Below are 288,358 nucleotides of genomic sequence, written 5' to 3'. Positions count from 1 at the left end.
GCTGTAAACTCATCTCAGCATTTTCTTCTTCAGTACAATTCAGTAGTGGTTTTCACCTGACAGAGTTCTCTTTTTTTTTGCCTTTTTTTATTCAGTCAGTCCTTTCTCTTTTTAATTTGGCAGGTCAGTTATCAGACTCATGGCATTGTTTCTAGCACCATATGAAACAGGAAGGAAAAGGACATAAGCCTCTATTGTAGAGCTAAAGCCTGAAAGGATTTTTTTGTGTTAAATATTAATTTGAAGCCAGTCATAAAGTAGCAGGAGGTGCTGGATCTAATGCCTGAGCAAAGATTTGAAGAAAAAATAAAAGCCCCAGAATCAAACAGACTTGTAAGTCATAAAACCAAAGACAGCAATGGCACAACCAGGTTAGTTTCTACACACTGTGTGACTAGTCTGAATGCTGCAGTGTTTACTTACGTAGTGAACTGGCTGCTGTTCAAAAGGATATGCTTTTCCTGGAACACCCGTGGCTCTACTTTGACCCAAAAGAGAAGCACACCTCATACAACTTGAAGCACACCTCATACAACTTGTAGTTCTAGTAAGGTTTCATATGATACGCCATCAAGCCCTACAGAGTATTCACAACATGCAGCACAGATGCCACAATGATCCCAAGCTGCAGGAGGCAAACAACTACCCACCAGAGGACTGTGTCTTGGGAAAGAAGGAAATCAGCAAGACCTCTGCCCCAGTGTTTCACAGATAGTGCTGTCATCCATCTGCATGGGCTGAGGGGTGCTCACGACATGCCTCCACTTCCACAAGTCCCAGAGGTAACATTGTCAATGACATTGCCAAGGAAGCCTTGCACCCATGAGAGGACTAGGGCACTTGATGTGCTTGATTTCCACTTGAGGCACAGAGCCATAGCCCTTCTGTAACCCTGCCCTGCTGTCGTCCCACTGAGCAAGCATTCAGCCCCCTCCATTTTTAGGCTTATAGTTCCTTAAAGGCTGTCTTCCAATCAACTGCAGACATACCTTATGCTTACCAGCACTGCAATACTCAAGACTCTTCAGGCTAAAGTAGCATTAATCTTCACAAAACATAACTCATCACCTATTTCATCCACAAGAAGTTCTCAGACACACTTTGATATACCTTTTTTGGGGGAAAATTGTTATCAGCAATCACTTTCTCTGGCAAGAACTTCCTCCTAACATCCAGCCTATACTTCCCCCGGCACAACTTGAGACTGTGTCCCCTTGTTCTGTTGCTGGTTGTCTGGCAGAAGAGACCAACCCCCACCTGGCTACAGCCTCCCTTCAGGTAGTTGTAGACAGCAATAAGGTCCCCCCTGAGCCTCCTCTTCTCCAGGCTAAACACCCCCAGCTCCCTCAACCTCTCCTCATAGGGTTTGTGTTCCAGGCCCCTCACCAGCTTTGTTGCCCTTCTCTGGACATGTTCCAGCACCTCAACATCTCTCTTGAATTGAGGGGCCCAGAACTGGACACAGCACTCAAGGTGTGGTCTGACCAGTGCTGAGTACAGGGGCAGAATAACCTCCCTTGTCCTACTGGCCACACTGTTCCTGATGCAGGCCAGGATGCCATTGGCTCTCTTGGCCACCTGGGCACACTGCTGCCTCATCTTCAGCTACTATCTACCAGTACCCCCAGGTCCCTTTCTTCCTGGCTGCTCTCCAGCCACTCTGCCCCAAGCCTGTAGTGCTGCTTGGGGTTGTTGTGGCCAAAGTGCAGAACCCTGCACTGGGCCTTGTTAAATCTCATCCCATTGGCCTCTGCCCACCCATCCAGCCTGTCCAGGTCCCTCTGCAGGGCTCTCCTACCTTCCAACAGCTCCACACCTGCTCCTAGCTTGGTGTCATCTGCAAGCTTACTGACACTGGACTCAATCCCCTCCTGTCTATGGCATCACAGAGCTCCAGCAGGGTTAATTAGCACAGCATTTGCCCAGGTACAGAGTTGAGCACTTAAGCATGTAGGCCTCATACTGTTAGGTAAGGTTATTTTAGGATACTTTAATATAATTTCCTCATTGCCTAACCCATTCATAGTTTCAGATGCTAATTTCCAACATGTTGTATACATTAGATATTTTTTGTAACTCTCTATATTTAAAACTTAAGTTGCTCATCCCCTGTTCTCACTCCTAAGTCTAATTCCTACTTGTCTTATCTTGTAGACATCCTAAGAGCACAATTATACGATCAAGCCCTGTGACAAGAGCTGCTGGAGAAGAAATCCCAGTTCCCTCTTTTTATTTAAAATTACTCATGATTAGGGTAATCAGTTTGTAAATGACCCAGGTTCAGCTCCTCTTCTGCCACAGGGGAGTTCAAATATATCTCCCACTTCCCAGGTTAATATTCTAAGCAAATTACTTTTGTGGACATAATTCCATTCCTTCACATGAGAGAATATTTAAGAGCCTCTGTTCATGTAATCCTCATCTGCCTTAAAAATGCTCCAAAAGCTGCATGGTGAGTAGGAGTTGTAGTGTGCTTTGTGATCTTCTTAAATCCCTCATCATCCTCTCTGACTACAATGCCTGCTGATTCTCAATGATTCTAAGAGGTGTTCTTCTAGCTGGTCCAAAAAGCCTTTCAATTGGATATGACAATGCTCCCTCCTCTCTGCTCTGCAAAGGTGATGTGGAAAACTAGTTTGTAGGTTCTGTTATTAATTTAGTATAGCAGCTCTTTTTGAGCAGCTCTAACCATGGCTTATCATTCCAGGAATGGCCATTCAGTTCCAGCCTGGGCAAAACCCATCTTCTGTAATTTAATGAGAACTTCAGTGGGAATTTGCCTGGTAATTTCTCTTCTTAAATTCCCCTGCTACAGGTTTTGTAGCCATAGGTTTCAATTCAGAGGGTGTGGTTTTAGTACCAGAAGAACAAGTGTCACACACTTTATCACCAGGCACTCCAAGATTATGCAAGACTGTGAAATGAAGCATGGAGAAAATTACTGCTTCACAGGTTTGTGGACTGACAGAAGCTAAAGCAAAATAACAGCCGGGGGGGAGGGGGATGGGGACGATGTCCCAGGAATTTATTGTGGTTAGAAAATATAAAGCTAAGAACATAGAGTGGTCAGAAACTGCTGGGAAAATGTATGTCACTCCTAGAAAAATGATACTGCTCTTTTTGTTATCAGGAACTGTTGTGAAAAACTTCTGCTGTTGTGGCAGTTCTCACCTTTTGCTGCTTATGTCTGTATGTGAAGGATGCCTCCTTTGAGGGAGTCACAGCTCTCACAATTTAGTTCTTCATTTCAGAAACAAATCCTTAAAGTGCCCAAGTATCCTGTAGCTCAGTTAGTACCTTCTTCCAGTGTGTTGCCTCTCTTCCCCAAGCACACCAGGACCTGCTTTCCTCACTATAGTGCCTTTCAAGCCAATCTCTGAGGCTGTTCTAGTTGCTGTGGAACAGATAAAGAGTCCTTGCAATGGAGGGTGCAAGCACACAGTTGTTTCCCCCACTACAGGCTTTACAGACACAGGTTACAACTCAGTGGGTGTTATTTTAGTACAGGAAAAGCAGAATAATCATAGAATGGGTTTTGTTGGAAGGGACCTTAAAGATCATCTAGTTCCAACCACCCTGCCGTGGGCTGGAACACCTTCCACTAGACCAAGTTGCCCAAGGCCCTATCCTACTTGGCATTGAACACTTCCAGGGAAGTGGCATATATAGCTTCCCCAGGCATCCTGTTCCAGTGTCACACTACCCTCACTGTAAAGAATTTCTTCTTAATACCCAGTCTAGATCTGCCCTCTTCCAGCTTAAAGACATTCGGCCTCATCCTATCACTGCAAGCCCATATAAAAAGTCCCTCCCCAGCTTTCTTGTGGAACCTTTTCAGGTGTTGGAAGGCTACTATAAGGTTTCCCTGGAGCTTTCTGCTCTTCAGTCTGAACAGCCCCAGCTCTTGCAGCCTGTCCCCAGAGGGGAGTTTCTCCAGCCCTCTCATCATCTTCATTGTCCTCCTCTAGACCCACTCCAACAGTTTAACGTCCTTCTTGTGTTGGGGGTCCCAGAATTTGACACAGTAGTCCAGGTGGGGTCTCTCAAGAGCAGAGAGGCAGACGCATTGGAAGGTTGCTATAAGGTCTCCTCAGAACCAGCTCTTCTCCAGGATGAATAGCCCAAATTCTCACAGCCTCTCCTTACAAGGCAGGTGTTCCAGTTTCCTGACCAGCTTTGTGGCCTCCTCAGGACCCATTCCCACAGGTCCATCTCTTTCTTATGCTGGGCACCTCAGATCTGAACAAATTACTCCAGACAGGGTCCCATGAGAGCAGAGCAGAATGGAAGAATCACCTCCCTTGACCTACTGGCCACACTTCCTTGGATGCAGCTCGGGATTAGACTGGGCTGCAAGCACATGTTGCTGGCTCATATTCAGTTTTTCATCCACTGACATTCCCAAGTCTTTCTCCATAGGGCTGCTGCCAATTCAGTCATCGTCCTGTTTGTGCTTGGGGCTGCCCCGATCCATGTGCGGAACCTTGCATTTAGAATCACAGAATCAGACAGGATGGAAGAAACCTCCAAGATCATCCAGTCCAACCTGTCCCCCAGCCCTATCCAGTCAACTAGACCATGGCACTAAGTGCCTCAGCCAGGCTTTTCGTGAACACCTCCAGGGACGGTGACTCCATCACCTCCCTGGGCAGCCCATTCCAATGCCAATCACTCTCTCTGGGAAGAACTTCCTCCTAACATCCAGCCTATACCTCTCCCAGCACAACTTGAGACTGTGTCTCCTTGTTCTGTTGCTGATTGCCTGGCAGAAGAGACTAACGCCTCCCTCCCTTCAGGTAGTTGTAGACAGCAATGAGGTCACGCCTGAGCCTTCTCTTCTCCAGGCTAAACACCCCCAGCTCCCTCAGCCTCTCCTCACTTCTTGAGGGCTGCACAGGACTGCATCTCAAGCCCATCCAGGTGCTCCTGGATGGCATCCTATCCTTTTAGCACACTGCCTGCACCGTGAACCTTGGTGTTGTCAGCAAAGCTGCTGAGGGTCCACTCAATCGCACTGCCCATGTCACCAGCAAGGCTGTCAAACAGCACTGGACCCAGTACAGGCACCTGAGGAATTGTGTCCTTTCCTACACTATTAAAAAGAGCAAACGTTATGCCCGCTGCTGTTTGCAGTGATTTTATTTTTTTAAATTTCTTTATTGAATGGTAGCTGTTGAGCAGTCACTCGGCAGCAGCAGCAGCAGCAGCCACCAGTGATAGCGAGGGAGCTCTGAACGTCGAGCTCTAACACATCGACCACTGAGGACGTGTCTGCCTGTGCGCTCCGCAGCTCCGCTCAGCCGGCAGTAGCCTCGCCCCGCGTTGTGTTTGTAAGCTGCGAAAGGCAGTCTTTGTGAATCCCCTGACAGTTCAAAACAAAAGGCGACAAAATGTATTTCAGAGAGAGCAAGGACTGCCCAACAGCCACCAAACCAGCGCAGCCGGACCGGGGGCGGGGACAGGCCTCGCTGGGACTCCGTCTACGCGGGAGTCTCAAGGCGTTGCAGCATCCACTCCCATCGCCCGTGTCATAACTGACAGGCATAAACTGGCGTTCATGCAAGTTAAGGCTTTAATAGAGTCGCAGGAATCAAGCAGTGCACAGGCCTGGGTGCGTGGGGAGGCTCTGCACTGCCCTAACGCACACCTTTTGTTTTCAGTTTTCCCTTTTTATACCCTATTCTATTACATATTCGTTACTAATTCTAAGAAAAGGTTGGGTTTTCCTTGTCAGTTTTAAGAATGGGAGATGTTTCTTCCACGCATGTCTCTTTTTTATCCGGTGGTCCCTCTGGTGGTCTTTCAGTGATGAAGTAAGGAGTCTTCAGTGATGAAGTAAGGGGTCTCCCTCAAGTGTCCTTTCCATGAACTCCAAACTAGTAGTGTCCTTTGTATGACTCTTCCTCGGTTTGCCCACGCACAAAGGCTGTCTCTTCCACCTGCCTCCCTCCTCCACCAACCTTTCTAGTTTCTAATTAGTTATTGCTGTTATCTTAAGCCAAGTGTATACTCTTGCCATGGCTGTGCAAGGAGGAGTGCAGCTCCACTCAACCCCCCCCTTCCTCCCTGTCTGTGGCCTCTTGCCATGAATTGATCTGATCAAATATGTATTTCTCACACCCGTAACCCCTCTCCCGCCGTCTCTCGCCCCAGGGTGAAGGCTAGGGCCGGTGGGGAGGAGCGGGGCGGAACCGGGAGCCGTGGCCCCAGCCTCGCACGCCTCTCCCGGCGCCGGGCGCCTGTTGCCATGGTAACAGGGCAGGCGGACGCTACCCCGGAAGGGAACGCGCCGAGGCCCGGCATGGCCAGTCGCGTGCGCCGGCCCCGCCCCCCCGCTCGTCAGGCGGCCCGCGCGGGCTGACGTGTCGCGCGCTCGAGAGGCCGGAAGTGGCGGCCGTCAGGGCGGGGGGGACGAAGCCGTCAGCGTTGCCGCCGCGGGCGCGCGCAGGAGGCGCCCAGGGACCTCCGCCTCCTTCCCTCCCTGTTCCCCGCCGCAGGCTGCCGCGAGGCCTCGCGCCGCTCCGCACCGCACCGTCCCTCCGCGCACCGCCGTCCCGCTATGGCTCTGCGGCCGCTCCTCATCGCCTTGGCGCTAGCGGCGGCCGCGCCCCCCGCCGCCGCCTTCTACCTGCCGGGCCTGGCGCCCGTCAGTTTCTGCGAGGCTGGCAAGGAGAAGCCCGAGTGCAAAGTAAGCGTGATAGAGAGGGCTGCGGCCCGAGGCCTGCCACACTGAGGGGAAGCCTCGGCGCGCCTGACTTTGATCTTTCTACTGTGGGGTTTGGCGGCTGGGGACAGGGAGAGCAGGTCTTGGTTTGCTTTTTTCCCGGTGATTTTTGTAGCTGCCTCGTTGTAACGTACCAGACGTCTCCGAGGGTGCAGGGGCCGTTGCTGCAGGGACTTTCCTTTTTCCACTGTAATCGCTAAGGGTGAGGTGTCCCGGGTCCCTCTCCCTGGGAAGGGAAGAGCTGTCGGTGCGTCCCGTGACTTACGGTCACGTTGCGGAAATAGGAAGCCCCAGTAGCTGATCTCTCGGCTCCGTCTAGACACTTGGAGATCTGCACAAAGTAAGAACCGCTCTGACAAATCGTGCTGGGACTGTGCGTGTGGCTCTTCACAGGTAGAAGCGAGCAGCTTATGGCTGCAAGCAGATAGAAAATCAAGGGAAGTGACGCTTTCCTTCATGCGTCTTCTTGCCTGCAAGAAACCGAAGTGTAAGGGCGTCTAGATCTGGAGTGTCGAGTGGCACTGAAACTTATTTTCATGCCTACCTATGTGGCAAGCAAAGTTCACGTAGTCAATTTATTTATTTCTAAGGATATTGGCTGTTAGGGCATCTTAAAATAGTCTTCGTACCTTTGGTTGAGCTCTAGGAGCTGTTTGATGCTGCTGTGATGGAGCATGCCGGACCATGCTTTATGACTTGAATGGAAACATTCAAGGCCAATTGCTTTTATGACCTATTTCCTTACTACTGCTGAAAGTGGCTGTTTCAGCTTCTTATCTCTCAGCTTCTATATTAATATGAAATATTGGTCCATGAGTTTTCAGAACAAGAATCTGTTTAAACTGTGGTTTGGGGGAATACCTCACGCTTACAGTGACTGTCCGTTAGCTGTCAAAAATCAGTAGAGCAGGTAATAACAAAAGATGTAATGAAGAAATAGTTGCTTTTGAACCCTGAATCTTGCACGTAATGCATAGCTGTGGATTGTGGATTTTTTCCCCTCTTATTTTCATGCTGCTTCTGTCGTAGTAGTATAACATTCCATGGACATTCTTTTATAGGATCATAGAAATAGAGTTTGGAAGAGAACTCAGGAGGTCAGACAGTCCAGCCCTATGCCAATCCCAACCAATGTCAGATCGTCCAACCCAATCACCTCTATTTCCAGCACTAGATCAGCTCAGTTCTACCTTTGTGTAGGCAAGCCTTGATAGCATCCAAACACGGAGCATCTGTAATTTCCCTGAGTGGCCTGTTACAAAGCTGCACTACCCTCTTAAGGATTTTTTTTCCTTCAAATATAGACTAAGACTTTAAAACTGCAGTTTATTTTTTTTGCAACAGCCCTGAAAGACATGGCTGTGTTTGACTTACTCCTGCTAGGACATGGCAGATTTTTAATGCTTTTTTTTAAGTCAAGTAAAGCAAGTTGCCTACTGTCTTTGTAACCGACCTGAGACACTTAGGGGTGATGTTTCTCAGATGTGTCTATATGTTTTTTTGCTTATATAATGCATACAAAATGTTTGTCTCCACATCCTGATAATTTACTATTTTGTAAATGTGAAGTGAGTTGCTTATGTGATGTAAATCTGCCACCAGTGGCTACTTAAACACCTGTTGAGGTTATCCTAATATGTTCAATTGCAAAAATCTGTTTCTGAAACTAGCCACCTCTTACATTTCTCTACCTCATGCCAGCTGATTTACATACTAAGTAAGACATATGGAGAAGTCTAAATCACTCTTCATGTCTAATTCTTTCCATGTACTGTGCGACTGAATCCAGTCCAGTCCTTGGTGAGGGGAAACAGTATGTGATCAGATAATTGCTTTATTATATTTATTTAAGTGGGTTAAACTAAGCTTCCCTGGATAACCTTAATTATTTACCATCTTCTTTCAGAGTTCTTAAAATTGATGCAGTTCATTATGATGTCAGTAATAATATTGAATTGTTCTCTGCCTCAATAATTTAGATCATAGATCGGATCTCTAAATGACACTGTTACATGTGTTAATCTGTTTGGGCACACTCAGTTTTGCTGGTTTTACTGCTTTTCCTGTTTCTGGTTAGAACATCATCAGAAATGGAGTGTGATCTGTGCAGACATAAACAGTAACTCTTGCCTGAACATTAAGATTCCTTTGTTTAAACTAATACTGATGGCTCCAAGGGGAACTTGTTGTAGTATGGGAAATTGTTTTATTGAAGATGCTGATCTGCAGTAATGTGTATAGCTTTTTACAGAAAGTTGGATCGTTCAGGTAAACCTCCTCCAATGAAACATAGCTAAGGCCATGGTTCTGTGACCAGCTGAGGCAGTCTTAATTCCTTGCTGCTTGCAGTCAGATTTCATTCCTGTCTTCTAGGCAATGTGTTCTTGTCTTCTGTGTTGTCTCAGATGAGTTGTTTGTTAAATCCTTTTTTGCATTTATTAACATGGCAGGAAGCTATCCAGCTTTTTTTGCCAGACTAGTTTTTTTCCTGCACTAATGAGTTAAAGTGGCTTACAGAATTATGTGTACACTCCCCGGAGGTAAGCAGCAGGTCTGCACGGTTTAGGGTAGAGGAAAGACTGGTAGTAACATGTGTCTTCGCTTAATGAGGTGACTTAACAGTTCTTGCCTCTGATGGAACCAACTGAATCCTGACTTGAACGTGAACTACTACAGTATATCAGTAAGACGCAATATCTAACTGAAGTATCTGAGCTACAGCTGCACGTGAACAGCTCCATCTTTTTCTTTTTTTCCTTTAGAATTTCTTGGTTTGGCTAGACTTGATTTGCATAGGGAGGAAAAGCTCTCCTGTTGATTTATGGTGAGAAAATAGATGGCTTGCTGTTAAAAGTAGATGTTCCAGAAAGCACTCACCTCTTGCTGGCTCCAGCTGATTGCGGCAGTATGACAGTTCAACTTTCTATGCAGCTGAAAGCTGCTCCTTAAACATTGTGGGGGCTAAATATTTTGCTGTTTTAGCCAGCTGAATTGGTTTACTGTGCAAGCAGTTAACTGCTGAAAACAGTGTAAGGTAAACAGTGGAAAAGTATTAGAACTGAGGGACTAGAATAAGAAAAGGGATTTTGAGAGAAGAGTGAAAGACCTCTCCCCTGCCATAGCAGCAGTTTACCCCATATATTATTTATATATATATATATATATATAGATCAAATGAGTCTGAAACCACAGCAGGCTGAATTTCAGGTTCCTACTCAAGAGCTGCTGGGGTTCTTGATGAGCTTAAAAGGTGGTATATGTCAATAACCTTGCATTCTCTTTGGAAAAACTTTTGTTCATGCTTAAAATAGTGTATTGGTCTGAGTACATTGTGTAAATCCTTATATAGTTTTCAATTGCTACATAGATGGAATTGTTGAGCAGCTTAATTATAGGGAGAAGTACCAGTTTGATGTGTTCTTTTAAGACTTTCATTACACAAAAGTTGTGGTGATAACTAATATGACTCTAACTTGGTACATTAAACTAATACATGGGCAACTGGTAGTCATATTATTCTTGTGCATGATCGCTGCAATCTTGTCATTGGGATAAAGTGGTTTCGTCCTGTGGTTGCTGTTTTTGTGATGTCTATAGTGGTTTACTTATGCTGTCAGCAGATACAATTCCTTTTTATGACATGCTGTGTTTCACTATGTGTAAGTATACAAATCTTACATTTTTAGCTTTCCTTTACAAAACAATTCTGTGTGATTTTATAATTAAACAAGTGCTTTAATGTAACTACTAATTGTTTCCACTCTTTCAGTCTGGGATCGAGCTGTTTGTGAATAGACTTGACTCTGTGGAGTCTGTCCTTCCCTATGAATACACTGCGTAAGTATTTTCTGGTGTTTATTTAATTTAGTCAGCATTTCTTCCAAAAAGTTGAGTTTAATTTGTCTCGTAGTTTTATGTACATCTTGTTACAGTAGTTTGCTAGTGAGAGGTGTCAGTTTTGCTAGCATAAGTTTACAAATTCTAGTAGTTTAACACAGTCTTTTCCCTACAAAATAGAAGTGAGGAAAAATAACACAAAAAAAACCTCCAGGATGAGAATAGTTGAGATGAGAGTTTAATATAAATGAGATAATGCACAATTACCTTAGCCTGTTTGCAGAAAAGGCACAACAGAAAGCAGCAGCAAACAGAAAGCCAGGGAGCTAAAAAACAAAGCTATGGAGCTACTCTTGCATCTCTCCCCATCCGGCTCCCAGCCCGGTGGAAGAGACCTAACACCCAAAAATCTGGAACCCAAGAGCAGCAGCCAGAAGAGGAAGCCTCTTATGTTACAATATGTCACATAATACTTTGCTCTAGCCAACGTTTTCGTTTTGAAGCTAGCATGAGACAGGATGGTATGAATAGCAATGGATTAAAACTCAACCTATCAAACAAAGAGAGAACTTTCAATGAGCAAATGGGTGTGTGTACATATCTTTCTTCTCTGTTGACTTTGCTCATACTTCAGGAGTAATGCATAGATTTACATGCCCTCATGTAGGTCGAATCAATACTTTGGAGTAATTTTAGTTTAAAATGTGTGTATGTATATATTTACTGTTCTGCACTAATTTTTACATCAAAGTGTTAATGCTGTCTTAGTAGCCTGTAGCCGGATGAGTTAAAGTGATAACGAGGTGAACTTCCCACCACTTATCTTAACGAGGTGTTAAATGCTTTCTTGGTACACATCATAGTAGTAGTACACCGAATGTATCAGGGTCTGGTAAAACTATGTAAAGTTGTTTCAGATATTTTGGCTGTTAATACTGAAGAGGTTAAGCACTAGTATGTCTGTGCTTCAATGAACATAAGTGTGATATACTTGAATTTAGGTTGAAAAAAATGTTAAATGTGTCGGTGAATAAAACTGCAATAATCTGTTTTAAATAGTACTTGTTATAAAGGAACTGTCTGTATGTTCGTGTATACTTTTTTCCCCTCTTTTTATTCTTTCTTCTCCCCCTACCCAGAAATCTGACCCGTATGGGTTTTTCTCAGAGTTGTCACAAAGCTATGTGGAGGTTTCATTCTTGTCTAAAGTTCTCTGATCAAATAAGAAACATCTTACTACTTAAGGAAACTTTTATGCCACCATGTTTAACATAAACTGAGTTCTGAAATAGCTGATCAAGAGACTTGATTGTTGGTTTTGGTTTAGATTTTTTTCAGAACAAGACTATGATTTTTCACACTTTGCTTTGCAATTAAACTGTTGTCCAGAAGGAAAGCTGTGATGGATGTTGATTTGGGAGCACTGTTTGAGGTCTAGTATTTGAAGTTTAGAATGTTTTATTAACTTTTTGTAACTTTTCTCTAATTCAGGTTTGATTTTTGTCAAGCAGAAGGAAAGAAGCGTCCCTCTGAAAATCTTGGCCAAGTGTTGTTTGGAGAGAGGATAGAGCCATCTCCTTACAGGGTTTGTTCTCTGACAAGGGCTGTTGAGTAATGCATATGTTCAGATATAACCAAAGGTGATCAGAATCTCAAAGGTCCTCTTCACAATGGCTTTATCAAAATACAGAATTTCACCTAATAGAAATCTGTCAGTTTAACCTAATTGTAGCTATTCACTTTGCATCCTGAATCTGTGAAAGTTGTCTTCTCTGTTTTGAACTTGACAAAATCTGATTGTTGCTCTCAGCTCTCTCATTGTTAGAGGGAATTGAGTACAGCTGTGAAATGAGACAATGAGAAATGGTGTTAGCCGTTCCTGGTGACTGAAGCTGTTGCCTTCTCTCTACATATATCTAGTAGGAGAGAAAGTTATCAGTTGAATCTACCTGGGAGAGCATAGCTGCTGTGAGGTCAAATGACTTGTTTGGTAAATCATTGCAAAAAGCAGGTTCTAATCGGTAATAAGGAGCTCTTAGTGTAGGGCTTCTACAACGAGCACAGGAGAGGTTTACAGCAGAGACCAATGTAAAATCCTCCCCAGGAGGGTTAATATATGTAGTTCTACTATTTTGTGAGATGTTCTTATTATAATAGTATAGGCAGTTATAAATGCATAGAGGAAGCTTGTTAAGTACTGAAGTCACACAACATATGTTGCAAACATTTTGGTCATATGCCTTTCCTTTTTCTTAGTTCACATTCAACAAGAAGGAGACATGTAAATCTGTTTGTACAAAAACCTATGATACCAGAAAGGCAGAAGATAAGCAGAAACTAGACTTTTTGAAAAAAAGTATGCTACTGAATTATCAACATCATTGGTGAGTTGGTACCAACATTTATACATTAGTATGTTGGTGGTAATTTCGTTTGTCATCTTGTGTTTACAAATTATTATGAGGTTGAGCACTAGCTCTTTGCACTGAATCCATTTCCTTTCTGGTTTTGCAAAAGGTATTACGTTGTCTAATGAAAAATTTCCTTTGCTCCAAGGATAAGCACCAGGTATAATGGAAACAGTTATTTCCAAACACAAAGATGTGTGTGGATTTTGTGTTGCCTCTGCTTACTGTAAAATACTGATATCTCTTTGCATCTTTTAACCTAGAAGTTAATTTTGCTCTAGCGTAAGAAAAGTCTTAATGGACCTTAGGAAGGTCCTTGGACATTAGGAAGAAGTTCTTTATTATGAGGGCAGTGAAATATTGAAACAAGTTGGAAAGGAAGGTGGTGAAACCCATGCTTGATGGGTTTCAGAGCAACTTGACGTTGTTGGGGACGTCACTGCTCAATGCAGGGGAATTGGACTAGGTGACCTTCAAAAGTTCCTTCCAACCCAATGCATCTTACGACCTTCATTCTACCGCTATGTTGCCTTTGTTTTCCTTGAGGGCCTTTGCACTCCTCTCCAGATGTTGTGTTCAGGAGATAGGATCGATTGTTCTGAAACTTTAGTGCAAAGTGTTGTTTCACCTGCAGGATGTGAAAGTGAAAAGTGGCCAATGGAAATTAATTTTGAGAAATGCATAAACACTTGGTCCTTTCTTGTACTCTGAGATGCTCTGTAACCATCTGAGTCACATTTAAGCATGTTTGGGCTCCTTCTTCTTGGATATTGAGGTCCTCTTTGGACAGGTGTTAAGGGTGGGGCAAGGCTGAATTTGTGCTGATTTTCAGTTAAATATAGCCATACTCTGCATCCATATCCAAGAGCTTGGAAATGTTAACCAGCAGGCTTCATCTTGACAATGGAAGTACCTAGCTGCATTACTGGTCTTTGTGTAATGTTTGTATGTTAGTCTGCTGTGCTAACTGCAGCCTTTGGGTGCAAAGCTAGAAGCAACAGCTTGGGCATGGAGTTGGCAGGGTGCCTGTGGTGTGCCATCACAAGTAGTGAGCATAATTAACCAATGTTGCCTATATGATTCCAAAGATGAGCTTGCTGCATCAGAGAAATGAATGTTTTGGTCATCATCTAGTTAGATTCAAACTTTTCTGGACATAATAGTAAAAACGCAGGTGAAGTGTTGAGTATTGCAACTGACACTAAATGTTTGTCACATTTAATTTCTTCAGTTCTGAAACAGCCACTTGTGCTGCTCTTGGGAATGAATATGGGATATTCCTTTTTAGAGATAAACTGTAGCTCACTGACATAGATCTTTCTGGGAACCTCTTGAAAATTAGTGTAGTTGGAAATTGATAGACTGGGTCAGAGGGTTCACAGGGAATAGCCGTATGTTACATGCATGTGAACCAGGAAGTAATAATGAAGCCCTGAAAGATGCAGCTACTTCTGCAGGGTTTCAAAATGTATATACATAATTTTGAAATAAGTGGAGCTTCAAAAATGCTGGATTTTGTTATACTCATATTAAATATTACATATATCTACAATTTAAACCATTTTGAATTTCACATAACTATAAAGCTTCAGCTTTAATAGTTTGTGTGTATTTTGGTGTATTAATTAAAAATAGTTTCCCAAGGCTATGATTCTGACACTATCTGAAAGAATTTTTTTAAGAAAGCCCCAAACTCAAGCTGACAGAAATGGAAACAAAAGTGTTTTAGTTTCAGTTTCTGAACCAATCACACAGAAAAGTACTTTAAACTGTTTTTTCCCCTTAAATTGTTTTACAAATATACTTACTGTATTTAAGTATAATTTTTGGCCTGTGCAACTAACCTGATAGGACTGTTCAAATTTCAGTAAGATGTACTTTTGGTTTTCAATGTGAAAACTTCTCTTTACAATTAGAATACTTCTGATATTATTAGTACTTTTAATGGCTACCTTTTTTTTGCTAGGCCTACTGCCTTAAGAGTCTAGAATTGATGGCCTGAAGAAGCTCTGTTTATGCCTGTAGGGTAATGATAGTCCTCCTCAGCTGCAGCTTCACAAAGTGGAAGTGGGTAGATTTTTGTGGTGAATAATGTATGGTCCAGGGGTACATTGTGCAGGAATCAACAAGGTAGTGTAAGTGAGGATTTAATAGAGGTTTATTATCCAGCTTCAATTTATCATAAAATTCCCTGGGACACAGATGGTGCAAAGTAATTTTAAGGTTTTAAAAGCCACTTAATAAGATTAGGAATTGACATACTGAATTGGTCTCAACAGTTATGCTGTTATCTTGACTGATAATGTTTGTCACCAGATGTTCTTGAGAGATGTGTAAGAACAGTATTGTATAGAGTATGGCCTCACATGCATAGTCTCTTCAAGTAATTTTAAATTTGAAGATTAACTGTGAAAAATTACTTGCTTTCTAAACTGTCACGTTGTTCCAGCAGTGCTGCTTGAAGGCAGATCAGTATGCCTTTGGAGCAGAAGGGACAAGGGAAAGTCTTTACCCTAAACAAATTAATTTGCAATAGGTTAGTCCTTTACCTGGTTTTAGTAGTGAAATTCAAACACTGACAAAAGCATGAGGTATCTCTACCATATATTATATGAGTAAAATTCCAAATATGATCTTAGTATAATGAACCTGCATCTGAAATAGCTCCTAATTAGCAACTTCATTGTACCACATAGTTAGCACGGTGAAGTGACTAGGATTTGGCTGATGCTACCTGCTGCATGCTCCTGTGATAGTCCTTGAAATGTCCTGAGAACCTGAGAAGCATGGTTTTTGAGAGCCTCTCTTCGCCTCTTCCACTGAGTTAATATGAGCCAAGAACATTCCTACCAACTTCTGTCTGGTAGCTAATGGTAGGGATGATGCAAATCTCTTTATCTTGTGTGAACAAAGGCAGCACATCCTTCTCTTTTTTTTTCCCCATCTGTTAATGGTGCTTTAAAAACGGTGCTATTGTTAAAATGCACAACATTCTAAATCGTGTTTTGGTTTTGTTGTCTAAAGTCATAATTCTTGAGTTTAATTAGGTATTAGAAGTACCTAATGAGCTACTATCAGTTAGCTGTTAACATTAATAGCCTAGCAATTGTATTGCTGAGTCATATAATTGTAAAGAGTATTCAGTAGCTTGATAGCATTTACAAAAAATATGTATTATTAACTTTTAGCAGGATGTCAGTTTTTTTGTTTTGGTCTAGTGAATGCACAAAAAGCAGCAGTTGTCTCATGACTTTCTATGAAGTTCATTAGTAGACCTGTTAAAATGTACCTTGGAGGAATTCATGTAGAAGTCTTCTTTCAGTGACTTTCTTTTGGGATTTCTTTTTCACCTAAAAGAGTTCATAACATGAAAAAACAGGTTGGGTTTTAGGTTTTTGTTTTGGTTTAAGTAGTTCCTCTTACAAAAGGACAGGTTACCATGCTGTTTTGGTTTGTTTTTCTTCTCTGTTTAAAAGTATTTTTGGCTTTGATATCTGCACTGTTGGTAACATGTTGGATGTGGGTTGTATCTTACCGTCTCATTATTTCTGCAAGTCTTCATGGGGATGTCGATTCCTACAAAAGTTTTTGAATGAAAATGAACATGCTGGGGTCAGAACTTATATATATATTCATATACATATGAGAATATATATTTATATATATATATATATGAATATAAATCTTGCAAGGCAATAATGTAAAAAAAAAGCAGACAATGGAGGGAGGTTTAAAAGCGATTACCTTCCCAAAGGTGTGATGGCATACAAATTTTTGCTCATGTAAACTATCTAGTTAAAATACTCTGAACTTTTAGGGAGCTACAACGGAGGTCAGTGATCAGGAATTTGCTTAAATAGGTAAAAAAAACCAAAACCAACCAAACAAAAAATCACCACAAAACAAACAACCAAATAAACCCCAACTTGTGCTTGAGCTTTACTGCAAAATAAAAGTGTAAAGAATGCCATGAAAGATATATTTTGCAGTGAGGAAGCTGTAGAACTGATCCATGTGTGTAGGCAATTTAAAAAAAATTTACTTTCTGTTTTCCAGTTGAAATTATCAAGTTAATTTTAGCTGATTTAGTGGATGTTTTTAAAAGACTAAGTCGTGAAATGTGCAATTGTTATGCCTTTGTAGCAGGAGAGTTTTATGTATTGAACTGTGCTTGTGAGGGGACTTTGGAAATAAGTGCAGCAAATAGAATGTTTCAGTGGTCACAGAGTAAGCCTTCTATTTCCAAGCCACATTTTGAAGAAATAGGTAGATTTTTGGGAAAAAAAAAAGAGAATTCTAAAATAAAGATAGTTTTAGTTTAAGAGCTACATGCATATATCTCCTCTGGAAATTGGATTGACAATTAGTGCAGTTCTATAGGTTAAGGTCTGAAAGAAGTATTATTTTTGTAATTAATTTTAGAACTAATAATATATAATATAACTGTTTCTTTTGGAAAGTTGTGAAATGCCACTATGCTGTTTACAGGATTGTGGACAACATGCCTGTGACTTGGTGTTATGATGTTGAAGATGGCCAAAGGTTCTGCAATCCTGGTTTTCCTATTGGCTGTTACATTACAGAAGATGGCCGTCCCAAGGATGCCTGTGTTATTAATGTATGTTTATGCAATTATTTTCTGAATATCCCCTTTTTAGCAATTTAAAGACTTGCATTTCTCCTTTGCTGCGTTTCTATAGTGAAAAGTCAAATTGTTTCCTAGAACCTGGTGTTTTGGTCTCTGCAAGTAGCACAATTGGAAGCCTCATCTAACCCTAAGAACTTTCTCTTTCGTGTTGCATAATACAAAAGAGCTCTAAAAGATAGAGATGAATGTGCATAGCATTTAGTCCATGTAAAGGGTGAAGAAGGAAAACAACATCATTGCCTAAGAAGTCTAAATATTTGAAAGCTTTAACTTCACACTTTCATGGAAGCAGGTTTGCATAGATGTGTTTGTACCTCTCGGTAGAAATCAGTACTCCTTGCAGTACCTAAAACTAGCAAATGGAAGAATGCAGAATCTAAGATTTCTGAGTGAAAAAATGTTCTCTTGTGAGAAATGGAACTATTATATTAACTAGTAGAGGTTCGAATAAATGCACTCTAAGCATTGTGGAGATAAGACTGCAATAGAAAGTCCAGGATGTCTTTAGGTTACCTCTTCCATGGAGAGGTCACTGAAACCCTGAAACAGGTCTTTTGTTTTATCAAAATGGTTTGGTTTACTTAATGCATCATACCAAACACAGCAGCTTCTGCAGTTTCTAATTTGTGTCCTTGCCTCCATAATGAATTGGTTTCAGAGACTTGTTGTGAGTGGTTACATTTTCAATCAATTATGTAACCTGACAATATTGTTTTGATTTGTTTAATTACGTGTTTTTAATAAAAGCAGCATAACAGTTGGAGTAGTAATGGAAATACTGTTGAAGAACACTTTTATAATATAACTATTCTTATAATTAGAGTCGTTTGTAGAAAGGGGTGATGATAGAACCCTGGAGAAATACTAACTGAACATTGGTAGACATAATGCTTGTGATTTAACAACCCCTTGAACTGACTGTTCTGTTCCAAGCTGATGATTCCTTTCACCTGAGATTTGTATTCTGCAATCTTGGGTGCTGCATTCAGTTCATCTCTGTGCATTTTTAGTGTCAAATGTCAAGGTGGTTCTGTCAAAGCAACTATATTCATTGTTAATCTTGGAAGGTTCTGTTTAATCTGTGAAAACTATGCATGTGATTTTAAAATAGGCAATGGTTATGATACGTATCTGATATGAAAGTTGCCATGTACTTACCTATTCAGTTTACTACTTCAATTAAATGAGATATCTTCAGCTAACAAAATATTTGAAGAAATATATGCATTTCATAGAATCATAGAATCATAGAATCATAGAATCAACCAGGTTGGAAGAGACCTCAAAGATCATCCAGTCCAACCTATCACCCAGCCCTAGCCAGTCAACTAGACCATGGCACTGAGTGCCTCATCCAGTCTTTTCTTGAAGACCCCCAGGGACGGTGCCTCCACCACCTCCCTGGGCAGCCCATTCCAATGGGAAATCACTCTCTCTGTGAAAAACTTCTTCCTAACATCCAGCCTATACCTACCCTGGCACAACTTGAGACTGTGTCCCCTTGTTCTATTGCTGGTTACCTGGGAGAAGAGGCCAACCCCCACCTGGCTACAATGTCCCTTCAGGTAGTTGTAGACAGTAATAAGATCACCCCTGAGCCTCCTCTTCTCCAGGCTAAACAGGCCCAGTTCTCTCAACCTCTCCTCATAGGATTTGTGTTCCAGGCCCCTCACCAGCTTCGTTGCCCTTCTCTGGACATGTTCCAGTACCTCAACATCTTTCTTGAATTGAGGAGCCCAGAACTGGACACAGCACTCAAGGTGTGGCCTGACCAGTGCTGAGTACAGGGGAAGAATAACCTCCCTTGTCCTACTGGCCACACTGTTCCTGATGCAGGCCAGGATGCCATTGGCTCTCTTGGCCACCTGGGCACACTGCTGGCTCATCTTCAGCTTACTATCTATCAGTACCCCCAGGTCCCTTTCCTCCTGGCTGCTCTCCAGCCACTCAGTCCCCAGCCTATAGCGCTGCTTGGGGTTATTGTGGCCAAAGTGCAGAACCCTGCACTTGGCCTTGTTAAATCTCATCTCATTGGCCTCTGCCCACCCATCCAGCCTGTCCAGGTCCCTCTGCAGGGCTCTCCTACCTTCCAACAGATCAACACCTGCTCCTAGCTTGGTGTCATCTGCAAACTTACTGATGCTGGACTCAATGCCCTCGTCCAGATCATCAATAAAGATATTGAACAGGACTGGGCCCAGCACTGATCCTTGGGGAACACCACTTGTGACTGGCTGCCAACTGGACGTGGCACCATTCACCACCACTCTCTGAGCTCTGCCATCCAGCCAGTTCTTGATCCAGCACAGAGTGAATCTGTCCAAACCATGAGCTGCCAGCTTGGCTAGGAGCTTCTTGTGGCAGACAGTGTCAAAGGCTTTGCTGAAGTCCAAGTAGACTACATCCACAGCCTTCCCCACATTCACCAGGCGGGTAACCTGATCATAAAAGGAGATCAGGTTGGTGAGGCAGGACCTGCCCTTCCTAAACCCATGCTGGCTGGGCCTGATCCCTTGGCTATCCTGTAGGTGCTTTGTGATGGCACCCAAGATGACCTGTTCCATGACCTTGCCTGGCACTGAGGTCAGGCTCACAGGTCTGTAGTTTTCTGGCTCCTCCTTACGACCCTTCTTGTGTATGGGAATCACATTGGCCAGCTTCCAGTCTTCAGGGACCTCTCCAGTGAGCCAGGACTGCTGATAAATGATGGAGAGTGGCTTGGCCAGCTCAGCTGCCAGCTCTCTCAGCACCCTAGGGTGGATCCCATCCGGTCCCATGGACTTGTGAGGATCCAAGTGACTTAGCAGATCCCTTACTGCTTCCTCATGGATTAGAGGGGGACTGTACTGGTCCCTGACTCCATCCACCACTTCAGGAGTCCAGCTGTCCTGGAGACAACCTGTCCCACTAGTGAAGATTGAGGCAAAGAAGGTGTTAAGCACCTCTGCCTTTTCCTCATCCTTTGTCACTCTATTCCCCTCTCTATCTAACAAGGACTGGAGGTTGTCCTTGGCCCTTCTCTTGCTATTCATATATTTAAAGAAACACTTTTTATTTTCCTTGGCAGCTGTGGCCAGCCTGAGCTCCAAGTGGGCTTTTGCCTCTCTAATTTTTCCTCTACAAGACCTAGCAACCTCCTTGAACTTCTCCTGGGACACCTCCCCTCTTTTCCAAAGGTGATACACTCTCTTTTTAATCTTTAATTCCTTCAGCAGCTCCCTGCCCATCCAGCCTGGCTGCCTCCCTCGTCGGCTCATCTTCCGGCTCAGTGGCACTGCCTGCTCCTGTGCCTTCAGGAGTTCTTTCTTGAAGCAGGTCCAACCTTCCTGGACCCCTTTGTTTCATATTTAAATACGTTTTTGTACTCTTCAACTGTAGTAAAATAGTTCTTAGCATTAACTTTTCTAGTTTGGCTTTTTAATGCAGGGATTTAATGCAAAGAGTTTACTATCTTTGTATACTTGTAATCCCACATTCATCTTGTAGAACTTCCTGACAGAACCACTGTATGCAGTCTAAAGTTCTGTTATGTAAGCTTCTGCCTAAGGCTTTTAGATGTGTCTATATTTTTGATTGCCTAACACCATCTTTTATCATTGCAGTCAGAATTTCATGAAAAAGATACTTTTTATATTTTCAACCATGTTGACATAAAAATATATTACCATGTGGTGGAAAATGAAGCTCTGGGAGCAAGACTAGTTGCTGCTAAACTTGAACCAAAAAGGTTAGTACTTGAAAGTGACTTGTCATCAAACAGAATGGTCCATCTCAAGATACTCAATTCAGTTTGGGAGCCTGTTGCTAGTCACAAATGTTTTCAGATCTGGAAAGGGTAGATGAGTTTTCATTGATAAAGTGTAGTATCAGTCTGAAGTATTTTTGTTCTAAACTCAGTAGATCTTTGTGCCCTGTTTCAATTTGGGCCAAAAAAATCTAAAGTAAAACCCAGAAGTAGTGTGTGTTCAGTGAAGCACCTCTCATTTCCCTGCTGGGGAATATTTTGTCTTGTGACAGAATAGGCCTGTAGTGCCTTAGGCAGGAGTAACAGGATTGCAGCATGCAATGTCATCAGCAATCAGGAAGGTGATGCTTTTGTAAGGTAAATGAATTATTTCCTCAGAGTGGTGTCAGTGAAGCATCTTTCATTCTGTGTTTTTTCTTCTCACAGTTACAAGCACACTCATCCAGACAACCCTGATTGCTCAGGAGTACCTATGGATATAAGTAACAAGGCTAACGGAGAAGTCAAAATTGCTTACACGTACTCAGTTTCTTTTGAAGTGAGTATTAAGCTTTCTGTGATAGTTACCTTTTAAAATCATGTGTTAATACTCTGAATTGTAAAGATGAGCAACTAAAGTTCTATCAGAATAGAATATTTGTGGTTTTAAAAATTTATTTAAGCTGGAGATGGCTTAGGTTCTAACCACAGATGCTCTGAATGTGAAATGCATATGTGGTTTTTAGCAGAATTGTGCTTTCCAAGTTTACCTAGGTTGCCTACTAGGATTATTTTTTCAATCAAACTCTTAAGTCTGAGAAGTCATGTTGCAGCAAATAGGTTGAAGCTGATAATTTTCTGTTCTGCTGCAAAAGCTGTATTCTTCCCATGGAAATCAGCAAAAGAGTAGGAAGCTGGTATTCTTTGCTTCCCTCTCTAAAAGCAGAGGAGGGTACAGTATATCAGGCAGCTTCAGGGAGCAGCAGTAGAATCATAGAATCAACCAGGTTGGAAGAGACCTCCAAGGTCATCCAGTCCAACCTAGCACCCAGCCCTGTCCAGTCAACTAGACCATGGCACCAAGTGCTTCAGCCAGTTTTCTCCTGAACACCTCCAGGGACAGTGACTCCACCACCTCCCTGGGCAGCCCATTCCAATGCCAATCACTTTCTCTGGGAAGAGCTTCCTCCTAACATCCAGCTTATACCTCTCCCCTGGCGCAGCTTGAGACTGTGTCCCCTTGTTCTGTTGCTGGTTGCCTGGCAGAAGAGACCAACCCCCACCTGGCTGCAGCCTCCCTTCAGGTAGTTGTAGACAGCAATGAGGTCACCCTTGAGCCTCCTCCAGGCTAAACACCCCCAGCTCCCTCAGCCTCTGCTCACAGAGTTTGTGTTCCGGGCCCCTCACCAGCTTTGTTGCCCTTCTCTGGACACCTTCCAGCACCTCAACATCTCTCTTGTATTGAGGAGCCCAGAACTGGACACAGTACTCAAGGTGTGGCCTGACCAGTGTCAAGTACAGGGGAAGAATAACCTCCCTTGTCCTACTGGCCACACTGTTCCTGATCCAGGCCAGGATGCCATTGGCTCTCCTGGCCACCTGGGCACACTGCTGGCTCATCTTCTGCCTACTATCTAACAGTACCCCCAGGTCCCTTTCTTCCTGGCTGCTTTCCAGCCACTCAGTCCCCAGCCTATAGCGCTGCTTGGTGGTGTTGTGGCCAGAGTGTAGAACCCTGCACTTGGCCTTGTTAAATCTCATCCCATTGGCCTCTATCCACCCATCCAGTCTGTCCAGGTCCCTCTGCAGGGCTCTCCTACCTTCCAACAGATCAACACCTGCTCCTAGCTTGGTGTCATCTGCAAACTCTAATTTATATAATTTTTTCATTAGTTTGTGTACTGAAAGGCAAGTACTTCTGGAAACCTGTGAGAAAGTGATAATTAAAATTGCATGAAGCTTATGTAATTCTTATAGTTTCTTTGAAAAATGACATGCCCAGCCATGTCTGTTACACGCTTAGAGGTTGTCTTTGGAAATTCCATCAGGTTGCAGATCAAGTCATTTCAGACAGAAAATGTCAGTGTGTATGGCAAAAAGTCAGATTCTATCCTAGAATCATTGATACTGGTTTAGAAACTTACTGCTTGCTTTGAGACCTAGTTCTATTACCTCAGTGAACTAGATATTTGATCTTGGCTAGATTTTTTTTCAACCTGATGGTTTTTTTTCTATTTTCAAAAGCAGGCTGTATTGAAAAGCACTCTTACTCATCATGTATGTTATCAATTACTGACATAATATCCTGTCAGAGAAGCACCTATCTGCTTTTATTAATTAATACTTGTGCTTATGGTTTGTTCAATAGCAGCCTTTGATCAGCACTGTTTATTCCTTTTTTTCATGTTTACTCTGTAAAATAAGTGTTCTTTTTGAAATGTTTCTGATCAGTGAGTGTTCAGTCTGAATAAGTCGAATTCCTTGAAATGCCTGAAGGAATAGTTTATTTCTCTCTACTAATGCAAGTTCTGTATCTGTCTTCCCTATCTGTCTTACAGTATAAAATGAATGTAACTTGATTGATAGCTGGTACTGAAACAAGGTTGTATGAAAGCAAAGGGTATCTTGGTCAGAGCAGTATCTAGAAAATGGAATATTATGTTGGAAAATATATAGCAGAGTTTATTTTATCACTGTCTGTGATGTTGACTAACATAAAATGAAAGAACATGCATGCTGTTTTATAATTCTGCTAGTCATTTGAATTCCAGAGGAGTTAATGTCATTCTTGAAGGGAGGAAGTTACATTAATTTAATTGGGTTTTATGTCCTATGAAAACATGAGTGCTAAATACTACTCAGAAAATATATTAGGTTTAGATCAAATCTTAGGTTTGTTTTAGGTAGCTCTTATTAAGCTATTCTCTTTATGGCATGCAACATAAAATTTCCAGTTTGTTTTGAGATATAAGATTGTTTTGCAGGATCATCAATTTGTCATTTTACAAGATGGATACTGATTGTATCTGAAACTGACATTTTTACTCTTTCAGGAAGAAAAAAATATAAGGTGGGCATCAAGATGGGATTATATTTTGGAATCGATGCCTCACACTCACATTCAGTGGTTTAGGTGAGAAGTTCATCTTCACAGTTGCATGTACTGTGTTTGTTTGTGCAGTGCAGCTTTGGGAGCAGGGAAAGAGTGGGCTACGGGAGTGGCTTGTATGAGAAACTGCTGGAAGCTTTCCCAGCTCCAAGTTGGACCTGCTGCTGTCCAAGGCCAAGCAAACAGCTGGCAGTGGTAGCACCTCTGTGATAAGATTTAAGAGTGGGTTAAAATAACTGCTGAGGAACAGCAGCCAGAAGAGAAGAACTGAAAAACGACCCTACGGACACCAAGATTAGTGAAGAAGGGGACAGAGGTGCTCCAGGCACCAGAACAGTTACTCCTCTCCAGCCTGTGGTGAAGACCATGATGACTCAGGCTGTTTCACTGCAGCCCATGAAGGTTAACGGTGGAAGAGATCTCCACCTGCAGCTCATGGAGGATTGCATGCCAGAGCACATGTAGAGAGGGCTATGACCCCGTGGGAGGCCTGTGTTGGAGAAGCCTTTTCCTGAAGGTCTGCACCTCATGGAAGGGACCAACACTGGAGACTGTGGTGAAGAGCTACAGTCTGTGGGAAAAAGTTTTTGGAGGATTGTCTGCTGTGGAAGGGACCCCACTCTGGAGCAGGGGAAAAGGGCAAAGAGTTCTGCCCTTGAGGATGAAGGAACAGCAGAGACGTGTGATGAACTGACCACAGCCCTGGTTCCCTGTCTGCCTCTGCTGCTGGAGTGGGGATTTAGAGAAAATTGGGAGTGAAATTTGGCCTGGGAAGAAGGAAGGGAGTCCAAGAAACTATGTTTTTAGGATTTGGGTTTATTTCTCATTAGCCTACTCTGATTTGACTGATAACAAATCAATATATATTTTTTTCCACCCTCAAGTTGTGTCTGTTCTGCCTGTGACCATAATTAATATGTCATCCTTCCCTATCTTTGTCTTGACCCACCAGCCTTTTGTTATACTTTCTCCTTCCTATTTCACTGGATGCTTAGTTAACTGATTCTCAGTTGCACACTAGGCTTAGACTAGGACATGTGTTTACACTGAAATTTGAGTTATGATTTTCTTCTTTTTTAATTCAGTATTATGAATTCCTTGGTGATTGTCCTCTTCCTGTCTGGAATGGTAGCTATGATTATGTTGAGGACACTGCATAAAGACATTGCAAGATACAATCAGATGGATTCCACTGTAAGTCTAAAATGTACCTCCTAAAAATTATTTGGAATGTAATTTTTTTCAGATAGATGTGTTTCTGTAACAGGATATTTAAATAGCAATCCCCTGTAGTGAAATAGGTGTATTTCCTTCACAGGAAGATGCTCAAGAAGAATTTGGCTGGAAGCTTGTTCACGGTGACATTTTCAGACCCCCAAGGAAAGGAATGCTGTTGTCTGTTTTTCTAGGCTCTGGCACACAGATCTTAATAATGACTTTTGTTACCTTATGTAAGTAATACAATGGGTATGAATTAGTTGAATGCAGGCGATTTTTGACTGCTGATTGCATGGTACTAGCAAAAACATCAACGTATTTTTTTTACGTAGAAATTTCTTTCATGTCTTCAAGTAAGAAATGATTGAGCTGGCATAGTATGGACAGGCTGGATGGGTGGGCAGAGGCCAATGGGATGAGATTTAACAAGGCCAAGTGCAGGGTTCTGCACTTTGGCCACAACAACCCCAAGCAGCGCTATAGGCTGGGGACTGAGTGGCTGGAGAGCAGCCAGGAGGAAAGGGGCCTGAGGGTACTGATAGTAGCTGAAGATGAGCCAGCAGTGTGCCCAGGTGGCCAGGAGAGCCAATGGCATCCTGGCCTGCATCAGGAACAGCGTGGCCAGTAGGACAAGGGAGGTTATTCTTCCCCTGTACTCAGCACTGGTCAGGCCACACCTTGAGTACTGTGTCCAGTTCTGGGCCCCTCAATTCAAGAGAGATGTTGAGGTGCTGGAAGGTGTCCAGAGAAGGGCAACAAAGCTGGTGAGGGGCCTGGAGCACAAATCCTATGAGGAGAGGTTGAGGGAGCTGGGCCTGTTTAGCCTGGAGAAGAGGAGGCTCAGGGGTGATCTTATTACTGTCTACAACTGCCTGAAGGGGCATTGTAGCCAGGTGGGGGTTGGTCTCTTCTGCCAGGCAACCAGCAATAGAACAAGGCGACACAGTCTCAAGTTGTGCCAGGGTAGGTCTAGGCTGAATATTAGGAAGAAGTTCTTCACAGAGAGAGTGATTGGCATTGGAATGGGCTGCCCAGGGAGGTGGTGGAGGCACCGTCCCTGGGGGTCTTCAAGAAAAGACTGGATGAGGCACTTAGTGCCATGGTCTAGTTGATTGGTTAGGGCTGGTTGCTAGGTTGGACTGGATGATCTTGGAGGTCTCTTCCAACCTGGCTGATTCTATGATTCTACTGGCTTTTATGCCAAATGCGGAGTTAACTTTCTAAAATTATGTGTCTCTACTTCATAGTTTTTGCTTGCCTGGGATTTTTATCACCTGCTAACCGAGGAGCATTAATGACTTGTGCTGTAGTTTTGTGGGTACTACTTGGAACTCCAGCTGGTTACGTTGCTGCCAGATTCTACAAATGTGAGTGCAAGTAATTTAAAATGACAAGGCTTAAGTTCATTAAAGTAAATTATCATCACAGAACTGATTTTTATTTTGCAGTACTGTTTGTAGTTTCCCTCAGGGCAAGTTGGAGAAATGTACTTACCTTAACAATAGAAAAAAATATGTAGAATCCTGACATGGTATGTTGGTTTTGATGGGATCATGCCTAAAGCTCCTAAATTTTTCCTGCTACTACATTATTTATGGAATTGGGAAGCAAATTCCATTTTTCTAGTACTAAGCTCATTGCATCGGTTTTGTATTTCTGTTTCCTACATCTGGGGATGATGGTATTAGTGTGCATTTAGTTTTAGTCGTCTGTGTTACTTGGTAATGTTTCTTTATTTCCCATGCCTCACCACCACCCCTGATCATGAACCTCTCTGTTCTTTCATGCCTGAGATTTGTCACCTCTTTTTAGCTAGATCCTAGATATTTGAGAGACTGGTGCTTATCAGACTGTGTCAGGGGCCTACGAGAAAGAACTACTTGGTATTCTGTAGTTGTACAAATCAAGCCCATCACGTTTGAGCACCCTACGGTAGTTAGTTGCTACTGTTTTCCTTCCCTTACCCTGGCTAGCTGTTGTTTCAAGGCCTGCCTGTCAACTTGAGATTCTTTGCCCCTGTATTCTCTGGTGTATTTTAGAGTGAAGCACGTTATTCTACATAGAGCTTTGTTTTAGTTACTTTACTCAAGGTAAAAGACTTTGAGCAAGCTGAATATTTTGTTCTGAGCATACAGGGCTAGAGGAGGAGTTAATTTCTGAACTTCAGCCTGGCAGTTGGCATTGCAGTTCTTTCATTGAGCCATTTTGTGATTTCCCTGTGGGAAGAATGCTTAAGGGAAGAAGGGGTTTATTTTCTAAGGAATTAGTCGTTTTCCTAATTTTGAGGGCCAATTAGACTCAAATGGAAGAAGGCTTCATGGCTAAGGAAACAATTGAGGACAGAATTAGTCTTTATCATGCTGTAACTTACATGTTTTGAAGGATATTTTGAGTCCTGTATCTTTGATGGAGATGTATCTAATAATTATATTTCATATTATGCTTATTTGGAATCATTTAGTTTATACTTGAATATAGTGTTTAACCTACTATCGGTGATAACTGTCAGTTTAACTCATGTCAGTGAGTGACTGATCTGGATACTTTTTGCTATGGCATAAGGTGGTCTGTATCCTATATAGAGCATGTAAACATGAATATTTCTTCTTGTAGTGTACAAATACTGTAAGAAAAAAACCCCTGAAATGTATATTTGGTTTTAAAAGAGTTTTTTCAACACTGCATTTGAAAAGTAAATCTTGAGCTCAAATTAAATGGTTAATCTTAATAACTGATGCTATGTTCTACCAAGATTTCATGAAGAAATAGAAACTTAATTAAAATCACTCTAACCTTAATCACTTCTGACTCTTGAAGTAAAGAGGCATGTGATTGTGGCAGTGCTGAGATGAAATTGTCAGCTTCACTGAATTCCAGCAGGATATTTTCGTTTGAGAGTATGCTGACTAGAATTTTTATCAGCATAGTGCAAGTTCCTAAAGATTTTATTAAACAAAGCTGTCTTTGGTCTTTTGGTATCACTACTGCCTAACGTGGTTAAGAGAGCATCAGTATTTCCTGTAAGTGTGTTACTCCTGGCTTTCTTGTATGATTCATTGACAAGAATTATTCCAAGGGAACTGTTAAGCTTGCTTTTTGTGTTCATGTATTTTTTCTCTTACGGAAACCTGCAGTCAAATGCTAGAAAACTTAAACTACTTAATCACTCCAGTTTTAAACTCATTTTTTAAGACTTAGAAATAGTGTGAATCTGCTCTCTCTGTTTAGCAGATAAGGTATCCAGGGACCCAGTTAATTTAACTGGACATTATGTGACCTTGGTCTGAGGCTCTGCTTTGCTTTAAAGCTCTGTGATCAAGCATTGTGATGAGGGAATTCAGTCTTATTACTGAAGGTTTACTGTTTTAAACTTGGGCATGATAGCACATTGTTTGAGCGTTTGCAAGCTAAATATAATAGGTAAATGGACTGGAAAATTAATAGTTGTAAGCTTAATGCATGATTTGATGACTGTCAAATGTTTTAATACAGCATTTGGAGGTGAGAAATGGAAAACAAATGTCCTGCTGACATCATTCCTTTGTCCTGGGTAAGTTGAGAGTATCACTATGATTAAAAGAATTAAATTGCTTCTCTGACATGCATACCTAATTTGTAAGTTTCAGCTATATATCTTATTGCATTGCCCCTTTATTCTAGAGGCTAGAAGTGTCATGTTATACATAGATTTTGACAGAGCTAAATATACCAATGATATATCATCTTTAGATTTTCTTTCAGTAAGCATTTGTTTAATCTGACCACATGAAAAGATTGATTAAGAAAGAGCATTATGATACTAGTAAGTTTAAACAGGCACACTTTTTCATTGCTTACTTTTACTCTCTAGGCTGTTTCTCTGACCGCGCTGTAGTTGGTCTCATATAGTGTCATGTACTGTATAACCACTGTGATAAATGTTTCTACTTTATCACAGCAAGCAGTCTTACCCTGAAGTATAGTTAAGACAAGCATATATTTGAAATTGCTCATTTGAATGTCAGCTCCTGCTGGAGTTCAGTCCCATTAGATTAACAAAGAATTGCTTGTTTGACCTCTTCATTTTGATATTTTTCTGTATGTCATTTGATTTTAACAGATTTACACTAAAATCTTAATACATTGCTATGGCTGCTGTTAACATTTCTAAATGTATCTTAGAGGTATTTCTGTGCTTTAAATGTGTTCTGTATTTTTCAGAATTGTATTTGCAGATTTTTTTATCATGAACCTCATTCTCTGGGGAGAAGGCTCTTCAGCAGCTATTCCGTTCGGTACTTTGGTTGCTATTTTGGCACTCTGGTTTTGCATATCTGTACCACTGACGTTTATTGGTGCCTATTTTGGTTTTAAGAAAAATGTAAGTGCTTTTGAAAATTGTTTTGTAACTGTGTGTACACATAGATATTTTTCACTGTGTAGACTGACTGAGGTAGCACTTACGCCACTTGTATTGTCAGCTCCAGTTCTGTGTTCTGCATTAGATAATGTCATCTTGGGATTCTGAGGCTTCGATATTTAGTTGGTTGTTGGTGATATTTCTCTGCAGTGATGAGAATCATAGAATCAAACAGGTTGGAAGAGACCTCCAAAATCATCCAGTCCAACCTAGCACCCAGCCCTAGCCAGTCAACTAGACCATGGCACCAAGTGCCTCATCCAGGCTTTTCTTGAAGACCTCCAGGGACAGTGCTTCCACCACCTCCCTGGGCAGCCCATTCCAATGGCAAATCACTCTCTCTGGGAAGAGCTTCCTCCTAACATCCAGCCTATACTTCCCCCGGCACAAATTGGGACTGTGTCCCCTTGTTCTATTGGTGGTTGCCTGGGAGAAGAGACCAACCTCCACCTGGCTACAGCCTCTCTTGAGGTAGTTGTAGACAGCAATGAGATCACCCCTGAGCCTTCTCTTCTCCAGGCTAAACAACCCCAGCTCCCTCAGCCTCTCCTCATAGGGTTTGTGTTCCAGCACCTCAACATCTCTCTTGAATTGAGGAGCCCAGAACTGGACACAGTACTCAAGGTGTGGCCTGACCAGTGTTGAGTACAGGGGCAGAATAACCTCCCTTGTCCTCCTGGCCACACTGTTCCTGATGCAGGCCAGGATGCCATTTGCTCTCTTGGCCACCTGGGCACACTGTTGGCTCATCTTCAGCTACTGTCTACCAGTACCCCCAGGTCACTCTCTGCCTGGCTGCTCTCCAGCCACTCAGTCCCCGGCCTGTAGCTCTGCTTGGGGTTGTTGTGGACAAAGTGCAGAACCCTGCACTTTTAGTACATATTCATCAGTGACCTGGATGAGGGAAGAGAGGGCACTGTCAGCGAGGTTGCTGGTGACACAAAATTGGGTGGAGTGGCTGACACACTGGAAGGTTGTGCTGCTATTCAGAGAGACTTAGGTTGAAGAATTGGGCAGGAAGAAATGTATTGAAATTCAAAAAGGGCAAGTGTAGAGGCTTGCACCTGGGAAAAAACAACCCCAGATATCAGCATAGATTGGGAACGTATCTTCTGGATAACAGTGAAGGGGAAAAGGCCTCAGGGGAGTCCCAGTGGATGGAATGTTGACCATGAACCAGAAATGTGTTCTGGAGATCCAGAAGGTCAGTGCTGTTCTGGGGTGCATTAGAAGGGCTGTGGTTAGGGTAGATTGAGACAAGTTCTCCTCCTCTTCTTCTCTGCCCTGGTGAGGCTACTTATGGAACACTGTCCAGTTTTGGGCCATGCAGTTTAAGTGAGACAGGAAACTGCTTTAGAGAGTCTAGTACAGAGCCTCAAAAATGATGGAATGGAACTTCTTCCTTACAAGGAGAGACTTAGGGAACTGGGGCTTTTTAGTTTGGAGAGGAAGAGACTGAGGGGTGACATCATTAATGTTTATAAATACATAAGTGGTGAGTCCCTAGAAAATGGAGACAGGCTCTGCACAGTGATGCCCAATGACAGGCAATGGGTGGAAGTTAAGGCATAGGAAGTTCCATGGAGACGTGAGGAAAAACACTTTCACTGTAAAGGTGACAAAACACTGAAGCATGCTGCCCAGGGGGTTGTGGGTGTCTCCCTCTCTGGAGATATTCAAGACCACCAGGATGCATTCCTGTGTGATGTGGTGTAGATGCTGCTGCTCTGGGTGGGGGATTAGACTAGATGATCTTTTGAGGTCCCTTCCAGCCCCTAACATCCTGTGATTCTGTGATTGTATCTAATTGAGTGACTGCTCCAGATAAAAACAGTGACTTTAGCATTTTTATTTTAATTAACACCTCTTTCATTAAAAAATAATAATCAGTTGACCCAGCTGAGCATAAGGAAAAGCAACTTTGCATTTCTGGTTTTCTCCCATGTATTTTGATCCAGTCTACCCTCTATACTGAGGTAATTTTTTTTAAGAGATTGCTACAGTTCCCATGAAGTCACTTTGCTTAAGTGTTCTGATAACCATCACTGCTTGGTGGACATTAATTGGGATTTAGTCCTAAGATAATCAGTTTTACTTATTTATATGAGGGCTCTTTGTGACACTGATGACCAAAACTTCTTAAATAATTAAATTGGTTCTTCTCTTTTTTATTTTTTTTCTATTTTGTGGGTTATTTTCCTGTATAGGAAGCTAGAGTTTCAGCTCTCTGTAGAGGCAATACCTTCAGAGAATATTTAAGTATCTTAGAAGGCACTTTTTAAGTTGATTTTTAATTATTCTGTTTTCCTTAACCAGAATTTGATGTTTTTTTTCTGATAACCATGTTGAAATTCAAGTAACCTCCCCCTGAATTATACAGAGACAGGTCTTTTAAGAAAGGACGATTTGATGAACTCCAAGTTAGAGTGAAAGGTGTCACATCTGCATCAGAAAGCAAGTACATAGCAAGTATCTGTTGATGCTTTCGATGTAGTGTTTATGAAAAGGGAAAGATGGCAAAGTGTGCATTTATCTGCCTTCAATTTTTTCTCTCTCCATGCTGATTTATGCATGCATCTTAAATTAGGAATCAATCGCTAGATTAAATCCTCTCGGTTTGTAAGTTTAACCTCATGTGATTCTTGGAGTTAATCCAGAAAAGCAACGTACAAGAAATTTTAGAAGAGGAAAGCAAGAATCTCTACAACCACTACCTTCCAGCTTAAAAAAAAAACAACTCAGCTCAAGCTCTGTAACAGATCATAAAGAGAATCTTGAAAAGGGAAATCCAAAATGTAACTGTTGCTGTGTTTTCAATAGGAGTTCTCTTTTAGCTTGTTTGGCTCCCAAATATTGGTAGCTAGGCTGATTGCAAAAGCAGATGTAGTGGTAAATGGGTATGCACATGCTAGAAAAAAAAGGTAGATTTTTACCACCACTCATTTCAGGAAGAAAGCAAAATGGTAGGGATGGAGTTTGACGTTTTATTTATGTAACAATTTCTTTTTTTGTTGTTTAAAGGCTATTGAACATCCTGTTCGCACAAATCAAATTCCTCGTCAGATTCCTGAGCAATCATTCTATACAAAGCCATTACCTGGCATTATCATGGGAGGGATTCTACCTTTTGGATGTATCTTTATACAGTTGTTCTTTATTCTCAATAGTATTTGGTAAGTTAAACATTTTGTCTGTCAGAAAAGGTCATTTCTTTGTGAAAGTTTTTGTTCAAAGTGTTTTGAGTGATTTTTTTTCATTGGTGCAGGGTTACCAGAGTACCCATTCAATAAATATTTAAATGTTAATATCTCTTTCATATTTTGTGGTTTAGATGATAGTCAGTGCCTGTTTTGCTTGTTGAGGTGTGTAGAGAAGTGGCTGTGATATGCTTAGCAATTTACAGCTGACCTGTGATACTCAGATAATTTTCTCATGCTACGCCTCTGACTTCATGTGGCATTGGCTCTGAAGCTGATATCTGGCATATAACTTGAAAGTAGTAAGTATATTAAAATTGACTTGAGGGAGTTGTTATGTAGTTGTCATTGGACTAGAAAAGTATTACTGCTCTTGGGAAGAAAAAAAGAATCAAGAACAAATGTTGTGAAATATTTATGAAGTCACCAGCAAGTAATTCTTTTAAAAAGTAAAGAATCAAGGACGAGTCCAGTGTAAGTTAATTCCAATGTGTGCTTATAGCACATTGGCAAACTAATCTTCTGTGAAAGGTTTGTCTTCCTCTGGCACAATTTAGTTATTGGATCTTGTTAAACTGTTTCTGAACCTTGACTGGGTTCAGAAATGTCTACCCAATGTAGACAGCTACAGCATGTGACATTTCTTGTTATTTTGCAGCTCTGCTTCTTTGATTGAAATGTGAGGTGAAATACAAATTCTGCTAAAGTCAGTGGAAGAGGTCACATTGACTTCACTGGAACTGTAATTTCACTCATTATGTCCAGTCAGTTCTTTCCCTAAAATCCCAGCCAGGACTGTGCTTTGAGTTTACTCTCTCACTGTTTTCAGGCTGAGCTGCCGAGACTGCAATTCTGCAGTGAAAAAACAAATTAGCCAGTTGTATGGCCACACAACTGACACTGCCTCAGTAGGAAGGGACCTAAGGTGTAGGTGATCATACTGCATATGAAGAAATAACATTAGTAGCACAGTGTCCACTTTAATTTGGAGATGTTTTTTTAACTCTCTTTTATAGGTCTCACCAGATGTATTACATGTTTGGCTTCCTGTTTCTGGTTTTCATCATTTTGGTTATTACATGTTCTGAGGCCACAATATTGCTCTGCTACTTCCATTTATGTGCAGAGGTAAGAAAAATGTTTTAAGGATGCTTCCCAAAAAAAAAAAAATTCTTTTGGAATTGAAAAGAAGTATTCCAGAGTTCAACATAAGCACCATTACTCGATATCTTTAAAAAGTGAAGCAGAGGTGAAACAAACCTCTCTTAGCAAAACTTGTAACAAATATTAAAACACTGTTCTGAGTACCCCCAAGTCTGATATCTCATCTTTAAAGTTTAAGAATTGTGTGTGTTCTGAAAATGCTCAACTAATCCATTAACTTTATGCAATCAAAGTGCATTTTGGACATGCCCAGCCTTGTGTGGAGAAAAATCTCTGTAATTCTGGCTTATTTGGGCTTTTAGATTTTTGCTATTTGGAACTGATTTTTAATTGATCTATTGATCAGTATCCTATATCCAGTCATGACTGGTGTCATTAAAGCAGTATTGATACTGATTTTTTTCTTTTAATCTGCAGTAAAAAGAACTATATAAAAACTCACTTTTAGATTAAGCAATGATCAAAAAGGTATCTCTGCAGCCAGCGATAGGGTCAGTGAGTTAGAGGTGGATTGAATGTTACTTACACATGGTTTGTTTTTTTCCCCTCACCCCTTCTAGGACTATCACTGGCAGTGGCGTTCGTTTCTCACAAGTGGTTTCACTGCAGTTTATTTCCTAATATATGCAATACATTATTTTTTTTCTAAACTGCAAATCACAGGAACAGCCAGCACCATTTTATATTTTGGTTATACCATGATTATGGTTTTGATCTTCTTCCTTTTCACAGGTAAGTATATCAAACCTTCACTTTACATTTCGAGTCTACTGTTAGTTTTGCACAGTAAAATCCTTGGCAAAATCTACCTTGAGACAGGATCAGGAATTTATGTCTTTGATATTTTTTCCAGGTAGTTGTGTAGCATTTTGTAACTCTGTGATCACAAATTTTAGTGAGAGAGATTAAGTAAGGATTGGGCAAAACTACTGCTAATTTGAGGTGCCATCTATAATTAGATCTTCAAATGTAACACCTTTAAACCTGATAAATACTTTTGCAGATTTCATTCCTCTACCAGACATGACAAACTCAAATTAATTAATTGACTGCAGAGAAACGTGCTTCAAATCACACAAAAGAAGTATAAAGTTGTAGTCTTACATAAGGAAAAATTGCAGCTTTTTTTTGTTAGTTGCTTCTGTAATTTCTTTATCTTCTTTCCTAAGTGTGTGGAAGTAGCACGAGAAGCAGAAAGAATTTCTTAAGCATTTTTTGATTCAGTCTTGTCAAAGCCATGTCATTTTTACTATGATTTTTCAGAAAAGCATCTGTCTTAGGTGGTGCATTTCAATTTCCTCTACCGTGAGATGAGGTTGTAACATTTTCCTTTGTCATCTTCAATAGTCAGAAGGAATCTTGAGACACACATATCCCTTGTTTAGAGTAGAATAGTGAAAATGCAAGAAGTCTCCTTTCAAACTCATGCAAGAAGACTGCAGCCACTAACTCCTCAAACTGTAATATGTCTGTGTGGACTTTGCCCTACAGATCAGTATTTTTTGGAAACTATTTTGACATGTTCAGTGCTTTAAATAATTTCAGACTTTGTATTTCAGTGAAGTGTAATAATTCTTAAGGCTTGAATATCTATTTGAGTACAGCTGTACAGGCTACATCTTGAGACTTCTGAGAAAACAAATGGCTTGTCATTGGAGCTTTTAATGCACATCTCACTAGAAGTAGAATTTTCATTTCCACTTAATGTAGGAGAACAAAAAAAAAAATCCAGTGTGAAAAGAACCAGCATTTGAGAGTGAAGTTCATTTTAAGTGTAACAGAAAATTCATTTCAAACACATCACCATCTTAGGAAATATTGAAGCTGCTTGTGCACCACGACTGAATGCAGATGATGATGAACAGGAACAAGAGCCTGCAAGGAGTTTCTTAGGTCATTGCCTGTTAAAAGGAAGGACTAGACTTAAGTACATTATATAATCTCTTTGAAAAGTGATCAAGCTGTGTTCCAAAAGCGGTTAATTTTATCTTCCTTCCTTCTTTTTAGTCAGTCTAATGCGTTGTGGCATCGCTTGTGGATGTTTTGTAATTTACACATCATCTCTACTTTTATTTATATTTTGTGTACTGGTTGGCAAGTCATTCTGAATGTGTAGATCTGAGATCTGCCTGCCCTTCTCACTCTGTCTTATTTCTCACTCTGCCTTTCTCTTAACCTTTATTTCTGCTTTGGGTTTGCTAATAGTCTCATTGAACTAAAGAATGAAACAGTGCATGGTTGTTCAACTAGAACTGAATGTGTACTGCTGCACCTAGATCAATTTTTAATGCAGTGCAAACTCACAAAGTAGCATGAAAATGTAATTAGGCTTTCCCTGAGTGTAAGGGCAGTTAATTTATTTTCACTAGCTTTCCCAACAAATATTCAGCATGTCTGCCTTTAATAGTAAACAGTTTTGGCAAAAACACAGCATTATGTTTATCCTGTTTCCTTTGTTCAGTCTGTTACTTTGGCTGTGTGCACTTACTCTGGAATGCCTACATTCAAGATAAAGGGGATTTACACTAAATTTTCTGTGTTTGAGACTTGGCTTAGCTATGGTATTCATATAATTTCCATCTTTTGCTCTTGTTCTTTCTTGTAAATCATGTCACATCAAATTATCTAGAGACAAAATGTGTCCAGTGCATCCCTCCTTTTTCTTTGCTCACTCACGTGTTCACTTGCCATTGACCAGTTTGCTGTGCAGTAGTACCTGCCAGCAAATCTGGGGAGTCCTTCTCAGGCTGGGTTCAGAAGCACACAAAGAAGAAATGTTTTACTCTTCAGATGCTTTCTGTGGTAGTCATTTGTATGTAATTGGGACAGTGGAAATGTGAGTTAGTGCAGTTTGAACCACTTGCTTTTAGTTTCTAAAGTGAGGTTAGAAGAATACCTATGAAGTTAACTGAACAGTTAGAAGCTTGAAACATCCTGTGCATAACATTTTAATCTATTTCCAACAAGATGAAGTGCAAGTTATCCTTTAATTTGAGAGAGGAGTCTCTTTTCTTAGCGTTTAAGAAAAAAAATTGTCAATTTAGGTTTGATATGCATTAAAAAGTGAATGTTCTCAGGGATTTACTGAAATGCTTTGAGATCTGGTTTTACAGAAAACATGAGAGGTGGGGAAAAGGGGCAGGCAGTGCTTCTCTAGTTTCTTAAATGAAAACACTTATTAGCAATTTAGCAAAAATCTACTCCTGAGGGCAACTCACTTCCTGTGTCAGGATAATAAAGAAGCTAAAAAGAGAAAATCATGATTGTTGAATCAAAACTGTTCTGCTGCTGCTTACTCATCTGTTAAAAATTGTCTGTATCAGGAAGGGTTTTGACGGTGCCCTGCTGCTATGTCAGCATAACACATGCTTCAGGCACTTGCATCCATACTGCATTCCGGGTCATTGATCAGGCTCAGCAGGCAAAATACCGGGAGCTACATGACAAATATTTGATTCACAGCTGGGACCATAACTACGTATCATAGTAAATGAGTCAGTTAAACATCAGTAGGTTAGCAAGTGTGATGGCGGGGGGGGGGGGGGGGGGGGGGGGGCGGAAATTACCGTGGTATCATTCATGGTTCCTTCTAAGCTCGTATAGTGAATGAGTTGGCACACAACTTTCAGATCTCTTTCATATCAGATCTAGAATAAAGGCTGGGTTGTTTCTTTCTTTAAAGAGCTTGACTCTTGCATAAGTTAAGGCTATTATTTTATAAGAGTTACTGAGGCAAAAAAATAGATAATGTTCAGGGCTTTTTTCCTGTCCTAATTTTTGTGGGAAATGAAGGTTCCCCTAACAGTTGTTCTGAGCTGCTGTTGAGTCTGTTGTCATTCTGATTGAGTCTGCATTTTGAAGCAAAGCATTTAGATTAACAAAATGCATCTGCATTGACTACTTTGCATTCAAAAGGTTGTTTTTTGCTGAAAACTTCTCTTGGAGTTTTCACGAAGGGAAGGGGTAGAGCTATTTTTCCACAGCTAAAAGGCCTATAAGTTATCTAAGAAGCAGTCTTTGTCCTAAATTTCAGTTAAAGTTTACTTATGCCTTTCAGATACCTTACATATTTTAGAGTTGTTTATCTTTGAGGTATTTAACACATTTTCAACAGGAAGTACAAGTTGCATAACAACGACGCTATGGTTTGAAATTTGTATTCACTTGATTTACACAGAAATAAAGATAGTGCTCTAATTGTCCAGAACCAGGAAATGCAACTAAGAAATGAGAACTGATTTTTATGATGTCAGTCTAACTGGTTTGTTAAATATAATAGCAACATTCTGACGAGCTGAGCAGATCATGTAAAGTGCATCTGACTAGTTACTGCAGAAGGGTGAAATAGAGCCGTGTGAAGGAGTTGGACTGGGGAATAATGAAGCAACAAAGCATAAATGTGTAAGAATAGGGAAAAAAAACATCCTAAAATGAGTCTTCTGCATGATCAGCTCTGTAATTGTGAAAATAATGAAATACTTTTATAGTTGATGCCTATACAGACCAGGTACTGTCTGTAACTTCATCTGATTTGGTCGATGTACTGAAGACTAAAGATAGGTGCATGCAATCTGCTATGTCCTGGTTTATGACATATATATAGAAATTGATGTCTTATCTGTAACTTTCTCTCTTTTTTTTTTTAGGGACAATTGGATTCTTTGCATGCTTCTGGTTTGTAACCAAAATATACAGTGTGGTAAAAGTTGACTGAAGAAACCAATGTAAAGAATTAATATGGAGCAGATTCAGTCTTCATCAGCCTAACTTAAAGTCCTGGTCTTGACCCTGAACTTGAGCTTTATCAGAAGTATTGGCTTCCTGTTCTTTGAGAGTGATACAGAACATGCAGCTGCCCCAAACACGTTTTTCCACTAACACGTTTGTATTGTGACTTAACAACCTGATTTCATGCAGATCTGACTGGAGATCAGAGTTACGGTATTTATGCATTTGTAAATACAACTGTAAAAGGATGTTGCGTTCTAATTGCAGAGTAGAAGCAGCTGCATTACACTACTTCATGATACTTCTGATCCAAGTACAACTGTAAATAGGTTTTTCTAGATTGGTAGGTGGGATGAATTATTTTTCTTTGAGGGAAATGAGAACTTTTTATTATGCTAACTTTGAAGGATGACTCTTAAGAAGTGTTGCTTTTAGCTGGGATGTGATTTTTATTTTTTACTGATGTTACATCCATAAATATTCTGGTTTCTGTGATTTCATTAGGTTTGGTGTTCCTGGCCTTTTAAACTATGTGCCTCTGAGTCCTTGAATTTATAAATTCATAATCTAATAAATATTGTAAAAATGTCTTCAGTGGCTTATTACAAGTTCATAAAAATATGTAAATACAATTATATTGAAGATGGATGCTTAAAGATTGCATAGAGTATTTTATGGCTTCTTTTCTATGGTTCAGTGTATATTTACACACCTTTAAATCTGCAGGAAATGTTATCTCTGCTACATGGCCATAACATGGAAATGTGATTGTGGCACATGAGGGTTAACTCTCACACATTTAACAGAACCACTCTGCAGCATTAGGTCAGTCCTTAACCCAGTTATGTTGTGAGAGACTGCTATGGAACTGTTGGTATGTTGAGAAGATCTTGTAATGCAGGACTCAGCATTCTCTGTTGATCTTGCTTTCAGAAGATCCCAATGACACATATTCTATATGGCAACTACTGCTGATTGTACTTAATGCAGGTTAAAGAATTAAGAAATTACTATTTTTTGCCTTATATTAAGAGACTAATGTCAATTTTTCAAATACTAGCATTAAACCTATATTTGATTTTTTGAAAATTGAGTATTTTGTTCGTATCTTCTCTTAACAGTTTGGCTTCTGGCACGTTTTCAGGAGCCTGGTAACATTCTGTTTTGAATTAAAACTCCTTGTACCAGTTACCATTCACAAAGTTGGGGTTTTATTTTCTTGACAGTTTACTTTCTAAAAGTCCTTAACTTGATGATGCTTGAATATTGAACTCAATGTATCTTTGCTTAAGGCAACTTGTTGTTATTAACTTCCTAAAAGTTGATGTGTAAAAGGGCTTCAGATGACATTTCCTCAATTACTGTGCCCAACAACCCCACCCAGATGAACCACACCGCTTTCATGCTCCACCTGCCCCCAACCACAGCTCTGCTTAGATGTTCTGGACAGGTTTGTTCTTGTGCCACTCCCCACATGCAGTTGCTAGGAAATACTGATTGCAGATGAAATCTTCTGTTCAGATAAATCTTACTGTATCTTTGAGCATGGGTTATGTTCAAAACAGGAAAAGGCAGTGTGTGGTAAGTGTTCCTTACCAATGCACTGAGCTATAGTGTGACACTTGATGTAAATTTCTCAATATCCCTGGGATTTGTGACCACCTACTGTATGCGTGGCCACTGCCCAAAATTGTCAGGAGTTATTACATTCATCTGTCTGTTATTGAAACAGGAATGTAGTAGGTGCTCAGGAATTTCAGTAGTGATGTGGAAACAGACTTCTGTGGCATATTCATAACTACTGTTTAAAAATGAGATTAGCAGATGTGAAATGTAGGCACTGTGCTGTGTACATGGGCTTGGAACTGATGGGTGTATTTCCCTGTCTTAGTTGGGGCTTTTTTCTACAGGCAAGCTGACAAGTCATTGCAGCTTCTCAGGTACCTGATTTTCACCTTTAAAGGCTGTTTATAAAGTGTGTCGCTATCATCTGGAATCTAAACCTACAGCATATGCAGATTTTTCAAGCAGCCTTACCTTGTAATCATGGTAGTTGTTTTGGAGTTTGAAACTGTTAGATTTCAGTGTGCAGTGCTGGGGACAATCCAGAAATACATCACAGGTTTTACAAGGAGCTATTCTGAAATGCTCTCCCTTGAAACCTGTTATTGCTTCAGATAACTGTAGAGGCTTTTCTAGCATTCAGGCTTCTGGTACGTCTTAAAACATGTAAAAGTTTTGTGTACCATACTTGTTCTTCAGATTTCTTGGGAGGCTTGAGGTTTCATCTAAACTTTCTAAATACTAGCCACTTCCAAAATCTTTCTGTACTACCAGAAAATGCTCTTACTGCACAGATAGCTGAGAAAATGTAAGGTAATAGGGAGATTAAGGAACAAATCGCTTAGTTGCATAAAGACAGAGCAAATTCAGATAAAATGTAACACTTCAGACCAGAGTTAGTTTTTTGTAGCTGGTAAGCAGTGGTTCCTCAGAGTCTGAAAAAAAGGAACTAACTGCCAAATTTAGTCTGAAAGTGATCCTCAGAACAGACAGCGTTCTGAAAATACAATCCATAAGTTAGTGGTTTGTTTTTCTTTCCCTAAGGAGGAAGAAATTAAAAAGCACTTTTACAATAGGCCATCTCTCATCTTTAGCCTGGTAGCTTGTTTGAGCAGCCATAAGAGTGCCATAGATCACTTGTGACGTTGGCTGCTTTGCTGGAGTTGTGCAACCGTATCACAAATATGAGCTGACTGTGAGATAGTCACAGGCAATATTTTCATAGGCTTTGTGCCAGTGTCAGGTAGAAGGCAGTGTGGGATGCATGGGAAGGCTGAGGTCATTAGTGCAATCTCCTGTTTGCCTTTCTCCCATTTTGCAGCTCGCTTAGGGTTGCTTGAAAGCATTTCATGCTGGTAAAACTCTGTCATGCCCACGAGTGCCAAGACCAGTGATTACCTTACCTAGCTCCTGCAAATCGTCTAGCAGAATCCTTTCCTGTTTGCAAACTCAGCTGCCCAGAATGCGTGTGGCTACAGCCCTGATGCAGATGTAGCACAAAGATGTAGACAGGCCTTGTGAAAGCTGTAGGTATGTTCTCTTGTTCTTGTAATGCCACTAACTGTCCCTTTGTTGCTTGAGATGTTCAGTGTTACAGTATCACACTGTGGTCCGTCAGTATTTGTGGAAGGAGGAGAAAGCCTCTCCTGTGTGGCATGGTGAGAAAAAGCAGGTGAGCTTGACTGGTTTTTGGATACTGAGGTGAAAGGTAAACGGAGTTTCTCCAGGTTGCCTGAAAAATTCTTTAAGTGGGGACTTTAGTCTGTCAAGGAGACTGTACATCTGTCCTTCAGCAAGGTAGGGGAGGATTGAGAGCCCTTGAGAGGGAGTGGTTCTGATGTATCTGACTTTAGTCAGTAGAGTGTGAAATTGTGGACAGGTATTTCCTCAAAGTTGGGTGGGTTTGCTGGGGAGGGGTTGCTGCAGCCAATCCTGGCTGTGTTAGGGGTGAAAACTGAGGTTGCTCAGTGAATCGTTACTCAACCAACGGATATCTTGAGTTTCACAGGTAAGGAGTAAGTTACATGCGAACTTGGAAGTATGGTAAATGTATTTGATGACCAATAAAACAGTGTCTTAAATGTGATTTTTGCTGTTGTTTTGTTTCATTGGGTTTTTCATTTGAATGTTACTGCAGTGTTTGGTTTCGTTTTTCTGCTCCAGGTATATAAGAGATAGACTTTATGCCATGAAGTTACATGCCATCCGCTTTCTGTGCCTCGCCAGTCTGGATAATGGCTTCATTTCTGGGGACAATTCTGATCTCCACCTGCCAGAGCACATCACAACCAAGTATTTTCCAAAAGGGAAGAAAACTACTTGTGCAAAGACATTCTAGTCTTCTCCAAGATGCACCATTTCTTACAACTCACCTCTAATGTAACTTTTTTTTCCATCCTCAGTATCCCACTGTTTCTTCTTGTGCCAGACAGTGAATAGTGGTCTACTTATTTATGTACCTCCACAAATCTCTTGAAACATTTCTCCTGTTATCTCATCTACTGACTTTGGTACACGTGCATACATAAGTTGTAACACTTAAGCTTAAAGCACAAATTTTCAGGGACTGCTGAAAAAAAATGGAACTGTTTTTTGTATAGCAACCATCATGCTTTTTCTCTTTGCCTGAAAGGTCTGGAACTCACAGTTGATGAGATGAATCTTTGACTGCTTGCAAATCAGAGGTGCCAGAAGGTTACAAATCCGACCAGTCACATGTGGCTGATGGCGCGTTCTTGATGCTTCACAAGATCCAAACACCTCCAGTGAAAATGCAGTTCAGAGCCTTCCTTCCCTCAGAGGTATTTTAGCATCACCTGCTGGTCACACCGTGTAAACTTAACACAGTGAGGAGCAGAGTTAGTCTACAGGAGAGGCTTATCCTACACATTGTATCTTTACATTTTATGCTCATTTGAATGTTTCTGGAAGTAGTAGCCAAAAAAATTAAGGTGAAGAACAATAACAAATACAGATAACTTATCAGTCAGTATGCTAAAAACATGTCTCCTGTGTCTATCTAGTATGGGCATGCAGCCAGAAAGGGTCCTCTGATACCTTCAAACAATTTTTCTAAGATCACCCAAAAAGATGCTTCAGAGGAGGCCCCACAGGGCATCCTGAAAAATTACCCAGTCTGGGCACTGAGGGCCAAAGTCTTGTCCTCCTGTCTTCGTACTTCCAACAGTGTCAAGTCCTCGTTCTTGAGCAGCACAACCATTGTGTTGTCACTGCTGATGCAAGATTTACTTAGCCTTGTGTGGGGCCTTGGGGGTAATTTTTGGTTGTTGATTTAGCTTGTTCATTTGTTTTTAATTGATCATATCAAGACAAGATGTAATTCTTCTCTATTTTGGGAAAACTATTAACATACAGAAAACATTCTTCCTGGTATTTTTCCTAAGCTCTCCATGAATACTGTATCCAGTTCTGGTATCCCCACCATAAGAGGGACATAGATCTATTTGAACAAGTCCAGAGGAGAGCCACGAAGATGATCCAAGTGCTGGAACACCTCTACTATAGGGAACTGGGATTGTTCAGCCTGGAGAAGAGAAGATTCTGGGTAAGCCTTAAAACTGCCTTCTGAGATCAGAAGAGAACCTACAGGAAGGCCTGAAAGGGACTTTTTACAAGAGTGTTCACTGATAGGACAAAGGGAAATGGATTTAAATTGAATGAGAATTGGGTGAGATTGGATCTTGGGAAGAAATTTACTATGAGGGTGGTGAGACTCTGGAATGGATTGTCAGATTGCTTGTGGATGCCCCCTCCCTTGAGATGTTCAAGGCCATCTTGGGAGAGGCTTTGAGTAACTTGGTCTAGTTGAGAGGCATCCCTGTCCCCATGGCAGGGCGGTTGGATTAAATGATCTCTAAGGTCTCTTTAGCCTAAGCTGTTCTATGATGATTCTGTGGTCTTTGTTCACAATTACCTATTCAGTTGAGGTATGTAAAACCATAGAATAAACTGACTCAACTGTGACTATGCAAGGAAAAAGTGCACGTGGTGACCTGTGAACAGGGCTGGCACACACATATACACAGTCCAGTCCCTGCTTGCCCTCAGCACTGCTGAAGACAAGTGAACTTGTCATTCATGGAGGTTGGTGAAGACACATGGGCCATGTACTGCTCCCACCTGCTGGATGCACCACAAATAAGTCACTCTGTGATATTACCGAGTAACTCGGTGGGCTGATGGGGAGGCTGTTCCCTCTCGCATCAGGGCCCAAAGCTACAAAAGGCAGCAGAGCTGTGAGATTTCTTCTCCAGCTCTACTTAGGAGTTATGAGATGGAGCAATCAGAAGGTCAGACTTGTTTCTTAACATTTTTCTGCAAGTTCCCACAAGGAGTCCTAACCACTCTTCCCCTGGAAACTGCACGCCCATGGCACCAAAGCTAGCCAGACAGCTGAGAAGGAATGGATGTTTTGTTCTGTCACCCGTTTCCTGCTGTCGCCAGACCATAGTGACAGCCATGGAGCTAAATCACACAATTATGCACGTTGTCCTGCTAAGTGATGTCGGCTCAGTGCAGCCCTGAGGCAGGTGGAGCCCACAGCAAAGGGAAGCAGCAGGTGGCCTTAAATTTACTGTTAATCCCAGAAAGCAAGGTGACGGTAGTAACTCTGGGCAAAAAATGCAGAGGACAGAGGAAGCTTCCTTCCATAATATCCAGACCCGTGGGGACAAAGCCCAGTCAAAGAATTGATTCATGTGCCAGGAAAATGCTTGTGGTTTAAACCTGAGCCTTTTTTGTTAGTTTACTACCAGTTCCAGGGAGAGTGTTTTGCTGGAGGAGCTATCTTTGATCCAGAACCAAATTTCTGGAAGGAGCAAGACAGGCAGACAAATTTCGGCAGATCAGGAACATGACTCTAAATCCCTGCAGATTTTCTTGGCCAGGGTTAATAAGGTTAATCTGTCTTTCTGTCTTTGGAAACATATTTACTGAATGAGGTTTGTGAAGACCATTGCTGCACAGAATGAGACAGAATTCAAGAGAGATGTTGAGATACTGGAACATGTCCAGAGAAGGGCAACAAAGCTGGTGAGAGGCCTGGATCACAGCCCTGTGAGGAGAGGCTGAGGGAGCTAGGGGTGTGCAGCCTGGAGAAAAGAAGGCTTGAGAGTGACCTCATTGCCAACTACAACTACCTGAAAGAGAGGCTGTAGCCAGGTGGGGGTTGGTGTCTTCTGCCAGGCAACCAGCAACAGAAAAAGGGGACACAGTCTCAAGTTGTGCTGGGGGAGGTCTAGGCTGGGTTTTAGGAGAAAGTTCTTCCCAGAGAGAGTGATTTGCCATTGGAATGGGCTGCCCAGGGAGGTGGTGGAGTCATCGTCCCTGGGGGTGTTCAAGCAAAGCCTGTCTGAGGCACTTAGTGCCATGGTCTGGTTGATTGGATAGGGCTGGGTGCTAGGTTGGACTGGATGATTTTGGAGGTCTCTTCCAACCTGGTTGATTCTATGAATATGCAAACTCGGTGTTTTGTTGGACAAGACACCATCTTCTGCCCCACTCACCCCTGGTACTTCAAAGGACTGCTAGTAGAATAGCCTGAGCAAGCCATCTCCCACAAAATTCAGTGCAAAAATGCACTTCTTCATGCTCTTAGAGGGGTCCCAGTGCACAACAGATTCAGGAGGAACATCTGCAGACAGAGGCAGTCTGATACCTATCTTCGTGCAGGGCCAGGAAGGGAAAACTGTAGCCTTGCAGTCCTCTTTGACAACGCTGCCAAAAAGGGATAAAGAGGAAACAAATTGCATGAAAATATTAAGAGTCTTCGGGCCACAAACAGATGACAGCAAAGATAAATACTTGCTCTTGCACTGTTAATCAACTTTGAAGCTCAGTGCCTGAGCAAATATAGAGAAAGCTGCAGTATTACTAGTTCCCATATGATATATAGAAGTACATCTAAGCTGGAGCAAGTCACACCATAAGAAGTGCATGGGAGAACTATGTCAGTGATGCAGTGGGATGGAGTAGGGAAATGGCTTTAAGCAGAAAAAGGCTATATTTAGATTGGCCATAAGGAAGAAATCCTTCACTCTGTGGGTGGTGAGACACTGCAACAGGTTGCCCAGAGGAGTTGTGGGTGCTCCCTCCCTTTAAGTGTTCAAGGCCCAACTGGATGGAGCTTTAAGCAGTGTGGCCCAGTGGAATGTAATTCATTCTGTGATTCAGAGGGTGAGCTAATACTTGCAAAGCAGCCAAGACTAGCAGGTCCTGAACACCTGTTAGGTGTTCACCAGAGGGCCTGGTTTGATGTGGGCATGTTTCTGTCCTTCACATTAATTCATGTAGGTGCAAACACATGTTTATTCCTTTGATTTGTTTACAGAACTTCAAGGCAGTAGCTGCACAGCAGTGAGTGGAGGCACACGAAGAAGCATGTGGTTGCCAACTTGCCAGCAGTGGAACATCCACAGCAGAGGTAAAAGAGATTGAATAAAGTTAACTGGAGATCAATAATTGTAACCCCACCCCTTTCATTATAACGTGGGTTGCTTCTTTTTCCCATCATTTCACTGCCTGTCCTGAATACACATTGCGGGGGAGAGGGGAGAGGTGGGAGAGGCGGAGGAATTCGGGTGGTTTTACGGTCCCTGTTAGTTGATGCTTGCTGACACACAACACCCAGAGCTGCTTGCCAAATTTAACTCAGCAGTCTTTGCAAAGCAGCATGGAAATCTGTAGTAAAGAATCATGGAATGGTGTAATCCAGTTACTCATTGGAGTTTTTTTGGGGGGGCAGGTTTATTCCTGTAGATGAACACTTTTAAGATCATAGAATCAACCAGGTTGGAAAAGACCTCTAAGATCAGCCACTCCAACCTAGCACCCATCCCTGTCCAGTCAACTAGACCATGGCACTAAGTGCCTCAGCCAGGCTTTTCTTGAACTCCTTTTGGGACAGCGACTATGCCACCTCTCTGGGCAGCCCATTCCAATGCCAATCACTCTCTCTGGGATGAACTTCCTCCTAACATCCAGCCTAGACTTCCCCTGGCACAACTTGAGACTGTGTCCCCTTGTTCTGTTGCTGGTTGTCTGGCAGAAGAGACCAACCCCACCTGACTACAACCTCCCTTCAGGTAGTTGTAGACAGCAACGAGGTCACCCCTGAGCCTCCTCTTCTCCAGGCTAAACACCCCCAGCTCCCTCAGCCTCTCCTCATAGGGTTTGTGTTCCAGGCCTTTCACTATCTTCGTCGCCCTTCTCTGGGCACGTTCCAGCACCTCAACAGATCTTCACACACAGAAGAAATTGAATTCATAATATGACCACTAAGTATGGCAGTCTCACTTTCAATTATTCTTTTAAAAACTGAGCAACTCAAGGCTACTCCTAAATATCCCAAAGCCACAACGGTTAATCAGGCCAACCGTTGTTATCTGGGGCTGTCACAATAGCCACCACTCACAGCATCACTCAGTATAAATTACAGCATTAAAATAACAAACAGAAGAGAAAAGCTAGGCTGCAGAAGGATTATCCTGGGCCCTGTCCATACTGAAAACTCCACATGACCTTCTTCACGAAATGGTAGTTGAAGGAAATCTCTAGGTTGAGTAGCAGTGAGCCTTCCGCTGGCGAGACTCCGGAAGGCAGCCTTCACAAAAACACGCCTGAAATTTTCCTTCTATGCTTGGCACACAGATTTCTCTTTGACAGTTTATTTCAGTGTTTCTGAAGATGATGACCTTTATCTTTCCTTTCTTTTTTTAAGACTTCATGCTTCCACTATGGATGATAATGGCTTGTTGTGCAGGATGTGTTACAGATCTACTGGCCAAAATGATTTGTGATTTTTACTTTCTGTTTAACTTAGGTTTAATTGTCTCGCTTTAAGCCTCTTGCACTAACACTAAGCTGCTTTTGTTTTTACTTTGGATCCAATAATTTTAATGTTTCCTCCATATGGCAGTGGGTTTTCAAAAGGAAAAGGAAAAAAAAGACAACAACAAGGTCTGAGATGGAATTGTTTGAATGGATTGAAATTAGGAAAGCGAAACTACAAGTACAAATAGCAAATATTGTTGTGATATATTTGTAGGGAATTCCTGCATGATAGAAACATACTCCAAAATTTGACAGCTTTTCATGTCTTAGGGTCAGGCCTCACCGTGAGTACTGTGTCCAGTTCTGGGCCCCTCAATTCAAGAGAGATGTTGAGGTGCTGGAACGTGTCCAGAGAAGGGTGACAAAGCTGGGGAGGGGCCTGGAACACAAACCCTATGAGGAGAGGCTGAGGGAGCTGGGGGTGTTTAGCCTGGAGAAGAGAAGGCTCAGGGGTGACCTCACTGCTGTCTACAACTACCTGAAGGGAGGCTGTAGCCAGGTGGGGGTTGGCCTCTTCTCCCAGGCAACCAGCAATAAAACAAGGAGACACAGTCTCAGGTTGTGCCAGGGGAGGTCTAGGCTGGATGTTAGGAGGAAGTTCTTGCCAGAGAGAGTGATTGGCATTGGAATGGGCTGCCCAGGGAGGTGGTGGAGGCGCTGTCCCTGGAGGTGTTCAGGCAAAGCCTGGATGAGGCATTTAGTGCTATGGTGTAGTTGACTGGCTAGGGCTGGGTGCTAGGTTGGACTGGATGATCTTGGAGGTCTCTTCCAACCTGGTTGATTCTATGATTCTGTGATTCTATGTTCATCCCTTCTGTGTCTCCAGTGGAATCACTACACCTTCAGCAGCACAGCTACTCATGTGCGGTGAGTGTCAGACAACAGCAGTTAAAAGATGTATTTCAGTTATACTAAACAATAAATTACACCTCCTTGTCAACAGTATTTTTGTCAAGCATAGCTGGACTGTGGACTTGTTCTGTGTGGGGTATTTTGTTATCCATGTTTCCTTTTTAGTCACTTGGATTATGAGCACAGGGAGAACAGGTCTGCTGATGCAGTTTTTCTGTCTAACAGGTATATTGGTAAATAGTCTCTCTTTGAGGATATTGAACTGTTTGTGAAGATGGTAAAACCAATGTTGCTTTACCTGGAGTCTGAAATTTGGGTCACCTTCCAGTTTTGGCTGTGGTGTGAGACCAGGCTAGGGAGCTTCACTCCCAAAGGTGTGATCAGACACTATATTCCTGTTAGATCTGCAGGTTGAAATATTCATCAGAGCACCCCAAACTTGTTTGATTGAAACAAGCCAGGTTAGCCAAGATCTTCTACTTAAACTGCAGCGGGTGCAGAGAAGGGTGATGAGGCTGGTGAGAGGTCTGGCAAATGACCTACGAGGAGTGGCTGAGGGAACTGGGGTTGTTTGGTCTGGAGAAGAGGAGTCTGAGAGGGGACCTTATTGCCCTCTACAACTACCTAAAAGGAGGTTGCACTGAGGCTGGAGCTGGTCTCTTCTCCTGAATTATTAATGATAGAACAAGAGGAAATGGCCTCAAGTTGAATCAGGGGAGGTTTAGGTTGGATGTTGGGAGGAAGTTTTTTACTGAGTGGGTGGTCGGGCACTGAACAGGCTGCCCAGGGAGGTGGCAGAGTTGCCATCCCTGAAAGTGTTTAAGAAAAGAGTGGATATTGTGCTTGAGGCTATGGTCTAGTGATTAAGGATGCTGGGATGAAGATTGGACTGGCTGATCCTGGTGGTCCTTTCCAACCATAGTGATTAGATGTTGTGCTGAGGGCTTTGGTTTAGTCAAGGACTTGAAGGTCTTTTCCAATCTAAGGAATTCTGTGGAATTCTGTGATTTCAACTGAAGAGCTTTGGTAGAAATTGTACCATCCTTTCTCTCAAGTCACTGGGCAATTAAGGAGGTCCTAAAAGTAGCAGGATGTCATTTTCACACATTGATGTGAGTCCACCTGAAAGAATCTGTAAATTGCTTTAATTGAAGCACAACTTTCTTTTCCTCGTAAAGAAGATATGAGATAAAGCAGGTTGATAGCTGGCACATTTATGCATCTGCAAGCATCCCTCTACTTGCATTTAAGCTGTCGATCACTCTCCATGGCTGTGGCTCTAAGGTAGGAAGATTTTTGGTCCTTGGCTGATGTAAAAGCTGCCTGAGTTTCTAGAGAACATGTGACAGCCCTGGGCGATCTCTGTGAAGTGACTGATGATCCTGATCTGCTTGAAGGCAGAAAATGCATGTCATTAAAATCATTGTGACAACCACTACTTTTCACCACATCAGTCATGAAACCAAAGGTTAAAGGCAAAGCACATTGGCAATATACTCCTGTAATGGTAACTGAGGCTGCTGAGACGCAGGGGCTGTGTGTATCTGTTGGGCATCGTAAATGCAGGTGACAGTCAGCAGATGCTTCAATTCAGGATCTGGGACTGACACTAAATTTGCATCCACCTTGTCCATGCAAAGCTCTTCATAGAGCTTCCAGCCTGATCCAATTCTGCTGTAGCATGTGGTACTGAATACAGACAAATCAGTGAGGGGACTACCTGGCATTTTTGCCTTTCCAGTCCAAGGAAACAAACACCAAAGTTCTAAAGAGGGGAAAGGAAAATCGAGTCTTTAAAATCCTAATCAAGATAGAGCATGGCATGCAAACGTCTATGCATTTGCTCAGAGACCCACTTGAGCCCAAAGGAATCAGTGCAAGAAGCTGTTTTTTAACTGCATGTCCATGCTTCAGTTAGATATGGTGAAGACACTGTCAATAGTGATCTTCTCCGTATGGGCAGAAGTCAATCCATGACCTGCTGGTTGAGGTACCTGCACTTTGACAACAGCAGCTATTGTTTTCTCTGCTGTGTGAGAAAATGTAACACAGACTAGCATGAAAAGTTGCTTTAGCTCAAGCACACATGTAGCTATGCTAAGTTCTGGTACCAGTTCACAGTCACACAAGACTGCCTGTGTCCAGGTGACATCTACTGAGGGAGTTCTGCTGCCAGCAGTAACAGTCTATGCTTAAGGACAGGAGTATAACATAGTTACATCCCATTGTTCATCTGAGGAGGACGGGATGGGGCACTTAGTGCCATGGTCTAGTCGACTGGACAGGGCTGGGTGCTAGGTTGGACTGGATGATCTTGGAGGTCTCTTCCAACCTGGTTGATTCTATGATAAGAGTCTCTGTTTATGGCTGAGATGCAGGAGTACTAAACTCACCTTGAAAGTAAGGCAAAGTCTGGGATAAGGTAGAGGGGTGGAAGGGAAGTGGAAGGACGGTTGGGAGCCCCTGCTGGGGACTCTGGTTTCTGGGAGGGCTGTTGTGTTTTCGTATTCCTTTTTAACTTGTCTATTTCTGTATATAGCTGTATAGATTGTAAATACCTGCTTGTATATCATGCCAAGCTGTAAATATAAAGCTGCATTCTTTAATTTCCAGATTAGCTGAGTCTAGTCTGGGTGATTTTCTTAAGGGGGCGGGGAGAGCAGGTAACACCCAAACCATCACAAGATAAATATCGGACTCTCCTTAACTGCTGCCTCACAGGGAACTGTGTGGGGAAACAGATCAGCAAATCTCACCAAAATAGATCAGCAAATCTCACCAGCTTTCCCCCCCCCCCCGCCCAGATGTTTTCCCCTCCAATTTCTCAGTGCCAATTCCTCAGTTATTTGGCCACAACTGCTCTTTTGGGGCTGTGCTGAAAGCTGCCAAAGGTCCTTCTTTTCTTTCACACTATTGCAGGTGACCCTGTTTAGATTATGAAGGTTTGATGGTTCACACTGAACTGCCCTGGGCAAAAGTATCACTGCCTACAAGTACAATAACAACAGCCTTCCCTGCATTCCACTCATGCACTCCTAAAGCAGTACCTAGGTGGATGCCTTGTACTGATCCCATGTTTGCTGTGCCCTTCTGCATGGAGTCTGATAAGATTTTTAGGAACCACAACATTGTCTGTCTACAGGCTGGACAGATGCAGGAAGCAGATCTGATGGATAGTTTGTGGAAGAGACATCTCCAGCATAGCACACTTGCAGAAGTTAAATTTACTTGATATGGAAGTGACTGAACCTTCATTCAGAAATATCCAAAGTATCCTGCAAAGTACAACAGGGATCTGGACTGGCAACAACGGGATTTAAAACCAAAGTAAACCAACCAAATAACAACAAACAAACAAAACACACATAATAAAACTGAGATTAGGAGGAAAAAAATGTATATGACTTGGAGTATAACTGACATCTGGTACAAATAGGTTCCACTTCAGGAAAAATTGGCTCTGTTCTATTTACCTTTTACTAACTATCATACAATATCTATATACATTTTTTTTCTCATGTTGGCACTTCACTACTAAATTTTACTTGAAAACAGGAGTTAGCCAGGGTTCAGCTCTCTATTACAGAGAGAGAGCTCTCTAAGGCTCTCTCTTTACAGAGAGAGAGAGCTCTTTAAGGCTCTATTACAGAGTGAGCCGTAAAGACAATGGCCTGTGGCAGGCACACAAACACACCCAAGGGTCTCTGCATTTTAAATAATTCCATATCCCTCCCCCTTTCAGCCAGTAAACAGCTTCTGGCTGCAGATTTGGTCCTTTATAGGAGAGATTTTTAAGATGCCAGCTGACCTGTCCAGCAGCCTGGTAATCCTCACATCATCTGCTTGCTGTGCTCATGTGGAGATGTCACTGAAAAGGCTTGTTGACAACCTTCTGTTGCATTAAAGATAAGTCTGTAACACTACACTGTCTTACTCAGCTCAACTTTACCACACAGCTGAATAAAACTTCCCCTTCTCACAAAATCAGGAAAGACTGTTGACAGAAGAAAATTGTATGGAAAAAATACTTCTGGTTTCCAGATCAGTCTGGGTTATTAAACTGACACTGTTCTGCACACCACCTTGCAAACTCTTTTAGAACAAATAGAAATTAATGTTTTTATTTCAGAAGTCTGAATGCCCTTTCCATGCACATTCTCACAAGAAGCATTTTAAGCCATCTAAATACCATGATTTATATGAGTATGAAGTTAAAAGTATTTTCATTGGTGACATATTTCTGTGAGTTACTCAGTTTTCACCTTTTTTTTCCCACAGAAAGTGAGTAATTTATTCTCAGGTCTTCACAAGCACTTGTCTGGCAAAATGGTAGAAATTTAGTGATCAAAACACACACTGTGTTATTATAAGCCTCTATGAATTCTTCAATCATTTTTTTTTTTGCATTGAGTAACAAATACTAATCTCAGCTAAACTGTTTTGCTACATATATAGCATGCTCTGATCCCAAACAACTCCCTTAATCCACTATTTTAATAATAGTCTATGGATTAAGGGAGCTATACTGTATACTGACACAATGTATTGAGTCCAGGTTCTATAGATGAAGACTTCTGTGATCCATTTTAATGGCATACAAGCCATCATAGCATTATGGCATCAACAGCCTGCAGATTATCTACTGGCTTTCAAAGCATGCTGCTGGAAAAGCGAGTTTAAAGGACCTACATAAAGGTGAAAACCTATCAAATGTAGATGGAGAGAGTTCTTTGGAATAAAAGCAGAGTATATGTAAATAGCAGCTTGCACTTATATAGAATTGGCTCTAAGATATACAGAACATTTTGAGTTTGGAAAAATACCCACAATTTTAAGAAGGGCAGTTTGCTTTCTTAGCCACCTTCTCATCTACGTCTTCAATCCAAGAGAGATGTTGAGGTGCTGGAATGTGTCCAGAGAAGGACAACAAAGCTGGTAAAGGGCCTGGAACACAAACCCTGTGAGGAGAGGCTGAGGGTGTTTAGCCTGGAGAAGAGGAGGCTCAGGGGTGACCTCACTGCTGTCTACAACTACCTGAAGGGACATTGTAGCCAGGTGGGGGTTGGCCTCTTCTGCCAGGCAACCAGCAATAGAACAAGGAGACACAGTCTCAAGTTGTGCCAGGGGAGGTCTAGGCTGGATGTTAGGAGGAAGTTCTTGCCAGAGAGAGTGATTGGCATTGGAATGGGCTGCCCAGGGAGGTGGTGGAGTCACCATCCCTGGAGGTGTTCAAGCAAAGCCTGGCTGAGGCACTTAGTGCTATGGTGTAGTTGACTGGCTAGGGCTGGGTGCTAGGTTGGAGTGGATGCTCTTGGAGGTCTCTTCCAACCTGGCCACAATAAGGTCACTTCGGAGCCTCCTCTTTTCCAGACTGAACAGCCCCAACTCTTTCAGTCTGTCCTCTTAGGAGAGGTGCTCCAGCCCTCTGATCATCCTCATGTGGGTCCAAAGTAGTGCTGTGGTTTCAAAGTGAAAGCCACCACTGTACTTACTGTGCCCTAGGCTGTAAGTGCTTCAGAGCATCTGTGAAGTTCAGGAGTTGGATGGATTTTGAAAGAAACTTAGCGAGGAGCTGTGTTCCGGTGCCTCCTGGGGACAGTAAGGTCCAGTGTCTAGGACAAGGCTGAGGTCTCCTAACACAGATGTGCCAACAGGAGATGACTCATGCTACCAGGAATTCCTGAAGTACTCTGAAATAGTTCTTGCACTATGCATGGGGCAGCCTTTGACTGCACAAAGTCCTCAGCATGTTATGATTCCCATCCTACTTTTTTTCCCCTTCAAAATTCTTTTTCTTCCTTCCCTTGCCCTTGCTTAGCCATCTGCGGTTTTTACTATCTTTTCTATTATCTCCTTAGTTCACTGTCCAGGCCAAGTCAACCCCACCAATCCTCTGGCAAAGTCAGCGAGTCCCTTAGGAGATGTCACCACTGGTCACTGTGCTGTGAGGCTGAAGGCAGTTTTGCAATGGCCAGATAATCCACAGTGGTGCTGAAGAAGTGCAAACCTCCTGGATGCTGATGGGACTGAAAGATGGTAAAGGGAGTATTCTTCAAGAGTCAGGACACCAGCTGGGTTACTGGGCAAGAGGTAGCCTGGCAGGCATGCTCCTCTTGCAGAAAAACTTCCCAGTGTCCCACCAGCCCCAGGGAGGCCATGTGGCAACATTTGGAGTGGAACACATCCTCCCACCTAGCTCTTTCCAGAAGAACCAAAGAGGGACAACTAGCACCTCAGGCTGCAAAGACAGCTTTGATGTGTCCTGCAGAAGGGGCTAGAGGTGCAGAGGTGTGCTGTGTGCTCTGCACTCTGTACGGGGTTGGACTCAGCCAGAGCCAGAAAGATTGAGAGGCCTCCTGTGGTCAGTAGGGGCAGAGCTCTGGTGGCACACACGGTAGGAGGCAAGCAAGAAGCTAGCATGAGCTCCCTGAGGTGCTTGTAGCAATGAGGAGAAGCCTAGCACCTTCCCTGTGGGCCTTTCTTCTGCAAGGCTGGAAAAACAAATGCAGTTTATAGGTGAAACTAAACACTGCCCATGGCCAGCAGACAGAGCCTGAATAAACGACTGGCAATGCCCCTTTGCCTCCTCTGTGCTTTAAACTAGATTGGGAATGTATAGCATAAAGATGTGTAGTTTGAAGGAATGCTGTGAGCTCTTTGGTGGTGCATGAGACACTGCAGGAGGCACTGCAGGTTCCCACCAGGCAATGAATGCACTCAGAGCACCCAGAGACTCCCTCAAACGCTTGGCCAGATATGAGACTAAGCCCAAAACAGTTCACCACAGGCACTGTAACACTGCTGCCCAGCAAAAATGAGTTCCTGTCAGAAAGAGGCACAGAAACCTTAGTGAGGTTGGTGCCAACAGTTCCAAGAGGAAGGCACATCATTCCTCGGCTGTGGTGATGCTCGTTTCTCTCTTGAAAACCAAAATAAATGAGTGTCAAAAGGACACTGTCAGGCAATAGCTTCAGGCAGCAACACAGGAGTGTTTTTTTTGCTACTCAGACTTCACATAGACTCCAATGCAAGATAATTTATTTTTATCAGCATGGCTCATTACTAGTCTCAAAGTACTTCTGTTCAATAGTGCTTCGTTTTCCCTTTCTCATGCAAAACCACCTGTATTGGTTATTAGTCATACCGTGTAAAAAAGCATTAAAGAATTAGAGAATCAGTGTAGAACAATGACAGCTCTGTCTTCTTCCAGAATATTGGCATTGCTCTTCCATAGCAACTGTACTGTTGTCATAACTAACAGGCATAAACTTGTGTTCATGCAAGTTAAGGCTTTAATAGAGTGGCAGGAATCAAGCAATGCACAGGCCTGGGTGCGTGGGGAGGCTCTGCTCTGCCCTAACGCACACACTTTGCCTTCAATTTTCCCTTTTTATACCCTATTCTATTACATATTCATTACTAATTCTAAGAAAAGGTTGGGTTTTCCTTGTCAGTTTTAAGAATGGGAGGTGTCTCTTCCACGCATGTCTCTTTTTATCCAGTGGTCCCTCTGGTGGTCTTCAGTGATGAAGTAAGGAGTCTTCAGTGATGAAGTAAGGGGTCTTCCTCAAGTGTCCTTTCCATGAACTCCAAACTAGTAGTGTCCTTCGTATGACTCTTCCTCGGTTTGCCCACGCACAAAGGCTGTCTCTTCCACCTGCCTCCCTCCTCCACTAACCTTTCTAGTTTCTAATTAGTTATTGCTGTTATCTTAAGCCAAGTGTATACTCTTGCGATGGCTGTGCAAGGAGGAGTGCAGCTCCACTCAAACCCCCCCTTCCTCCCTGTCTGTGGCCTCTTGCCATGAATTGATCGGATCAAGCATATATTTCTCACACTATGCTTTCAGAAGGACACCAGACTAACACTGGTCAGGCCATATCTTGAGTGCTGTGCCAGGTTCTGGGCTCCTCAATTCATGAGAGGTGTTGAGATACTGGAATGTGTCCAGAGAAGGGCAACAAAGCTGGTGAGAGGCCTGAACACAGGCTGACACCTGTGCTGACACCACTTTCCTGGTAAGGTGATACTAAGCCCACCTCCCATTCAGGCCTGCCGGGTAGCTGGCAGGGGAGCTATGCCCTAACCGTGGGCAGCGGGAGCAAGGGGAAGTGAAGACAGATGAAGAGAGCTGGGGTTGTTCAGTCCGGAGCAGGCTCCAGGGACAACAGAGAGCAGTCTTTCAGTACCCAAACAAGGGCTGTGAGAAAGGTGAGCAGGGACTATTTACAAGAGCACGTAGCAACAGGATGAGTGGCAATGGCGATAAACTAGAGCAGGGCATATTAAGATTGTACATAAGGCACAAGTTCTTTACCATGACGGCAGAAGAACACTGAACAGGCTGCCAAGGGAGGTAGTGGAGGCCCCATGCCTGGAGATCAAGGTCAGACTTGGTGGGGCTCTGGGAAACCTGATCCAGTTGGAGGTATCTGCTCACTGCAGAGGGATTGCACTAGATGACCTTTAAAGGGCCTTTCCAGCCCAACGCACTCTATGATCCTACGCACCTCCAACGCGCCGCGGGGCGCTCGGGCCCGGGCATGCGCCCGGGGGCGACTCGCCCTTAACGGCCGCCGCAGCTGTGCGGGAGGCTGCCCCGCGGCGCCCGGCCCGCCGCGCACGTGGGGGGCGTGGCTCGGGCCACACCTCTTTCCCCCTGTCAACCAATGAGCACAGTGAGGAGGAGGGACGCAGTAGAGGGCAACGCCGCCGCCTCACCCAATAGGTGGTGCGGGGGCGGCGCCGCGGCGGAGATGATGGCGGCGGCGGCAGCGGCAGCGTGGGTCTCGTCGCGGACTGGGCTGCGCCTGAGGAGGTGGAGACTGTGAGTGACGCGGCCGCCGTGCGCGGGGGGCGGGATCCGGGGACCCCCGACACCGCCTCTTCCCCCTCACCCCCCTCACCCATGCAAGCCGTGCTCGGGAGGGGTCTTGTGCCGCCTCCCCTGCCCAGACCACTGCTGTCCCCCGAGCGCTGCCAGCGTGCGCGCGGTCCGGCGGGGCCAGAGGGGTAGCGTTAGCCTGAGTGGTGGCGCCAGGCCGGACAGGGGGCTGCGGCCATGGCCCCTTAGCCGGAGTGACTGGGGTTGAGCCGCTGCGGCGTGGCGGAGCTGAGATGGGCCCAGCGGGCGGCGAGCCCCTGGTGGCCTGTGGGAGAGGCGGCGTGCCGAGGCAGGGCCGGAGTGCCGTGAGCCAGCGCTGGAGAAACCGTGGTGCCCTAGCTCCGCAGTTTCCTTGCTGGCTTGGACGGGCAGCAGCCGGCAGAACTGCATAGAGACTACAGAACAAGTCCTGTGAGGAGTGTCTGAGGGAGCTGAGGTTGTTCAGTCTGGGGAAAAGGAGGTTCTGGAGAGACCTCGTTCACACAGCGAAGTGGGGGGTGATTCGTTTACCCAAGTGAAAAGTAAACCAAGAGGAAACAGCTTCAGAATTCCAGGTTGGGCATTAGGAAAAAAATATTCTCTAGAAGATTTGTCAAGCATTGGAACAGGCTGCCTAGGAAAGTGATTGGGTCACCATTCATGGAATCATAGAATCAGTCAGGGTTGGAAGGGACCACAAGGATCATCTGCCATGGGCAGGGACACCCTACCCAAAAGCAGGCTGGCCACAGCCTCATCCAGCCTGGCCTTAAACACCTCCAGGGATGGGACCTCAACTGTCTTCCCGGGCAACCCATTCCAGGCTCTCACCACTCATGGTGGAGAACTTCATCATCATGTCCAGTCTGAAACCTACCCACCCCCAGCTTCACTCCATTCCCCCTAGACCTGTCACTACCTGATAGCCTAAAAAGTCCCTCCTCAGCTTTTCTACAGGCCCCCTTCAGATACTGGAAGGCCACAATAAGGTCACCTCAGAGCCTCCTCTAGACTGAACAGCCCCAACTCAGAGGTGCTCCAGCCTTTGATCGTCCTCGTGGCCCTTCTCTGGACATGAATGCCTCGAGTATCTGAGAGACATGTAAATAAGTTGTTTTAGCAGTAGGCTTGGCAGTGCTAGGTTAATGATCAGACAGGCTCTTTAAAGGTCTTTTCCAACCTAAACGATTCTGTGATTCTGTGAACCTCTTTATGGGTGTCTTGGCCTTTCCCACTGTCAGAAGCTGCCAGCTTCTGCTCTGTGCCTCCCTGTGAGAGGCACTGATAACATGCCACACACAGGCACAAGGAGTGTGAAAACAAGTTAGTTTCTTCCACTTAACACAAAATTGTCCTTGCTTGGCTGCCTGCTTTGGTAGTGCTCCTGCACAGGGAATGATCTGCCCATTCCAGCCCTGACCAGGTGTTTTCCCAATGGTGGACAAACAGGTATCAAGACATGGACTTCAGGGAAAAAAACAACATTGTAAATATTTGATCCTCAGGCAGGTCACTTTGCAGAATCAGTCTCTGAATGATATATGCTATGTAAAATGAGAGCTCCGACTCTTTTTTTCTCCTGGAGATATAACATGTGTGATCCAGAGGGTTATTCAGATAAGACTCATTCCCTACAAGGAATCACAGAATATTAGAGGTTGGAAGGGACCTCCAGAGATCGAGTCCAACCCCCCGGCCAAAGCAGGATCACCTAGGGTAGTCCACACAGGGATGCAGCCAGGCAGGTTTTGAAAGTTCCCTAAAAAAGGAGACTCCTCTCTGGACAGCCTGTTCCAGTGAATCCTACCTAGTCAAGGGGACAGAACTGCTTCTCAGACCCTGCTTGTGACATGTGAAAAAGCTGAGGTGATCTGTTTCCAACCATGGCACACACTGTAGAAGGTAAAACTCTTCCCAAAGGTCAGAAAAAAATGAATTATCTCTTTCACAGTATAATAGGGGTTGGAAGGGACCCAAGGAGATCATCAAATCCACCCCCCCTGCCAGAGCAGGACAATACTATCTAACACAGATCACAGAGGAACACATCCAGACAGGCCTTGAAAGCCTCCAGATGAAGAGACTACACAACCTCTCTGGGGAGCCTGTTCCAGTGCTCTGTGACCCTTACAGTAAAGAAGTTCCCCCTTGTGTTGAGGCGGAACCTCTTTTGCTGCAACTTGCACCCGTTGCTCCTTGTCCTATCACAGGGAGCAAGTGAGCAGAGCCTGTCCCCCTGCTCCTGGCCAGCCTTCAGATACTTATAAACATGTATCAAATCCCCTCTGAGTCTTTCTATAGCAGAAACCAGCAGATGCTTCCAACATAATGCTTGGAGTACTCAGCCACATTCCCAGTGCCTTGATGGACTCACTAATACTTTCTGATCAACAAAATCTCCCTCTCTGGAGCCTTTCAAAACCCACCCGCATGTGTTCCCTGTGGGGCTTGCCTTAAGTGAACCTCCTTTCGTAGGGTGGGGGTAGTGTTGGACTAGATCATCTTCAGAGGTCCCTTCCAATCCCTACCATTCTGTGACTGTGATTCTGAGATCTATGTGGTTTTAATGCCCATCCCTCTGCCCACAGGTGCATGCCTGTGTATTACTGGCAGGCAGAGAGTGACTTCTGCCAGAGTTGGCTGATTGTTGAGTCTGTGCAAATCTAAGTGAGGTTTTCAACCATGCTTCTAGAGTAAGAGCTGATTTTTTTTTTTAGCACTGATACTATGCAGGCAATCAAATGTTAATCCATTTTAATATTTAAAGCTTTAAATTCTTGTGGCCTCTGTTGAGAGGATGATACTGTAAATATTTTATAGCTGACCGACAAGAGTGTGCAGTCTGTAACATGGATGTTACCGTAAACATGTAATATTGATGTTGGTGTTCTTGGGGAACCTCAGGGGTAGACAGACTGCTTTGTGCTCTGCTAGAGGCAATGTGAGTAGCCCATAAAATCTGAACCAGGCTTTCTTGTCCACAGTATGGTATGTCTAGCACCCAGGGTCATTTTTCCAGCCCACCTCCTTCAGATTACTTTTACAACCTGTTTCTGAAGAAGATGCACTCATATCTGTGCCTTTTCCCACCTTCACTGCACTCTTTCCTCCCCACCTGTACTGGTGTAGAATCATAAATGCTATTCCTTGCTCTTTCTGGTCATGAGGAATGTTGAATATTTACACTCTAGTGAGGCACCTATGCAGTTTGAGGGCAAGCAGATGATCACATTATATGTGTATAGCACCTTGTACTAGTTTGAATCCAGCTAGAATGTTTTGGTGAGAAGAGATAGATTACAGGCTGTGGAAGGAAAAAAAAGCTGATGTCTACTTCACTCATAGGCTTACTGAGAGATACAACAAGAAGAATCAAAACATAGATAAGGCTCTTCTGCTGGGGAGCTCTGGGCTGCATCTCTAGCCTCACCCTCTGTTTCTCTGCTGTTTTTCTGATTAATCCACTTGGCTTCCTAACCCCCTGGCTAAACCTCCATTCTTCCTTGGGACTGGGGTAAGGTTGAGAGGGGTAGGGAGAAGGTGAAGGGGCAGTTTGGGAGCCCCTCCTGGGGACTCAGGTCTCTGGGAGGGCTGTTGTGTTTCTGTATTACCTTTTACCTTGTCTATTTCTGTATATACTGTAAATATCTGCTTGTATATTGTGCTGGCTGTAAATATAAGTTTCATTCATATTTCCAGAGCTGGCTGAGTCTAGTTTGGGTGATTTCCAAAGTGTGTGTGTGGGTGGAACACCCAAACCATCACACACCTATTCAGAGCTGGCAGAGGAGAGTGACAGCACGCCCACAATGAGGCTGCTGTCTCCTAGACATGGTCAGAAATGGCTTCCTTGGCTAGTGCTGCCATAGGATAGGATATGGCTGATAAACACCACAGCCCCCTCGCTTGACACTCAGGAGATGTGACAGACGCCCTGAAGTGGGAACTGCCTGCTCCTTGTCATCAGTGCTGCTATGGAGCTTGAGAGGCCACCACACAGGTGGTGACCACCGAATTTGGGGCACTCGAACGGTCAGAGACCAGAGCAGGATAAAGCACGAGGAGTCCTTGCTGGGTAACCACATAGCTGTTTTCAGCAGAGGAGAAAATACAGGGATGCCTTAAAATGTCAGCAACCGAGGTGCGTCTTGGGTGTATTTAATGAGCATCAATTTGGTATTTAGCAGGAGCTGCTGACTCCCAGCACTAGTGCTCATTGTCACATTGGTGAGCTGGGACTCAAATTACAGCAGGTACCTCCAACGTGGCCTTTCCAGGTACTGCCACCCTCTCTTTGTGCAGACATTGCTGAGCCTATTGAAGCCACTGTGCAGTGCGGCTGTGAGAATGCAAACGAAGCATTTGTGTCACTAGCAGGCAGGTGAAACCTATGGTACCCAGAGTTGCTTTTTCTTACTTGTGACATTCCTCAGCCTTTTGGGCTTTCCCTGCTCGTTTCCCTGAATTTTGTCATGTTGGAAGAAGTTCATAAAAACTCCTTCCAGCTGTTTATTAATAACAAATGCAGCTGTTCTTTCTGCTGATTTTTGTCAAGAGTTTCAGTTGGACTTTTAAAGACAATGTAGGAAAGCATTTGACTGTGAGAGCTTTCAAAGACAATGTAGGAAAGCATTCGGCTGTGAAAGCTTTCCTACTGGCAGGTCTCAGTAAAGGGCTCTCTCTTTGCCTGCTGATTATGCAGTAAGAGCACTGCACATGAAAGTTGTGACCACTTATTTGCCCTTAGCTAGCCAAACGCACATCTGCTTCACCTGTGTACAAGAGGAGTTTTTTCCACGTATATTTATTTACATGGCATGTTCAAGTCCGTTCTGTACCTGTGTGCCTGCACTAAGTCAATCAAGTGGCATCAGTAAGTTCACATCTTGGTGGAGTGCTGCAGAATATGTTATATACCTTGTGGGCACACAGAGAACAGTGTGCCAAAGGTGCAGACACCACCATGTACTAACCTTGTGTCAGATCTTGTTCAGGGACTGCTTCTGTGTCATCTAAAATTGGGAGTTACTTCTCTCATCTCTGACTACCATCTTCCTGCCCAGGAATCTACTGCTGCTCAGTCTTGTGTTTGACAGTCTTTAAGTTTGTGTCTGCTTGGCAAATTAGTAATGATGCCATTAGTAATGTGGCCAGGAGGAGGCTGCTCTCTTCTCTCAGGTGGCCAGCACCAGAACGAGAGGACACAGCCTCAAGCTACGCCAGGGGAAATTTAGGCTCGAGGTGAGGAGAAAGTTCTTCACTGAGAGAGTCATTGGACACTGGAATGGGCTGCCCGGGGAGGTGGTGGAGTTGCCGTTCCTGGAGCTGTTCAAGGCAGGATTGGACGTGGCACTTGGTGCCATGGTCTGGCCTTGAGCTCTGTGGTAAAGGGTTGGACTTGATGATCTATGAGGTCTCTTCCAACCTTGGTGATACTGTGATACTGTGATGCCTTTCATGAATTGGACACTGGAGGGTGCTAATGCAATGGGAGCTGAAATTGTTCATGTAAATTAGAGTTCCCCTTTGTTAGTTGTGAAATAGTTTTATTCTTTGTTGCAGTGTTTAAATGAAAAGACACGAATCTTGGTCCTTACCAGCAGCTGATCCTGCTCAGTGTGTGTGGAGCTATAACCAAGAATATCAATAAAGCGTTAAGTCTGGAAGGGTTTTTTTTTCTCCTGAACATCTATCCAAAAAATCACTCATTTTATGTTCTACACATTTTTATGCATGTCTTTTGAGATTATGGCCTCGGGGTGAAATTTGTTTGAAGGTGTGACTTTCTAGTGATAAAAACACTTTATCTGGCAGAACTGTCGCAAGGCATCTGCAGAATCTGTTTTTCTACAAGGTCTCTTTGGTTCCCTTAAACTAGTGTCATGTTGCTAGCGAGGTGAGAAACTCATAGTGGCTCACATCAGGAAAGAAGGAGACACCTTGAACGCTGCTAATTGAGTCCCCAGTGTTGTGATCTCTTCGGAGGTGGACCTGATGAAGCCTCAGTTTACCTTGCAACTACCATCATTGGGCTGTACACAGCCAAGCGTTCAGGATGGGGCCTTTTATCAGGCATTGCTGCTAGGTCAAGTGAAGCATGTTACAAAGTTGAGCCATAGCTCTGGTGTTTCAAACATTTTTGCAGGTTGAAGTTTTATTGGGAGGTCTTGCACCAAAGAAGGTATTACCTGTCCACACTCCTCAAGCTTTCTGCTGAACCAGGTCTCTCCTCTCCTTTGCCCTTGGCAGAAAGATACAGAGCCAACGTAAGCTCCCTGTTCTGCACTCTGGCAACTGTACTCGGCATTAAGGACTGTGAAACTGTTGCCTGAGCCAGTTCTCCTCCTGGCAGCAGTAGAGTTATTATGCCAGCTAATTAATGTTAATGAGAAGCAGGGTGCAAAGCTGAGTGTGTCCAGCTAATCGCTGCTGACACCCCAACTAATGCTAAGGTGGCTCTGGAGAGTCCTGCCTGCTCCTGTGCCTTTGTATACCTGTTAGCCCAATGAAAGCTGGTATTCATAAAGTGTTTGAGCAAGACAGAACTGGGTATAAATACACTTTCCTTAGAAGTCTTTCTTGTTCAGTACAAGTGGCAAATGAGTTATTCATTTCCCTTTGCAAATAAGTCAGGCCATCCCATCCTGGAAAATGTTGTTGCCTTGCTGTATTCTGTTGGTCAGGTTTTGTTCCTTCCCAGGTTGTGCTAGTTTGAAGCTAGCTAGAATGTTTTGGTGAGAAGAACTAGATTACAGGCTGTGAAAGGAAAACAATGGTGATGTCTACTTTGCTTATAGGCTTGCTAAGATGTATAGGAACAAGAAATAAAACCATAGATAACCACTCTCACTTGGGCTGCTGGCTGAGCTGCATCTTCCTCTCTAACCTCACCCTCCATTTGGGGCTTACCCACTTTGCTTCTTAACCTCTCACCGAACATCTATTCGTCCTTGGGACTGGGGTAAGGTTGAGAGGGGTAGGGAGAAGGTGAAGGGGTGGTAGAGAGCCTCTCCTGGGGACTCCTGGGAGGGGAGTTGTGTTTCTAACTGCATATACTGTAAATATCTGCTTGTATATTGTGCTAAGCTGTAAATAGAAGCTTCATTCATATTTCCAGAGCTGGCTGAGTTTAGTCTGGGTGATTTCTAAAGTGTGAGGGGCGGTGAACACCCAAACCATCACACAGGTGTTGCACTTTGCTTGTTTACAGTTGGTTTATTTTTTCTTTCTTTTGAAAATGTGCATAGTTTTTTTTTCTCCAGATTCCTGCTTGAGCTGAAGATTTGTATGAGCATAGGGAAAGATTTCATGGATAATGGAACTGGAATCCTCAGCCATCCTTTTCAGATAGTGTGTTGGGACCTGCTGTTCACCTTGCAAAGCTGCTTGATGGTTTATCAGAAGCAGCAGAAACATATCCAGCAGAAAGTTTGCATTTATTTTGCCTGAAGAATTTTAGTAGCCTACCAGAATAGAGTTATATGGGGATGTGAACAGGAAAGCTTTTAAAAATCACTATAGTGATTTTTAAATCACTTCAGTAACAATACTGGAGACAGTTTACTTAAGAGGCAATAATGTAGTCTAAACACATACAAAATTATGGGGTTGGCAGTGTATTTGTCTTGTTTACAAGCTTCTAAAAGAAGACCACTTCCATCACATCTCCATGCTTATGAGCAGGGAGCTGGGGATCTCCTTTTGGCATCATTTCAAGAACTGACATGCTAGCTGTGGTGCCAAAAGGATTTGCAGTTGTGCATTTTATGTAGGCAGTGTCCTAATTTATCCTGGAAGATCTTTCTCCAGGAGAGGGGATTAACAGACCTTCCACCAAACCTACTTGATCACATTGGGTTTAAGTGCTGCCAACTGTGGGATGCTGTCTTGAGACCAAATGCCACTGCTTCTTTGTGGTTCTTCATGGGAAATGAGGGCATTTATTTCCTTGGTGGATGTTCAGTGCTTTCCAGCATTGAGCTCTCACAGGCTTGTGCAGTATTTCTTGGCTACTCCTAAAGGCTAGATGGCTGGGGTTTTCATGCCTTTGGGGGAAATTGAGCAGCTGTACTTGAAGTATCTTCTCAAAGAGTCATTCTGACAAGTAAAATCCCCTTGATGCTAAGAGCTTTGTAGAGTTTCTATCAGGAACCCCTGTGTAGGATTTACACCTGCCCTCTGCTCATCAGCTGGGCTCCTAGTGGTGGTCTCTCCCTTTCTCATGCTTCCTTCAGCTCTGAGTGCCTTCGTTTGGAAGGGGCAAATACTTGATCCACCCTTGTTTTGTCAGCCAGGCTGTGCATGGAGATGTTTATCCACCCACTGCCCTTTTCACACGTCTTTCTCCCACCCTCTACAGCCACAGAGCACAGTAGGTCTGCAGAACTTCAACTGCGAGTGGGTCTAGAAGTCAGCTGCATGGTTAGTGAGCCCCTGGGTATTGAACAAGTCCTCTTTATAATTTTCTCTTTATTTTCTTGTCAGTGCTCTTTTGCCTCTCAGATCTTCCTGTGCTCTTTAAGTCTCCTGGCATCATTGGTGTAAATGGGATTTGCCCCTGTGAAGTGGGTATCACTGTGGTTGCCGGCCTTGCCTTCTCCAGCCCTTTGTGGGCCAGAGTTGACCAGATATCACAGGCTGAGTGGCCAAACTTGCTTTCTTGTCTGCTTTTTTAATTAAAAATGTTTGGCATTGTGGGTTCTGCAGCAATGAAAGGGAAATGATGAAACTTTGAAGAAGTTGAGGCACAAAGTCGATCTCTACATTTTAATGCACTCATTGCATTTAAACAGTTGATACATTTTATTATTGAGCTTTCAGGTGACCTAATTTCCCTTAGTACTGTACATTTAGCTTTATACATCTGCACCTAATTTGTAAAAAAGGACTTAATGAGAAACTTCAAACAGTTTAAATGTCAATTACAAAGAAAGCGAGGTTTTAAACTTCCAGTAATCTGTCCATATTGGTCATCGAAACATGATCCCAGGTGGATGTTAATTCAAGACAGATGGCATTCCAAAGGCACAATTACAAAGAGCTTATATATTTTCAACACTAACAAGCTGTTGCACTGTGTTGTAGCTACACTTCCAATACTGTATAACCACAATTGCAGCTTTATCTGCTGTGGGCTCGGTAGTAAAGAAGTTTGATTCCCCGCTCTTGATATTGTCAGTGGGATTTTGTGGGAGTGTTAGTTGGTGTGAAAATCTTTCATTTGCTCAGTCTGTTGGGGGTGGGGGTGGGGTTTGTTTTCATGCTTAAGTTTTTAAGAAATGTTCTTCAAAAAAAGGGAGGTGAAATATTGAATATGGGCATAACTTGACTAGCTCATCACAGACCTATTTCTGTTTCCTGGCAACTTCAGTCTTAACTGCTGCTACAGATATAATGGTTTGTTAAAATTCCCAACATCCTAGGTATTTTCAGCTTGAGAAACCTTTCAACTAACACATGTATTTCAAGGGGTTGATAGTCACTTGACTTTTGATGGTATAAATGGGAAGCAGCTTGGCTGTAGCCAGGCAGAAGTACTACACCCCTTCCTTAAGGCACTTTGAATTCTGAAAGTATTCTTAGCCCAGAGTCAGGGGTGGAGAGGCTGGACAAAGCAGGGTCAGGTAGGACTTCCCTCAGACTGAATCATCCACCTGGGATGTAGTTGATCTAGTTAAAATTTTCTCTGCTTATTTCAAGAGACCTTTAAAGGTCCCTTCCACCACAAAACATTCTATGATTCTATGTGATAAATGGCAAGGTTTGTCATAGGAGGATGTTGTGTGGTAACTAGTTAGTAGTTGAGGTGGATGGTCATTTGTGTAACTTAATGAAGAAAAATAATTTGGGATAATTTCTACTGGTTTGTTTTATTTTTATAACTGGTTTCTTTAAACCAGGTCATAAAAAAAGCAAGACTTGCACTGCTATGACTAGACAATGTTTTACTAGGCTTTAAAAATACTGTGCTGTTAGCAGCAAGATTAATAATGCCCTGCAGAAAGGTTCTTAAGCTCCTATGGGCACATGTGTGTCTTCTGAAGAAGTACTGAGAATGAAGAGCTTGTATATTCTGCTAATTTATCAGGAACAGTGTGGCCAGTAGGACGAGGGAGGTTATTTTTCCCCTGTACACAACCCTGGTCAGGCCACACCTTGAGTACTGTGTCCAATTTTGGACTCCTCAATTCAAGAGAGATGTTGAGATACTGGAATGTGTCCAGAGAAGGGTGGCAAAGCTGGTGAGAGGCCTGGACCACAAACCCTATGAGGAGAGGCTGAGGGAGCTGGGGGTGTTTAGCCTGGAGAAGAGGAGGCTCAGGGGGGACTTCACTGCTGTCTACAACTACCTGAAGGGAGGATGTAGCCAGGTGGGGGTTGGTCTCTTCCCCCAGGCAACCAGCAATAGGACAAGGGGACACAGTCTCAAGATGTGCTGGGGGAGGTCTAGGCTGGATGTTAGGAGGAAGTTGTTGCCAGAGAGAGTGATTGGCATTGGAATGGGCTGCCCAGGGAGGTGGTGGAGGCACCGTCCCTGGAGGTGTTCAAGAAAAGCCTGGCTGAGGCACTTAGTGCCATGGTCTAGTTGACTGGATAGGGCTGGGTGCTAGGTTGGACTGGATGATCTTGGAGGTCTCTTCCAACCTGGCCACAATAAGGTCACTTTGGAGCCTCCTCTTTTCCAGACTGAACAGCCCCAACTCTTTCAGTCTTAGGAGAGGTGCTCCAGCTCTCTGATCATCCTCATGTGGGTCCAAAGTAGTGCTGTGGTTTCAAAGTGAAAGCCACCACTGTAGTTACTGTGCCCTAGGCTGTAAGTGCTTCAAAGCATCTGTGAAGTTCAGGAGTTGCATGGATTTTGAAAGAAACTTAGCTGATCTTGGAGGTCTCTTCTGACCTGGTCAATTCTATGATTCTTCCACTGGAAAATGGCAAAGAAAGCAGAAAGGCTCAAACGCTTCGTCCTTGGAAGGCAGGAATGAAGCAGTCAGGTTGCGCTCTTCAGTTTTTGTTTTTCATTACTGAACATTGTAGATGTGGTTTTTGGAAGCAACTTACCCAGCTTCCTTTTTTTTGGAGCAGATGCAAGTGCTATTTAAAGTATGCAGCTCGCCAACAAGCCAATTGGACTCTTGAGCCACCCTTGAAACAAAATCTCCAATTTTAACTACAATTTTACTAGGCTTCCTGGTTTATGCAGTGGGGTTTGACTGGCCTCTAGTAATTGTTTTTAACAGGGGGGAGAGGGAGGGGAGAATAAAAAAGGATTCAAACAAAAATGAAAAACGCAACCCAAAGCTCGTTAGCACTGTGTTTGTCATGCCATGAATCATTAAATCTTCATATAAAAGCAGAAGTAATTTGTAACAAACAAAATCCTTTCCTTCTTTTTCCCCCCCCCTTTGGAAAGACTTCTGAGTTTCTGTTCAGACTGCTGAGGTACAGTATGTTTTCCAAATGTCAGCTACTATTAACCACGATAGGGGAGGAACCAATTAATGTTTTAATTAAATATTATGTATAATTCTTAAGTGTCAGCTATATTTAGTGTTGATAAGTGACTAAAATTAGGCAGAAACCAGAAGACGATAAGTAAATAGTTACATAGGGGAGTTTAAGCTGCATTGGATGCTAACATGTGTTGTGCTCAAGGGGTTTCTCCTCAGATTTTCCCACTGCTTATCAAGGTAACATACTGCAGTCTTTTTGTTTAGATCAGGCTTCACTTTGAGAGTTAACTAATTGTTTGAGCCCAAGTGGGAAACTTTCTTGCACCTGGAAAATTAGGAGAGCAAAAGCAAGAGACATGTCCGCATCCTTTCCCTGGTGGTTCTTCACCTGTGAATTTGAACTGCAGTGGTAATAAAAGTTTTGTGGACCTCATTTTATGTGAGATCATTAAGCAACGGGAGAATTCAGGGCTAGCTGCCCTTCATAATTCAGGACACTGAAAGGTGCCATTTATAAGCTTAAAGTGCCTGCACAGGAAAGCAAAACAGGCTTGTAAAACCCGCACTCCAAGCCCTGAAAGGGAACTAGTTTGCACTGCTGGGTTGCAGCGTTGGACTGGCAAAATTGCAAAGGTGGTGAGGGTTTGGTTTAATAAAAAAATGGGAAAACACCTGCCTCTACCAGTTAATGTGATAGCCTGGGTTTTCACACTTCTTCTGTTAATATATCCTTTTGTCCAAAAAAAAACCCCAAACATTACAGGCAGTGATCCCAGTCATAAACCTCATCAGTTGTACTACCCAGATGTTGGTCTTATTATCTTTACTACTACAGACTACTGTGTTGCTGAGATGCTAATTTGGCTATAAAATATATTTTTTTCTGACTTTTTAATATTTTGCAACTGGTGACCCATGCCCAAGGAATTATTTTTAGGGAGAGATCTTGCCTCCTTACTGGCTGAGAAGGAGTAACAGCGTGAAAAGGAGTAGCAGCATGCACAACACTTGAAATGAAGAGAAGTCTTTAGCAAAGTGGGTGATATGTCAGCATATATGGTTTAGTTAACTGGATAGGGCTGGGTGATGGGTTGGACTGGATGATCTTGGAGGTCTCTTCCAACCTGGTTGATTCTATGATCCAGTTTTCATAAAGCTGACTGTTAAGGCTCTGAATACGGAATGTAATCTGGTAAATATATAATATATTGCATCTTTATGGACCTGGAAAGCCTGAAAGGCACTAGAGCAGCAGCCCAAGGAAACACTGAGTCCAGTGTTGATTCTCAGGGCAGGTATTGCTTTCCCTATGTGCTCCTCTGTTACTCCTCAAATGAGCTGGAGCAATCATTTCTATGTTTATGACCAAAATGTAGCAATTGCTACCCGGAAATGAGTGTGTAATCTTAAATGGCTGGGGCTGATCTAAGTCTAGACAACATAGCCTCCTTAACACCCCATGACTAAAGTTACTTGAGTGCCAGTGTGCACTGTCAGAGCCTAAATTCCCATGAAGATAAGACCTAACTGCACATCATCAGGTGTGCCTGCCACATCTTTGTTTTATTATTGTTTTAGTTCAATACCTGTGTGTTTATGCATGCTGATTTCAGCAGCAACTGGCTATCCAGTGTAGCATCCAAAGTGTCCTCCCTCTATATGTTAATCACATAGGAGCCAGAGAAGGGGCTGTACTTCAACAGTGTACTGAATCACAGAATCAGTCAGGGTTGGAAGGGACCACGAGCATCATCTAGTTCCAACCTCCCTGACATGCTCAGGGACACCCTACCCTACACCAGGCTGGCCAAAGCCTCATCCAGCCTGGCCTTAAACACCTCCAGGGATGGAGCCTCAACCACCTCCCTGGGGCAGTCTCTCACCCCTCTCATGCTGAACAACTTCCTCCTCGCGTCCAGTCTGAACCTACCCACCTCCAGCTTTGCTCCATATTGGTGTTACTCCATTCTCTGGTGCTGCTTTTTTTTTTTTTGGCCTGGATTGAGATGCTTGGGGCCTAAACCCCTGCACTAAGTCTTCCATGACCCTAGGGCTTTTGCAGAGTCAACTGCAAGACTCAAAACATTTTTATTTACTATTAAAAGCCAGTTATGTTTATGTTTAGCTAAGTGCTCTGATGCCTGTGGACATACAGTTATTTGTCAGCTTGGTTCTTTTTACTTCACAGTCAAGAGGTGATAAGCATACTTGACTCTTTGCAAGTAGTTTTGTTGCTTTCCACTTGGGTTTCTTCAGATGGATGGGAGTTGAGGTTTTCCAGTGCTCTGTAGGGACATGGCAGCATCCTTGTTACTTACATGCTTCCTTTGTGAAGGTCATACAACTTGAGGGGGCATGCCAGCAGCCTATTTTCAGTGACCTTTTTTTGTGGGGTTACCATTTAATTTCTCTAATTTGTAATGCATTTCTATTTTTTGTGGGTTCATTTACTTAAGTTTTACTTATGAATGCATGTTTTGTGGGCTTACTGCATTGAACATTCGCTCTTCATTATTTTGTTACATCTGTACCAACACTAAAGCACTGAAGGTGGGTTGGGGTCCTTACCAAATAGTGTCTTCAGCATACTGAAAGGATAAAATCTGTTTCCTTACTAACTGTTTCTTTTGAAAAGTTGATAGATGTGAAAACCATTTAACAGCTGATTATTCTTTTCCCCTCTTTCCTGTTAAGCTTAAGCTACCAAGGAAATCTTCCTACTGCTACACACTGCAACATGTCAGAAACACCATTACGCTGTAGTTGCATCATTATCTAAAGGAAAAATTGAGTGCAGATTTGAGGTCGACAAGTGATGAAAGTAGCCCTGAGGTTGTCAATTAGAAAGCGAAGGCCTGGAATTGATAAGTTAATGGCCAGTTCCCTTCTCACCCCTTAGCTTTGCTGCCTGCTCCTGCCTCACCTCACAGCAGCTTTACTGCTCAGAACATAAAGAAGAGGTTCCCGTTGGTTTGTGTCCCAAAATTTATGCCACTAATATGATTCACTTAAAGACTCGACTGGTTGCAATGTTCTTATTATGGGCAGATATTTAAACAAGAGGAAAGGAGATGCAGAGAGTAGAAAATAGTATCTCAAAATTATACCCCCTTTTTGCCCTTTTTTTCTCCCCCTTGTTTAGTTGTTGAACCCTTAACTGTTGTTTCAGACCACCCTCCTGCAGTACACACATTTATCAGCAGCACATAATTTAACTTCTACTGTATGTTTATTTGCAGGCTTCAGAACCTAAAATTAATAGCAGCCAGTTTCAGCCTGTGTGCTCCTGTTGAAGGCAAAGGGTGACATGTGTGTGTGGGTTTGTTTTTTTCCTGAAGGGATATATTGACTACCAAAGTTTATGTTATAATGTAATGTAATACATAGTGTTTCTATTTTACTTGGACAGGAGGGAGTTAACATGTCATTTCTCCTAAGGAGCACATGGGTGTAGGTAAATAGGTAAATTATGGAAAGTAATAAACAGGGTTTATTCAAATTTTAGTCATTCTTGGTGGCCTGTGTTGTGAGAATATCAGTAACTGTACCAAAAGAGCTTTAAAGTAGCACTAGAAGTAGAATATAGTTTGAACAGGCAGTGTGCAAAGCAAACCTGGAATCTATTTTCAGTTTTAGAAAGCTTTGTGCACAAATATGAGTTTTTAGGACTTGTAAAAGGTCACAGCTTGAGGTTTTCTGCTCGTGACACAGCTGCTTCAGTGACAATAAAAATCCAGGTTTTCCACATAGCCTTGTCTTAACCTAGAGCAGATAAGTCATAATCATGAGTATTAGATGGTAGTTTAATTTCTAAGCACATTCAGGTTTTTGACCTTTCTGGTGGTTTCACAGCAACCAGCAAACATTTTCTTGGACAATAAAAAAAAAACGCAGTTGCTACTTACCTGCCACAGTCAAATAGAACAGGGAGCTCTGAGCATGGATTGCTGCTCAGGAATCCCTCTCTCTTCCACCCAGATTTCAATACATAAATCTCAATAAGTAAATTTCAATAAGTAAATCTTATTCTGGCTTAATTCACATGAAAAGAGAGGTGACACTGTATTAATTCCATATCGGATGGTGCTGTCTCCACCTGATGTGCTTGCTGTGCCCAAGACCCATGCAGCAGAGCTCTTCCTTCCAGTGCCTCACTGGAGAGCTATTTTCCAAAAGCACACGTTCCTTCTGTGCTGTACTTTGTACTTCACATTAGATGTCTCATAATATCCATGAATAATGAAAATACACAATGACATTTTTAATGGGAGGTTTTGGGGTTTTTTTACATATTGTGACTGAGGTGCTTGTAGTACTACAGGATAGCAACAGGTCACTGCAGGAGGTTGTCTCAAAATGTAGTACTAACATTGTACCTAGTTTAGCCTGACCAGTTATCACACCTACTTTAAAACGTAGTTTTAGGGTTACTTCTTAGGTTGGACTTTTCCTTGGATTGCAGTTTTGTCTTTCTGAGTATCTTCTCTAGTTATCTTTCAAATGAGGTTCTGAAAGTCAGTGGTGCTGGGTCAGCAAAGCTTGTCTTCTAGGGGGATAGTCATCTCTTTTTGGACTTTGCTTCTCTTAGCCTCTTTCACATATTTTTATATACCAGTCATCCAGCAGGACTGTTGTGCAAGGTATGTTCACATGCCATATGAAGCAAGTCAGCCAAATTTTAGTGGAACTGCCCTGCAAAAGGGACACCAAGGCAAAAAATCTCCCCCACTTTCAGTGGCTTGCTGCAGAATGTTGGTCTCTTACCTTTTGGTCTTTCCCCCATGACCCTCAATCCCATCCATTCTGGTTTTGGTTGTTCATAGTGTCTTCATGGTACTCTTTCAGTCTGATGCTCCCTCTCTTCACATCTGTTTCTTTACTTTTGTTATATCTTAAGTATATCCACATGTCTGTCTAGCATGGAGGAAAATCTGACTGGTGTGCTTTATACTCACCAATTTACACTAGTAACTTAATTACTTCCACACCATGTGAAGCACATAGGTGCTAGCTGGTGCCCACCTTAGGGTGAAGGCTGTGATGGTCTATGGAGAAGTTACAGGTTGAATTGGTCTTTTACCTCTGTTTCCCTACCTAAGGAGGAAAGATTCTCATTTTAAAGAGGAAAAATGTCTTTGTTTGCAGCAGGGCTCGGTCCACAGAACTCTTTGGCTCTCTGGAAGTTTGGTTGCATTGGATTACTTTTGTCTGAATGTATAGAGCTTTCTAGGGATAAAAATCAAAGAGGTTCCCTTCCACCCACACATTTAACTTTTACTGACAAATACAGCCTGAGCAGTGCTTCTTCCCACATGAGTGTTAGGAAGCCCAAAGCTCCTGCCCTGCCTCGCATTCATCCACACTTCAGACTGGACACGGGGAGGAAGTTCTTCATCACGAGAGTGGTGAGAGCCTGGAATGGGTTGCCCAGGGAGGTGGTTGAGGCCCCATCCCTGGAGGTGTTTAAGGCCAGGCTGGATGAGGCTGTGGCCAGCCTGATCTAGGGTAGGGTGTCCCTGCCCATGGCAGGGGGGTTGGAACTAGATGACCCTTGTGGTCCCTTCCAACCCTGACTGATTCTATGAATGTTGGGAAGAAATCAAAATTCCTTCCCCAGAAGTGGTGTGGCATTTCCTATTTTTTTTTTTCATTATTATATGGAATCTTAAAATAGAGAAGAGCTTGTCTTGATACAGTAATTAGAAACATATGGAATGAACTAAAACTTGTCTTACACACTAGAAATAGGAAAAAAAAGGCAAAGACAGTGCTTGCACAAAAGTATGTTCAGAGTGAGAAAGCTGACTTGGCATTTCCATATTTTTAATTTCTGAAGCAAACTTTAAGGCCACTGTTGTCTTTATGCAGTCAAGATAGATTTTCTCTGAGTATGTCTGAAATCATACACAAATCAGTTAAATTAACTTTGGTTTGAAGGCCAGTATTGTCAATTAAGGCACACGCAATAGCATGTAAATTGTCATCCCACAGGAACTTGGCAGCAGTGTTCCTGAACAAGGTAAATCAGAAAATGAATATGCAATCAAAAGGCTGCATTTCTTTGGGCAGTTCTGGGTTGTCTCTTTTTAATTAGCTTCTTTGATTAATTTTGCCTGGAAAATGATCTATTAACCTTAAGATATAACCCACAAATAGTAGAATCTAAAAAAAAGAAAGAAAAATTAAGATAGGAGTCACCATCCCTGGAGGCATTCAGAAAAAGACTGGATGAGGCACTTAGTGCCATGGTCTAGTTGATTGGATAGGGCTGGGTGATCCACATCCACATAGAATCATCCAGGTTGGAAGAGACCTCCAAGATCATCCAGTCCAACCTAGCACCCAGCCCTAACCAATCAACTAGACCATGGCACTAAGTGCCTCAGCCAGTCTTTTCTTGAAGACCCCCAGGGACGGTGCCTCCACCACCTCCCTGTGCAGCCCATTCCAATGGGAAATCACTCTCTCTGTGAAGAACTTCTTCCTATACCTACCCTGGCACAACTTGAGACTGCGTCCCCTTGTTCTATTGCTGGTTGCCTGGGAGAAGAGGCCACCCCCCACCTGGCTACAATGCCCCTTCAGGTAGTTGTAGACAGTAATAAGACCACCCCTGAGCCTCCTCTTCTCCAGGCTAAAAGTTGGGCTGGATGATGTTGGAGACCTCTTCCAACCTGGTTGATTCTATGATGGTTTGTGTTTGTTACTGTAATCTGAGACTGTATAAAATAACATTCATTATGTGCTAGTGATGGCAAAATGAAATAGGTTTGAGGCAAATGCAAAATTTCTGGGGCAAATGAGCAACACTTTGGGCCTTTCTGCTACTGTAGACCTCAAAGGAGTCAGTTTAGAAGAGAAAGACATTGAAGATTTTTTAACATGTTAGATGCTTCCAGTTTGGTTTTTTTTTCCCCAGACTTCTTTCACTCTGTTCTACAACTAATAAAGATACTTATTTCCTGGAATTTTTAATCAAATATTTGAGGTGTAGGTCTTGCTGCTTTCTGCCACTAGTAATGGTAACACTGGCACATTGTTCCATGCAAGAAATAAATACATGCCGAAACTAAATGATAAGCAAAGAGCTGAGCCCTGAGTCAATGAGGTGGTAAAAACTTAGTGATGAAGAAGCAAATCATAGAATCATAGAATCAACCAGGTTGGAAGAGACCTCCAATATCATCCAGTCCAAGAACAGCTTTCAAAATCCGTGCCAACTGTGTTTCCTCTTAAAAATACCTGTATTAAAAGCTTTCTCTAACCTGCTGAAATCATAAAAAATAACAGACAAAACTGAAACATCACATCCAGGTTGTGGGTCAAACCATTCCAACTGATGAAAGTTACTGCCTAAATTCTGAGAACCCAAAGTATTTGAAGTACTGTGTTGGTTTGGGGATCAGTAGTTTCTTCTGCGAGTGCCAAGAGAGTATTTTCTTCAGTATATTCAATTAGCTCAGTTAAATTACTAATTTATTCTAACTTGACCAACTGGGAGCTGAACAAAACAGAAAACTTGTTCTTCCCTACCAGTCTTTGACTAAAAGCTAATTATGAGGGGATTAGATTTGCTAATACTACAATATTGAATATTGTACTGAATTGGTGCTAATTCCAGCTAATACCAAGTTGCTTTTACTGGTCATTTTAAAACTGAATCACTATTTTTCTTTAGAAGGCTACCCTCTCTAAGACAGTGCTATGCAACTGATAAACCATCTCACTGCATTTTAAGTTGTAACATAAATCATAACTAAACACAAAGGGATCAGCTAGTTAATAAGAACTGTGCCATACACAATTTCCTAACAAAAACAGTAAAATTAATCTGGGAAAAAAATGTGTAATGAGGTACAGGAAAGCTTAAATATGTATCAGCACAGCTACTCTGTCCTTCTGGCTAGCAATAAGGAGTGCCAAATTTAGTGTCAAAGCTATGTTTAGATACAAAGCAGCATACTTCAGTGGTTACAAACTGAGAATTAACCTTTTCCCAAGAAAATAACTAAAATGTTCAAATGGGAAAACAAGACTGAAATTAATTTAACTCAAGGTTTCCCACTTGGTAGTTTAAGTGGTTATTTTCCAGTAAGTGGCTTAAATTATTTCATCCTGCTGAAAAGTCAGCCAGCAGTGTGCCCAGGTGGCCAAGACAGCCAGTGGCATCCTGGCCTGCATCAGGAATGGTGTGGTCAGCAGGAGCAGGGAGGTCATTCTGCCCCTGTACTGTGCACTCGTTAGACCACACCTTGAGTACTGTGTTCAGTTCTGGGCCCCCCAGTTTAGGAGGGACATTGAGATGCTTGAGCATGTCCAGAGAAGGGCGATGAGGCTGGGGAGAGGCCTTGAGCACAGCCCTACGAGGAGAGGCTGAGGGAGCTGGGATTGGTTAGCCTGGAGAAGAGGAGGCTCAGGGGTGACCTTATTGCTGTCTACAACTACCTGAGGGGTGGTTGTGGCCAGGAGGAGGTTGCTCTCTTTTCTCAGGTGGCCAGCACCAGAACAAGAGGACACAGCCTCAGGCTGCGCCAGGGGAGATTTAGGCTGGAGGTGAGGAGAAAGTTCTTCACTGAGAGAGTCATTGGACACTGGAATGGGCTGCCCGGGGAGGTGGTGGAGTCGCCGTCCCTGGGGCTGTTCAAAGCAAGGTTGGACGTGGCACTTGGTGCCATGGTCTAGCCTTGAGCTCTGTGGTAAAGGGTTGGACTTGATGATCTGTGAGGTCTCTTCCAACCCTGATGATACTGTGATATTGTGATAATTGAGGTACCTATAACTGAATATAAACATAGGTGCAAGCTTGATATAAGAACCAAAATGTGATGTCAAGAAAAAATGAGGATAAAGTTTTCAGTCCTGTCCATAAACATGGAATAAGGGACACCCCCAGAGAAATGTATTACCTCTTCTGCCAGTAGGATCATGTGAAAGAATGTTACTTTGGGCACCGGCAGAATGAGATATGGAGGACAGAGAATGGTCATTGCACCTTTACTACAAAGACACTGAGTCTTGCTGCCGTTGCTCCTTGGTGTCTCAGTTTTGAGAGAGACACCGTTGTGGCTCCTCTCCATTTACTGGTTGCATCACAAACTGTTCCTGCAAGTGATAATTCATAATCTTTCATGAAATTACTTGGAAAAAACAACGCTTTCTGTTGCTGACTCTTTAAAAGATCAATTAGGCAATGGTTAGGCTGTCTGGGTTTTATTCCATTTCTTCTAAAAGCAGAGTCCTTGAATGGTGCTGAGTTTCTGAGAGGTTCTCCTCCAATAGCTAGCTCCTCCAACAGATGGCTGGGTGACTCTTCCTTGCCTCCTAGGCGGAATGAATGATAAGGGCAATAGAGACAAGTGCTTGATGCAGTGCTGCCAGACCAAGAAGCAAATTTCAGTGTGCTCCAGCACTGTGCCATTTGTGCACCTGCTGCTGTGTGGTTGGCTCCACCTTGCTGGAGAGCTTCTCTAGGTTTTACCTTCTTATGAACATGGGTTCTTCATCTTCAGTAGGTAGTGCCCATAAGCCAGCTGTATAACTTAGAATTAGTCTATTAGTGAATAGAGAATTTATGGCTGGAAATGTTGCTGGGTAGGATGGCCTGTTTCCCCAGCTCCCCCTTTTCCCTGTGGTTATTTGCCAAAGTAGCCCTGTATGTTTTGTCCATATGTCCTGAGCCTCTGGGAGCCTCCTGCTAATTGCTTCTCTTGTTGACAAGCCCAGAAAAGGATTTTCTTAACTGGCCACACAGCCCACTTGCTCACTGCCAGAAGCATGAGGATGCAGTAATGAGAGGATGAAAAACCTTATGGATCAAAAACCTAGATGGTGATGTTCACCTCCCCAGAATTATTCATACGAACAGGCTATGGGTGAAGTTGGCCTCCATTCCTCTCTGTGTGACCTGCCATCTCTCACATCAGGGCTCTGTGGTCCACAGTCCTGCTTGGGCATTCACTGTGAGAGCTGTGAGGCTTTATGTATTTATTGAACAGTAGCATTAGTGTAAAAGATGCTGAGGTAAAGGCTATGTGTTACCTGCCCTTTGTGTCCAGATTTTTGAATATCCTAGTTTTCTGTTGTCCTATTCAAGTAAAAATCCATTTTTTTTCCCATCTTCCCCTCACATGCATCTATCATGAATGATTATCACAGTGTAAAGGTTTTTCCAGACCAGGTTTCAAAATGACATTGAAGTTTGTTGTTTTTTTTTTCCCTGTGATGTTTCTAAAACTGGCAGAAGACAAACTTCTCTTTTCTTTTTTTTTCTTCCCCAAGCCTGAATACACTGCAAGAAGTATTTCAAAATAAAGCATTAAAAAAAAAAAATCTTCTTTAAGCATGTTTAATGCTTGTATAAGGTGCCAGATTTTAATTACAGTTGGCATTTATAAACGTGGTGCTGGCAATGGCAACCATATTGCTGAAAAAAGGCATAAATTTTGACACTGGCAATATGGGAACCCAGCATATGAGACTAAACCTCACTGCTTTCTGTTTTAATATACTGGTTTTAAGGAAAGAACTTCTAATGGTTAATATTTAACTAGAATGTTTAGGGTTTGATATAAAGTTGTTCTAATTTCAAGCTATTTAGTAATTTAGGTCCTAGCAAAGATCGGCTTAGGCAATAACTTTCTATTAAACAGCCTTTAAATAAGCATGCTTAAAGTAGGGAAAATAAGATGCTTCATTACAAGAAATGAGGTTGGCATCTACCAGGTTTTCCATTAAGTTCCAGGTCACAGACAAATAAAGGAAGTATGTTAGGGAAAAAACCCTTTTTAAAAATAATTAGGGAGATGTCTGTTTTGTTCACCAGATGGAAAATCAGTAGTTGTGGGTGGTCTGTGCTGGATGGGGCATCTCACAATTGGCAGAACTATGCCTTTAACTTTTAAAGTCCTGGGACAAAATGTGAAAGTAATTGACTGTTCAGAATGGTCTCTCTCTGGATACTTAGCATGCATTTAAAACTGAGATTTGGTGAGTTTCTGACTCTTTTTTTTTTTTTTTTTTTCCTAAGAATGCTCAAGCTTTTGTGTCTAGTATTAGGCCAATTGGGTATATTTTTGGTAGCTGTTTAGTGGGGCTGTTGTCTTTCGTGCTTACGCCTGTGTGTGCCGGGTCTCGCACTCATGCAACTTAATTGCCACAGCTTTGCAATTCTCTATTAGCATGTGATGAACATGGCTTTCATAATGTTGTTTGCTGTGGTTTGGGTTTATGTGAGTTGTTGGTTAGCATCATGTTGGTTAATATCTAGTTTGTTGAAGTTTAAGGTATTTAAATCTACCAATTTGCCAACCTACTAAAGAAAACAAAGCTGCAACCTTATTTCTGCAAACACAACAAAAATTCCTAGTTTAAAATAATGTAGGGATTTGCAAAAGTATCTTAAATCTGTGGGTTTGGGGATTTTAAGAAATGAATAAATGTATCTTCATGTGTATATGTGAGTAGTATATATAAACATATGCATATTAAATACAGTCATTTAAGATTGTTAGAATCTTAGTGCAATGTGTAACTTTGGTCACCATTCCAGGACAATTGCTTTCTAATTGGCAGATTAATTGGAGAAAATGGTATTTTGAATGTGGAGAATGAGTTAGATAAATGTTTATATTCATGTTAAGAGAACAGATTTTATTATCTGAACTGCAATAAGAATGTGTGCCGTTCAGCACTGACCTCTCCAAAGAATGAGGCAGAACCCATTTATGGCACAGGAGGCAATTGCTTTGTATTTACCTTACTTAACAGACAATTTTTTTGCAGTTATCTATATGAATGGTCACAGAGAATTGTATGCATGTGTTATATCCATATTGTAGCTTGTGTTAAACCAATCCCCACAGTTATTATGTAGAAGCATTCTTGAAGATAAGTGAGGCACTCAACTTAGGGCCTTCTTTGTAAAATCCCTTTTGCTATGCATGACATGTACTCTGTATTTTTTTTTTCCCTTGCAGTAAATGATAAAGCTTTTTTTTCTGTCCATGAATCTCCTTCCAAGGAAACACATACAGCCTAATAACACTCGCCTTGAGAACTGTGCATTGCCTCCGCTACAAGGCCGTGTTTTCATTGAAGAGATAATTATAATATGGTTTAATGTTCTTGTCAATCCTCAAACACTGTCCCTAAAGACTGCTATTCTGGAGGATGTCTTTTTTGAAGAGAGTTGAATGTAGCTAAGAAAACACATATAGCCACACACATTTCTGATTAAACCAAGAAAGATTTTTTTTAGAACAATATATGCTCTCTGAAAAGAATTTTATGTTTTCTAAGGTGTTGATTTAGAGCTGCTGCTTCCTCCAGATTTCACTGTTAAAATATAGAAAGTTAGCTTGTATTTATTTCTTTTGCTGTCTCTCCTCCCCTCTCCCCCCCCCCATCAATTATATTATTTATAGACCTTAGGTCTATACAAGGACATAAAACTCTTAATAATAATTAAAATGCTTTTAATGTGCTTTGCTTTGAGGCACAGACTTCAAATGAGTTAAAAAGTCCAAGCTGGAACACAAATGGTTCTTCCCAGGCAACAAACATGCTTGGCTGTTGATATGGTGTAATTTTCTGCTTTACTTAGTAAAAACAGCAATTACTTATTTGTTCCATATTCCCCCCCAAGCACAGATGCTACTCAGTCTGTCCGTTTTCTGAGTGCCGAGCAGGCTGCGTGTGCGTGCGTGGATGCGCGTGCATGTGTTTTAATGCGACGCAAGTCAACTTTTCCCTGTACACACTGTACTCTTAACAGCATTTATTTGCCACTGCTGTCAGTTTACCAACAGCCCAAGACAATGGTGTGCTTGAAGCAGCCGTGGCTGCAGAAGTCTCACTTGAGCAGTCTCTCCAGGTGACGGCAAACATTTCCAGGTGCAGCTTTGCAAAGCATCAAGCTGATCTTACAAACCAGTGCAAGGACAGATAAATGCCAGTTGCATCAAGCTGATCTTACAAACCTGTGCAAGGACAGATAAAAGCCAGTTGCATCAAGCTGATCTTACAAACCAGTGCAAGGACAGATAAAAGCCAGTTGCATCAAGCTGATCTTACAAACCAATGCAAGGACAGATAAAAGCCAGTTGCATCAAGCTGATCTTACAAACCAATGCAAGGACAGATAAAAGCCAGTTGCATCAAGCTGATCTTACAAACCAATGCAAGGACAGATAAAAGCCAGTTGCATCAAGCTGATCTTACAAACCAATGCAAGGACAGATAAAAGCCAGTTGCATCAAGCTGATCTTACAAACCAGTGCAAGGACAGATAAAAGCCAGTTGATCACACCAGTTAAGATTGCAGCCTAGATGGACAAAATCTTTAACGTTGCTTTCTGTGATAGTTTGGGTGTTCCCTGCTCCCCCACACTTTAGAAATCACCCAGACTAGACTCAGTCGGCTCTGGAAATATGAATGAAGCTTATATTTACAGCTAGCACAATATACAAACAGATATTTACAGTATATACAGAAATATACAAGGTAAAAAGTAATACAGAAACACAACTCCCCTCCCAGAAACCTGAGTCCCCAGGAGGGGCTCTCAACCACCCCTGCACCTTCCCCCTGCCCCTCTCAACCTTACACCAGTCCCAAGAAAGAATAGAGGTTCGGCCAAGAGGTTAAGAAGCAAAGTGGGTTAGTCCAAATGGAAGGGTGTGTTAGAGAGATGCAGCTCAGCCAGCAGCCCCAGTGAGAGTGAGAGAAAATGATGAGAGTGTTAGCTAATGTTTTCATTTCTTCTTCCCAAACTGTAGCAAGACTGTGAGGGAAGTAGACATCACCATTGTTTTCCTTTCACAGCCTGTAATCTAGTTGTTCTCACCAAAACATTCTAGCTAGCTTCAAACTAGCACACTTTCACTGTATTGTCTTTCGTGGTGGTCTAGTGGTTGTGAACAGTGGCTGCTGCTGCTAAAAGCTTGGTTGTCTGGAGCAAAAAGCCTTTGAGGGAAATGAAATTGCACACTAGCTGAAAGCAATGCAAAATTCCTGTTCACTTCAGGCAGGCTGGGATTTCCCTCTTGGGTTTCAAAGCCCAGTTCAGGGTTGGTAAGTAAGGAAAATGTGGTTATCTGCCATGCTTACAAAAACTACATGTCACCAAAAAAATCCCTGAAAGCCTAAGGACAACACAACTCTTTTCACTGCTTGTACAGTGAGCACACGACTGGAATTGTGTGGCTCAGCATAATGCAACCTGATTGCTTGTATCAGGTGCCTGGGATCTTGAATTTAATACATAATTATTTTTAAGAGCTACTGTTAAATGAGAAATGTGAATGAATATGTTAATTAACAGAAAGGCATTTTATTAAAGATTGAATTGGTGTAATTCTGGAAAAGTAGTATAAAAGCTGCATAATACCTGGCAAAAGTGTACTGTCTGAAACTTTGATATAATCATATCATCATTGGCAATCTATTTGTTTGCTCTGAAATCAAATGGATTTTTTTTCCTTTCTTCTCTGAGGAGGATTTAAAAAGTAAGGCTTTAAAATTATATGGTAAATAATCTCTCTAGATAAGCTTTTCACTGCAAAAACTTCAACAGGCAAGTGTTAAAATCATTTCTGGTGCTGCACAGTTTAAAAACATCCTTGATATTTTTGCCCTCAGGTTTATATATTCAAGCTAGATAGCAACCATTCAAAGAACAAGCAAGAGTTTCTGGAAGAATTAATGTTTTATAGTCATGTCAAGTATGTTTTGTTTCACCCACACTTTTCCCTTTGTTTTGTAGTAGGAGGAAAAAATAGCCTAAAAATACTAGATCTTAGTTAAGCAAGATAGATGCTGAGTGGCATGTAAAGGAAGCAAAAATGCCAGGCTCCTATTACCCCTTCTTTTCATGGCTTTGAATTTACTACAAACATTACTTTCAGAGTTTGTTTTCTTTTAACAAGATATATAACATTTTGCTGAGTTCTTTATTAACTTAAAACTTGGGTTTGGGATTGTTCAGGTCTTTTCTCTTGGACTACTCCGTTTCTTTTTTTCAACAAATAACTCTGTTAGGATTAAATAGCTGACAAAAGCATATCAATCTTTCCCAATAGGTGAATGGATATTTATTTTGTGATGATATATCCTCTTTTTTTTCAGGGTACATATTCAATTTGTTTAAAAAAAAAAATCATTTTTTATCTTAGCTGTGACAATGTCACACAGAAACCCATTGCTACATTAGATAGTCACATCTATGACTCAGTGATCTCTGCCTGACTGACAGGTATCTTTGGTTTTGTAGGTCCTCACAGGTTTCCCTCTCTGACAGTGTATCCCTCTGTGTGGAAGGATATTTCCAGACAGTCCATTTTGTACAGTCTTCCTTCTACTGTGCAGGGGCACACTCATCAAGTGTTCCTGCTCCGTTCTTAACACCTCCTTAATATTCCACTCTCCATTTTTATGTAATTTTGCAGATAAGGAATTGTTAACTTCCAAATACTTTTGGTGGTTGTAAAAAGCAACCAAGTTGATTTTTAACACCTAGTGTTTTTGAAGGCACTTGATTTGCAGCTTTCACCTCCAAATGTTGAAATGGAGGGAGCAACTGGATGGAAGGCTGCATTGTTGCATGTTGATGACCAAATCTTGCTTATGTGAGTAAATACTTGGCTTCACCCCATTTTATCTGGAAATTCCCACTGGTTTCATATTCATTGAATGATTTTGGGTTGCTAACAATCTTAAAGATCTTCTAGTTCCAAACCCCTGCCATGGTCAGGGCCACTTCACTCAATCAGGTTGCTTAAAGCCCCACAGCATGATCTTGGACACTTCCAGGTATGGCGTATCCACAAGCCCTTTAACCAACCTGTTGTAGTGTCTCACCACTCTCACAGTAAAGAACTTCTTCCTTACATCTCAACTCAATTTCTCACCTTTCAGTTTAAAGCTGTTACCTCTTGTCCTATTGTGGCACACCCTTGTAAAACATCCCTTTCCATATTATTTACCATGAGATGCAAATTCATTCACTGGTATTTTCTGGCCTTTGAAAGACTGAAGCAAAACTTTGCTGAAGTTCTCTTTTAATAATATTGTTATTATTTCCCTTGTTTTCTTTTATGATGCTGGCATTCATCCAGCCTCTTTATCTCCCTGCATCCTGCATTCTCAGAAGCCTTTTCTCATAAGGGGAGGCTGCAAAGACATGCAACAGATCAAGACAGCCTCGTTAAGGATGGAAAGTAAAATATTCAGGAGTTAGGAAATGTCAGAATTAAGATAGCTGATGCAATTGAAGTTCAACCTCCTTATATGTTCACATGGTAGTGTAGTGGTTTAATTTCAGGATCATATATGTTTTTTTCCACAGGACCCCTGCCTCAGTGAACAGGATGGACAATGCTGAGTTAATGAGCAGTTATTCAATATTTTGTTTTCTCCTAATTTTTCAATGTGTAGCCCTAGGCCTTATTTACTGCACACTATTGAAACCCTGCTGTGAAGACAGAATTGTTAATTTCCTCATGAGCTTTTCTATGGCACTTATTGCTATAAATATCTGAATGCTTAACAAGCATTAATTAATTTATCTTCAGAAAACCCTCACGATGAAAAGGTCTGGTATTACTACTGTTTTACAAATAGGGAGCTGAGTCATGAATGTCCAGTAAATTTGGGTGCTCAGTTGTCAGCTTACAGTTAAGGAGGTAAAGATCTGTATTTTAGCATTCATTTCTGAGGCACCTTGCCATCAGAGCAAAAAAAAAGTAACACTAGATTAGATAAATAGGTTTTCTCTGCTGTTAGGAGCACTAATACTATTTATTGCACTTATAGCTTTGGGGGGGGGGGGGAAGGGGGAAGAAAAAAACACCCCAAAAATTAAGACAGAAACAAAAACCAAACAAGTTTTGGCAATTAAAATCTTCATCTACACTCTTCTGCTTAGCACATTCAAAAGTAGAAACTTCTGGAGGGGGCTGCAGAACATCACAGCTGCAACCTCACTACACTTGAGAAGAGCTGGAAATATTTAGAAGCAAGGGAATCACCTGAAGCTAGACAAGGAGAAATACTGCAGAACACCATTCCTTATATCACAGCTTTTTCAGAGATTTTGTGTCCTCACTGTGGATTTCAGGAAAGTGCTTTCTTCCACTTAAGATTCAGAGCTATTAGCCCTTTTTATTACACTTGCTTGGAAATTTGATTTAATGAGGTAGCACCCTTCCAGAAAAGTACAGAAACAAAAATATGGACAAAAATGTCCTCTTACTTTAGAAATTGCTCTATGACAGGAAGCAGTGGCATCAGACCATCCTTATTTTTTACTTAATTCAAGCCTGTATGTAAACACTGCAAGTAATGGGTTAAACTATGACTTTCTAGGTGAAAAGGCAGAGGCATTCATTTGGTAGAGGGCAGACCCAATTCCTGTCATTGTTCCAGTCAGCTATCTAAGTAATTAGTATTAATTGATTGTATTGGTTAAAGTAAGGAAGTAGTTTTTAGATGATTCTTCAGAGACTGGCCTCAAAGGTCATGCTTGGGCTTGGTCCTATCATCTCCCTCCCTCAGATCCAATGAATGTGTAACTGCATGCCAACTAGCACCACTTCTGCAGTGTGTCCCCAGGTAAGGGCAAGACCTTAAAAACCCCTGATAATAAATACACAAGCAAATAAACAACAATTCTTTTGGGTTCATACAGACAATTTTCCTTATCCAGTGTTGATCCAACTCTGTCCTATAAAATAGCTCTGTGAAAATACAGTATTGAAGACAGCTCCAGAAGCTGTGTGCTCCGAGGACTGAATCTGGATTGCACAGAAATATCAACTTGGCTATTTAATAACTTTCTGTTAGTCTGCCTGTCAGTCTTAGTAGTAATATTTTAGTGTGGCTTTTGAGGATTGCTAAGAGGATATTTTAGCCTGAAGGGTTACCGGATCTGTGCTGGTTTGAGGCTAACTGAAATATTCTAATGAGAAAAATTACATCAGAATAATAATTATGGAGTCTATATCATTAATTGGTTTGCTGAAAGGGATAGAAAGACAAAATGTAAACAATTTCCCCCTCCTTGCTCCAGGATGCTTCCTCCTTTAACTTCTCCTTTGCTCTGCTCTAATACCTTCCACTAACAGATAACAAGTAAGCTCTGCTGATTGTTTGTCTAGGAGAGAGAGGGTAGCTTTGAGCCCCTTCTGGGCAGTTTCTTTCTCTGGGAGGGAGTTTGTATTTCTGTATTAATTCTGATTTGTATATAATTGTAAAGATTTTTAAATATATTGTGTATATATGCTTGTAAATTTAGTTTTGCTGTGAATACAGCTTCATCTTACTTCCAAGCCATCTGAGCTGGTCTGCTAATTTTCAGTAGTGTGGGGGAGAAGTTTCTTAACGCACCACAAGATCCCATGTGCTGTGTCGGTGCAGCTTGAAAGCTGGAGAGCACTGAGCCACAGTGGACAACATGCAGGTAGTAGTGCAATATTGCACTTACTGATATGCATGTGGCACCGAGGTAATGGGTGCTCTTATGGTGTTGGTGCCCTGTGTGCAGGTGTGATGGTTTGGGTGTTCCCCACCCCCCCACACACTTTAGAAATACCCAGACTAGACTCAGTCGGCTCTGGGAATATGAATGAAGCTTCTATTTACAGCAGCACAATATACAAGCAGATATTTACAGTATATACAGTTATAGACAGAAATAGACAAGGTAAAAGGTAATACAGAAACACAACTCCCCTCCCAGAAACCTGAGTCCCCAGGAGGGGCTCTCAACCACCCCTCACCTTCCCCCTGTCCCTCTCAACCTTACCCCAGTCCTGAAGAAGAATGGAAGTTTGGCCAAGAGGTCATGAAGCAAAGGTGAGCGGAGGGTGTGTGTTAGAGAGATGCAGCTCAGTCAGCAGCCCAAGGCAGAGAGTGAGACTAAATGGCAAGAGTGTTATCTAATGTTTTCATTTCTTCTTCCCAAACTCCTTAGTGAGACTTCTGAGGGAAGTAGACATCACCACTGTTTTCCTTTCACAGCCTATAATCTAGTTCTTCTCACCAAAATGTTCTACCCTGCTTCAAACTAGCACAGCAGGCATTATGCCTGGTTCAGTGTGGCTTAGTCTTGCCACTTGGGCTTCCAGCACAGGGTCAGTGGCCCATGCTGTCTGTGTGGAGGAAGGGAGCTGTGCTCCTTCCTCAGCAAAGGAGTGGGGCAGGCAGGCATAAGTCTTGTCCTTATAGAATAAGGGTGTCAAAAATCTGGACTGCAGGGAATGGAAGGGAAATGAGGATTACAGTGCCCTTAGTGCTGCTTTCTACTACAGAGTATAAGCATGTTACAGGAGCCACAGCCTGCCAAAGTTCCACTGACTTCTTGTCTAACAATTGAATTATAATCTGTAGCACTATGATATTTTTGATGGTTTGGGGCTGTGTTGTTTGTTGGTTTATTTGGGTGTTGTTTGTTTGGTTTGGGGGGGTGGAGGAATCTCTGCAACTAAAGGTGCCCAGGTGCATCAAGGGCCATTGAAGATGATGTGATACTTTCTGATGCAGCTCTGCCTTGTCCTCTCTCTTCCTTAATGCATTGTTTCAGTCCCAGGGTTCAGTTCAGGGTCTGCATCTGAGCTGAGCCATGGAGCTGCCTTGAGGAGACAGAGTACACACAGTCTGGTCTGACCAAGGGCTGCAAGTAGAATGAGCACAGCAAAACACCTAAATGAACAAATCTTCCCTGCCTATGCTGAACTGCACTTTTTCAGAGTTTTTTAACTTGGGTAAATTTGGTTATAATGAGCATGGCAAAGACATATGCAAAATACAAAAGACTCCCAGTCCTCTTTGCTATGTTGGAAGCAATCTGAAATGATACTTTACAAGGTCTTGATAGTTCCAATGTGAGGAACAACCTCGTTTTGAAATTACCTGTTAGAACTGCAAAAGTCCCAGAACTTCCTGCATACAGCACAGACAGGCCCTGTCCCTGTTGTCAGTAGAATTATGTGCAACTGAAAATAAGTACCTGGCAATGTAGTAATAGGCTACAATATGATCCTATTGTAGATATTCTACTTATTTGAAGAAAGCTGAATGTAGAGAATGAAATTTCTGTGTTAATATATGAAAAAAAAAAAAACCACCAAACTTTCTGCAGGGTTCTGCTTAGTCTGCAAATTCCATAAATGTAGAAGAGAAGAACTAATCCAAGCTGCAGGCAATCAAACATCCCTTTCCAGTGCTCAGGTGCAGAGTTAACTAAATGTAGAGATTTGAGGTTTCGTTAACAAAAAGACCAACATCACTAATGCAGACCCCCTGCTATTGGAACACCAGAAGTGTTGGACTAACAAATTAGCACACAGGAAATCTGCAATTGCAGGAAAAACTCTGGTCTTGTGATTGTAGCATTTGTTTACGTCTTTCTACAGCAAAAAGGCTGTTTAATAGTGTTAAATTACAACTTTGTGTTCAGATAGCGGGCACTCGCATCATGGTCTTTGTGAAGAGGGGTTGTCACTTCTCTGATCTAGGTTGCTCTCACAACAAAGAGGCATTAAAGCTTTCTGTTTGAAATAGAAAAATCTTTTTGTGCTAGGTTGTGCAACAGTTTTCCTTGTAGGAGCCCTAAAGTTTAGCCTTCACTAATTGGTACTGAAACGAAAATTAATCAGTGCGAGGGAAGGGAATTCACAGCTGAATTCTAATTATTGCAGAGAAAGTAAGCAAAACTGGGCCGTGCGAAAGCATGGCGTAGGAGTGAAGTGCTTAGCTTGAGCTTGTTAACTGGAACTGATGTCCCCAAACAGCTCTGTCTGTCTGCTCTTACCAGCAGCTGGTAGCTAGGTCATAGTTGTGCATTTTGGAGCCAGCCATGCTGGTTGAGAATGGCATCGTTCCCCATCTCACTACCACTCCGGGAGAGGGGATTGCTCCCATAGGTCTGCTTCAGAGAAGTTCAATACCCGCTAATGGGGCTCATTGTGCTTGGAGCAGGGTTGGGGGCACTCATGCAACCCCTTCCCACCAACACAGTTGTGGATGTAATGGCATCTAGTCTGTGGGTGATCTCAAGCACTCCAGGTTGATGCTACCTCAGGTTAGGTTCAGGAGATGACATCTGCCTGCAGCCTTTAATCACCGAAAGCTGTAGGTGTCCTGCTGGCAGAGGTTTTATGGTTGCTGCTTAGCACAGTGCTCACTGAGAAGCATTTCATGTTTTCCTTTTTCTCTCCCTAGCTGAGCTGCACAGGCTTTCTTCCAACAGGGGTACTCAGTCAATGGAAACAGATACATAATCAATTTAACAAGAACAAGAGGGGTTTCCATATTCTCTATGAAGAGTAAATCCATCCATTGGCTGATATCGTACATCTTGACTAAGAACCTGTTCAGGTGATGTTAGATTTGGCTGAAAAATGTATAGCAAAGTATCTGGAGTTTTGCAGTTATTTTTTCCCACTTGATGCTTCTGCTGTTTAAAGAAAACAACATTTTGTTTTCTTTTTTTCCTCACTCTCTCTCCCACTTACCCTTCTTTTCCTTTTCCTACTTTGCCATTAGGAATCTAGAGGGCCAGTGAAATGAATGTGGTAGATCAGATTGTACCTGTACTCTTTGGCCTTCCAGTTTTGACTGAAATAGTAAAATGTCAAACCTTTGATTATTTGTTTGTTTGTTGGGGAGGGAGAGGGTGTTGGTTGAGGGCTTTTTGGTTGGATTTTGGTAGGGTTTTTTTAAGTCTTTCTTAATACAAAAAAAAAAAAAAAAAATCAACCAGTAAGAGTTTCACTGCACTTTTGGCTGTTGTTGGGAAGTAGCAGTAAGTAGCGATGAAATGCTGTAGCAGCAAGATTTAAGTTTCTATCCTTCTGGTTTGCACAGAAGTCATGGGGGAACATGCACTTTGGCTACAACAACCCCATGGAGAGATACAGGCTAGGGTCGGAGTGGCTGGAGAGCAGCCAGACAGAGAGGGATCTGGGGGTACTGATTGATACCCGCCTGAACATGAGCCAGCAGTGTGCCCAGGTGGCCAAGAGAGCCAGTGGCATCCTGGCCTGCATCAGGAATGGTGTGGTCAGCAGGAGCAGGGAGGTCATTCTGCCCCTGTACTCTGCACTGCTTAGACCTCACCTTGAGTACTGTGTTCAGTTCTGGGCCCCCCAGTTTAGGAGGGACATTGAGATGCTTGAGCGTGTCCAGAGAAGGGCGACGAGGCTGGGGAGAGGCCTTGAGCACAGCCCTACGAGGAGAGGCTGAGGGAGCTGGGATTGGTTAGCCTGGAGAAGAGGAGGCTCAGGGGTGACCTTATTGCTGTCTACAACTACCTGAGGGGTGGTTGTGGCCAGGAGGAGGTTGCTCTCTTCTCTCAGGTGGCCAGCACCAGAACGAGAGGACACAGCCTCAGGCTGCGCCATGGGAGATTTAGGCTGGAGGTGAGGAGAAAGTTCTTCACTGAGAGAGTCATTGGGCACTGGAATGGGCTGCCCAGGGAGGTGGTGGAGTCGCCGTCCCTGGAGCTGTTCCAGGCAGGATTGGACGTGGCACTTGGTGCCATGGTCTAGCCTTGAGCTCTGTGGTAAAGGGTTGGACTTGATGATCTGTGAGGTCTCTTCCAACCCTGATGATACTGTGATACTGAGCTCATAGACCCCGTGTCTGCTTCTGTAAGGAGCAAAAGCCACCAGAGCTGGAGCTGTACAGAACAAGAAAAGATTTTGCCTTCTGCTCTCTCTTTCTGATAACTTGTAAGAGTTTTATTTGAATTAGTGATAAATGCTGACTTGTACCAAATTCTTTCTAAAAGGACCTACAAAGAACTGACAATCTCACAGCAAAAATACAGGTGTTCAACTGATTCTTCAGCATAAGCTCATTTTCTCTCCTGTTCTGCTCCAGAACTGTGTCACTGCCTTTACCCTGAATATTTCGAGATACTTACACAAGAGAAAACAAAAGGCTGAAGTTGACAAAAGCTTACTTGGCAATTAACTTTGGCAATGCCAAAGTCTATTAACTGTTGGTTTGGGGTTTTTTTTTTACTCTTTATTGGAAAAAAAAAAAAAAAGTACAAATTAAATCCTACTGTGCCCATTGGAGGCTTCTTCCAAAGAAGAGTTGCTGATGAGGTATTCTTCCATGATTGTGCTGGTTTCTTCACATAACAGCATCGCCGTGCATTTTTATCAGAGTGTGATTTGCATAGCTTGCTTTTGGGGACTGCTGCTGGCAGCGTGAATTTAATACTCATTAAAGTACCAAGCAAGTCTAATCCAAGGTCTTACTGGTCTTCAATGCAGGCCCATCAAATGTGCAAATCTGCACTTGCCAGGCAGCTTCTGGGGAAGTGTTCTGTGGGATGAGGGGCTGTTTTGCACCGTGCTATCACAGAGTAGCCACTGTTTCTGGGAAAAGTTTGGAGAAGATTCCCATCTCTGTGGGTAGAGGTATGTATTCTCTGGTAGCAGTCTTACCTAAACGGACCTAGGGGCCAACTGTGATGATGATTATCCCATCCCAGTGGGCTGCCCAAGCCATGCAATTGGTCTTGGCATCCCGCAGAGAACAGCTGGTGTGGGTTGGTGTGATGCCACAACTGCCCTTTGCCTTGTACTCACATTGGTGCTGGGCTGCTAAGCTGTGCCACCCACTAGCCCTGCTTCTTGGGACAGGGCAGGGTCCCAGTGCTCTTTTATCCTGCGACACTTCCATCTCATGTGGTGTGACATGGCACTGCCACCACCATGGGGTTGTGGGTGCTGAGGTTTTATGCAGCCTGATGTAAGTACCAAGTGATTCATCTGTCTTCACTGACACTGGGCCTCAAGCAGCCCTCCACCAGCACAGTTCAGGAGGTGGCACATGCATTGTGTGGGCAAAGCTACACGACTGGACAATGCCAGCTGTGGCTTCTTCTGCCAGTGCAGAGCCACTCAGGCTGAGCACTGCTGGGGTATTGAGGGACTATGACTTCCACCACATACCCCAGCGACCTCCCTGGTGGCAGCAACAATGCTAGCCCTTCTTGCACCTTCAGAATTGTTTCTTTACAGCTGGTTGTTTTCCAGGCTGAGAAATGGGGATGGCCACAGCAGTATGCTAGTGGGGATGCTGGATGGGTTTGGCCCTTTGCCCTGTTGGTGACAGTGCTGGCAGCCAGCCACGGTAATGCTTTGCTTCCTTTCTCAGTTAAATGTCTCTCTCCAGGCAGCAGTGCTTGCCAATGGGAATACATTTCTGTCCGTCTGTCCATCCACGTAGACAAGTGGGGAGTGGGGTGAATTTGGAACAAAGTTGCTGATCCAGATCCACTCCATTCCCCCAGCGAGTGCAGGGGCAGCTGGGGCAGCGTTTCGATGGGCATTGCAGACGCAGAGGTTGGGACCTCCGTGAGGCCACGGTGTGCGGGACAAGAAAAGGAACAGATCCGGGAGCCCTCCGGCTCGGGTACGGGGCAAACAGCCCCGCGCTGTACGCGTTGATGGTAAAAGCTCCTCCCGTTGGTAACCTCGAAGGCAGAGGGCGCTGTGCCGGCTCCCGGCGGCCTCACACGCGGAAAGCTGGTTGCATCCTTCCCCAGAGCCGACGTGCCCGGCAGGGAAAGCGGGCCAGCGGCAGATGCGCGAATTCTCAGGCGAAGCCCCTGCGCAGCCGGGTCCTCATTAGGCCTGGCGCAGCGCAACGCTCCCCGCCCGGCCGGGCACGACGGCCGCTAGATGGCAGTGCTGCCCCGGCGGAGCGGCGCGGCGCGGCGCAGAGTGCGGGCAGGGCGGGGGGGGGCGGGGGCAGCGGCTGGGTGGCCCGCGGCGGGCGGCGCGAGTGCCCGTCCGCGCACCCCCCGGGAGCCCGCGGCGCGGTGACGTCACGCACCTGCAGGCGCGGCGGGCTCCGAGGGCAGCGGCAGCGCTGGCCGCGGCCGCGGGGAGCCCCGGGAGGCCGCCCGCGGTCGCCTGGCGGAGCTGCCTCGTCGCCAGATGCAGCCCCGCGCTGCGTGTCCTGCTGCCGTTGCAGCAAGCTGAGCGTGTGGATGCATGAAAGCGTACCGCCGTGTGGATGTTTGGAGATCGAATTACCCTGTAAAATACGTACTTGCACCGTTACTGTCTGCCTTCGGCCCAGAAGCTTCTCCCATCACTTCAGTGCTGTTTTCTAGGGTGTAACTGCTGCAAGTACTTTACTTTTTATAGAGCCTTTATTGTGGAACATAGGTAAATTGTTCCCAGCTAGTCGTATAAACAGCAACAATTCACTTTAGTACCTCCATCAAGATAGCCACACTTTTACAGCCAGCTAGGCAAACGTTAGTACCCTGGCTGTTTCCAACCAGCCTGATGAAGAAGCAGGGACAAAATGTCAAGTGGTACTGTCTAAATGCGTAGACGTAAATCTCTCATGCTGTAAAGTGAAACACTGCCATTTCATCCAAAGGAATTAGAGCAGTTCGTTGCAACATAAAATCAGGCTGGGGAATTTAAAATGTAACCGTGGTCAGGTAATATTCAGGCAATTCCTAGTGTTTTGTTGGAAAAGAAGGAACAACTCTGTCATCAGCTCCATGAAATGACGACTGGTTGCCTAAGACAAGCCTGCTTCTGCTGCTTGGTGAGATGGTCAGAGCCTACATGCAAGAGTGATTCATCTCTGTGCCTCTTGGTTGAGATAACAGCATTGCAAACCCGTCTGTTAAGGTTAACCTGTACACTGCCTAAGGACAACAGATGGAAATTCTGGTTTAGAGCCACTGCAAAAAATAAAAACATGTTCCAAAGGGAAAAGGAGCTTGTATTTCTGTGTTTGAACCTTTGATCTTCATTCACATCTGAAGGGAAGAGTAGACCTTTTGCTGAAGACACATGGTTTTGCATCTGTGAAAACACAGCTGTATGGAGCAAAACAAAACTGGCGCAAAACAATGGTTTTGCTGTGTCAGTGTAGCTGTTGGTGTTAAAATGCTTTAGAAATGCTTTTTGAAGGACCTTTCAGAAAGTCTGTCTTTACAAAATTGTCTTTTGAGGCTTTTTACTCTGTGGATTTAAAAGTTTGTCGGTTATGAAGGGACAGCTGCTACCTAAATGTTTAAAGCAAACTTGTAGGAAAGCCTGACGTTCTGTCAACAATGCTATTTTAACAGTTTCCTTTAAAAATACAAATGATATCATAAAAATGTATAGGAAAATCCACACTGACAAATCAGAGATAAAAATAATCTGTATCTCATTAATGCTATAATTCGTAACAGTGTATGTGCAATACCCAGTTAAGTCATGACAGCATACTGCCCTTGCAGAGTTGCCTATGTGCAATACACAGTTAAGTCATGACAGCATACTGCCCTTGCAGAGTTGCCTATGTGCAATACATAGTTAAGTCATGACAGCATACTGCCCTTGCAGAGTTGCCTATGTGCAATACACAGTTAAGTCATGATAGCATACTGCCCTTGCAGAGTTGCCTATGTGCAATACACAGTTAAGTCATGACAGCATACTGCCCTTGCAGAGTTGCCTATGTGCAATACACAGTTAAGTCATGACAGCATACTGCCCTTGCAGAGTTGCCTATGTGCAATACATAGTTAAGTCATGACAGCATACTGCCCTTGCAGAGTTGCCTATGTGCAATACACAGTTAAGTCATGATAGCATACTGCCCTTGCAGAGTTGCCTATGTGCAATACACAGTTAAGTCATGACAGCATACTGCCCTTGCAGAGTTGCCTATGTGCAATACACAGTTAAGTCATGACTGCATACTGCCCTTGCAGAGTTGCCTATGTGCAATACATAGTTAAGTCATGACAGCATACTGCCCTTGCAGAGTTGCCTATGTGCAATACACAGTTAAGTCATGACAGCATACTGCCCTTGCAGAGTTGCCTATGTGCAATACACAGTTAAGTCATGACAGCATACTGCCCTTGCAGAGTTGCCTATGTGCAATACACAGTTAAGTCATGATAGCATACTGCCCTTGCAGAGTTGCCTATGTGCAATACATAGTTAAGTCATGACAGCATACTGCCCTTGCAGAGTTGCCTATGTGCAATACACAGTTAAGTCATGATAGCATACTGCCCTTGCGGAGTTGCCTGAATGCACTTCCTAAAAGTAAAGGGATGTCACCTGGTTGCACATGAGCATGATGGCAAAGCTGCTCTCCAGTGCCTGCCTGTTCTCTCTGGCCTCCCTGCATTTGCAGTGACATGTTGCCATCGCAGCAGTGTCCCCAGCCACCTTACTGCCTCACTACATAGCCCAGCACCTACCTGTCCCCTGCCCTATCTCTAACACTTGCTCACTTGTATCAGGAGCCTGAGAGTGGTATTTGTTTTCTGCCTTAAATCCCCGCTCACTCCAGTTGATTTATTACAGCGAAGAGAGGAGCTGAAACGAAGGAAGGCTAGATGTGCAGATGCAAATTATTTTTTTTTAATACAGAGAAATGTTCTTTGGTTCTTAACCACTTGATTCCTTTTGGAGCAGGGAAGCAATCTGACTTTGTTTTTAATCCTTGACATCAGCACAACAGTGCTTTGCTCTTAAAATTTATCCATCCCGGAGCCTTACAATAAATTTTCCAGTGTGTTTGGGTTGCTAAACATGCAGCTGGCGCTTAATGGGATTTTCAAAATAGCATAAGCAGGTTAGAGACATCCTCCCATCCATTGAAATCGGTGGGATTTAGGTACCTATCTTGCTCATTTGCTTTTGAAATCCTGCCAGGTGCCTGTCTGCATCTTCAGTTGCCCTGGAAAATCTGGTCCCCATCTATCCCCATGACTCCCCCCCCCCCCCCCATTCCTATCAGTATTTGTCTCCAGTCTCCGTCTCCCGCACTCTGGCCTGTATTGATGCTGGAGTCTCCTCCTTTGTAGTTCCTAACACCAGGGAGATCCTTCTCCTTTCTCTCTACCAAACTGTCCCTTCAGCTGGTTAGAGGCTCAACTGAGCAGCTATGAGCGTGCCCAGATTTTTCAAATCAGTTTGCCTCTCCTCCCAATGATTTTTAATTATTTTTGGTGTTGTTTTGACTGCATAAAGCATTTGGGGTTAAAACACTGTGCAAACGGGTGTGAATGTGAGGAGACTGCCCTGTTACTTCTCTCTTTTAGGTTTTATGTGTCTCTAGGCTGAATGCAATTAATTCCCCTTCAGCCTCTCTCTCCCCATCCCCTGAAACAGTAAAGTGATCCATGGGTTTTATATTTAAAGTTGAGGAAAATGAGTATTTTAATTTCTGTCTCAGCTGTGGATAGGGGTGACTCACAGGGGCTCCTTGTGCAAGCAGTTCTCCATCTGTAAAATGGATCCCGTTTGTATGGGTATGGAGCAGGGGTAATTAATTAGTGTTTGTACAGCCCTTTGAAAATCCTCGGACAGAAGGTGCTAGAAGGTGTTGTGGCTTGGCCTGGGGCTGAAGAGACTCACCCCAGAGCCTGGCCTCCCTCGGTGCCCCACGGGAGTAAGGACACAGAATGCTGCTGGCTAATTCCTTTGCCAGATACATTTTTCATTTTCTTTAGGGGAAAACAAATTGGAAAGGGAATTATCAGTGCGCACACCTCCCTGGCCGCCCGTTGCCTCCTCCTTTCCCAGGATTAACAACAGCTTCATTAGGAAGCTGACCAAAAAAAAAAAAAAAGAAAAAAGGAATGTCAATATTAGAATATTAATAATAATAGTCCTGGTAGCGGAGGGACAACAACTCTCGTCCCAGCCTTATACAGAAAGTTTCCTCTTTGAAGTGGTTGCTTCCCCCCTTGCGCCGCCGGGAGGGAAGGGTGAACAATTGTCAGAGATCTAAAGCCAGCCAGGAATGCTGAGCTGATGGCTTTCTTGCCTGCCCCCTGCCCGCACCCCTTCCAGCCCCCGCACCCATGCCTGAATCCCTGCCCGCAACCCTGCATACATTGCTCTCTGCCCCTACTTGCGCTGTACTGCACCCCTGCCTGACCCACACACCCCGCCCCGTACCTGCCGCTGCCCAAAATCCCTGTTTGCCTCCATCTGTACTCCTTCCTACCCCTGCCCACAGCCCTGCCGGCACCACTCGCCTGCCCTTGCCTGTATCCCTGTCTCCTTCCCTGCCTGCCCCAGCCCTCGCCTTTGCCGACGTCCCTGCCTGGCCTCTGCTCGCCGCTGCCCGTCGGGGTGGGGGTGTTCCGAGCTGCGTTTTGCGGCGGGGTCGGTGGGTGTCACTAGAGGCTCTGGTTTTCCCTAGCGTGGCGTGGGCCCGGCCGTCCCGAGTGGAGGGGGAGCCTCGAGGGGTAAGAATCTTCACCCCACGTCAAAAAAAGGAGACATTTTCATACAGACGAAGGAAGCATGGGCGAGGGTTTGAGATGGAGTTTGGAGTTTTGTTGGTTTGTTCTTCTGTCTGTTTCACCGAGGGGATTTTAACTCTCGTGGGGAGGATACACGTACACCCCACACACCTTTTCCTGGGCATGGCGTGGGCGTCCTCCACCTTGGGCTGCAAACCTTGCTGCTTGGAAGTGGCACAATTCCCACCACGGTCCTTTTAGCAACTGTAGAAATGCCATTGGTAACATCAAAAAGGGGGGAAAAATGAGGGGGGGAGGAAGAATTTTTGGTTTTCACCTTAACTGCCCTTTATGTTGGTGTGTAGGTGTGTAAGTGCCTGCCTGCCGTCGGCAGCAAGGGCATGAAATACTTGTCTGAGGATCATCAGTTAACATAAGCAACATAACTCTTTGCCTGGCTTTGACCAGTGCATGAAAAGGGTATAAATACTTGTTCTGTTAAAAAACAGATTTGAACCATTTTTCCCCCTTCGTGAATTTTCTTGTATGTCTAATGGGTACAGTTTCTTCTCCATCCATGATTATTTTCCCGGAGGATTATGATTTCTTCCTCTCCTTTTCCTTAACAAAACAAAACAACCCCCAGAGACTTAAATACTTTTAAACATCTTTCAGTGTTATTGGCTATCCACATTTCACAGTGTATTCCCAGTAATTTGCAACTTTTGAATGCTGGGCATTGTTTCTCTCAGCTTATTGAAATGCACAGATATGTTAAATGGGGGTACCCCAACCTCAATGACTTCTGTTTCTCTGCATATGCAAAGAGAGGGCAGCTTGACTCTTCCCTCAGCGTTTGTTAGTCACATCCTCTTGGCCATTGTTTTGCAGGTTGTGCTAGGAATCCAATTTATTTAGTGGTAAAGAATGGTTGGTTTGGGTTGGGTTTTTTTATTATTCCACTCAGTCTGAGCTGATCTGAGAAAATGGAAAGCATATTAGCTATGCCAAGGGGCAGCTCCTAAAGACAGCTTCAGTCACATTGCAAGAGGGATGAGGATCTCCCAAGTGACTGCATATAGAATATGCAGCACTATTACACTTTCAAAGTATTTTTTTTTTGTTGTATATTTAGGTTTTAAAGATCTTGAAAAGCATCCAGTGGATAGATGGAGAAATTTTGCTTGTTATTTCAGATGCTGGTGTGCATGTACAGAAATTCTCCCCTTTTTGTAAGCCTTAGAAGGTGGTCCCCTGGCTGATGTAGATTGTTTATTTATTGAAAATCCTTTCGCAAGTCCTCCAGAAAAGCTGCTTATAGCAACAGGACTATTTCCAGTGTCAGGAAGGAGTGGGGATACACACAAAATTTTCAAATTAAGAAATTATTTTTTTAGGGAAACAGAAACAAGTAGGCTTCTTGTGACAAAGATGTAAGCTGCCTAAATCGAGAAACCATCCTGCCTCTAGAAAGCTCCCTAGTTCCAAAATTGTTTTATTAGAAAGGACGTTGAGGACCAAATTTCTGATGTTGTTATGGCAACAGAAATAGTTGGATGGCAATGTGGGTATCCAGAACGTCAAGATTGTAAGAAACCAGCAAAATAAGCACCGCATTGTAATTGGAAAACCAAATTGAACGATGGTGGCCAAGAGTTACACTTCTTTCATTCAACGCAATCCCCGTTTTCATCTGTCCAGCCATGCCGACGGTGCCTTAACAAAGGTGCCAGCAAGGCATTGCAATATTTATTGTCCTAAATGTGACCTGAGATTTCAGTTTGTTATTTTTGCCATTGACTTGCTGGAAAAAGGATGTTTCCTTGTGATTCTGTATTTACTTCTTCAGTGCCTCCAACTTTTTTTTTTTCTCCTTTTCTTTCCTTTTTCTTTATTACCCCCCAGCCTTTCTTTAGTGACACGTGCTCCAATCTCTTTTTGTCCCTGTGTTCCTTACTTTGCCTGCTGCAGGACGGTCAGCAGTCTCCCCGTAAAAACAGCGAAACATACTCCTCTTAAACATCTGCGGTATTAAAAGTCTTGTCAGTGTTTTCATTTCACTCTACTTGAGGGGAGCCCTGAAACCTCAGCTCCATCTTCCCTAGTTTAGAAAGAGTCGAAAGTGTTTGGGAAGCTCACAGGTCCCTACTATAACACGCTTCAGGGACCTTTTGTACAGCAGTCGAACGGGATGATTTTGCCAAGTTTCAAATTTCAGGGGCAGGCAAGACATTCATAAATCAATATTTCTGTTATTCTGGAAAAGCTCTTTGATTTGCAGGCATTTTGGGTTTTGTTGATTTGTTTGGTTTGTTTTACCTTTAATTAAAAAAAAAAGAGATGTAGTGTGTGACATTAAGCAATTTTACACCATTAGCAGCTTTGGGCTGTAAACAAAGACAAATGAATCTCACTTTCAGTCTCAGAAGTTTGCTGTCAGTTGTTCCCAAAATGCGGACTCGATTCTACGGGATGTTATTCAAGCAAAACACGGCTTGATGTCTGAGAGAGTTGTGCCTGAGTAAGTACCCCGGAATCAGCCCCTCTGCCTGCTGAAAAAGAGAAATGCTGGTTATCTTCTCTTAAAGACTGACTTCCCCCCCCCCACATGGCTGTACACTTCTTAACGCTTTTGGTTTGCTTTGAGATTGTCTTGCGAAGACCGTGTTCTTGATGTGAAAGCTGGAAAGCAAAAGGGAAATCAGTGTTTTTTTGAGTAAGGCTGGGGTTTTGTTTGTTTGCTGGGATTTCTTCTTTGTTAGCTTTTCTTTTTAAAAGAAATCGTCTCCATATAAAACAGACCAAAAAATCCTTTTATTGAAGCACCTGATTTTAATTTAATGTGAGTTTTGTTTCAAGGCTCCTGAAAAAAAAAAAATTAAAACATAGTCCCCCAATGTTTTGTGCTTCAATATTCAGCGGTTTACAATGCAAGATTACTTGACATTATTTAATTGGACATGAGGGTGTAATACAGGAATTTCCGTTATGTGATGGATTAATTGTTTTCCTAATACTTTAAAGGCTGAGATCCAAACATTTTTTCATTCTATTGCAAAATTAACTGCAATAAATCTGTCAGACCCAATTATTCATTTAAAACATTCCACACTGATTAAATCTGCACATTTGCCTGCGTGCGAGTGCGAGCAAGGGAAGGGAGGTGTGTGCAGAGGAGGGGGAATGCAGGTTTGTTCTCTCTCCTCAAAACGGCAGCGATGTTAGAAACGAGTCCTTCAAATTTAACCAGGAAAATGTGATTAACTAAATAGTCTAAGGAGAGGACGAAGCAGACGTGAACGCACGTCCCTGAGCCTCCCTGTCGTCCCTCCTCCTCCTCCTCCTCCTTCTCACATCCGCACAGGCAGAAGCGTCACGTTTGGACGTTTGATGCTATTTGAAAAGATTAGATTTTACTTCTGGCGAAGGGGCTGGAGTGTTGATGGGTGGGGGTGGTGGTTTTTTGTTTGTTTGTTTGTTTGTTCTTTAGTTTGTTGATGTTTTCAAAGTCTCTAAACAAAGTCAGATGTGTTAACAGTCTTATTAACAATGTTAAAATGGAATTAACGGCTTGTGGATACCTCTGGAATACAATAGCATGTCAGCCTACCCTGCCCCCTTATAAATCGCGTCCCGCTGTCTGGCTTTTGTTTCGTGCCCAATCAGCAAACTAAAGTTTTGTTGAGACAGAAGGGCAGCTCAAGTGTTCCTGCTCCAGCGGAGGAAGGATTGGCGGTGGGGTTTCTCCTCGGCCCCGGCGAGGCCCCCACGCAAGCCGGGAGAGGGACCGACCTCCAAACCTGCGGGCAGGGCTTTGCTGACCCGCCTGCCTCCCTGACCTCTGCCGTGCTGTTTTGTCAGTTTAAAAGGCTTTGCCGAGGTTGTAGTTTACTTTTATGGGCCTTTCAGCACGCCTACAAAAGCTTTTGTTTATTTAAGATGTAGCGCAGTTCAGATTTCTATTAATCTTCATAGAACTTCGGTGGCTTCTCCGCTTCTGTAAAGGTTTGTCCTTGAAATGGTGCACTGCCTGCTCCTAAGCAGCCATCGGCTGGGTAATTACAGCGAGTTCGGGATGTTTTGGAAATGATTTGCCTCTGAGAGTGGAAATTAGTACCAACACATGCTGTGATTTAACTCGGTTTAATCGTAATTTGAGTTCTGCACTGGATTTTTATTTTATCTTTTAGTCTCTTAAGTTTACTTCTTGCAGTCAAAACTCTTTAGAGCCAACCAATTTCAGTGCTAAATGTATAACAAATACATTGGTTGGGCTTTGGGGTTTTTTTTTAATGTGGTTAGGATCACTCTGGGCTAATTTTCATCGAAATTTTATGGAAAATGAGAAGATTTCCCACAAGGAAAAAGCTTATATGTTTTGCTTTATGGTAATTATAGTTTTACTCCTTTCATCCAGCAGTCTCACAAGTATTTACAATTCCTCATAGGAGTGCATAGCAGAACAAGGCAGACACTCATTTCAAGCCCTTTTATAGGTCAAAACGTGCAAGACACAGGTGGGTTTCAAATCACCCAAGAGCTGCAAAACAGTTGCAAGCCTGAAATAGAGTAAGCCATCCATTGGTAGCTGAGCACAAGCTGAGTGACCTGTGTCAGATGCTACCCTTATCCCACCTGAGTTCAGATCAGTTGCCTCACAGGACATGGAAGGCACATGCTGGAGATGTGCCTGACCACAGTGATGCTCAAAACCGTAGCCCACCTGTCATTTGTGTATATGTCCAAAGTTTGCTGTCTGGAGCAATTGTTTAGTCTCTGGCCCCTCAGTGTTCTGTGTCCTCTCTGAAATAATTTGGCCAAGCTGGGATACACTCCTCTGTTTCCTTCCTTTTCTGTGGTGTTGGCTCCCACTGTGTCTTCACGTGTGTCTTGCAGCCCAAGGTGCTTAGCTTTTGCTTTCCATGGGGGTAGCAGAGGGATGTTTGCTTTCCAGCATTGGGGCCACAGCTGGACCACAGCTGGACCACCTGCCCCACCCCAGCACCTGGCCTGCACATCTCTCAGACCCCAGCATAAAACTCATCCACTGTCCTTTCCCTTCAGTTTACACAGCTGTTCTGCTTAAAGTGGAGATGATAGCAAATGCAATGCAAACTAATCAGTGGCCCATAGGACATTTGACCCCACGCTGGTGCACACCAAGCACAGCTGCCCTTGCCACAACAGCACAACATGAAAATGTTTCCCCTTTCTGAGGACTGTGTCCCCAAGAAGATATGTGGTGATAAAGTTCAGTTGATTATTTTCTTAGCTAACTGGTACAAAAACTCCTTCAGAGAGAAACTCATACTAATTTTGCACATATAAACACTAGCATCTAATCTTAATAATGAAAGAACCAAAGTGATAAAACCTGTCTTATTTATAGTGTATCTCACTTTATCATGCTGTGAAAATATTATATTTAATTGACTATCCAGTAGTATTCTAATAATTCAGCTTATTTGAAATACTCTGTGCCTGATTTTACACTACAGAGGTTTTACATCACTTTGAAACTCTACAGATAAAAAGATCTTTTTTCATCCTATGTTAAAACTTAAGAATTGATAAACAAAGGAAAAATTGTAGTCAGGTGCTGGTTTATTTGCAGGGGGAAAAATGGCCTTTTGAGGAAGTGTATTCATTTTTTAATGCAATGTCTGCTGAGAGAACAGACACATCCTTTGTCTGACTGCTAGGAAATTCCTAAATAGATGTACTGTTTGCTAAGAAAATGTTTTGGGTTTGGGTTTTTTTTTTTTTGCTTGCTTGTTGATGTAAAATGTAGATTACAATAATTATGCCAATAATCTGTATCTGTGGTTATCTTCCAGAAATAAGGCATCTCAAAGTGCCTCAGAAATGTATTCTTTGCAGGAAAGATGTGTAGGAATGCCCGTGCAAGCTCCACCAATTGCCTGCCACAGCCCGGTGCTGCACTCGCTGTTGGCAGTCACTGTCACCTGAGATGTAGCCCACCTGTCATTTGTATATTCGGTACTTATGTTATTGTTCCACTGAATCTCATTTCTGTTAGTAGCAGACCAGCAGCAGTGGAGGAGCCTGTGTGCAGTGTGTTTGAGGAGTGCAGGCTAGCAGGGCGGTCCTTGCCAGATTACCTTTACAGGGCCCCAGAGCCCAACCATTGGAGGTGCTGAGACCTTCCTGGCAGAGCAGCTTCAGTGAAGCAGCAAATGTCTGCTGCTCACCAGCTTCAGCCCCTGACATGATTCTGGTTTATGGAGGCTTGCTTTCCTGTGATAGCTTTCCAAATTCCTTGACTTACACTTTGATTTCTGTGATTATGCAGAGACCATCTTCCTGCTAGACATCTACTGAAAAAAGATTTAAGAATAATCACATTTGCCCCTTTTTATATCTAATCTTCATAATTTGTAGCAGCTACCTATGAAATGTTTGTCTTCCTTGGAAAATAGTGCATTCTGTTTATTTACAAGGCCACTTTGTGTATGGAGCTACATGGAAATTCATTGTCTATGTTGTCTTCTTGGTGAGCTCTTGGTCATGTCTACAGGAGTTTTATGAGTTTTCTAAAAGGAAAGCCCTACAAACTACACAACACATTTAAAAAACAGGAAGGCATAAGCAAGCCTAATGCCACTGATTTAAAAACCATTTTAACTGAGATATTGCCTATTTGCTCATCCATTTGGGACTAAATAATTCTCCTACCAAAATGTGCAGCAGAAATTAAAGCATGAGAGCAGAGCAAAGCCAAAGAAGTGTTATGTTATGAAACTATAAAAATGCACTCACATATTCCATATTACAAAGAGATCTATTGAAGGTAAAATAAAGATACTGCCAAAAACCTTTCCAGGGTTAGGCTGTATTACAGTGTCTCTATCTGAAAGAAACTATGATGTTATACAGTATGTATAATATGCTGTCTTTTATTTAAACATAAAGCTAGTAACTTGTTCTTTTTGGACATATTTCCTTCTGGTATGTCTGGGAAGCTTCTTTCAACTGTTGGAGGTAGGCAGGGTAGAAAGGAGGACTTAATTTCAGTGAAGAGTGGCTATGCAAGAGGAGCAGTGGTCAATCCTTGGCTGGAGCAGAGGATGGTGCAGATTCAAACATCTTGGAGAAGCTCCTTCCTCAAGATCTTGGAAAAGGCCCATGGAAGTCCATAGTAATCTTTCCATTGCCCATTGCCCTCATCTGCAGGAAAAGCAAGAGCATGATTCCAGAGTAGGAGAAAAGAGTGTGGCTTTCCTTGGTGCCAATTTTGGTGTTTCTGTTCCTTTGGGTAAAGCTGCATCCAGGCTGGGCCAGCATGGGGGTTGGAGTATGTGCCAAGGGCAGAAGTTGCCAGTTAAGGGAAGGTTTCATCTTCACATCAGAGCAAAAAGAGGTGCCTTGACACAGAAAGCACTGACCTGAGCAATGGGGCACAAAGTCTGCTCACCTGGTGCTTAGCCAGATGAAGGGAGACACTTAGAACAAACTTTAAAACTCCTGAGGACTTTGTCAGAGTATCCCTGGGGTTCACCACTAAACTCAAAACCCTATGCTATGCTTTTCTGAGGCAAGTAGTTGTGTGTGTATTCTGTGTTCATCTGTCTTGGGTGATTTATGTTCGTTTTCCATGGCAGGCAAGTTTGTTTGAAGATACGCTTTGGGTTATCTAGGTGCAGATGACTTTAGTTTGAGTGCTTCCTGCACTTGGAGGAAGGTGTAGCAAGGTGGCCAGAGGGAGGTCTGTGAGGAGCCAAAGATGGTGCATTTCATCCCCAGACAAGAGCTGCTGTAGTGCAGGTGCAGGTGAGCGGTGGCTTGGGGAGGAAGCTGAAGGAGATTTTTAGTGCCAGAAACGCTCTTTGGCTTCCCTAAATCAACTGAAGAGTCATCTCACATCAGCTTTCTACTAGCACTGCATTTTTATTTACCCACACTCACGCTAGGAAATGCCCCCTCAAAGTGTTTGTTCTATATCACAGTATCACAGTATCATCATCAGGGTTGGAAGAGACCTCATAGATCATCAAGTCCAACCCTTTACCACACAGCTCAAGGCTAGACCATGGCACCAAGTGCCACGTCCAATCCTGCCTTGAACAGCCCCAGGGACGGCAACTCCACCACCTCCCTGGGCAGCCCATTCCAGTGTCCAATGACTCTCTCAGTGAAGAACTTTCTCCTCACCTCCAGCCTAAATCTCCCCTGGCACAGCCTGAGGCTGTGTCCTCTTGTTCTGGTGCTGGCCACCTGAGAGAAGAGAGCAACCTCCTCCTGGCCACAACCTCCCCTCAGGTAGTTGTAGACAGCAATAAGGTCTGCCCTGAGCCTCCTCTTCTCCAGGCTAACCAATCCCAGCTCCCTCAGCCTCTCCTCGTAGGGCTGTGCTCAAGGCCTCTCCCCAGCCTCGTCGCCCTTCTCTGGACACGCTCAAGCATCTCAATGTCCCTCCTAAACTGGGGGGCCCAGAACTGAACACAGTACTCAAGGTGTGGTCTAACCAGTGCAGAGTACAGGGGCAGAATGACCTCCCTGCTCCTGCTGACCACACCATTCCTGATGCAGGCCAGGATGCCACTGGCTCTCTTGGCCACCTGGGCACACTGCTGGCTCATGTTCAGGCAGGTATCAATCAATATGGGTGTATCTACAGAGACATTTTTGTGTAGAGGTGTTACACAGTAATCATTTATGTAAAAAACACCAGACGTGTTTTGAAGATGTGGTACCTCTAATTCTATTGCAAGCTAATTTTCAAACTGGGGAACTTGGGAAAACCTTGTAAATGAGGCTGCCAGTTTATTTATTTATTTGTTTCGTTTCAGCTGAGACAGATGGGATTCTCGGATCATGCACTGTTAAGCCTTCCTTTGGAATTCGCGCCACTGTGGCCACAGAGCCCAGATGGTGCTTAAATCTGTCATTTTTTAACAACTCCACTTTCTTAATTTTATATCCAAACACATTGAGCATTCAGAGTGATTAATTACTGTCCAGATATGTCTGTGCTGCAGCAATTCGCTCACGTGTGCCAAAGATCATTTCATTTTGGAGTAGGTAGTTTGGTGAGGGCTGAGCGAGTGGAAGGAGACTCAGCACCAGATATCTTACACTGAAGGTAGCAGCACAGTGCTGCTTGTATCATCCTTCTTTCACAACAGAGGCTTAGCAAAAAGTTTCCATGAGTAAACCAGAATTCTGATGCACATCGATGTTTACAGCTTCTCTTGAGGCATATTCACTATTTCTATACAAGCTTCAGTCTCACCAAATCTTACATTTCTCATTAGAATCACAGAATCATAGAATCAACCAGGTTGGAAGAGACATCCAAGATCATCCAGTCCAACCTATCCCCAGCCCTATCCAGTCAACTAGACCATGGCACTAAGTGCCTTATCCAGGCTTCTCTTGAACGCCTCCAGGGACAGCAACTCCACCACCTCCCTGGGCAGCCCATTCCAATGCCAATCACTCTCTCTGGCAAGAACTTCCTCCTAACATCCAGCCTATACTTTCCCCAGCACAATTTGTGATGCCTGACAAGTACCAACATTATCCTTCTAGTATTTTATGTCCAGACCTAGTGGCATGGGCAAGATTGTAATTCCCAGGTGTTTACAAAGAGAAATTTGAAGACTTTTCTTCAAGAAGCAGTTTGCTCCAGAGATTTCAGGAATTAAATAATGATATTACTGTAATGCTTCAGAATCAGATGTTTCTCTGGTTGCTTCTCCCCAATTTTTTAAGTGGCCATTCTTCTGGAAGAGCTTAAATATTATTTGAAAATCCAATGTTTGTGCTAATTTTCACGTTTGCAGCAAGCTGCTAAGAATTCATCAATTTTTGGAAATGAGGGAAGAAATGATACTGCATGGTCTGTGCAGCTCCAGCTTTACAGCAGTCGTGAATACAGCCCACCAAAATCCACGAACCAGTGCTGCTGTTCCCTAAGCACTGTTAGATAATTCCCTGAAGGTTATTTTTGTATGTTACTGCATATTATGTGATTATGTGGCTTTGGTGCAGGTAGAAGTGCAGGTTTCAAAATACCTGGAGAAGTGAGAGCTTCCTCTGGTGTCCCTGGAGCCAAACAGGGTTTCTAGGGCTTTCCTCCCCTTTGCAAAGGAGTTAACAGTGTTCGTGCTACATTAAACATCAGCAAAGCGGATGTCTAAGGCTTTCCATTACTCTGAGACACTGGGCAGCATCAGGATGTGTCTCTCCTTCATACAGTCTTTGTACAGCCCTCATTGTTGCCATTGCTGGTTTGTGATTCAACCACCATGCACACTACTGCTGAGGACCATTTCATGAGAGAGAGAAAGCTGAAGGTACTTAAGATCAATTTACACTTATCTGAGGAGTAGAAGTTTAGAAGTTTAGTTAGGTTCTTTTAAAACCCCCTGAGAAAAGAACTTGCCACACTTTAAAGGAAAACATAGTTCAGGAAAAGCAAAATGAGATTTCCCTCCCATGTTCTGGAATCATCATGGAATCAAATAAGTAATAAATAATCAGATGATGAGACACCACTGGCCAAATATATGGTAGAAGGTTTAAGGAATACCTCCTACTAAAGTGAAAGTTTGCTGTTCAGTGACTCAAAGAGCTGAAGTGTAATATTCAAAGGAGCACATTCTATAGTGGTAAGATTTATGTAGATTTCTTTTTCCTTGAAATCAAGCATCTTACTAGCTCCAGCACAGCCTCTGCTTGGAAACTGTGCATATGTGTGTGTGTGTGTGTGTGTATATAGGTTCATAAATACACACATATATATATATGTATGTATGAACCAAATTTGAACAAACACGTGCATAAAGTGAATTTTATGAGCCAAATTTGAACAAACACATGCATAAAGTGAATTTTATGAGCCAAATTTGAACAAACACGTGCATAAAGTGAATTTTATGAGCCAAATTTGAACAAACACGTGCATAAAGTGAATTTTAGGAACCGAATTTGAACAAACACGTGCATAAAGTGAATTTTATGAACCAAATTTGAACAAACACGTGCATAAAGTGAATTTTATGAGCCAAATTTGAACAAACACGTGCATAAAGTGAATTTTATGAGCCAAATTTGAACAAACACGTGCATAAAGTGAATTTTAGGAACCGAATTTGAACAAACACGTGCATAAAGTGAATTTCATGAGCCAAATTTGAACAAACACGTGCATAAAGTGAATTTTATGAACCAAATTTGAACAATCATAGAATCATAGAATCAACCAGGTTGGAAGAGACCTACAAGATCATCCAGTCCAACCTAGCACCCAGCCCTATCCAGTCAACTAGACTAATCACATGCATAAAGTGAATTCACCTCTGTAACAAAGTGAATGTGTTATATTCATACTTATAAACATGTGTGTGTGAGTGAGGAATGTTCCCATTTTTTAATTGTACTGTAGTTTCCCTTATTCCAAGAGCACTACATCTTCGTACAGACATCTCCCTTGTTGCATTTCAGTTGAATTTAATTACTACTAGTAATTACTGAGTGGTGGCCACTGCTGCACAACTGATAATTAATATTAAGCAGCTAATATACAGGATTTTAAAAAACCAAGAAATGCTCTTTAGAGGAAGGAGGTGCCTCAGCCCCAAAGCCCAGTGCTACATCGAAGCATTGCTTCTGGAGCAGTGAACATCACCTCTTTCATATCCAAATTTTCCTTCCTGCTTATAACAGAGTCTAGTAAATCTTAAAGTAGTTACATAAAATTACAGCAAATATTTCTCTTTTTTTTCTTGTCTGCTTATAATTTATGATTTAGTAAGGCAGGAGAAAGCTGAGTAAGCTCTAGTTTTTAGGAGGAGAGATTTACTGGCTTTCTGGGGTAGGGAGTTCAAGTTACTGTGTGTTTCCTCACTCTCTAAGCATCAACAGTTACTTCTGTTCTTCCTAGGTGCCCCTGAAACATAATAACTGGAGTCTCTCAGACAACGAAAGTGACAGTTCTGTGGCATTTTTCCACTCTTTTATTAAAAACCAGACAAATTCAGGCAAATTAATCTCTGTAGCTTCAACTTTGTTTTGTCCTTCCTAAATAAAATAAAATGCCTTACATTCCATAGTAAAGTCCTGGTTTGGATTCCCTTTATTTCCAGATAGAGATAGAAAATTATGCTACCAGGCTTGCACGGATGCTTCAAGGCAGTTTCACCAGGAGGAAATGACTGCTGTTGACACTTCGTTATTGTGTGCTTGGTTTTGGCACAGAAATTACTTGGAGTATCTCTACATCATCTTCCTTAAGTCTTGTTATCCAGAAAATGACCTAGTAGTAGGCACCACCTTTTGACGCTGAAAATGCCTGAGGGTGCCTTCTCCTGGGAGTCTGTCCCAGAGGTTTGATCTGACTATTTAGAATATGGAAATCCATTTGAAGAGTGAAAGTCAGACTGAGTTATCTAATAAAAAACCCAAAACAAAAGGATGAAAATCCCAAGATCCCAGTTCCTAGCCATCTTTTTTTTTAAAGGGTCCACACTTCATCTCATTTCAAATCTATCTGCTTCTATCTTGTTTCCATCACCAAAGGACTTTCCTTATAGCAGAACCTGTGTTGTTAGGCTAGGGTTTCCATTTTCAGTGGCCTTCTGTCATACAGGATGTCAAACTCTAATAGGAAAGACTGCAAAACAAGTGGCTGTTTTCTACGGCTTACCTTTGTCATGGGGTCAAAACATGATGAGAAGAAAGGGTTACCTTCCCATACTAGGGTTCCTTTCTCCGGGAGCACCTCTTCCTGCTATCCCAAATGCTGCACTCATCAAGATGCTGCTCTTATCACAGAAAAAGCCGTATTCCTCAAGCAAGTCTTTTTAACCTTTTCCTAATGAGTTCCCAAGTGCCTTTTGGCCACAGATATTAAAGCTTGTGTGTTTGTGATTTCCCTGGCAAGCTGCCGTCTGCAAAGAGGATCTAGTGTTTTCTTGGTCCTTTGCCCAAAGTAATTTTCAAGGAACTGTAACTGCATTTAGTACATGTCGTTCATTGGAGAGAAGTCATTGTAATTGCATTTGATCACAATCAGTTTATGGCTCTTTTATCATGTTTTCATGCTGCATATCTACTCAAACATCATAGCAAAACTTAATGGCTACTGTTTTACTTCTGCGTAAAAACGTTTTACAGCCTTTTTTGTGCAGCAGACATCAGGTTTCAATCACTCTTGCCCCATAGAGAGAGAAGAAAAAAAAATTGGACAAAGAACTATCAAAAGTCTTTAACTACATAAAATTTTATTTCAGGTCAACTTCCCATAAAAGATATTAAATGTATTTTGTGGTTTATGCTGCACGTTAACAATTCTTAGAGAAGCTGCAATATGTTGAGGGAAGCAGTATGAAAGGAGGAAGTTAATTCACAGAAGACGTTTTATATTTGGGGTAGTTTTCCTTTGTAAAAAGATGGATTTGGATGTGGAAGAGGTGGCTGGAGAGTGCCATAATCACATTCACGGAGCAGCTTTAAAAGCTCACTGTTGCCTCCACAGAATTCAGAATTCTGACCTTCTGCTGAGCTTTTTTAATCATCACTGTAAATTTTTCATGGTCCATTCATAAAACCCAGCACAATTCATGTGCCTTAAATTATATCTTGTACTGCCTGAGCACTGCTGAAGTTCCCAGCTGAAAACTTTAATTAAAAGGAAAACTTTGACATGCTGCTGAGAAGATTAGTTCACATTAGAATGGTGAGATAAAAGAAAATCTAGTTCTAATCTAATTAACACCAATTAAAAGATGTAAAAGAATTTGCATCGGCCAATTGTTAATTATGCATCAATTTGCCTTTGCTGTGACCAAAAAAAAAGCAAAACATGACCTGTTTTGTTTTAGGATACCTATAGTGTGATGATATTGCCACAATCATTTTTCATGTGAATTGGCTACGATGGCAACACTTACTTTGTGTCATCCTGGTGCTTTGGTTTGTGCTCAAGAGTTTAGGGGAATGTTATTTCATCTTCATTTCTCTGCAACTTGACAACTCTTTGTAGGGGTGATGGAAATGTAAATCAAAACTCTGGTTTTAAAGAAACCTATTGTATTCTATACAGCATAGATATTCTTCATCTCCTTAAATGGATGTATGCAGTAGTTTGGAGGTGTTAGAAGGGCACTTGATTCACAAGGGTGGGCTTAGATTATATTTCAGATTAACTGGTAATAAATATGGTTTTGTTCCATGTGCCTTGACTCTGTTTTTATGCAGGATGTCATATTATAGGCTGGATGTTATGAGGAATTTCTTCCCAGAGAGAGTGATTGGCATTGGAATGGGCTGCCCAGGGAGGTGGTGGAGTCACCATCCCTGGAGGTGTTCAAGAAAAGACTGGATAAGGCACTTAGTGCCAGGGTCTAGTTGACTGGCTAGGGCTGGGGGATAGGTTGGACTGGATGATCTTGGAGGTCTCTTCCAACCTGGTTGATTCTATTCTATTCTATTCTATTCTATTCTATTCTATTCTATTCTATTCTATTCTATTCTATTCTATTCTATTCTGTTCTACTTTGTGAGAGCTGGTGTGGATAGAGCTTCTCAGTTTGCTTCCAGATGGAAGACTGTAGATGTTTCCTCACTGTGTGGTAGTGTTTTGCTGTGATCTTAAAATGTTCTTATTTCGCCTTTTTGTTGTTGTTTTTTTTTTTTTTAATAGATCCATTTACTTTTTTCTAATTTTGCTTTTGCAGATTTAAAATTGAAAATTTAAATGTCTGCTTCAGTATAAGGCAGGATGCTGCTGCTTATATTCTCTTAAAGGCTTTATTTTTATGGAGGTTATTGTATTTCTAGATGAGTTTCTTACATAAAAGTACTATGTTTTTCTGTATGTCCACCAGATGAACAGATAGTTTATGATGCTGACTGCTGCTTGTGACCTCAGTAATATGGGGACAAACTTAATTAAAAAATCCTGAAATTATGTTTACATTATCATCTTTTTAAACTCTTTTACTCACTGTTTGTCTCTACAGTGGACAGTGTAGGTATGACTTACCTTCACTGTGGTAAGACTGATGGGGTTATGAAGATGTCAGAGCTCTGACAAGCAAGAAGGTTCGATTATTTCTGATCACAAACTACAGAGGAAAGAAGGTGTGTGCTTGGATATGAAAGCATGGTTACATCAACCCACTGTAAGAAAGTAATATCAAAATGGAATTTTATGGCCAATTTTTTATTATGGGAACAAAAGCAGACAGCATGTCAAAGGGAACAGAAATATTTGTGTTACAGTATTGCTTGCAATCAAATAGCATAGAGCTGCAACAATGTCTTAATTAAGAATTGCCCTGAATTTGCCCATTATGTTAAGAGCCCCCCAAACCCATGTAATCCTTTACTGCTGTAAAAATGCATCAGGTAACTCTTCTGTATGTCCTCTTGTTCATCTAATGCCTTGCTGTGCTGTTCTTTACGCTTTACATTTCCTTTTGTGAATAGCATCACAAAGGTTCTTTCTAAAGAAAACAAACCAGGAGCTAGAGCATTAGGAGTACATTATATATTTGACCAATCACTTTTATAAAGTCTGATGCAAGTCTTTAATCTGAGATCCTTAGAGAATGTTTTAGTTTTTAATATTTCTATGACCTTCTCCAGGGGACTGAAAAATTACTTTGAAGTATCAAAGTGGTGCATGGAGTTTTAGCTGTGTGATTCCCATTAAAGTCAGTAGGAGCCAGGTAGCTAAAACTCAACACAACTATGAAAACATACTCCTTGTGCAGTGTTAAGTAGTAAAGCAATTCTTTGACATGGTGGTGACATTTTACTGCGTTTGCTGGCTTTATAGATTCACTCAAGGCTTGTATTTTTATTGGAGTTTTACTGTTCAGTGAAAATAATGAAGGAATATTCAAAAGCAGGTGTAGGCTATTCTAGTAAAAGGCACAGCTGTTGGGGAAGGCTGATGGCTTGTGTATATTTTTAATGTAAAATGGGAAAATCAGACTTGCAAACTCCAAACTCATCACCTGCATGCTAGTTGAGGTGTCTGAAAATACTTTGCATACTCAGCCTGGGGCCAGAATCGACCATGGGCAACCAATGGTGCTGGGAGGCAGTGGTGATCTCAAAGCTCAGCCATGCTGCCATTCAAGAAGAAAGATGAGCCAGTGGGCCAGTGTCCAGTGCTTCCCAGAGGTACTGATGCTTTAACACAGCCATCCAGAGGAGAGATCTGTCTGATTAGTATGGTTTCTTTCAATCTCAAATTCCTCTACAATTGGCAGTATCTACAGAATGGGCATTCAGTCTTTGAACCTTCTCTCAGCAAAGGCAGAGGGATTGAGTTTTTTTTATGGTATGTCTATTCAGTTATGTCCTGAGGTGCAATTACATAAGAGGCATGGTGAAAAATTATAAATCCTACTTGTCCTTTTCCAAGGGAAAAGCCCATGCTTAGCTTTTTTGGTTTTTAGGGTTTTTTGTGTGTGTCTCTGGAGGTCCATGCAGAAATCTGTAGGGTTGTCATTCACCAAGGACCAGTTAGAAAGAGTTGACAATACACTGGAATATTAACAATGCTTGAGAAAGGAGACTATAAGAAAAATGAAACTCAGTTCTGAGTTTTCTTGCCAAGGTCATTCTTTCTTTGTCCACTACTTAACAAGAAGAACAAGCAGTGAGAGGAGCTGGCAATCAGAACTCCATTCATCTCCTCAAACCTGAGTTTTTGTCCAGGCTGGCCTTTGTCTAGTCTGAAGTAACTTTGAAACCAGCACATATCTTTTGCATCCTTCTACCAGAAACCAAAGCATCCTCTAAAATGTTACAACAAAATTAAATTGTTAAGCATCTATGAAGTTTAGTTTACACCAATGTAAAATGTCAGGCATTCTGTTAATTTTGCCTAAAATCAGAAAGGAGGATTTAAAGCTTCCAAATCTGACATTACATAACAACATCCAATAGCTACTTCACTATCTGGGCAAACTTCCAATGGTGTCCTTACCTGGGTCTGCTGTGCCCTCTCAAATACAGAATCACAGAAGAACATCCAGTTGGAAGAGACCTCAAAGATGATCCAGTTCCAAGCTTTAACCCAGCACTGGAGGGTCAATACTAAACCATGTGCCTAAGCACTAGGTCCACACACTGCTTAAACACCTCCAGGGATGGTGACTCCACCACTACCTTGGGCAGACCATTCCTATGATTGATAACCCTCTCTGTGAAGAAGCATTTCCTAACATCCAGCCTGAACCTCTTCTGGTGCATATTGAAACCATTTCCTGTAGTCCTGTCACTTGACACCAAGAGGAGGCTGGCCTCCTCACTCCCAACGTCCCTTCAGATAGTTACAGACAGTGATGACATTTTCTCTCAGTCTCCTCTTCTCCAGATTCAGCTCCCTCAGATGCTCCTCATAGGCCACATGCTCCAGGCCCTTCACCAGCCTCATTGCCCTTCTCTCAGCATGCTCCAGAACCTCAATATCCTTGCTATAGTGAGGGTCCCAGAACTGAACACAGTACTCAAGGTGTGGCACCACCAGTGCTGAACAAAAGGGAGATGATCACCTGCCTGTTCCTGCTGGCTGAAGTGTTTCTAGCACAAGCCAGGATGCCATTGGCTTTCTTGGCCACCTGGGCACACTGCTGAGTAGAGCTGTTTACTGGCACTGCTCTCTGGGACACGGTCCTTGGTACTCTGTTAGCTGACATGTAGCTTCTGGAGGAGTCCTCCAAATTGCAAGAGAGAGGTGAAATATGCCTAATAATATACTGACATCTACATTTTCACCCCCAAATAATGCATCACATTACCTCAATAAAGCTGGAAGTTTTATGGAGCTGCTTAAGTACGGTGTTCCAATCATAGCATAGAATCATAGAATCATAGAATCAACCAGGTTGGAAGAGACCTCCAAGATCATCCAGTCCAACCTATCACCCTGCCCTATCCAATCAACTAGACCATGGCACTAAGTGCCTCAGCCAGGCTTTTCTTGAAGGTCCCCAGGGACGGTGCCTCCACCACCTCCCTGGGCAGCCCATTCCACATTTGTAGATGTGAGATTTTCCAGCATCTCACATTTTGTAGCATTGAGTGTTTCATCCTTAACAGGATCATTTCTATTTTTTCTAATACCAAGGAATTTCCAAAATTAAGTAACATGGAAAGACAGCAGGAGTGTCCATGGATTAATCTATCCTTAATCCCCACATTTTTATTTTGTGAGTCTCAGTACAGTATGCCAGGAGCAGAAGTGATACACAGGGTTTTCAGAGGAAAGTAATGGTGGTTCATCTTTAATATGGGCATGTAGCTCCCAGATGCTATGGACTGGCTCAAAGTACAGACTGCAGAGATAAAAACTCAGTATCAAAGAGGAGGTTTGCTGCACTTGTTTTGGAACAGTACGCTGCATTTGGGAGTCACAGAATCATAGAATCAACCAGGTTGGAAGAGACCTCCAAGATCATCCAGTCCAACCTAGCACCCAACCCTATCCAGTCAACTAGACCATGGCACTGAGTGCCTCAGCCAGGCTTTTCTTGAAGACCTCAAGGGATGGTGCCTCCACCACCTCCCTAGGCAGCCCATTCCAATGGCAAATCACTCTCTCTCATCCAGCCTAGACTTCCTCTGGGACAACTTGAGACTGTGTCCCCTTGTTCCGTTGCTGGTTGCCTGGGAGAAGAGACCAACCCCCACCTGGCTACAGCCTCCCTTCAGGTAGTTGTAGACAGCAATGAGGTCACCCCTGAGCCTCCTCTTCTCCAGGCTAAACACCCCCAGCTCCCTCAGCCTCTCCTCACAGGGCTCTGCTCCAGGCCCCTCACCAGCTTTGTTGCCCTTCTCTGGACATGTTCCAGCACCTCAACATCTCTTGAATTGAGGGGTGCAGAACTGGACACAGGACTCAAGGTATGGCCTGACCATGAAAATTATATAGTCATAGCTTTGACTTCCTTGGGATTGTAAATTGTATGAATTACATTTCCAGAACTGCTTTGATTTTTTTTAAGTGCCCTTTATTCAAACCTTTTTGAGAGGCCATATTTGTGAAATAACGAGAGGACACAGCCTCAAGCTATGCCAGGGGAGATTTAGGCTGGAGGTGAGGAGTTCTTCACTGAGAGAGTCATTGGACACTGGAATGGGCTGCCCAGGGATGTGGTGGAGTTGCTGTCCTTGGAGCTGTTCAAGGCAAGATTGGACGTGGCACTTGGTGCCATGGTCTAGCCTTGAGCTCTGTGGTAAAGGGTTGGACTTGATGATCTGTGAGGTCTCTTCCAACCCTGATGATACTGTGATACTGTGAAATACTGACCTGTACTGCTGGATCCAGGCATAAGAGCAAGCACATGCTCAGTGCTCCTCCTTTGCTACTCCACGCACATCTATACTCACCTGTTGGAAAATGTATAGTGATGTTTATTGCTATACTGTTATGTTTCTGTAATTTTTAATAGCACTGTGTGTGTGTGCATCTGTGTTTACTTATTTAACTCAATGACAAAAAAAAAATCCTTGCAAAAGTTGTTGAATAATAGGAGAAGTAATATTATCACTACATTAACTTTATTAGACTTTTCAGGTTTAAAGATGCAAACTGGTTATGATTTTATTTGATAGATCATGATGTTGTTATTTCCTTTAATGGCAAAATATTTTGAAGTGTGCAGAGATTTAATGGAATTTTCATTATATACCTGGTTAGGGACTGGGCTAAATGATTCCTCAAGCAGTTTGGGGAAAAAAAATGCTCATGGAAGACTTGTTAAGTCGTGTGAGAATATGCATTAAACGCTTATCTCTCCTGTGGGTATGTAGGTATCAGCTACTTGGTTTACTGTGTGAGGTTTAATGCTTTTCTTCTAATTTCTAATGAACTTTACCACCAGACTACTTGATCATGACTAAGCCTATGAACAATGCAAATGGAATTGCCCCCTGATGGTGAGGAATGGGGCCCAGATGGCCCTTAAAAGGTGATAATTAGGAAATATAGCATATCTGAGTAGCTAGAGAGAGAGAAATTTGTTGAAGACAGTCAATCTGTTTGAAGCAATGGTCTTTCCCCTAATTATATAGATTTTCATTTAGGGCTGCTTTAAAGTACATTTCCCCAGAAAATTTTATTTGCAACTGGAAAGCAGAAGCCACTGATTCTGTGTCTCCCATTTAAAATTCTCTGTAGAACCTTTTCTTCTCATGTCGTCTTCAAAATACAAGTGTCACGCTGGCTGTGTGTGTTGTGGCTGTGTTTGGGGTTGCAGATATTCTGCTGCTGCAAAATGGCAACTAAATACAAAGCACCAGAGGTAGATGTTGTAAAACATATGCATTACCAGAAGTCAACTGTAAACTCTACTAGATGAGGCTTCGCTTGCTCCTAGGAAGATTTGTCAGAGTTGAGAGTGTTTCATTGCCTTTTGGGAGTTTCATAAAGTCCAGATTTTTGTTCCTCTGCTTAATCTTATAACTTTACTAAGACACTGCAGTTTGAAAATAGATTGTTGCTTAATATTATTGGTTCAGATGCCAATGAAATAGTACCACAGGTCATTTAAGGCTCTCCATTGTGGCTCTCATTTTACGGCTGCCCTGTGAAACAAGGTTTTATGTTGGTTGTATTTTCTCTGTTGTGGGAAAAATGCTAGTGGTGAAGAGATATTCATATTGCTGACTTCTAGGAGGTTATTATGGAGGGAAAGATACAGCTTGCCTGTAATTAGTTAACTTTTAACTGTATTAATTTTGTAAAGTTGATAAACTCTGTGCCTGGGAGTGATGTGGCTCAAGCACATACCTTAATTTCAGAGGACAAATAGGTCCATGGAATGACTAGATGCATATTAACTATTACTTTTTCCTGAATTAAATCTTGAATTCAGGTGTTAAGTGCAAACCCATGACAAGTATTCAGTTGTAAAAATCTGTTGGAAAGCCTGCTTGCCTCAAATCCCAATCTGATTCACTCTACCAGAAACAGAGATTCTCCAAAACTGAAGCATATCTTGCAGACTACATTCTGTTGCTGTGGGAGAGGACAGGCTTGCTGACAAAGTAGGGAAAGACCTTCAGGAGGATTATTTTCTCCCCTAAAAATGTTTGATTCTGTCTCATATTCTGTCCCTTAGAAAACGGTACCATGTTCTGACCCTGGCCCATTGAAATGGAAATAAAGGGCTCAGCCATCACTGTATTGCCAGGGCTCAAAAGTGTTCTGGTCGTCATCACCTATGCTAACCTCCACCTTATGTTACATATTGTCCTCTCTTTCTAAATGCATTTTCCTCAGCTTCTCCTCTGCTGAATTGGGATCGTCAAAAGGTCAAGTTTCTAGATCTTTAAATATCAATGCATTACTGGCTTCTTGTCTGTTGGAGCATCCTGTTCTTAAAAGGAACAAAAAAAAAACCAGTGCTAAAGGATAGCCAGCCTACTAAGAAGGAAACTACAGCAAAAAAAACCCCAGTTTTCCCACAATTTCTTTGGATTTTCTTTCTCCCAAGTGCAAAGAATTCCAAGGCATAGAACGATTTCTATTCTGGGTTATCCCTTCTATGTCTGAAAGTCTTACTAAAGGATGCAAAAATATTCCCAAGATTCTGAATACACTTGTAATGTCTTGTTTGATGGTAAAAATAATGCTAACTGGTAGTATTAATATAGAGTGTAATTAAAACTTAGTCTTTATTTGTTATAAGCTAACAAATAAAGTTAGGAGGAAGTTCTTCAAAGATAGAGTGATTTGCCATTGGAATGGGCTGCCCAGGGAGGTGGTGGAGTCACCATCCCTGGAGGTGTTCAAGAAAAGACTGGATAAGGCACTTAGTACCATGGTCTAGTTGACTGGATAGGGCTGGGTGCTAGGTTGGACTGGATGATCTTGGAGGTCTCTTTTAACCTGGTTGATTCTATGATTCTAAGTTTATATTACTATTACTATTATTATTATTATTATTATTATTATTATTTATTATATAATTATAACTTGTTATCAGTTAATCTGACATTTTCATAATACATCCAATAAATTGTTCCTCAGGCTGATAATGGCTTGAGCTTCCAGCTTTATTTTGGTTTTAATTAAGAGTTTTTAAGCACAAAAACAAGTCTCAAGTTGTGCCAAGGGAAGTATAGGCTGGATGTTAGGAGGAAGTTCTTCCCAGAGAGAGTGATTGGCATTGGAATGGGCTGCCCAGGGAGGTGGTGGAGTCACCATCCCTGGAGGTGTTCAAGCAAAGCCTGGATGAGGCATTTAGTGTCATGGTCTAGTTGACTGGCTAGGGCTGGGTGCTAGGTTGGACTGGATGATCTTGGAGGTCTCTTCCAACCTGGCTGATGCTGTGATTCTATGACTCTATTTCACATTTTTCAGGATCATTTTAAACCTGTTAGAGGTTAACATGTAAGTTGTTAAGAATGGCTCTGGCTGGCAGTATTTAAATTCAGATTAATACAGTTTTAGCAGACGAGGCTGCTGCAGTGGCAAAAGAAATACCAGCTGTAAGTGTGTGTGTGTAAATGGTAAATAAGCACAGCAGATTTTGTCCTCCCCACCTCGCACATCAGAGCATACTGTAAATTAAAGTATAACTTCAGCAAGGGCTGTGGGATTCACCACATGGCTGACCCAGGAGTGGTCTGGATGCAGACTCCACCAATGAGCATCCATGCCAAGTCCAGCATGCCTGTTAGGAGGGCTCACAGTGAGAATTACTCATGGCCCTCACAGAATTCCATCGATTTTGTGAGTGCCCATTTGGAAAAAAGCAGCTTGGCAAACTTGTAAAAGGGATTCTGCTTCTTTATCCTGATCATGAGGAGTTCTCCACACTCTCAGCTTTATGCTCGCCCAAAGCAAACAGCACATCCAGGTGCTGTAAGGGAAGGCTTTTCTGCCACCCTGCTATCCTCTCAATTCTCCTGAGTGCTGCATTTCTTTTTTGGATTAGTTGTTGTAAGACAAATAAGCAAATCTCACCTGCTAGGCATGATTGCACTGCTTCCCAGCTTGGCCAGCAATATGCACTTGCTGCTCAGAAGGCAAATGGCATCCTGGGCTCCATCAAAAGAGAGGTGGTTCTGCCGTTCTACTCTGCTCTGGTGAGACCTCACCCGAAGTACTGTGTCTAGCTATGGAATCTCCAACACAAGAGAGACATAGACCTGCTGGAGCAGGTTCAAAGAAGAACCACAAAGATGATTAGAGGCCTGAGCACCTCTCCTACAGAGACAGGCTGAAAGAATTGGGGCTGTTCATCCTGTAGAGTCCTCCAGAGAGACCTTATAGCTACATTTCAATATCTGAAGGTGACCTACAGAAAGGCTGGGGAAGGACTGTTTAGAAGGGGCTTGTAGCAGCAGGACAAGGGAGTGGTTTAAGCTGAAACAGGGTAGATTAAGTTTGGACATAAGGAGGAAGTTCTTCACCATGAGAATGGTAAAATACTGGAACAGGCTGTCCAGGGGTGTGGTTGAGATCCCATCCTTGGAGACATTCAAGACCAGGCTTGATGTGGCCCTGGGCAGCCTGATCTAGTTGGAGGTGTCCCTGCTGACTGCCGCAGGGTTGGACAAGATGGCCTTTGAGGGTCCCTTCCAACCTGATGCAATCTATGAATCTCTCAATTTGTTGTGGTGGGGTCAACATTTTTTGTTCTCTTTTGCTTTGAGTGAAACAGTTGGGTCTATTCCACAGCTCTTTTGCTTTTAGTTGAAAAAACAAAAAAGGAAGAAAAAGAAAGAGAGAAACTCTTAATGTCATTAATGCTGTTATTCATAATAGTGGGCTTAGTCTCTCTATCTATCCTAGCTTACCAAAAACCTTCCAGAATGTTCCACGTTCTGTCATTTTACAAGTAATTTAATGCAAGTTTAGTTCTACGTGGTGGAAAGGAGAAGACAGCAGTGGAGAGTTAGTGCATGGCACTCTGATGTGATACAGTGTGCTTGTTCTGTTTATTATAATTGATTGGGAATGGTTAAAGTACCTAACAGCTGCCTACTATATTGTGCTGATATTTACATGGTACTTTTATATTCTGTCTGAAACCATAAGCACAAAGGGTTTCTAAAGAATTAATATAAAACTTGGCTTGTAAAATGCCAAGGTTTATAGCACAATTCCTTCAGTGCAGACCTGTTTGGTTTATGAGTGGATGCTACTTAACTCTGCACGATTCTTTTCCATGCTTCTCTTACCCAGAAAAGCTCCAGGTTTTGAAAAGTTTAAAACATTTTATTTTGCTGGGACAAGCCTACCGTCTTTTTTGTAAGGGAGTTGTTCTGGAAGTAGGTGACACATATGCATGCAAGATTAATGTGACATAGATAACCTGGAGTACTTTAAATCACTTGGGTAACCAGTGACCACTTTTCTCCAGCACTTGAAACCTTTTGTTTAGGATTAACTCTTTAGTAGCTTTCTTCTTTTACTTTTCAAACAGCCTGAGGCTTGATCCAAGAGACTATGCTGGTACAAACTGGCTTAGGACCATCTTTTGCCTTTATCCAGCGAGCACATTTGCCATGAATCAGGCCTCTTCTGATGCTTTAAAATCGAATGTATGGTTTCCTGTGGTTTTTACACTCAGCTGTGGCTCCCAGTTTGCTCCTGTGCTAATACAGCTCCAACTCTGGTTGGGATAAACTGTAAGCCCTTTATTTCCTCGTGAGCTCGTGACTATTGGAAGTCTTTGTACCACTTCCATCCAACTGCAGTGGCCTGTTGCCAAAGAGACAATGGAAGATGGGGGGAAACTTGCACCTTTTCCTAGGTGTTGGCAAACCAAACATCTTAAATATCCTCTGGAGCCTCTCCCACTACTGCTGTGGTCACTTCGCCACTTTCAGGGAGCTACTGCATTTCAGTCTCATGGATAACATTATCTTACAGCCACCCTCTGCTCTCTACCTATATTGATCATTAACTGATTGATCTACTGATCAGTCATTGATCAGTAGAGGGAAAGAGAGTAAGCATATGAGTCCTGAGCATGTGGCTTTGCTAAGGGCAAAGGAGGAGAGATGTCAATTTCTTCTTTTCTGACTGCAGGAGGTGTCCTGGCCATCTCCACGTCTGGGAGATCCCCAGCCTGCAGCCTCTTGTGACTTGCTGTGCCTTCAGGCTTGATGTTTGGCTGTGGAAGAAGACCTTACAACAGGCAGGTCAGACCTGCTCTATGGCAAGCCAAGCCTAGCTGGGTGGCAAGTTTGCTTAGAGCTACAGTAGCTGTGCGTGGCACTGACCATTAGTCCTACTTGGTGCTTATAAACCCTGCTTCAGTCTTGTGCCTGCTGGAGCACCATGGATGAAGTTTTAATGAATCCCCACCTGAAACATTAAAACCCACAAGGTTTTAACGTGTGTAATAATAATGCTAAGAGTGTTGTGGTGTTGAACTGCAAGGTTCCCACATTTTGAAGCTTTTCTCTGTAGTCAGCTGGTCTGGAGATTTTACCCTCTTTTAAAAGTCGTCATGTAGGTCTGTGACTCCCAGCAAGGAAGCATGAACAAAAACCAGCATACCATGTTTTATAATGCTGATAAATCCCAAGGGCACAGTTAGCATACTGAATGTTGACAAAAAGGAGAAGCAGCAAATGCCCCTCTGAGTAGGGTTATTTGTGCCTGTTTTCTTTTCATGGGCTGGAATTAGCTTTAATGAACGTATCAATGTGCCAGGAGCATCAGAGGCACTCCCTGCCCCTTCCCACTCCTCCCACCCCCCCAGTCCGGATGTTATTACACAATGTTAAGCATATTCTTTCCTGGATATTTGCAAAAGAATGGGATGATTACCTTATTTTCATGTCTATAGCCTGCATCACAGATAGCTTGTGCCCTCTTAGAAGTACTTATGCTTGAGAATAAGGCTGTGGTTAATCTGTACTGGCAGAGGACCTGTATTAAATAAAGAGGCAGAAGCAGAGAAGGATTAGAGGAAGAACTAATTGGTCACACAGAAGGAGCTCTTGGGCAGGTGGATGAGGAGTAAGCTTCCCATCGAATGCATTTCCCTTATTTAGTTTTGCTTCGTTTTTGAACTGCTAACCCATGGATTGCATACAGGAAAATAGGAGGCTAGGAATTCACACTTTGGCAAAGGAGCAAAGCTGTCTGCTTTAACACCGTGCTCCGTAGTGGGATATAAGGCTTGCCTTCGCTTTGCAAAGCAGTTTGGAGTTCAGGTAGCTAATATACATCTGCTGTGCTCAGGTAAAAACACAGTGAAGATGAGCCACTCGGATTTTGTTCTGAGGTCATACCCTGACTCTGCATGGAGGTAACCTCCTGATAAAACTGAAGTACCTACTTTCCACTGTCTTTCTGCCTACCGATATCTGCCGTGCACAAGTATTCCAGTGGAGGCAGGGGGGGTGGTGGTGGAAGTCAAGCTGCTTTTTTTATCAGGGAGAAGCCTGAGGCAGTGGAATCCTCAGCCTTACAAAAACATAAATGACCAGGCTTTGATTCCTGCAGAAGGTTTAAGGCTGATTATTTTAAGAACTGTTGAAACCTGAAGCCACAGCCCTCTGATTACAGTCCTAGTCTGTATTTGACATAGTGCAGTAATGATTTCTAACATCTATTTTAGTTTGGATTTAGAGAGAGCGAGGCAACCTACATTGAAGTATATTACCATGCTCTGACTTATGAGCATTGTGTAGGAGGTTTAAGTCAGATTATTTTAAGAACTCAACAAGCCTGAAACAGCATTTTTATGATTATAGCTTTTTCCCCCACCATCCTTTCCACCCAGAGCAGTAGTGAATTCTAACATCTCTTTTAGCTGGCTTTAGAGCAGGAGCCAGCCTACACTCAATTGGCCCCTTTTGATGCTACAGTATTGACTGAGGGGAGGGACAGATGGAACAAAAATCCTAATTGCCCAAACTTACAATAGGTTCCCAGCAGCAGCCATCACAAAAGAAATGTTAATGCAGTAAAAGGTAAATGGAAGGAAGCTAAACCCAACTTGTGGACAATTCAAAACCTACATCAATTTATTTTAAACTGCTTCCTGCAGTTTGTGAACACCTTCCTTGTCATAGTAGAATTATATTTGTTTTAACATTAGTCACTGCTCTGCAGAAGTCTTACCATGCTTCTGCAATTTGTAAAGTAAACTGGAACACTGTAGTCTGGCATGAGGAAGAAATTACTTCCTATGGTCCAGGGCCAATGCTCCTAAAGTTATTTGTTGCAAATGGTCAACTTCCCCTGCATACTTGTTGCAGCTGCAGCTGAACACATTTCTAGCAGCAAGACTTGAGGAGGGTATCTGCAAGCACAACAGATGGCAGCAGTATTTGGATGTTTCAGCCATTAAACAAGGCCACAAATTGTCATTCCCATGTATCCATCCATCTATCCATCCATCCATCCATCCATCCATCCATCCATCCATCCATCCATCCATGTAACAACAGTTCTTTTACCGTTGTCATTCAGGACGTTTATATTTGCCATGCTTTCTGTTCCACTTCTGTTTTCTGAAGGCCTTACCTATGTGTCTGTCTTATAAAATGCAGCTCCCACAGATGATGCTGCAATTAGTGAAAAGCATGCTATAAACTGGAGAGTGCTTTGCTTCTTGAAGCCTGTGTCCCAATTCTCTGTCTTGAAAAGCTCCTACTCAGATATTGAGAGTTATTTTCTTTAGCTGACCATCATTACCTTGTCTAATGATGTCTACAGCTGAGGATTGTTTTGCTAATTCTTAGGCTTCCACACTAGGCCTTAATTCAAGATACATCTACAACACACTTTTTACCAGAGTGTAAAGAATCTCTAATCACAGGGCAAGCCCCCTTGTGTTAGACCAGATACTTACTATTTGAGAAGATAATTCATTCTCTAAGGAGACATCAATCACAAGTAGTTCATATATAATTTCACAGAATTATGGATTGGAAGAGACCTCCAGAGGTCCAGTCTAACCCCTCTGCCAAAGCAGGATCACCTAGGGCAGGCCTCACAGAAACACATCCAGGTGGGTTTTGAAAGTCTGCAGAGAAGACTCCACAACCTCTCTGGGCAGCCTGTTCCAGTGCTCTGTCACTCTTCCCATAGAGAAGTGTCTCCTCGTGTTGAGGTCGAGCCTCCTTTGTCGTAGCTTATATCCGTTATCTTGCCATTTCACTAGACACTACTAAAAAGAGACTATCACCTTCATCTTGAAATCCACCCCTCAGATGTTTGTAGCTGATAAGATCTTCTCTCAGTCTTCTCAAGACTGAACAGCTCCATTTGTCTTAGTCTTTCTTCATAGGAGAGATGTTCAAGTCCTGCAGTCATCCTCATAGCTGTCTGTTGGACTCTCTCCAGCAGATCTCTGGCTTTCTTGAACTGGGGGAGTCCAAAACTGGATACAGTATTCCAGATGTGGCCTCACCAGGGCAAAGTATATGGGGAGGAGAACCTCCCTAGACCTGCTGGACACATTTTTCTTAATGCACCCCAGGATGCCATTGGCCCTCTTGGCCACAAGGGCACATTGCTGTCCCATGGAGAACTTGCTGTCCACTAGAACTCCGAGGTCTTTCTCCATGGAGCTGCTTTCCAGCAGGACCACCTGTAATCTGTATGGGTACCTGCTGTAAATTTCATTAACTTCTGTTTGGGATTATTTTCATAGGCTCTTTGGAGTCCACTGTTCTATGATTGATGGATGCCTACAATTACACTGTTAGGAGAAGCAAATAAAACTGCCCTTTAAAATTAAAGGTAGAAACTGGTCCATATTTAGCACACAAGACTTTAATTTCTTTCCAGTATTTTAATCAGTAAATTAGAATCATAGAATCATAGAATCAACCAGCTTGGACGATACCTCCAAGATCATCCAGTCCAACCTGTTCCCCAGCCCCATCCAGTGAACTAGACCATGGCACCAAGTGCCTCATCCAGGCTTTTCCTGAGCACCTCCAGGGATGGTGACTCCACCACCTCCCTGGGCAGCCCATTCCAATGGCAAATCACTCTCTCTGGCAAGAACTTCCTCCTAACATCCAGCCTAGACCTACCCTGGCACAACTTGAGTCTGTGTCCCCTTGTTCTGTTGCTGGTTGCCTGGGAGAAGAGACCAACCCCCACCTGGCTACAGCCTCCCTTCAGGTAGTTGTAGACAGCAATGAGGTCCCCCCTGAGCCTCCTCTTCTCCAGGCTAAACACCCCCAGCTTCCTCAGCCTCTCCTCATAGGGTTTGTGTTCCAGGCCCCTCACCAGCTTTGTTGCCCTTCCCTGGACATCTTCCAGCACCTCAACATCTCTCTTGAATTGAGGGGCCCAAAACTGGACACAAATTTGTAAGAATCATGCTTGGAAACTAAATCCTGCTAGGGACTGGCTCAGTACATTGTTGCATTTGGCAGTCTGGTTCCTCCTCTTGCCTTCTCGCAATGACACATCATACCAGCGGACAAGAGCTGCAGAGGGAAAAGCCCTCAGCCAGTCCTCAAGGGGGATGCAGTTGTGTATTTTAGTCAAAAGCTTTCTTGGTTGCTATGCATGTAGGTTAAAGGACCTTGATGTCATGATAGTTTTACAAAGAAAAATACACCTCTCAGATGCAATGGTATTTGCCCAGCTGTGGAATTATCCCATTCAGTGGGATGGTTGGTGTTTCCTCACTCCTCTGCTCCCAGGGCTCAGTCGGGATCTTGGAGATGAGGTGAGAGATGTCTTTGCCTTTGCATGCACAGGTATACTGATCTGAGATGCTTTTATTGCACAGAGCCCCTAAGGCTGTCCATACTGTTTGCCATCACTCCTGCACTTTGAGGAAAAATAAACCAACATGGAAATTCCGACTGCAAGAGTCTAACTCAGGATTGTTCTCTAGAGTCTACCTGTGAATGCCTTCTCAAGAGTAAAAGTGCTAAGTAATGAGGCATCTAGAAATTCCTGCAGTAAAGTGTACTGTAGCTCCTTGCAGGGCTCCCTCCCTCTGTGCTGAGGTACTGTGCTTGGTATTTGCTGCTCTTGATTTCACCTCATTACTTCCAAAGGTGTTCTGCAAAAAGCCCCTCTCCACCCAGATTACAAAATCACTGTCCATTTTCACCCAGAAAGCTATGAAGGGACCACAGTTGGTAGCCACATCCAACATTTGTCATTGTTGCATTTGTTTTCAAGAACCTTTAGGTTTCCCTCTCTGGCCCTAGCACGGCCTCTAGTCGAGTGGGTGGAGGGATGCAGCTGCTAGCTTTCCCCATCCCATCCCCTTGTGAAGCTCCAGCTGGGTTCAGCAGCATTTAACCTTTAATTGTGAAGTGCTTTTTCTCACCTTTGCCTGATTACTAACTTCTTCTTTGCCTGGCACATGCACCATGGGTGGGAACACAGGAAAAATGCCTACCTGGAGTCCCTGGGGAGACTCACCTGGTGCTGTAGAGCAGAGTGGTCATTAGCAGAAATGAGGCCACATCTCCCCTCCTCCCATTTCCCTTTTTGCCTCCTTGTCCAGGTGACAAATTTTGTATGGAATCTTGAGTTTCTTGTGAGCCAAATTATTTACATCCCATCCATTACTGTAAGGTGCTCAGTTTCAGTGCCTAGCAGTGGTCTTACTCACTGATTCCCACTATGGTAACAATTCAGTCTGTAGAGTGCTCAGTTTCAGTGCCTGGCATTGGTCTTGCTCACTGATCCCCACTGTGGTAACAATTCAGAGTCTGTAGAGTGCTCAGTTTCAGTGCCTGGCAGTGGTCTTGCTCACTGATCCCCACTATGGTAACAATTGAGAGTCTGTAGAGTGCTCAGTTTCAGTGCCTGGCATTGGTCTTGCTCACTGATCCCCACTATGGTAACAATTCAGAGTCTGTAGAGTGCTCAGTTTCAGTGCCTGGCATTGGTCTTGCTCACTGATCCCCACTGTGGTAACAATTCAGAGTCTGTAGAGTGCTCAGTTTCAGTGCCTGGCAGTGGTCTTGCTCACTGATCCCCACTATGGTAACAATTGAGAGTCTGTAGAGTGCTCAGTTTCAGTGCCTGGCATTGGTCTTGCTCACTGATCCCCACTATGGTAACAATTCAGAGTCTGTAGAGTGCTCAGTTTCAGTGCCTGGCATTGGTCTTGCTCACTGATCCCCACTGTGGTAACAATTCAGAGTCTGTAGAGTGCTCAGTTTCAGTGCCTGGCCGTGGTCTTCCTCACTGATTCCCACTATGGTAACAATTGAGAGTCTGTAGAGTGCTCAGTTTCAGTGCCTGGCATTGGTCTTGCTCACTGATCCCCACTGTGGTAACAATTCAGGGTCTGTACAGTGCTCAGTTTCAGTGCCTGGCAGTGGTCTTGCTCACTGATCCCCACTATGGTAACAATTCAGAGTCTGTAGAGTGCTCAGTTTCAGTGCCTGGCAGTGGTCTTGCTCACTGATCCCCACTATGGTAACAATTCAGAGTCTGTAGAGTGCTCAGTTTCAGTGCCTGGCATTGGTCTTACTGATCCCCACTGTGGTAACAATTCAGGGTCTGTAGAGTGCTCAGTTTCAGTGCCTGGCATTGGTCTTGCTCACTGATCCCCACTGTGGTAACAATTCAGAGTCTGTAGAGTGCTCAGTTTCAGTGCCTGGCAGTGGTCTTGCTCACTGATCCCCACTATGGTAACAATTCAGAGTCTGTAGAGTGCTCAGTTTCAGTGCCTGGCCGTGGTCTTGCTCACTGATTCCCACTATGGTAACAATTGAGAGTCTGTAGAGTGCTCAGTTTCAGTGCCTGGCAGTGGTCTTGCTCACTGATCCCCACTGTGGTAACAATTCAGGGTCTGTAGAGTGCTCAGTTTCAGTGCCTGGCAGTGGTCTTGCTCACTGATCCCCACTATGGTAACAATTCAGGGTCTGTACATTTAGTTATAAAAGTCAAAGGTTAAGTGATTTGGGAATAAAATGTCACTTAATGCAATAGAAACGTGACAAAACTGAACCTGCTGACGCTTGCGTTACTCCTGGGGTTTTCTTTTTGCTTGCAGGCTCAGTGTTAAGTAATTTTATTAACTGAGGAGGGGGGAAATATATTATTCGTTAACATTTTTATTCTGGTTGCAAAATTTATTGTGTGTTTCTTTGTGAGGATTTAAAGCAGTGTGATTGGGAAGGCAATGGAAGTAAAAATGGAATCCGGTAGGTTTGTTGGTTGCTTTTTATTTTCCTTTTGGAAGTGTCACTTAAAACATTGATTAGTCAGAAAGATTAATTGTTGCTTGTGGCTAAACAGATGATAAATTTTGAAATGATATTATTACAGTGTGTCAGCATAAAAGCTCTGTGTCCCAAGTGTGTCGCCTTTTTATGTTTCTGTTGACAAGGTTCACGTTTTATAGCACGCTACCAGAAAGTGTTGACACGTATTCAGATCACTGATTAAATGTTTTAAAAACGTGCCACTCAGAAAATAACCCTGATGGTCTTGGAGACAGGCATTTTAGGAGTCTGAATGCATTTCCCTTCATCAGTTAGACTGTAGCACAGTGAGCAGTATTAATTAACAATTAGTGGTTGGGTTTTGAGGGGAGGGGGGGGTTTAAGATTTTGGTACATTGCTACTGTAAGAACAGAGCTGTTTATAATATATTTTCAGGCATTTAGTTTTTCTAGTTGTCCTTGGCATGTTTAAAAAAAATTGAATGTTAAATAATTAGAAAGGTACTTAAGCACTGAAATGAGAAAATAATGATGTAGCCAGGTGGGGGTTGGTCTCTTCTCCCAGGCAACCAGCAATAGAACAAGGGGACACAGTCTCAAGTTGTGCTGGGGAAAGTATAGGTTGGATGTTAGGAGGAAGTTGTTGCCAGAGAGAGTGATTGGCATTGGAATGGGCTGCCCGGGGAGGTGGTGGAGGCACCATCCCTGGAGGTGTTCAAGAAAAGACTGGATGAGGCACTTAGTGCCATGGTCTAGTTGATTGGTTAGGGTGGGGTGCTAGGTTGGACTGGCTGATCTTGGAGGTCTCTTCCAACCTGGTTGATTCTATGATTCTATGATTGGCATTGGAATGGGCTGCCCAGGGAGGTGGTGGAGGCACCATCCCTGGAGGGGTTCAAGCAAAGCCTGGCTGAGGCACTTAGTGCTATGGTCTAGTTGGCTGGCTAGGGCTGGGTGCTAGGTTGGACTGGATGATCTTGGAGTTCTCTTCCAACCTGGTTGATTCTATGATTCTATGATTCTTCTTCCAACCTGGTTGATTCTATTATTCTCATGTAGGGTTTTGTGGATGTTACTTTTTGAGTTGGAAGGATTTTTTTTTTTACTTTTGCTCATTGTTAACACTTTGATTTGTCTGCCTTGAGATCATCAGATACGTTCAAAAGTACAAGTCAATTAATTTCGAGCTATATATGTTCTTATTTTGGAGATATCACTCATTACTTTGATTCCTGCAATCTTGTCTGCCACCCCAGATATTTTCTCCTTCATGGAGTTGCCTGGAGTGGGCAAGCTACACCTCAGTACCCAGTTCAGGCTTCCTCCATGGCTTTTCTTTGCCTGGTCTCACAGTTTGCTGGGTAGTTCCCATTCACACTGTTTTTACAGAAAGACTGCTTCTTCCTGCAAAACCAGTCCTGAAACCACAGGTTGGAGCACAAGCCCTATGAGAAGAGGCTGAGGGAGCTGGGATTGTTTAGCCTGGAGAAGAGGAGGCTCAGGAGAGACCTCATTGCTGTCTACAACTACCAGAGGGGTGGTTGTAGCCAGGAGGAGGTTGCTCTCTTCTCTCAGGTGGCCAGCACCAGAACAAGAGGACACAGCCTCAAGCTGTGCCAGGGGAGATTTAGGCTTGAGGTGAGGAGAAAGTTCTTCCCTGAGAGAGTCATTGGACACTGGAATGGGCTGCCCGGGGAGGTGGTGGAGTCGCCGTCCCTGGAGCTGTTCAAGGCAGGATTGGACGTGGCACTTGGTGCCATGGTCTAGCCTTGAGCTCTGTGGTAAAGGGTTGGACTTGATGAACTATGAGGTCTCTTCCAACCTTGGTGATACTGTGACACTGTGATTCTGTGATTGTTAACTCTCCCAGCCCTGCTCACTTTTGCAAATCCAGGCCTCTTTGTGATTTCTGCTCCTCTCTGTTTTCTGTTGTTTGAAACCAAGCCGTCCATTCCCAGGGATAACCCTGGCTATGCTGTTGCTTGGCTGTAAAACGCTCTCCTGTTGGGTGTCGTGTGTTTGAGCATCCCGAGCCTGAGCCTAGCAAGAGAACTCTAGCTCCAGCTCTTCTCCTGGGCAGCAGTTGTTGAGTAGCTTCTTCACTGCTTATCCTTCAAAAGAGCTAATTAATTAAACTTCATTAGGAAAACATTGCTTGTCATTGGAGATAGTCTGTGAAGCTCGACTTAATGTTTTTTAATGTAGTTTAAGGTGGATTCCTTTTTCAGAGAGAAGGCATTACTGAAGTACAAACCATGCCATGTACTGGTGTCCTTTCTCAGCATTTGCAGCTCCAGCCTGTCCTGAATGGAGCTGTAATATTTCTTGAGTGTGAAGTTCAGTCAAGTAAGAGTATCTGCTTGGAAAAAAAATTACCTTGCTACTTCATGGGGTAGGAATGTTTTAAACAAAGTAAACATATCTTTAATTATCTCATCTCTTGGTTCCCTGGTAGATTTTATTGTGCCTGTTATTGTCCATCAAAGACTATTCATATTGTGAGTGCCATCTGTATTCTGCTTCCTTGTCTTGCAATGCAGCTACTCAGAGATATTTTTATTCTGGAAGACACTGCCTAAATTTTGTGCAAAGGAAGAAGATGAATGGAGAAAGAATTTTTAACTGCACTATTTAAAGCCTTTCGCAGGTTTTGTTTCCAAAAGATCATTCATCATGTTAAAAAAAAAAAAAAAAAAAAGATGGATTTTCAGTTTCTACTGAAAACCCACAGTAAACATTCTTAAATAACAGATTTTTGAAAGAAGACTTCCTCCCATTTATAGGAATTGAAATAACCTTTTATGAGAGAGATAAGATTCCATTCCCACAACTGTAAGGTCTGGATCGCATCGAATATATGCTTGAGTAGAACAGATGAAAGACCTCTGTTGTCTCCCTTCTGCTCTTGTGGTGATGTTGACCCACCTCTTGTTTTCTTTCACTGTTATATCACTGAGGAGCTCTTTTCTAGTGGCTGAACTGCGAAACAAACCTGGCAATGGGGCTATGGTGCAGTAACATGCAGCAAGTCCTTCTGGCCACCACCAGATCCAAAAGCCACCATTCTTGTTTTGCTCCTGCCCTCTTGGGGTTGCCACCCTTCTGTCCTCTCTGCCAGCAGGAAAGGTGGTACAGCTCATACAACACAGGGTGGTAGATGTGCACTAAAGAGAGAAATACCATTATTTTCCTTAGGAATATAGTTCAACCCATCCTTGAGACAGCAGTGGAGACCTGTCCTGTGGGGACACAGAGCTCCTAAATGAAATAAATAGCTTGTTAGTTGACTGAAGAATTTTATAAGGCAGACAAATCCTGTCTTAATTCAGTGACTTTCTTATTTCATTGAATTGACTGAAGAATTCTATAAGGCAGACGAATGAAATCGTGTCTCAAGTCAGTGCTTTTCTTGTTTTTATTGAATTGACTGAAGAATTTTATAAAGCAGATGAGTGAAACCCTGTCTTAGGTCAGTGCCTTTCTTATTTCATTGAATTGACTGAAGAATTTTATAAGGCAGATGAGTGAAATCCTGTCTCGAGTCAGTGACTTTCTTATTTCATTGAATTGACTGAAGAATTTTATAAGGCAGATGAGTGAAACCCTGTCTTAGGTCAGTGCCTTTCTTATTTCTTTGAATTGACTGAAGAATTTTATAAGGCAGACAAGTGAAATCCTGTCTCAAGTCAGTGACTTTCTTATTTCATTGAATTGACTGAAGAATTTTATAAGGCAGACAAGTGAAATCCTGTCTCAAGTCAGTGACTTTCTTATTTCATTGAATTGACTGAAGAATTTTATAAGGCAGACAAGTGAAATCCTGTCTTAGGTCAGTGACTTTCTTATTTCATTGAATTGACTGAAGAATTTTATAAGGCAGATGAGTGAAATCCTGCCTGAAGTCAGTGCCTTTCTTGTTTCGCTGAATTCAGTAATGCTGCAGTAATTCACCCAGAGTGCTCCAGAAAAATCACACTTTGGCAGTTGGGCAAACAGCTGAGTGCTGGGCACCTGAAGCCAAACCTTCCATTCATCGAAGCAACATGACCAAGGCAGAAATGCTGGATCAGTGGCCTCAGCTTGGGGTTTTCTAAGATAAACAAGAAAGCATTACCACAGTATTTACTTCATTTATGTTTCTGAAGACTTAAATACCTTCCGAGCGCTAACAAATGGAGCCATCACAGCTCTAGCAGACATGAAAATGCATCCATCGCTCCACTTACACTACAACAAAAAAAAAGAGAAAGCCTGCCCCCAAACTCCCAGTTGGGTATTATTTCCTGGATTTACTACAAAAAGAACAATGCATGTTTATTAAAAACAGAGTGGCTTTTAGCAGCAGCAGTAGCGCTGCGCACAATACACCAAAGCACAACAGGGGCCTTCTCCCAGCAATTGATGTAGAGAAGACCTTTGGCAGAGCAATATGGAAATTCACATTCAGTGGCTTGATTAATTTGGAGTTTGGAAGCCACCTTCCAGAGATGGATGACAGTGGCTTATGAAATAAATAAATACGGAGCAAGCTGAAGTCGCGCCGGCGTTATAGCATCAGATTTATGTCATCTGCGCAGGCAGAAAAGGCTTTTGTGGCCGCTATTGTTTGGGCTGTCAGGGGAGGCCTTGGCAGCGGCCTTTTGTCAGGGCTTGTGTCGGGGGTAATAACGGGGAGGTGACGGCGGTTGGTCCGTTTGATGTAACCCGGTTTTATGGATGCAGGAGTTGGCATCGTCCGCACAGGCGGGCGGAAGAAAACAAGCGTGCCGGGGCACCGGGACGGACTGCCCTCGGCTCAGAATCACAGAATCAGAATCACAGAATCGGTTGGAAAAAACCTTAAGGTCATCGAGTCCAACCATAACCTAACATCTCCCTGTACAAAACTGTTAGACCATGTCCTTAAGCACCTCATCTAAATGTCTTGTAAGCACCTTCATGGATGGTGACTCTACCACCTCCCTGGCAGCCTGTTCCAGTGCCTGATGACTCTTTTGGTGAAGAATTTTTTCATAATATCTAATCTAAACTTCCCATAGTACAACCTGAGGCTGTCTCCTCTTGTCTTATCACTTTTTACCTGGAATAATAGGCCGGATGGGGGAGATGCTGGCCAGGGTCCTCAGGGTTCTGCTCCTGCATGAGTCCACCTGCAGCCCCGGGCTGGGGCGTGAAAGGCGAGGGGAGCAGCGTCCTTCAGGGTGGCAGATTATCCCTGCTCCCAACCACTGTACCTGCCCCTTCTTGCCCTGAGTGCAGCTTCAGGACTGGGGAGCCTATGTGAGTTCTGCAGGAAGAGCAGAGGCAAGTGACAGTTGAGGTACCTGTGTCTGTGTGATGGTTTGGGTGTATCCTGCTCCCCCACATTTTAGAAATACCCAGACTAGACTCAGTCAGCTCCGGGAATATAAATGAAGCTATTTATTTACAGCTAGCACAATATACAAGCAGATATTTACAGTATATACAGTTATAGACAGAAATAGACAAGGTAAAAGGTAATACAGGAACAACTCCCCTCCCAGAAACCTGAGTCCCCAGGAGGGGCTCTCAACCACCCCTGCACCTTCCCCCTGCCCCTCTCAACCTTACCCCAGTCCCAAGGAAGAACAAATGTTCGGCCAAGAGGTTAAGAAGCAAAGGTGAGTGGAAGGTGAGGTTAGGGAGCTGCAGATCAGTCAGAAGCCTAAGGCAGAGTGCGACAAAATGGCCAGAGTGTTATCTGATGTTTTCGTTTCTTCTTCAGCAAGACTCTGAGGGTAGTAGACATCACCATTGTTTTCCTTTCACAGCCTATGATCTAGTTCTGCTCACCAAAACATTCTACCCTGCTTCAAACTAGCACAGCCTGAAACAGTTGGAAAGAAATGAAGCACTGTCTGGTACAATTTAGAGTAACTTGGTGTATACTAGTGTCTGGCATACTCAGGGGAGAAGCAGACAGGAACGTTAGGAATCAAACCCCCTCTAAGTATTGTACTACACGTTACTGTATGGCATTTTTAGAAAGGTGAAGGGACCCTAAATTCACATTTTAGAGCAAACAATTTGCTATCCCTTTCATTTTTACTGAGACCTTTGTACTCCTTTTCAACTTGATGTTTTTATGTCTTCAACTAAGAAGTTGGAAGACGTAAAAAGGAAAGCAAAATTGTATTTGGAGCACTGTGCAATTCATTTTCTCTACAGAAACACAAAAATTGTTTGTATTGTTTATGTGCATATCACTCAGTTTCTCCACATCTGATACAAAAAATAGATGAGGAGAGGCTGAGGGAGCTGGGGTTGTTTAGCCTGTAGAAGAGGAGGCTCAGGGAGGGACCTCATTGCTGTCTACAACTACCTGAAGGGAGGTTGTGGCCAGGTGGGGGTTGGTCTCTTCTGCCAGGCAACCAGCAATAGAACAAGGGGACACAGTCTCAAGTTGTGCTGGGGGAGGTCTAGGCTGGATGTTAGGAGGAAGTTCTTGCCAGAGAGAGTGATTGGCATTGGAATGGGCTGCCCAGGGAGGTGGTGGAGTCACCATCTCTGGAGGTGTTCAAGAAGAGCCTGGATGAGGCACTTAGTGCCATGGTCTAGTTGACTGGATAGGGCTGGGTGCTAGGTTGGACTGGATGATCTTGGATGTTTCTTCCAACCTGGTTGATTCTATGATTCTGTGTCACTGCTAACCTAACTACATGCCAAAGAGATATACCAGAGTGGAAGAAATACAGCATAGGTGTTTTCTTTGAACTCCTCTGGGCAGGGTTTAATCTCGTTTGTATGATAAAAAAACCTCTGAAGAGGTTAGTCATTATTCTGGGTTATGCCCAAATGCCAGTGTCTTTGGAAGCAAGGGTGTTAATAACACAGAAAAATATTTTCTTGAACTAGCTACTCACTCTGAAATTGGAAGAGGAGTTGGATGTAGAAGAGAAAATACATTTCACTGTTTAAAAAGTTAGAACTGCCTCATTAGCCAGATGTATAACCCAGCTGGGCCAGTTTGCATGAGGATGCCAGTACGGTGTTTGATAAGATCAGTGATGTTATTGAGACTGCATGGTACTGATTTGGCAAGAACTGAGATCTGTAATAACTTCATGTAAGAAACTTCACATTCTCTTCTTCTTTATGTGATTGTCTGAGTTCAGTGTAAGCAATACTAATTTGCTTTGGAAAACTGAGTAGAGAGGCAAAACAGAACTGCTGTGGTGAATGAAGAGATCCATAGTACAGGATGTATTTTAAATATAGGGACTAAACATTATAGGTAGCCATACATGTCAGCTTAACCTAACTCACAAATGTGTGTTATGTATCTATAACTTTGGTGTGTTTGTTATTAGTATTGCATGGAAAACATCCTTGCATGACCTTCAATTAAGTCCTGCACACACCATCAGGTTCTTAAACTGGTTGCTGGTTGCCTCAATGCAGGGAGAAGTTTGTTGGCAACTTCAGTGGGAACAAGGTTTCATACACAGTATTCTTCTAGAAAAAGAAAGTTCTCTTTCCAAAAGGTTGTCTTCACTTCTGTGTAACTTCAGTTGGTGAATTGAGAGCTTTGGATATTTCAAAAGTGACCTAGTTTTGGGGGATTTATCAACCTTTATTTATCTATGTTAAAAAACCCCAAAACCTAGTGGTGGAGGCACTGTCCCTGGAGGTAAAAGCCTGGATGGGGCACTCGGTGCCATGGTCTAGTTGACTGGCTAGGGCTGGGTGATAGGTTGGACTGGCTGATCTTGGAGGTCTCTTCCAACCTGGTTGATTCTATGATTCTAACAACCTTAAAGCTGTGAAGCATCCTTCTGCTGTACATGATGTGACTTCTCACTACCTCTGGAGCTACTATTTCATGTCCTCATTTGTGAGTGTAAATTAATGTTAGACAATGCCTTTAGGTAGTGTTCAAAGTGTTTTAAAGAAATCATGGCATATATCAAATGTTGGGCAACCTATTAATGGTTTGGACTGTCAGAAAGTAATAAAAAGCTGGGATGTTTCATAGGGTGAAATGTTGCAAAAGTGCCAGGAGAACTTTCTAACCCACTGAAATACCACTTACCCACCATTGCAGTAGACATGGATGAGGCACTTAGTGCCATGGTCTCGTTGACTGGCTAGGGCTGGGTGCTAGGTTGGACTGGATGATCTTGGAGGTCTCTTCCAACCTGGTTGATTCTATGCTTCTATGATTCTATGAATATAGACCAGCTAATCTCTGTGCTTCCCAATGTAACAGTTTGACACCTACACATATGTGCTAGTTTGAAGCAGGGTAGAATGTTTTGGTGAGAAGAACTAGATTACAGGCTGTGAAAGGAAAACAATGGTGATGTCTACTTCACTCGCAGCCTTGCTGAGATGCATAGGAACAAGAAATAAAAACATCTGATAACCACTCACACTCTCGCCATCTCTGTCTCTGGGGCTGCTGGCTGAGCTGCATCTCTCTAACCTCACCCTTCATTTTGGGCTAACCCACTTTGCTTCTTAACCTCTTGGCCGAACCTCTATTCTTCCTTGGAACTGGGGTAAGGTTGAGAGGGGCAGGGGGAAGGTGCAGGGGTGGTAGAGAGCCCCTCCTGGGGACTCAGGTTTCTGGGAGGGGAGTTATGCTTCTGTATTACCTTTTTATCTTGTATATTTCTGTATATACTGTAAATATCTGCTTGTGTATTGTGCTAGCTGTAAATAGAAGCTTCATTCATATTTCCAAAGCCGACTGAGTCTAATCTGGGTGATTTCTAAAGTGGGGGGGGGCAGGGAACACCCAAACCAACACAACATATTAGAGATTTCACTTGATTTTGGCAGACTTTGGATATACCTTTGTGGTGGTCACTGATTTTATGATGCATTCTCATAGGCAGAACATGTATTTAAATAATATCCTTCTCTTTCAACTGCACTGCAAGTTAGATGATAGCATTAATTAGTGTTTCATTACTGGACATCAATTATTTTTTTAATCAGATCAGTGTTTTTTTCAGGAATAATGGGTATGTGAGTTTCTAAAATGCTCTCATTTGATAAAGTGTTCATTTCAATTTTCTGCTCTAACTATATGACTCTGGTGTCTTTCCATTAGTCTTTTCAAATCTCATTTTTTTCTGTCTATTTGACTTCATTTGCTTTTATACTATTTTGTTCTGTAGGATTTACTCCTTTCTTGCTTGCTTATTCATCTAAGTAGTTACAGCTGCATTTGTTGGAGGAGGGAAAATATTTTATGTGAGAATATGGTGCCCCGGGTACTGACATCACTATTTTAGTTAAAGCCTATGTACTCAAGCAGCCCTTAGGGTGCAGTCAGACATATATTCTGGGAAACTGACTTTCAGATGCAAAAATGGAACAAGGCTGTTACCTTGGCATTTCCTTTGTAGTTCCATGCACCCCACTCGTTTGGCCAATTTGATTGATTATTTTTAGGAAGCAAAAATTAGCACTTACTAGTCAGTATTAAAATGCTTTTGGTAAAACTGTATTACAGGTGCATGATGTTAAGGGAGTAGAAGCAACATGATATTCCAGAACTCCTGTTTGATCCATACATCTGAAGACTCAAAGAACCAAAAATTGATGGAGAGTAGTGTCTGAGGAAGCACGTACCACTGTAGGTGTGTATGCTGCCTAGCAAAATGCAGCTCCAAATCAGAAAACTGTGGTTAAAACAATATACTTAGAGATCCTTCTACCACTGTTTTGTAATGTGCTGGAGTGTTTTTTCTTCTTACTTCTGAGCTAAGTTTCTGGATCCTAACCAGATCTTCCAAAAGAGAATGAAAAAGAGAGAAAATCCTTACAGAGTTTGCCCTGACCTATAAAAGCACTGCTCTGCAGGAGTTACAAATGGCTTTTTGGCTAAGTTCAGCAGCTGAAAGGGCCTCTGCTTGTTTTGTCTTCAGCTCTGACAATAGCCATGGAGAAGAATGTCTTCTTTAAAAGTTGTGGGGATCAAGCTGAACCTTCAGCTGCCAGAGTTTCGGCTCTCCTATACCCTGTCCAAAAGAAAAAAAGAGGAGCAAAAGGAAAAAAAAAAAAAAGAAAAGTATGTTCAAGGGCCTAATCCCTCTTCATTGAAATTGAATCGATGTAACTTTTGTCTATTTTCAGTATTTTTTTTTCTGGGCTGCTGGAAGTGTGTTCTATGCTTTTAGGTTAAACCCGAGTTTCTTATTTCACAGTACAATATAAAAACACCTAGGAAAGGAGACAGGATTTCATTTCTGAAAATGACTGTTTAAGTGCAATAATAAGAAGTATCTTCTTGTAATTCTACAAGGTTGCAGGTCTTGTTTGCGAACTTCTCTATCAGGGTTATGGGCAGCTGTCCCCCAGCGTGCAGGTTCCAGAACCTGCAGGCTGGTTAGAGTCACAGAAGTGAATTAGTCATTCCAAGAAATAGCTGGGCTGTCAAGAGGTCTTCTGGTTTATTTCTTTTTTAAAACAGTGCTTTGGTGGCCACCATCTTTCTGATGTTCCAGTGCTAGGCAGTGAGAGCTCAGCTAAGTCCCACCATCACCCTGACAAGGTTCAAATGCACCACTCTAAAAAATGCCTGAGTTATCTGGATGCTTGCTGTGTTGCTCGAGGATCCTTATTCCTCCTGTTGAAGCTGATCAAGAAACAAATGCCAATGGCTTTTTATATGGCCAAAACATGCCTGCACCATTTTTTTTTCCCCAGAACAGCTGGTTTCCTGAAGAGCAACCAGCAATAGAACAAGGGGACACAGTCTCAAGTTGTGCAGGGGAAGTATAGGCTGGATGTTAGGAGGAAGTTCTTGACAGAGAGAGTGATTGGCATTGGAATGGGCTGCCCAGGGAGGTGGTGGAGGCACCGTCCCTGGGGGTCTTCAAGAAAAGCCTGGCTGAGGCACTTAGTGCCATGGTCTAGTTGGCTGGATAGGGCTGGGTGCTAGGTTGGACTGGATGACCTTGGAGGTCTCTTCCAACCTGGTTGATTCTATGATTCTATGATTCTCAGACAGTATGGGCAATAAGGAGAACTCGGATTCCCCTTCTCTGGCACATGCTCATCTACATAGTGACCTACCCCTCCTTTGGCACAGCCATATTTTAGGATGAAAAAAGCATCAGAGCCCACTTTGTTTCTCCATCCCTGGTCCTCACAAAATGCTGCTGAGGAGGGAGGACACTGCCATACAATGAGAAAGGCTAAAATCCTCCTTAATTGCAATTATCTTAAATTGCCAAAACAGATTGCTTGTGATACAGCTGCAGCTTTTAGGGTGCAAGTTGTTTGGGTAACTTCTACGGTCAGTAAGTGGAGGGAGGTGTGTCTGAAGGGTAGCTCCTCTAACCCGAAGATGCCAAGCTTGCTAAATGACTTGTTCTTGGGAAATATCTGATCCTCTTGGCTGATAGTAGGGATCACCTACAGTAGTAGTGGTTTAGAATACCAGTGTGAGGTGGAGTGAAATCCACTTCTGAATTGTGAAATTATTTAAACTGAAAAAGCCACAATGTCACCGAAGAGATATTAGCCCTGAAGTGGCTGGGAAAGCAGAAAAGTGATTCTGCAGTCAAAATAAGTCTTATGGTTAGCTGATGGAAAAATGAAAGAATGATACCAAAGTGTTTGAATTCCCAGAGGACAAGATCTCTGACTACATATGAGTGAGCTTGTAGAACTGTTACAAAAATACATTATGTTTTGCAGGGGAGTGTAAAGTGGGCATCAAATTGACAAAAAGTAGACTAAAGACAATTTGGAGAGAATTATGACAAGATAATAATGACATTCTCACTTTAAATTATGCTTCTTTTCCACATAGAAAGGACAAGCAGGTATCTCCAGTTCAGCAGCTTCTGCTTTTTAGCTTAAAGGTAGAAAGAGACTTCCAAGAGTAGTAACAACCATATTGAGAGGAAACTGGGTTTGCTGGATATATGGCAATGCCAAGTAGAAATGTTTAAATCACTTCTGAGCAAGCTAGCTCAGGAAGTTAGAGCAATGTAATTGTATTTTGTGCTCTGCTCAAGCTCACATTTCCTTCTGCCTGTACCAGGACAGCTTTGATATGTCTGATGACATTACATTAGCTGTGTCAACTTGCCTAAAGCACAAACTAATATGCAGTGTCTAAATAACAGGAAGACCCATATAGGTGCTATGAAAAGAAGCAACTTACCACTTCAACACTGCACCATTAAGCTCACTTTCCTACAGCAGAGAAATATCACATGTGTGTTTGTGGGTGCTGTGTGAAATCCATATACATCTACTTCATATAATGTCAGGCACAAAGTAGGGCCTTGAAGTAGGATTAAATCAGAAAGAAAAAGGAACAAAAGTGGGATGATTTGGCCTCCTAAGGGAATGGAAAACAAGTTTAACCATGTGATGATTGTAGTTCCAACTTGTCTTCTCCGCGTGACGCGACCGTGGGGCTCCGTTATAGAATCACAGAATCACTGTGGTTGGAAAAGACCTCTTGAGATTGTTGAGTCCAATGGTTGATATAATACTACCATGGCCATTAAACCATGTCCTGAAGTGCCATGTCTGCATCTTCTTTGAACACCTCCAAGGACAGTGACTTCACCACCTCTATGGGCAGCCTGTTCCAATGCCGATCACTCTTTCAATAAAGAATTTTTTCCTAGTGTCCAATCTAAACCTCCCCTGGTGCAACCTGAGGCCATTTCCTCTCATTCTATTGCTTGATACTAGAGAGAAGAAACCAACACTTACATCACTACAACCTCCTTTCAGGTAGTTGTAAAGAGCCTCCTCTTCTCCATACTAAACAACCTCAGTTCCCTCAGATGGTCTTCATAAGACTTTTCTCCAGGCCCTTTGCCAGCTTTGTTGCCCTTCTCTGGGCATGCTTCAGCATCTCAATGTCTTTCTTGTAGTGAGGGGTCCAAGACCAAACACAATATTCAAGATGCAGCTTCAATAATACCAAGTACAGGGGCGTGATTGCTTCCCTTCTCCAGCTGGCCACGCTGTTCATGATCCAGGCCAGGATGCTCTTGACCTTCTGGGCTGCCTGAGCATGCTGCTGGCTCGTGTTCAGGCCAGCTGTCAACCAGCACCCCCAGGTCCTTTTCTGACGGACAGCTTTCCAGCCACTCTGCCCCAAGCCTGCAGCATTGCATGAGGTTGTTGTAACCCAAGTGCAGGACCCAGAACTTCACTTTATTAAACCTCATACAATTGACCTTGGCTCATTGATGCAACCTATCCAGATGCCTCTGCAGAACCTTCTTATCTTTGAGCAGATCAACACTCCCACCCAACAACGTCCCTACAAACCCAGGGATTTGACCACATACCCCACTGAAGGCAGCCTTGGGTGTGCCTAGCACTGGCACCAGTCCAAAATCACATCTCACCAGGACAAAATGGAGACTGACACGTTTCATGAAGAGTAGAGAAGCTCAGAGTACAATGGAGTCATTTAACTGCCTTGCCTGGCTTGATGTATGAAGGTGGATTCAGGAGTAGTTCCCATAACATTTTGCTGGTGGTTTAATCATTACCAAGAGAAAAGCCTAAAGAATGCAGGGAGCAGGACACTGTGCTTGTGGGTTGGTTTATTTTTTTGGGGGGGTGGGGGGTGGTGTTTTCTTCTGTGTTTTTCAGAAATGCATGTCTTTGATGAGATATGGCTGCAGGCTACCGTTTTACATTTTATGTCAGCTACCTTTTGTTAGCAGCAGCTCATTATTGATGCTGTATTCTGGTTTAATTCGCACTTCTCTGCTAATCAATTACAGCATTTATCCATTAATCAGGTATGCTGACAGGGTCAATAACTGCTTTGCAGTTTTGGGGGATGTTGAGCGTTATTGAGCAAGTAGCAACAGTCAGTGGGTTAGTTTAGCACGGTGTGGGGGGGTTTTTTTTGCAAGCTGGTGGACGTTCAGGAAAGTCAACACCTAGCGAGGCTTCTGGCAGTCACTTGGGGGGTTTTTTTTTTTTGATCCCTTGTCAAAAACCTCATCTGTTTGCAAAATTCACCCTGGCTGGTGAGTGTGGGAGACTGTGTGTATGAATGTGTGCGCTCACGCATGTGAGCCTGCGTGCCCCCGTGTGTGCCTGCCTTCCCCCATCTGTGCGTGCACAAACAGGCATAGGTACCCTGTAGTCGAAATATCTACCTTCCAAAACCTGCCACTTCAGCTCTGTGGCTTTTAACAGCCATTCTGGTGGTAAATCATCAGGAGCATTAAAGGATTTTTTTGTTGTTGTTGCGTTTTAGCAAGTGGTATAGATAACAGAGGGGGCAACATTTAATTGGACAGTTACAGTTTTGGTAGTTAAGTTACCGTCTATAATGATGGTAACAGGTTTCAATTATCTTTTTTATGACAGATGTACCAACATTTAATTGTTTCTCATCAAGTGCGGAAAGAAAAGACACTTCTGTAGATTTTTCAATTCTTCTACATGTCACTTAGCTGTCTGCACCATTGTTTGAGCTCCTTTCTCTCATCCTTTTTGCAGCAATGAGTTGTGTCATTCCCTCATGATCAGCACTTTTGTTGTCTTTGTTTTTTGCTGTACCTCAGAAGTCCATCTTTTCTTTCATCTCCTTCCCATTCATGCATGAGGGAACAGTTGTGCTCTGTTGTGGGGATGTTCCGCTGGATTTCAAACAGTAGGGTTTCTTTTTATTCTCTTCTAAGTAGTACAATGGGGCTGAATGTCTGTTGTAGAATGCACACACTAATATGCCAGGTTATTTGGTTTCTAAGAAGTCAATAAAAATGCTACATTTAGGTTCACTACTTGGCTTGCTTCCCCCCCCCCCCTCCTTTTCCCTGTTTGCTTTTCAGTCTTCAGTTATAAATCTGTTTGTTTGTTTCTGGTTATAAAATATAATCCTTGATATTAAATCCAAGCATGGAATCAACAAACACTTAGGAAAAAAAATGTTACTGGCGCTGGAAGATTTTCACACTCGCAGATTTGGCAGACTCTGTCTTCCCTGATAAGGAAAACTGCCGCCAAATCTAATTAATGGGGTCTATAACAGGGAAGGGGAGAGAGAGGGAGAAGAGGGCAGGGGGAGATGCAATCATGAGTTCGTCTTGGCAAAACTTTCTTGTTTCTTGGAGACTTTGCTAGTCCTTGTATTTAGGGCAAGGTAGCTTTAGTTGATTTCATGTTTAAGAATTTCTTTTTTAACCATGCTTGTGCTTAGTTTATACACAGTCATTCAAAAAGCCATTTCAATGGCAAAAGGCTAAAGACATAAAAAGCTAGAGATAGCTTCAGACACTTTGTTCTCATATTCAGGAACAATCTTCAAAATCCTTCTTAATGAGGTCATAAAAGAAAAAAAATCGAACAAGTGGTACTTGTGTACCTCTCTAGGATGTGTCATCGGGGTCACTTGCCACTAGGTTATCCTATTTAAAAAGGGATTGGGATAGTTCAATCAAGCATTGCATTAAGAGAGAGACTTTGATTAATTCCTTCTCTTCTCTATTGTGCTATAGATAATTTCAGTAAATTTGTGATACTTTCTTCTTAGTCAGTGTTGAGGCTTAACGTTCGCAATGCGTCATGCTGAGTATTAGCATTTATTGGGCCTATTTGGCTCTAGTAAAGAGGAGTGTAGGCAGCAGACAGCCCTCTAATCTTTGACAAGTGAGGCCATTCTTTCAACATTACCGTTATCTCAGGTCATAGAAAGAAAGTGTTCTCTTACAGGTTTGCTGCAGGAACAAATATGGCATGTAAAGGAAGGGGAAGAAGAAAAAGTAAGTAGGCTGATGATTTATTGCAGATTTCTTCTGGGAAAAAAACAGAGGTGACTTTTATGGAGAAAATTACTGTCTCAGATAACTTGCTCGTTCTCTGACACAGTGGGGGGAAAGTAAAGAACGGCAAAGCTGAGCTGTGTTACTGACATGCACTGGGGCTGGAGACTTGAAAAGCAGCAGAACTGCGACTCAGAACCCAGCTGCAATTGCGTTGTTCCTGTTCCTTGTGAAACTTTTGTTTTAAAGAGTAATGGGTTCAGTGGGAAATTTTCTTTATCATGTAATTCTCATTAAAAAAAAAAAAAAAGGAAAGGGGAAGGGAAGGAAAAAGGAAAGGAAAGGAAAGGAAAGGGAAGGAAAAAGGAAAGGAAAGGAAAGGAAAGGAAAGGAAAGGAAAGGAAAGGAAAGGAAAGGAAAGGAAAGGAAAGGAAAGGAAAGGAAAGGAAAGGAAAGGAAAGGAAAGGAAAGGAAAGGAAAGGAAAGGAAAGGAAAGGAAAGGAAAGGAAAGGAAAGGAAAGGAAAGGAAAGGAAAGGAAAGGAAAGGAAAGGAAAGGAAAGGAAAGGAAAGGAAAGGAAAGGAAAGGAAAGGAAAGGAAAGGAAAGGAAAGGAAAGGAAAGGAAAGAGGAAAGGAAAGAGGAAAGGAAAGAGGAAAGGAAAAAGGAAAGGAAAAAGGAAAGGAAAAAGGAAAGGAAAAAGGAAAGGAAAAAGGAAAGGAAAAAGGAAAGGAAAAAGGAAAGGAAAAAGGAAAGGAAAAAGGAAAGGAAAAAGGAAAGGAAAAAGGAAAGGAAAAAGGAAAGGAAAAAGGAAAGGAAAAAGGAAAGGAAAAAGGAAAGGAAAAAGGAAAGGAAAAAGGAAAGGAAAAAGGAAAGGAAAAAGGAAAGGAAAAAGGAAAGGAAAAAGGAAAGGAAAAAGGAAAGGAAAAAGGAAAGGAAAAAGGAAAGGAAAAAGGAAAGGAAAAAGGAAAGGAAAAAGGAAAGGAAAAAGGAAAGGAAAAAGGAAAGGAAAAAGGAAAGGAAAAAGGAAAGGAAAAAGGAAAGGAAAAAGGAAAGGGAAGGAAAAAGGGAAGGAAAAAGGGAAGGAAAAAGGAAAGGAAAGGGAAGGAAAAAGGAAAGGAAAGGGAAGGAAAGGAAAGGAAAGGAAAGGAAAGGAAAGGAAAGGAAAGGAAAGGAAAGGAAAGGAAAGGAAAGGAAAGGAAAGGAAAGGAAAGGAAAGGAAAGGAAAGGAAAGGAAAGGAAAGGAGAAAGGAAAGGAAAGGAAAAAGGAAAAAGGAAAGGAAAAAGGAAAGGAAAAAGGAAAAAGGAAAAAGGAAAGGAAAAATGGAAGGGAAAAGAAAGGAAAGGAAAGGAAAGGAAAGGAAAGGAAAGGAAAGGAAAGGAAAGGAAAGGAAAGGAAAGGAAAGGAAAGGAAAGGAAAGGAAAGGAAAGGAAAGGAAAGGAAAGGAAAGGAAAGGAAAGGAAAGGAAAGGAAAGGAAAGGAAAGGAAAGGAAAGGAAAGGAAAGGAAAGGGAAAAGAACAGAAAAGAAATGACAAAAGAAAAAGGGAAAGAAAAGATAAAAACCTGATAGTACCTGTTTTGACAATGAAGAAATGTTGCCACATCCTAATTCTCAACTAAATATGCACTTTCCCCCCCTCTGTAAATATTTAGAATTTGCATGCTATGTCTCTTATTCACTGTAAAAAACTCCTCTCTTTACGTTGTTTGATGTAATCTCCCTTCTTCTCTCTAGCTTGTTTTGAAAACGTGTGTGATAGTCGCTCTGGAGACTCAAGGCCCTGTTGGGCATACACATATTTAGGCGCTCTTTAAAAAGTGGATTTTTGACCTGATAGACCGTAACGACTCCCAGGGAGCCACTATGGTCATTGTGTAAATCCTTCTTAGTTTTCAGTTTACTCACTTGATATACCGTAACGGCTCTTAGGGCCGTTATGGTCTATTGTGGTAATCCAGCTGCTGCACATGCGTGTGAAGCTTTTGTGCCTAAAAATCCTCGGGAAGTTTTGTTGGGAGCGTAGCGGGCACATCCAGAATTGCTTCCTTTCTAGTGGGGAGGATGAAATGCCTAGAGGAAAAAAAAGCAATGCCTCTTCTTCCTTTCTCTCTGCCAGCAGCCAAAAAACACTAGGGCACCTAAAAGCCTATCAGCCTGTCAAAAACGTGCATCGAGAAAAACCCTTAAAAGCTCCTGTTGGCTGCTGAAAATATCATCTGGAAAGACTGGTTTGAATCAAAACGTTCACGAGTGTGAAACAGCTGATTTTTATTTATGCATTTGTTTAATGTATGTCTAAGATGTGTGTCAGGCTTCTGCCCAGTGGGGTTTTTGACAACTGAGTTATTGACCCTTGAAAACGGGGAGTTGTAAGTGAAAGGCTGATATAGTCGTAACTATAGCAACACTGTCAGTGTTCCTGTAATTATTAACTTTTTTTTTTTTAAACAAAAAAAATTAAGTAGCTGTTTCTTTCCTTGAAGAAACCTTTATTGCAAAACGATGGTGCCACCACCGAGATGCAAGGCGTGGAAACAACTTGTCCCAGTTAGTTACTAAAATCGTGGAAGTACCAGGAAAAGTATGGGAAAAATAACTAAACATTGCTTGTTTGCATGAATAAGGCCTGATGGTTCCAATTGTTCCCACAAGCTAGTTGGTTCCAATTGTTCCTACAAGCTAGCTGGTTCCAATTGTTCCTAACAAGCCAGTTGGTTCCAATTGTTCCTACAAGCTAGCTGGTTCCAATTGTTCCTACAAGCCAGCTGGTTCCATTTGTTCCTACAAGCTAGCTGGTTCCAATTGTTCCTACAAGCTAGTTGGTTCCAATTGTTCCTACAAGCTAGCTGGTTCCAATTGTTCCTACAAGCTAGTTGGTTCCAATTGTTCCTACAAGCTAGCTGGTTCCAATTGTTCCTACAAGCCAGTTGGTTCCAATTGTTCCTACAAGCTAGTTGGTTCCAATTGTTCCTACAAGCTAGCTGGTTCCAATTGTTCCTACAAGCTAGCTGGTTCCAATTGTTCCTACAAGCCAGTAGGTTCCAATTGTTCCTACAAGCCAGTTGGTTCCAATTGTTCCTACAAGCTAGCTGGTTCCAATTGTTCCTAACAAGCCAGTTGGTTCCAATTGTTCCTACAAGCTAGCTGGTTCCAATTGTTCCTACAAGCCAGCTGGTTCCATTTGTTCCTACAAGCTAGCTGGTTCCAATTGTTCCTACAAGCTAGTTGGTTCCAATTGTTCCTACAAGCTAGCTGGTTCCAATTGTTCCTACAAGCTAGTTGGTTCCAATTGTTCCTACAAGCTAGCTGGTTCCAATTGTTCCTACAAGCCAGTTGGTTCCAATTGTTCCTACAAGCTAGTTGGTTCCAATTGTTCCTACAAGCTAGCTGGTTCCAATTGTTCCTATAAGCTAGCTGGTTCCAATTGTTCCTACAAGCCAGTAGGTTCCAATTGTTCCTACAAGCCAGTTGGTTCCAATTGTTCCTACAAGCTAGCTGGTTCCAATTGTTCCTAACAAGCCAGTTGGTTCCAATTGTTCCTACAAGCTAGCTGGTTCCAATTGTTCCTACAAGCTAGTTGGTTCCAATTGTTCCTACAAGCTAGCTGGTTCCAATTGTTCCTGCAAGCTAGTTGGTTCCAATTGTTCCTACAAGCTAGCTGGTTCCAATTGTTCCTACAAGCCAGTTGGTTCCAATTGTTCCTACAAGCTAGTTGGTTCCAATTGTTCCTACAAGCTAGCTGGTTCCAATTGTTCCTACAAGCTAGTTGGTTCCAATTGTTCCTACAAGCTAGCTGGTTCCAATTGTTCCTACAAGCCAGTTGGTTCCAATTGTTCCTACAAGCCAGTAGGTTCCAATTGTTCCTACAAGCCAGTTGGTTCCAATTGTTCCTACAAGCTAGCTGGTTCCAATTGTTCCTACAAGCCAGTTGGTTCCAATTGTTCCTACAAGCTAGCTGGTTCCAATTGTTCCTACAAGCCAGTTGGTTCCAATTGTTCCTACAAGGCAGTGATGGCAGACAGGTTTAGCCATCGTGCTATGCTGCGTGAAGCTGATGGAAGGCTGTGTTTTCATGGCTTGTCCAACTTTTCATGCCATGCTGCCTCAAGAAAGCAGTGTTTGTACTGAGGCTACAGACAGAGGTTCAGTCAGACATTCATTTTGAGTTAACTCTGCAGTGTACGAGGCAGACTGATTTAAGTGTGCAGTATGTGTGCCTGCTCTCAGCACAGAGAGCAGCAGTCTTTCCCACAGATACAGCTTTACATGGACTTCATTGCAGAGAGCTCCGCAGGACACCCAGGACTTGATGCGGTATCAGTGGGCTGTCAGAGACACACTAGCTTGTGCCTACACCCTTCCTCTGCTAAGAGTTGCTAGAGGTTGCAGGTCTTCATCCTGGCACAATACTAAGCATGTGTAAGGTGTATCTCCCTTGTACCACTTCAACCACTTCCCATGCTTTTCTCCTGTCTTGCTCCATAATGGCCATCAACCAAGATGGCATAGGTGAGGCCCCTTCAGAAAGTGCTCCTGCTGTTCTAGAGTAACTCTTCACCCCTGTGGCAACACCAGCAAAGTTCTCTTGCAAGTAGGGTTTTCCAGAGCTACATGTGTGCATGTGTTGAGGGAGGTAATAGAGGGAAAGGGAAGACTGTTTTAGTACAACAGGATCTCCTGAGCAGCAGACTACACACAGAACCCTCTTTTCTTCCTAGAACTTGACAACTCACTAAAGCTTTTATCATTGATCTAGAGTTCATTTGTACTTTTTAATCCACATCCTAACAAGCATAAGAAATGCCTATTGTGTATAAAGTGTGTGGACCATAACATTTAAGGTGAGCACAGCAAGTATTTAATACTGCCACAAACAACAGCAAAGTCCTTCATTTTCTTAGTCCTTAGAGTCCAAACTATTGATACTACTATATTTAACTGAGCTTTTTAATTGCTTCTGTTAAACAATCAGTTGTTAAGCTTTCCTTAGCCAGGTTTTAGATAATGCCTTTTGTTTTTAGTTAGCCATCTGTCCCTGCATTAATTGTCTTTTTCCCCTAGCACCCACCCATAATTTTGGCAAACTGGTTCCCAAGGTTGGTCTAAATTCCTTTTGCTTCGTTTTCTGTTGTTGGACACTGTTACCTTTAGCTTTTCACACATTTAATGGAAGCAGTTCTGGTTACTGAAGGGAATTTCAGTCACACTGCATCACAGGGAGCTGAAGTTACTCTACTTTTATGCAACGTTAAATGCTGGCAAAACAATGTGGAAGCCTAAATTAAAATGATTACTTGTTTGTGGTAAATCAGTGTGTAGGGCAAGTAAAAACATTTTTCTGCTTTCCCTGTGAAATAACAGGTCTCAGAGGATTTCAGAAGAACAACTTCTGAGATCTGCATCAAAGTTGCCATCTCACTTTCATGCTGAACCACCATTTCTTCTGCACGATTTACACAGCTTCTCACCCAGTCTTTGACTGGAAGGCTTCTGAATCTGACCCTGATTCGGGAAGGTGCTTAGTCAAGTGATCTTAATAGACTGCTCACCTTGTGTGCACACCTACTTGGCTGAATCAAGATCCCACTGTCTTCTTTTTGCTTCCTCCTCTTCCCCTGTACTGCTCATCCTTGACTGTCCTTTCCAGTGCTTCATCCTCAAAGACTTATGCCATGTTAGCCTTGTTTTCCTTAAGTGGTGCAGCTGGCTGCCCTGAACTAATGCATTTTTTTTCTCTTTGATACTGTGTCAAGAGATTCCTTAGTCCCTGGTTTTCATTGGTACTTCCCTCTCTAAAATCTTCACTGACCTTGTCCTATTCTCCCCCCACCCCCTCCCCCATTTCTTTTAAATTATATCCTTGCCTTACTTTTTTAATCTTGCTTTTACCTCTTTTTTCCTTCTGGTTAAGTGAATACCTACCATGGTTCTCTTTTTGCATCTCTGGTTGATATTTTGGTTTCTGTTTCAGTCTCACCTCCTAACTTTGCATTTCTCCTGCAGTCCTTCCTGGTATTCTCCAGTGGTGAATTGGTTAAGGTTACATCCTGACACTGTGTCTGCTTCACCACTTGCACAAACCTTGTTCCTCCCCAGGATGCCCCAGAAGCCATCTCACTGAAACCCTATGCATTTATCACCTCTCTCCTGGGTGATTGGGCTACCTTGCTTTGCTGGATGCTGGCTGTCCAGGATTGTCTCTCTTGCTTTGACCCACCTGTCTCATGTCACAGGTTCTGGGTTCTCCTCACCTCACCCCTCTCCAAGATATGGCTTCTTGCAGCCTGCAATTAACTTTTTAATCCCTTCCTTCTGTAGTTACTGGCCCTCAAGCATGAGCAGTGTTACCAAAATCCTTCATCTTCCATGCATTCAAAGCCACTCTAACAATCCTTGTGCAAGATTAAACATTGGTTTGTTGATTGGTAGTTTCCAAGCAATGAAAAGACATATAGATTATTAAAAGTGTGTTTTGAATCAAGACATACACATATCCAGTTGAGTAAATGTGCAGTCAACATAGTGCAGCTGCCTGAAGCCTTGTTTGTCTGCCTTATTTCTCTTGTATTTTCACTACTCCATAAGGCTGTCCACCCTGGTCTAGAACTTGTCTTCTGTTCACTTTCTTCATAATAGAGAGAATTTTTGCAGAGGCTAGAAAATAATTATCAGACTATTTTGAGACTAGTTTAACTAAAATCACACAAACCTTAACTGCTGCCTATTAATTTTTCAAATATAAGCTTCTGAGGCATGAATAAATGTCCTTACTACTATTTATGATAGCCTTATAATATCCTAGCAACGTTCTTGAAACTCTCCAGTTAGCAGGCATGACTGTTATCACGGTGGGAAAACAATTCATCTTATATCTGCTTAGGAAAAGAAACAGAGGCAACTGTATCCTTAAAAGACTCCAAAACATTACAGCATTTGTTGAAAGAAAAAATGGGGTTGCAAGGCAGATTGCACTGCAGTTTAAGGGGTTTTGTTGGGGTTTTCTTGTGTCTGAGTTGGGGTTTTTTGTTGGTTTGGTTTGGTTTGTGTTTTGTTTTGTGGGTTTGGTGTTGGTTTTTTTTGTTGGGGGGGAAGATTATCATTTTGCTTTGGGGGTTTTGGTTTTTCATCATGGCAAGGGAATGCTCACCTTTGTTCTGTTGCTTCTCAAAAGGGAAGAAATAAATGAACTAGTTCCCCCCCCAGCTTTTGTAGTGCAGTTCAGTACCTTTGGCTACCACTGTAAATAACCATTTTGGCCAAAAAGTTGTCTTTTTTCCTGCCAATAATCATATAGTGGTAGAGTATTGATGAAACATCCCCTGATTCCCCCGTTTTGTTGGTTGGTTTTGTGGTTTTGTTTTGTGGGTTTGGTGTTGGGGTTTTTTGTTGGGGGGGAAGATTATCATTTTGCTTTGGGGGGTTTGTGTTTTTTTGGGGGGTGTTTGTTTTGTTGGAGGGTTTTTTGAGAGTGCTAAATGATGGGACTTACCTTTAAGAGCATCAGGAATGTCCAGCATTGGAGCAGCATTTCCTCTGAAGAAACAGTTGTTGTAATATATAATGAAAGAAATTATTTGAACACTGCACTAACACTGCCAGAGGTGGTAATTGCTTTTCTGCTATCCCAGAGCTATACAAAATACATATCCCTTCAGCTTCATGTATCTAAGATGGGCATGGAAGTCTTCCCAGGGACTGGTCTCTCTTTACTGTTTCCACAGGGATTGTGAATCTGTTTTGCAGAGGGCTCAGCTGTAGTTTTCACAGTCCAGCCTGGGCATAGGAACCTTGCAGCCTTGGGAGTGTAATGAAGAACAGCTCATAGAATAATTTAGATTGGAAAAAAACTTCAAGTTCATCATGGCAAGAGAATGCTCACCTTTGTTCTGTTGTTTCTCAAAAGGGAAGAAATAAATTAGCTGTTTCCCCCCAGCTTTTGTAGTGCAGTTCAGTACCTTTGGCTACCACTGTAAATAGCCAGTTTGGCCAAAAAGTTGTCTTTCTGCCCACCAATAAACGTATAGTGGTAGAGTACTGATGAAACATCTCCTGATTTCCCCCTTTGCTCTCCAAAGTAATCTGAGCAGGTACAAGAATAAAGGATAGGAGGTCATGTCCTTACTTTCATATGGTTAAAAATGTTGAGCTCCAAAAGATAAAAAGGCAGGAGTAGTACTTGGTTCTTGCTTTGTTCTTTGGCAAAGACAGAAGGAAGTATCTCTAGGGGCAGAGCTGCTCTGGCTCATTGAGATGTCCTTGGTCTACAGGACTGTAAATCTACAGGGTCACAGCTCTGCTTGCATGATGTGCAGGATGCTCACACTGTGGATGCAAAGTGTGTGAGGCAACGAGCACAGTGAGCAAGGCACTGTTGTCAGTAGCATGGTGGATCAACCTTCAGTCTGGTGTACATGGGATCCTGGTGAGACTTCATATTTCACTGGAGAATTCCTCTCTAATGCCATTACTGGAGAATGAGGAAAAGGCAATTTGTTCCAGCCAAGTATGAGGAATATTTGAGATTAAAAGGTGTGTGGGAAAAAAAAAACCCAGTTGTCTTTCTCTTTTCTTGGATTTATGGAAGATAATAATTCTTGTTTCCTTCCACTGTGACATGGTACTGTTGTACCATGTCACACTAGATCTTTTTATATGCATAGTTGTGCCCTTATATACACACCTATACATGCACATTTGTAGGTGCATAAATAAGTAGTCTATGTAGGTATATATGCAGGCATGTAAATACCTAAGCATCAGCATACACACATAGAAACAAATGTTCACCTCTGTCGTGGTTGCAAGCCAAATGAATCATAGAATCCTAGAATCAGTCAGGGTTGGAAGGGACCACAAGGATCATCTAGTTCCAACCCCCCTGCCATGGGCAGGGACACCCTACCCTAGAGCAGAGTAAATCATCCTAGGTCACATGAAAACCTTAACTTCAGGAGTGCAAATATTGCATTCCATTCAGTGTCTCACCTTTTGTTCTTGCTTGCACCCAGAGCTAGTGAAATTATTATTTTGCATTTTCTCCTTTAAACTCAAATGGTCAAAAAAGAGGCAGAAAGACTTTGCCCATTGGATGTGTTCTGGAGAAGAGAGTGAACATAGCATTTTTTTCCCAGCACGTCTGATACTAATCTCTGACAACAAATCTTGCTATTACTGAGACACTATCTCAACCAAACTGTTATTCAGGAAGATAAAAACTGAAATGTCCATGACATTCTTCCTATCAGTAAGGAAACAGATGATGGTGAGCAAGAGGTGATGTGAGACTAAAACTGATGCTTTCAACCATCCAAATTCCATATATATAATCTCAAGTTTGAGAGAAGCACTTTGTTTCTTAATATCAGTACAGAATACTGACATGCTTCACAGAACTAAAGTATATCTCAGTAATACTGTTTCACCTTTGTACTGAAGTACATCTAAAATTATACTCTAACAAACAAAGAAAGTAGGCAGATACAATAATGGCATTTTTTTTCCTCTTTATGAGGATAGACCTCATTCCTTAAGTCTGAACCTGTGTTCATGACAGAGGTTGTTAAAGGGAGGTGGTGGAGTTGCTGTCCCTGGAGGTGTTCATAAAAAGACTGGATGAGGCACTTAGTGCCATGGTCTAGTTGATTAGAGAGGGTTGGGTGCTAGGTTGGACTGGATAATCTTGGAAGTCTCTTCCAACCTGGTTGATTCTGTGATTCTGTGAAAAAAGACTTCTATGATCTAACAGTTGTGTACAGGGAGATGTTAAGTTATGGCTGGGCTTGATGATCTTAAGGTCTTTTCCAAGCAGGCAATTCAGTGATTTTAAAGGAAACTCAAATGATGTCTTTATGCATGTTCACAGGGAGGGTTTTTCCCACATGGTTATGTATCAGTGAATTCACAAAGTCTGTATATTGTTCAGTTTTTATACAGACATGGAGTTCCATAACATTTACTTAGGGAAACACAGCTGCTCGTTTAAATGTCATAAAAACTGTTATATGGAAGAAGACCTAATCCTGCTTAGAGATTCTGCTTTCATATAACCCAGGACTTAACTATTATACATCATCATTAAGAAACAGAAGCCATTTTCTTTACATTGGTAGGTTTCAGGGGAGACTCTCTATTTTTCTTCTCCACTTACTTTGAAATAAAAGTTGTACTGCCTGTGTCAGGAATTTAGACAAAATACTCCAATTTTTAAACTGGGGAAGTCTGGAAGAATTTCTTCTTCACAGTGCTCCCGAGTGAGCTGTGTGCTCAGTGACCCCTTCTGCCTTTCTCTTCCCTTTCCTTTCAGCTACGTCCAGCTCTCCCTCTCCACTGGGCAGCCATTAGGGATCAGGCTGTTATCTAAAATTTGGTTTAAAGGAAGAGGTACAGATGATGATGATGATGATGATGATGATAATGATGATGATGATATGTTACAATGCTGTGAGGTAGGAAACTCACACTTAATGAAACTGAACTATCTGGGGGGCAAAGGGGTGACCTCATTGCTGTCTACAACTACCTGAAGGGAGGTTGTAGCCAGGTGGGGGTTGGTCTCTTCTCCCAGGCAACCAGCAACAGAACAAGGGGACACAGTCTCAAGTTGTGCCGGGGGAAGTATAGGCTGGATGTTAGAGGGAAGTTCTTCACAGAGAGAGTGATTGGCATTGGAATGGGCTGCCCAGGGAGGTGGTGGAGTTGCTGTCCCTGGAGGTGTTCAAGAAAAGACTGGATGAGGCACTTAGTGCCATGGTCTAGTTGGCTGGACAGGGCTGGGTGCTAGGTTGGACTGGATGATCTTGGAGGTCTCTTCCAACCTGGTTGATTCTATGATTCTATGATTCTGTGAAATAAGGCCATCATGGAGAAGAGTGACTTTGTCTCTTGAGCTTTACCTTAAGTTTGACTTGGCTTTTTTTTGGTGCATTCACCTTGATAGTAAATATATGCTCTGGCTACCATAACCACACACACACATACTCTCACCTGGGAAATACAGATAAGAAACTCACACAGAGCACATAATGTGTAAGCCTGCACAGAGCATGGCCTGTGAGGTGCTCTTCCATTCTTGATAATTTGTTTTAAGTACCTATGTTGGGTGATGGACTGACCATTAAATGGAATGCAACTTGCTAGATGGGGGATCTGCAGTGAGGACCTGGGGACCATGCTATTATGACCAGTTTCTAAGTCTTTAGGGATGTGGTAAAGCTGATCTGAAGTGTTCTGTGAAAATGTTTAGATAATTAAATTGCAAAAGAAGCTTACAAATGAGATTTTTTTTTTTTTTCCTGTGGCAGGCTTTTATATTTAGTATTAAAATATGTCCCTTAGCCAACATTTGTCCTCTATCACATGTTCATATTATCTGCTATGGTAGGTCTGACACCTTAAAGGTGCTGTCTACAACTACCTGAGGGGTGGTTGTGGCCAGGAGGAGGTTGCTCTCTTCTCTCAGGTGGCCAGCACCAGAACAAGAGGACACAGCCTCAGGCTGCACCAGGGGAAATTTAGGCTGGAGGTGAGGAGAAAGTTCTTCACTGAGAGAGTCATTGGGCACTGGAATGGGCTGCCCGGGGAGGTGGTGGAGTCGCCGTCCCTGGAGCTGTTCAAGGCAGGATTGGACGTGGCACTTGGTGCCGTGGTCTAGCCTTGAGCTCTGTGATAAAGGGTTGGACTTGATGATCTGTGAGGTCTCTTCCAACCCTGATAATACTGTGATACTGTGATACTGTGATACTTAAAGGTAGGACCTTTAAGGTCTTTGAACTTGCCCACACAGCAAAGTTCATCCTCAGTAAGACAAGCTGTGATATGACCAGTGTGTCCCTCCAAATTAGGTCTCCACCGTGGACACCCCTGAGTGGTGTTCATCTCTTCCAAGCATGTTCACCTCCATGAGGCACTTAATGAACTTGCCTGTGTCAGGAGGAGGGTTACGGCTGAATTCCCCCTTGGAGGATGCACCCAGGCTTTGACCACATGCCCCAAATATGCACTCATTAGGGTACACCCAGCAGATAGTAGACTGAGGGGATTGTCCCTTTTAGGGTAGTGCTGTGCAAAGACTTATGACTTGCTAAGGGAAACTCGGTAGCTAGAGGGATGCTGAGCCCGAAGATGCAGATCGGCTTTAAATTTACTGGGTTTAGTTTAGTGACAGTAATGTCAGGAGATGACTTTGGAGGGTCAGTAGTGAGTTAGCAATTGGCATGCCTGTTTCCATGTAATAAAAACATCATATGTGGGAGATCCAAATTAATGTACAACTATCACCGTTTTATTGTTAGTTTCACCATGTTTGGCATTTAGGGCTGGGTGCTAGGTTGGACTGGATGATCTCGGAGGTCTCTTCCAACCTGGTTGATTCTATGATTCTACACAAAATCTCACTTCTAATTTATTTTTTTTTCCTTGTAAAAAACATTTCTGGCTTGGACAGTTACCAGGAAAAGCTTGAAAATACAACATCAGAGACACGAGAACCAGAACATATTCTTTTATTACTCACTTTTTAATTGTTGTGATTTTTATGCATCATGTTGTGCATTGTTGTGTTTTTTTTTTTCAATTCTTGGTGTTATTAGCAAACAAATATTTTTTTTTTCCAGTGGATGTATGGAACAGTGGGCAGATGTGGGATAAATCCTGAAGAAACTTTAGATGTTTCATTGTTTCATGTACAAAAGCAGTAATGCTGTTCATTCTTGTAACATCCTGAAACAGGCAGAAGAAAAAGGGAAATTTATTATTGCAGAATAAATCCATGCCAGGTGTTTATTTACTGGAGATCAAGAAATTTCTGCAGTTGTTTAAGACCACCACTGCTACTAGTTTTGTATGTTTTAACTTTGGATAACTGAAAATGGACGTAGTTAAAGACAGGAATGCAGAAGTCAGAATTTTGGGGCATTCCCTGCTATTTTTTGAAACTGATTAAAAACAAGATCTGTTTTTCAGCTGATTTCTTTCTCAAATGAAATAGGGCTGGACTTATTACTGTTAGAAACAAAACTGTCAGAGAGTGATTCCTGCATTTTTTTACTAACGTTGAGTAGTGATAGCGGCAGAGAAAATTCATTTGATCTTATATAATGTTTTCACGGTTAATAAGATTAACATATGACATGTTTGTGTGATTAAAAGTCTTGGGATTTCATTGCAGTAGGCACTAACTCCTGTGATTGAAGTTAAGGGTGATTTTTTTTTTACATAGCTAATCAAGAGTTTTAACTGCCTCTGGGGCATTTTAGGAAAATGTTATACTGTACTTAACGAACATTATACTACAAATAAGAGTGATATTCCTATAATTAAAACAGTCTGGATATTGCTTAATGAATGTTTTTCTTATCTTAATGTATAGGCAGTAAGAAATCATGTAGTTGCCTTTATTAACTTGTGGAGTTAGTTAAAAAGCTGGTTAAAGCAGTTAGTCCATATCAGGTCAATATAAAATGCTTATGTAGGGGTTTCATTGCTCTTATAAATGTGACTAGTTAAAAAATAAACACAGATGCTTGTTTGTGCCATCCTGAGCCATGCTGCAGGGGAGTATTTCTGCCTGTAGACATTGCTAAAGTTAAGAGTTGCCTGGAGTGCTGTGGGATTTGCAAGTGTTCTTCTTTATACTCCATTTAGGAAATACTTTTACATTTCCACCAGGCTTGTATTCAAAAGCAGAGAGCGGTTCCTCCTCAATTAGTGTAGCTACACTTGCTGTCGAACTAATAGCATTGTGCATTCGTTCTTTTCTCTGTCATATTGCATCAGCTTTGATGTAATTACAACTCCTTTTTTTGTTGTTATTGTTCTTGGTTTTTTTTCCTTAATGTAATTGTGGTGCATTTTAGTTTTATAGTTCTGTTTTCCAGCACTTTCGCGTTTACTAATTGCTTGCTAAATTGTTCCTCACCGCTTAGATATTTGCCGCAGAAACCATTCCCAGTAAGTTCGACTTGATGCAAAATAATTCTCCTACATAATAATTCTCCTACAAAATAATGCATGGTTAAACACAAATAGTTTTTTATTTGAATCTCATTCTGAAAATATCATACAGAGTCTATTTTCCCTCGTCTGAGATCAAGCATCTTTATATTGTTTAAAGTACATTCGCCAGATGGATTACATCTGTGTGCATCCAAGTCTCAGTTTTACACAACTCTCTGTGCCAAACCCTGAAAATACCAGTTTGACCCATGCATAGCCTAAGAACAGAACAGTTTCATAAGCCAAAATTAACCCCCAGTCCTGCAGACAATTAAGCATGTGGATAATTTTAAGTGTTTGACCAGTCCTTTGTATTTCTCTGAGCTGAGCACATGCTCAAGTGAGTACAGGAGCAATCTCAATGTGCAGAGAAGACTGCACTTTTTCTTTTTTCTATTTTTTTTTCTCTGAGTAGTAAAAATGTCTGTGCTTTATTTAGTAGCATAATTTACAGATATTTCTAAGTGCACGAATCATTGAGCTGTTTGTGCTTTGGCTAAGAGTAGACTGCCATAAATTGAACATCAAGATAAAATATAGCCTATGTAGTGGGAAAAAAAAAATCTCATGAGTAAGAAGGAAGCCTCAGTTTGTAAAATATCTCCACCACATCCAAAATTGCTAAGTCAACAATTTGTCATAAAAAATTCAGGAATTCTGAATGATTCAAAGTGGGTGACAAATGCCTTCCTCTTTTTCATGATCTTTGCAGCACCAGTATGTTGACACTAAATTAATTTCCCCTCTACTAAATATTCCCAGGCACTTCCTTAGTGTAATTTTATTGTAATGCAGATGTAAATTAGAACTGATTTTAAGGACTGATTTCCTTTTCACTCACATTGTGCAAATATGGATCTCTAACCTGCGTAGGCTGTGGTGAACATAGAGGTTCTGTGTTACACCAAGGTCATTTAATAGACAGGAATGGCACTTTTTTGATTCTGACTTTACCAAGTGGTTGTATCTTATTTTACATACAACTTGTTAGCAGCCTGCTCCTAAACTGCTTGAAAGGCATTGACTGTTTGGGACTTAGACTGTAATCACAGTAATTAATGCTGAATTTTTTAATCCTAGTCTCAATCTTGACCTTGCAGCATTTAACCAATGCTTATGCAGCTGGACTGGTGTTGGTAGTTACCAGAGCTCAGCACTGGGGAAGTTCACTGTGTCCTGGTGTGGGCACTGGTGCAGAGGGAAGAGAGTGGGACAGGGAAGAAAGGGGAAAGCATATTCAGTGAGAATATAAATTCCAGTTTATGTACGTGTGTGCATAGAGATGTGGGTTGGTGGGAAGTCAGTGTGTGTGAAAAATTTGGGCCAGAATCAGTAGGATGGGAAGTGCTCAACAGTGAGTTGGAGGAGATAGTTGGAAGAGGAGGCAAGAGCGATTTTGCAATGATAAAGAATCTCCTTGGCTGCAGAGGCCATCAGCATGGGACTGACTCTAAAGTGAAACCACTACAGATTTGTGAGGTTTACATATTCACTTTCTAAAACAGGCTTTGGAGTGGGATGCTTCAGGAGAGCTTATTTGGCAATGTGTGCCTGATCCTTCTCCTGAAATGGAAGATCCTTGACCCCAGAAGCCATGCATTTTGCTTTGTGTTGCACAGCCCTGAGCATACTTGGTGCATATTGGTTTGTACAGAACAGGGATAAACCAAAACAAATCACACGTTGGTGCCATGCATCCAAAGTAACTTCTTCTTACTTCTCAATGCATTTCTTTATAAAGGCAGATTTTATATGTGGTCCTTTCTGAAACTCTAGATCTGGTATTGAATCTTCATCTTTGTTGTGAGGTGCTTTTGTCATTTAAAATGTATTCTGATTTTCTGTCATAGCTGCTAGTTGCAATTCTGCTGAAGGATGCAGGAGCTTTTGTTGGGAAATGTATGGCTAAACCACATCTTACAAAGCCACTTTACAGTGTTGTAGATTTTTAAAGTGCAACATAGAAACATCAGTTAAAATACACTAAAGCACTTAAAATTTGCTTAAACTTAAAAACTGTTTAGTATATTTGATATTTAAGGGGGGGAAAAGGAAATTAACTGTTAACTCCTTTTTTTTTTTTGTTAATGTGGAGATGTGAACATTTCACAGGCAACCTTAGGGCTTTTCCATTGCCCTGCAGTGACGTGGGTTTAATTAAGCAGCAGAAAGCATCCCATGGAGCCAGAAACTTTGCTAATGCTGAAGCAAAGTGAAGCGCAGCTCAGCTCGGGAATACTTTATGGGCAAGACGAGTTGTTCAGAGTTACCCATGCTGTAAGGAACAGAGCGAACCCTTGACTGTGTGTCATGTATGTTAAAGCTCCCCAAGACAAGACACCAATTAACCTTGGATGATAGCAAACACACACACACACAGGCTGCCCGAGAGAAGCAGCCTGTTGCCATTAGTAGGAAGCAGCAGTCCTTGTCACCCTGAGCCATCATTTTAATCTCTTTTTAAATTCCCTTATTAAAGTGAAGAACCTTAACATTCTCCTCTTCCTCACAGATTATTTTTGCTGCTGTGAAAATAGGAGACATTAGCAATATGAGAAGTCAGTGCTCCTTTTTCTTTTTCTTTTTCTTTTTCTTTTTCTTTTTCTTTTTCTTTTTCTTTTTCTTTTTCTTTTTCTTTTTCTTTTTCTTTTTCTTTTTCTTTTTCTTTTTCTTTTTCTTTTTCTTTTTCTTTTTCTTTTTCTTTTTCCTTTTCTTTTTCTTTTTCTTTTTCCTTTTCTTTTTCTTTTCCCCTTTGTCTTTTTCTTTTTCCCTTTTTTCTTTTTCCTTTTGTCTTTTTCTTTTTCCTTTTTCCTTTTTCTTCTTTTTCCTATTTTTTCTTTTATTTTTCTTTTTTATTTTATTTTTTCTTTTTCCTTTTATTTTTCTGTTTTTCTTTTACTTTTTTCTTTTTCCTTTTGTCTTTTTCTTTTTCCTTTTTCCTTTTTCCTTTTTCTTTTTCCTATTTTTCTTTTTCCTTTTATTTTTCTCTTTTTCTTCTATTTTTTTCTTTTTCCTATTTTTTGTTTTTCCTTTTCTTTTTCTTTCCCTTTTTCTTTTTCTTTTTCTCTTTTTATTTTTATTTTCTTTTCTTCATTTTATTTTCTTTTTCTTTATCTCTTTTTCTTTTCCCTTTTTCTTTTTGTTTTTCCTTTTTTCTTTTTCTTTATATCTTTTTCTTTTTCCTTTATCCTTTTTTTTTCTCTTTTTCCTATTTTTCTTTTTCCTTTTATTTTTCTTTTTCCTATTTTTTCTTTTTCCTATTTTTCCTTTTCCTTTTTCTTTTTCTTTTTCTTTTTCTTTTTCCTTCCCTTTTTCTTTTTCTCTTTTTATTTTTATTTTCTTTTTCTTCTCATTTTATTTTCTTTTTCTTTATCTCTTTTTCTTTTCCCTTTTTGTTTTTCCTTTTTTTCTTTTTCTTTATATCTTTTTCTTTTTCCTTTTTTCTTTTACTTTTTCTCTTTTTCCTTTACATTTTCTTTTTCTTTTTTCCTTTCTCTTTTTTGTCTTTCTTTTCCTTTTTCTTTCCCTTTTTCTTTTTTTAATCCTTGCTGCCTAGTTTAGCCATTTTAAACTGAGAAGAAAAGAAAAACCAAAACTGATCTTCAGTCAAAGCAATTCAAGGCACGGTGGAGCTCTGAGTGAACCAAAACAACAGGGTCAAATGTAGTTGAAAGAACATGGTCGGGTAAATAAAAGGTCTTTTTTTCCCTACCTTTAGTGCTGGTGGGAGGAGAAAGTTTGGTTAACTATTTAACCTATGATAGCCTTTTATCATTTTAGGGCTTGGGGGTCCATGATTTTAAGCCTTTGTCAGTAAATTTCTGCTTTGTATTTGATCTTTTCACTGATGTCCAGTTATATGACTTACATCAATTTACTGGAGAGAGGAAAAAATATAAACAAGCAGAGATTTTTCCACACTCCCACCCCAGAATGATGTGCCAGCAACTTTGGATTTGGTACTCAGTTGCTATTTAAACCTTAAACATTTTTTTTTTCCCACTAGCACTCCTCTGTGTGATGATTTTTTTTATTGGCAGGGCCTTCCCTCCCCGTTCGCTTCACCTCTCTATTTTTTGGCTACAAAGCAACGCGTCCTGATCAGTTGGAGCAAGCGCTTGCAAAAGGTCACTTGGAAGCCCCCTTTTCATTTCTCCTCACTACGGTCTTTCCAGCAGACAGCCGCTCTCGGGGGAGTGAACCCCTCCAATCTGTCCCTTTTGATATCCAGAGCTGGTTGTTACAGGGGTTAAATTTCTTAATTCGCTGAGATTTTGTGAGTGCTTCTCAGCCCACCACGGCTCAGTCCCCGCGGCTGGGTGCAGACCTCCAGTCTCCCTAAGGATGCTGTGAAAGTGTTAGGGGTTTATTCTTTCACCTTCATCAAACCTGAAGGATGTGAACCAATTTTATATATACCTGTATAACTCACATTTGCTTCGGGGGAATTAACTTCCATGTTATATCGGTGTGAGATCCTATCAGTTTTATTTGGGGAGTTCAAAATCAGACAAAGCCTCTTGCAGGGCGCTCTGACTAGGAAAGAGAGCCGCTTGTCAAGAGATCTCAAACCATGGCTGGTGGCTTCTGCCTGCCCTAGCAAGGGGTTAGGTTTGGGAGGCTTCTTAATTAGTTTTTGGAGGGTCAGGGAAATGACCTTAGTGCGTCTGGAACAAAGGAAGAAATCAAAATGTAAAGCAGAGTGTTTGATATGTTGATAACCCCTCAGATTTAATTTTAGCATAATTGGATCAGAGTTAGTGGCAGTTGTTAGGTAAAATACTGACCATCAGGAAGTTCTGGCTTTATTCATAAGTAAATATCATAGCTCTCTTTTAACCAGAGTTTTAGTTTGGTTTGTTGTTGTTGTTGTTGTTGTTGTTTTCTCCCAAAGAAGAACCACTCAGTTTACCTCCAATTTATTTCTACTAGGAAAGCGGTACGATTTCAGAGCCCTGTATTCTGATGGTAAAGCTTGTGACATGAGCTTTTGTTTTCAAGTGTGTGGAAACCTAAGCGTTTTTTTCACGTGTTAACTTTTTTAACAATCGCAGGGCATTTCTTTTCCTTGAAAACTGCCGTCCTTTTCTTCTTCCTCCCCTTTTCTCTCTTCTTGATATTTTTATTTCTCTTTTATATGGAGACTTGTAGATTTTGTCACTTCAAACGTTAGCTGTACCTCCTCTTTTCTTTTGCTTTACAATACACACTAGGAGATTTTTTTTTCCCCTCTTTTTTTTTTTTTTTCCCTGCATATTCCTCCCCTTTTCTCTGTGAGATATTGTAGTTGACCAAATTTAAAACACTACAGTATTTAGCATCCCCACAGTGCCATTTTAAGTATTTGGACCTGGAAAATGCCCCAAGCAATAACTACCTGAATTGCTTTTAATTACACAATATAGCTGCATCATTTTACTTCAGATTCTTTTTGATTGATGCTGTAAGGCAATTGTAACCATGGATGATGGGATTAAGTGCCTCTTGAAGTGACTTTAGCTTCTTGTGGGAACAAAGGGAAAGAAGAGAACACTTAGTCCCTTTTTGAGTGAACAGCCTTTTTTCACTTGCTATATAAAGAAATACAATTAACAAACATTATCCCCAGAGGTGAATTGAAATGTACATGCGGACAATAACCGCTCTTGACTGCAATTAGACATATATGATCCGAGGTATTTTGGCCATTCATTAGTGCTAATTGTTTGAGAAACAAGCCCACAGAACAAATGATTAAAATGTTAGTGCCATAACCAGGATTATTAGCATGTGTGATAAAATGCATGCACCGCAGCTGTACCAATAAAACTCTCTGGCGAGTCGCTTTGATTTGACAAATACTCAGCTCGGCTGCGAGCCCTTTCGTATTTGCACAGGGCCTGCTGATGTTTATAACAAACAACTTATATCTTCTTTTCTTAATTAGAAAGAATTACTATGCAAATTGCAGGGCTTTGTAATTTCGTGGAAGTTTCCTTTGTCTTTGGTGGATAATTTGTGTGTGGCTGTGAGCTACTCCCTAGTAAATTCGACATAAGAAAGCCATTATATTTATTCTGGGCTTTCTTTTGCACATATTGGAGAAGTAATTTGTAGGAGCTTTTGCTACGTTAGCTGGGTCATGTTCAGTGCAGTCTTAGGTCCTGGGTCGCTTCTGTCCTGCTACACCACCACAGTTATCTAGGACTGTGGTTGTTTTGCAGCTACCTGCGTACAGCTGAGAAAGAAAATTATACAGCTTTTTTAATGGCTTTATTCAAATGTTTAAACACAGCCTTTGGAGATGCTTGCCAACGCTGTGCCAAAGGTTGTAGAAGGAGAGATTTAGTCAGCAGTGGGTATTTTTCCATGTGTTAGGGAGATCATGGTGTAGCATCTCTTGCAGGGATGATTTGACCTAGCAAAAAAACCCACAGAACAGACGCATAGGTTAAAGTGCTGATCATGAAAATCACTAGTGGGAGCACTGTACCTTGTCAGCTGTACGTTGTTGGCTGTGATGAGACTGTGCAGGTGTGTGCAGTTAAGTATATGTGTGAGTATGAGCCACACTGGAACCCAAAATTGCATTTTACAGCAGGGAAATGCATATAATTTGGGGATAATTTCACTGGCTGCAGTCACCCCGTATGGCTGCCGCTGCAAACCACAACGTCTTTTAGCAATCAAAAAGGTTTTGTTTTCCGCTTCCTGAGGATGAGCTACTTGCTCTTGGGTGGAACGGTGCTCAGAGCATCACAAGGAATTTTAACTTGCCAGCTACTTTTACATATTTCATGAAGACTTTAGTAGAGTGTTACATTTGCTGAAGAAATTTAGCTTCGTTTCCAAGACCCAAGAGCATTCAGCGTGCTGCTAGATACTATGAATGAAAATACGCTGCTGTTGATTTAACGAGTGTTGCCCAGTAGCCTGGTCCTTGTTTTAACTTACAATACTTAAAGAAAGAAACATTGTCTTAGCAAATTCACTTGGCTTATGTCCATGTGCTTACTTTAAATCATAGTCAGGCTTAGTTTGAGTTGTTACAATACTTACAGTCGGGAAACATAGGTAAGATTGGCTTTCACTTTATGGCACAAGGTTAACAATGTACTTGAGGTTGCACTGCTGTGTGGATTTATTTTTAGCCCTAAAAAAAGTAGCTGCTGGGGGTGGCTTTATTCTATCAAAATAACAGGAGTCAGGCTAATCAGGATAGTGTTTCCTACCACAGTAGATAATTGCTCATATGCATAGCACCCTCAGCCTTCCCACTGTTTAAAAAAGGTCTATAGGCAAATTGATTTCCTAATAAATCCATTTCATTGTCTACACTTCACTTTATTGCAGATCATAAAATATGACTATGCAAGGAAAATGCACAGTGAGAACAGATGATTTTTAAAGAATGTATGTCAAAATACATTTATAGGCTGGATGTTAGGAGGAAGTTCTTCACAGAGAGAGTGATTTGCCATTGGAATGGGCTGCCCAGGGAGGTGGTGGAGGCACCATCCCTGGAGGTGTTCAAGCAAAGCCTGGATGAGGCACTTAGTGCCATGGTCTAGTTGACTGGCTAGGGCTGGGTGCTAGGTTGGACTGGATGATCTTGGAGGTCTCTTCCAACCTGGTTGCTTCTATGATTCTATGAAAATAATAGCATATAAAAGGATTTACTGCTGTCACACCTGGACATACTTGTTGAAATCTCTTACTTTACATTTCTGGAGGTTTGTTGCTTAGTTGGTCCACCAACACCAGTTCCTCCTGGATGGGTTGTTGTTTTTTCTTCTGGCCATACCTCTTGAAAAAAATGTTGCTTCTTCAACTGCTAAAATGCTCCATGAGATTAATAATTTGACACATTGACAGTCTATTTATAATCTGTGTGCTGAGAAACCTGTGTTTTGGGCCATTGTGGCTACAAAGTTGATGAGCTGAGGCAAGATACCAGTAGCCACCACGTAGTAGTATTTCTACCATTAAACCTATTAAGCAACCATATTTTAATGGATTTGATCTACCACTTCTTCAGAGCCAGGTGGTCTTCTTGGAGAGCTTTCTCATCTAAATGAATCTGGTCTGCAGGTAGCAGTGTTATTACCAACATGACACATGCACTGTCGTGTGCAATGCATAGAGGAGAGCTGCTTTTGTGGGACCTAGAGCAAGGAGAGGGAAACTGGCTGGACAAGCAGAGCATGATTCGATGACAGCCCAGAAGAAATCCTGGGAAACATATGACAGGAGATAGATCTCATCTCAGCATGGTCCGAGATTGTGGTGTTAGCCATGTCTATCCCGTTTTTGTCGAGTTGGAGGGTTGGTGAGAGGCAGTCGTTAAGAGTGCTTCAGGGCGTGCTTGGCTCTAGGCTGGAGTTAACTATTAATGGGCTGAGCTCTTTCACTCTTTTGTGTCTTTGGTAACTACAGAGTTGAAACCATCGGAGAAAGAGAATAGAAACTAATCACTTTTGTCCCTTCATATATGTTTAGTAAAGGATTGCAGACTTCTGTATTGACCTCTGTGTCACACTGAAAAAAGACCCTCCTCTTTCCATTTGAGATAAACCACTCTTCCACCTCCTTCTTGCTCTCCCAAAGTGTACTCCTGCGAGAAAATGGGATTAAGTGGATTTAGCTAGCGGCCACTTGAGATGCCAGTAGTTGTGTTACCATCCCCACTTCAACGTGAAGCAGAGGACATGAAGTGGTTTGTGGAATAGGGACAAAGAGGGCACTTAGGATCCTGAGACTCAGTGAATCTCAGTGGCTTGTCTCTGGGTTGTCAAGCCATCCATGATCTAAGTCTTGAAGCTGCTGCAGTTAGAGATTAAGAAGATTTATTAACAAGGGTAGCATGGGCACTTGTAATGAAATAGTGTGTTTAATAGTTTCTGTTCAGCAGCAGAGCTACCCCATTTCTCAGGCTGAATCGTGCATTATCAGGCAAAGATAAATTGGGCAGTGAGTTTTTGTGACCTTATGAAGTGGGTCCACCCAGGACATGCAGAGGCACAGCAGAGGGGGCAGTAGAATAGCTGTCCTTTTCAATTGAGTTTACTGAGATAAAGTGTGATAAAACCTTTCTTTGTAGTTTTAACCCAGAATTCATACTCAGGTCTTAGGGTGAGCACTCTAGGGGAAGAAAGTGTTCTTCAATGGGGTTATCTTTAAAAGGCAAGTTGTCATAGTGGTCTGCCAGCAACACACTACATGGGCTCTGATTTAGATTGACTGAACCAATTTCCAAGCATTTGAGAGAGTTGGTCACATTCACTTGGAAGAAAACACATGAGCACTTGTAGCCATGTGTCATCCAAATGCAGCAACTTGGGAAGCATTATTCTGAGGGGCAGAAGACATGGGTCTCTGACATGATGCGGTAATGACATGTTCAGCATGGTGCTGGAAAGGCTTTGCGTTATTCTAAGTGCTGAGTAATATGCATGCTAATGCACAATGGTCTTATATGGTGGGATTATTTTGTGGTGTAAGTGACTTGTGCTTTGAGCATCCAGGCAAATTGTATTATTTTGTCCTCATTTGTGATGTAACAGAAGAGGCCTGGGTGTACGGCGTGAAATGGGGAGGAACAGGAGCAGGCAGTTTTATTTCCCTGTGCTTGTAATGATGGGGCAAAGCAAGCTGCCTACTGCACTCGAAGGCACCCTCCCTTGGCAGCTCCACTGCCTCAAAGTGCGCCAACCTTGCTTGTGCCTGGGACGAGTTAACTGGTCACTCATTGGGAATACCAGCACAGGGTGCAGACTGCTGCCAACCTGATGCCTACAGGCCATTACAGGTGCCACCCACTCCTGCCATGTGGCACCACAGGCTCATTCCTGCACTGAATGTGTGGTGCACAAAGGATTTATACATTTTGAAAGGCACCATAGCCAAAAACCTGCTGGTGATGTTTATGAGCTCTGTCGATAGAAGTCTGTGCTCTGGATCTGAAAGTCTGAGGGCTTCCAAGAGAGCATGTTGAGATTAGTGAGGTTCCACGCTGCATGGGGCTTTCATTCCCCTTTTCCTCATTTCCCCTCCATCCATTCTGCTTATTTAAAATTTGCATGCAAATCCATTTGTTGATACAATGCTAAGGTTGCAAAATCAACTTCACAAACCCATGTTTGTTTTAACCAACACCCCTACTTCATTCACAGCATGCCACCCAGTTCCTGGAGCAAATGTGGCAGATAGCAGCCTCCTCTCTAAAGCAGTCCTGATCCATTCCCAGCACAGCCTCCACCCTGTGGAGCAGTCACACAACAGAGGAAAAAAAAGCAACTACTGCTGCCTTTCTGTATTTAATATTTGGCATAGAGCACAGAATGGGCAGCATAATTAAGGCTGTATGGATAACCTCAGCCCTGGCAGTTCTTCAGGTCTGGGTGTTTAAGCTTGCAAATTCTTGTGCTAGTTTGAAGCAAGCTGGAATGTTTTGGTAACAGAACTAGATAACAGGCAGTGAAATGAAAAACAATTGTGTCTACTTCTCTCACAGTCACGCTGAGAACTCTGGGAAGAAGAAGAAAACATTCTCCATTTTGTTTCTCACTCTTGCTTTGGCCTTAGACCTGGTCACATCTCATTAACCCTGCTCCTACTAACCTTGCTCCCTAACCTCTTGGCTGCACCTCTTTTCTTCCTGAGAACTGGGGTAAGGTTGAGAGGGCCAGGGGGAGGTGTTGGGGTGGTTTGAGAGCCCCTCCTGGGGACTCAGGTTTCTGGGAGGGGAGTTGTGCTTTCATATTGTTTATCCTTTGTATATTTCTGTATATAACTGTATATAACTGTATATATTGTAAATAGCTGCTTGTAAATTCTGCTAGCTGTAAATAAATTGCTTCATCTATATTCCCAGAGGTCCGTCTGAGTTAGCTGGGGCAAATTCAAAAGTGTGGGGGGGCGGGGTAACCCCCAAACCATCACATTTTTAATTGGCTTTTCCCAACGTGAGGCTAGATATTTCAGTGAGTGGAAATCAGCTCTGGGAATTAAGATGAAGCTAATCAAGCAGCTATTGTACTTGGTGGGGATTGCTGTGTGGCCTGTTTTCTGGTTTTTTGTGTACAACTGGATCAAAGATCAAATTGGTTATTTCTTACTTCATGTAGTTTTTAAGAAGGCTAAAGTTAAGCTTTCAAACATGTTCTGGAGCTGGGGTGATTTTATTCTTGGTTATGCTGGTTTTAGTGTCACTGAGAATATTACTAGTGATATTACAAGAGTTTTTGTCAATAATGTTACAATCAATCGAGAGTCTGCTTTATCTACTGCTCTCATGAGGGTCATCCAGCCCCAAACTGAAATGCCAAATCCATGCAAGGATTTCTACTCGAAACAGAGCATGGCAGGGATGCTGGGCATTATACTGGCTCTTGTAGTTTTAAATTTCATATTAATTTTGGCATTATGTGTGAAAAATTCAAAACCAGCTTCTGCAAGAGCTAGGAAAATTTCTGTGTCTCAGAAGCAGTCTCTTTCACAGCAAAACAAGGGAACACAGTTGTCGGCTTCCCCCTTGCCAGCCTCTGCCCCTCCTTCTCCAAGTGCTGGGAACACAGCCAGTGTTCCTGCCAATAACGTAAACAATGATAAGGATAACCAAAACAAGCCACAGAGTTTAGCAGGAGCCTCAGGAGCACAGGCAGGTACCCAAAATCAGAATGTTCCTAGCAACAATCAAAACAAGTCAGGGTTGGCAGGCATCCCAGGAGGACAGGCAAATAATCCCACTAATGATAATAACGCTAATGCTGGTAACGCTAGCCCAGTCAGTCCAAATCATAATGACACCAGCTCAGCCAATTCGAAACCCCAGCCAGCAGACCAGAATAAAAATCCTCCTGTTAAAAGCAAGGCAGATTTGAACTCACAAGCTCCAAGTCAGACCTCCAATAATTCAAATGCTCCAGGTCAGACCCCTAAGGATTCAAACCCTCCAAGTCAGACTCCTAAAAATTCAAATCCTCCAGCAGACACATCCAAGTCTGTTGCTGCTCAGGCCCTTCTGGCACCTGCTAAGGCAAAAGCTAAGACAAAGAGTGGTTCGCAGGAGGATGTAAGAGATGGGACCTCTGGTGATCAGCAGCAAGAGGAGGAAGAGGAGGCAGTTAGTCTGCGAGACCTTGTAGATGTGCTGAGACAACAATACTCAAGTGAGAGGAGCGCTGTGAGGTTAGCTGCCAAGAGAGAGGATGGTTCCAATGAGTTTAGGAATGCTATGAGGAAGATTGTGTTAGGCCAGGCACCACCAGAACAACAGGAAGAAGAGGAGGAAGATGACATTCAAGGCTCCAAGGATCCACTCAGAGAGGTCAGGGAAGTTAGGAAGGAATACACAAGGGAATCAGGTGAGCCAATCCTAAGCTGGCTAGTGAGATGCCGTGGCATTGGTGCAAATGCTCTGCAGGTAGGAGACAAGTCTGCCAAGCAGCTGGGACCACTCACTAAGGAGAGTGGAGTAGACAAACACCTAGCAAGTCCTCTTGGTAGGGTTAGCTTGTGGACACGCCTCCTGTTGGCTGTGGCTATGAGATATCCTTCCCGAGATGATTTGCCATGGGCTGCCAAGAAGTGGAACACCGTTGAGCAGGGAATTAAGCTTCTGAAGGAGTTTGCTGTGAAGGAAGTGCTTTATGGAGATCATGGCACTCATGAGCCTGACGATATTCCTTTGGGAACAGGTCTCATGAAGAAGCTGATTAAGCTTGCTCCTTCATCCTATGCTAACATCTTGGCCAGTAAGTTTCTATCAAGGAGTGATAATGGAAGATCTTTCACTGTTGGTGAATTCACTGACCAGCTCAGGCAGATAGAGGATAGCTTGTCACATTCTGGTTTAGTCTCTGCCATACAAACTATGACCACAGAGATTAAGAATACCATGAAAGAACTGAAGGAGGACCTTACAACCTCAATTTCCAATCTGGTAAAGGATACCATTCCTGCATCATCTGAATGGGTGCATGTTTCTGCAGTCAGGAACAGACGCCCACCTCCTGTAAGGCAATTCCAGCCCAGGAGGAGACAAATTCCACCCAGACATCAGCAATCACGTGCGTCACTGTGGATACTTCTGCGTGACACATACGGTGAGAACATGAACAAATGGGATGGTAAACCTACTTCAGCTCTTTCAAAGAGGGTCAGGGATCTGCAGAGTGGCAGAAACAGAGGCAATAATGCCAGAAAAGTAGCTGTCACTTCTTCAGCTCCCGAGAGCAACTGCAATTGTTCCAACAGTTGCAGTTCCTCTCGCAACAACACCAATCACTGTGTACACCCTACATGCCATGTTCAGCATTAGGGGTGCCCTGCCTCCAGCCAGGAGGAGGAAAGGGATAGTGGAGAGAATCGAATCTATTGGAATGTATTCATTAGGTGGCCTGGCAGTTCAAGAGTTCAGAAATACAGGGCTTTAGTTGACACAGGTGCTCAGTGTACTTTATTGCCATCAAATTGCAAAGGGACAGAGTCCATTTCTATCTTTGGAATCACTGGTGGATCTCAAGAGTTAACTAAGGTACAGGCTGAGATCAGTTTAACTGGTAAAGAGTGGAAGACATATACCATTGTAACTGGTCCTGATGCGCCTTGCATTTTGGGAATTGACTTTTTGAGACAAGGTTGTTTCAAAGATCCTAAGGGTCACAAATGGGCTTTTGGAATAGCATCTGTAGAGACTGAGGATGATAAATTGAAATTGTCTGTTAGACCTGAACTTTCTGATGAATCTGCAGTTGTGGGACATCATGACATAGAGGACCTGGAAGTGCCAATTGCAACTCAAACTGTTCATCATAGGCAGTACAGAACTAACCGTGACTCTTTGTTGCCCATTCATCAGCTGATTCGTCAATTGGAGGATCAGGCTGTCATCGAGAAAGCTCATTCACCTTTCAACAGTCCCATCTGGCCTGTGCGTAAACCTACGGGCGACTGGAGACTCACAGTTGACTTTCGTGCCCTCAACGAGGTGACGCCACCCATGAGTGCAGCTGTGCCGGACATGCTGGAACTCCAGTACGAGCTGGAATCGAAGGAGGCTAAATGGTATGCAACCATAGACATTGCTAATGCTTTCTTCTCTATTCCCATAGCAAAGGAGTGCAGGCCTCAGTTTGCATTCACCTGGAGAGGAATCCAGTACCAGTTCAATCGTTTGCCTCAGGGGTGGAAACACAGCTCAACCATCTGTCATTCAGTCATCCACAATGCACTGGAGAAAGGTAAAGCTCCAGAGCACATCCAGTACATCGACGACATCATTGTGTGGGGCCAAACTGCTGAGGAAGTCTTCGAGAAAGGTAACAAAATCATTGACATTCTGTTGCAAGCAGGTTTTGCCATTAAGAGAGACAAGGTCAAAGGACCTGCCAGAGAAATTCAGTTTCTGGGAGTGCGGTGGCAGGATGGTCGCCGTTACATTCCTCAGGATGTGATTAACAAAGTCTCTACCATGGCAGTTCCCACCAGTAAGAAGGACACACTTTCTTTTCTTGGTGTGGTGGGATTTTGGAGACTACACATTCCTGGTTTCAGTCAGATTGTCAAACCTCTGCATGATGTGACTCGTAAGAGAAACAATTTTGAGTGGGGACCTGAACAGCAAGCAGCCTTTGATCAGATCAAACGAGAAGTAGTCCATGCAGTGGGCTTGGGACCTGTGAGATCTGGTCTGGACATTAAAAACATTCTGTACACGGCTGCCAGTGACAATGGTCCAACTTGGAGTCTTTGGCAGAGAGCTCCAAATGAGACACGTGGTCGTCCACTTGGTTTCTGGGGACGTTGTTACAGAGGTTCAGAAACAAATTACACTGCAACAGAGAAAGAGATACTAGCAGCCTATGAGGGAGTGAAAGCAGCTTCTGAAGTAATTGGAACTGAGTCACAGTTACTTTTAGCTCCTAGACTGCCAGTTCTTAACTGGATGTTCAAGGGCAAAGGTTCATCACCGCATCATGCCACAGATGCAACCTGGTCTAAATGGATGGCTTTGATAACCCAGCGAGCACGAATGGGTAATCTTGACCGACCTGGTCTGGTGGAGGTGATCACCAACTGGCCGGAAGGCACAGACTGTTCCAAACCTCCAGAGGAGAAAAGAACTCGTGCTGAGGAAGCTCCTCCCTATGGTGATCTCTCTGATCAGGAAAAGAACTATGCTTTGTTCACAGACGGTTCCTGTCGTCTTGTTGGGAACAAGCGAAGATGGAAGTCAGCGGTTTGGAGTCCAACCAGGAGAGTTACCGAAACGAAAGATGGCGAAGGAGAATCCAGTCAGTTCGCTGAGGTAAAAGCTGTTCAACTTGCTCTTGATGTGGCTGAACGTGAGAATTGGCCTATCCTTTACCTCTACACCGACTCGTGGATGGTAGCCAATGCTCTATGGGGTTGGCTGAAGGACTGGAAGAAGAATGGTTGGCAGAGGAAAGGAAAGCCTATTTGGTGTGCTGATCTATGGCAGGACATTGATGCACGGCTGGAGAAAATTCCAGTGAAGGTGCGGCACGTAGACGCACACATGCCCAAGAGCAGAGCCACTGAGGAACATCAACACAACCAGAAGGCAGATCAAGCTGCTAAGATTGCTCAAGTTGATACCAACTCTGAACTTGACATTGACCTTGATTGGAAACACCGAGGTGAGCTGTTCTTAGCTCGGTGGGCCCATGACTCATCTGGACATCAAGGCAGAGATGGAACATACCGATGGGCTCGTGATAGGTCAATTGACTTGTCTATGGACGCTATCACCCAAGTCATCTATGACTGTGACATTTGTGCTGCTATTAAGCAGGCTAAGCGAATAAAGCCCTTATGGTATGGTGAGAGATGGTCAAAGTACAAGTATGGTGAAGCCTGGCAGATTGACTACATCACTTTACCTCGATCTCGTTCTGGCAAGCAGTATGTGCTAACGATGGTAGAAGCCAGCACTGGATGGTTGGAAACCTATCCAGTTCTACATGCTACTGCACGTAACACCATTGTTGGTTTGGAGAGACAGATCTTGTGGAGACATGGAACTCCAGAGAGAATTGAGTCAGACAATGGTACTCATTTCAAGAACAGTCTTGTAAAAAACTGGGCCAAAGAGCATGGTATTGAATGGATCTATCACATACCCTACTATGCACCAGCTTCAGGGAAGGTTGAGCGCTACAACGGTTTGCTGAAAACCACCCTAAAAGCCATGGGGGGTGGAACTCTGAAAAACTGGGACAAACATTTAGCAGAAGCTACCTGGTTGGTAAATAGTAGAGGTTCAGTAAATAGAGCAGGACCTGCACAATCAGATTTGGTCCAAACAGTAGACGGTGATAAAGTTCCTGTTGTACGTGAAAAGAATCTGTTAGGGAAAACTGTTTGGGTATTTTCTCCTTCGGGCGAAGGGAAACCTGTCCGAGGGGTGGTTTCTGCTGAAGGTCCTGGTCATACCTACTGGGTAATGCAGGAGAATGGTGAAATCCAGTGTATTCCACAGAGAAATTTAACCTTAGCTGAGAGAGTTTAAATTCAGAGTGTATAATGTAAGTTGTTAGGAGTTTTCTGTTCTAGGTAACATCGGCGCCCAACACTGAGAGAGTCTACGATAGAATCTACAGTACGTGAGCACGAACCCAACATCACCTGGGAGTCCCTGTTCTGAGCTTTTGAATCACCTACATCTGATTGAAGTGTGAACTGAACTTGTATATATTGTTTTAGTGTAAATATTGGTTTAGATTAGATTGGATAATTCTCAGCGATACTCTGAGCGAAGTAGACAAGGGGTGGATTGTGCTAGTTTGAAGCAAGCTGGAATGTTTTGGTAACAGAACTAGATAACAGGCAGTGAAATGAAAAACAATTGTGTCTACTTCTCTCACAGTCACGCTGAGAACTCTGGGAAGAAGAAGAAAACATTCTCCATTTTGTTTCTCACTCTTGCTTTGGCCTTAGACCTGGTCACATCTCATTAACCCTGCTCCTACTAACCTTGCTCCCTAACCTCTTGGCTGCACCTCTTTTCTTCCTGAGAACTGGGGTAAGGTTGAGAGGGCCAGGGGGAGGTGTTGGGGTGGTTTGAGAGCCCCTCCTGGGGACTCAGGTTTCTGGGAGGGGAGTTGTGCTTTCATATTGTTTATCCTTTGTATATTTCTGTATATAACTGTATATAACTGTATATATTGTAAATAGCTGCTTGTAAATTCTGCTAGCTGTAAATAAATTGCTTCATCTATATTCCCAGAGGTCCGTCTGAGTTAGCTGGGGCAAATTCAAAAGTGTGGGGGGGCGGGGTAACCCCCAAACCATCACAATTCTGTAGAGCATAGTTGTTTTGGAGTTTTACACTGCAATTAACTGTAATAACTGGAATCTCCCTATCTTGACTCTTTAAGGGAAACCCAAATCAAACCAAAAAACCCACCAAAAATCTCAAAACCAAACCAGCCCCTCTCTAGGTAGGAATGTCTCCCTTTTTAAATACAGTCAAATATTCTTTACAGCATTGTAACCAAGTGTCTCATTTCAACAATATCCTTTACAGGGTGGATTCTCATCTGCCAGCTGGTGTTCCTAAGCTTAGTTATCGCTTCGCATCATCTCACAAGTATGTCCCCAGGCGAGCTGTGCTGTATGTACCTGCAGATGATGAAAAGAAGATACGGAAAATCCCATCACTAAATGTAGATTGTGCAGTGCTGGACTGTGAAGATGGTGTGGCTCTGAACAGAAAGGTAATTAAAAATTATCTGTGTGATATAATCAGTGCCAAATGAAAACCTGTGGAAAAAAACATTGCGTTTGCCCTGGGGAAGTGACAGCCAGAGAGACAAAGTTAAATCTTAAGATACACAAGGTAGCATAACAGTGATGGGCTTTGTGAAGGTATTGGGAAAGTTTGCTTAGCCAGAACTGAAAGACAGCCTGTTTGAGTAAGTTGGGCAGTGTGGTGGTTTGGGCTCTTACCCGCCCCCCACACTTTGTAGTTGCCCCAGCTAACTCAGACAGCCTCTGGGAATATAGATGAAGCAATTTATTTACAGCTAGCAGAATTTACAAGCAGCTATTTACAATATATACAATTATATACAGAAATATACAAAGGATAAACAACACAAAAGCACAACTCCCCTCCCAGAAACCAAGGTCCCCATGAGGGGCTTTCAAACCACCCCAACACCTCCCCCCGGCCCTCTCAACCTTACCCCAGTTCTCAGGAAGAAGAGAGGTGTGGCCAAGAGGTTAGGGAGCAGGGTTAGTAGGAGCAAGGTTAATGAGATGTGACCAGGTCTGAAGGCAAAGGCAGAAGAGAAAACAAAATGGAGAAAAAGTCTTTCTTCTTCCCAGAGCTCTCAGCGAGACTGTGAGAGAAGTTGACATCAATTGTTTTCATTTTACTGCCTGTTATCTGGTTCTTTTACCAAAACATTCTAGCTTGCTTCAAACTAGCATAGGCAGGGAGTTTTAAAGGGATGCAGAGCTGGGTATAAGCTCTCATCACAGAAGAGTGGGAGATGCTGTTATAATTGCTGCACGTTTCTAAGGGAAGAAGAGGAAGTGGTCTGTGAGAAGGGAGGCAGGAAAAGGAAGAGTTAGTTCAGAATCACCAGGTGGAGGATTTGTTGTTGAATCAAAAACATCTTCAGGTGGTGAGAAAAACAGCATGAATGTGGATTTGACACTTGTGGTATTTAGGAATGTTTACTTCCTGGTCTTTTGAGAACAAATGCTGTTAGTTGTGTTCCTGAAGGAAGGAGATATTAGAACTGGAGGGTAGCAGGGCTTGGAGAATGGTTTAGATTCAAAAAGCAGCAAGAATGCAGGGATGAAGAGCAGAGTGGGAGAAAGATGTACAAGTGTCAAGTACTAGGGACAGGTTTTCATTGACCATGAACTGTGAAAGAAGCAAGAGTGCTCTACAATCAGTTTTGCTTGCAAGCATTTTTTTTTTAATACATGAAAATAAGCATTTTAAAATGTTTAACATCTTAGAATCATAGAATCAACCAGGATGGAAAAGACCTCCAAGATCATCCAGTCCAACCTAGCACCCAGCCCTAGCCAGTCAACTAGACCATGGCACTAAGTGCCTCATCCAGGCTTTTCTTGAACACCTCCAGGGACGGTGCCTCCACCACCTCCCTGGGCAGCCCATTCCAATGCCAATCACTCTCTCTGGGAAGAACTTCCTCCTAACATCCAGCCTATACTTTCCCCAGCACAACTTGAGACTGTGTCCCCATGTTCTACTGCTGGTTGCCTGGCAGAAGAGACCAACCCCCACCTGGCTACAACCTCCCTCATTTAGGTTGGAAAAAAACATTACGATCATCAAGTCCAACTACAAACCTCATATTGCCATGTCCACAGACTTAAACAATGTATGTGGAGAACTGGTGTAAATGTTTCCTAGTGAAAGCTATTTCTGAGCAGGAACTGAAATTTACCATCACATCATTCTTGTATTTGTTAGTTTTCATATCCATCTTTACAGTTCTTCAAACTGCAACAAACAGTGTTTAGGGTTTGAGTATGAATGTGTTGTCCAGGAAGTTAGGAAAACAGAGTTGAAAGTTTTCCTATGTAATCTCAAATTGTGCCAGGGGAGTTATAGTCTGAATGTTAGGAGGAAGTTCTTCCCAGAGAGAGTGATTTGCTATGGGAATGGGCTGCCCAGGGAGGTGGTGGAGTCGCTGTCCCTGGAGGTGTTCAAGCAAAGCCTGGATGAGGCACTTAGTGCCATGGTCTAGTTGACTGGATAGGGCTGGGTGCTAGGTTGGACTTGGATGATCTTGGAGGTCTCTTTGTCGTGGAGGGCTTCGTCTGGGTTTTGGGGTCAATGAAATATGAAGCTGAATTTTAAAAGGGTTTAAATAATTTAATATTATATACACAAGGAACCCCCCCCCTTCCCCAAACTTATTTACAGCTACCCTACACAAGTCCTTGGTATGCGGTCGTGAAATAACTTTACAGAATGTCTTATTTACAGCAAATAAAATCAGGAATTTAGCAGAGGGTTTAGAAAGGCTTGGATAGAGAGAGTCTAGTGGCATAAACGTGCCACTGGTAAAGTTTGAAAGTTTATGCTGTCTTAGATTGAGTTTGCTCAGTTACTCACTGGCTGGAGTCAGTTTTGATGGTCCCAAATATCGTGGGTTTGAATAGTTCAGCTCAGGGGTTATTTGGGTGTGATGGTTTGGGCATTAACCCGCCCCTCCACACTTTTGAATTTGCCCCAGCTAACTCAAATGGCCTCTGGGAATATAAATGAAGCTATTTATTTTACAGCAGCAAATATACAGGCAGCTATTTACAATATATACAGTTATATACAGAAATATACAAAGGATAAACAATACAGAAGCACAACTCCCCTCCCAGAAACCTGAGTCCCCAGGAGGGGCTCTCAAACCACCCCAACACCTTCCCCGGCCCCTCTCAACCTTACCCCAGTTCCCAGGAAGAAGAGAGGTGCAGCCAAGAGGTTAAGAAGGAAGGTTAGTGGCAGTGGGGTTAAGGAGATGTGGCTTGGTCTGAAGGCAAAGGCAGAATGAGAGACAAAATGGAGAATGTTATCAAATGTTTACTTCTTCTGCCCAGAGTTCTCAGCGAGACTATGAGAGAAGTAGACACAACCATGTTTACCTTTAATAGCCTATTATCTAGTTCTCCTTACCAAAACATTCTAGCTTGCTTCAAACTAGCACATGGGGCACGCTGTCTGGAGCTTCCATGGGCATGGGCACGCTGGGAACAGCGGCTGGAGCGGCGTCTGGCCGAGAGCGCCTTGGCCAGTTTCCCTGGGCTGGTGCCATGGGCTGGAGTCATGCAGCGGCGGTGGTCCCCAAAAGTGGCTGGAAGCAGCTAGCAGCAGCAGGTGGATGAGGATGGCAGGAGAGGAGCCAGGTGTGAGGTGCAAGAAGCAAGAGAGAGGTAGCAGGGACACTGAATTGTCCCTTTTTATGAGTTTTGACCCCGCGATTGATGGTCCTTGGGCCACACTTCTGTCCAATGGGGGCTTGGAAACAGGCCAAAACATACCAAATAAGGTGAGGTCCGAGGGTCCAGTACCCCCAAATATGGAGAGGGCTCAGGTGGGTTCCCCACCCTAGGCACGTGAGCTTATGCAACGTGTTTACTTCAACCTTTGAGGAGGCAACCCAGACTGGAAGGCACCAAGGCTATTGTGTCCCTTTGTCCCCTTAACTTCTTTACCCCAAGTTTAGGCAGGGTAACACCCTTTGGGGGGTACAACATGTCTGGGCATGAATAGGTTTATAAACAAAGTCATTTGAGGCCTGTGCAACCTTCCACCACACTCTTCCAACGTGGGTGATTTTATGATTCTATTCTATGATTCAAAAACATAGATGAAATTTTATTCTTTTCTATTTCTTGGGAATCAGTGCTTTCCAGAAGGACTGGCTTGGATAGTGCTCTCTTTAACCTTGAGCACTTTGCAGGTATGTTAGAAAGAAGTTCACAGATTTTGCACGCATCTATTTTAGTTCTGGAAAGTGAGAAATACATTGCTGAATGTTCATGTGCACTGCTGAAGACAGTTGAGAAATCTTTTCCAGTTGCTAAAAATCTGCATGCAGGACTAAGATTTTATCTGCTCTCACAGTGAATCATAGAATCATAGAATCATAGAATCAACCAGGTTGGAAGAGACCTCCAAGATCATCCAGTCCAACCTAGCACCCAGCCCTAGCCAATCAACTAGACCATGGCACTAAGTGCCTCATCCAGGCTTTTCTTGAAGACCCCCAAGGGACGGTGCCTCCACCACCTCCCTGGGCAGCCCATTCCAATGGGAAATCACTCTCTCTGTGAAGAACTTCTTCCTAATATGCAACCTATACCTACCCTGGCACAACTTGAGACTGTGTCCCCTTGTTCTATTGCTGGTTACCTGGGAGAAGAGGCCACCCCCCACCTGGCTACAATGCCCTTTCAGGTAGTTGTATTGTTTAGGTTGTGTTGAGGAGGCTGCTGCTCTAAGATGACATAGACCTCATTTGTATATTAAGCTGTGGTAGGTGCAGATTAATTATATCAAACAATTTGTAATGGAAGCATCTATTTATAATAGAGGATGACAGCAAACTAAAATTTTATGATCAAGATGACAAAGTTGTTAGCACCCATTTTTAAAGGCTGGTAAAAATCTAGCTCTGTTGGAGCGAAGGGGAGTTGTACCTCTGGGTGTAAAATCTCAAAGAAATTAGGGGGGAAATCTGTAATAGGAACTTGAAATGACAGATGAACCCCTGACTGAGCTTAAATGCAAAAAGGAAGCAGACAGGGGGTAGAAGTGGAAACAGAATATTAAAGAGCAAGTGTAGTGCAGGCACTTAGAGATAGAACAAGGAAGGTCAGGGCTCAACTGGAATCAAAACTGGTGAGGAATGAGCAGGACAAGAATGCCTACTACAAGTGTATCAGCATCACAAATGAGAAAGAAACCCAGGGAAACTGTGGACTCATTGCTCCATGAAGCCTCAGGCTTTACTGTTAGAGTCTGCTTCCAGATCTTCTAGATAATCTTCTAGAAGTAAAACTTGAGAGAGGGAGGTAGCAGCCACAGCAGGGGAGGATGGAGTTAGATTCTATTCAAATAAGATGGTACATGGGACCAAACAGGACACATGGGTTGCAGCTAAGGGAGCTGGCTGGTGTCATCTAGAAGCTACTGTCTGTCTTCACTGAAAGGTCGTGGTTGCTGGAGGAGATTCCTGATGCCTAGAGAAGGACAAACATTGCAGCCATTATCAGGAAGCATAGGCTCGAAGAACTGTGGCACCATCAACCTCAACTTGGTCTCCAGGAAAGCGATGGATACTTTCCTACCTCATGGAAGGTATTTTGGGACCTAGCCAAGGACTGAGCCAGAATCAGGTGATCAAGAGAAAATTGTGCCTGCCAAATCTGATTGCCTGTTCTGAATAGATAACTGGTTTTGACTATGGAAGGTTAGATTTCCTTTTCAGATTTGCCACAGGTATTCAGGCAGACTTTGAAACTTAGGTTCTGTGAATATGAAGTTGAAATTATCACTGCTCTTGCAGCTTAATTTATTAGTGTTTGAGAGGTGTTTAGAGACTGTGTGAAAGATATGTCAAAATCATGCACTGAAATACAGCATTCAGTGGCCTCTTGCAAAGGGTCATATCAAACTGAGAAAAAATATACTGGAAAACACAGCAACACTGAGTCTGTCCTTTAATAATGTTCTTTAATTCTTTAGTAATTAATCTGCCTGGAGAGCAGCCAGGAAGAAAGGGACCTGGGGGTACTGGTAGATAGTAGGCTGAAGATGAGGCAGCAGTGTGCCCAGGAGGCCAAGAGAGCCAATGGCATCCTGGCCTGTATCAGGAACAGTGTGGCCAGTAGGACAAGGGAGGTTATTCTGCCCCTGTACTCAACACTGGTCAGGCCACACCTTGAGTACTGTGTCCAGTTCTGGGCTCCTCAATTCAAGAGAGATGTTGAGGTACTGGAATGTGTCCAGAGAAGGGAAATGAAGCTGATGAGAGGCCTGGAACACAGCCCTGTGAGGAGAGGCTGAGGGAGCTGGGGTTGTTCAGCCTGGAGAAGAGGAGGCTCAGGGCTGACCTCATTGCTGTCTGCAACTACCTGAAGGGACATTGTAGCCAGGTGGGGGTTGGCCTCTTCTCCCAGGCAACCAGCAATAGAACAAGGGGACGCAGTCTCAAGTTGTGCCAGGGGAAGTATAGGCTGGATGTTAGGAAGAAGTTCTTGCCAGAGAGAGTGATTGGCATTGGAATGGGCTGCCCAGGGAGGTGGTGGAGTTGCTGTCCCTGGAGGCATTCAAGAAAAGCCTGGCTGAGGCACTTAGTGCCATAGTCTAGTTGACTGGCTAGGGCTGGGTGCTAGGTTGGACTGGATGATCTTGGAGGTCTCTTCCAACCTGGTTGATTCTATGATTCTATGATTCTTTTGTGCCCTCCACTGACAATTATGTTTTGTAATCTGCATTCCATTTTGGTGTCTGCATTTCTTATCTTAAAGAGTTGACAGCACTGACCATCATTTCAGGTATCATCTATTGACTTCCCTTTCTATATTTATTACTAGTGGATATTTAGATTAATTTTTTTTTAAGCCAAAGTCAAAAAGGCCTTGCAGCATCAAGTTCACAGGAGAAAAAAATTCTCAGTGAATTTTCAGAAGTGAGCCAGTGGCTAAAAGGCAAAGTTATAGTATGCTGAACGCTAAGCCTGCAAGTGGGATGGGAGCTGATTCTGATGTGAGTAGGGCAAGTGAGGCTTTTGCAACCCATTTGGAACTGGACAGAGCTCTTAAAAATTCAGGATAGGGAAGATGATAGGAAGATATCCCAGCGTTGCTGAAAATTTCAACCTTCTTTTACAAAGTCAGCTTCAGTCTTGCTGAACATAACCTTCTAGGCACTCTGACCTCAAAACCTGCTTGGGTCCCCACATGCAGTTTTCAGACATTCAGATGCACAGCGTCACATGGTTTGGACTGGCAGCTGCCTCTTCAGGCATCTGACTCTGTAAGACATTGAGAACTTCTAAGATGGAAAGTTACTTTTTGACTGTGGAGGGAATTGTGTGCTACTAAGGGGAAATTACTTTCCCTGAGCTACTATTCACATATCACAGAATCATAGAATGCACCAGGTCAGGAGGAACCTCTAGAGGTCATCCAATCCAGTCCCCCTGCGGTAAGCAGGGACATCCCTGACTAGATCAGGTTTCTCAGAGCCTCATCATCAAACCTGACCTTGAATGCCTCCAGGGATGGGGCTTCCACCACTTCCCTGGGCAACTTGTTCCCATGTTCCACCGCACTCGTAGCAAAGTCCTTCCTATTGTCCTACCTAATTCTACCCTTCTCTAGTTTAAAACCATTGTCCCTTGTCCAAGTGCTATGCACTCTTGTAAATAGTCCCTCCTCCACTTTCTTGTGGACCCTCTTCAGGTACTGGAAGGCCTCTACAAAGTCTCCCCAGAGCCTTCTCTTCTCCAGGCTGAACATTCCCAGCTACCCCAGCCTGTCTTCGTAGTAGAGGTGCTCCAGTCCTCAAATAATTTTCATGGTCTTCCTCTGGGCCCTCTTCCTCAGGTCTGTGTCCTTCTTGTGTTGAGGGTCCCAGAGCTGGACACAGGTTAGATATCACTGAAGCAGAGTAGACTGGCAGAATCATCTCTCTTGGTCTGCTAGCCATGCTTTCTTTGATGGACCCCAGGATGCAATTTGTCTTCTCAGCTGCAAGCACATATTGCTGGCTCATGCCCAGCTTTTCATCTACCAGTAGCCCCAAGTCCTTTTCTGCAGGGCTGTTCTCAATCACATCATCCATTGATAATGGGCATTCTTCCAATCCAGGTGGAGGACCATGCACTTGGCCTTATTGAACATCATGATGTTCACCAGGGCCCACTTCTCCAGCTTGCCCAGGTCCTCAGGATGACATCCTATCCCTCTATCATATCAACAGCACCACTCAGCTTGGTGTCATCTGCAAACTGACTGAGGCTGCACTCAGTCTTGCTGTCTGTATCAATGATGAAGGTATTAAACATCACCAGTCCCAGTATGGACCTGTGAGAGATACCACCTGTCATCCACCTGGCCATTGCCTGGACATTGAGCCACTGACTACTACCCTTTGGATGCAACTATCCAGCCAGTTCCTTATTCACCAAGCAGCCCACCCATTGAATTCATGTCCATCCAAATGAGAAGAAAGGATGTTGTGGGGGACCCTGTCAAAGTCACAGAAACACAGAATCACAGAATTATTGAGGCTGGAATAGAATTCTGTGATCATCAAGTCCAGTCTGTGACCTAACACCAGTACATTGACTAGACCATGTCACTAAGTGCCATGTCCAATCTTTCCTTAAAGACCTCCAGGGATGGTGACTCCACCATCTCCCTGGGCAGTCCATTCCAGTGTCTAATTACCCTTTCCACGAGGAAGTGCTTCCTAACATCCAACCTAAACCTCCCCTGGCACAGCTTCAGACCATGCCCTCTTGTCTTGTCACAAGTTGCCTAGAAGAAGAACCCAGCCCCACCTTACTATAACTTCCCTTCAGGTAGTTGTAGAAAGTGATAAGATCCCATCTAAGTCTCCTCTTCTCCAGACCAAACAACCCCAGCTCCCTCAGCCTCTCCTCATAAGACTCTCCCACAAGACATCTCCAAGTTGTTTAAAGAATGTCTCGTCAGTGTCTTTATCCTGGTTGGGTAGTCTGTAGCAGACTCCCACCAGGGCATCAGCCTTGCTAGTCTTCCCCTTTGTCCTTTCCCATAGACATTCCACCTTGGTGTGCCTAATATTGAATTTGAAGCAGTCAAAGGACTCCTTAACATACAATGCCAACCCTCCACCTCTCTTTCCTTGCCTATCCCTTCTAAAGAGACTGTAGCCATCCACTGCAGCACTCCAGCCACGTGAGTCATCCCACCATGTTTCTGTGGTGGCAATTTTATCACAGTTCCCCTGGTGTACCATAGTTTCTAATTTCTCCTGCTTATTTCTGCCTGTGTGCAGTTCTGGAGCCCCCAACACAAGAAGGACGTCAAACTTAGAGCAAGTCCAGAGGAGGGTCACGAAGAAGATCAGAGGGCTGCAGCACTTCTGCTATGAGGACAGGCTACAAGAGATGTGGCTCTGCAGCCTGGAGAAGAGAAGGCTTCAAGGAGACCTTATAGTGGCCTTCCAGTATCTGAAGAGGGCCTACAGAAAGGCTGGGGAGGGACTATTTACAAGGTCTTGTAATGACAGGATGAAGGGTAATGGGTTTAAACTGGCAGAGGGGAGATTCAAACTAGATGTCAGGGTTCTTTACAGTGAGGGTGGTGAGACACTGGAGCAAGTTGCCCAGGGAGGCTGTGGGTGCTCTCTCCCAGGAGGTGTTCAAGGCTAGGTTGGATAAGGCCTTGAGCAACCTGTTCTAGTGGGAGGTGTCTCTGCCTGTGCTGGGGGATTGGAATTGGATGATCTTTGAGGTGTCTTCCAACCTAAACCATTCTGTGATTGCCCATACTCCATGCATTGGTATATAAGCATTTCAGAGAGAGAGTTAAGCCATTAGTTTTCACTCTTGCTATCTGACCATTCCTGGCCACTAATATGATAGGTTACTGAGCCCTGCACTTTATTGTTGCAAGTTGTTGCATAAGTCTAGTATGATGACATCTATTGCCCTTTTGTCCACTGATGTAATCATTCCATTGTAGAAGGCCACTAGGTTGGTCAGGCAGGACTTAGTGAAATCGTGCTGGTTGCTTCAAACCACCTCCGTGTACCTTAACATAGAAGGATCTGTTTTATGACCTTTCCATACACAGAGGTGAGGCTGATAGGTCAGCAGTTCCCAAAGTCATCCTTTCTGCCCTTCTTAAAAATGGGTATAAAGTTTCCCTTCTTCCAGTCACCAGGGACTTCACCAGACTCCATGATCTTTTTAAACAGACTTTAGTCTGGAGAAGAGAAGGCTGAGAAGGGACCTTATCAGTGTCTACTGTCTGAAGAGTGGCTATCAGGAAGATGGAGGCAGTCTCTTTTCAGTGATACCCACTGACATGATGAGGGGCAATGGGTGTAATCTCAATCTCAGCATGAGAGAAAACATTTTTACTGTGAGGGCAGAGCACTAGGGCAGGCTGCCCAGAGAGGCTGTGGAGTCACATCCTCTAGAGACCTTCGAAACCTCACCTGAACGCATTCCCATGTGACCTGCCGTAAGTGGTCCTGGTTTGCGCGGGGTTGGACTCAGTGATTTCTGAAGGTCCCTTTCAACTCCTATCATTCTATGATTCTGTGATTCAGATGTGGAGAGTGGCTTGGCAACTACATCAGCCAATTTCCTCAGGACTCTGGGATACATCTCATCACGTTCCATAGGTTTGTATATGTTTACCTTCCTTGGGTGAAGGTAGGAGCTCTTCCCTAGAGGTGTACATATAAAATTCACCAATGTTGTTATACATTTTAAAGAAATCTCTCAGAATGTTTCACTTGGTGATGTTTTTAAGTGACCAGTTCAAATAGGACATGTAAAACTACATATTCCTCCCCTGTACTCAGCACTGGTCAGGCCACACCTTGTGTACTGTGTCCAGTTCTGGGCTCCTCAATTCAAGAGAGGTGTTGAGGTACTGGAATGTGTCCAGAGAAGGGTGACAAAGCTGGTGAGGGGCCTGGAACACAAACCCTATGAGGAGAGGCTGAGGGAGCTGGGGGTGTTTAGCCTGGAGAAGAGGAGGCTCAGGGGTGACCTCATTGCCACCTACAACTACCTGAAGGGACATTGTAGCCAGGTGGGGGGTGGTCTCTTCTCTTAGGCAACCAGCAGTAGAACAAGGGGACACAGTCTCAAGTTGTTCCAGGGGAGGTCTAGGCTGGATGTTAGGAGGAAGTTCTTGCCAGAGAGAGTGATTGGCATTGGAATGGGCTGCCCAGGGAGGTGGTGGAGGCACCGTCCCTGGAGGTGTTTAAGAAAAGCCTGGCTGAGGCACTCAGTGCCATGGTCTAGTTGACTGGCTAGGGCTGGGTGCTAGGTTGGACTGGATGATCTTGGAGTTCTCATCCAACCTGATTGATTCTAACAGCAGCCCCTGAGCCTCTTCTGTTCTGCCTGCTTCCCTCAGCAGTGAAGAGAAGTTTGGTTGGGCTAAGAGGATGGAAAGGTAATGACCTATTCTGCTTATCCACAGCATGGCCTCTTAGGGGTCACAGCGTAAATTCGTTCCTACTTAATATCTTCTAGCCACTTAAAAGATCATCACTGTGCCGTATGACACAAAAGGGAAAAATGGAATTCAATTAATTCTTTTGATTCATCTGTTTTTAAAAATAGGATTAAAGCCTGGCCACTTTTCAAACTGCTCCACTATGAATAACGGATGCGTAAGAGACGATTCTGGGTTCATTACGGCTAAGAGCAGATCATCCGCATACATGCTGATTTTATGGAGATTTCTCCCCATGAGAATACCTCCCCCATCTCTCTAGTGATCTGATCCTGGGGTCAGAACAGACAGCACACTGGCAAGAGAGCATCCTTGCCTACCGTTTTTTCCATAATCTGAGGCCTTCTGACCTTTTCCTTCCTTATCACCGAGGAGAGGAGGCTCTTGCATAAAAAAATAACACTGCGACTAAATTTGGGGGTGGAGATAAATACATAAACTGGGTCAGCATGGTTTGCAAAAAAAAAATCCTGGGCTTTCCTTATTGAAATGCATTTCCTTAGTGATCTTACAGTAGGTTTTTACAGTGTCAGTAGAAAAAAAGCTGCAGTTGGTTTCCATGAATCTCTAGGTACTTCAATTAAAATGGATAGTTTTCTTGTCTTAAGTGATGATAATCTTAGTTGCTTAGGATATGCCAGTGTTGCAGGTATTTCTCTAGGCTCATAGTGAGAATGTTAGCTAGTACTTCACAGGCACAGTTGCATGAAACATTGATAACTAGGTTATTTTACCAGGTCTTTGCTTTATTTATAATAAATTAGTACTGTACCTAATTGTATTCCACCTACAGGGAGAAGGCTTGCTGATAAAGTGTGTAGAGAATGATTAAATGTACACAGGCGCATAGTAGGGTGACTTCTCTTCAAAAGATGCACAAAATTAAAGTGGGAATGCTGCTTTCCCCAGTGGCTTGCCATTATTAAAATTCTCACTAGCATGGGAAATTTCTTCTGTAGAAATTGGGGAGTCCAAAAATCTCTCTGGTTTATTGTAGGGAAGCTGAACTGTACAGTGAAACTCTGCAAGGCCTTTTTGATCCTTGAAGAGTTCTGATGAATATACATTTTTATGAAAGTTGTAAAGTGTTTTCATTTCCTTATTAATCCCACCATGGTCCTGGAAGAACTGCCACTCCTGAGTGGTAACTGTGACAATAAAAGTTTTTGTTCCTATTGTTTTACTCTACAAGCCAATCATTTTCCTTCCACAAAGATTTGAGGATTCATAAGGACAATTGCAATATTCAGCAATTTTCTTCTTAATGAGCTCAGTAATGCCTGTGTCTCTTCAAGCAGAGCCTTTGAATTGCCAGTTCTTTCTTTTCCACTGATTCAGATGTATCCAATTAAGTCTGACTTGAACATGTTCTGATATAACTATTACTGATGACAGAATGGTGTCTTGAAAGTTAGGAAAAATGTCTTGGCTGAGTATTAACAGGATTTCAGGCAGGAATATATTAACAGACCTGGGAAGTGGTTTAAAATGTGCAGTTAGTGTTCGTATGGACTTGGAATCCGTAGTGCTTCAGCTCTTTGTGTGTTGTGCAGTCTATAGGCACAGCAGCACACCTGGATACTGAAGGCTAATTGCAGGACTAGACAAGGGGACACAGTCTCAAGTTGTGCCAGGGGAGGTATAAGCTGAATGTTAGGAGGAAGTTCCTCACAGAGAGAGTGATTTGCCATTGGAATGGGCTGCCCAGCGAGGTGGTGGAGTCACCATCCCTGGAGGTCCTCAGGAAAAGCCTGGATGAGGCACTTAGTGCCATGGTCTAGTTGATTGTTGATAGGTTGGACTGGATGATATTGGAGGTCTCTTCCAAGCTGGTTGATTCTATGATGATTCTATGTACTGCTGCACATTTCTTGATCAGTTTTCAGCATTTCATCTGTTTTCCTAGCAAGAAGGACCTGTCTGCACAGTCAGTGAGCATCTGGCAGATAGTTTGAAGGGAGGAAGTTCTTCACCATGAGAGTGCTGAGATCCTGGAATGGGCCATCTACAGAGGTGGTTGGGGCCCCATCCCTGGAGGTGTTTAAAGCTAGGCTGGATGAGGCTCTGGCCAGCCTGCTCTAGGGTAGGGTGTCCCTGCCTGTGGCAGGGCAGTTGGAACTAGATGATCTTTGTGGTCTCTTCCAACCCTGATGGATTCTATGATTCTGTGATTTTATGACATTGAAATTCAGGAGAGCTACAGAGAATCAAGTCAATACAACAATTTCAGTATGCACATGTAGGTTAGAAACAACCCATTGGATCAAATTAGGTCAAATGTTTGTTTGTATGCAGAGTTGTGGGTTGGGTTGGGCTATCAGAGCTGCAATGGTACTTTGGGAGTGAGCAAAGCATAAAGACACTGTCCAGGTGGCAGTCAGAGGAGTTCTCAGCACTCAACACCATGTGCTCTAGGCCTCCTTTTCCCTTTTGTTGGCCTTGCAGACAGATAAATATGTTTGTATGTCCAAGTTTCTACTGCAGTCAGTCTTGAAATCTAGTCTTGAACCTAAAACTCCTTTGTACTCTTAATCTTTAGTCCACTTGGCTTACAGCTTTACCTTGTAAGAACCGTATAGAGAGTCAAGACAAGTATGAGGAAACTCACAAAATTCAACAACAGAGATGTGGATCAGAAAGTGACACACAGAGAATGCAGCCCTCTTTGTTAAACTTTTCTACTAGGTATCTGTACAGTCTGAGTCCAGGTAGTGGTCTCAGTGGTCCTTTGGTCTGATTTAGGTAAGACAGGTAAGGGAAGATGGAAATGCATGGTGGTTTTCCTGGTGTATTGGTGCCATCAAAGCTGGACCTATTGCAGGGTGCAGGAGCCTTAGAGATACTCAGAAGATTACAGGCAAAATCTGTGGTTTATTTCACCAACATATTTAAACACTGTATATTTACCTGGTGTTTAGTAGTATTATGTAGCAAAACAGTAAAGTGTGGCAGGAGATTTTATTGTCAGATGGTGGAACAGCAACAGCTGCACACATGGAAGTTGCAGATGAAGGTAGAGATGTGTGTAGTTACAGCTAAGCTTGGGAACATTGGCAGATGTCAGCTGAAAGCAGGATATTTGACCTCTGTGCCTTTGGTTTAGATTCTTATGGAGACCAGAGCAAAGGGTCCTAATACACAGTGGTGAGAACTGAACTACCCATGTCTATGTGGAAGCCTCATTTCCTTCCACTGCAAGTTCAGTTAGCAGGAGTCTGCAATACTTAGAATGCTGCAGACTCTGCAGTCTTTATTCAGGTAGAATTTTTCAATGAATTAAGGACATTTGTGTCTAAATGAGTTGTGATGGTTTGGGTGTTACCCCACACACACACACTTTGGAAATCACCCAGACTAGACTCAGCCAGCTCTGGAAATTGAATGAAGCTTATTATTTACAGCTTAGCACAATATACAAGCAGATATTTACAGTATATACAGCTATAGACAGAAATATACAAGGTAAAAGATAATACAGAAACACAACACCACCCCCCAGAAACCTGAGTCCCCAGGAGGGGCTCCCAACCACCCTTCCACCTTCTCCCACCCCTCTCTACCTTACCCCAGATGTTGCCTTGTGCCCAAGGAAGAATGGAGGGTCGGCCAGGGGGGTTAGGAAGCAAGTGAATTAATCAGAGAGACAGCAGGTTAGGTTAGAGAGAGAAAATGCAGCCCACAGCTTGGACAGAGAGCACCTCCTTATCTGTGTTTGGATTCTTGCTCTTATACATCTCAGCAAGCCTATGAGTGAAGTCTGCATCACCACTGTTTCCCTTTCACAGCCTGTAATCTAGTTCTTCTCACCAAAACATTCTAGCTAGCTTCAAACTAGTACATGAGTAATTCAGGATTAAGTCCTTCAGGAGTCTAAGCTGCTTCCTCCTGCACACCACTGTGTATTAAGCCAAAAGGCTGTGCTAGTTGCAGGACAATGTCATTTCTAATATAAGCATAGAATCACCTAAACCCAGCCTTTTATTTCTGCTATGAACTAAGCCTGTGCCTTGATGTCCCTTCAACTTAGAATGAAGTAATTTATCTCTGTTCAACAGAAGGCAAAACACATGGATTATGATTGCCTAAAGCCCTGGGCTTTACATGTTCTGTGAATTACTTTCTTCTGTGAATAGTGAAAAGAATATATGTTAAACAGTGCTTTATATATCGAAAGAATACACTTCCATGGAAGAGCCTGGTACCCAAAAATAGCTACAAACCCACATCTCTGCCATGCTGAAACTGGAGAACGTCCAGAGCCAGGCACATTCATACACCAGAAAAGAACACAATAAGCAGCTCTTGTGATCATTCTAGTCACTGTCACAGGAGCCATGATAAACAGGGACGGAGAATTAGGAAGTACATTCATTTGTTTATTCATGTCTAAGTGTGGGTACCTCTGCAGGCTCCAGAGGCACAAAAGCTCTTTGGCTGTCCCCAAGTTACACTTTGGCATGCCCAGAGTCTGAGCAGCCAGTGTTATATGACAAATATGTTAGATCTGTCTCCGAAGACAAAGGCATGCATCTGTAAACCCAGTGTACTACAGATCTGAGGGTCGATGTAGGGTGCTCTGCTGAGCTTGCCCATCTTTCCTTTCGACCACAAATATCACAGTATCACAGTATCATCAGGGTTGGAAGAGACCTCACAGATCATCAAGTCCAACCCTTTACCACAGAGCTCAAGGCTAGACCATGGCACCAAGTGCCACGTCCAATCCTGCCTGGAACAGCTCCAGGGACGGCGACTCCACCACCTCCCTGGGCAGCCCATTCCAGTGTCCAATGACTCTCTCAGTGAAGAACTTTCTCCTCACCTCCAGCCTAAATCTCCCCTGGCACAGCCTGAGGCTGTGTCCTCTTGTTCTGGTGCTGGCCACCTGAGAGAAGAGAGCAACCTCCTCCTGGCCACAACCACCCCTCAGGTAGTTGTAGACAGCAATAAGGTCACCCCTGAGCCTCCTCTTCTGCAGGCTAACCAATCCCAGCTCCCTCAGCCTCTCCTCGTAGGGCTGTGCTCAAGGCCTCTCCCCAGCCTCGTTGCCCAACACGCTCAAGCATCTCGATGTCCTATCCCAGGAGAGATTATGATCTCTCTCCTTGCTTAACAGTAAGGAAAGTGATAAACTGACTGTGGAGTCTGATCAGTACTTTGTACATTTTTCTGAAAGGATAAATGAAATCTTAGCATTTTCTGAGTTTGATTACAATTTCTGTCTTTAAAGCAGCTTGGTTTCTCTGAGGTTGCTGTTTCAACTCCTGCACAGCTGCATAGCAGAGCTGTTTACCACGTGTCACTGTAATAGCTCTCTTTGGTATCTTTCTTTCACTGCAGAGCCTTAGGGCCTCCTTCTCCAGAGCAATGTACTTACCAGTTATTTCAAGATTAGTTGAAGAGACTTGTAAATATTCACTTCTGATCACTGTGCTCCAGAAGACCATGAATCCTGATGTTGTTTCTCATTTGGGAGCAAATGATTTTAAAGATCCTGGCTGTTCATTTTAGGATGATTATAAACTGTTGTTTGTGCATTCTTTCCTCCTTACTTATAGACTCATAGAATCAAACAGGTTGGAAAGGACCTCCAAGATCATCCAGTCCAACCTAGCACCCAGCCCTATCCAGTCAACTAGACCATGGCACTAAGTGCCTCATCCAGGCTTCTCTTCAACACCTCCAAGGATGGCGACTCCATCACCTCCCTGGGCAGCCCATTCCAATGCCAATCACTCTCTCTGCCAACAACTTCCTCCTAACATCCAGCCTAGAATTCCTCTGGCACAACTTGAGACTGTGTCCCCTCGTTCTATTGCTGGTTGCCTGGGAGAAGAGACCAACTCCCACCTGGCTACAATGTCCCTTCAGCTAGTTGTAGACAGCAACGAGCTCACCCCTGAGCCTCCTCTTCTCCAGGCTAAACAATCCCAGCTCCCTCATACAGTATCTTTGTAGATTGCCTTGACATAGCTGCTTCTGTGCCAGCCTTAAGATAACTTCATCTTCTAAGGTTTCACAGAGCAAATGTGTATTAACAAGATGGTATGTTGAACAAATTGCTATTTTCTTCCATCTCAGCCAGGTTATTTGGTCACATTTTAAAACTTTCATTCCACAAAGACTCAGTCTTTCACTCATTAACTAATTATTTTCAAATGGAATAATTATAGACCATAATTTGTATGCATTTTCCTGAGAAAAAGGGCAAATTAATACGTGTAAACATGGGTGAATCTATTTAACTAAGCTGTCCACAAAATCCTTACAATATGTAAACAACATTTGTTATGCCTTGGAGATGGCATACAATTGGACTCATGAGACCCTGTTTATCCTGCTGAACAGTTTCTTTTATAACTTCAAAGGGAATTTTATATATTTATGGCAATAGCAGGGTGTTAAGTGTAGCTAGACAGAAATTATACCTCAGCTATTTAGTTAATGCCAATAGGGATTAAATTAGATTTTATAGCTGTTAGTAGAAGTCTGTTTTTGTAGCTAACAAGTGGGATTTTTAAATCCTGGAAAGCATAATCCTATTATAAAAGTGGCAGCTGAATTAACATTATCTAGGAAGCAAGTCTTCACGGATTAACATTTTTTGACATTAACAAAGAGAAACTAATGCTACAGGGATATTAGGTGCTTTTCCCAAAAGTAGGGAAAAAAGGGAAAGTGAATATAGGACAAGATAAATGGCTCAAATACTGCAGGATGGAAAAATGGAGTGAAATATGCATGAGAAATGAAATCTGGGAGTGGCAATGTTCTGCCTCGAATACAAAAGAAAGACACTGGGGTAAGAAACGGCTCCACAATTGGTAATTCCTGTTAGCCCACACATTGCTTTATGCTTGTGGTAGTTGTTATCTAATATGAGTGTGGGATAATCACAAAGGCTTTCTTCTGTCCTGAGGAGGGCTGAGGTCTTTGCTTTCCAGCTAGGTGCTATAGGAACCAAGGACCAGCAGTGCTGTAGAAGAAACACTGAACAGGCTCATAAATCTGTTCCACAGAGATCCCAATGATGTTCTCCTGTGCCTTGAAGGACAGTTATGGGACAGCTGTGGTAGGCAATGGTACAGGAGATGAGTGATTCACTGAACTTGCTTGCCTTTAAGTATCTTAAGTATTGGTAGACTAAATAGGATGATAGCAAGCTACCTACCATGCCATATTTCAGTTTTAAAAACCTTCATGCATATCACAGTTGCAGAGCAAAATTTTCCTTCCTTCAAATTGTGAAGTACACATTTCAGTTATTTTAAAAGCTCTGTGTTTGGAATCTGAACTCTTTTTCACAGCTGCAGCACTGAAATAATGAAAGTAGGAATTTGTTGTGTGGAAGTTTAAGAGGAATCCATTTGATAAACGCATCAGTCACAAAGACATGCAAAACAATTCCTTCCACACTTTGCAATATCATATTCAGTGCTGCTGATTCATCACAGTTTTTACTGTAATAGTATCTGTTGACTGTCATCTTGTCTCACAAATTTCTTCCATCTTATCAGAGAATTGCATTCATTACTAATGAGAGCTCAACTGAAACAATTTGTTCTGAATTTGCCTTCCAAGCCTTCCAGTTTCTTGGTTCAAATATAGCAGAACTAGATCTGAGTCACTGTCAGACTGAGGTTTTGTTATCAGAGATTTGACTGGGGCTTTGCAAGCCTAATACAGGGCTTAACAGGTTGATTCTTGGTTTGGTGCTTTTGAAACGCTGTGGTTTTGCTCCTTGTGGATTGCTGCTTTAATCTTTATTACTTATTGGATTACATTTTAAGAGAGCACCTTTTCTGCCAATGCACGTGTGTATAACAGTCATTGCTGTGGTTAAAACCATTACAAGAGGTGTGGCTGTGACTGCCTTAAGGGCTTTTTTTAAGTCGTGGTTGTGTAGCATAGGCTTCGCCTTGCCAAGCATGTAACAACATCTAAGCTGTGGAAATAGTGTGATATGTCTAAATTGCCAAACTGTCCTCCTCTGATGTTAGTGGCATGAGGAAGAACCTTGGCAGATTTATGTCAGTGGGAAAACTCACACCATTTGGCATCCACACGACCAAGATTTATCCTCTGTTTTATGCATATTGCTCCAACAGTGATGAACCCTGGTAGGATTTGGAGGTAGTTGCTTGCCCTCTGTTGTGGTTCTTTTACAGAAATCTCTCCCTCAAATGCCTGTTGTTTTTTTTCTGCGTGCAAAAGCGTGCAACAGTCCATTAGCCTGGTGGTTTTAAAGCATGCAGGTGTATTTTAGCCATTGCCACAGTGCTCTGAGGTGCTGGGCACCTTTGCATAAATGTGAGCGGAATGTGTGTGTGAGTTCTCACATTAGGAAGGACACTTATGTCATCCAGAAGTACATGCTCCTTAAATAAAGGGCCCATAGTTCCTTCCCCTTTGAGTAATAAGCAATCCTGTAGCATTTTAGACTTTATTTCCAGTTTTGCTATCTGGCTTGGAAAGCATAGGCACATAAAACTTGGGTTGCTTTCATAACGTTTGATTGGCTCCTCAGCTTATGTAAATAGATTTAGCTTTTCATTTTTCATGTGGTAACACAGCAGGTGAAGCAACTCTTAAATGAACATTAAAGATTATGTGGGAAGAGAACCTTGTATGATCAGGGAGTTGCATCCACATCACCTGGCTGGACACTCATCATCTGGAAGACATAAGGAGATACAAGGGAGCTGTGTGGTTACTGAGCAGAGCATCTTTCATACTCCTGCTCCTTTTCTGACTAGCTGCTGATTGACTGTAAAAGAATTCACTGAATGGGAAGGGATGCTTGGCTCTGCCACCCAGTGCCCTTACATCTGAGCATGTGTTTTTCTACAGTAGATACTCTATAGAAGCTCAATCAGGGCCAGCAGCAGTAGTGCCTGAGCGTTGTCAGTCAGGGCACTTGATCTCAGAATTTAGCTTCATGATGTCAAATTTGCTCTTATCATGTGAGGTACAATGGAAGTGCAGAGAAGAATAAGAAATGTCCAGAAATGAGGGAAATCACATCAGAAAGATAATGGTGGGTCATGTGTTTAAAAGCTTGAGATTGCTACAAGGAGACCTGCACACACGTGCTTAGTTTTGTAGCTAGAGGGAATTCACACACTGAGCAACTTCTGAGTATCTCTTGATGTGATTTGACAGAAACTTAGCCTTTGATGGTGATCCCAGTCCCCACTCAAAAGGCATCACCTCTTCCCATGTCCATCTCTTCCTAGAGGTTTATTTTGTGCTACATAGCAAAGTGCATAGCATCAATGCTCACGCCCCAGTGTTCCCTGCAGGAAGTGCAATGGCACTTTGCTGTAAGAGCAGCCAGAAGGCCAAGTAAGTCTCAGACCTCCCCTTTCTTTTGCTGCTGAAGCTCTGAGCTTTCTCTCTGCTGCTTACAAAGAGCAGACTCAGACTATCTTTCCAGGCTACATGGTCTTGGCAAGCATCCTCCTCACTAGGATTGAAAAGTATAATAAGTATACATATTGTGCTTATTTGCCTTTGTTTGTAATAGCACTACATTGGCAGCACTCATTAACTTCAGCTTGCTTCTTCTTCTGTGTCCCTGTCTCATATGTGGTGTTCTATCTTTTTCAGTTTTACTCTCTATCCAATCTGAGAATATCTCCTTACAAATTACAGCTGTCTGAAGAAATTGAAGGTCTAATCTCTCTCTACTCAAGTTGCTAATGAAAATACTGAATTTATGCCCCTTCACCTTCCAGGTGCACAGCTGAGTACTGGTTGCTATCTTATGAAGGTAGATTTCCACATTAGCACATTTCTGTTGAGGCTGTTATGTGAGCAGTGTCAAAAGCTTTCACAGAATCATCACAGAATGAACCAGGTTGGAAAAGACCTCTAGGATCATCAAGTCCAACCTATCACCTAACCCTTCTAATTAACTAACCCACAGCACTAAGTGCCTCATCCAGCCTCCTCTTAAACACCTCCAGGGATGGGGCAATCCACCACCTCCCTGGGCAGCCCATTCCAATGCCAATCACTCTTGCTGTGAAGAAGATAATCTTTGCTCCTTTCCCACCTTACATTTCCCCCTTTTTTCTCCCAAACTCACAGCACCTGGGTGCTGTTGCAGTCTCCTCCCACCCCAGGTGTGACCACTTTGCCCTCCCTGCTCACTCCCCTTTATAATCAGCCCCAGAAGAAGCAGTAGCTCCAAGTTTGCCCAACTGGGCAGAGGATCCTCCTCCCATCACCACTGGTGAGTCTCCCACCCTGGTGAGTGCACTGGGTGAGTGGTGGAGGTGATCAAAAAGGCCGGGGGGCCTGGTGGCCCCCCGGCTATGTAGGACTAGGCTTGATGATTGCTCTAACATCACCCACGGGTGCTGGCTGAGCCTCCTCAATTAGGCTGTGTTTAACTGCTGCTTTCTGCTTGCTTGTCAATGTGTAAAAAGGGCAGGACTCAATCTGTGAAGCGCTTTGAGAAGCACTGAATGAGCATGGCTGTGAGTTCCTGACAAGGAAAGTGGGACAAAACTCCAATCTCGTTGGCACTCCTTTGTGTCAGAGTGGCTAAAATTCTGCCTTGTTCTGTAATTAATCTAGAACTGACTTTGTTCAGTACCAGGTGAGATCCTGACTGGGAAGCCAGGTCCATGATCACAGTATCACAGTATCACCAAGGTTGGAAGAGACCTCACAGATCATCAAGTCCAACCCTTTACCACAGAGCTCAAGGCTAGACCTCCTGGTCCAGATTGTACCACCCTCCACAGTTTCTCAACATCTCTCTTAAAGTAGGTGGCCAAAGCTGGAGAACATGCTCTAGCTGCAGCTTCATTAGAGCTGAGTAAAAGGGGATAGTAACTGCCTTAGTCTTCTGGCCATGCTCCTCCTGCTTTAGTCCAGTGTGCAGTTTGCCTTGTTTGCAGTGAGCACATAGAGTTCCCTTGTGGGCCCTCGTTCAGATTGCCACCAACCAGGCCCCTTTCAGCAGGCATGATCTATAGCCTGTCTCCTTCAACCAAGCAGAGTATGAGGTTATCCAATACCCACTGCACAACTCCTTGTTCTTATTGAATTTCCTGGTGCTTCTGCTGGCCCAGTTCTTGAGTTTGTCATGGTGCCTGTGAACTGTATCAGTATCATCAGGGTTGGAAGAGACCTCACAGATCATCAAGTCCAACCCTTTACGACAGAGCTCAAGGCTAGACCATGGCACCAAGTGCCACGTCCAATCCTGCCTTGAACAGCTCCAGGGACGGCGACTCCACCACCTCCCCGGGCAGCCCATTCCAGTGTCCAATGACTCTCTCAGGGAAGAACTTTCTCCTCACCTCCAGCCTAAATTTCCCCTGGCACAGCTTGAGGCTGTGTCCTCTCGTTCTGACGCTGGCCACCTGAGAGAAGAGGGCAACCTCCTCCTGGCCACAACCACCCCTCAGGTAGTTGTAGACAGCAATAAGGTCACCTCTGAGCCTCCTCTTCTCCAGGCTAACCCAATCATATCCTTCTAGTTTGATGTCACTGGAAAATTTGCTTAGGGCTCATTCTGTGTCATCATTGGGGTTGATGCAGAAGATGCTGAATAAAACTGCTGCTAGTATCAAAGCCTGGGGCTCTCCACTTTCTACCAGCTGCCAACTAGTCATTGAGACGTGGAAAGTGATCCTTCTGTCTCAGCTGCCCAGTCACTTCTCAGCCTATCTCATAGTCCACTCTTCTAACTTGTATATTCTAAGCTTTCAGATGAACCTGTACTTGTGCCAATACAGGTATGGGGTTGACCTGATGAAAAGTAGCTTTGCAGGAAAGAACCTGAGAGTCCTGGTGGTTGAGTTAACTATGAGGAAGCAGGCAGTGTTCTCTTGTGGCCAAGAAGACCAATGGTACCTTGGGGTGCTTTAGGAAGAACGTGACCAACAGGTCAAGGAGGACTCTCCTCCCCCTCTATTCTGATCTAGTGAGGCCACATCTGGAGTACTCTGTCCAGTACTGTGTCCAGTTCTGGGCTCCCCAGTTCAAGAAAGACAGGGAGCTACTGGAGGGAGTCCAGCAGAGGTGTACAAAGATGATTATTTGCCTGGAGGATATCTCTGATGATGAAAGGCTGGGAGACCTGTGGCTCCTTAACCTAGTGACTGAGAGGGCATCTTATCAATGTTTATAAACACCTAAAGGACAAGTGTCAAGAGGATGGGGCCAGTCTCTTTTCAGTGGTGCTCAGTAATATGACAAGGGGCAATAGACACAAACTAGAGCACAGGAAGTTTCATCTAAACATGAGAAAAACCTTTCCTTAGAAGGTGATTGAGCACTTGAACAGGATGCCCAGAAAGATTGTGGAGTCTCCTCTAAAGAATTAAAAAACCCACCTGGGCATGTTCCTGTGTAACCTGGTCTAGACAAACCTGCTTTGGCAGGGGGGTTGGACTAGGTGATCTCTGGACGTTCCTTCCAACCTCTACCATTCTGTGAAAATGCCACACCTTCTAAAATCAGGGTATATTGCATCTGCTACTCTCTGTCTGTCCATGTACCCAGTCACTTTGTCATTAAAGGCCATCAAATTATTCAGAGATGTCCTACTCCTATCACCAGCCCACACAGATGTACCCATTTTCTTCTCTTATTTTGTTGTCTGTGAACATAACCTGTTCTGGCCTCTTTTCAGCTAGAATCAATAGACTTAGTGAACAAGAGACTTTGTCTGTGCTTCTTTATACAGCTTCACAGTGTCAGGTATTTTTAAGTGTCCTTAGCACATTATACTGCCTGATCACTAAAATGTTATCTGCATCTGCCTTAAGTAGACTTTAGACACCTGCATCCAGGAATGCAATTCCCAGCCACACTGCTAATGCCTGCATGTGCTCCCAGATGCTTTACAGACAACAGAACCAGAGGACACAGTCTCAAGTTGTGCTGGGGGAGGTACAGGCTGGATGTTAGGAAGAAGTTCTTCCCAGAAAGAGTGATTGGCATTGGAATGGGCTGCCCAGGGAGTTGGTGGAGTTGCTGTCCCTGAAGGTGTTCAAGCAAAGCCTGGCTGAGGCACTTAGTGCCATGGTCTAGTTGACTGGATAGGGCTGGGTGCTAGGTTGGACTGGATGATCTTGGAGGTCTCTTCCAACCTGGTTGATTCTATGATTCTACTTTTGTGCATACTCAGAAATGCTTATGTCCTCTTCTGGCAGCTTCTTGTCTCTCTCATGCCAAGGCTATCAGAAAGATATGGTCTAAGGCCCTTAAACAGATGGGATCAAAACTTGCCTAGCAAACTCTGACAGGAGACACATGCAAAGTACAGAAGCTGTGACCTTTTTATTTAAAAATGGCTAGGCTAGGAAAGAATAAATAATGGTCATATACATGGTGACATGGGTAACAAGTTCACTTCTGACAGATCAGGGTCAGAAGGGAAGCAAGAACAGATGATTATTGTGGTGCTGCCTGATCAAGGAGAGACCATAGCCAAAGATTTCTTTACACATCTAAAAGAAGTATCTTAAATTCTTTCTGACAGTCATGGAAAACTGTAACCATGCCAATATCAGAGGACAGTGTGATGGGACACAAGCAATCCTGATTTCTGGAGTACATGGAAGACAATTTAAGATGCAAGTGCTGAACAAGCTAACTAGGGGAGATGCTTTGCTGGGCTCCTGAGTGAGAGCAAGCTGTCAGTCAATAGCAGCCTTGACTGCAGGAGCTGTCAGATGCTGGAGTTTACAATCCTGAAGGCAGTGAGGAAGGCAAGGGCACAAGACTTCAGCTGGTAGGCAGGCCTGATCCCATGTTAGGCTACCCCTGAAGGTAAGTGAGCTCATAAGGACTGGTCAGACTTAAGTGACAACCTGCTCAAAATGCAAGAAAATCATTTGAAGGGCAGAAGAACAGGCAGCATGGCAGGAGGCCAGCCTGCTGAACAGGAAACTCTTGATTTAATTCCAATGCAATAAGAAAGCATACAAAAAAATGGAAGCAGGAATGGACTGTTGAGGAGGAACAGAGAAATAATACTTGGGCATGTAAGGATGGAATGAGGAATGTCAAAGCCTGGTTTGAGTCAGAACTTGTGAGAGGCCTGGAAAGCAATCACAAAAGATTTCAGCACTTTCATCAACCATGTATGAAAGACCAGGGAAAATGTGAGTCTGCCACTGAGTGATTGCCTTTGCTTGTAAGACATGGATAAGTTCAATACTTTCTTATCCTCAATCTTTACAGCCAGTCTGGTATTAGACCTTCTGGTCACCTCCTTGTGTCTAGTAGCACACTGGGGAGATAGCTCTTGCATGCAGTAGAGGGTAGTGTTTGGGCTGCCCCTTGGCTCCAGACAGCACATGCTGGAGGCCACCAAGGGAGCTGGCTGGTATTATCATGAAACTGCTGTCTGTCACCACTGGAAGGTTGTGGTAGCTGGGAGAGGTTTGTGGAGAAAGGCAAATGTTACAGCTGTCATCAGAAACCATAAGAATGAGGAAGTGTGGGCTAGTTTTCCTGCTAGGTTTTCGAAGAATCATGGAATCATAGAACATCAGGGGCTGTAAGGGACCTCAAAAGATCATCTGGTCCAGCCTCCCTGCCAGAGCAGGATCACCTAGAGCAGATCACACTGGAATGCATCCAGATGGTTCTTGAATGTCTCCAGAAAAGGAGACTCCACAACCTTCCTGGGCAGCCTGTCCAGTGCTTTGTCACCCTCACATTGCAAAAACTCTTCCTCAGGTTCACGCAAAGCCTCCTATGCCTCAACTTCCATCCATTGCCCCATTGTCCTGTCACTGGGCATCACCAAGAAGAGGCTGGCTCCAGCCTCCTGGCACTCACCCCTTACATATTTATAAACATGAATGAGGTCACTCCTCAGTCTCTCCAAGCTAAAAAGCCCCAGCTCCTTCAGTCTCTCCTCATAAGGAAGATGTTCAACTTCCTTAATCATTTTTGTGGCTCTGTGCTGGACTCTCTCAAGCAGCTCCCTCTCCTCCTTGAGCTGTGGGGGGCCAGAACTGGACACAGTACTCCAGATGAGGCCTTACCAGGGCAGAGTAGAAGGGAAACAGAACTTCCCTCATCCTACTAACCTCAGCCCTTCTAATATACCCCAGAATGGCATTGGCCTTCCTGGCCACAAGAGCACATTGCTCTTTTTCATGCTGGTTTTCAAAGTGATAGTGCTGTTTGTCACAGAGGGTATTTCAAGGCACATGTGGACATAGCCTGAATGGACTGATCAGAAATAAGTTGTGCCTGATAAGCCTGATTGGCTTTCTCTTTGAGATGACTGGCAGTTAGGATGAGGGGAAAGCAATGAATGTCTCTTACCTTTAAATATGTAAGTGTCCCTAACACAGTGTCCCTATCCTCCTAGTCAGCTGGAAGAGTAATGGACCATATAAGCAAACTGCTTAGATTATAGATCTCAAAAAATAATGCTGAGAAGATGTTTTGTGTGATGTTTTGCAGATATTGTGTCACCTTTTAATCAGCAATCTAGATGATTTCATGGAGTGCAAGCTCTGCAGGGTTGCAAGTCAGAGGAATGAGTGGCCAGCAGGACTGCCCTTTAGAGGGACTTCTGCAGTGTGGAGGAGGGAAGGGCAAGGTAAAAAGGAAAGTCCCAGTGCCAGAGGGAGATAACCACACACTCCAGTACAGGCTGAGAACATGACTCCCTGTGGATAACTCTGCCAAAGAGGTCCAGAGTGCTGGTTTACAGCAGCATGCCCCTGCAGAAAAGGTGCTGAACAACTCCAGCAATGTGCTGACATGGATGCAACTAGCAGGAAAGGGGTTACTTCCCTCCTCTTGTCTTTGAAGGTCTCCCAGGAATGGGGAGCTGTGCCTGGCTGTGGGCCCTGGAACAAAGAGAGAATGATCAATGGTGGGGAGCCCAGCAAGTGCCACCAAGGTGATTATGACAAAGGATGAAAGGCTGAGGAGTTGGATGTGTTCATCCTGGAGAAAAGATGGCTCAGCCAGGCCTTGATGGAGGCTTTGCCACTTAAAGGGAACTGAATGGAACACAGAGCCAGAGGAGCACAGCAACAGGGCATGAGCAGTGGCCACAGGTTACATGAGGTGAAATGACAGCTGGAGACAAGGGAAGAAGTCTTTCCTGTGTCTGTGGTCAGGTACCAGAAGAGATTGTGCAGAGCAGTGGTGCCTCTTCCCTCTTTGGAGTTATCCAGACCTTAGCTGGAAGAAGCCATGAGCAATATGGTCTAGAGCCCTGTTTTAAGGAGACAAGTGGCAGAGATGGTGTCCTGAGGTCCCTTCCAACCTGAATTAGATTGTGTGATTTTCCTAGTTGTTTGAAAACTTGTCCAGGAAGCAGGGAGCTGCAGCCTGTTTGTTCTGATCTGAAGTGAGGACAGCATCCTGCTTGCTAAACAAAACTGATCGATGTGCACCCATCTCTGTGGGTGCATCCCTCTTGCCTTAAATAAACAGATATTAAATGAGTGGGACAGAGAGTGAGTCTAGGCCTGAAGATTACTTTCTAGCTCAGTGATTAGGGCATGAACCTAAAAGAAGAGAGAGGCATAGATTTCTATCTGTGCTTCAGGGAGATCTTAGATGTTTTAGCCTATGGCTTTTTTCAGATATCACAATGGATATGCCCCTGTGTGGTTCTAGTACTGGGTTGCTACTCTAATCCAAAAGTCAGATTCTCAATAGGCATGAAACTGGTACAATCAAAGGCACTTCTATACTCCCAGGCAAATTTTCATTTATACTCTTTCTTAACAGCCTGCCACTTCCACAAGCAGCTCTTTCTGTTTAAAAACCTTGAAACAATTCACATAGTTTTTAATCCTTTTCTAGCCATAAGTGGAAAATTACATATTTCACTTACTGCTGACAGCTATTTTTTCTTTCCCTCCATACCCTCTCTCACCTGTTGCAGTTTGAAAAGCAAATCAAGCCAGTTCCTGGTGTTGTTGGAAGTGCCTGGATAGAGACCGCAATGGTCAGAGCAAGGGAAAACAGTGCTCTAGAGGCTGTGTGATGGACAAATCCTCTTCCCCATCCTATGTACACTTTCTCTTTACAGTGGTGTGCATATGCACATAGTGTGTATAATATGCATCTCTATACAGATATTGTACAGACCAGCCTTGGGCAGTCAGTATATCCTGTGGCTGGCCCCAGAGCCTCTGATCTCCTGTTTCCATCCCCTGGACCTATGAAGCGTGGAGGTTTGTACACTTCTTGTTGGTCAGACTCTTTTTGCTGGGACGTGTGCACACACAGGAGCACTCCCATAGCTGGCCCCAGATCCCATTAACAGTTCAATTTACCATTAGCCTGAGAATTACCTCTTCTTGTTGTCCACAGCCGTACTATATTGCTAGTAAATTTAAAGACAAGGTTTCTGAGAGTCAGAGATTAATGTTAGGAAACTTGTTGTCACTGTGTTTTTTAAGAAGGATTTGGATGTTAAACTTTTTGTTCCAAATCCTGTAACCATGGCATGCTTGAGCATCCTATAGAACTGGGAAGAAAACTTCACAGAACTGACACTTGCTTTATTGGCTGTTGAAAACACATAGCTGTAGATCACTTAGCTGCGCTGACCCACATGGGGGGGCCTGTACATGCACCATCTTTTACACATCCTTTTGTAGAGGGTGGAGGAGGAGGAACAGCTCAACTGGGTTAAGCACAGTAGATGGTATAGATAGGAGTTTGTGGCTACCCTGCTGCTCTTGCAGTTGATTAGCTGTTTTCAGTAATTACGCATTTCCATCAGGGGTGCAATGGTTATCACCTCTGGTAATGAGATTGCTCCCATTTCATACAAGTGTAATGTTCTGCTGGTTCCCTTTTGGCACTTTACACATCTCCTTGACTCGCGTTCTCAACGCTTGCCGAGGTTGCTCACCATATTCTCTCCTATGGGCTCATCGAACCGTGCAAATGGGTTCCCCAGCATTTGTCAGTCTCATGGTAGCAGCCTATGGGTGTGCCAAGGTAGCCTCACAGCACGTACACTAAAGAGCTTGCTTTGCACTAGCTGCAGTGAACTAGTTCCTTCCTTTCTTTTTTTTTTTTGGTGTTGCCTTTTTTTCCCAAGTGGCAGCAGTAGGCTGCCACAGAATGGGAATTACATGCTTTGCACCTGTGTGAGGTATCTCTGTAACCCATGACATAGCATCCCAAACCCCCCAGTGCATGGTTTTACATCCCATTTACCACAGAAGGAAAACTGGATAAGGCTCTGTCCTTTCATTACAATGTTGAAAAGCTTAGAAACTTTGCTGGGATTTGCTAAATGCAGAGTAGTCATTCCCTGAACCACTGTTAAAAGTCATTGTTGCAAATGATACGACAAGCCAGAGACTCATAAAATCATGGAATCAACCAGGTTGGAAGAGACCTCCAAGATCATCCAGTCCAACCTAGCACCCAGCCCTATCCAGTCAACTAGACCATGGCACTAAGTGCCTCAGCCAGGCTTTTCTTGAACACCTCCAGGGATGGTGACTCCACCACCTCCCTGGGCAGCCCATTCCAATGCCAATCACTCTCTCTGCCAACAACTTCCTCCTAACATCCAGCCTATACTTTCCCCGGCACAACTTGAGACTGTGTTCCCTTAAAGTGGATGCTGGTGTTGCATCTGACTTATACAAATGAATTGTTTATTCTTCTAGTGCTGAGTAATTAGTCTAGAAATTTCTTAAGCAGGAAGAAAGAGACACAGCCCATTAAAGGACAAACAAACCGCTGAAGAAGATATGAAATTGTAATGCACACTTCTGGAGCTTAACAAAGAGGAAAGAGTACATCGTGAAACATTATGCTGCACAGAGCTGCAGATTCCAGACATTCCTTTTGAAGAAGGCAGAGAGGCTGTGTACCCCTTTGGAGACAGCTTTACAGGTCACAGATCTGGCCTAAACAAAAGTATTTTTTTTTTTCTAAACTACTCCTTTCATTTTCCTCCTCCTCATGTCAGGACTCCAGCAGAGTTTTGTAAGCAGTCCGAGGGCCATCCTGGCAGCATCTACCTCCTTGCCTCTGGGGACTGACTCCAGGTCATAGATCAGAGGGAAGGTGTGTTTCAGAAGAGTGCCTTGGCGCAAGACATCTCCTTTCATAGTTGCTTTTTTTTTTCTTTGCAGAGTGTGGCATGAAAAGGGCAACATTGTAAACTACCAATCAACCACCTTCTTAAAATAAACTCCATCACCACAGTATCTTTCATGTAGACATCCCAGGGAGTAAGCTGCATGGTGCAAAGAAGGGCATCTGGTTTTCACCCTGTTCTGGAAATTAAGTGAGTAGATAAATGTGGTTTTTGCCAAGAAATATAAATGGAAGCACTTGAGCAGCAGCTTTGGAGTGCAGAGACATTCTCGACTCTACATGTGGTTCCAGAAGCCATGTGACAATTTTCTTTAATGCTTTTTCCCATTAAAATTGATCCAAGGTCCAAGAATATTGGCTTGTGTGAAGCTGACAGGCTTCCAAAGGGAAAGACTCTCGTTAGGAGAAAACTTCTCCTTTCACTCCAGAAAACAATCTTCATCCTGAAAGTGCTGCTAAAACCAAGAGCTTCCGAGCAGTCCTGTTTAGGAGTAAAGAGGTTGAAGGTGCCTTCTGTAGGAATATGAGGGCCTGATCCTCCCACAGCAAAAGCAGGCACAAAAGAGCTGTCAGATGAAGTCTGCCACTCAAGGGAACAGTCCCCTCCCTTCCTGCTTTTCCATATATCATTTTTTGCTCACAGCTCACATACTAAAATGAGTGCTCAATCTAGTTACTTTCTTTGGACTTTCTAGACTCAGGCTTTTGAAGGCCAGGCACCAGCTGTGAAGTTAAATTGATAAGATCTACATTGCAGCAGAATAAGACATATAATTCACCCTTGAAAAGTCAGAAGCCTGATTTCTGAGGAACTGCTACTTAAGAAAATATTTGACTGTACTCTTTAATTCAATCTAAGGTACCTGGTCTAATTACATACTCATTTTTACTCTGGTTTAGAAGAACAGTAATGTAAAAAGTCATATAAAATTTGGGATCTCTTTCAGCATTGCATGAGGTCACTGAGCTTGGGTCACTTAAGTGCTGTGAAGGCAACACCATGGAGTTTTCATTGAAAGGGTTTGATAAGGGACTTACATTGTGGCAGAGGGAAATGCACTTGGCAAATCTCTCTGTTGAACTTGCTGCTTCATGTATAGCAGTAGCTGCAATAACAAGAAAAAAATCACATCTAATTTCCTGGAAAAGTCATATTATTAACTCTTTGAAATTCCAGTATATTTCAATGATCTCTAAACACAGCTGTACAGTACCAGTGCCAGTGCTGGCACAAGGAGCATCTGAGAAAGTTCCCCGTTGTGCCAAGACTGTGACACTGCGTTCTGCTGGAGATCTCTTTGGCTCGGTTTCATGCATACCTAGCAGATTGTGAGAATGAATGTTTTCCATTCTCGTGGCTGATTTTTGCATGCATCTGTTCACTTATCTAAACCTTAGTTACATGCTGCTATGACAATGAAAGGCTGTAATTTTTTCCTTGGGAGTTGGGATTGTTTCTTAGACAACAATTTCTCCTTAAGGATCCCACGCAGAAATGGTGAAACAATTGTCTTGCTACTGTCTTAGAAAAAAATGTGGCTACAGGGATGTGCTCTTCTCTCCTCCTGTGTGTTCAGAGAGAGTGATTTGCCATTGGAATGGGCTGCCCAGGGAGGTGGTGGAGTCGCCATCCCTGGAGGTGTTCAAGCAAAGACTGGATGAGGCACTTAGTGCCATGGTCTAGTTGATTGGAGGGGGCTGGGTGCTAGGTTGGACTGGATGATCTTGGAGGTCTCTTCCAGCCTGGTTGATTCCATGGTTCTGTGATATCTGGGCTTCATGTTACAGGAATTACGGGCATACATCAGGAGAAAAGTACTCCCCCTAGAACGGAAAATACCTGTTGGCAGGTACCAAAAGATAATTTTCTTAAGCAGGGAATTTGGATGTGACATTAATAAACCCACACTGATTGTGTCACAAATTCTGTACTGTATTTCATGGTGCTTACTTCACACTCTAGGTCACAAGTTACTGTTGAGTGCTCAGACTTAGCCAAATTGTCTGGATATTGCAGCTGTGCAGTATTACAGGGCTTCCAAAGGCATTATATGCTGAACATTCATCCTTCTATTTTTTTTTTTGGGAGGGGAAAGTGGCCTGACAATTAACTCAGTGATCTTGAATATGGTTATGAAAGAAAACTGATGTATGTGACACTCCAGAATTAACAATGTTTTCATCACACTCACTTTTTGAAAATTGCCCTTCTGGCATGTTAGCTGTAATGTCACTGTAAGCTTTTACCATTCTAAACATACTTTAATGGGATTCCCCACCCCCCGACCCCCCCACCTTCTCAGAAGAAATCTAGGTGAAAAGAAAGGCTGAGATTCCGATGACCCTCAGCCCACCCAACCCCTGCAATGTTTCTAGTAAATAACACAACACTTGGGTTTTTTCCCCAAAATTATTTGTGCTTTGTAGATTTGTATTTTCCCTTTGTTGCAGCAATGTACTGTTCTGAGCCTTGTCTCTGTGCCATCAAAATTAACATGCACCATGTAAAAGGTAAAGGCAAGGATACAAAGGGGGAAAAGCCATCAGTAGGAGCATTGTGCCCCATAGCACTCTTAAAACACTTGCTTCTTGTGCATCCAAAGCACCCATTAAACCTTTATATCACTCTTCAGAGACTGTCATTTCTTTTTCCACAGCATAAAGTTTACTGGTTCTTCTCTTTTCTAAGGCACCCTCTTTGCTGAGTAGTGGCACAAAAGGAACAGAGCTAAAAAGTGAGTCACATTAGTCATGCTGCGTAAGGTCCAGTGAAGTGGATTTCCAATTATTGCTAATTTATTCAAGGGTAAATTGTTGCGCTGCAAGGGGGCTAGCAGTAGGGGTGGGTGCAGAGCCACGCCGGCCCAGCAGGCGCCTGGTGGGGCACATCGTGGAAGGGCTGTCATGGTTGCTGCATCTTTGGCTTCAAAATGCACACACACACACGTGCAGGGGTCGCTCCGCCGTCTTGCAGAGGGAAGAAAGAAAGTTTGGGGTTGACTCTCCCCTCTGTGCACTCTCTGGAAACCCTGACTGCACACAGCAGCTGAGCAAGAGGTGAGCCCTTCTGGTCAGAAGAATGTCTGGTCTGTCTTTGTGGTTGGGTTCTAACAGGGATTGAAGCCTGGTACTTCTTGTATGAGCATGGGGTGCTTCTCGCTCATATGCTTCACTGCATTTCTCATCTGTTTTGAGAGTGGTTTGTATAGGGGAAAGAGAGCACCGTGACACAAAGCTACCACCACAAGGCAATGCTGCAGACAGCATCCAGGGCTCTGAAGGATCTCAGGATGAGGCTCCACTGCTATGCTTGCTTGGCTGTGTCCAGCCACAGTGACAAATGAGAAAGCTTGACTGTCTGCAGCTATGTGTTTTAACTGACACTTTGTAGTCTAAGGAGCTCATAGACAAGCCTTTCCCTCATGCCTTTTGCTGCTTTAGTTTTGTCATCAGCATGAGTTTCAAGCCATTGCACATTTGGCACTGCTCAGCTCTCCAACAGTCATGATTCTGGTAAAGACCCATAAAAGAATTTGTGTTTTGTTTTTAGGATCCTGGCCTCTTCAAGCTAGTACATTTGTTACCTGTGTTCTGGCAAGGCAGGGTAGGAAGTGTGCCCACTGACCTCAGGGTGCAGCTAGTTCATGCTTTTTAAATGCAGCTGGAAAGCTTACCTATGTGGTCATCTTAGCTAGCATGATCAGAGTACTGGATAAAACCACTTTTGCAATTAATAGATATATAGCCTTGTGGTTGAGAACAGCTGGTTTGGTTTCAGTAGCAAGCAGTGTGTTTCTGGCTGGGCAATGTAGCTGACCATGAGAGCCAAGTCCATCTGGGCCTTTCCCCAAGGGCTACCCTCCTGCTGTGGCTAAAGAGTATTTCCCCATTGAGCTTGCAAGCCTTTCTCTGCAAAGGAACTAACTACTAATTTTTACTTGCTGTGTCTTTGTAAACCTTTGGGGACCTTCTAAAAAGCTGAGGATATTTTCAGTGAAGTTTAGATACACTTCTTTAAAAGTGTAATTATTTAGCCCATCCAAACTTCTAAGTCAGAGGCTTAAAAGTATTGTTCCATAGCAATTTCCTCTGCTCAGTGATCATGGTGGCACATAGGGAGCCACAAAGCTGTGTTTTCCTTCTGATATAGGATGCAATACAGTAAAACAGGTGGGGTTGGTGCTTTACATATTAAAACTAATTCCACAACCTCTTCCACTGCTAATTTAAAGTGTGCATTCTGTTGACTTCAGAGGAAAATGAGCACACAGTGTGGTTCTTCAAGGAAATGAAGTGTCCTTAGACTTTGAAGATCCTGTGTGTTAGGTAACAAATAGCAGCAGTCTTATTTTTATCAATTCCTATTTAATTTACTACGTTTTGCAAAATTTTCTTGCACATTTTTAACATACACGTGCAGAATTCAAGAACAGATGAGGCCATGGTCTAGATGACTGGATAGGGCTGGGTGATAGATTGGACTGGATGATCTTGGAGGTCTCTTCCAACCTGGTTGATTCTATGATTCTATATGATTCTATAAAAATTGTTGTGGAATTACAGGTGCTGGGTTTGTGAAGAAGGTTGTGAAGTGTTTCAAAGAATCATAGAATCAGTCAGGGTCGGAAGGGACCACAAGGATCATCTGGTTCCAACTCTCCTGCCATGGGAAGGGACACCCTGCCCTAGATTAGGCTGGCCAGAACCTCATCCAGCCTGGCCTTAAACACCTCCAGGGATGGGGCTTCAAATGCCTCCCTGGGCATCTTATTCCAGGCTTTCACCACTCTCACGGTGAAGAACTTCCTCCTCCCATCCAGCCCGAACCTACCCATCTCCAGCTTCACTGCATGTTTACATGTGTGAAGACCCTGTTAAACTGGAATGCTATGGTATTGTCCACTTAGAGCTACTACTTTACGTAACGGAGATGTAAGTTTACTTGCCTTCCTCCTCCTTTTCCTTTTTCTTTTTTTCCCCCCATTATAAAATGGAATAGTTGAGAAACAATCAGAAACGGTGATTTTCTTCTGGCAACTGAAAACTATTAATAGTGGGAAAGTTACATCTGTGTCATAGATTGCTAATAAAAATTCGCCTCTTCCTGCCAAATTCAGAGAGTCCAATTTCCAGCATCTCCCCGGTCTCTCTCTCTGCATGAGCCTTTCGCGCCGAACGGGCTGCACTTCTGGCTGTTTCGCTCATGCATTCTGTCAGAAAATATTTTCTGCATCTCTAACTTCATCAAGATATGTTTGCTTGACTGCAAGCATCAGCGTCACTGAGCACTAGTGTTTAATTCAGGAGTCGCTGCGTCCGCGGCTGCAGCAGATGCACAACTGAAATACCAGCGAGGAGCCAGACCTCCGAGGTGCCGCGGTTTGGCGTGTCTGTGCCATTAGATAGGAAACATCACTCTGGAACCAGACCACCGAGGTGCCGCGGTTTGTTGGCGTGTCTGTGCCATTAGATAGGAAACATCACTCTGGAACCAGACCACCGAGGTGCCACGGTTTGTTGGCGTGTCTGTGCCATTAGATAGGAAACATCACTCTGGAACCAGACCTCCGAGGTGCCGCGGTTTGTTGGCGTGTCTGTGCCATTAGATAGGAAACATCACTCTGGAACCAGACCGAGGTGCCGCGGTTTGTTGGCGTGTCTGTGCCATTAGATAGGAAACATCACTCTGGAACCAGACCACCGAGGTGCCGTGGTTTGTTGGCGTGTCTGTGCCATTAGATAGGAAACATCACTCTGGAACCAGACCTCCGAGGTGCCGTGGTTTGTTGGCGTGTCTGTGCCATTAGATAGGAAACATCACTCTGGAACCAGACCTCCGAGGTGCCGCGGTTTGTTGGCGTGTCTGTGCCATTAGATAGGAAACATCACTCTGGAACCAGACCTCCGAGGTGCCGCGGTTTGTTGGCGTGTCTGTGCCATTAGATAGGAAACATCACTCTGGAACCAGACCACCGAGGTGCCGTGGTTTGTTGGCGTGTCTGTGCCATTACATAGGAAACATCACTCTGGAACCAGACCACCGAGGTGCCGTGGTTTGTTGGCGTGTCTGTGCCATTAGATAAGAAATGTCACTCTGGAACCAGACCACCGAGGTGCTGCGGTTTGTTGGCGTGTCTGTGCCATTAGATAGGAAACGTCACTCTGGAACCAGACCACCGAGGTGCCGCGGTTTGTTGGCGTGTCTGTGCCATTACATAGGAAACGTCACTCTGGAACCAGACCACCGAGGTGCTGCGGTTTGTTGGCGTGTCTGTGCCATTAGATAAGAAATGTCACTCTGGAACCAGACCACCGAGGTGCCGTGGTTTGTTGGCGTGTCTGTGCCATTACATAGGAAACGTCACTCTGGAACCAGACCTCCGAGGTGCCGCGGTTTGTTGGCGTGTCTGTGCCATTAGATAGGAAACATCACTCTGGAACCAGACCACCGAGGTGCCGTGGTTTGTTGGCGTGTCTGTGCCATTAGATAGGAAACATCACTCTGGAACCAGACCACCGAGGTGCCGTGGTTTGTTGGCGTGTCTGTGCCATTAGATAAGAAACGTCACTCTGGAACCAGACCACCGAGGTGCTGCGGTTTGTTGGCGTGTCTGTGCCATTAGATAGGAAACGTCACTCTGGAACCAGACCACCGAGGTGCCGTGGTTTGTTGGCGTGTCTGTGCCATTAGATAGGAAACGTCACTCTGGAACCAGACCACCGAGGTGCCGCGGTTTGGCGTGTCTGTGCCATTAGATAGGAAACATCACTCTGGAACCAGACCACTGAGGTGCCGCGGTTTGTTGGCGTGTCTGTGCCATTAGATAGGAAACATCACTCTGGAACCAGACCACTGAGGTGCCACGGTTTGTTGGCGTGTCTGTGCCATTAGATAGGAAACATCACTCTGGAACCAGACCACCGAGGTGCCGCGGTTTGTTGGCATGTCTGTGCCATTAGATAGGAAACATCACTCTGGAACCAGATCACCGAGGTGCCGCGGTTTGTTGGCGTGTCTGTGCCATTAGATAGGAAACATCACTCTGGAACCAGACCACTGAGGTGCCGCGGTTTGTTGGCGTGTCTGTGCCATTACATAGGAAACATCACTCTGGAACCAGACCACTGAGGTGCCACGGTTTGTTGGCATGTCTGTGCCATTAGATAGGAAATGTCACTCTGGAACCAGACCACCAAGGTGCCATGGTTTGTTGGCGTGTCTGTGCCATTAGATAAGAAATGTCACTCTGGAACCAGACCACCGAGGTGCTGCGGTTTGTTGGCGTGTCTGTGCCATTAGATAGGAGACGTCACTCTCCTGGCACCGCCTGTGCTTCCGCAGTGCCTCGCTGCATCCATTTCCAATACTGCCATTGGCAAAGGGCTCTGTGTTAAAACTCTGCATTTAATTATTTAAATACCATTTATAGAGGTGTGTGTCATGCTTTGAGACATGGAGGGGTTTTTTTTGTTTGCCTTCCCCCCGTTAGTCACAGTACCACATTTTTAAATAGCAATCTGCAGTGATAATTATCTCATCTGTGCAATTTCTAAGGTATTTCTTACACTGAGATACAGTCAGCATCCCTCAGGCTTTAGTAGTCCTGAAGTCAGACATGGGTAGGATGGCAAAGGTTGTAAAGAGCTGAGACTTGAAGAAAATAGGTGGAAAAAATGTGAGATGTCTGCCTGCCTCTTAAATATGGATTTGTTTTAAGAATACAATTTCTTGTTTGTTGTTTTTTTTTTTTAATGAAGCTGTATTGTTCTTTTTTTTTTCTTAATATGCTTTCACTTTCACTGTTGATTGAGATCTTTCTTAGATCTATTGATGGTACTGTGATTATTTCCTGCCCCGTCTATTTTATTGCCCTGCTCATATGGCTTTTCTTTAGCATTGATACACCAGAAGTAGGTGATGCCCAGGATATCAAGTAAGTGACATTAAGACACTGCACTTCAACCAGAGTTACCTTACGATGTGCTGTAGCAGAGTGAGGGGGCATGGGTTGGGAGCAGGCAGCTGCCCAGACCCCCAGAGGTGTGAGGTATAACTGGGCTGGTGTGGGTCAGTGCAGGAAACAGGCCAGCAAGTGCAATTCTCGTCATGTGTAAAGCCAAGCATTGATGATCTTCCCCTGAATGTGTTGAGCAAGGGAATGGCGTTTAGTGGGTGATTGTTTTGACTGATGAGCTGTTCATTACATCTGTTTTCTTTGGCTGCTGATGTGAAATAATTGACAGATGAAATCTGAGAGGATGATTTTGTGTTTCACACCAGTGACTCCATTTTATTTGGTACCCTTCTCACATGATTAGGAAAAAGTAGTGTCATATGAATCCTTTGACCAGCTGAATGGTCAGTCAGCAGCTCAGTGATGAGGTCATACCAAGAGCTCCCAAAAGGCTCTTTGTTGTTGTTTCAGGTTGAGTTTTGCATAGCCTTCTGAATATGTTTTGTGATGTTCCTCAGTTCAGATTTATTCCTAGGTGATGTTAAGTATTTTAACTGACAGCAGTGGTACTCACTAGCAGTCAACCAATGGTTGATAGGACACAGACAATGGCCTATGCTTTCACTCCAGGGATAGCATCATTGTCTTTTGGCTGAACAGTGCTTGCATGTGCTTGTGTGATGCTTTGTTGGGGAAAATAAGGGACCTGGCCTTTACCTGCATCAGGCAAACCTAATAAATCTTGGGATTTAATCATAAGAGAAGGGTCAGACACAGGTAAATCAAAGCCCATAGTAGGTTTTATCCACACAGACAGGCCTGAAACATCCTTAACTGCTGACTTTGCTCCTCCAATAACTTCAGATACCACTAGCTCATAGTAGAGGGCAGCCCTGTGCACTATGAAATCAAATGACTGATCCAAATCACAGCAGGTACTCACAGTGGAAATGAGACAGGAACAACTCACCAGTGCTCACAGACTGGGGCCAGGAGAGGAGTTTGCAAAGCAAAGTCAAGCAAAGGTGCCGAAGTCTTTCTCTACTACAAACTGGAAATTAATGTTTGTGTTGTAATCCTAAAGCTGCATGGAGGTCTATGAGATAGAGTTTGTTCCATGTTCATCTGGTTACACTTGACACTGAGAAGATAACAGCATTTCCTCCTGCTGCCCCCACAATGGGAGGGGGGGGGGGGGGGGGGCTCGGGGCACAGCTGCTAACGTGAGCACAACATTGGCAGCAGCATCCTGGCATTCAGACTGCTAATCCTTTTCGTCGTTCTGAGGTGCCTGTCAGGATGGTTTCCTGACGGACTGATGCTCTGGGAATAGAGCCTATTTCTAACTTACAGAAGGCACCACACAATGCTGCCCTTGCATACTCCTAGCACAAGATAAATACTTGTTTTGCACTTCTGCTTCCTATCAATGGTACTATTCTCTACGGCCATTCCCAGCCTCAGTGCTTGGTCTTCCAGCAAGCAGGTGTGGGAAACTCAGCGAGGGTGGTCTGGGCTCGGCACGCTCTGCAAGAGTATATCCTGTGTTTCTCAATAACAGCCTCTCCAACCAGCGGATGAGCCCCAGAGGGAGGCCTAGACAGTCCTGTATTGGGCAGAAGAAGTTGGCAGCAACACAGGGCCTCAAGGATGGAGTTTATAAAGCCGGGAAAAAGTCCCCTCCTGTGTCACGATGCTCCGTGCCAAGGCCATCATCCTCCCAGCCAAGGCGGGCTGGATGGGTCTCCCATAAGAGCCTGTCAGCCCCTTTCATTAGGCAGCCAGAGGGGGCTGCTGCTGAGTGATGCACTGTACCTCCTTCCACCCCATGCATGCTCTGTGCCAGCTGAAGAAACAAGAGGCTGGGATTAAAAATCAAACTCTGGGTTTTCTGCATGACTGTGCCGAGTGTATTAGCATTAGACCTCCTCTTTTTATTTCATTTTTAATTAATATTATTTTTTTTCCTCCAGCATATATATTTGGGTTTTTCCAGCATTGGTGGTTTTGTTCTTGCACTCCTCATTCCACTTCCCCCTCACGCTCTGCCAGAGGTGTGGGTATGCAGGGATTTGTTCTTCTCCAAGCAGAAGCCTGGATGTGGGTTTCGGGCTTTTGTCTGTCTCATTACAGCAAATGCATCACCTGCGTGACTCAGTTATTCTTTGGCTGCCTGGGGAGAGAGGCCTTCAAGAGCAGTTGCAACAATAATCCTGTCTCATTACGGCACATGGCACTGCTGCTGTGAAAGTAGGCAAGCTAGCAGATCTCCATCTTAGAAAATACCAGTCCAGCCGTGCGGAAAAACAACCTTCTATTACTGGGTAGTCAACACTATATTGTGGACTTCTGTAGATGGGGTAATTCAAATCATAGTAATTAAAAGGAAGTGGGGGGGGGGGGAGAAGAAAGAATGATGCCAGGACAGTGCAATACTGTTTTCCTTTGTCTAATACCTATCATGTAAAAAGAAATTGCAAAAATCCTTGTTGACCAAAAGAAAAAGTAAAATCGAAAGATTCTGCAGCCCAAGAGAAGATTAAAGATTTGGGGGGGAAAAAAGCAAACATACAAAACCTTTGTATTTCTTTACATTTGTCCAATGAGTTTTTTTCCTTCTGCATTTGGGAAAGGTGCTTAAGTTGGATGCATTCAGTGGGGTGTGCTTTTGCAGTCATGGTTTGCCATGCTTTTCCAAGCCACAACCCGTTCTCTGGAATTCCTTCATGCCTGTGCTCCGATGGTGAATATCTACCCCTCAAGTACAAGGGCTGAAATAGGTTTAGATAAAGATTTAGTAAGGCACTTCCATTAGGAAAAAGCTGTGAACTGTCACTGAAGGCTTTTTCCTATAAATCCATTGATAAATCTCTCAATGGATTTGAACCCTGGGAGCTGAACTTCCCTGTAGCCTTTGTCCTGCTACAGCAAACATAGTGGGGCGTCATGATTTTGCTCCTTTCTGCCTGCCTTAAAGCCTCAGCTTCCCTATAGGCTTTCCCTTTTGCCCCCTCCTGGGGCACAGCTGAGGAGCTCCCCAGAGCTGTGTGAGATCCTCTGTGCAGGGAGACCTCGTGGAGCTGGAGTTCAGCTTGTTCCTGCTCCTGCATGGGGTCCTGAACGGCACTGCCATATTTTAAAGGACTGACTGCAGAAACCTCCTCCCGAACAGCAGATGTCCTTGCCAAAGAAGGGTAGTCAAGCTTATGTTTTCTGTAAGAAAGATGTTTCCTAAATGATTAGATTTTTTTTTTTTCCCTCCTGACTCTCTGTATTAAAATATTTTTTAAAAGCAGAAAGTGTTGCTTGGTGCATGTGTCTGCATAGTTTAAATATAATTAAAGGCAAACTAGTCTTTTTTATTCCGCTAAAGAGTTGCATTTATGCATTTTAATACGAAGATATGCTCAGTAGGGAGCAGGAGTCTATCATTGGCTCCTACTGCAGGCACCACAAACTGCAAATCTAAAAGAAAGGGCTATGGCACAGAAAGAAGGAAGTGAATTTTAGATGCAGAGGCAGAATGCAAGTATTTAGACCATATCTGTAGCTATAAAGCTAGAGATAAAAGGCTTTTTCCTTTATATTTTCTTTTTATTGTTTTTTATAGTGCAGTACAATACAAACATTACAACCTGGCTGACTCCTGCAGAGATGCCAGGCACTAGCGTCGTGTCCAAAAATTAGCTTTATACATATGCTAAATTAAAGATTGGCAGCCGCAGCAGCACAAATCCCATATTGGCAGCAGTTTGCAAATCCCACGTTGGCAGTCTTCTCCACATGAAAGAAGAGAGGAAATACAAAGGGCAAAACGCCCAAGAGACTTTCTCTAGCAAATAGCAGCGAATGGAACATAGAAACTATCTGCAGGGAGAAAAAAATATCCAAATTACTGAAGATAAAAGAATAAAGCCAAATCTGTGACAAGCTCAAACAAGAGTCCATTTACACCTTTTGGAGGAAAAGCCATTAGTAAGCAAACATTATTTTGATAGAAAGGGTGGGAGTCCAGTGCTGGGCAGAGGACAGCACTAACCACTGTTGGGACTGGAACCAAGGGGGCTGGGTTTCTTCTCTGACTCTTGTGTAAAACTCCATTGAAATCTCTTAAATCAGACTGTTGCTGAATACATTGGACCTAAAGCCTATAGGGTTATTTGGGTTCTCCTTTGCAGCTTGTGTGTATTGATGTACCTGAGAAAAAGAAAGGAAAACAAAATTTCAAAGGGCATTTTTAATGAAGTAGTCAAAATTGCCATTGCTTTTACTTCATTCATCTTCGTGTTACTTGTGCTTAGAGTTGCTTTCAGAGTGCATTTTACAACAATGAGTAGTTTCTTTTAAATGTATGCTTGGCAGCAGTTCCTTCTAGGTCTGCCCAGTTGAAACGGATTACTTAGCTCTGTTAAGCTCCCCACCTATGCTGTTTGGCTGGGATTGCTTCCTTTTTGAGAAGTTACTCTACCTGGTGATTTATCACAAGCAGTAAATCCTTCCAATGCTTTGACTTGCCTGGATTTTAGAAGTCATGCACTGTGGTTTCAGGATAGATGCCTGGGCTTGAACCAAGATACACAGTAGTAAGTGGCTGTGTGAAGGTGAAAGAAAAGGAAGAGACAAAAGTTAAGACAAATCATTTAGTAGTTCTGATGCTTGGCTGTCTCAAAAGGTGGGTCCCAACATGGAGGTGCAGAGAAATAGAACTGAGGTTTTCCAAAGCTTTCAGCTTTGTTTAGTCTTTAAGTCTCTTTAAGCACTGAAATATTTCATGATCTTCCTTTCCATCTGCATGCCACCTGTCAGGTTTCACCATTCCCATAGCCAATTACTTCCCAAGGCAATCAGTCTCAGGCTGGCACTGGAGGATCTAATGCACTGCTGAGTTAGTGGATATGGCTATGGATCAGGCACCTTTGCTGAGCAGGGCATGGTTTGCGAGACAGTGGTTTTGCCAGCGTGGGACATGGATCTGGTGCACAGCATCCCCTGTCCCACTGTGTTTGGCTTTCCCACCCCTTGTAGCATGGAGCACTGGCCACCACATCAGATACTCAGCCAGATGAACTCTGCCATTTGCTTTTCAGCAGCTCACAAGCTTCAGAAGCACATGCCAGGAGACAGCAAAGACCCTACAGATGGAAGCAGGATGATGCATGGATTCCTCAGCCTCAAGTACCATTTCCCCCTGCCTTCCAGACCTGGGCAGTCACAGGGAGAAGCTGCAGGTGGAGCTGGGCTTACAGAGTGCTTTGGTGTCTGTCCTGCAGGATCAGGGTAAGGACAGGAGGTTGAGCAGCAGCACAGTGAGGGCTCAGCAGCAGATCAAGAGCTGCAGGATGAGAAGGATCATGTTCATAGCTGATGCCCCTCCCTTGCAAAGAAGAAACAAAAACGCTGTCATGGACACCTGGAAGATGACGATTGCTCAGCTTTCTCTGCTACATTACCAAACATTCAGAGCTAAAGAGTGAAAGCCAGCAAAGCTCTTGGCCTTTGCTTCCTGCAGGTGATGAATACAAGGGTTGTCAGAGCATTCTTTGCTGATATTGGGCTTTCCAGCTGCATCAAGATATGGGATCTGAAAGCTGGACATGGGATTTTGAGGAGGTGAAAGTGTTGTTCCTGTGTTATTCATTAGCTGACCTCTGCTAATCATGTTCCAGGCAAAGGCCCTTACGTTTTCCACTGAGGCACCCACTGAAGCCTGGCTGTGCTCCGCTGTCATGGTGGCTTTCTCTGCCAAGTCTGATTTTGCACATTCACTCTGTTGAGTCTTCTCACATCACTGCAGCCCTGGTTTTGTTCCCAGGCTTTCTCTAGAGCCTGTAGGACCAGCTGTGTCCTTGAGTTGTCTGGCTTTGGCTGCAGATGCCAAGATGCTTCAAACAAGAGAAATTATCAAGTGGCACATTCCAAGCAAATAGAAAAGCAGCTCTGTTTCACACAATAAATAGTTAGGCTCGTTTCCCTCTCCATAGTGTGGAAATGAACAGCAGTGCAAAAGGCAAAAGAGCATATTTGTGAAAGAGTTCAGTCAAGGGCTATTAAACAGAAAGATGTTGCTTCTTGTGCCAGGGATCCCTAATCCAATGCAGGTAGAAGGTGAAAGTTATTTTCTTCATACTCCTGGGGACAGAGAATTTTTGACAGCTTTGGTAGCAGTGGATCAAGACCAGTTTCTAAAATACAAGAAAGTGAGGAGAGGAGGCTTAGGCTAACTGAGCAGGTGGTCAGGCACTGAAACAGGCTGCCCAGGGAGGTGGTGGAGCTGCCATCTCTGGAGGTGTTTAAAAAAGGAGGGGATGTGGTGCTTGAGGCTATGGTCTAGTGATTAAAGGTGATGGGATGAAAGTTGGACTGGAGATGCTGGTGGTCCTTTCCAACCATCACAATTCATAGTGATTAGATGTTGTGCTGAGGGATTTGGTTTAGTCAAGGACCTATCAGTATGAAACTAACATTTGGACTTGATGATCTTGAAGGTCTTTTCCAATCTAAGAAATTCTGTGATTTTTTTGGTGATCTCTGTAATGATTTGAAGGCACTGCACAGATTGGAGGATGTGACTTGGATCCATGCAATTCTAGGCTGACGAATGCGCATCTTTGCTCATGCCAAACATACTCCTATTCTGTGATTGCATACTGTGCCTGTAGTGCATTGAACTGTAAGAGCAAAGATCTGCACAGGTTGCTCTGGAAAAGCTTGTGCTGAGAGTCTCTTTGGTTTTCTCAGGTTTGGGGTTGATTTTTATAAATCCTGATGTGTTAGATGAAGTTCAGAGAATGATCTGGAATTGTGTGGGGGATTTCATGTATGAAATTCTTGGCTCTCACAAAATCAACATCATGTGATTCATGACCATTAATCCTAGGGAGGGCAAACACCTAAGGAAAAAGGCCTTAAACCTTGGGAAGTTTAGACCCTTGCCCAGGCCATTTGGGAGTATGCAAGGCTGATAAAGCTATAGAGGGGGGAGTGTGTATATATGAGAGAATGGAGCTGTATAAAGTTACCTTTTATCCAGTACTTCTCAGCATGCTCAGAAAAGACATGAAACAAAGGGCTGCCAAATATTGCTTTCATGCTGAGGGTCATGGAAATCAAGCCAATCTCTGCATATCTTGGGAACCCAATGCTTCAAAAAAGTTCCCTCTGGTCATCTCTTCTCCATCTATGTGGTCAATAACCTCTTCTGGAAAGAAGTGAGATGTTCTCAGTCAAAGGATGACTGTTTCTCCAGGGAACCTCCTATTGCATTTGCAGTTTTGTCTGTGTCCTTGTTTGGATGCAGGCAAGCTTGAAGTTCTGTCTTTGGCCTTAACCAGTTCATAGGCTTAGCTCAGAGCTTTCCCTTGACTACCTACTGCTCCAGTGTCCTAAAGTGTCCACATGGCACATAAATAGCAATATCCTGAGCTCCCTGTTTGCTCACACGTTTCTGTTGCCTTCACAACCTGGTCCCCAGACCAAATGCTGATGTCTCCTTAGAACACCATTATCAGCACTCAGTCTCCTCCATCATGTTTGGCTGGAGGCACCAGCTCAGCACTGCCACTGGTGATTGGCAGCACTGTGATACCGTTTGGTGTGATTAACTTGCGGTTGTCTTGGGAGTGGTTGAGTCAGTTCAGATGTTTTGTAGTGGGTAAGAGAAGGAATGGGCTGCCCAGGGAGGTGGTGGAGTCGCCGTCCCTGGGGCAGTTCAAGGCAAGGTTGGACGTGGCACTTGATGCCATGGTCTAGCCTTGAGCTCTGTGGTAAAGGGTTGGACTTGATGATCTGTGAGGTCTCTTCCAACCCTGATGATACTGTGATACTGTGAAAGTTAAACTTCCTTGTGAATCATCATGCCTGTGCACATCAGGGAGAGCAACCACATCTGAAGGACAATCAGGTAGCTTTGGAGGACTGAGATTGGAAAGAGGATAATAAGAGACTGTGAAAAGACAGTGATTAGCTGAGAGAAGTCCAGTCATTTTTATGTATGTCCACAGCCCCTTGTTTGGGCTAAAGTTACCTTTCCAGAAAGTGTGAACAGCCTTCACCTGGCAGAGGAACCTTACACTGTGTCTTTGCTTTGCCTCATGTGATCAAAATGGTTTTGAGGTCTTCAGCTCGATGCTCTAACCATGAGATACACTTTCCCAATGGCAATTGCTTTTTTTTTAAACACTTCAGTGGCATCCTGGCCTGCATCAGGAATGGTGTGGTCAGCAGGAGCAGGGAGGTCATTCTGCCCCTGTACTCTGCACTGGTTAGACCACACCTTGAGTGCTGTGTTCAGTTCTGGGCCCCCCAGTTTAGGAGGGACATTGAGATGCTTGAGCGTGTCCAGAGAAGGGCGACGAGGCTGGGGAGAGGCCTTGAGCACAGCCCTACGAGGAGAGGCTGAGGGAGCTGGGATTGTTTAGCCTGGAGAAGAGGAGGCTCAGGGGTGACCTTATTGCTGTCTACAACTACCTGAAGGGTGGTTGTGGCCAGGAGGAGGTTGCTCTCTTCTCTCAGGTGGCCAGCTCCAGAACAAGAGGACACAGCCTCAGGCTGCGCCAGGGGAAATTTCGGCTCGAGGTGAGGAGAAAGTTCTTCCCTGAGAGAGTCATTGGACACTGGAATGGGCTGCCTGGGGAGGTGGTGGAGTCGTCATCCCTGGGGCAGTTCAAGGCAAGGTTGGATGTGGCACTTGGTGCCATGGTCTAGCCTTGGGCACTGTGGTAAAGGGTTGGACTTGATGATCTGTGAGGTCTCTTCCATCCTTGGTGATACTGTGATACTGTGTGATACTTCTTCACAGTATTTATCCCAAATGTTATTGGAGCTTCTCTTTTAGTGCGTTCAAGACCTTACCACTTTCAGGGGAGTGTTAACATGGTTATTTGTACGTGCCTTGTGTCTTAATTACAGTTAAACAAAATGATGCTTGTTTAGCTCTCTCTCTATTTTACTTTGCTATTTTTTCTACTTTCATACAAACTGATTTTTATGTGTTATGGTCTTCTGATGACAAAGTGCCCAGAATCAGAAATAAGGACTGGCAGTCCTGATGTTGCTGAGCTGCGCAGAGATGGAGGTGACACAATACATCTCCATTGGCTGGTTTCTTCCCCCACTACACAGTCACACAGCATATCCCTTTCTCATTTGCCATCCCTGGTTAGCCACACTGCCACTTCAGCTTTGTCTTTCTCACTGATCCAAAGCCCATGGCTTTGAATTTCATTTTATCTTTAGCTCTTCTGTATTTATTTCTCATCTTCTTGCACTGCTTTTGATTTATTTCATTTTTTTTTCGTGTTGGGATTGCTAGAAAATCTGTATTGGGATGATGTTTGCTTTTACTTCAAGACCACCAGTGCAGATGAAATTGAAAGGAAAAAAAATCCAACAGAAATAGCCTTTTCTTAGCTCAATCTGATTATTTGACTGTTTATTTCAGTTTCTGATCTGCTTAACAATATTTTCCAGCAATACATCTTTTCCCTCCTGATCATTAATTTTGAGCATTCTGGCCTCAGAGGTAAAATATATAAATTGCACTGAAACTATGAGAAAATCTTGAACAATTCAATTCTGCTGTAGTACAAAGTCATCTGAACTGTCCTCTTGACTCCATAGCATTATTTTCCTCCTATCGTATCACAATGGCATGAGCACATATATCAAAAAGATGAAATGAGTCGAAATCGTGACCATCTACTCCTCCCCCACGTCCTGTCAGTTTTCTTCATCCCAGATTAGTGTCTGTTGGCTTGGGAAGCAAAGAGGGAGCAGATGGACCACAAAATGAGATTCTGTAACCTTCTTACCCAATAGATCTGCTTTCTGCATATATTCAGACATATTTACTTACTGTAGTGACAATTATTGGTTTTATTTCTTTTAAGAAAACCAAACAACTTCAGCTCAGTATGAAAGAGTGCAAACTAAATTGTCTTCTGGCACCGTTGCCATCCATATAATTTTAAATCAATTAGGAGTTCTGTGGCTGGGTGCCGATCTGCATTCTACCTGAATGTGCCCATTAGATCCACAGACATGCCTGGGTACCAAGGGACAGACACACTGTGTCCAGTCTGGGGACTCTAGTTAACTACTTCTTGTTCCTAACACAGGTCAGAAGAGCACAGTTGTTTATTTCCTCAGATATTTTGCTTGAATATATGATCTGAATGGCCAGATGAAGGAAGCATCTTTTTACTTGCAAATGGATAGAGATAGATACAAAAGTAACCAAATAGAATCATAGAATCAACCAGGTTGGAAGAGACCTCCAAGATCATCCAGTCCAACCTATCACCCTGCCCTATCCAATCAACTAGACCATGGCATTAAGTGCCTCAGCCAGTCTTTTCTTGAAGACCCCCAGGGATGGTGCCTCCACCACCTCCCTGGGCAGCCCATTCCAATGCCAATCACTCTCTCTGTGAAGAACTTCTTCCTAACATCCAGCCTATACCTACCCTGGCACAACTTGAGACTGTGTCCCCTTGTTCTATTGCTGGTTACCTGGGAGAAGAGGCCACCCCCCACCTGGCTACAATGCCCTTTCAGGTAGTTGTAGACAGTAATAAGATCACCCCTGAGCCTCCTCTTCTCCAGGCTAAACAGGCCCAGCTCCCTCAACCTCTCCTCATAGGATTTGTGCTCCAAAAGCTTCAAAACACATCAAGTGAAGAACTCACTTTATTCAGAAACTCACATGTTTCCTATGCCTCGTCTGAGATGCACACATTCAGAGCACTTGATGTATTATAAATGAGAGGGAATAAATGTTGGCTAGTGTTTGGCTGAAGTATAGCCATGCATGAAAGCATCTCGCTGCTCTCAGCCGTGCACCATGTCAGTATAACCATACACTGGGCTCACCCTGAAGATCCACTGTGTGCCTGATATTCTTAAAGCAACCAAAGTCTACAGATAGACCTTTCATATTAGGAAAACACTGTAGGTCTCATCTGGGATAGGAGCCACCAGTCCTGAAAACATTGAGATGAGACTCATCTTGCCTTTTATAGCTCTGTAAGGAAGAAGGTGCTTCATCTCAACTAGCTGCCAAGACTCCCTGCATAGTCAGCTGAAGCAGCTGGGTGCCTCCAAGGGAAAAAAATCTCTCTGCCTTAGTCTAGGAGGAGATAAATCTCTTTCCAGATATGCTGAGCTCTTGCTATCGATAGGAAAAAAATTCAGGGGAGAAAAAAAAAAACCAACAAAAACTAAGAGCAGACACCTATCTTTTTGATGACCCAGGCTGGAGGCAAAGAATCCAAATGTATTGTGACAATGTATTTTGCCAAATACGTTGTGACAAGCTCCTGTACTAAAATAAAAGTGCTGTCACTCTCACGCTGAGCAAATGGGACTTGTCCAACAAGTATATGGCACACATATGGCCGCGCACTGGAAACACTGGGTATCTTCCTTAGGAGAAGAAAGAAACATGGCAAACCTAGCAATTAGGGCCTGGAGTTTAAGGAGTTTTAGGTAATGGGGGAAAATAAAACTGAGAGGTAAAGACTTTGTGCACACGAATTGCCTGGCTGCCTTATATGTGCGAGGGCATTGCCAAGAGCTGCAGGTGTTCAATCAGCCTGCTTTTATTTGAGGTGCCTAACATGGATTTCGAAACCACTACGTAGGCAACCCGGCTTGAAAATTGACCTTAATTTCTTCTAATTGCATGTCTTATTCTTCATTATTTTTTCTTGTTAGAGACAGGGTTTTGAAAGGCGATTCACTAGTGCAGCTATTTTTGACTCATCGCTGACTTTGTCTTACTTCGTGTTATTTAATGGGTTCCAGTGGCCATATGCTGCGGAGAATCCTGGAACAAAGTGAGTAAACTGGGAGGCATTGCTCGGAAGGATAAATTTCACAGTTGGAAACACTCTTAATACTAAACCTTCTAACCAGTTTTTCCAGAACTCACAGGCATGATTGCCATGATATCTGAACATGGCATTAGCTACTCTAATGAGGAAAATAATTGATACGCTATGGAAATTAGGTCTAATTAGATCTTGTTAAGATAAATATCTCAGTTCGGCTGAAAACTCAAAGAGATACATTTTGTAGCATTCCAGATTATAAATATGACCCTTGTTCTTCACCCCCCTCCGTGTCCTGGGTTACTACTGGTAGAAGTGAACATGAAAAGCCTCCTTATCAGAATCGCAGCAGTTTGTGTGCACTTGACATGGAAGAAGTGACAAAGATGCTAGATACTTTAAATCTTGCATAGCTTAAAACCCATTTATTTTTTCTATCAGCCTCAGATAAATTTCAGAACCATGCAACAAAGTGTCTCCTGCCTATTCATTTTCTTCCTGTTAATATATTTTTTTGTTCAGATTCACAGCAAATAACACTTTTCAGTACCCTTTAACCCTGTTTGCAGTGAGTTTAGAACAAGATGTATGCTGTATTACATCGGTACCATTTTGAGGAGGGTGACTATTGAATGCAAGCTGTAACAAATTGTGAAGTCCTTTTAAATTTTAAAGAGGACCAAAAAAACCCAATCCCACAGATAACAGGTGGGTTATCCAGAAGGTAACTAGACTTTGTTAGTATTCAGTCTGGGAAAAATGACTTATACCAAGCTGTGCACTTTGTGAGGTGTGCTGCTAAGCAATGGGCCAGGCTCATCTTCCTCCCTTCACTGGTGAAACTGATACGAGACTCAAGACAGGGTGAAGCCGCCTTATTGGTGTCTGCTTTGTTTGCTTCCACCTTGAACAAAACACAGATCAAAAATCTTTATGGTCCCAAAGGCCTTCTGTTTCCAACTTGCTCACTGACAGTCCTTCCACAGTGCAAAAGAAAGGGCTGTCAATGTTATTCATTTTAGTGTGATGGTTTCTGATTTTCACAGAATAAGCTATTTAAAGTGAACCTTTTAAACATCTGTATTGGGATATTAATTTCTCAGCCCTAAACCACTGCATGCATCCTTTAACATCACAGGCTTTTTTAAACACATAACATGTTAAGGAGCCAGTTTCCATTATTTGATGCAATTCCTTTGCCGTTAGTGCGGCAGAGCTGGCAGCTTTAGCCAGCTGCTTCCATTCCCTGCAGCCACCAGCTTGCCTTCTGGGGAGCAGGGTGTACTCGGGGGTGACTCTACAGAGCAGTGGGGACAGCTCTTTGATGCATCAGTGCTGCTGGGAGCCCAAAGGCATGAGGACAGCACAGGAGACTGGCCTGGGCTGGGGCATTTGTGGGTGAGGATCACTGCTCCGGGAGGCAGATCTACCAAATGCTCCCTCGAAAGATGAGTCTCTGAAGAAAAATCAATCCATCTACATGTCCTATTCTGGTCAGATCTTGAGCAAGGGGATAGGTAAGTGATCTGATGTTCACAGTCATGGCTCCTCACAGATTTTCTGTGTCTTGCTTAAATACATATGTCTGTCCTCTGACATTTTTTTTCTTACAAAGTGAGTGCAGGGGAAACTGTGGCCAGCTAATGTATAATTTCCCAGGGTGAAGGTGAATAATAAGTGAGTAAAACAAGATGACTCATCATATGGCCTTTAAATATTAATAAATTAAATATCCATTTGCATTACTCATTTTCTATTATTAATGTATTTCCCTTCTTTTATTCTTGGCCTGTTTGGTCATTACCAGTGGTCTGCATCTTCCATTTCAGGAAAATCCTTACAAGCTTTGTAAAGATTCCTAACCCACTCCGTGTATAGATGTACACACACAGTCAGTGGAAGAGATAACCATGCAGAGCAGCAGCAGATGTATGTCAATTCTTCAGTAGGCATCTATTGCAATGATTTCACTTATCTAAGTCACATGGCACTGAAGCAGCAGTTGTTTTGTTTAAAAAAAAAAAAAAACCCAACACAAAAAAAACCCAACCCAAAGCAACCTTTACTCTTTTTGTGACAAACCTAATTGCAGAAATGAGAAATCAGCCTGCAAACAGTCCAAAATTAAATAGAATCGCCCCCACACTAGACCATAACAGTGGCAGATGGACAGAGGAAGAAAAGTGTATATAGTCATATTTTTTGCCATTATAGTATAGACCCTTTCAGATTGCAGCAAGTGACTTGCCATCTGCAAATCTGAGTCTTCCCTTTTCTGCTGAGGCACTGATTCAAGAATCATGATTTCTGGTTTGAGTTAAAGTATTCGGTGGTTTATCTCTCATTTTAAAGGTGTACTGAGCTCACGATTTTACTTCAAACACGTGGCAAAAGCATCTTGAGTATTTCCCTCTGAGTTCTCCTTAAGACAAAACCCAAAGCCAGGGGCTCACGCTTAGGTATGTGGTGAGGTAATGGCTTCTGCACTTGAATGGCTTTTTGTCAGATAGTCCCTTAGTGCTGGGTTTTCCTGGGTTTACTCAATGGGGAAATTATTTGCTCTGTGTGTATATGATGTAGATCACACTGAGCACCTTCCTCACTGCAGTATATATAACTCAACAGCAGCAATGGGTCTTCAGTTTTAGTGTTGCCCCTCTGAAGAGGGAAGGATCTGACCACTATATGAATGTCATTGATTTTTAAAGGCTAGATCATATAAATGGCTGTTGATTTAGTGAGAGTGTCAGGTTCATACAGGCTTGAAAGCAAAATTGTGGGACATTCAAAAACCCCCTCAGTGTGTCACCTCGCTGTTGTTTTCCACACTGTTGTTTTCTGACCGTGTTTGCAAAGTGATGCTGAGCACATGACTGTCACAGAGCTCAGACACATATATGCAAGTTGAAGCTACCAAGGGGTTTCTAATGCTTTCACATTATGGGCAGGGAATTACATCATCTAAGGGACGGGTCTTCAGTTCTAGTATTGCCCCTCTGAAGAGGGAAGAATCTGACCACTATGTGAATGTCATTGCTTTTTAAAGGCTAGATCATATAAATGGCTGTTGATTTAGTGGGAGTGTCAGGTTCATACAGACTTGCAAGCAAAACTGGGGGACATTTAAACCCACCCCCCCACCCCCAGTGTGTACCTCACTGTTGTTTTCCGTAGCTTTATCTGACCATGTTTGCAAAGTGATGCTGAGCACATGACTGTCACAGAGCTCAGACACATATAGGCAAGTTGAAGCTACCAAGGGGTTTCTAATGCTTTCACATTATGGGCAGGGAATTACTTCATCTAAGGATCAGGTCTCTCACATGGGTTTAAAATTTTTTGTCCATCTGCCTAGAGAGAAGGGGGAAAAAAATATCTCTTTTAGGAATCAAAGCCTATTTTGAACTTGTCTAGGAAGAGGATGCAATGCAGTTCTGGCAATTCCCTTTCAAGAGCTGCTGCAGTATGCATTGCATTGCAGTATTTCTGATTTTCACCAAATCAAGGTCCCTCTCAGCGAGGCAAAAAGAGGGTAGGTTTCTTTTGTTAATCATGTATGCAAGAGTCCTGTACAAAATAAAGTATTAAATGCAGTAATTACAGTAATTTCTGTTAAAATATTTCTACACAATAAACCTGTGGCTTGGAAAACTCTCCCAGAAGCAAAAGAAAAACAATCTGTAATGAAAAGATTGAAATCAGAAGCTGCTAATAACACTGAAGGGAGCCCAGAAGCCAAATTAATGTTTCTACAAAGAAATACTTTCCTACACCAAGCAAATTTCTAGTAAGACTCTTACCTGGGTCTTTATATACGGGATTCAGATTTCATTTTGAAGCATGGGTTTTACAAACTGTTTAGTGTTCGTATGTCATTACCACTGTTGGGCCAGATTGCACCTGGCATCGATATAAACAAAGCTTTGGCAAGAATTCTTTCCTTTGGGATGGAGACATCTGATTTTCAAGCTGAAAACATGTCAGTGTTGCAAGACACTCCAAATAGCCTGTTTTACCAGTGCAGTAAATTAACCCGCCTGGTGTAGTGTTAAATGCTTTACAAACATCGGCTGAAGGCAAGGGAGGGAAACAGCAAAAAAAAAAAAAACAACCAAATAAAAACATTTCAATAAGTTGTTTGACTGGGAGCAGTGAAAAAAAGTGCAAGCCAAGCACAAAGGGAGGGGGGGATTCTTGATTTGCAGGACAGCAAGCTAAACGTTCTGAATTTTGCCTCGTATTCGAGCCAGAGAGCATACCGTGGTATGGGAAGACACAGAAGGAGCAGAATGAGAACGAGTTACAGAGATGATAGAAAAGACATTTTCGTTTGAAAACAGATAGGGATAAGAGCAAACAGTGACTCTAACTCATCATTGCCTCGTCTACAGGAGGAAGGCTTTTTGAAAACTGTTACATGCAAGCGGTTCACCTTTAATGCTGCAGAATGCCGGTGGACAAAGACTACGTAGGCAAAACAGAGGATAAAATATTAGGCTATCCCCCTTGCTTTCCCATTGTTCAGGATGAAAAAGCTGAACTGAACTTCTGGGCACACAGAATTGGCTGAGTGAAAGCTCTCGTTGCTAGATCGTGCATTTGTGCTAAGCCTGAATGGTCTAGAGGACAATGGGGTTCAACCTGCCTGTGGCTCTACAGCGATCCTGCAATATAGATGTGAAACTAGAATAGACAGAAAGTAGGTCCACATGCCTATGGAGTCAAACAGCCACTTGTCCTGAGAAACACAGGCAGAAGCAGTGTTCTTTAATACATATATATTTATATAGCTGTTAGACTGAAGCCATTTTGCTACTCTTCTCTTGCTGCTTTAATTATCCTGATAGCCATCTATTTGCAAACATGCATGTAAGTGGCCTAGAATAACTAATTAATATTCATCAGCATTCATAAAATGTGACAAAGTTTACATTAGGGTGCATGATAATTCTCAAGAGTATTCCATATTTGTTAAGTGTAGGTTTATATTATTAAGATTCAATATGATTGACTCTTGCTTGGCCAGCAGTAAAGGACTTAGCATCCATACTGGCAGAAATTATATCTGGTCAACAGGAAAGATATCCTGGCCAAGAAACTGCCAACACAGAATCCGAAGCTGTGAAACCTGGTCAAGAAGAAATAAAGCCAAATAAGCAACAGATGAAAAATTATCTTAAAGCAAAGATCAAATCACTCAGTTGGAAATGAGAATCGTACTGGAAAAGGTGATGCTGAGAGCATGAAGGGACATAGGAATTTCTTTTTAAAACCTAAATAAACAGGTGCTGAATGCCAGTTGTGGGTTTGGGTTTGGGTTTGTTTTTTTTCATGGACAAATTTAAAAATAGGCAGACACTTTCAGTATACTCAAAGACTTCTGAAAAATAGCAGAGAGCTTACAAACCTTGTAAGTCATTTGAAAGAGAATGCCCTCAGAAAATAAGCACAGTTCTCTAGATCTAACACCTTGACAAGCAGTATGAGGACTACCTTGGGCTGTGCTGGCCACAGCCCCATCCCAAGCAAAAGCAAAGACACCATGACCGAAAAAAGACCTGAATGACCTGCTGTATCCAGCAGCATTGCCACACACTAGCACAAGTGCTACAAACACAGTGGCAGGGACAGTGCCTCAGTGCCCAGATGGAATGAGAAAATGGAGCCAGAGAGCTTCCAGAGGTTGCAGGGGCTGCTGCCATATGGACACAATGCTCGGTGCCATGCTGGCAGAAGAGGAATCAGCTGCTGTGAAAGAAAGGGAAAGGAATATCACCTGAGTCCCACTAGGCTTAACCTACACCTGATTCAGGTGATGGGAGTGGGGATTCTGGCTTGAGAAGGTATCTCTGAGCATGTTGGGGGGAAAACTACCTTCTGTTCTCAATTACTACTGGGGCAATCAAACAGTATAAACAGGTTTAACAAGGAAAGCAGAACAGTTTCCTTTAAAAGTGTTTGTTAGGTGTGTAGGGTGTTTCTATCAATCTCTTTTGGTAGTTCTTCATTCAGATCAAGAAAGGGATTCATATCAAGTCAAAAGGACAAAAAATGTTGAGTTCTGTGCTGTGCTGTGCTATCTTAAATTCACATTTAGACCAGACTGTTATACAACAATAAAGAAAATTGAGCATAAACGTGAGGAGGGGCAAAAGAGGTAATTTAGTAGCTGTCAGACTTGTAAACACAGAGTTTCATTTTATCAGTGTTGTCTTAATATAATTCAATGAAGCAGTGGTACTGTATGAATCCATTTGTACTGCTGTAAAAATCTTGATTGTCTGTGAAATTCATCCACACAGGAAAATAAATTATACTGTTAGCAGCATTTTGGGTAACAGATGCATGCTGAAGTTTTGCAGCAACCTCATGTTATCCGTGTCAGCTAAATTCAAAGTAGTTAAATTGGTACAGAAGTAAGGTCCAGGCTGGCCCCAGCGTTCTATGATTCTATGATTTATTATATGTGTTAAGAAATGGTTCAAAGCCAAATCCATCTTCTTAGTCTTCTACTGACAATTCATTTGGTAGAATCATTGTCAAAAAAGTGAGAGGAAATACCTGATAAGGCAGAATTTGAGCTCAAAGCCTGACAGACTGCTTGAAGTGGATGAAATCAATGTCCACTTTGAACTCGGAGAGGTCTAAGCATAGGTGACAAAAGTGTGGGTGAAGCCCACACATTCAGGTCTAGAAAGGGACAACCTACATGAAGGCAGAAGTTATGTTATTCAAGTAATCAATGATTTAACAAGGCACCCTGCTTCCAGATGCCTACATCAGTTATACTGGGGTAACATTATGGGTAAAGAGTATGGAGGTGAGAACAGAGGCTCAATGTGATGTTTGTTGTGGGATGCAGGCATTTTCTTGAATCTCCTCTGCTAGACTCCCACAGAACCAGTGAAGTGATGTGTGTTTAGCTGGCTGGCTTTGATGGCAAAAAAGACCCAACCAACCAACCAAAAGCAGCTGAAGAAGTCTGTCTTTTCGTGCTGCTCTTCCTAGGTGTTTGTTGTCCTCCTTTGCAACTCAAAATAACAAATATCCTACTGTCTCACCCAGAAGTAAAATAAGCCTGAGCTTTTCTAATATGGTTTTGTCAGTGATGCACTTTCTATCTTGGCTTGAGATATAGTTGCATTGGAAATTCTTGCATGGGAATAATGTGGGGCACAGAGAGGGCAGGAACCCCTCTTATTTAATTTGCAGAAATAAACATATGTTGATTTTTCTTGGGCAACACTCACCAACCTTATTTTAAGCTTCACAGATATTCCAGAAGCCACACTAAGGAGTACTTTCTCAGCCTAGCATTTAAAACAATGATTGATTTGATCAGGAAAAGAAAAAAACAGTTGAAGGTATCTTAGGGAAAGAAATGCCACAAGTTCCAGACATTTGTTCCACTGCAATCCAGAACTTAAAACAGTTCTAAAGAACAAAACCAAACAAGATTTCTCCTCTACATGTTTATAAAGATGTGCATTGCATTGTAGCAGTACAAAACATGTATGGGTGACATACCAAAACCATACTGCAACCAGAGAAAAATTTAACCTAGAAAATAAATACCTCCCCAGGACCCACTTGCAAAATGAAGAAAAACCTTTGTTCCTTTAATGGTGATCATAGGTCTTGGCAGGATAAAAATCATATTGTGAGGTTTAGTTTAGACCACAGAAAACAAGTGAAGTCATCTCTAAAAGGTCCTTACTCCTTGCCATGAATAGATTAGTCATGGAGTTAATCTTGTTTTATATGAGGGCTCAATCTCTGCCTCAGCTAGTCACTGCTCATGCAGGGACATGTGGGACATGGTGTTCTGGTGCTTTGTCCCCTCTCCCACTTTGGGGGTGTGGGGGTGGAAAGAAGAGGCTGCAGTTACTTTTGTACTGCTGCCCATCTTTCAAGGGCTTTGCCAAGAATGAACAGCTAGCTCTAATGGGTTTCATCACATCATCAGGAACATCTGAGAAAATGTTGCCTGCCTGAGGTGCTAAAACCTACATGTGTGGTGAAGTGTTTGGGTTCCTTGACTCACCACAGTCACCTATCCAAGTGGGATGTCTATCAGAAGGAAGCCTTTCTCATAAAGGCAAAGGATTTCTGGCAAAATTCAGCAGTCAGGTGAGTCTTTGTTAAGGGAAACACTGGCTGAGGAATACATGTATAAAACCAGTTTGTTTTACAGGAAGGCAAGAATTCTGTCAATTTAGTGTGAAGCTTGTTAGACCAAAGTTTCCTGTGTTGAACATCCCCGTGGAGAACTATCTGTTCACTGCTCCTGGCATCCACTTCTTCCAAGCTTCTAAACTTGAAAGTACCTAGAATCATACTCAAGGTCTCCCATGGAAGTAATTACCAAAGTTGCAGACTGCTCCTGCAATGTCAAATGCATCTGATCCAAGGAGAGATCCCTGATGCCCTCTATTAGAGGGGCAGAGAGGCTGATGTCCACACTGCATGCAGGCAAACCTCTAGAACAGACTGACTGCAGTGACAGACACGTAGCACATGGTTCTGGGTCTCCCTTTAACATAGAGTAGTGCTTTGGTGAGCCTACAGTATGAGTGTTTTTCTGAGTGCTTTTTCTTTAGTTCCAGCAGCTGAAATTATATGACAAGTGTGTCACATCAACAGTGGAGGGGTTAACCTTTAGCTAAGGATATTAAAATGGCATTTGCAAGTGCTTGAAGTTTGTGCCTTGCTGGAGCAGCATCACAAGACTCGGCAGCATGAAGGCAGGTGAATTTCATTGCAGCCCAGCCCATACTGCTATTTGGATGTGATGCCTGGAGTGATCCTTCTCTAAAACCATGCCTGTGTTTTGGTTTGGAGGAAATGGATGATTTACTCTCCCAAATGAGAGTCAGAATGTAAATGAGAAGTTGTGGCTTGTGGGCAGTTGGAGCCCAAAATCTTCAGATGAAACCAGGACCTAAACTATCTGATGGCATAGATTTTCTCAGAGGGTCTATAGACAGAAATTTGTATTCATGACATGATTTCTGAAGGGCTTGCAGGACTGCATGAGATAATCTCTGCTTTTAAAAAATGCCTGTGAGATGAAAAGGTTTAAGAAGTCCATTTCTAGATGGTGCAAGAATCCACCTGGTGCTTTGCTCAATGTAGGACAAGTGACTGGTTAGTGTCAAAAATCCCATGCTAAACCTGTTGCATGCAAACACATGCATCTACAGGGTGACACCACTTAGCTTCAAAATCTAAATTAAAAATCATGAGATGAGAGCTTCTTTTCTTTTCAGCAGCACTGTGATTTTATTGTGGACATGATCTGTAAACACTTGGGCTTAGAGGATTCTGTGGGATTTTGGTCATGTTACAGAATATTAATTTTCTAATTTACCAAAGCAGATAAAGTAGTTTATGAAAACTGAGGTGAGAGCTGTGTGTGTTCATCAGTGCTTGCACAATACTAGGGGGGGGGGGAATGCACAGTTGTTTCAGGTTTTCTCTTTGAAACACCGAGTTTTGTTGAGACTGCAGGTAACTGGCTGAGGTACTTAGTGCCATGGTCTAGTTGACTGGATAGGGCTGGGTGCTAGGTTGGACTGGATGATCTTGGAGGTCTCTTCCAACCTGCTTGATTCTGTGATTCTATGAATGGGAAAAGTTCCTTCCAAAAATAAGTAGGGATGAAGGAAGCCATGGCACAGCTGACCTGATTTTTCTTAATGCCTTCTTCATTCTTAAGGGCTTCTGAGCTGCTTGGGGCAGATGCTGGCTCCTTCAGTACAAGCAGACACAAGCCTCTGTCCAGTTGTTTTCTTTCTGATGAACTTTTCTTTCCCCCTTTGGTTTGTTTCCATCGTTCCACTTTGTTTGATGTTTACCTCATTTTGTTTTTTCCCCTCAAAAATAATGTATTAAATTAACGAGGCAGTAATTAAACAACACTTCTATTAATACCCATTTGCCAATCTTCAAAACATTTGATCCCTATCTCAGAATTACCATGCCTGAGATCAGCCACCGAACAGGGATTGTTAGTTTGCTAAAGCAGATGTGGTTTTGATAGGCAGCAATGTAATTTACTATCATCATTAGCAAAAATAGGCATTTATAAAAGCAATACATGGATGTTCAAACATCAACATGTTCCATAATCATTTATTGCAGCATGCCAAGTACCTTAAACTAGAACATTTTACATTCAAAATAAGCACAATCTATGGTTCCATTCATGTGCTGGATGAAAGAAATGTCTAGCCTTTATTTTTATTGATACATGTGCTCTCATTTCATCATGCAGCAGCTCATTCGGACTGTCCAGGAAGACTAATTAACACTAATGCTTCTAAAGCATTTTCATTTGTGATGCTAATCTGTCACAAAACCAAAAGCATCCTCGGAAAGCCAGGGGAAGAAAAGTAAAGAGGCTGCATCTTGCAGCCAGCTTAAATTAGCGTTAGCTTGATTTGCCTTAATTGAAAGGTTGTTTACATCTCTTTTGTAAGTGTTTATAAAAGTTGGCAGACAGAAGAATAGCTGCCTACCTACATGAACAAAAAAATTCTTTTCTTGAAGCTGTTGTGTATAGGACTGTCATTACAAAACCTTTGGAGATATTTCTGTGCCCACAGTCTGAAGGTATAAGCCTGTCTCTGTTTGTGTGTATCCACACACACAATATGCTGTATTATTTTTGCTACTGAGGTATTTGTGCTAAGTCCTCACGGTACATGAATACTTCTCAGTGCCAATTCATTCTAGCAGCCTACTGGCCTCTGTGGAAACTTATAGGGGATATATGCAGGCAGGAAAAATGCCTTAAAACACAGCTTGGGAAAGCCTCTTGCTCATGCACTAACATGCACATCCACAGGTACCTCAGCTCTGCAGAAGTGTACTGCTTACGTAGCTGAGCAGTGCTAAATTCTTAGTGGGATTCATGAAGGTCCTGGACTGCTAGTTGGGTGAGCCTCAGGTTCTTGTTTTGTGGTTCCCCACCTTCACAGCATCCCAAGACAGGCTGGTAATCAAATAAATCAAGAGTCAAGAAAAGACTGGCTGAGGCACTTAGTGCCATGGTCTAGATGACTGGCTAGGGCTGGGTGCTAGGTTGGCCTGGATGATCTTGGAGGTCTCTTCCAACCTGGTTGATTCTATGATTATATTCTATGATTCTGTGAAATTGCCCAACTCTAATACTGTTGGATAGACACCCTCTAGTATCTTCAGGACCCACATTGTCCACACTGGTAGAAGCAGGGAGAGGCTTGCTAGGCTTACATATGGCAGCAAGCAGCTCCCAGCTATTCAGGAACAGCTTTAAGAGATCTTGTCCTTTAAAAATACAGGATAAATATTGTTGGTGGCTGCACTGATGCGTTCCTAGACCTTAAATGAAGTTCTAGGAAAACAGGCAAAGAAATTTAAGATTCCTCAGCAGAGCACAATTAAATTGCAGCTCAATTCATCGTGCTGACCACCAAATTTTGCTTCATTTTTGCGTAGCTAGACCATGTAGTGCATGTAAAGACAATTAGCAGAGCAGAGAGAAAAGCAGCAGATGCTAGAGATGCACAGAGTTAGATGACTCATTATGTCGTGAAGAATCTCTCTTTCAGAAAAGCAAAAAAAGGTTGGTGTAAAAAAAGAAGAAAAAGCTTGAGTAGACAATGGTGAAAGAAAGAATTAGAAGGTTTCAGGAATGAGTAGTGGAAAACCCAAGACTCATGCAATGCTCCAAAACATGAGTATGGCGGAACCGCAGAGGAGAGACACTGACATACACGATGGCAACCCTCCTCCTCCTCCTCCCCATTCCTGCCCCTTCTTTCCTTTAGGATTGCATGGTGGACCTGGCATATTCCTCGTTGAACCAAAAGAAAATATGGTTTAAAACTCCCTATTTTATTTTACAAATCCTTAATTGAATATCTGCTCAAAGATAACTATACAGAAATCATTTAGTAGCCACTTCCTGAAGGCGCTGTGGTGCATGCATGTTGAGCAACGTATTTTGCAGCCTAAAAAGACTGACTAAAAATAGGTATTTGCTACTTCAAATATCTGTTCTCACAAGCACCTGATGCATGTAAAGTAAAAGGCAGGCCTTGTGCACCGAGCACCTCCTGTTCTCAGAAACACTCTGCTCCCTAATTGCAGTTCTCTTTGTTTCCTCAAAAACAAATGCAATTTGTCTTCCCTTTTGCCAGTCTCTATGCATTTGAAACTAAAGTATCACTCTGTATGGCATGACTTACAGTGACAGAGAATTAAGCATGTTAAAAATGTCAAGCTTTCCCTCCACAGGAACTCAAATCTGCCCAAAATGTGCTGTGAGTATATACGTGAGCCCCTGCAAAATCTCATTTGAGAGACACATTTGCAGAGCATGCACTAATATAAATGACAAAAAATTCAGCAATGTCAAGTCCTGTAAACAAACCACTCCAGGGAAGTAACATTAACACATAATTGTATGTTTTTACCATGTCAGACCTGTCACAAAAAATAACTTGAATTGTGATTATAGTAATTAGTTTTCCCTCTGCCAATTGAAACATGCAAACTTATTATGGCAATGAGGATGATAGATTCTGGCCTGCCATTTTAGCACGTCGCATACTTGCATTTCCATATGAAGCATTATTGCCAAAAGATGTTAACAGGATGCAGTCTATACATAAATACACCTTTGAGTGCACCCACTATCTTTGCATAAAGGCCTGGGATAAGACTAGGCAAAGAAGGATAAAGCAAAACAGAGGCAGGTCTAGAAAGCAGTGCTGGAAAACTGGTTTGTGGAGTGTCATGTCAGTTAGAAAGGAAAGAATAAAATGTCATTTTTCCATCTGCCCCAAAATTACGTCAGTCTGACCATCTCTGCTTTGTTACTGCTGTGTGTCCAGGGTGAGTGGGTGGCCAAGCTTCCAGCTCTGTGCCATTCCTTCTGTTTTGAAGCGGAAATTTCTATGTATTGACATACTACTTAAAGGGGAAAAAAAAAGGTGGAAGAGGAAGGGGGTTGGGCAGGGAAAAGGAAAGAAGCAAAGGTACCGATTCAGCTGGTAGGACACTGTGATAATGCAGCTACCAAAGGCACCTGTTTAAGTGCACTTGTGCTGTGTGGCTTTCCAAATAAGCCTGAGCGACTCTTTCTTTCCCACCGCCCCCTTTCCCCGAGTCTCGCACTCTGCCCCCCTGATCCCATCCGACAGCAGAGCTGATACCACACTAATCCCCACAAGTTTGGGACTAATGAACTAACTGCTGGGCTGCCGCCACGGAGCTTGGTCCCAAACTATACTGTACTTCACACTCGATTTATTCTCCAGATGGCGAGACTGCGCAGCCCTGCCGTGAGGGACCACCTCTTCCACTGGAGTGTAAAAGTGGACGGATGTTGTTTTCTTTGCAGATTTGATAATTCAGAGCTAGGAACTCGTGAGGATGATTAGTTATTAGGTTTAATGGGTGCCAATCGAGCTGACAACACGTGTATTCTCATCTTTAATTTCGGTGCCTGTGTGACTGGGTGGCAGTGGATTTCTCAGCGATACTGCGTCACTGAAACCTTTATCTTCTCCAGTTGGCATAGCCGTGTGCGATAATGAACGTCTTCCCGTGTCCTCCTTGGAGTCAAACAGAAGGGATGCTAAAGTAGCCACTCTGACCAACCTTTTTTTTTTTTTTCCCCCAGAGGATTTTCCAGCATGAGTTGCAAAATTAGTGTGTTTTAATAACGTTACTGTTTACCACAAAGCTCTCTGTTGTCTTTCTCTCTCATTTAGTTTGATAAAGAACCCAACCTAGGTGGGACTCAGTGGGGATACCACCATTCCAAGCTACCTGGGAATGGAATTGTTTACTTAACAATCAGATTCGTTGCTTTATCAGCTATTCATTCGTGGCAGAGTATTATCCCACGTTGTTATTCTTGTCTGAAGAAAAGACTAAATCATTTCTTTCACCGTTCCTTAAAAATTCGAGTTTAACTGCTCTTGGCAGGGGCTTTACATAGTGTTTGGGAAACATATTTATTCTTGCATCTGTGGCTGTAATGACGTTATTGTATCAAGGACTGCTTTTCTCTCTGCCGTTACAATGTTGAAGTAGTTTAGCCTGACATTTCAGCTTTTGTGTGGATGCTACAATAAAAACAGCATCTACATTTCCCTGCGTAATAAGGCAGAAAGGCCTCTGCCCCTTTCCTCCATGCCTCTAGTACATTTAGTCAAAGGTTTTAGTACGTTGTTTTATTTACCCATGAAATGTTTTATTGGGAGCCTGGGTGGGGACCTGATACACCCCGCTAACATCAATGGGATTTTCTCTGTTATAGGAAGGGTAGGCACCAAGTCAACCTCTTCACAAGCTCTGCCTTTGGCAACCAGGTCCTCTCAGTTTGTCCCACAGGTAAAAAAATGCAAATTGAATCCTGATGTGGAAACTCTAGTGACTGGGAGTATTTTATCACGGAAAAGAACCGTTTCCATTCCTGGGGTGTCTAGGCAGACAGATCTAAAACATAGTGGTTCTAAGAAAACGCATCGATTCTCAACCCAACAGATGGCGTGGGTGTGTTAACTAACATAGCAACATATTTTCTATTAAAATATGGGAGAAAAAAAAAAAAAACCAACCTCCTCCCCATGTTTGTTGGTTGGTATAAATTCAGTGAAGTTGTTGGTTATTTTTGGGATACGTACCAGAGGGCTGCACATTTAGTTTATGTAAATTGATAACAGCAACAGCCTGTTAATAAGTGTTTTGTATGGAAATATACCTAGAAAGACATGATCTGTCTTTTTTGGGAAGGGAGTTTGCAGCCTGAGGAGAAAAATAGCTAATGAGAGGGTCTACTGCTCATTATTGTAATCTGAGAAAAAAATCATAACGAATTAGGCTGTAAGTTTGCTAGAGATGTGCCTTGATTTGGAATTGGATGCTGCCTTAGTGGATAATTTGGGGAGATCTTTCTTTTGCAAATTGGATCAGTGTGTGCTGAAACGGTGATAATCTGACTTTAATTAAAAGCACAAATTGGTTTGGAGCGTGTTTTTTAAGCTACCCTTCTGTATCACATCGAGAAACTTTCAGCTCAGCCCTAGAAACCCATTACCCCTGGTCAGAGAAGGAAAACGGAGGGGATTTGTATTACCCAATATTGGCATCATATGGTTTGGTTTCCCTAATTCAGAACCATTTCGGACGGCTGTGCTCTGGAGCTGTCTTCCAGCTGGACCTATTTTTAGTGAGCTGCATGCATCTTTGTGCAGCTTTCCTAGTGGCCCCAGTCAAGAGTCTGTTCACGGCAGTTCAAACATTTTGGGTCGTATTTTCCAGAGATTACCTCTGAACGTGCCCCTTGATCGCAGCCCAGGGATGCGTACATGTGCGCCTCGCTCCCGTCTGTCCCATTAACGGGCATATGCTCCCAACCTTCTAGTAGCCCCAAGCTGAAGGCTGTTTGCTTCAGATTTCATTAACTTTCTGCTTCATTATTCCTTCCTCTTAACCAGTAAGGGCCATCACTTACTTTTTTCTAAACTTACCCTAATGATCAGGGGTCCCAGCCCTGTAAATCAGTACACTGCAGAGCTGTCTTAAACTGGCCTGGGAAACCCTGTTCTGATCAGACCTGACAACTGTAAGCTACTGTTCCTTCACACTGTGTAACTCAGACCACATTGGGAAACCGCCTCTGCTCCTCTCACCGGCAGAGCTCTGCAGCCGTCTGGTTTAAATCCACTGTCATGTGCTGCCTTGCCAATTGGTATTAGCCTGGATATTAACTTTGACTACTTTTAATTTTCTTTTTACTTTTTCCCCCTTGAGTTTACCCATTTTCTTGAAAAGCATCTCCATTCAGCAACTGTATATTGTTAAAGTCATTCCTGAACCTCTGTGAGTCAGGAGCCTGAAAGTTTTATTAGCCTCGTAAAAAACCCTTCCACAAATGAAATGACTTTTGCTAAGTGTGCATTTTGATGATGCAAATTTGTTAGGGGCTGTTGGCGAGCAGGAGGAATTTGGGGTTGAAATCACAGTTGACAGGAAGCAAGGACCCCAGCATCCTCCTTCCCCTCACATATTCCTCTCCAGGCCATTTCATTTCAGAAAAGCATGTGAGTACTCCTCATGCAAAGCAACTGCTGAGCAGATCTCTAAATGTACATTTGCAGCAGCAGCAACCAGCCCTGGGAAGCACATGTCTTTGGAGACTTCGATTCATGCCAGCAGGAGAACAGCTTTTGCCATGGTTCAGGAAGAACCTCCAAAGTTACTTTGGCGGTGTTTTCATGTACCAGTTGTGAACTCTGCCACAGGCTTTAATAAACTTTGGATACATGGAGAAAAAGAAGATTTTTATATTTATATATAAATATATATAATTTTTAATATATTTTTATATATCAGAATTTAAGAAGCATATGTACATCCAGGCAAAATGGATTTCTTTTATTTGGATATAATAGGCCAGGTTTGTGAGTGCAGAGTGTTCGTACAACATGTTGCAGTCAGCATAAAGATTAGTGTTTGATAGGCATGTTCATAGAATCATAGATTCTATGTTCATAGGTTCTATGTTCTGCTCTAGTGGACATGAAAGTCTTGGTTTCTACAAGTGGTAGTGTAGAAATACCTAGACATAAAACTCAAACATTTTATATACCAGTTATAAAGAAGTGAGGAGGAAGTTGTTCAGCATGAGAGTGATGAGAGCCTGGAATGGGTTGCCCAGGGATGTGGTTGAGGCCCCATCCCTGGAGGTGCTTAAGGCCAGGCTGGATGAGGCTGTGGCCAGCCTGCTGTAGGGTAGGGTGTCCCTGCCCATGGCGAAATAGATGATCCTTGTGGTCCCTTCCAACCCTGACTGATTCTATGATTCTATGAAGGTAAATTTGTGAGGTGCTGGTAGTGGCTGCTTCAATAAAAGTCCAAGAGTAAGAGACGTTTTAGGGACATCAGTATGCTGGCTGGATAACTTTTTCCTCATGTCATTACAACTGTTTTTGCACTGTGCACTTTTCTGTCGATAGAAAATACACTTTCTTTTTCTCCTCTTGTGCCTCTCAACATGCATATTATAGAGAGAAGCAAGAATGACCATTGTGAAAACCCTTGGTGAATTTGACTTTGGCCAGGCTGAAAAGTGTGTTAGGATAAACTCCGTGTCCAGTGGTCTCGCCGAAGAAGATCTAGAGGTGCTTTTGCAGTCCAAGACCCTTCCTTCAAGCATGATGCTGCCAAAGGTTGAAAACGTTGACGAAATAAAATGGGTGAGTAACAACAACACAGTAGGTTTTGACTCAAGCTGTTGGGCCAAGTTCACACATGGAAATATGTAACTCTGAGTCATGAGGAAGGTTGCAAAAATCATATAGTGTTGCTGAAGGTTGCAAAGATCATACGGTGTTGTTGAAGGTTGCAAAGATCATATAGTATTGCTGAAGGTTGCAAAGATCATGTAGTGTTGTTGAAGGTTGCAAAGAGCTTATAGTGTTGCTGAAGGTTGCAAAGATCATATAGTGTTGCTGAAGGTTGCAAAGATCATATGGTGTTGTTGAAGGTTGCAAAGAGCTTATAGTGTTGCTGAAGGTTGCAAAGAGCTTAGTGTTGCTGAAGGTTGCAAAGAGCTTATAGTGTTGCTGAAGGTTGCAAAGATCATGTAGTGTTGCTGAAGGTTGCAAAGATCATGTAGTGTTGCTGAAGGTTGCAAAGAGCTTAGTGTTGCTGAAGGTTGCAAAGATCATATGGTGCTGTTGAAGGTTGCAAAGATCATATGGTGCTGCTGAAGGTTGCAAAGATCATATGGTGTTGCTGAAGGTTGCAAAGATCATATGGTGCTGCTGAAGGTTGCAAAGATCATATGGTGTTGCTGAAGGTTGCAAAGATCATATGGTGCTGTTGAAGGTTGCAAAGATCATATGGTGTTGCTGAAGGTTGCAAAGATCATATAGTGTTGCTGAAGGTTGCAAAGATCATATGGTGCTGTTGAAGGTTGCAAAGATCATGTAGTGTTGCTGAAGGTTGCAAAGATCATATGGTGCTGTTGAAGGTTGCAAAGATCATGTAGTGTTGCTGAAGGTTGCAAAGATCACACAGTGTTGTTGCTTGGCTGAGATAGTTGAAACATTAATCCATTTAAATGTTTATTATACGTGCTGTGTGAAAAGCATACATGGAACACTTTGCTTTTGTAAAGAAAGCTACATTTATTTCTGCCATGGTCAAGAAAGAACCAGAGTTCAAAAACAGAAACAGAAGTGTCTGACTCTTCTCTGACTTTCCTAGCAAGCAAACTGACTGTCTCTGTCCATGAGCATTAGTTGCATGCATCGTAAGCAGGAGATGGGGAAACCATGTTAGCAACATATGAAAAAATGAGTTGGGGGGAAGGTCACTCCTTGGGGCAACTGGAGGAACAAACAGGAAGCTTTTAACTAGTGTTTTTAATTAGCACAGATATTATTTCCTGAACAGTTCTCTATTTCTTCCTTTTTAATTGCTGACAGGTGTGTTTGTATTTCACGACTGACTTTTCAGCCAATAAAAACCTGAAATGTAAAAGGTTGGCATGTCAAATTACTTAAGAAAACTTTGAAATAGGCCTAATTATGCTATAATTGTTTAAATTGTCAAGAAAGGGGGATGTTTGTTTAGAATACACCATTATGGCTGTAAGATGCCAGTAAAGGAATAACGCTTAATTATTCACTTCTATACGTCTGAAAACCTCCAGCCCAGCAACGAGCACGCGTGCAAGCTGTGATGAAAGGCAGGCAGATGCATTAGGATCTATTTTAATCTCAGCATCTAACCTTGATCAAACCGTTGAGATCAGGCAGGAGCGTACAATGGAGCAGATAGGCTGGGTATGTGACAAGCCCCGTCCGTTCTGTGGCACTGTCCCTTTGGCCTCTGGCGCTGGTGATGGCAGGTACCACCATCCCCTTCCACCAACGTTTAATTAAATTAACCCGAGTGTACCTCTCAGGGTTTACAGCCATGTAAGTGTTAGACAGAACTTGTCAGCAATGAATATTCATGCTTCCAAAATGGCAGGGCCCTTGCTGCCACCAAGTAGATATTGCAGGGAGGTGGGATGCGGAAGCTCTTTGTGCCCTCATCCCCTTCCACCTTTCCTCTCGCTAACTTTGATTTCCGTCGTGGAAAACAAGCCAGCCACAACAACTTCTGCCTCACGGTCCACCTTTTGTGTCCCTTTCGCTTTGCCCAACCTTTGCACACAAAAAAAAAGCGTGCTTTGCTTAATGCTGCAGCCTTCTTTTCCCAATCCACCCAAAAATTCACTGCAGCGTAATTTTTCTGCCTCCCAGAAGCTGTTTATTTCTCCCCACGCACACACATATCCCCCCCCCCCCCTCCCCCCCTTCATTTTTATTTATGTGCAGCAGAAAACCTGGAGGCTGATGCACAACTAAAAGATGGGCTTACTTGTTTTCTTTTGTGTGAGAATCTCTTGCTTTCCTTTTGTCCCTAGTGTGGGTACTTGTTTGACTGGCATGGCTTATTGGACTATAACAAGCGTAACTCTCCCTCCTTTGTGGTGGGACAATTCTCCCACAAATCCCGACCAGTGTGCATTCTTCCCGACACACTATTGGGTGTGCACTGGAATTGAAAGAATTGCTGAGGCCTTGCTACTTCATCCCCTCCCCAGGCTTTGTGGGGGTTTTTTTTTTAGCTCTCCGCCTTCCTTCTCCCCCCCCCCTCTCTTCTTTCTCCCTGAAATGAACACTTTACTGGGCCGGAAACATTTAATCGTCTCCTTTTGAGGGAATAAAAAGAAAGAAAGAAATTAATTGAAACTTCTCCACTCATTACCTTTTGTATCTGTGTTTATTGCAATTTATTTTTTTTTAAAGAGAGAGGAAGAGAGAAAACATTTAATTAAATGTGGGTTTTTTTTTCCTTGTTGTTCCATTGTCTACCTTCAAAACAAAAGATAGGGATGGGACTTTAAAGATATTTTAAAACAAAAGAAGAGCTCTGCTGCTTGAAATTGTGCCTAAAATGTAAACGCAGTAACACTTTTTCCTTCCCCCCCCCCCCCTTGGAAAATCACAACCACATTGGGGTCTTAAGAATAGATGCCAATGCCATTGTATTGCTTCATTTTCCTGCGTTTGCCTGGATGAAGTTTACTGCTTCATGTCACTAACCTGCTCTACTGTACCCTCACATGTGTGAATTGCATCGCTTATTAATTCTGTCTTTCCCCCTCCTTGCACATTTCGGGTGCAATTCCCTTCTCCAAAGAAAAGTTAGTGAGAGTGCCACTAGTGATGATGCAGAGGAGGGATGGGAAGGGCAAAATTCTTCATCAAAGAAAGCTGTGGTTTATTTTTTTTGGCCTAATTGTAAAGTTACTGCAAATTGCTGGAAAGCCTTTTTTTTTTTTCCCAAGATCTGGGTGATTAGATTTTCCTTCTTTTGGGGAGGGGTGGTGGAGGGAAGCTAAAAGGGGAAATAACACCTCTAATCCAGCTTCTGGTAAATAGGCTGCCAGCTTTTAAAATGAGTTTCCTTTCTATTAGTCAGAATATTATGCTAAGCCTTAAGCATTAGTTTTTTATGTTGCCATAGCAGCCTTATTCCTGCAGGGTTGTGACCTGCGATGATTACAGTACAAAGCTTATAGGGTCTTGAAACCCCCTTTGAAGATGAAAAGTCTTTGATGGTTTATATTTATGCAAATCTCTTAGATATGATTTACCCAACTGAGACTGAATGGAGAGATGATTAAAATTCCCTTTCCTTTGATATCCATTAATAGTCGAATATTCCTTAAATTTAAAATATATGCATGTGTTATTTTTGTCTTTATTTACTAACATATTTTAGCCATACCTGCAGTATGTTTATCTCTGCACAAATTACTCAATCTGGACAGACATAATAGATTTACAATATAGGGGCTGAGGGTTTTTTCCCCTCTTTTTTTTTTTTTTTTCCCCTTTTGAAAGGGGAAAAAAAATCTGTGCAAGAGCTTTTGTATGTTTCCAGATGATAGATTTTGGAATTTGGGCTACCCCACTGGCAGCTCAGAGCTAGCTGTGAACTGGTCTCATGGAAAAAATTGGCAAGCTTTGGTCTTCAAAGAATTAAACTTCCTTTTTAAGGCCTTCCTAGGTAAGCTAAAAAATTATGAAGAAAAGGCTGTTGAACAAAAGGGTAACGGTGCCGTAATGAATAATACGGATGCCACTTAGGAGGCTGGGGAGCGCTTCCAGTGATGGCAGTGCTGGACCTGAAACAAAACTGGACCTCAGGTACAGCAGCACTTCATTGTTTTCCAGCGCCTGTGGATTTGCATTTCACTAAGCCAGGGTGAGAGGTGCTAAGCCTGCATCTTCTTTTTTTTTTTTCTCTTCTTCTTTTTTTTTTTACCCCCTCCCCACAAACCAGCCTCTAAACTTAGAAACGTATGGGAATGCTGCAGTTTTGGGTCACAGGTCTGGTGAAAAGGCTTGGTGTCATTTTTTTTTAGTTGTAAGTTTTTGGGGTGGAGAGGGATGTTGCTCCTGCCAGGTGAAAATTTGATGTATGTGTAGCCTGGGTTTGTTTTGTTGTTGTTTATTTAACTTTCTGATAGCTCATACTGTCTAGTTTTAGTTTTCAGACAGATTCTTACATCACCTAAAAGGCCGGACACTTGTAGAACCAATGAATTTTATCCCCTTTGTGGAGACTGCAGTGGGCTTGCTCAATTTTAAGGTAAGCAGGTCTTGAAGTGTTCCTGTTTCACCATCTCAGCAAACTGGGATAAGTAGAATACTCCCCCAGTCTCCCCCTAATTTCATCAAGGGAGATTTAAAAAACCCTAAAACTTTTGGATGTTGTACTGCAAAGGCTTTCCCAGATTGAAAATGTTTCAGTGACAGAACAGTTCCAGACAGTCCATGGCAAATAACAAAGCCTCTCAGTGTTACAGTTACCATTCGTAGCACACTTGGGGCAGAAACGAGCTTCTCCTCCAAAACCCTGGAATACTCAGAGTGTTGCAATACACTTGGCTGTTTAGTAGCTATTGAATGCAACTTCTGCATAGCATTTAATTAGGGAAAAAAATAATTAATCATCATTTCACTGATGCTAAACTGGCATCTTTATAATAGTTTATAATTGCAACCCAATTTCACATTATCATGTTCGTGTGGGTATGATGGGGGGCTTAATACTAAGATTAGACGCGGAATTAGCTTTCAGAACAGGAAATATCTGAAGAACATGCTCCTTTTGTAGGAGAGTCTTAGATTGGATCTTAGGATCTTGTATTTTAAAGTGCTATTTAATATAAATTACTATTCAGTCCAGGGTTTTCAGAAAGGCAAGGCAGCATCGTAACGAAACAGAAGATCTCATGCATGCACCAGGAATTCAATGTTTCCCTCCCAAGCTCTAAGGGAAAAGTTTCAGATCAGCTGAGGAAGCACACATCAAAAGTACCCCCAGAAGTACCTCCAGCCTCCTCATCTGATACAGCCATTTCTCTTACAACACACTCTCATGTGTCTGGGAACACAATAAAGCAGTAACCAAATAGACACACTTGTATCTGGTGTGCATGCACAGAATTAAATCGTATTTTAAACCGCCTGAGGTTTTCTTCTGCTACAGTCTTTTGCAGTGGAATTTTTACTATTGTAGCTCTTGATGTTGGCAGGAGAGTTGCCCTTTAAAGCAATTTCTTGCCCCACCAGCTGCCAGGGAACATCCATTAGTAGAGCTGGTAATTATACCTGTTTTTCTCTCCACGTATCTTGGCCTTAAAAAATATTACTATTACCCAAGTCAATATAAAATAGTAGTGTTTTGGAAATGCACTTCTTCACAGAATAGCAATTTTTTTTCTTGCTTGTACTTTAATACTACTTTTTAAATACTTTCCTGCAGCACTTGTTGAATTTTTAACTTCCTTAGCTAGTTTTTAGTTACATGTAGCACAAGACTTTAAACTGGAGATCTTATAAGGAATCCTTCTGTCCTATACAGAATCTACAACTGCTTTAAACCATTCACATTATTCATTTAACAGAAGATATTCTGGTTTTTATTTCTGTTTTTCAGGTAGATAGATGTCAAACTAATCAGATTGAATATTTTTGTTTGTTTGCTATTAAGCAGTGTTTGGCACATGGTTTGTTTCATATCGTTACATAAATACCTGAAGCAGTGACCACAGTAATACTCAGGGCATTATGTCAACCAGAGGGTAAGGAATCTGCTACAGTGTCCTGTATTTACACAGTCTGAGCATGTAGGTGCTTAGGGAAAGATGATGCTTTCTCTTTTGCTGAGTCATTTTAAAGCACTGTGCATAGTCAAGCACCTACAACGGCATTGCTTAGCAGAAGCAACTTTAGCTGAAGGATTTTGGTAGCACTGGGTTGCTTGAATAGCCTCTGTAATCTCTCTGCATCCATCATTTCTGTAGGAATTAATATTCTGTTCTCATTTGAAGGCTGTCTGTGAAGAAGCACTGAGGAAAGGATCCCAGGTTGGCCTTCATTTGGACGCAGTTGTCTTTGGAGGAGAGGATTTCCGTGCCAGCATAGGTTGTTACCTGTGTGTTCGCTGTCAATGTTAAGTCAGGGCACTCGCACAGCAGAAACTCATCGTGGTTTATGGCCATTGGTTTTTCCAGTGGCAGTAGCTAGTGACAGCACTTGATTCTGCATTTTACATGCTCACTTTTCTCCTCTTTTTTTTTATTCAATGCACACTGTACCCATGGCAAGTTAAAATGTGGCCCCTGTGTCTGACAAAGCACTGATGTTTCCTCATGCTTTTTGCCACGCAGCACCAAAAATTAGCCAAAAAGACCCTCCAAACCTGTTGAGTCACCACAATTACTTTAAAATAAGATATCCATAAGATTCGTGTTCTTTTAAAAACCACTTTTAAAGTCCTGAAATTCTGGTGTCTTTTCCTCACTGTTTTGCAGAAAGTTTTAGGTTAGGTTTTTTGCCATGGTGCACAAATACTCTCCTGCTATATTTTGCTTTCAAAAATGTACTTTAAATGTGTCCCAAGTCAATCCAGCAGTGTATTTTTGAGAAAGCACTATTACCCTTCCTCAAAAACAAAAAAGTATTGCACTTTCATTTATTTTTTTTTTAGGAGAGGCCATTTAGCTTCTTATAAACCTGATTGAGCTTAAAGCTAAAAGTACAGCTCTAGTAATATTTAAATTAGAAGAAAGCACATTAACATAAACACCAGCATTACTTTACTAAGCTATTCCTTATGAACTGCAAATCTGTGTCTAAGTAGTGGCCCTAAAGAAAGGTTACAGTTATGTTTATTTCTTTCACACGAGCCTTCACATGAGCACGTTGCTGAGCTGCTGCCCTGTGAGCCCATGAAGCCTCATGAATACTTTTGGTTCTTCTCAGAAGTCATCTGCCATGATTTTTGTCAGCCTGAAATATTCAGCTTAGGACATCACTTGTGATGAGAATCAGAAGCAAGGAAAGTGCAATTCTGCTCTCAGTGTGAATTTTTTAACCATTTAGTTGTACCCAGTTTATCAATTTGTGTTAAACCTCCTCTTGCTGTGATGCTTCTCACTGTATATAAAGCAAATAACATAATTAACTAATTACTTCACATTAGTCCCAAGTTCTTTGCAAACGAAGCTTCCACTGACCTCAGGCTTACAAATTTTGATTTGAACTGAAACAAAATCTGAATTTTACAAGCCAGTGTTTAAAGATTTGCTGTTGTTATTGGTGTTAAAACAGCTTTTGGGGGGTTTGTTCCTTTGATTGTTCTCAGAAAAGTAGCATATTACCACCCTACCTTTGCACCCCTCTTCTGCTTTCTAAATTAATTGCAGGAAATCTTGAATTTTCCTTTGTGGGACATGGGCAGTGTTTTTAAAAGAAGGGCTTGAAGCACTCCTGACAGCTTTTGCTTGTTTTCATTATGTTCCTAGGTGCAACGAGCAGTAAGGAAACTCAAGATATTTTATATGCCAGGCAAAAAATAGTAGTCACAGCAAAGGCATTTGGCCTTCAAGCAATAGACCTCGTTTACATCGATTTCTGGGATGAAGATGGGCTCCGCAGGCAGTCAAGAGAAGGTGCCTCAATGGGATTCACTGGTATGGCTTTCTGCTGAGGTCTCTATAGAATGCGTAGCTTCTTCAGCTTAAGTATATTGCCACAGCTACTGTCGCTTAGACAAAGAACTTGAGTTTTAGTTCAAGTCTTCTATTGAAAAATAAAGGTCTTCTACATTTATTAGCACCTTCAAAACTGGGGCTGGGAAGTCACAGGCTGCTCTTTCAGAACTACATCCCACGAAGCGTGTGCATGGTTTTGAGGAGGAGTTGGGGTAGAGGCTGTGCAGTGATTCTTCCCGTCACAAAGCGTGGCGGTGGCAATGCTGTACTCAGTGATGACCAATTGCTTCTTAAAATATGTGGTTCTCTTTTTCACTCTTTCTTTTTTTTTTTTTTTTTTCTTTTAGTGGCAGTTGCTGGAAAATGCTTTTTTAGGTGAAGCACTTGAAAAGCAAATCTCATATGCTAATTGCTGAGGGGAAGTTATTTTCTTATTAATTTCTTTTATTTGTTTTCCTTCTCCTGGCTCCCCTCCCAGTAAGTGCTGGTGACACCTATGGGTATTGGCAGACAGCAAGAGCAGCATGCTTCTTGCCCCAGAGTCCTGTAATGCAGCCTGTTACCCTGTAACTGGCGTACCACATCGCTTGGACTTCCTGGTGAGACAGTGCAAGCCACCAAAAACTGGGGGGGATTGCAATAGAAATCAGGCATTTGACACATGCACTAGGAAATTCTACTGTACAGGACAAACACTGTACCTTATTGGGCTCTGACTAGCATTCAGGGTATATGTACAGTAATAGTACATCTCTTTTTGTTACCAAAGGCACAGGTCTTGGTGATGCCATCTAGCAAACTATACTTCTGCAGTTAGCAATATGGGATATCTTGGTGCACCAAGCAAAAAAAAACCCAAAGCATTCTTTTAAGTGATCTCAGTGTGACAGTTAAAGAATCGTAATCAATGCTCTTAAGCCCAAACTCTGCCTGTCTGCTAGGCTTCAACATTTGCAAAACCAGATCTTGTTTCAGAGGCAAAATGATTAACTCCTCACAGCTACATTATCCATGTCCATGTGGACTTCCAGCCTTCATTCATCTGCATTTGAAGCTGGGAAAAATAACTTGAGCTCTTGAATGATAACACCTGCTGATGGCTACCTATTCTCCACTAATATTTCCTAGCTTAAGGAAAGGCTTGTACTATGGAAAAACGTTAGCATCTGAACCTCCTGTTGACAGAAGATGGAGTTGCAGATGCCTAGCACCTTTGAGTGCACTCTTCTTGACCACTTAATGTGTATTTAAATGCTTAACTCAGGCTGCTAATTTAGGAAACTTAGAAATGCTCAACATAAACCACCCTGATGGTGGTTTGGAGTCCGCTGACTTTATGGTGGAAATTGTCTGACATCAAAACAGAATCCAGAGGGTAAACAAATAGAAAGGTCACATATGGAAATGCAGGGCATAAACTGAATTCCTAACGTGACTGTAGAGGTGTCTTGCCTTTCCCTCTTTGGAGTAGCAAAGGTACAGCCTTCATTTTGCCTCCTGCCCTTCCACAACTCTCACCAACACGTTTCAGAAATCCAGCAGCCTGACAGCCAGTCCATCCATAGTTAGAAACATGCCACTACTGACTTTTCTCATTTGGTTGCCAAAAAAATACACATCAATTACTAAATAAAAATATAGATTTAAAAGGAAAAAAAAAAAACCCCAACAAAGATCTGCATAAGTTGGAACAAAACAGCAATTTTCATATGTTGGTTCTAAAAAAAAGGCATATTTTTGAGGTTGATCCAGAATGTTTCACGTGTTTGATTTTGGTTTTTGGCTGTTTGCTTTGGTTTTTTTTTTTTTCTTTCAGTTTATCTAATGTTTTTATAATCTGTCTTGCTTATTTTGGTTAAAGTAAAATGTCATTTCAAAACTGAAAGCAAAACAAATTCTATCCCAAAACTATAGAAATGGAACTTTTCTTTTTTGTATTTTAGTTTTCATTTCCAGTTTAATATTCATCATAAAAAAAAAAACACAAATTAGTCTTAGCTTAATCCGTGGCCTTGTAAAAAGCAGAAGTCTGCAGAACATATTTAACATTGGCAGTCTTCTGATAACCTGAGAGTAAAACACTGACATGTCGCCTTGTTAACAAGCTCAAAACATACAAATCTTGTTGGGTTTTAAATATTTAAGATCCTTTCCAGCTACTTTTTCACAAAGAATCAACATTGTTTAAATATTGGAAAAGTATTTCAAATCTATTTCAATATATTCAAATATATTTCAACATATTCAAATATATTAAAAGGACTAAAATGGGCTGAGGCTTCCAAATACTTTCTTAGCAGAACAACACACACAGACTTATTTGCATTCATTGAGCCAAATTCACCACCTTCAAAACTAATGCAAATCCAAAATACTCAGCAAAGGTTTATTTCCTTAGATTTTTCCCATATTCAGATCTAGCACAGTGGAGCTGACCTTAATGTAGTCAAATATGTTCACTCAGGATAAAACAAGTGAAATAACACAACAAAGAATTCACCAGCTAGTTAGTGACTACTGTGACCTTCATTGCTTGTTGTAGCCTCTTTATCTTTTCTGGTTATCTTTAAAGTCATCCTATTTTTCCATCAGTGAGTGTGTTTACATCAAATCAAATGTTTTCAAATTGAATGTAGCCAAATTAGTATATATATATAGAGATATATATGTAATATATTAGGGAGAGAGGGATAGAGGATGTACAGCTATATAAACCCACACAGACACGCATACACACCATCATGATGTTTTACAGTACCAGAACCCATAGACTTAAAACCAGTGCATTGCCTATAAAAATGGACATAAGTTTTAGGGCTGTTTGTGCAAAAAGAAATTAAACAACCTTGCCACGAGTTTGGACAGATGATTTAGTCATTAGAGGAACGTGTGCTGTGTGCTGCACACGTATAAAAATCACATACAGACATTTTCTGTCCAGAGTCTTTTGTTAAACAGCAAAACGACACCATCATAACAGTTACCTGAAAGACTTGGCAGGTATGGATTTGAAGCATGATATATCAAGTGGTACTGTAAAATGGATTTCGTGGTCATAAATTTTATGTGCCTTCCAATGTTGCACTTTCTCGGTGACTTGCCTGTAACAACAGTTCTGTTTGAAACATTTCCTTCGTTCCCGCATGGCTTTGCATCTATTATACAGTTATTTGGATACATCATCTGCGACAAAAATCAGACTCCTATGAATCAAAAGTTAGGTTGTATCCCCTGTAAATCATTCAGCAGTGTTTTAATGGTTATATATATATATATATATGTTACTGATATCTATCTATATATATATATATATGTTACTGATATATATATATATATATGTTACTGATATATATATATATATATATGTTACTGCTACAGATAATCTTTATCAAAACCAAATCCTCCTATAGAAATGTTTTTGCACTATAAAAAATCATAAACATTTCATTTATATATAATTGCAGATTGGCTTCAAATAAATAAACATTTCATTTATGTGTAATTGCAGATTGGCTTCAAATAAATAAATATTTCATTTATGTGTAATTGCAGATTGGCTTCAAATAAATAAATTTTTCACTTATATGTAATTGTAGATTGGCTTCAAATAAATAAAGATTTCACTTATATGTAATTGCAGATTGGCTTCAAATAAATTAATATTTCACTTATATGTAACTGTAAATTTGCTTCAAATAAATAAAGATTTCACTTATATGTAATTGCAGATTGGCTTCAAATAAATAAATATTTCACTTATATGTAACTGTAAATTTGCTTCAAATAAATAAAGATTTCACTTATATGTAATTGTAGATTGGCTTCAAATAAATTAATATTTCACTTCTATGTAATTGCAGATTGGCTTCAAATAAATTAATATTTCACTTATATGTAACTGTAAATTTGCTTCAAATAAATTAATATTTCACTTATATGTAATTGCAGATTGGCTTCAAATAAATTAATATTTCACTTATATGTAATTGCAGATTGGCTTCAAATAAATTAATATTTCATTTATATGTAATTGCAGATTGGCTTCAAATAAATAAACATTTTATTTATATGTAACTGTAAATTGGCTTCAAATAAATATTTCCTTTATATGTAACTGTAAATTGGCTTCAAATAAATAATTTACAGTTACATATAAAGGAAATATTTGACTTCAAATAAATAAATATTTCCTTTATATGTAACTGTAAATTGGCTTCAAATAAATAAAGATTTCATTTATATGTAATTGTAGATTGGCTTCAAATAAAATTTAAAATCTATTTTATTTTTTTTTTCTCAAGAAGTTCAGCTCCTTAGGGTTTTTCAGGAATTATTTGTGCACCCATTTGAGAGTTAGCAGTTTAGCTAGGGAAAATGTGTTTGTGTTACAAATAAGGACCATCATAATCTTATTAATGGTGACATTCGATTAAACTAGCCACTTTTTTTTTTCTTATTAGACTTAATGTAAACCACATTGGTTAAGAAAATTTGTCTCCATGTAATTTCTCTCTTCTTTTTTTTTAATAGTTCTTACAGAATTTTAAGCTTTTATCTATTTTAAAGCCATTTTTTTTTCCCTTTTAAATACTTAGGACATTGAAATTTGGAATCGAATATTTGGATGCCCATAAAATCATAAACTAGAAGTGGTTTTTTTTAATAGGGCTGAAAATATAAATTTGCTACTTTGAAAATATATATTTGCTACTTTGAAAAAATATATTTGCTACTTTGAAAAAATATATTTGCTGCTTTGAAAAAATATCTTTGCTGCTTTGAAAATATATATTTGCTAATTTGAAAATATGAATGAGCTACTCGTGGCTAAAATTAAAAGAAAAATTACTATTCCTTTCTCATGAAATTAAGTAGATGCTGCTGCTGCATCCCCAGGTTTTGTCTGCGCTCCAGGTTGTCACTCAGACCCAGTAGTGATAAAAGTAATCCCAATGTTTTTGTCGCAGTGTTGCTAATTTCATGTTAAAATCGGTGTACCTCTCCGGTCACACAGCAGACTTCTTAGGCTAAGTAATGGGTTGATTTCAAACGTACGGCTAGAGAGATGCGAGTATCACATCTCTCACTGACACAGAGAGTCAGTGAGAACGTGGGAGCAGCCCTCGTTGCGCGCAGGAAACCTCCTCAGGTCCTGCCGCTTCGAACTTCAGCCTTTGCGTGCAAAAATCTCGCTCCCGCCAGAGGCTGCAGCGTGCTGCAGGACGGCACGGCCGTGGGACCCTCCCTGTGCGGGGGACTGCTCACTTTGATGGCAGGTTTGCAGGATCAGGCTCATCCCTCCAACTGCTGTAGCTCTCTGGCACGGGGGTAGCGGGGGGTGGGGAGTGAGGGGAGAGTGATTTCTTCCGCAGGAAGCTGGGCATTGCGGTAGCTTCTTTTTGTTAAAACACCCTGAATACGAAGTGCAGAAATCACAGCAGCCTGTGAAATTCCCTTAGAAATCAACTAATAATGCCAAGCGTTGCACTTTTAAAACTGTCAAACGAATTAGCTATGTGTTTGTTTTAAGGTAGCTAAGCACAATGACAGGTTAAAAAGGGATTATGTGGCTGTCTATTCACGTTTGAAAGTCTCTTATTTAAAAAAAAGAAAGAAAGAAAGAAAGAAAGGCAACATCTATTTTTGTTTTTCTTAATGTGTGTTTATACAAGAGATTAAAATAAACCCCCAATAAACACAGAGTGTTCCGCAACACCTCAGAGCACCACTGGTAGCTGGTTCATGTGTTGGTGACTAAATATAGATTGCAACCTACCTGCAGCTGCCAACTATTGCAAGAACGATTTAAACAGCATTGAGGATTTTATGGTGATAAGGCAGTAGTGAGATTTTAGGGCATGATCCTTAGGTGATTGGTAACTTTTCAGTCCTACAAAATCTCTTGCCGTCTATATTCAGATCTCATTTTCTGAGTGCATTTTTAACATAATTTATTTAAGAGTGTTTGGAAATGTTACTTAGATAGTTTAAATTCAGAGATGCATCATACTGAAGTGTCACTGTCTGCTCTGGATGAACAGTTGCACCTGAAACAGCTGAGAAATGTATGGATTGAAAAGAGGAGGGAGGAGAAAAACCTCTTGGGTTCTTTGAAAGTGTGTTGAATGCAGGCATAGATCAAGATATTTTCATTCTTTGAATCAATAAGGCAAAAAGCTATCTGCCTGTTATCCAATTTGGAAAAAAAATAATAAAAGCAATCAAGTAAAATAATTAAAAGTGCAGGAAAGTCTGTGAGTCATATGAGAGCCTCAAGTGGTTGGAACCTTTTGCTTGAACATCTGTTTGTCGATGCGTGATTCTGGTGTTATTAATCTTCTTTGTAGGTAAGCAGGTGATTCACCCCAACCAAATTGCTGTTGTCCAGGAGCAGTTCTCTCCGAGCCCTGAAAAAATAAAGTGGGCACAGGAACTGATCTCTGCTTTTGAAGAACATCAGCGATTAGGCAAGGTAAATATTTTGTTAATATGCCATAGCAGAAACCAAATTTGAGTAATATTTGAGAGTTAGCAAGATTGGTGGTGGCTCTTTGCATTTATCTTAGGAGTGGTGTTGTAACTGAGAGTTGCGCTCATGAAATCTGTGTCTGGTGAAGGGTTGGACTTGATGATCTGTGAGGTCTCTTCCAACCCTGATGATACTGTGATACTGTGACAGGCTACAGAGTGTATATTTATTGTAACTGTGTCCATACTCAGTATATTTACAAATAGATCAGCTATCTTTTTCTGCCCACCGTTTTAACTTTAATTCTTTGCTTCCAGAGCCTGTTGGGTACTTCCGTGCACCTACAGCACTGGTGAATTAAAACTGCTCCTGCAGTATGCTGCAGCATCATGGTGTTTCTGTCACAGGAAAATACTGGCAATCAAAGGGCAGGTAGCCTGGCAGATGATGGGAACTGCTTTCACAGACATCATTTGTAGAAAGAAATAAACAGCTTAGGAAGTATTGGTTTGCTGGAAGGAGAAAAAAAAAAATCTCTGTGTTGGTAAACCTGTTTTACTTTTAGGAGTCTGGTCCAGCAAACACCCCTGGTAGTGAGCAAATTTACTCCTGAGCGGAACCGCTTGCAGATTGCGGTGCTTAATCATTAAAAATGGGAATGGTTTATGTGCATTTGTACCAATTGCTGGACCTGAAATTTGGATAGAGGAGAAAGCAGATTAACACTAGAATATGATTGTTCCTAATTTAGTGCATCATTGAGTCTCACGTTTCCTGCTCTGTGGGTTTCTTCTATGTAAATATTGCGGTGGTGATGCACAATCTGTCTCCACTTTGTGCCAGTAATACTTAAATTAGGGGTCGCCTGAAGGAAGATTTTATGCTAGTTGCGGCATTGTCAGTTAATTATCTTTAAGGTTATTTGCTATAATCCAGTTTGCCTCTTTTTGAAAGAGGAAGGGGGGGGAAAAAAAGAAAGTTGCAGCTAAATATGTTTATCTTAGCTGCAGCCAAGCCTGGGCTAGTTAAAAAGCAAAGTTGTAATGTCAGAACAGGGAGCACAGATGCATGGGAATGGTTTGTTGTGTGCCTGCGTTGCATTCAAGCGGGAGACAAATCTCCTTGGTAGTGAGATTTGTATCTAAGATTATGCATAGGCTCTCACCTTTTATCAGGTGCTGTATAAAGCATTTATATATGTTTCCTCACTTTCTGGTGGGTGGAAATAGATTGGTGCATGTGCCTTCCCCGTTCCCCTGCGTTTCTGGTACTGCAGATGTTGTGCATTAGAAATGCTAAAAAGGTGAAAGCAGAAATTATGCTTTTGTCTCAGGATAGAAATGTGACAAGATATTTGCTGTGCTCTACCTTTCTCTTATCACATTCCCTCTGTGGTACCTGGGTGTTTCCAATATGCCCACGACTGTGATATTTGGGTGCTGTCACAAGTAGTTACTTCAGGGTCACTATTAGCGTGCTGTATGCCTGTATCTCTTTCTTCTGTTCCCTCGGTTTTGAAACTCAGCTGGCTTCATGTAAATGATTTAGATACAGAAAATCTATGGTTGGCTTTGCCTGTTACTTAGATTTACAGAGCTTGGCTCTCTTACAAAAGGCATGATTGTAAACATGCTGTTGGTGCAAATGTATAGGCAGGCAGATGCAGAAAGAAGGAAGTCAAGTGTTACACCCAGACAAATGTTATTTGTATTTATGATGTGCATAACACAGTTCATTCCTCTGAATTTAGTGTCAGAAACCCATCTAAGGAATACCCCTGTCACATGAACAGTCAACGAGGAGAATGGACTAAATTTAGCTCCAAACCCAGTATCACAGAGTCATGAAGTCAGTTATGTTAAATCTTGAAGAATTCTGTATGAGGGAAGCATGAGTCTCTGGATTTGTTTTGAAGCTGCTGCTCTGCTGGCATAATGCTGATTTCTTGCTTACATCAGCCATTCAGCGAGGTTTGTTTGGGTTTGGGGGATTTTATTTCTTGTAATAAATGCTTTTAAACCAGGTTATAAGCTTCTATAATCAGCTGCAAGGACAGATTTCCTGAGAGTTTGTGGTTTGGGCTATTTTTTTGTTTTAATCAACCAGGTTGCATGCTTGATGTATTTTTGCACATAGCCATCTAGCAATAAAAAGGGATTGGCAGGTTAATGTGAACTTCTGGATCTTTTATCACCACCGTCTTGCCAGGCGTTATAGCAAAATTGGAACAATACTTTTCCATGTAGTACTGCAAACTTCTTCATCGAGTTTGCAATTTAGTACCAGAAATGTTTCAGTGAGAAGATCTTGGACAGTCTGAATGCTTCATTTTTTTTCTTCCTAAGCGAACGTATCTCACTAAGGGGATCTTCTCGCTCCACATCCTAGTGACATGCTAAAATGTAAGTAATAGCTCTTCCCCTACCACCTCCTGACAAATACTCTACACAGCAGCTTTAGTCATCCTTGTGTCCTAATGAAACACCTCTTCTGTCTTCCTTTTGCTTTTATTATATGAAAGCGTTCGTGTCAGTAAGACGGAAAATATAGCCCTGGTTAATACGGTTGAGACTTGCATGGTTTTGCCATGTTATTAATCAAAGTTGAAAGCCTGGAAAATATAAATGTGAAGGATTTGTGCAGCTGTTTGTGTGGCAGACAAGTTACTGGTCTGCACTCTCTGGGATAGTTATTAATTAGGTTTAAAGTTTGGTCAACGTGTATTTAAAATACAGTAATAAGCTTTTGTACTCTGTTCCAGTGTTAGAGCTACAATTGCTCTAATAATCTTTCTTTGAGAGAAGGTTGAACTGGGCTACTTCATCCTGGAGATTGAAAAGCTTTGACAGAGTTGCCCCAAAATGTGGGTACTGAGGTCAGGAAAAATTAGGGTCTCAGATGAGCTCTGTGGATCTGGAGATGCTGTGGCAGTGTCCAAACAGAAAGAAATTAGAGAGCCAACCAGCTAGCCAAAAATACTTGGGCTTGCCTTGCAGAGATAGCCCAGTATGAAGGATTGGCTTCTCAATTGTTGAGGGGAGGGTGTTAGATTTTTATTCTCCCTGAAAAATGCCATATCTAGGAAATAAATAGTAAATTAGAAGACAAATGTTGAAGAAGTACATTTTGTATGGTATACAGTTATTTAAGTGCTCTCTCTTATCTAGAGCTCTGAGATCTAAAAATGAAAAGGTCTTTTAAAGTGTTATTTCTGCCTCGTTTGTGTATTTTTTTCTAGTTTAATTTCATTACTAGGAGATAGGATTTTCAAAAGTTAGGAGAAAAATCATCCTAAAGGGAACAGGTTGGGAAGCCTAAGTAGAAGATAAATGTTATTGTGGTCAAAAAATTAAAAAGAAGGTTAATAAAGCTTGTTGTGGACATGTAAAGGGCAATTTCTGTTCTGAATTTCTGAATTATATGCACCACATTGAACAGGGAAGTGACCTTTTAAATCCAGATTGACTGCAAGGGGATAGAGTTTGTGTGAGAAGCTACTAAGTTATCTCAGGTGAAAGGTCTGACTTCTGTCAGTGAAGGTACAATCATCTTCTACATTTACACTACCAGTGCACTGGATTCAGGAAGATAATATCTTCTATATGTAATTAGTGTTTATATATGACAGAAAAGCAAGACACTGACAAAGAATTTGTGAACCATTCATCTTGTAAATACACCAGGCCACAATATCATCATCGTAATGAGACCTTCCCAGATGACCTGGGTTTTGAATGAAATTCAGACAGAAAGAAAAGCAGAAGAGCGGAGCAAGAAGCTGCTTCCACATTTATCTCATGTGCTAATTGATAAATGCTTTCAAAGCACCCGCACATTAAACCAGGTAAATGTTGCTGCCGAGGTCACCTGAGAGGTGAGGATTATTTTGAGGTAAGATAAGTAATTCACAAAGCCAAGCTCTAGTATGGATAGAATATTTTAGACCCCATGGGGCAAAACAGAAGAAATATCTGTACGTGCCACATACGAATGCACAGAATGCTTCTAAGAAGACCTTCAGCATATGTTCCTTGCATTATATTCTGTGCCATTGTATATCATGTTCCCAGCAGCTGAGGAATAATATAGATGAACTCCAGCTATTTGACAAACTGTACAGTTTCTTTTATGGACTTTTCCAGGATTATGAAAAATCTTAGGAATGCATTTGTTTACACAGCATCTACCCAACAAAGGAATGGAAATTTCCAGCAGTGGCTCCCTTAGAATGCTCTTTGTTTAGGGAAAGCTACCCCAAGCCACGGTATCTTAGAGACAATGTGCCCTCATGCTTGGGCCACATCCAGCTCCCACTGCCACCCGAGGAGGTCTCTCCTCACCGCCCTCCCTCTCCTGGCAGTGCCGCAGCCCCTGGGAGAACTCTCTGTGTATGGCTGCAGCCACAAGGGATCCATCCGGTCCCAATCCAGCCTGCTGGAAGAACAGGACCATGATCTGGGGGCAGCAGGCTCTTCTGAGCTGCCTCATGAGAGGCAGCTGGAGCATCCCTCTGGCATGAGATGGTGTGGGACCCTACTGACCCACAGGGATTAGATCGTACTTAATAAAGCGTTGCATCTCAGGGCTTTGTAGAGAGTTGGGGCTGCAGGAGCAGCTTGACTCCCCATTCCCCTTGCCCTGGACTAACTGCAGGCAGAGCTCTGAGGTGCCACCAGCTAAGCTGCATCTCATCCTGGGGCAGCTTGGGCAGCATGGGGTACCTCTGTGCATGCTGTCAGCCCTCGCTTGAAGGATGCAGGGCATTTGTTGTCGTTTATGTTAATTAGGCAATGTATATTCCTCACACTGCAGAGTGAGGGGTTCAGGGATTTGTGATACATGGCCAGCTTTTGTGAGCTTCAGCCTGAAGAAGTACAGGCTCAGGTGCATGTCCATGCAAAGATGGAGAGCACTGGTGGGATTCAGGAGTTACCACTGGTATGTTGTTGGGATTTAAGTATCCAATGAAATGTTAATGTAAAAATTGAGGAAGAGAGGTCAAGAGAGCTCATATTAGTACTTCAAATTTCACTATAGAGTCTTAGAGTATTTCAGAAACATGTTTTGTGCCACAGTTGAAGGCTTTTGTCTTAGAAAGATCCATCATCTGGGGGCAAATTCTGAACCCTTACGATAGAGCAGAAGGGGCTGTGTTAGCTAATTGCCTGTGCTATACTGGTTCCTATGCTGGCGCGATCAGTCCTGAGGGAGTTATGCCAGGTGGGGAGAGAAGGAGACAGATTTTACTATGCGGGGCTGCAAAAGCTCGTAAGCAGGGCAGAAACTCATACAGAACATTTTCTTGCCAACTCCTCCCCCCTCTCCGCTCCCCAGCAGGCATTCAGTGGCTCTTAATCTGTTTTCCTCCACTCATTAAAGACCTGTGTCCAAAACACAGAGGGAGAGGGACTCGGATGGTGCTTTGACATTTCCTACAGGGAGAAGTTTGTCCACAAGCCGGGAGCAGAAGGATGGATGCTGTGCCCCTCCATAGCCTTTCCACCCAGAGGTAGCTCCTTGGAGGAGGTGGCTGCTGTCCTGGGAGACACAGGCCCTGCAGAGGGCATGGAATGGCACCCCTCTGGATTCCTCCTCAGTAAGGCATCACCCCTCTGTCCTTGTTGCCTCAGGGATGCGCTTGCAAGGTCTCAGTGAGGCAGCGTGAGTGTCCTTGATTTTGGGAGGGTTGAGCTGTGCTGTGCCGGTGTGCTGCCAGTGCAGGTGGTGCATTTTCAAGGGCATGAGATGGGGAGACACCCATCACTGCAGGCACCTGCCCACTGCTCTGCCAAGACCTGCTCTGCACCCAGCAACCCACCAAGGCAACTACTCACCTCCCAGATCCCTCTTTTAAAAGCACTAACAAGTACTCACGAGCCTCATTTCAATTTCCAAAGCAGGATCTAACCAGAGATGCAATGTCCTGACCAGATGGCTCTTTTTAAGGCTTACTGAGGAAATTCATAAGCCTATACAGCCAAAATATTGTTTCAGTTAATTTAAGTAGCAGCAGTCTTGCTGCCTTTTCACTTCTCTCTGCGCTAGCTGGCTTATTCAGGGACCTGGAGAAGCTCTCTGCAAAAGCTCCATCAGCTGGAATAGAGAATCTCAGTTAAAAAAAAAAAAAAATAGCTGTTCAATCCTGTCCAGGAAATGAACCTGAAATTAGAAAGAATACAGAATACAAAAATACTGCCAATTCCATTCTCACTGGCAGGATGAGCTTCACTCTTATTACTTTTCTCACCTCGGTTGTATTTTACAGCTACCTTCCCCTTCAACATCAAATGCCTTTTTGTGTCCCCTCATCATTTGCTTCCAGATGAAATTTTCTTGTCTGTAGTTTAACAATTTGCCTCCGTGACTATAAACCTTGGGTTGCTTCTAAATGAATTAATTAAGGGCAGCAGAGGAACTGAATATTTGTTACTTTCATTTTCCTGCATTATAATCATGATGCTCACTGGGGGGGGGGGAATGCATGGTTGGATAGGATGCTTGTGCAGGAAGCTGCTTTTGTGCTATAAAATCAAGATTTGCTTGGCAGCAGCAGCAGCAAGTGTGCCCTCTAGGATTCTTCCGTTCCCAATACATTATAAGATGGAGGATGAAAACCAGTGGAGAATATCTCTGATTTCTAGAACTTTCTTCTGTTTCTTTAATTTTATTCTTTCCAGGCTGGATGTTAGGAGGAAGTTGTTGCCAGAGAGAGTGATTTGCCATTGGAATGGGCTGCCCAGGGAGGTGGTGGAGTCACTGTCCCTGGAGCTGTTCAATAAAAGCCTGGATGAGGCACTTAGTGCCATGGTCTAGTTGACTGGCTAGAGCTGGGTGCTAGGTTGGACTGGATGATCTTGGAGGTCTCTTCCAACTTGGTTGATTCTATGATTCTATAAGGCATCAACCACAGAGAATGAAACTACAGAAAATGCAAAGCAAAAAAGAAAAAAGCAGTAATAAGCCCTTGTGTCTGCTTTTCATTAAGCGATCTTGAGTTGTTTGCTCAGTGAAAGGTAGAGATTTTGATGTTTCTGGAGCTGGACCAAGCAGGATTCCCTGGCCCGTCTTGGCTTAAATGATTCAGGCAGTGAGAGAGAAAAACAGCTTGTCTGGCTCGCACAGCAGGGCAAGATCCTTACCCATGGGCTGGAAACAATAATGTCAGGTAGAGCAGAAGGGAAGGGCTTTGTAGATCTCCTCAATTCTTCGTCGTTTCTGCCCCACTGTGGACTTGAGGGATCACAAAGTCCTTCCTATGTGTTGAGGTGTAGAAGGGGCTTTTTTCTGTCAAAGTCCTTGTACTGCTACTAAGGAGTTATTTCAGGTATAAATTAATCTCTATTTCAGGTGATTGTTGCTGTTTGCTTCTGCACCTTTTGTGTCCTTCCTTCTGCTCCTAGAGGTGGAAGCCTACCTGGCATTACAAATCGATTTATTCTCTGAACTATTTATACTCTGGTGAAAGTTTGCACCAGTGAAAAGAAATAAGGGTAGTAATATTTAACATCACATCAACAAAATGCCTACAGAAACTTGCTTGGTCTTGATACATTGCAGAACTCCCTTCCCATCCATCACTTCCTTCAACAGATCAGAGAGACCTACTGAGCACCTTCCCTTGCCAAAACCACCTTTTTTGACAGACCTTTTCAGGGATCATTTATTTTCCCCCAAAGACTTTATCATAGAGTCATAGAATCAACCAGGTTGGAAGAGACCTCCAAGATCAGCCAGTCCAACCTATCACCCAGCCCTGTATCTATAAAGTCTTTTCTCCTATAATGCTGCTTACTGGACATGGATGAATGTCAAAGGCTTCAAGGAAGACGATACAGAAATACACAACCCAAAAAACTCAGTTCCTATAGTTTGCTGTGAGTGCAGTCTTCGGTTTGTCATATGTGACCACACTAGTGATTTGGGCAGAAAGGCAAGTGCAATATTCATAAGTAACATGATGAGAAGTGAAGAGAGGCAAGGAACAGGAGAGCCCTACTGCAAAGATGCTAACAGAATGCCAGAGTTGTGTGTCAGTCTGATCTGGAGGCAGGACAGACCTGAGCAGAGAGGGAGGAGAGACATTATCTTGTTATGGCCTGAAAAATGTGCTCGGTTGACCCAGATATCCTCAAACACCTCCTAGCAGCTCACTAACTTTTGGACGTTCATCTCTAAAAGGTGGAATTGTGATCCAACTCTTTATGATGGCTCTTTGGCTACAACTTGCAGAAGAAAAAAAAAATATTAATTAAACCTGCATCAAACCTGCATCACAGCTGCCAGCTTATTTCCTTCTCTTGACTTCCCCAAAAATATGGCTTCAACCTTCTGTTGCAAGGGAAAGTCATTGCTTCGTAGTCAGGATAATCACTCCTCCCCCAGGCACAGACCCAAGCCATTCGCTGTGACCAGGACTCTCTTCTCTTTTGTTCATTACCTGTAAGCAAATCCAAGCATTCAGGGTTTTTTTTTAAGCCCCAAAGCAAATACTTCCAAATTTCCTCTGCAGGAGGTTGCTTAAATTATGTACATTTTCCATTTAATCCTGGGGGAATTATCTTCTTCAATGTCATGCTTTCTAGGTGGACTCTTGACATCCACCTGCTTCCTTCCCTCCTCAGAAGAGCAAATCTGCCCTTCCTCTAGAACAAAACACTCTTATTTCCTTACAATAGTTACTGTTGTGCAGGGCTGCAGATAATGTTATCAGATCCAAACAGATTCTGAGGGGCTTATTTCATGTGGTTTTGTGCTTTCCAAGAAGTCCTAACAAGACCTTCAAGTTTTAATAGTGGGCAAGCCATGGAATTACCATGGAAAGAATTAATGTTTCTCAAATAACTGTGGATCAAAGATTTCCCACATCTGGGGACCTGAAGATGTTTGTTCTCCATTTCCCCTTGTGGGAGGCAGGCAAGGTTTGCACTGGCCAGCTGGCATTGCCCGTTCTGCTTGTTCCCATTCAGCCTGGCACCTGCCCGCAAGTACTGATACAGGTCACAGGGGGTGGAAAGGGACTTACATAATTACTTAGTCAGTGACTGTATTCACACATAGCTTCTGGCCCACATTTCCAGAGCAATGTGGGAGCCCTGTTTGGTTCACGACACCTGCTCATGATAAAGGGGGTGGAGGAGAGAAGGGTGACTGGCTCACTGCTTCCCCTGTGCCCATTTTCCTGAGGTCCTAGATGCACATCCTCTCAAAAGGCAGCCAAGTCTGACAAAGGAGATAACTGGGCTGCCACACACTCATTGCATGGATTTGGGCTGCAAATGAAAGTATTGCTAGCTCAGATGTTGAAAAAAATAACTAAAGCCAAATATTCATCAAAAGGGCAGTAATTCCAGCTCCATGGGAGCAGAGTGCCATCAAAGGTCCTTCCCTCACTGATAGGCTTGCTTGTCTCCTGAGCACCTAACGTGTGGCAGAGAGGTGAAATTTCATAAGCATTAAATGACCCCTATTTTAGACCTGTACTTCGTTCAAAATTCAGAAGCAGGTGCTTTTTTTAATCCATGTTGTAGTTTCATTTAGGCTGGATGTTAGGAGAAAATTCCCATTGGAATGGGCTGCCCAGGGAGGTGGTGGAGGCACCGTCCCTTGAGATCTTCAAGAAAAGACTGGATGAGGCACTTGGTGCCATAGTCTAGTTGACTGGGTAGGGCTGGGTGCTAGGTTGGACTGGATGATCTTGGAGGTCTCTTCCAACCTGATTGATTCTATGAAACAGGAGCTTGGCTTGATTTTCCTCTTTTTCCACTGGCCCAGGTACTTAGTGTCTTCCCCTGGCCAAAGCCTTACCTACTCACCATGATCCCCTAGCACTTCCAACCCTGACATCTAAATTTCATGACTAGATTTCCAGTGTAAACTGCTTCTGAAAGAAGTTGGTTTTCTCTGCACAGTGTCCCAGGACAGCCCATATTTTGACAGACACAACAAATGCACGAAGATCTGTTGGCTACGTTCTTTCACCTGATGCAGGACCAGTGATATTTTTTCTTTCTACTGTAGACAAGTCATGAGCTTAATATAATCTTTAAAAATGTCTTTAAAGTTCTATCCATTGTTACATAGGAATTAAAGTTGTTGGCAATGTGTGGTGAAATCTGGTGGAACAGGACATCACATCAAATGTTGATTAGCAAAGGCTTCACAATGATCAAGGTAATTAATAAAAACAGCAGTGGCTCCCAAAATGATGCACAGGGTCCTCACAGACAGTGCTCACATTTGGTGCCATAGGAGGTCTAGGCTGGATGTTAGGAGGAAGTTCTTCCCAGAAAGAGTGATTGGCATTGGAATGGGCTGCCCAGGGAGGTGGTGGAGTCACCGTCCCTGGTGGTGTTCAAGAAAAGCCTGGATGAGGCACTTAGTGCCATGGTCTAGTTGACTGGCTAGGGCTGGGTGCTAGGTTGGCCTGGCTGATCTTGGAGGTCTCTTCCAACCTGGTTGATGCTATGATTCTATGAAAACAGGAAGCCAGTAGACTTTTTGGAACTTACAGGACTTACCTGGTATTTTGAAATTTATGTGCTTGTACTCCATAGGAAAACAAATCTTTACACTCAGTATAAATTCAAGTGATTAATAGATTCCAGTGGTCTGAGAAGTGAAGGTCTGCAATACCTCTCTTAGTGAGTTCATTGCAGTCAGCAGGATGGATATGAATAGGGGCGCAGATAACCACAGGTGGAGCAAATAGGGGCACAGATAACCACAGATGGAGGAAAAAGCCACGAGCATTCCCTGGTGCAGGAGTACATCTAATTCTTCCATCTTGTGAGCCAAAGGGGCCTAGCTCATCTGATCACTGTCCCACAAGTCCCAGAACAATTACTATTTTACTTTAATTAACTCATATACTTTAATCCACAGCTCAGAGAGAATTGTGTCACATAACTATAAAGGGCTCTAAATATTCTGCATCATAGTAGTTTTAGCCAGCTTATCTCTTCTGCTAACCCAGTGGTAGATAAGGAAACAAAATATGGTGGGAGTAAACCCCCATACAATACTGTCTACTCTATGGAAAAGTTTTCAGTACAGATGAAGAAATACAATGCTTTACTTTCCCTGTTCTTCTGGTACCTTACTTGTGATCCTGTTCATCCCCTGGTATGGTCAAACACAGATGAAGAAATACAATGCTTTACTTTCCCTGTTCTTCTGGTACCTTACTTGTGATCCTGTTCATCCCCTGTTATGGTCAAACACAGCTCTACCATCCATGACAAACACTAGCAAGAGACTTGACTGTGTCATTTCTTCCCCTTTGCTGGTTCCTCATGTTGATTCTCAGATGACACAGAAATCATGGACTCTCAACCGCCATCCATTTAAGTTCCAGAGAGGTAGAAAAATAACTTATACTCTGTTTATGAGATGGTCATACAGGTTTACTTAGCTTGTCACTACTCCTAAAGCTTCAAGCTTCATGGTGCAAATGTTTCTGGATGGTGCCACACAGTCACACACACAAAAAGAGGAGGTCTTCCTGGTCCAGGAGACACTACACTAACATATTCCTCTTTTGGCCATGGCAAATAAGAGACCAATGCTGAAACTCTTTCTGAGATTCAATAGATGTTATTTCTTATAGGTAAAGGAAATCTTTAAGGATGACTACAGCATGGGAAGCTCCATCTCAAGATGAGGAAAAACTTCTTTACTGTAAGGGTTACGGAGCACTGGAACAGGCTCCCCAGAGAGGTTGTGGAGTCTTCTTCTCTGGAGACTTTCAAGACCCATCTGGATGCATTTCTCTGTGAGTTGCACTAGATTATGGTCCTGCTCTGGCAGGAGGGTTGGACTCAGTAATCTGCAGAGGTCCCTTCCAACCCCTGACATCCTCTGATCCCCTGTGATCCTGTGACATACAGATATGACAAGAGCCATGTCCCAAGATCTATAGCAATACATGACCAGAGTTGTCTTCTAAGTTGTGAAGAGCTTGGACTTGAGTAGATCCAAATTAGTTTTGGTAGTGGTGGCGTTTATTCAAACAGAAGTTCATAAGGTACAAATATAAACTCTGCCAAACCAATGAGTTACAAAATTTGGTTCTGCATGTCTTCAATCTCACCACTGCCACCTGGAGCTCCTGAGCTGAGCAAATTACTGTTCTCTGTCAACTCTGCCTTATCTCTTCTCACATCTGTAGGCTGCATCTTTTGTTATCATTCGGAGCTGACCGTGCTCAAGTCTCTTTTTTTCCAAGACTGTCACTTTTTGTTATTCCTTTCTGGGGAAAAAAAAAAAAAAGCAGCTTTCTATAATTTTGTTTCCCTTCCAGCTGTTTTCTGTATTTGCCAGAATCCTTCTCTGTTCCATTCTCAAAGCACTTCAGGACATACTGAAATTCAAAGTAGAGCTATTAAGACCTTACCCAGCATGGCCTGCATCTTGCATAAATAGCTGTTATGGTTTTTATGATGTTACTACTGTTTTAACAGAACATTAAATATCATTGTGAATTTGTAGCATGTTTGATTCCTGGGGGATGCAGCAAATTGCACAGTACTGAGCCTGCATCATTCAGCCTGGAGAAGGTGTTCTGTTACAAGAGATAGAGATGGGGAAATGATGGCTTGATGGATGCTGTGGGCAGCTGCAATAACCAGGCAGAGGAAAAAGGAGCTAGATGAGTTCACCTTCTCCTTGCTCTGCTCTCAAAAAGCTATTCAGAAGGATACACCTTTGAGTCTTTCCTCACTTGTCAGTCACTTTGAAAGGCCTCTTAGCTAGTTTGCATGTTGACCCAAACAGGAAACGTTGCCTGTCTGCTTTCTTCCTTTATTTCTCCCTGATAGTCTGCCCTGGCAGAGGCACAACATAACCAGGCTGAGGGAAGCCAAAAGTTGTGCCAATACAAATCTCTCTGTTACATTGTACTGCCTTCACAACAGTACAATGTAGGCCAGCCAAAGTCCTCATAACAGCTCTCATACTCTACAGCCTAGTGACTGCCAAAGTCACCCTCTTTCTCACAAGGCTTCACCTTTGACAATCACTGTGATGCTGCATGAAGGATGGCACTGGCTAAGTCCAGCAAAATCTAAGATCATAGAATCATTTGGGTTTGGGTTGGAAGGGACCTTTAAATGTCACCTGGTCAAACTGCCCCGAAGTGACCAAGGACATCTTCAATTAGATCAGGTTGCTCAGAGCCCTGTCCAACCTGATCTTGAATGTTTCCAGGGGTGGGGATTCTACCACCTCTCTGATCACCCTGTACCAGTGTTTAACCACCACAATTGTAAAAAAAGAAAAAAAAAAAAATCTTGAATTTAGTCTAAATTTCTTCTAGTTAAAAACCAAGCAACAAGCCCTGCTTTCTTACAGCTCACCTTTAATTACTGAAGGGCCATAATAAGGTCTCCCTGGAGCCTTCTCTCCAGAGCGAGCAATCCCTATGCTTTCAACCTCTCTGCATCATTTCAACTGAAGGCAGTGTCTTTGGCCCACAGAGACACCCATTCCTCAGGAGGACTGCTCTTCCAGCCTGCTGTCAGGTGAATACCACAGTTGTCCACTGTACCTCTACTGCTCATCTCACTCAAATTGCTTGCACCGGTGCATCATTACTCAAAGACTATTCCCACCAGCTATGGCCCTGCTGCTCAGATGCTTCTTCTCCCAGCTCCTCCATCAGCCTTTACCTGGAAGCTCTGTCTCTTCCCTGATGGCAGAGTCCTTTTACAGGTTCTGAAAAGGCTCCCACCTAAATTACATACATAGTTACATGGGGAGCAAGCGAAAAAGCCACCAAACACAATGGATGCAAACCACAGCCTCACACCGTGCACCCACCATTGCTCCCATTCACACTGCAGACTCCTTGAAGAACAGACCTTTGGTCTCACAGTTGAATTACTGGAAGCCTAAGTACAGGCTGTAAGCATGAGATTATTGAGAAAATTAATCAAAAAGAAAATTTAGATCTATGACTAAAATAATCCCCAGATTAACGCTGTCAAAGCCAGTGGTGTTTGTAGAAAGTCTCGCTTTCTTTGTGTGCATGTGAGAGAAAGTCAAAAGAATGCTAAAGGCAAATTTCATCTAGGAGAACTGGAAAAGAGAGCACGGGGGCAAAGCTATAATTACTGGCATTTCCTATCTGTTGAAACCTGTGGGTGGAAAGGGAGGCAGTGAATAGTGTATATTCCATGGAATTAAAACCCGTTTCTTTTTCTGGACTTTAGCTCAATGCTGCAAATTAGCAGGAAGAAAATAAGCCTTGGAGTGAATAGGCAGAGAAGCCAACTTCTTTATCTTACTCTTTGTTGTCAGAAAAATAAATCTTTTTTTTTTTCCCTTCAATGATTGAAATTTCTAGCAACTCAACCTACGGTTGCACACTAACAGTGAATATAAGACAAACACGCTGTTTAATTAACTCCTACTTTATCAAAATGACATTCCTGCCCAGATCCAGCATGCTCCAACTTAGGCATCAGCAGAGCATCATGTATACAGTAAGTGGAAGGACAAGGACAAGGAGCAATGGGTGTAAGTTGCAGCAAAAGAGGTTCCGCCTCAACACAAGGGGGAACTTCTTTACTGTAAGGGTCACAGAGCACTGGAACAGGCTCCCCAGAGAGATTGAGGAGTCTCCTTCTCTGGAGACTTTCAAGGCCTGTCTGGATGTGTTCCTCTGTGATCTGTGTTAGATTGTATTGTCCTGCTCTGGCAGGGGGGGGTGGAATCGATGATCTCCTTGGGTCCCTTCCAACTCCTAACATCCTGTGATCCTGTGGAAGGGAAAAGACTCTCTCAATCACAATTCAGACCACCAGATAAAAAGTGATGTATTATCACTAATGATACTATGGTGGTGATGGTAATATAAGGTTGATTGGTTGCTCTGTAGATAAGAAATCAGATTTGACATATCTGCTCATGAGTATCTGTCAGTCCCAGTATTCTCAAAACACACCTAAACTACTGCAAGGTGTAGCAGGAAATACTACTTTGAATAAAACAAGCATTAACCACTAGGTTCTTTGTGGCTTTTATATGGCCTGCTCTTACAGCAACAATATTGATTTGTATTAGATTACTGTTCCAAAGTGGTGGGGTTTTTTTTTTTTTTTGGTCTTAACTGTTCCAGAATATGACTTAGCATTTAATTAATACCACTTCAGTCAAGCTAGATAGATATGTCACTGGGGCAACACATTCCATGACTGGGTCCCATTTTTGTAAATTAGTTATATATTTTTTATTTCACTTACTAGAAACCCCTGTTTAATGGTCAAAAAGCCTGAAATGAACACCAGAAAACAATAAACTGCTTGTTCTCCTCCACGTTTCTCTCGCTGTGTATGCACAGGCACACATGCCTCGACTGTTTTTACCCTGTTCTCCATCAGCCCTGCTCACTGTCAAATATAAGGTCAGCCTGTGATCCCATATCGATTGCAGCAGGACATGAAAAGGGTGCGCAGAGCTTCACAGAGCTGCCTTATGCAGTGCTGAGTCCAGGCTTCAGTTCTGAATTCTTCAGGGAAGGGATTGCAGCTTTATATTTGGTGGGTTGTAGGGTTTTTGTTTTCAGGAACGTGTCAAAGTACTGTCAGAATTGCAAATAAGGGGTTTGTGTGCGTTGTGTCTGCTGAACTTTGGCGTGTTTTGATGCGCAGTCTTTTGTCTTCAAAATCCTACCTCAACAACACGTCTGTGGGTTAAAGCATTCAAAGAAATGAGTTGGGGTTGGCCTAGTTTAAAACATGTGTCTTCTGTTTTAAGATTGAACTATGATTCGTAGTTAATTATTTTAAGCTGCTCACCGTAGTACCAGCACAAAATCCCTAGAAGCACAATGGGACTGTGCTGACTCTGAGATGACCACCACTAAGGCACATTAGCTAGTCCACCATCCACTTGGGGAAACTTGCTAGATGCAGCACTGAGGTAGGTGTTACCAAATCTGCAGAGCAGATTTTGGCAGTATTACCTCACTTTTTTTTTTTCAGTTTTCACCCCAGCCCCTGGCTCTAGGCACAAGCTCAGCCTATCTTTAGCACTGGAGGCCCGATGGCAAGGAGCAACAGCACAACCTCAACACACCCCAGAGTCAGCAAAACTTTCCTCCACCCCCCAAACACCTGTTGCTATTTCTCGGCAAAGATTTTTGCACAGACCCTGCAGCACAGCCCCAGCGCTGGAGGGTGATGCTGGCCACGGGGAGCAGAGCTGCCTCCTAGACGAGGAGGCAACACACACACACAACTGGCTTGCACAGCCTCTCTGCTCTTAGTCCTCAGTGCTTGGCAGCTAGAGAGGCTGATACATGCAGGCTGCTTGCTGGACTTCTTTTTGCTCTCTCTTTTTGCCTTCTCTTTGGAGGAGTTGCCACCCTCCGCGTTTCTTTAAACACATTTGCCTTGTCTTGGTTTGTGTCCTAAAACTCATCCAGGATTCCTGTGGGAGCTGATGTTTCTTGGACATGTTTTTTTAAAGGAAAAGACAAGCCAACTACAATTTCCAGAGCTCCTCTCAGGAAGTTTATATTCTCTCTTTTCCAGGGAGCGTTTACTTTCCAGGGGAGTATGATCGACATGCCATTACTGAAGCAGGCACGGAACATTGTTACGCTTGCCACAGCCATCAAGAAAAAATGAGCTGGTAAATGAAGCTCTCACCATGGGGCCTCAGTAGCTGTTTTAAAAGATGACTAAAACACTTTGGGGGGGGGGGGGGGGGGGGGGGGAGGAAATTAAAGACATCAAGCTTAAGCAGAAATTCATTTCCATTTTGCAGATCTGTCATAGTTTGCTTGAGAGAATTGCTAATTACTAAAACTATTCTTGACTCACACCACTGATTAGTCCTGCAAGGCCCATGGACTGCAGGGACTCATGGCCTGCAACAAAGTTGCATCACCAACTGTGTGACCTCACAAAAGTTATATGAATGCAGGATTGTGACTTCACTGAAGGAGAAGCAAAATGCAAGCCACGGGCTCCATTAGAAGAGCAGATGAAAACCGAGTCAGTCACTTCTCTTTGTATGTACACTTCTTCCCACTCCGGTGCAGAACTCCCTTTAGAAAGGGCAAACCCCCTAATAATTACACATCGATTGAAATAATTGCCATGAAAATCATTACCCTGTGCAGGCTTCCTCTTGCCCAGCCCCTTTCTCTAAATGTTCAACAGCCATTAAAGTTATTGCTCAGACAATGTAGGACTCTTGACTCTCTTCTCTTTTTTAAAGCGGTCGCTATTGAGAGCGTTTCCTCCTGGAAGCGTCCAGCCCGGGAAGGGTTGGACGGCAATAAACTTGTAGTTTTCGGAGGCACAATGCAGCAGAACTTGTGCATATGGTCTCTAGTCAGATTTACATCACATTAGGGATACGGCTACAGGTCATGTGGGCCGTGTGGTTAACGGGCTTAGTAAAGCTGTTTTGAAGAGGTTAACCCAGCTTGTAGTAAGGGTAAATAAACATAACAACCAGGCATTGTCCTCTATTCAGCATGTACTCTTATATGGAGGGCTAAAGGGTATTGAAGCTGCAGAGGATCAACTTGTGGTTGCCAGAGGACTCCAATGAAGTTTGAAACACCAACAATCAGAGATTTTGTTTCTGTTCCTCATTAAATCATGAGCTTTTGTGCTCAGACTATGAACGACTGTTCTTTAAGAAATTAACAGAATGGGAAGTTTTAAACTATGCACCAACCTTTTCATGACCTACACAGCAGCAATGCTGCTGCACTTAGACAAACACCGCGGGGAAGGCTGTTCTGTTTATTTAAATTTGTAAATAGAAAACAGTTGTGGGTTTTTTTGTTTCATTTTTCACCACCTCCGTGGTCATTTTACATATGGAGTCACAGTAGTTTATTCCTTCCATCTGCTTGCTTCGTATGCTTCCCCTCCGTCTCCGAGTAGCGATTTTAAACATTGAGAGGGGCGGATGGAGGGCGGGGCGGGGGGGGAGGGAGTGGTAGTGGTGGTGTATTTTTTGTTTGATTAAGGTGAGAGAAAAGGATGGGAGAGAAAAAAGAAGAAAACAGATCAAGCCACAAACGAAAACTACCGTGGAAACAGCGAGGAAAGGGAGCGCGGTGGCCGCAGTTGCGCCCTGAAAAGGCGAGGGGTACGGATGGGCTTAGCCCGGGGGCGGCGGAGTCGCAAAACGGGAGACGGTCGCACCCGAGCCGGGCTGGCACCAAGGGCTCAGGCCGGGGCGGGAAGAGGTCCCCTCTCGCCCCCCCACCCCTCCCCCGGGTCTGTGCTCTCTGCGCCGCCCTCCCCCGGGTCTGCGCTCTCTGCGCCGTCCGGGCCCGGCTGCTGAGCGCTTCCGCGTATGTTTGGGGATCAGCATCGCGAGCCGACGTTATCCCCTCCACCCGTGTGATCCTTTACAGCGTGGGGACCTCCGGGCTAATCTGATTACTTAAAGCCTACCTGTTTATATCGCGCCTCGCAGCTTCACACGCACTCCCCCCAGCACCACCCCACCCCGCATATCAGGGCACCCTCCGTTATTAATTCTTGACCGACTAAATTATGGATAAACGCTATTAAAACGTTATCAGAACTAATGAGAAACAATTACTTAGAAGATGAGCTGGGACAAGCCGGAGCTGGGCACAATGTGTGGTTATCCCCACAGATTACGTTAATAAATCATCAGGTGCAAGGCAAGACGGAGGCGAGGCCTGGCGCAGGGAAGAGAAAATGAGATTTATGAGATACAGGGTTTGGGTTGCGTTCTTTCCCTCTTGTTTTTTTTCTCCCCCACCTTTTTTTTTTTCCACATCATTTTTTCATTAATCTCAATAGGACCCTTGTGGCGTAGATTGTTTTATTCCCTTAATGCCGCGCCCGGGGAGGAGGAAAGAGGGAGGGAGAGAAAAGGATTTTTAAAAATAATGTCTTCATTGTTTTACTGAAGTATTAACGACGCTGTCTGAGGAACCCACAGGAGCTGCGCGGCCGCGGAGGCAGCGCGAGGAGCGGCAGAGGTGCCCCCCGCTCCCTCATTATACCTCAAAACTATTCATAAGCTCTCTTTACGCCAAACCTGGCTGCTGAAGTAACTTCATTTCGTGACCCACACGCGGAGAAATCGAATATGCAAATAAAATGCTGGATATATTCAGATTTCCCCTTAAATTTCCCTTAGCAAGCGCTCACACACCCCCTTCAGTGGAAAACCCTGCTCCCATTTAACAGCCCGAAAGATTTTCGCTTCGTAAGAAATAAAATCCAATTTATTTGACTTTTTCGTCTATTTTAGGAAGCTTTTTTTTTTTTTTTTTTTTAGCCCCTGCCTTTATTTTTCTCCGCTTGCTTTCTTTTCTCTTTCTCTCTTTTTTCATTCCTGTCCTGTGCTAGGCAAGCAATTGATGAAACAAAACAGATTATAAGATTAGCGGCAGGATTTTGTGCATATTAATGATAGGGAAGAGCGCCGAATGGGTTTGTAATTGCAGATCTTGCGCTTGGGATTGGGAACTGTAGCCCTGTTACAGCAAAGACCCCCCTGCGAGGTTTTCACATTGGAACTTAGGAGAAAAGTGAAAAGGTAATTAGGAGAGCACAACATTGAAATGTTAAAGCACTTATTCTTTCTTTCAGCGTTCTGTTTTAAAGGGGGGAAACGGGCAAAATGGAAAATAAATTACTTTCAAATAAGTAGGTTAGCACCTGAATACTGGTGCGCATTTTCCCCTCTTTTTTTTTTTTTTATCCCCTCTCTCTGTGTCTTTTTTTTTTTCCTTCTCTTAACTTCTAGCAATTATTTGGCAGGGCGTTTGCTTCTGAACCTGCCATCCAAGCAGCAGAAACGGGGGAAGGGAGGGCAGGGAGACCTCGGCAACATAGGGGCACTCCGCCTGCAATGTTTGATGCGCCTAATGCCAGGAAAGTGGTTCAAAGCTGCGGTTTGAAATTTAGAGGCATTTTTTGTTGTTGGGATTTTGTTTCCTTTTGGTTTCGTTTTTCTTTCTTTCTTTCTTCCTTTCTTTCTTTTTCTTTCTTTCTTTCTTTCTTTCTTCCTTTCTTTCTTTTTCTTTCTTTTCTTTCTTTCTTTCTTTCTTTCTTTCTTTCTTTCTTTCTTTCTTTCTTTCTTTCTTTCTTTCTTTCTTTCTTTCTTTCTTTCTTCCTTCCTTCCTTCCTTCCTTCCTTCCTTCCTTCCTTCCTTCCTTCCTTCCTTCCTCTCTTCCTCTCTTCCTCTCTTCCTCTCTTTCTTCCTCTCTTTCTCTCTTTCTCTCTTTCTTTCTTTCTTTCTTTCTTTCTTTCTTTCTTTCTTTCTTTCTTTCTTTCTTTCTTTCTCTCTTTCTTTCTTTCTTTCTTTCTTTCTTTCTCTCGCTCTTTCTTTCTCTCTTTCTTTCTTTCTTTCTTTCTCTCTTTCTTTCTTTCTCTCTTTCTTTCTTTCTTTCTTTCTTTCTTTCTTTCTTTCTCTCTCTCTTTCTTTCTTTCTTTCTCTCTTTCTTTCTTTCTTTCTTTCTTTCTTTCTTTCTCTCTCTCTTTCTTTCTTTCTCTCTCTCTTTCTTTCTTTCTTTCTTTCTTTCTTTCTTTCTTTCTTTCTTTCTTTCTTTCTTTCTTTCTTTCTTTCTCTCTTTCTCTCTTTCTCTCTTTCTCTCTTTCTCTCTTTCTCTCTTTCTCTCTTTCTCTCTCTCTTTCTCTCTTTCTCTCTTTCTTTTGATTTTGTTTCGGAATCGTGGCTTACAAGGAAAAGGTGGGTTTGTTTTTCTCTTCCACACAAGCATCGAATAGTATTTTAGCAAGGGATGCGGCATGTCCCCTGCAATATCGAGAAGTAACCTGACGCTGAATTTTAACTCTTATTAAGGGTCCTTCCTTGCTTCTTGGGTTACTTCAGTCTTCCTCCCTCTCTGAGCTTACTCTTCCTAAAATCCGGGTTTGGGCGTTTAAAACACAGTGCTCCTTTACTGACTTTCCTAATTCTTCTCTCCTGTGATTAGCAGCGAAAGATGGCTGAGGTTTAATGGCACCTATTCGAGCGCGTATTGGTTTAATTCTGCTTTCAACGGAAAATAAATGGATCTGGTGGAAATTCGGCTTAGAAAAGCCTTTTTTTTTTTTAATGAGCTAATAAACCAGAATGTCTGCTCTTCAGGCAGTGATTTCTGATTTCGAAACGGGAGGGGTAAGGGGTGGGGGGGCGGGTGAGGGGGGAGGTGTATGAGAGCAAACCCAACTTTGACCGAATTTCGTCCATCCCGTGGCTCCAGCCCCTCTTCTCCCCCCTTGCACCTCCCCCAGGGTCAGAGCAAGGCAGAGGCAGGGCTATTTTTAAACCGTTTTAAAGACGAAAATCCGAAGAGGTGGGAATAAAAAGCCCGTGAGGGCAGTACTTTGCTTTCTACTTTTCCCAGTGTCGCAGGGCTTGGGAGGGGAGCCCCAGCGGGCCAGGCAGGGCTGTGGACCGGTTTGGTGTGCTAGAGTTTGCAGAAAATTTGACGAAGGGAGGGCGTCGTCATCGCTCCCTGGAGTCAAGATGCTGCCAGTGGCACCCGGGGCAGCGGGAAGGGACTACGAAGGGTCCAACACCGTCGCGGGGACTCCGGGCTGCAGACGTGGTAGGGCAGTGGGTGGAGGGCTGGTGGGAGGATGACTTTTGACCCCATGGGGACTGGGATACCCCTGAGCCTTCCCTACCTGCTTCTAGGAGCCCTGGATAGCGCAGGGGAAGGGAAGGGGAGGAGTGGAGAATGGAAGGGGTGCCTTAATCACACCAGCACCAGTACGGTCTCCTCTGGCTGCCCTCTTGCCCACGACACCCGTTCAGTCAGGACCGAGGTTCCTGTGAAAAGTCCACCTGCAGAGAGGCGCACACAGAGCAGCCTGACACTAGTGGTGCTTGTAAGAGCCAGCAAAGAAATTAGTACCCTCCATCTCCTTTAACCCTTCCTTTCCCCTCACCTCGACTGGGTCTCCTTCCTTTGGCAAGCTCCAGCCCTCCCTTTGCCCACCAGCAGTGGGTGTCACTCACTGGGAATGGGTCAGGGGAGGATTCTTCTCCATGTTTGGGGGTGCAGAGAATGCAAAGATGTGAAGCAGTAACATCCTGCACGTGCCCATGCAGCAAGCAGAGGACAGGCCACATATTCTCATTAGGCTTGGAGTTATTGCTTCCCAGATGAAGTCTGAAGCTCCCAAATAGCAAAGCTAATACTATAGGGTATTGTAATATCTTCAGATATACAAGAGGTCCTATTCCTAAAGCTGTTGTAGATGCCTGATGACTACTGGCACCATTTAAAGGTGATCTGTCTGGTGAGGATGGGGATTGCTAAATGCCTCTGATACCTTCTTTGGCCTCTGTGATTTAAATTGCAGCTCCATGTATCTGTGGGTCTTACATTTTAGTTTGTATTTCTGCTAGCGCTGCTAATGCTATTAATGTTGTGATATAAAGCACACACATTGTCAGTTAAGAATTTTCCTGAGTAAAACTTGCTGAAGGTAAAAACTTTGTCCCTATGTGAGACATGCTTGCAACAGCCTAGAATTTATGTGAAATATGGGAAGACACAGTCTAGACTTCCTGCCACCTGGGCTTCATTCCTGACTTGCTTCTGCAGTAGTCTCTTCTATATAGCAGTGTTCGTGCAGGCATGGTACACTATGGGCTGCCACTGGAAATGCTTCATGTTAACTCTATATAGCCTGTTATAGCTGTACATAGCTGTTATATATATAGCTATATACAGCTGTTAGAGCTATATATAGCTTCATGTTAACTCTCTATTGTGCTATGTAAAGATGCAGCTCAGGTACAGTCAGCAGCACATGTAACGCTGCAAATATGGCTATCACCGACAGCCCTGGCTCCAGTTTTGTCATCCAGATGCCTGTGGTTGGATAATACAGAATTAAATACTTGTGACTGAGGGGAAAACTGGTGGCAGAAGATGTGAAAGGGCTGCCCATTTACAGCTGGTGTTGCTGTGTGACAGCGCAGGTAGGAGAACAGAATCACTTCCATTCTTTTCAGTCGTCAGAGCTTTGGCTGTCAGTATTTGTGTTTTGTTTTAAAGAAGATTCCCCAGGTCAGAGTGCAGGGAAGAGCCATCTGTGGTCTCTGCCCACAAGGTGCCTTGGAAGGAGCTCGCTGGGCAGAGGCTACCCATCCCTCCTGCCCTGTGGCAGGGCCAGGCCAAGACCTCAGCACACATGTGGCTGACAGGGTACAAGCAAAAGCCTACCTGTGCATTTGAGAATGTTCAGGCACATTCAGCTTCACATCATGAGGCTCTGCACAGAGAATGCTTTAAATATACAATGGGCAGAGACATCTATTGCTTTCTTGACAATCAGTTTCCAAAAAAAATTTTTTTTTGAAAGGAAAAAACATTCCTGTGCTAACAGCAAAATCTCTGTTGGTGCAGATCTTAGATTCTGCAAGGAGTTACATTGTCCAGATGCCAACTGGATTAACTGAACTTCACTGCAGTGCTAGTTTGAAGCCAGCTAGAATGTTTTGGTGAGAAGAACTAGATTACAGGCTGTGAAAGGGAAACAAGGGTGATGTCTACTTCACTCATAGGCTTGCTGAGAGGTATAAGAGCAAGAATCCAAACATAGATAAGGCATTTGGGCACAGCCTGGGCTTTGAGCTGCATGTCTCTCTAACCTCACCTGCCATCTCTCTGATTAATCCATCCCCCCCTGGCCGACCCTCCATTCTTCCTTGGGGCACAAGGCAATGTCTGGGGTAAGGTAGAGGGGTGGGAGAAGGTGGAAAGGAGCCTGGGAGCCCCTCCTGGGGACTCAGGTTTCTGGGAGGGGAGTTGTGTTTCTGTATTACCTTTTACCTTGTATATTTCTGTCTATAACTGCATATACTGTAAATATCTGCTTGTATATTGAGCTAAGCTGTAAATAATAAGCTTCATTCAATTTCCAGAGCTGGCTGAGCCTAGTCTGGGTGATTTACAAAGTGAGGGGGGAGCAGGTAGCACCCAAACCATCACAACCACACAGATGAATATGATGTGTTGAATATTAAGGATATGTCCAATTTACAGGGGAAAAAAAAAAAAAGCACACAGTAAGTTCCATAAGAACTGTAACTACCTTTACATTGTAGCTGTATCGGGTGATTTTTTCTTTACTACTTAACTAGCCCTGGAGGTGTACGTGAGGATGGTGATTACAGTGCACGTTTGCTGTCAAAGCCCAGGGAAATGAGTGTGTCTTTGTGCCTGGGTTTTCCTCACACACATACACACACACATTCCCAAGTGCAGGCAGACACAGAAGATGGGAAAGCTGTCCCATTTCATGTGGAGGGGAGATTTGCAGATCTGTACTGGGTTTCCTGCCTTGCTCCCCCCTTACTGACATCAGTTTGTGTCAAGTTTACCTAAAGCCCTGCTGCTAAAACACTCCATTTGAGAGGAGGGGGAAGGATTTTCTTTTTTCGTTTGTTTTAATTGCTTCCCTGGCTATAAATTAGCATGTATTGGGCTATTGTTTTTTCCAGGAACAAAAGCACAATTGACAGTGAGGCTTAGGGAAAATAAGGAGGGAGCTCTGAGCTGCATGGCTCCCCTGCATATTGAACCTGAGCAGGGGGAGGCCTTGTCTGTGCCCAGAAGTGGAAGGGCACTGAGAACTACAACAAAACAACAGGGATTTTTATGTTTCACTGACTGTTATTGCAGCTGCATCTTCCTCCCCTCTGCCTCCCCTACCCCCCAATTATTTCATGTGAGAACCAAGTATGAAAATAGAAGCCATGACTTTCCCTCCTGCCACAGTCAGTGTGTATAAAACTGGGCCAGAACTCACCAGAGATCTGAGGTGAGTTATAAGTCAGTGTTATGGGCAAAAGCAGAAGTTGGTTTGTGCTCCTACACCATATTTTAGTTCTGTTACCACAGATTGCAAAGACAGGGCTGAAGCCCACTGGCTTAGCTGTGGGTTTGGTGTGACCCTCCAGGCTCCTAATGGCATTTGAGGAGGAGCTGACAGAACTCAGCTTTCCCTTCCGTGTGCACCACCCATTCAGCCCTAGAATATCTGATAAACCTTTTCTTCCCATGGCAATAACTCATATGAGGTGGTTTTTCTCCAGAGCTGTCAGTAGAAGTTCTTATGCTATCTCTGGAAGCATTTCTCCTCTGATGCATCCAGTTATTGACCTGAACAAAGAACTGACTTCAGTGAGAAGTAGGTGGGCATCAGCCAGATGCTGGAAAGCAAATGTTAGCAAAGAGGTGGCCTAAGGAGAGGGGCGATACTGGTGAAGAGTGGCTGAGAAATGGCTGAGGAATGGGGATGGAGAGGACAGGCCCATGCCTTGTTCTCCATATATAGAAGGATAGGCAGAAATTGGTTCATTTTGCAGCAAGGGGCAAACATATAACTACTGTTAAAACAAAAAGTCTCTCTAAGTGAAGATTGAAGAAAGAGGAAAAGGAAGTGGGAAAGGAAAGGAAAGGAAAGGAAAGGAAAGGAAAGGAAAGGAAAGGAAAGGAAAGGAAAGGAAAGGAAAGGAAAGGAAAGGAAAGGAAAGGAAAGGAAAGGAAAGGAAAGGAAAGGAAAGGAAAGGAAAGGAAAGGAAAGGAAAGGAAAGGAAAGGAAAGGAAAGGAAAGGAAAGGAAAGGAAAGGAAAGGAAAGGAAAGGAAAGGAAAGGAAAGGAAAGGAAAGGAAAGGAAAGGAAAGGAAAGGAAAGGAAAGGAAAGGAAAGGAAAGGAAAGGAAAGGAAAGGAAAGGAAAGGAAAGGAAAGGAAAGGAAAGGAAAGGAAAGGAAAGGAGGAAAAGAAGAAAAGGGAAAAGAGAAGAAAAGTCTAATTGAAGATTAGCACAATGAGCTAAGTTATTAAAAGAAAGCAAGGCAATTGTTTTAGCGCAGGCTAGGTTAGCCTCTGTTGCAGAGCTTTCATGAGGAGTGCGCTAGGTGAATCCTGAGGTCTTTTCTAGACTTTTTTTTTAATGCTGTAAAATGTACTGAGATACTACAACAACAAAAAGGAAAGTGGGGAGAGAAACCTTAGAAGAAGAACAAGGGAGGAATAATAGCTTACTTTCCTACTCCTGTATTTTATCAATATGCACTTGCACCTTAGTGTCAAGCCTAATCATCTACACCAATGGACAGCTTCCCCTTCTTTTTCTCTTTTCTCTCTTCCCTCTCCTCTCCTCTCCTCTCCTCTCCTCTCCTCTCCTCTCCTCTCCTCTCCTCTCCTCTCCTCTCCTCTCCTCTCCTCTCCTCTCCTCTCCTCTCCTCTCCTCTCCTCTCCTCTCCTCTCCTCTCCTCTCCTCTCTCTTCCCTTTTCCTTTCCTTCCCCTTTCCTCTCCTTTCCTTTCCTTTCCTTTCCTTTCCTTTCCTTTCCTTTCCTTTCCTTTCCTTTCCTTTCCTTTCCTTTCCTTTCCTTTCCTTTCCTTTCCTTTCCTTTCCTTTCCTTTCCTTTCCTTTCCTTTCCTTTCCTTTCCTTTCCTTTCCTTTCCTTTCCTTTCCTTTCCTTTCCTTTCCCTTCCCTTCCCTTTCTCACTTCCTTTCCTTCTTTCTTTGCATCTTTCTTCCTTACTCTCTCCCTTTCTCTCTTTCTCCCTCTTCTTTCTCTTTTCCTTCTCTCCTTCCTAATTCCAAATTCCTTCCACCTTTGCTTCAGAGAGCAGTCTCTGTTGAGCTGTAAATCCAGAGTATGGTCTTCTGAAGAGACAGGTAAACCATCTCATCCACCATGCATTTACTTGCAGGGAATCTTTCCTTGACCATTTATGAGAGCCATATGTGAAGGGTCTCCTCTCATGAATGTGCCAAACCTCCCTCCAACCAGAAATCTCAGTAGATGCCAAGAGTGTAATTGGGACACTGTGACTCCCAGGGTGTGTTTCTTAACAGCTACTTACTTACTTCATTTTGTTCAATGAATCCAGAGTAACAACTTTCTTGGTATGAAGCTGGTATATGAAGACACATTTGTCTTACTGTCACTCAGGTTCTGACAGTGTCTGTATCCTTTTAATTGTTTTTAATGTTAATTTTTTATATTATTTTAAATTAAATTGATCTCAGTTACAATAAGATTTCCATAGGATTCTCCTCTGTCATAGAATGGAGCATTTGCAAAAATCACTGGAAGTCTCATATTTGAATCAATCATAGAATCATAGAATCAACCAGGTTGGAAGAGACCTCCAAGATCATCCAGTCCAACCTAGCACCCAGCCCTATCCAATCAACTAGACCATGGCACTAAGTGCCTCATCCAGGCTTTGCTTGAAGACCCCCAGGGACGGTGCCTCCACCACCTCCCTGGGCAGCCCATTCCAATGCCAATCACTCTCTCTGCCAAGAACTTCTTCCTAACATCCAGCCTATACCTACCCTGGCACAACTTGAGACTGTGTCCCCTTGTTCTACTGCTGGTTGCCTGGCAGAAGAGGCCACCCCCCACCTGGCTACAATGCCCTTTCAGGTAGTTGTAGACAGTAATAAGATCCCCCCTGAGCCTCCTCTTCTCCAGGCTAAACACCCCCAGCTCCCTCAACCTCTCCTCATAGGATTTGTGCTCCAGGCCCCTCACCAGCTTTGTTGCTCTTCTCTGGACATGCAGGCTAGTTTACTGTTATCCAATGGTGTCAATTAATATCTTACTTTTTATGACTATTTTGGTGTGTTTTCTACTGTTACTCTCAGAATTGTATGCAACACCTTGTTTGCAGAGCTGTGAAATGCTTTAAAGGCACCAGTTGAAATGACAAGGTATCATCCAAACTGAAATGTCTTTCCTCCAAAACAGCGCTCCTCAACATCCAGGTGGTAACAAACATTACCCAACCACGTACAAACTGTGAATTGTATTTGAAATTAAATCTCTGCATTAAAATCTGCATTGCTGAGCCTCCCACTGGCAGCCACCATTCTCCTGAACACTGACATCTTCCCTGGCACTGGTGGGGCTGGAGCTGTCGCATGGGTATTGATGAATTATTTCCTATCGCTCTTTGGATGTCCACACTTTGTAGCAACACAGATCTAAATTGTACAAAGGGTGCAAGATACGTGAGGAATACAGGATGGGGCTGCTTGGGCTTAGTGAGAAAAGGTGTGGGTTTTGTTTTTTTTCCCTGACACACAAGGGTGGAAACTGTTTTACAAACCTCCATTAAAGCAGCATATTGCTGATGTCACAAATTATGTCATTTTTCAGCAAGCTGTTAGGTAGCAGCAGGATACTCAGAGGTCCCAATCTGAGTTCACAGCTTGAAGCCTCATCATCCATTGAAGTCAAGGAAATACTCCAGTCCCCTGGCCCTCTGTTTACAAATAATATATCAAGAATCAGGATGCCCACAAATGAACTTTCAGGAACTGAGCTAAAGGAA

General features: G+C 42.9%; 2 protein-coding genes and 3 long non-coding RNA genes across 11 annotated transcripts; 4 read left to right on the top strand and 1 right to left on the bottom strand.

Annotated features, from left to right (window-relative positions):
• Nucleotides 1–5,124: 5,124 nt before the first annotated feature.
• On the bottom strand, nucleotides 5,125–7,112 carry LOC135175554 (uncharacterized). Its single transcript, XR_010302390.1, has 2 exons — nucleotides 6,859–7,112; nucleotides 5,125–5,362 (listed from the first exon to the last, which is right to left on the bottom strand). It is a non-coding gene; the product is annotated as an uncharacterized LOC135175554 (long non-coding RNA).
• Nucleotides 6,378–40,245, top strand: TM9SF2 (transmembrane 9 superfamily member 2). Its single transcript, XM_064143836.1, has 17 exons — nucleotides 6,378–6,688; nucleotides 10,494–10,561; nucleotides 12,053–12,146; nucleotides 12,818–12,945; nucleotides 17,458–17,587; nucleotides 21,220–21,344; nucleotides 21,789–21,900; nucleotides 24,395–24,474; nucleotides 25,536–25,644; nucleotides 25,769–25,901; nucleotides 26,916–27,035; nucleotides 29,161–29,218; nucleotides 29,869–30,028; nucleotides 33,089–33,240; nucleotides 34,281–34,392; nucleotides 34,989–35,160; nucleotides 39,075–40,245. Exons 1-17 carry the CDS (start codon nucleotides 6,560–6,562, stop codon nucleotides 39,140–39,142), a joined length of 1,950 nt encoding a protein of 649 aa, XP_063999906.1. The 5' UTR covers nucleotides 6,378–6,559; the 3' UTR covers nucleotides 39,143–40,245.
• A 2,670-nt stretch (nucleotides 40,246–42,915) lies between these two features.
• On the top strand, nucleotides 42,916–47,470 carry LOC135175717 (uncharacterized). The gene is made up of 3 exons (XR_010302455.1): nucleotides 42,916–43,520; nucleotides 44,124–44,284; nucleotides 47,069–47,470. It is a non-coding gene; the product is annotated as an uncharacterized LOC135175717 (long non-coding RNA).
• A 10,695-nt stretch (nucleotides 47,471–58,165) lies between these two features.
• Nucleotides 58,166–287,865, top strand: CLYBL (citramalyl-CoA lyase). Of its 7 annotated transcripts, none has more exons than XR_010302386.1 (9): nucleotides 58,166–58,249; nucleotides 178,356–178,545; nucleotides 245,498–245,686; nucleotides 250,047–250,148; nucleotides 251,896–251,989; nucleotides 253,372–253,539; nucleotides 259,908–260,032; nucleotides 271,635–271,799; nucleotides 276,562–276,740. XR_010302386.1 is itself a non-coding variant. In XM_064143831.1 (9 exons), the coding sequence occupies exons 1-8, from the start codon at nucleotides 58,179–58,181 to the stop codon at nucleotides 276,655–276,657; spliced, it is 1,035 nt and encodes a 344-aa protein (XP_063999901.1). In that variant the 5' UTR covers nucleotides 58,166–58,178; the 3' UTR covers nucleotides 276,658–276,661; nucleotides 276,797–277,218. The 7 variants fall into 7 exon arrangements, 4 of the variants coding, with proteins under 4 accessions (XP_063999901.1, XP_063999905.1, XP_063999903.1 ...); XR_010302387.1 differs by lacking the exon at nucleotides 271,635–271,799 and adding an exon at nucleotides 260,347–261,999; XR_010302388.1 differs by lacking the exon at nucleotides 276,562–276,740 and adding an exon at nucleotides 260,347–261,999 and having other exon boundaries at nucleotides 271,635–271,681.
• Nucleotides 199,773–222,285, top strand: LOC135175552 (uncharacterized). The gene is made up of 3 exons (XR_010302389.1): nucleotides 199,773–199,808; nucleotides 208,684–208,838; nucleotides 221,691–222,285. It is a non-coding gene; the product is annotated as an uncharacterized LOC135175552 (long non-coding RNA).
• Nucleotides 287,866–288,358: the final 493 nt, after the last annotated feature.

This window comes from Pogoniulus pusillus, chromosome 5, assembly GCF_015220805.1.
Source record: "Pogoniulus pusillus isolate bPogPus1 chromosome 5, bPogPus1.pri, whole genome shotgun sequence".
Taxonomy (NCBI): Eukaryota; Metazoa; Chordata; class Aves; order Piciformes; family Lybiidae; genus Pogoniulus; species Pogoniulus pusillus.
The sequence above is the reverse complement of the archived record's forward strand: the minus strand, read 5'-3'. Positions and strand labels throughout refer to the sequence as shown.

Excerpts from the sequence above, each read along its gene's own strand:
- TM9SF2 (XM_064143836.1), top strand. The coding sequence starts at position 6,560 with ATGGCTCTGCGGCCGCTCCTCATCGCCTTGGCGCTAGCGGCGGCCGCG. Across the intron at positions 24,475-25,535 it reads ACTCACATTCAGTGGTTTAG|TATTATGAATTCCTTGGTGA; the intron begins GTGAGAAGTTCA and ends TTTTTAATTCAG. Across the intron at positions 33,241-34,280 it reads TTTATTCTCAATAGTATTTG|GTCTCACCAGATGTATTACA; the intron begins GTAAGTTAAACA and ends TCTCTTTTATAG.
- CLYBL (XM_064143831.1), top strand. The coding sequence starts at position 58,179 with ATGATGGCGGCGGCGGCAGCGGCAGCGTGGGTCTCGTCGCGGACTGGG. Across the intron at positions 245,687-250,046 it reads ACGTTGACGAAATAAAATGG|TTTTCAGACAGATTCTTACA; the intron begins GTGAGTAACAAC and ends GTCTAGTTTTAG. Across the intron at positions 250,149-251,895 it reads TGGGCTTGCTCAATTTTAAG|GCTGTCTGTGAAGAAGCACT; the intron begins GTAAGCAGGTCT and ends TCTCATTTGAAG.